Source organism: Cyrtonyx montezumae, unplaced genomic scaffold (assembly GCF_038088225.1).
Source record: "Cyrtonyx montezumae isolate F1298 unplaced genomic scaffold, pur_monq_1.0 scaffold_20, whole genome shotgun sequence".
NCBI classification, from domain to species: domain Eukaryota; kingdom Metazoa; phylum Chordata; class Aves; order Galliformes; family Odontophoridae; genus Cyrtonyx; species Cyrtonyx montezumae.
In genome coordinates, this window is record NW_027071937.1 from 1,172,064 (window position 1) to 1,438,793 (window position 266,730).

Consider the following 266,730-nt stretch of genomic DNA (forward strand, 5'->3'; position numbering starts at 1 on the left):
TTATCTCTAGCTACAGTTATTGAATAAGTGCCCATTAAAATTAACTTACTGAATCAGAGCTATAAATTAAAATGGAACTGAGCCAACTGATATTCTTACCTTTCCTTCCCTTAATAATTCAAACAGAGCATGTACCCTCCTACTTGAAAAAGTACTTTCAAAATGCCATCTTCTTTCATCCTTAAGTTCTATACTGTGACTAAAAAAAAATGTACCTTTGAGAAATTAAATACGTACCCTTGCATTTTGAAAGATATTTTCCCTGTCCAGACAAAATATATCCAAACGCCTGATTACTTTCTTGCAAAGATGACCGCTCACATTAATTTCTAAATTAAAAGCTATTTACATTAACTAAAATGATTTACTTTTTCTTGCAGCAGATCAGAAGTTAAACCATGCAGCAGAATTGACTAACTTCAGGAAAATAAGCAGGCCCCATACCTTCACAACTGCCATTAAAAATTAAAACACAAGTGATCTGCTTTCGGGAAGTTGAAATGAAATAACTTTTCTCATACTTTCTAGAATTAAACTGAAGTTCAGAATTCTAACTCTAGAATTAGACTGAAGGTGTGAATGACCATGAAAAGCTTGAGGATAAGCAAAATCCACAGCATTTCAAACATAAATTTGATATTTTATTTACTTTTCAAGACAAAAGACTGCTCTTCTTACCTGAAGAACTCTTTTGGTCAGGCCAGTTTTCTGAGCTAGCTGTTTCAAGTCCTTGGCATCAGGATTGTGGTTAATAGCAAAGTATGACTTCATTGTCCGCAACTGGTGGTGTTTGAATGATGTCCTCATTCGCTTTGTTTTTTGATTGCTGGGGTATTGCTGGTCTCTATCCAGGTGGTCACCATCGTTTTCATTGCAGCTTAAAGCTTAAGGCAACAAGAGGAAAAGGCGTGGAAATCTATTGCTCTGTGACCAACATTGTTTGCAGTTCATCTGAGTGCAGCAATTAAAATAACATACCATGGCATGTATTGTACTGGTACAAACCCTACTTGCCTTCCCCTCCATTTCTGCATCTTCTATGTTTCCCTTACAATAACCAGTCTGCAAGGACCCTCACCTGCCTCTTTATGGCTTTTAAAATGTCAAGTCTGCTTCCTTTTTTCTTTCCTCCATCTTCACACAGCCTTTCCTTCACTTTCTGTTTGTAGGACAGTAGCTGTCCTCAACTCTGTAAAGTGTTTTAATGTACTTTGTATCACTATAAATTGCATTGTAATGTACAAAGAAATCTGTACAATAGAGTCCACTTAAACCTCGATGGAACAGACCAGTTAAAATTATAATTATTTCCTCCATCAAACTAAACCCTGTAGAGTACAAGAGAGACCATTAAATGAAACACTGTAAAAGAAATAAAGTTTGTGGGTACCAGACAGCAAATTATAATTTGACTAGCTCAAGAAATAAAGCTGTTAATACAATGCATCAGCAGCTCGCCAAATTAAAAAAAAAAAAAAACAACCTTTTTTTATTAATATTTCACTCTAAGTATTTGAAAATAATAGTTGGAATGATCTATTCAGATAAAATCTTTTAAATCACCGAATGGGAATGACTGATACATTTGCATAAATCAAAGTCTGCAAGGGACCTCTGTGACCAAGGAACATTGGAATAATTATCCAATTGTATTACATGTTGAATGCCAAGCAAAACAGCCTCATAGCACAAAAGTCTTTCATGATTTATATGTGCATACAACGAATCATAGAAAAACTCTGGAAAAAAAACATTAAGGACCAAGCTTAGATTTACTAAAAAAGTCATGGATGTATCTGAAAATCAGCTCTGACAAGCTGTCGTTAATTTACTTTTTCTGCACCAGTGTCTGCAACTCTCTTTTAATTTCCTACAAGTTTTATGTTAAAAGTAATGTCAGTACTGTCTGTTCTGTGCCACGTGACAAAAAATCTCACAAACACATTTTAATACGTGAATTATTGGTGAAACTCATAAGCAGATAAACAGATCTTTTCAGTTATCCATTACAGTTAGTTTGCTTCAACTGAGTACATCTCATGGACATACGCACACTTATAGTTTAACTTAAATTCATACTATTTGTCAGTTTTTCAGCCCCGTTAATACATACAATTTCTGAAAGGCATGCATTAAAAACTCTTCTTAAAAGCCAATATTAAAAGTGTGTACTCATAGGAAAAAAAAGCAGAGAGACAACGGAAAGCAGTTTTGTAGCAGGTAGTGTAGCTGCTTTGCAAACTTCAGCTTTTGAGAAACTTTTTAAAAGCCTGGGCACAGGGCAGACAAGGCCTGCGAGAGCTCAGTGCTACACCAACAGGAGGTTTGCTCCATAGACTGATTAAAAGCCTCAGACATCTCCGTGCTTCTGTGCTGCTAAATTAAAAAAGAAAAGATCAGACAGAAAAATTGAGCTGTACACATAAATGTGTGTGTGCATGCATGTGCATACATCTGTATAAATCCTTCACTGTTACCTTTCTTATGCCAAATTTCTACTAATAAGAAGCATTTCTGCCTGTTTTCGTGTATGGGACTGGAAGTGCCTGAACTTTGGAGGTGTAAGACACACAAAGAAGACTGTAAAAAGATGTAGTATCATGGAACTGGACACAGTGCAGCAAGATCTGTTTTTCAGTTGAAGAACTGAGATCCTAGATGCCAAGCTGCAGCGATCCCACCAGCCCTGGCCTCCCTCACTGCTACAGTTCTTCCTCTAAAGAATTCCGTGAAGAATAACTGAAAACTGTATTGCTTGTAGCAAATGGTATTATGGAAATGTAGAGCAACATGGTATTTGGTTTTAAACATACAGCTTTTCAGATAGTAGGAACAGAAAAGATCTCTGTGTTCTCTCAAATGCTTTCAAATTCTCCCAGAAATAACAAGGCCAAGAGTTAGGAGGAAATGCACCAAAATATCTATCTGGAAGACTGAGATCTGTTCACGCTGATATGCAACAAAACAAGTCCTAGAGCTGCAAGTAGTTGGATTTTAACCTATTCTGTAAAGAATGAGGTACAGTCAGCACCCAAGAAAACAGACTTGGTTCTAAATCCTCCCAGAAGGGAACGAGGGTATCAGCTGCTCATCAAGCCCTGGCTTGACAATGAGCAATTTGCTGTATGAATCTCACATAAAAAAATAATACTAAAATGACAGCAAATGTGTACCACTCTCGTCCTTTCCTGGGAAGAAAGTTACAGAGCGGATTTTGAAGTGCGTGAGTGTCAGCTGCTCCTCACCTTGCCCAAGCAGTTCGGGTACCCCCAGGCACCACCCAGCTTGACATTAGCACGGATCTCATATGTGGATGTGGTACTTGGCACCATCTCCAAAATGTTGTTTTATTAGATCTGATCTTATGCACATCTCTTGCACAACATGCAATGTCTATGGGTGTTGCAGGCACGCAGGTAGAGAAGCACGTGCAAGCTAGCAGAGTTCCTGCAGAAGATGCCATGCTGTCAGACACTGCACAGGCTCCTCCTGCAGCCCACTGCTTTTCAGGCATGTGCTCCCTGTTCCTTTGTGGAGTCCCTGTGTACCTCCCAAAGGAGCAGCTCAACCACCCATACTTAAAATTGCCATTCAATTGCGGTACTTGGGACTCAACGCTGGGAACTTCAGAAATACAACTGGTAAAATTCAGGTCAAACAGAAGAGCTTTCAATCAACCAACGTTTCATTTCTGCTTACTGATAAAACAAATTCCGAAGCGGTGCCAAGTATCTTTTTGATCCCAGACCTTTTATTCCTAAGGCCCTCCTGCCACCCCCCAGTCCCACACCCCGGCCATCGCCCTCCTGTCCCCCAGCTGCTCTCACCAGAGGTGAGCTCACCCTCCCACAGCACCACGACACAGATGTTCTTTCGGCCACAGAAGGTGAAATCTTCTGAGAGCATCACAAGAAATACGGTCCTGCTCTCTAAGTTCGACACTGGCGACCAAAATATCTACAGAATAATGTGCAAAACTGTCTCTAAAACCAACAGAACAAAGCGGGATGTGCTGTTATCCTCACAGCAAACAGTATTTCAAGAAGAAAACTTGGGAGCATTGTTTCACACTCTGATCACCAGATCATGGATGCTGGGAGCAAGACACACGCTCAGTAGCTAGCAGATACATAAGTTATGTGAAGAAGATGGGAAAGAACAACTTCCTTAGGAGGAACTTCTGTTTAGTGTCTGGTTTGACACGTTAAATCACCCAAAAAGAAAGCAAACTAATCCTGATGCTGAAAGAGTGATGAGACAAGGGGCACTTGTCTCCCACACGTACTCTGGTACGTTCCCCCCGTCCCTCCTGGAGGGGACAGGGGTGCTTTGCCCTGCTGCTGCCTGGAGAGGGAACTCGGCTGAACGAGGTGGGGCAGCGCTGCGGCCCTGCTTGCTGCTGCCTAGGAGCACGCCCAGGACTTCGTGAGGGAGCGCTGGGGTTGGAAGCAGCCTGTGTCCGCGGAGGCGGGAAAGGACACTCAGGCATCGGAACCCTCATCACAACCGGGATTAAAAGGGAACTGGGCTCCCGTGAGGAGGCCGTGGTGTGCGGAGCGCGCGTGGTTTTCCCCCCTCCTTCTGGGGTAGCACCGGGAGGACGCACGGGCCCGGACTGCAGAGCGACGGGTGCACCCCGGGAGCGGCCCGGCCCCGCAACGCCTCTAGGGGGAGAGAGCGGCCCGGGCCGGGCGCGGACAAAGGGGAACCGTCGGCGGAGGGCTTTTCCCCTCAATTAAGCCAATTGAATGGCGCTGAATGGCCGCTGCGAGCGCGCCGTCGGTCCCTGCGCTCCGCGATTAACCCGGCCGGCCGCGGCTCCGCACTGCCCCACGGGGCCGGAGCGGGCGGGCGCTGCGCGGGGACACGCGGGGCGGATGTCGGACCCCACGGCGGCTCCGGGCACGCTGTCCTCGCACTGCCCGGGGTCGGCAGCGCCCACGGGAGAGCGGCTGCTCGTGCCCTGGGTGACCCGTCGGAGCGGGGGGGGGGGGGGGGAAGGAGGAGGGAAAGGAGGGAACTCTCATTTTTCCTCAGGAAACTGCTGTGAAACGTCCCTTGTTTTAGCTGCGATTTCTGTTTGCTCGCTCTGCAACCAACTGTACCCGCAGGAACGCTTATTTTGAGCTTTCAGTCCCGGGGGACGCGAGGAGAGAAAGAGAGAAATCAGCTCTGCAAAACTTCCCGGGCTTTCCCGAATTTTGTCGGGAGAAAAAGTTTCGGTAAAGACTCCTGCAAATCCGCCCCGCAATGCCCTCAATGCCCTCAATGCCCTCAATGCCCTCAATGCCCTCAATGCCCTCAATGCCCCTCAATGCCCCTCAATGCCCCCAGTGCCCCGCAGCACACGACGGAGGGCAATGTTTTGGACATCTTTGCTGTTCGCACAGATCACGGGTATTTTATCAGCTCGGGCCGCCCCAAGCCTCTACATCTATCACGTTAAGGGGTATTTTACTGGCTTCATATTAAAGACAGACCAGATAGATATGAATAAAATATAGCAAGCTGTGGGAGGTTTGGGGCCTAATTCACAAAGGGAGTGTTCAGAATTCTTTACAGGTGCTTCTGTGTTCAGCAAGCTTTCAGCCATTGATTTACTGACCTAAAAAAAAAACAAAACAAAACATCAAAATCCACCCCAACAAGTGAAAAAAGGACTGATGATCACAGAACACACTTTGGGGGGAGGGGGGGGAGGGGGAGAGAGAGAAAAAAATCTTTTTGAAGTTTCAGCATCCTTCTAAGCTATTTTCCACTTGTCAGGCTGCATCCACATCCAAAACCCATCGTCCCCATGCAAACAGCGTTCCGTTTAAGTACAAAAAGAGGCAGCGAGCCAGACCAATTCACGTCGCAGATGAATGTTTGCTGCTATTTACTAAATAATTCCCATCTCAACTCCGGCTGTATTTACGGGTCCCCCTTTTCCCACCACCTCTGGGTGTAGATTTATTTACACGAAGTATTCTACACAGATTACCGGCAACAAACACTCTCGGAGGACAATATCGTACGTTTCTAATGCAGTTCTCAGAAAGAAAGGAGAAGGTCCATGAAAGATAACTCCGGAGAAACGATCGTACACTTTTGAACGGTCCCCTTTTAAAAGACACAAAATAGAAAGCTTCTCAATCATTTCCTACTTTGTGAAATTTTAAACCAACGGAACACCCGCTCTGATTTCCAATCTCAATGTCACTTATTACCGTATAAATTAATTGATTATTGGTTTAGTAAGTTAAGTAGATAGCTTCAGCAGAGAAGCTGAAGGTTCCTCGAAGATCTGTTAAGCCTCTGTTACAGGGGTCTAACCAAAAATTAGAAAAGCAAAACGGGGGAGCAATTACTTTGGAAACGATTTGTTGGGGTATTAAGGACGGCTCCTTCGGGTCAGGAGCGGCAGGACTCTCTCCGGCTGTGCTCCCGCCCGGGGCAGATACAGCCGGTTCGGTTACGGGTCCATTGAAACTGAACATCTGCCCTGCACAGGGAGACAGCGGAACGGCAATTACAGCCTAATCCCTCCGAAAAGGAAACGTTTTTCACCGGGCAGGACGCACGTTTTCGGAACGTTTGAAAGCTCGCAGCCGCACGCACCTTTCACCGCTGGGACCGCTACGGATTTTTATACGGATTTCCAAATTATTCAGCTATCGGTCAAAGTCACGATAGGCGCCGATTTTGTTCCCGGGGCGAACTTGTCACTCGGAGATGCGCCTTTTCTCCTTGCCATTTTCAGCGCACACCGGCGGTTCCCGTTCCCCGTACGCTCGCGCTGTCCGCCCGGGTGCTCCCCTCCCCCCCCCCCCGCCCCCCCGGCTCCACCTCCGGGAGGCAAAACGTGACGAAGAAGTTCGCCCTACGGGACAACGTCTGAGCTCCGTAGGTTGAAAAGAAAACACGCTCGAAACAACGGGAAACATCGCAGACAAATTCGGAAGTGGCACAACGAAACGGGCGCACGAATTTCATCCCCGGGCCCTAACGGGACGGCTGAGAGCGCAGCTTGTGGGTGCTCAGGTCTGAAGGAAACCCCACCTCCGCCGTGGGTCCCAACAGCATTTTCTGTTGTCCAAGCACATCTCCCTTTTGCACACAAGAAGTAGCGCCGGCGATCACGGCCACTCCGGCGAGGGAAGGATGGAGGCGGGAGAGACTGCCCGAATTCTTTTGCCTACAGAATTACGGTGCTATGGTGGGGAGGTTAAACGAGGAAGGACATCAGAAAGTCGGCAGCTGAGCGCACAGAGCCCGAGACGCGGAGTTCCCGCGGAGCCCGCAGGCTTGCGTCTGTTGCTGAGTTTGCCCCCTTTCTTCTTGCTGCAGCTCTCAGTTAAGAGGAAGGGGCCGCGACTCGGGGCAGCGAATGGAGATGCTGTGAGTTTCCTGACTCCTCTAAACCATCTCTGATGCACACAAGTCCGGCCACCTGGCACCGCAGGAGCCGCTCGTGGCTGCGGCAGCACCTGCCTCCTGCAGCCCAGCCCGCCCCGAAACAGCCGCCCCTGTGCCTCCTCTCTCTCTCTCCTTTTCCTTCCAAAACTCTGAGGCACAAGAGCTCGGGAGAAGGACAGAATAATTCACTCATCAGCAGCCTTTGAGGGTGTAGCTACTAAAGAAAATTCACAGCTCTCTGAAGTGCTAACTTACAATCTCTGGTTTCCAGATTTTATTTCAGGCTACACCCTCCCCCCCCCCCCCCCTTCTCCCCCTCCTTAACCAGATGACCTTGCTTCAAAACATTTTATTTCCAGCTGAAGTGAAAAATGCTAACATATTAGCTTCTGTAATTGCAGTTTGACAGCACTTGATCTCAATAATTATGCTGCAGCTAAACTATTATTAACGGTTTAAGCTAAAATAAACGGAAATCCCCCTTTGGAAGTGAACAGAAACAAACCGTTAGAATTGTTCTCGGGGGAAGATGGGGTCTCTTACCTGCGTTGTAGGCTGCCAGATCTGCCCCAGGCCCTGGGCTCTTCCTTTTCCTGGGTCTCCCCTTCTGGACAGTCCCCACACCGTTATAATAAGGCAGTCCCAAAGTATTGGCAGAGCCCGCACCCAACGCTGGGCCCTTCCCAGCGGCTACATCCGAGTGATTGAAATGCACCTGGTACTCCCCCTGGATGAGAGTCTCGAAATGGAGGCGGCAGTACACCAGATTGTCCTTCATGCCGAAGTGGTCGCCGGTGGTCAGCATCTTGTTGCAAGTGGTGCAAGTGAAGCAGTTTAAGTGATATACCAAATCCCTGGCCCTCATGACCATTTCGGAGGCAGAAATCCCCAGGTGACATCTCGCACATCTCTGCACCGAAAATCTCCTGCAAAACAGAACGGCCAAAGGAGACGGTGAGAGGAGCATCCCGTCGGGTCCGCTCGGGAGAGGACAGAAGGAGAAGGGCTGCGGGCCGGGGCCGCTCAGAGCCGGCACAGCTGCCCACCAGCGGCCTCAGGGCTGCGTCCCACCGGCAGCCAGGTCCTGCCGGGAGAGCTTCCCCCCGCCCCGCGAACCGCCCCGACGGGGACCCCGCAGCCGGCCGGGCGGACACACGTAGGGACGGAGAGCCCTCCCGGCACCGCTCGGCGCCCTGCCCCGCGCGTTCACGGTACCCGCGTGCACCCGGGCAGAGCCGCGTCCCTTTCCCGGCCGCGCCACGAGGATCCCGCCCCGCCGGAGCATCGGGAGCTGCGTGACCCCGGGGCCCCGCGCAGCCCCCAGGAGCGGACGTCGGAAGCCCGAGCGGATCCCCCCGCGCCGGGACGGGCTGTACCTGTAGTAATCCTCCTTGCAATAAATGCTGCCGTCCTTGCTGAAGCAGGTGAGCTCGGACTCCAGGTTGAGTTTACATTCACAACACTTCAGGCAGCGCATGTGCCACTGTTTATCCACAGCCAGGAGGTAATATCGGTCGGAGATTTTCCCCCCGCAGCCGGCGCACAGGGCAGCCCGGTCACTGCTGATGGAAGGCATGGTCTGCTGGGGGAAAACAATTTCGGACCGTTAGCGAGAGGGAGAAGCTCGGGAGCTGCTGCGCTTCCCCGGCCCTGCGCGGCCGCGCTCATCCCCCGCTGCAGCGCACCGAGGGAGCTCCGGTCGGACCGACCCCGCTGCTCCCGGGGGCAGGAACCGCCCGGCCCGGCGGGAGGGGGAAACGCAGCAAGAAGGATCCTGGGAGGCGTCCGGATGAGACCCGGCACTTCTTTCTTTCTTTCTTCTCCCCCCCACCCCCCCTCCTTTTATGAATTTGCCAATCCCAGGACAAGAAAAGATGCTCCTCACCAGCCAGGTGCAACAGTCAGAATAAGGATAATCGCAGACGGTTAATTTCACATTAGATTATAATGAATACACGGAGAGTGTCTGCATAGTTAAAACTCCGTGAGAGCGCGTATGTGGAGCGTGTCCGCGTGTGTATTTTCCCAGCTATAAAACTCCAAGTGAATTACGATCAAACCCCCAGCAGCCACAGAGGCTCAGACGCAGCCCCCTGCACCCAAAGCTGCCGTGACCCAAAGCACCGGAGGGATCGGTAAATAAAACCGTGAAGAAGACGAGCATTACTAAATCTGAGGTGCAGAATGTTTTATCGGGAAAACGAAATAGTGAGAAACAAAGTGGGGAGAAACAACAGAGTGCTTTAGATTACACTGGGATAAACTTGGAAGCAATAAAACTAAATGTAACCCCTATATAATTTAATAGTTCAGTGTCAAATCGCAATCCAATCGAAACCCCCTGGAAAAGAAAAGGAAAAAAAAAAAAAAACAACAACAAATACGTACATTTCTGCCAACTCCTACAGAGAAAAAAGAAAAAAATATATCGGAAACCGTTTCAGCACTCTCACGCGTTTCACCCTGCACCCTAAAACAGAGTTGAAGACGAGAGGCTCAGGGCAGAGCAGTGTTCACGGCAGAGCCGGCAGCGCTCTGCTGTCCATTCCGACCTCACTGTTAGCACGGCACTCTGCTCAAAGCCACATGCAGACTTGTCCTCGTGCAGGACAACTCGAAACACTTTTTTTCCCCCCAAACACGCGGTTTGTTTTGGTTGGGGAAGGGGGGGGGGAAATCTGTTTACTTTTACCTCCTCCGGAGCCTTAAGTCCGTGCGCAAAGCGCGAGGAGAGGACAGCTAATGGGGAGCACCGAGAGGAACCGAGCTGCCCAGCACGCGGCCAGACCGCTCCCAGCAGCAGAGCAGAGATCGCAGACCCCCATCACTACGAGCACTGCTGTCGGGTGCAGCATCTCCGCTATCACGAGTGCGTGGCACTGCGCCGGTACCGTTCACCACACGGGTCCACTGATGCCTGATTTCTTCAAGGCACGAACTGAACTCTGATTGGGAATCGCTTTACACACAACGTAGTTTTTTATCAGTCAGCTCTAAACGAAACACAGCTTCTCTGCTTTGCTTATCCAGGAACGAAATTCTGCTGTCCTGAATTGGTATTTAAGAATCCAATATTCCGTCCCACTATTCATGATATACACATGTGAATGCGAATAAATTGTATCGATATCTCAAAATATCACACTGCAATATTTATTCCAGCAAAGATAACTTGATACTGTTTAATTTTACGCAGAAATACTAACTTTTTGCAAAAAAAAAAGAAAAAGAAAAAGAAAAGAAAACAACCAAAAAACCAAACCTTCAGATTAGAAACCCTGTTAGAGTATGGAGGCTGCCCTCAGCTCCGGGTTAAATAACCTCACTGTCACTTTTAAGTCAATTTCTATGTAACGTTTAGAAGGAACACATTGATGAAGTTTTAAAAACCATGAGCGGACATCTTCCTTGCACACGCCCACACCATCTCACAAGACACAGTCACCAAAATACGGTATAATTTCACTCCAGAATTTTCTTTTCTTAAAAAAAAAAAAAAAGGAAGAAAGAAAACAAAAAGAATATACAATAAATGTTGACTCCGTTAAATTAATACACTTCAGAAATCCCTTCCACTTTGCTGGCTTAATTCTGGCTCAAAGGACGCATCCTTTTATTCTCTACATGCATTAACATGCAGGCACATACAGGATAAAAAGTGGTAAAGTTACAAAGATTTACATCCATTTCCCTGAAACTCGTCTTCCAAATCCGTTTACCAAGTTCATAAATCCAGCGTTCACACATCTTCCTACTATGAGAAATTATAATTTAAGCACGGTTGAGTTTGGGGTTTTTGTTTTGCTTTTTTTTTTTTTTTTTTGCTTGTTTGCTTTTGTTCAGGCTTTGCTTTTCTATAAGGTCTAATGCTGTACCGTCTACCTCAGCGTAGATATCTCACCTGAAAAACAACACCGAATTGGATTCTCTGGTATTCATTTCCATTCTGCAGACAAAAAAATTTTGCTGTGCCCAAACGCTGTCTGTACAAAGCACACTTTGCCTCTCCCTAAAAACTTCTGCAGGCCGGACAGGCTGGGGGAGGGAAGGCGTGCTTGGACGCTACCAAAGGCTGCTCCAGCTCTCTGTTTCTTGCAAGAGCAGCACCGTTTGTTCCACCCAAGCGTTACTATTACTATGCATGTTATTAATAATTAACAGTTTCATGCCTTTCCCCACGGTTTTACTCAATCTTTTGGAGCGCCTTTACGCTTAAATTTCTTCCGATTTAGTATTTTGCATACGTTTCCCCCCGATCTGTTATTTTAAAGGAAAAGATGTATTTTTGAAGGGTTCCGTATGTTTTGGGAGTTGAGCGACTCTCCCATTCCTTCGCCTCCTACCGTTTCGGTCTCTCCCCTGTCTATAGCCGAGCTGATGGCCGGTGCTTCGCTTTTGGTTCTCCGATCCATCTCGTCGATGACCCCGTGCATCTCCGAGCCGGACAGACTGTGGAAAAGCATCGCTGAGGAGGAGGAGGCCCCGAGTTGCTGCTGCTGCTGCTGCTGACAGTTGTCGGGGTCCCTGCAGGAGCCCAGAACTTGCATTAAGCGGAGCCCTCCCCCATGCATCTAGCACGGCCGCCCCGTCTCTCCTCGGGCTGCGGGCTCTCTACCCGGCGGAGATCTTCGGAGCGGGGTGCAGGCTCTGATCCGAGGTTTCGAGGGGACGGGGTGCAGAGCAGGCGGGCGGAGGGGACGAGGGAGAGGGGCCCTCTCGCTCCGGGACGCGGAGCTAGGCTGCTGCGCGGCCCCGACGCATCCCTCCGGGAGGTTTCTTCAGCGCAGGGCTCATTGCCCCAGGTGCAGTCCCAGGCTTTACGCTCTGGCCCAGCTGGCAGGATGCTGGGCAGGCTTACGATCGGGAGGAATTAATAAATAAGAGAAATGTATATTAAAAAAAAATACACCATCTTCGGTGAGAAATAAAAAGAGTACCGACCAGTCCCTACATCGTACTGTGCGAAATTTAGAGGAGGAAAGCAGGGAGAGGGAGGCTGCAGCAGGCGGAGAGCAGGCTGATGCTGCAAGGAGGATGGGGCGGGTGCCCACCGCACGCACTCACAGTCCAGAGGGCTGGCAGCAGCAGCAGCTCAGGGGCAAAGTTTGCTCCTTCCCCCGCTCCTCCCCCAGCCTGCTGGAGCTCATTGGGAAAAGAAAAAGCCAAGGGGAAGGAGGAAGAGTTGGATGGGCACCAGATGGGACGGGCACTCGGCGGCCCCCCTCTCTCCTTAAAGCGGCGCGGCCCGCGGGCCCAGGAGGATGCTGGCGGGGCACTGCTGGCGGGGGGCGGCCGCGCGGCGCCGCGGGGGGAGCGCAGCAGAAGCAGCAGCAGAAGCAGAAGCGGCGGAGGCAGCGGAGTCGGAGCCGCCGCCCTCCGCGGCGCGAGCGGAGCGTCTGCAGCCCGGGAGCCGCGCGAGGCTCCGCGCCTTTTCTACAGCCCCTCTGACATCATGTCCTGCCCCGCCGCCATTGGCTGCCGCCGCGCCCGGGCCCGCCGGCATGTGCTCGGGGCTGGGAGGTGCGCGGGGGCCGCGGCCCGACCCGGCCCCGCCGCCCCGGTCCCGGCCGCTCCGCTGCCCGGCCCGGCGTGCGCAGCGGCTGCCGAGGGCCGCGGGTCGGGGCTGCGCCGCGCAGTGCGAGGGCTGCGGCGGTTGTTGCCCCTCCGAGGCCGCTGCGCCTAAAAGCAGCGACAGAAGCGCTGAACGCCTCCGGCGCGGCCCTCCGGAGCGAGATCCGCCCGGAGAACGCTGCCCGCTGTGCCGCCCGTGGCCGCGGAGCTCTCCGCTGGTGGAGGGCTCTCCTCTGGGGAGCAGCGGCCCGGGGAGGTCTGCCCTGAGCTTCAGGAGAAGCTTCGGGAAGCCTCCAGGAGAGACCAGGAGCTCGCAGTGGGAAGGCGTTCATCTTAGTGTGTGCCCAGAAGGTGGATATGGGTACTAAGGGTAGAGTAATTAGTGTTGAAGGTATCAAATATCACAGCTGTAATGATATTAGAAAGGTAGAGCGATGGAAAGTAGATCTGAACGTACATCCGAGATCTTGAGACCCGCTGCGTTACCCCTGCCTGCACACGGTGACATCACTCAGAGCACCTGAGTTCTGTGTCTGTCAGGGATGTGCCTCTTACAGGTGAGGCCAAGGTAGCACCGCCTTTGCTAAAATTGGGATTACTTCATTTAGATTCAAACCTTGCTGGGTTTATGTGTTCTGTTCTTAGAACAGTCAAGGCATCTTTCTGTTGAATTGCTCTGAGTAGTTAAATATGCGTGTCACAGGAGAACAAAGTCTCTTGTAGAGATGCATGTGAAGTAACCAGACTGCACTAGGAACCATTCAGAACACAAGCTAGTCCATCGTCCATGGGAACTAGTCCAAGACTGTCCTAAAATCACATCTTGAAGACAACAGATATTCATGTTTTAGTTCAGATTAGAATTCTACAAAGAATTACTAGGACTGTGTAACGCTTATGTCAATAAAGTAATTTATCCCTTCCCTAAATGACAAGACATTTCAAACACGTCTGAAGTGGGAGGTTTGCCTCCAGTAATGCTCATGTGGAATATTGCTCGCTTGACACCGTGGACGCCACATCTTGCTGTGGAACAGCCTTGTACTGCCTTAACTTAGCAATATGTCATATCCTATCCTATGTAAAAACGCAGTATTTATGTAACTGTACTGCCTAAGTGGCTGGAACCAATAAAACCAGTAGCATGTCACACAGGTATGGCCCGACCTCCAGCACACAGGCTCTCTCTGATTACCTTCTTCGTGGATGTACAAACACATGAAGACATCCAACCCTTGCTACCAAAACACAAGGAGAGTAGCAGAATGTAAACACAAAGCTGCTAATGTACACACTGACACATGAATGACATTTACATTGTTCAGAATAAAATCCAGGGTATTCTTGAATAATGAGCATCAGAAAAATTGCTACAGCAAAATAATCTTTACAATCAACTGCGGATTCATTTGAAGGGAGATGGGTTTTTTTTCATTAAAAAAATGGTGCAGCTAATAATAAAGTCTTTTAACCTGTATTTTGTTATAGGTGACAGGTGAACAAATCACAGGTCTTGAGTTTCTCTACCCTGCCTCTCTTGGTAACGTCATCTCCAGTACCATCTGCTACCTACCAGACAAACAGACCAACCACATAATGAGGTACCAGCTTCCACCCAGCTACCGTGACTAAATCAGAACAAAAGACTCAACGCCTCCTTCAACAAAGGAACACAAGTCTAAGCTGTCTTTGCTAATTGCTGGGTTTCAGGTTGTCTGTTACAGATTTTAAGTGAGCTACAAACTTCCATCAAATACTTAGAGCTGTTGGATAAAGGTTCTAAGAATAAAAGATAAATGGAAGCAAAAGGTAAGAGGTAAGAGAAGAAAGCTTAGGAAATAAGTAACTACTTATGGTAATGTAAAGGCTGTGGAATAATATAAACATGAAAAACCAGGGGGCAGAGTGATTGATATCTCATATGTTTTTGATGCCCCTACGGTTATTAGACTGCAATATATGGGGGCATACAATAAACTATGAATTAAAATGTAATTGTGGCTTCAGGCATCTTCTTCATTGTCTGCTGTGGTGTTATGTCTTCATGCACCGTGATTGACAAGGTGTAATTAATCATCTTACTCAGTTGTAAATATGGGCACCCTTCACAGTAGGCATCAGGAAGTGTGTACCAGCAAAGGAAGCAATAGCTGACGCTGATATACCATTAAATCAAAATCCGAGCGCTTATATGTTCAGAAATGTGTGTTTGGTGTGATGCTGTTATCATTTATTTCTAAAATACTGTACCAACAGATTTACTTGATTTGCAAGTTAACTACAACATTAACTGGTTTTATTTATTTTGTCTCTTCTTCATTTTTATAGGCAATGATGTTGTTCTCCTAAAATGTGAGACAGTTTGCTTCTTGTCAGCAAGTGGAGCTCAGCTCAGCTTCATCTCCCTGAGCTGCTGGAGCCAGACTAGCGTGCTGCAGATCCACTTGCTCCATAGGCTGACTTGAAACGATTCTGGGAAATTATTGCTCCATTCATATATCACTTTTTGCACTTCTTTTATACCAAACGAGGCACTTCGGGTGATTTTAAAGTGAAGGAAAATAATGAAATAAGAAACACCCCTGAGATTTTAAAAAAGACACTTCTTGCCACAGATGCTGTCCCCAAACTGCAAATGAGCATATTTACAAAGATGGTTTTAGTATTCCAGGGTAAGAAACATTTAATATCTGTTTCTTTGTCTAAATGATTGCTATCCCTACCCAGTTAGTGCAGAAATTGGGTATGAGTCACAGGAAATTTAAGTGGTTTGTCTCAGGAAAATTTGGTGGTGTGCATTTTTTTTTGATGCACGTAGAGCTGTTGAATGAATAATTGGCAACCTATTTAATGTCCTTTGCTTTAAAGCTGTCTGGTACATTTGCTGTATAAAAAATGTCTTTCAAAGCTGTTAAATATGTAACAAAAAGAGGTTGCTATCACCATCCTGACATGAACAAAGCCATCCAGCGAGCTGCCCGGGGTACTTCCAGCATGGTACTAATTACAAACGCAATAAAAAATGAAAATTTGCAAAGTTCTCAAATTCCATTTCATGCAGCATCAGCTGATTCATGTTATATAAAAGCACACAGTAAAAACATCAGTCTAGGAATTAGCCATTCAATATTACCTAAGCCAGGCGTTCTGGGGGGAGTGGGGAATCTGCTGGATCTGTAATTTCACTGTTCACCCCTGACTGAATAGGATCCTAGCTGTCTCTGAAGCAAACCGAGCTTAAAGCAGTAACACACTTCCAAGAAGATGATTGGCTAAGAATGGGTTTTATTTTGATTTGAAAAACTGTCAATCATAGATAAAAAGACCAAGTAATATTATTATATAATATGAGCTAATTGTATTTGTCCGATAAACCAAGAACACACAGGAAATATAAATCATAAAGTTTAAAAGGAAAATATTCAGAATGTTTTGCCCAGATGTTGTGTACAAATTGTTTGTTGCTGGTGCAAGCAGTACGTTTCAGATAAATATACAAGCATGTATGTGTACGTGCAAGAGAGAAATAAGATACCCATAATCTTGAATATTTCAGTTTATATAGCCACAGCTATTTAAACAATTCCAAAACTGCCTCTACGGGTGTTAGAGAGGGAGGGAAATCTTCAGCCACATGATCTTCTCTCCAGAGTCCTGTTAAATCCACTGAACTTAAAACAGAACAAGAAGTGTGAAATATGGGTTTGAACATGTTATGTCAGAAATGTAAAGGTTGGAAGCCTTTTTAGTAACTGATATTAATATTGTATTAAATGTTATGAAAAGGTAGGTGTTGGAGAGAAGGGCTGGGCTCATGTGCAATTTTGTCAAGGTTTTTATCTGTGATTATGATTCCAGATGTATATATTCCCCAAGGAGAAAAATGAAGTAAAGTTGGCATGTGACATGTGTTTTAAGGTGTTTGGCACAGTTTCCCAAAGTGATGACAAAATGTTCATTTTTATTACAGTGAATTGGTAAAGAAAATATGATTCTGAAGGTCAGTGCACGTATAGCCAAGGTAGCCGTGGAGTGTTCTTGGAGAATATAGATTTTTGGTACTGTGTTGAGATTGGATTGCCTGACTTGAGCTTCTACCACACCAAATAATTATTCAAACGGAATGTTTTTACACAATACGAATCCTTAATTTTTTGTCATTTGGTAAAATTCATGCACAGAAAATGGTAAAGATTGCACAATTGTCTCTTTTTGAATCTGGCAGTGCAGCTGCTGCTTAATAATTTATTTTTACTTTCTTTTATGCAGTCAGGATACAGTTTGAGCTCACGTAGCTGCAATTTGTAGCAAAACGCTTTTTTAGAAAAAGTGTATGGATTTTTTTTTAACTAAGCAGTGAAGTTTCTTTTGGTGCAAATTGTTTTGTCTAAATGCACATTAGGACTTCAGATGAGAAAGTTCCCTTCCATTACCCAGCTCCCCTTCTCTTCTCTCCAAACCCCTCTGAGTGTAATCGTATCAGTAATTCCATGCTGACAGCAGGGCACCCAGGGCTGCATTACCAGGCAAACACTCACTCATAAACATTTTACAAGTTCAGTACCAACCAATCCCGGAGGTTTGAGAGACTTCCCTGATTGGGCGTACTGTGGATTTGGTAAACACAACTACATAACAAAAATGAGGTTTGTAGATAAAGAGTCCGACAGCATTGCTCCCGCTGAATGATCAGAGACTACGAATATGATTATTTCCATCTTTCATAAGTAAACTTCCACAGCTCTGCATCCATCTGCAAATATTCAGAGTGATGTGCTCAGTGCATTCCTTTCTGTTCTACAAGCACATTTCTTCGTGAATTTAACCACATCAGAAAGCACTTCAGATTTCTTACACAAATATTAGACACATTTAATGTAAGGAAGCTTCCTTTATTGGAGGTGATTGGGAACATTTTGTATTTTATAGGTGTATTTAAGAGGTTAGCAGTAGGGGGGAATCGTCTGTGGAAAATCTGTCTACAGCTGAAATTTTTAGATGCAGAAGTGTTGCTGAAATGCCTAATACATACACACTCTTTTATTAAGTAACTCACAAGAGTATCCTCTTAGCTACCAGGCACACTTTTTTTTTTAAGTCGAATAGCATTACTTTCAGTGGTATATACTTCCTTTTATTCTTCTGTGTGCAATTAAAACAAGATTTTCATTCTCAAGGGCTTCATTTTTTATCTACAATCTTGTTTTCTTTTGTATAATCTTCTGCAACTTTATTTTATCTTCAGTGCATGAACGAGAAGCGTGAAGCCACTCATCTGCTAGTAAATTATTGATAAAGATTTACAAGTTTGCACAGATTAATTTTACATGGGGTAATTTTTCTCCACTACAAAATAGCAATAATTAAAGAATGCCAAAGGTTTAAGTATTTTATAGTACAATTTAGAAGTTCGTATTTGAAGTCATTTTTATATTTTAGATTTAGGATCCTATCTGTACTTCAGTATGAGAACAATAACAGGGAGTGTTTAAAAATTAGTACTCTGGTATTTTTCAGATATGGAAATGTGCCTGCCTAATGAAGGCAGAAGGCTAGCTCACTACATTTATTTTAAAGCAATACTTCTACATATTCATAAATTAAAATGGCAGTTTTCAATCAGATGCTTATTACTGTTTTATCTGTTATTTGCAAGATACCTGACCATTTAATATTTGTCCTTTATTTTTTTCTGAGCTGATCTAATTGCTCCTCTCGTTTTTGCACTTATTTCTCTTTGCAAACACTACATTATTCACTCTCTCCTGTGCTTATTAAACAGTGCCACCTGCACCAAATGAAACAAAGCTTCTCCATCAATCTATCCCAGCTAAAGCACCCTGACTATATATTATAATTAATTGAAGCTCAATTGAACACTTGAGTCTGAACTAGATACTGTAACCTGGAAAAAAAATTAAAAAAAATTAGGATGTACTTTAAAGAAATCCTTTAAATGAAAATGTTCACTCAAAACTGAGAACCTAACCTTGTACCAAGCACTCTTCATCATCTCCACACAGTACCTCAAGTAGCAATTAGCAGGTCCTTTAATTAATTAACTATTCCCTGTACATCACAGGGATTTTTGTGGCACTAACGTCATCCTTCATAAGTGAATACCAAATCCAGTCAATATTTTGTCACTATAAATCCTTATCTGGACTACCTGAATGCCCACTGCCCGTCCCCGAAAAAACCATCTGAAAACACAGAAGCAGGTATGGAAAACAATGCAAACTTTACAGCACTAGCTTAGGCAATTAGAACAGACACAGCTGAAAGAGGAGAGGTAAATGCAGACTCTCATGTGTAAATATTTGCAGCCAGGATAAATCGGATGAGATAGAAACTGAAGGAGGAATTATCAATCCCATCAATTCAATAAAATATAATGATTTTATAGAAAAGCTGAATATGTATTCGAAGTGCTGTAGGCTTTGCTCACTGTGCTGCTTATCTTTAACACTGTCTGCTCTCAGACAAGAACAGATTAATTAAATGGCAGGTCAGACACAATAAGGTGAAAGGGCACTTCCAACCAATCGGGGACATTTTGCCAATTTTACACTTTGCAAACTTTTTATTTAAGAATATATGATTATTTTCCAGGTAGTTCACATTTAAAGAAATATGAAGCAACTTTAAGGGAATTAACACCTAAAAATGAGATACAAAATATGTATTGTTGATTTTAAAATTTACAAAAGATTCAGTATGTAAATTTGTTTATATAAATATGTATAAGATACATGACTATGAGGCTATGTGTGTGTGAATGAACATATGTGTGTATATCCATCTATCTATTTGTAGATTCAGACACAGACATATGTCATCATTTCTTAGAGGCAAATATCAGCAGAAATAATTCTTTGTGTTGAGTAGTTTTCTTCAGCGTGCACTAAGTTTATCATAACTGCTCTCTGTGTTCGGGGAAGATCTTGTGAATTCATGTAATGTAAATCATAATGAAGTCAAATAAAGTATGCCTTATGATTTTGAAAGAATAATACATTAGCACTTCCTTTCAACACATGTAGTATTTTGAATTACAGAACAAAATTTATAGTCAATCTTAAAATAATAAACAGAATGTAAGGTGGGCTTCCAGAAATAGATACAGTAGAAATATCAAGAAACAAAAGAAGAATTATTATTCAAATATTTGGGGATTTTTGCTAAATGATGATACGATAGGAAAGCATTTAATTGGAAGTACTCATGAGAAGTAATATTTATTAAACTACCAACACTCAGAAACTGCACCTCAGTAACATCTGCTATTTTGTAAAAACAACAGAAATTTCCACTTCCCCATTGTGGATTCTCTTAAATCCCTCTTACTGCAACTTCACTTCAGAATTTTTTTGCACAAGTAAAATGTAAGATAAAATGTAAAGGTCAATGGATTAGCAATGCTTGTACCTCTGTTTTTGTTTTTTTTTTTCTGCATAAATCTGCTCTTATCAATAATTCACTATTCATGTTCTACAAAGACTGTCGTCCCATTTTTGAATTAGCATTTAAAATTAAACAAAGATAATTTTAAAAAGGAGATGCTAAACTCTGCACTTTGAGTCATTATGTCATCATTTACTACACAATTTTTCCCATAGATTTGGCAGATGAATACTCTGTTTCAATACATCAGTCTCAAACAAAGGTGGACTCTGATGCAATTTTTCACTGTTCATTTCCCTGGATCTTTTGGGATATCAAGAATCGTGGACAAATACTTAACAGTCTGATCAATAATCATTGACCGTTTTGAGCCCCTCGTACCCTAACAAGCACAGCTTGATCATGTATATTTGATCATTGTAAGATTTCAAAGCATCTCGATACAGCAGAGCAAGTCCTTCTATGGGATCTTTTTGTTGTTTCATAAAGTACAAATTTCACAAGATTTACCTTTACAATTAATGGAAATGTATTACACACATATCTGATGAAAGGCAAGGACATTAATTTCAGAGTTACACATTCATAATATTTCTATCAGTGCCAAATGTAAAATGCTGTTCTAACATTTAGGAGAGGAAACTCTAGATGTGCCCATGGATTCAATGGACCCCAGAGTACAAATCTAAAAAGCCCTATCACTATAAATCTTGCATTCCTGTGAAGTGTTGGCATGCACTCTACACTGAGGTGTGTTAAGTTTATTTTACTGGAAATATTGTAGTAAAAACCTGTCTTTTTATATCCTTTAAATATATGTCCATGTACGTGCAAAAAAAAAAAAAGTTCACATCTGTGCTAGCCCCCAGTCTTATTAATATAATGTAATGAGATAATGATCCAACTAAAAATATTAATAGTGACAATGTCTTTGCAGAACTTTATTATTGTTTGCAATTCCACATCCAGTGTTTTTCATACATGAATTTCAGATTATCATTAAAATATAGCATTGATGCTACATTTGTATAGCTGCCTTTTCAGCTTATAATCATAATGTTTATTCTAACTTTCAGGGCTTATTATTTTAGACAGATATCAGTTTAATTAGCTTAAGCTGTCATAGTCTAATAAATACAGACGGGTTGCCTGGTTCGGCAGGAGGAAGGTGGCTGCAGATTTCAGAAGCAGAGACAGTTGACGCTTTGTACATTATCATGTAAACAGCAAAAGGACAAAAATAATTACCTGATAAACTTTCCATTTCTGACTCTCCCCTATATGCTTTCTAAACGATTTTTCTATAGAAAATCCATTCAGATTAAGCAAGTCCTTTAAATATCTGCAGCATCTGCTGGTTCAGACACCTTCCTTTATGCAGAGTACCATTTTCATATGATAATACATGTAATATGATATAGAATGACAGAATGCATGACAGTTGCCCATAATACATAGAAAGTCACTCAAAGGACAGAAGCGACATTTGGATAATTAGCATCCATTGGGCAGTCAATCATGCGAATAGAAAAAACTGAACAAAACCCACAATGGAGTTAGAAAACAAAAGGGACCCTAGCCAGTCTCAGGATTAACTGCTCTAAAGCGATCTAAATGCTTTTGTATCTAAAGAACTGAGGCTCCCAGGGCTGCCCTGTTCCCCTCTAGATACCCAGGGAACTAATTGTGGCGATCAAAGTTAAAGCATTCTCTCTTCTTTATAGGCAGCTAAATACACAGAAAAATTATTTCTCCATTCGTGTTCATTAAACTATTTTAAAGTTAAAAAACTAATGCCATGTTCTTTTGCCAAGTGAAATGAGCTATAGCATTGAGATTGTCCTGCTTTTATGGGAACATGACAGCACATTTAATTTAAAGTCTGCCTTTGTTTGGTTAATATTTTTTGCTGATGTCCTGCCTGCTATCTCTTTCTTTTCGCATAACGAAGGCAATTTTCATTTTCTTGTGTGAGAAAAACCTGAAAACAGTCAGGAGTAACAATAACAGCAACAAAGCCAATTAACAAAACTAAGCAGGAAATGTCTCATAATTTCCTAGTTAGCTATCACTTTATAAAATAAAATACTTTTTCATTCAATATATGCAGCTCAGATTATTTCCTTCCCCCAGATTAGTTGGAAGATGAGTGCAGCCTCCTTTAAAGCTCCATCTAACAGAAGAGAGAGAGAAAGAGATACAGAGAAAGCCCCAGGATGTGGAAAGTCATGAAAATACCTACCCTGGAGACAGTATTCCCATAGGATCCTTTTCATACAGATTCCAACTTGCCTAATGCCCTTAATGAATGAAATAAAGAGAGAATTCAGAAAGGCCCAAGCTGATGGCTCCTGCTGGAAAGTGTGTGGTTTGAGGCATAGCTGCAGCAGATCTGGGAGGGAATCGGCTCCGGTCCCCATCAGCCAAGCAAACAGGAATCACTGGGGCGAAATCTTCCCCTCTCACATATTTGCAATTGACTTGAAGTAACATCACGACACCATTGATAATTTATGCCTTCTTACCTTTTGTTGTCCTTTGTAATTAATATTTGTAGATCTAGATGTTTCTCCCAGCCACAGATAACAAGAAGGTGGAAGGGGTGGGGAGAGAATGTGTGCGTGTGTGTGTGCGTGAGTATGTGTGAGAGAGAGGGGGAGAGAGAGGGAAAGGGAAGGACAGAGGCTTTGGTTATGTGTTTCTGCGTGGGGAATGGTGTGTTTGTGTATTTGTCTGTATGTGTATTTGGGGCTTTGTAAACCTCTGGAGATGTAAAGGCGAGATAGAAAATGAAAAGTATGATGAGCCGGATCTCTCTTGTCAGTCGTTATATGTTTTCGGCAGCAGTGACCTTCAACCCTTTTGCTCTTTGTCGGCCAGAACTTGAGTCCCCTTGCCCAGCTGCTGTGCCAGTGTCAAAATGTAGAGGAGAAAGGGATAGCAGAGGTAAGGAGACAGAGAGAGATTGAGATCAGAAGGGCTTTTTGCCCAGTCAAATGGGCCTCCGGTGACAAATCAATCACGGCCTGTTCAAACCAATGATGCTGCCAGTCTCCAGTTCGCCAAGCCCTCCACAGCCTCCCCCGGCTCTTCCTGCCTCCCTACATGACACTCAGCTGATGGCTGGGGCTCCAGTCAAAGCAGGCTGCTTTTTACAGGTTGATTTGGTCATTAGCATTGTTTCCTCTCTATATCTCTCTTGCTCGGTCTTTTCCAACCATCTATTTATTATCAAATATTGAAAAATAATATTAGAAGAGGGATTGTAACACACAGAAACACTTGCAAATAAGTTCCTATATTGCCTTGTCCTAAGTCACTAGATTTATTAGTTTGTTTGATTTTATACACCTAGGAGTAGATACCCGTTTTAATGGAATTAGCAAATGTGATCAATATAGTCAGGAAAAAAGGAAGTAGTCTTCATTAGCTCCTCAGTGCACCTCCTCTTCCCTTTATCTATTTCATAGTGGTATAATTTATTTTTTTTTCACTGCACCCATAGGACAGGAATTATTTTTCATTTAGGTGGTTTTTTGTTTGTTTGTTTTTCCACAGGCATTTGCTAAAAAGGTGATTTTTAAGTCTCTCTTAAATCTTCAAGGCATATCGTTAGCTGAAGCACATTTGTCTTGTCACTGAAATTCTCTCTTTTGTAGACTATATAATAATGAAGTCCAAAATACGGTAGAGCAACCAACAAAAAATTACAATTTAATCATAATAAATACTGCTTTCAGTAATGGCTTTCATCTGGACATTGTGTGGTCTTCTAAAATGATAAAAAAAAAAAGAACCAGTAATATAAGAAGAGCACTGTCAAAGTTTAGGAAGAATAAAGTATTCTCTTGCAGATTTTGTCATCTTAGGGACTTCATTCTCTCTTTCTTTTACTCTCCCCATCCTCCCAGCCCTTAATAGGAAGGGGAAAATGTCAAAATAGGGTCTTAATGGAGCATATATTGCTCTTAGTCCTTTCTAACTGTAATCCCTGGAATAGAATTCTCCTACGTGGGGGAAAAGAAAAAAAGAAAGGATATTTCACGTTAAGAAAAAAGAGAAGTCTCTCCTTGTCCTCTCTCTCTTGTCTTTAGTGGTAGCCTCTTAGTTTAGAGATATCTCAGATGTCAAGGGTTTCAGGATATTTTTGTTAATCAATCTACCAAGAGCAACAGGCCAGTCTGACTTAGTGCAGTGGGAAGGAATGATGATGGGGATGTGTGGAATGGAGCTGAGCTCTTCCAGACTCTGTAAAGAGAGCTTGGGGAAGATGCAGAAGCCACAGGATTATAGCACAATATACTAAAAAACGTCTCCACTATCTCCTTTCTAATATGACTGAACTCTGAGAAACTGAAGTGAAGTGCACATGGCACACAGCAGTGTGGGGTGTTGAACAGCCTGTAGCTGGAGAGTGCTTCGGTCTTTATCTTCAAAGCTGTCCTGTCAAATACAAGGTCTTTTAAACATCAGAGGGATAAAGTTTCTGATTCTGAAGCGTTCGTTTTCTTCTTGGTTCTCCTCAATCAGAAGTTAAGCCCATATGACCCCCACAGTAAGCCGGCTCCAGGATTGCTGCCCTGCTACTTGCCCCATGATTTGGGGATGCTTGTGTAGAGCAATCTTGATTTGCTCACTGTTTGTTGGGTTCAGTTTTCTTCATGTTAGTTCCTTCTTCCATCTTACATGTCTTGAGGCTTTTGCTGTGTGGCAGTGAATTGAATCTTATGAACTTAAAGGAAAATCGTGACTGGATTTGGAGATTATTAATCCGTTGCAGAAAATGCGGCAGCCTGAACATGTGAGAATTGAACTAATGAGTTTTTCCCTCATTTTAGACCCTCAGTCTCTTTTTAGCTATACCCTAATTGCAGTGTTTCCTGAAAACATAATCCGAGCACTCAAAAAAATTTAAATGTGCGTCTTCATTTCATTGCTTGTACCAATCTTCTACCAACATAATACCAGAAATTAAGATGATTTAAAGAATAATGTACCTTCCTCTCATCTCACTGTCAATAAAGAAGGCATGCACCAAAATCTAGTTGATTTCTAAAGTGAAAATTCATTACAATTCTGGAAACTCAAACTATAAGCTCCATGCATTTTAATTAGATTGTCTGTTTTTGCATTTATTACTAATACAGTCCTCTTAACTATGATTTATTTGCTAAACAAAGTGCCATAATCCGTCACTTATTCATCTTAATTTCAGCAAAATTAAAGTAGTCGCTGTTATATTACACCTAATTGCACTTGCAATGAAAAGAACGGAGATGTTAATCAAAATAAATTGAAGATAAACAATAAAATCATTAAATCTTTGCTGCAGTAAGTGTAACTAATCAGTTTTGACTTGAAGCGACCGAACACAAATAATGAATCTGTCAGTGAAGACGCGCTCATTAAATACAGCCTAGTCCGCTAGGGTCCTGCAGGCAGCCTGTAACACACATCCCCGTGTAACCCTCTGGTGCCTCTCTGCTATTAGGTGAAAGGAAAAGAGAAAGAGGAAATTGTATACAATTTTCTGGACCGAATGTGTCTATATATTGCAGTTTGATTAAGTGAAAATGCAAATACCACAGGTATCTAGTAAGCTCTGCAACCATCATGTCAGCAACAGCGAAGGGCTATTTTATTTAACAAGGAAGTCAGAGATCAGAAAAACAAACAAGTAAGCAAACAAAAACAATAGAAATTCAGAGATATGAAGGACTCAGTTTAGAAAGTTATTGGAAGTATTAGTTTCAAAGCAAGTCACTGAAGTTGGTATTATTGCATTAAATAGGTACGCATCGCGCAGGCACAACATACTGATTATGGTCCTCTGCTATACCCACAGAGTAGGGACAATGCTTGGATTAGTAACAGAAGCTGTTCTTATACTAATTGTCTTTCCACCATTTACCACTTTTGACCTTACTAGCTCATTACAGGGCGTTGAAACGGGAACTCCAGTTATTTCCAAATCTGTTGTTACGCTGGCAAGGAGTTCTGTATCTCAAGGCCCTGATGAGCCGAGCTAGAGCAATCAATGCTTTCCACATCCGCTTCTCAATTGTTTATTTATTTCAGCTTTCCCAGTGGAGTATTTGTCAGTAATCACTGGTGAGCAGGAATTTACATGGAAAGAAGCAATTCTTCTTGAAATAGATTTTGTGGTACCTCTTCACCTGGTCTGAGACCTAGCTAAGCATAAAATACATGCAGTGGACCTGAATCTGTGGTCCTTAGTTGGGTTTCCTTACACTGAAGTAGATGATCATTTTGTGGGACAGCATGATTAGTTTCTGAACTGCAGATAGTGGCTTTTATCCTGTGTGTGTTTTTGTTTTTTTAACCATTCCTCCCCGTGTTGCATCAGTCAAACAATATAATTCATCTTAAAATACTGACCAGCACAAAGGCTGTCTGCCTTGTCTCCGAATCGTAACATATCCAGTCAACACTGTTCAATGCTCATTCTTTCTACTGTATTTTAAACAGCAGTCGGTCCCAATTAGGTAGTGATAGTCTAACAGTCAATATGCTCTAGCTCATGCATATCAGAGAATTACACATTTTTTTAGTTTACTTTTTATTATCTGTGGATAAGAAACAGACAAGATAACCCAGTGCCCTCTGAGCAGGAGGATAACTTCAGCTCAGCTTCCTTCTTTCCTTCTCTTTCCATATGTATAGTAGTGTTGGGCTGTACCAAGGGAAAATGATTGTGATTTCACAACCTGAACTCAGGGTTATTGTGATTTGATTTCTTTGAATAATTAACATTGCTTTGTTGTTGTTTGGAAAATTTCTAGCTGATGAACTTTACAGTTAGTTTCTTTTCTACATCTTTCCAGCATTTATAAAGCTTAACTTGGGATTCAATGTTTCTCAAGGCCCTAATTTAGTATGATTTAATATGGGCTCTGCTAATTCAGTGAAGGTGGGTAATTCAAGAAAATAAATATTGCCTTTTTTTCACTTGATAAAACCACAACAGAAGTAATAAATATTATTATTTCCAATTTACAGAGAAGATAGTAAAGACTGCAAAGTGGATGGCAGAAATAGGAATCAGATAAGGATAAAAAATTAGCAAAAGAATGGACCCGATCCCACGTTGCTTACTCAAAAACTCCTACTAATTTCAGTAAATATCTACCTCGGATGAAAATGACTGGGAGCTCAGTAACCACATAGCAGCCAGTCTAAAGTTGCTCTGAGAATCTTATTCCAGTTGCTCTCAGCAGATCTCTAAAAACAATTCCCCAGTACAAGAGGCACTAATTGGACCCCATGATGGGAGACTTTGCAGAGGAGCTTACGACTGAATGGGCCTTGGAAACTGAACTCCCTCTCCTGTCTAGATATGGCTCTGTGAGGTCACAGTTAAAGCACACCAGGGGGTCAGTGTAGAAGGTAGCTTTTTCTTTACTAATGCTTTATTTTCTCTGAAGCTATAATACTTCAATATTTAAGTTTCTTGATACATAACTTTATGCTTCTTCTATATTTTATCTCCATGTTCCTACTCTTTATTTTTTTTTCTTTCTGTATGTAAAGGGTTTTGGTCTTTGTTAGTGGAAAATACATATTTGAAGCACTGTTCATACATGGTTATGAACCTGAATGTGCATAGTGATTACAAAAAGAGGACAACTTGCTGAAAAGATTCAAGTCCTCTTTAACCCCATGCTCGCAGGGTCGTTAGGTGTCCATGAAGAGCTTTCAAGAAGACAAGAGGAAATTTCAGTTTGGATAAGAGGAGGCAGGTTTGGAATAAACAAGTAGGACTGACAGTAGGAAATATCATGATGGCATTACACCAAAATAAGATTTAGTTGGATGTGAGAGAAGGCAGCAAAAATAAGTCTATACCGCATATAGTTAAGATTCTGAGGTACTACTTTGGTGATAGTTTGTAAGTAGGAAACTGTGTAAGTATGTAAAACAATCATTATATAATCAAAACAAAACAAAAACATAGGTGGACACGCATCCTTGTTTTCATGCATGTTTGCATGTACAACAATTTGATGGCTAAACAGTGATTTACTACAGCAACACAATAAACATTATTTAACCTCAGACTGAAGGTAATGAAGTTAAAGCAGGAGAGATTCTTTAGAATTAGAAATATCTTGAACTGTATCAGACTGTAACTGTGCAGCACAACAGTGTAAGAGATCATAAGGATGGCAAAGGGACTGAATTATTTTGAATGGCAGGATTCTGCACAGATATGAAAAATTAATTATGCAAACTTGAGCAATGTGCTTTTCCTTATGACCAAATGTTTTTCAGACTGTCATGATTTATTTCAGTAAACCACTGGATTTACTATTGACTTTTCTACTTTTCCACTTTTTAACACGATCTGCCAGCAGATGTAATTTGTCAATTTTATTGTCACCTTGCATGAAAACATAAAATTTATAATGTCAACAATTTTTAACACTGCAAAACAGTGATAAATGATAAAGCCCAAGGATCTGAAAGTGCTTTAGAAGTTTATAACTGATCACAAAATATATTATACAGAACACAATTGTTGGGGAAAGTCTGTGATTACTGGTCACCTCCTAGCATCCTTGGGGTTTCTTTCCAACAACTTTTGTTTATCTTGTAAATCACTGGGGTCCATGCAAAGACATCAGTCTCTTACATATTTTCTTCTAAAATCCCATGATTTTCCTGGTTACTTAGCTGATTCCCTCAAATGCTGCAGTGTAGACAGACTACATTTCACTGTCTCAATCTTCAACAAGAAGTCTGTCTAATATAATGGCTTGTCCTCATAAATGATTATGTGAATCCTCAAAATGTTTTCCAGGAGTAAAGCTTCTTAATTCCAGGTAGGCAGGACATGAATCATTTCTCCCTGCATGTCTTGTACTTAAGTGTCCTAAAACTAAGTCATCTCAGCACTCTACCCAACAGAGAGAAAGAGGCACTTCCATTCATTTTAGGGTAAGATCCCAGGCCATCTGTTTCCTTCTGCTAATAACAGAAAGTCTAGACAACTAGCCTAGACTGTTCTGGCTCTTTAATATCACACACCTGAAGTGAAACAAGAATCATACTATGTGCTGCTAGTGTATGCATCACTTACATTGTTCACACCAAGTAATATAATCAGATATATTCTGAGTATAAACTTCCAGTTACCTTAAAAATATTTATAAGTGTTTGGATTTTATGATATCTGAGGCACAGAATTCATGGGATATTTATAAGCTGTGCTAACAAATAACTAAAACAATTCTCCATTATCTGTTTCCCAATGGACTGGGCATCCCATTGCTTTTGTGTGGTATGAGAAGCAGCTTATCTGTAGTATCTGTTTCTGTAATAGGTTACATATTTACTTGCATATAGTTTCTCAGTTAATTAATCTAAACTTTTTACATTATCTTTCAACTGGAATTATGTGTTTAATAATAGAAACATAGCTTGATTAATATTGTGTCTCTAGAATATCTGTGAGAATATTTATATCCACTGCATCTTTTTAGACTGAGAAGGTGAGAACTAAGTCCAGTATTAGAGATAGAACTGTGCATTTAAAAACTCATCATAATTAATGTAATGTTTGGGGCTATTTTTAAACTTAACACATTTTGCATGGATAATGAAAATTCGAGGAAGATATTCTCTTGAATTCACATTGCATTTGTGTAACATCAGTGTTTATTCCCACCTTTTTTTAATTAACAGATACTTTAATGTCAATGAATGGGGTATTTTTGAAGTTATCAAGTTATCCCCTTCCCCCCCCCCCATATTTTTCATCTGTTGAAAAGGTACCTTTTATTCTCCTAACTGCTTACAGTTTTTTAGTTGGAAACAGTAAACTTTAAAACATCCCAATTCAAATTCTGACCATATCATCCTCATCTAAGTGATGCGCAACCTTGTTTCTCATTACTGACATACACAGATCTCCATGTTGACATTCCCAGAACCACTCTTCATATTATAGAGGGTAATTGCTCTCCAGTCCTTAAGTAGACATACTGATTTTAAGCAGGTTGCATATTCTTGTTAGCAATACAGTAATTGTTTTTAGATCCCCTCAGAACGTACTCTCTATTCTTAGGAGGTGTTTTTTTAATGTAATTTATGAATGTGTTCCAGCATACCTTCCTTTATTTTCTGTGGTTGACAAAACCTCCTCTCCATTGCCTAACAGGAGGAAGTCTGGTAGATCTATTTTGCCTAAATTTTATGTAAAATGCTAATGCAAACAATTCACTTCACTCTCTGTATTCTCATTAGCTTTCTCACTTTTCTACCATACAGTCCACTGGACTTACTAAATCTCTTGCAGGTTTTCTGCTTCTTAGTACTTGAAAAAATCTTGTTTTCATGTCTGGCTATCTGCTCCTCAAATCCTCTGTCATCCTGCTAATCTTCACTGTGTATCTTAGCCACTGTATTTTATCCCTACTGAATTCAAAAGTTAAATTTCTACCTTGAGAAAAAACGTAAGTTATATAAGTTTGACTATACTAACTTCTTGAACCTTCCTGTATTTGTATCATTCATTTTTGCTTGTCAGCTTCCTCTTTTGTTTAGGATTACGCATGCCTCCTGTTACCCTGTTATGGTTGCTCAAGTAGCTCCATGCTGAGTCTACGGATTTTAATTTCCTCACTTTTGACTTTAGGGTCTTTTTAACTAGCTTCCTCATTTTTTTTTTCTTTTTTGTACAATCTCTCCCCTGAGGATGTTGAAGTTAATTATACTGTGGTCACTATTACTTAGTGGTTCAACTTTAGTTACTTTATAAACCAGCTCCTGTGTATTACTTAAGGGAGGCTTTTCTCGACTTAGGTTTTTATAGCGCTACAGTTAAAACAACAAAGATATATATTTCAAAGCATCTCAGCAAAACCAACGGCAAAGTCAAGAAAAAGGGAAATACTTACAGGATGATTAGTGACAAGGTAACAAAGACCAGGGGCATTAGCGAAGCACTGGTGAAATGCCACCTAGTCTACAAAGGACTACAGGACATCAAATTTATTAACGATAGCTCCATTTTAGGGGCAGAAGTACTGGAGTACCGAGATATTCCTGCTATATGACTTTAAATGACTCTGCAAAGGATTCAGAACCTATTAGAAAAGAGCACTTCCAGCAGGATGTTATCCCCATTTCAGAGGAAGGGAAGATATCTGCAGTCTTGCAAAAACTGTCCGCTGCAGTTTACTATTCAAAGTTCCTTCATTAAATGAGGAAGGGGATGGTATTTCATCGCTCATGGTATTTCCTCATTACATCTTGATGTGGTACAGTTAATTACATAAATAAAATTGACTTTTTATGATGTACAAAATAAGTGGTGAAGTTTGGAGAAGTGAAGTTTGTTTTGTGTCTTGGGATTTTTTTCCCAGTGTGGAATGGAATCGTAAGTATCAGAGAACTAATCAAACTAATACCGAGGAATAAATTAGTAATCTCATTTTTCTTAAATAACACCTACAGTTAGGGAAGAAACCTCTCCTGTCTTGGGAACCTGCAGTCTGTCAAGAATAAAGCTGCATGTTATACATAATTTAATAAACAAAAGAGACTAATAACTGACAATAAATAGATCATCTACAGGTCAGCCAGGAATCTCTGTTTTTTTAAATCGAATTTCCACATAGAAATGTGAAGTTAATCTCAGTTTAACATTATGCCGTTCAATTTTGGTTTGACTTCATACTTTCACATTCCCAAAACAACCAGCTAACATCACTGAAGTGCAATTTGATTTTTTTTTTATTTTTTTGTAACAACAATTTTAAAATAATGGTTTATGACAATACGTTGTCCAATGAAATCTCAATAAGTAGTAAGCCATCAATAGTTATCATGTTACTGTACAGTGTGGCAGAAAGGATAAACAGATTTCTTGTTAGGAAGGCAGTGAAGCTGACACTGCTAGTGGTCTTTTGGTTAATGGTGATAGTTGCGCTTATATTGGAAGCCTGGCTCAAAATGTTTTATCATTATGTAAAAAGCTGTAATTAGTATTGAAAATATGACAAACACAAAATAGACAAACCTGAAAAAAGCAGAATTTCATCACCTGTGAGATGGGAAAAGCTATGGAAAATTGTACTGCTTACACCAATAATGCATACCAATATTCTTTTATTTTTATGCAACAAAACATAAAATCATCTTTTAAATAATACACATAACCAAGATCCTTCCTTCCATACATTTCTAAGCAACATTTTTATGCTCAGTTGCCTACTTCTCTCTTATTCTAATACTTTGACAGGCTCATCACCCGAGTTCAGTCTGTAGGCTGTTAGAACAAAAGAACTTCAGACTTATTAGGATATGAGCTCAGTCAAAGAAGAAACAAAATATGAGGGTTTTTTTTCATGTAGTTTTGAAAGTTAAAGGCCTACAATCATTTTCAGCATTCAGATAGTAAATATCATAGTTGTTAAAATCCAGCACCTATGAAAGACATCTTCTACCACTCCACATGAGAACTCTGACAAATTATAGAGCCCACAGTTCACATTTAATTCAGTCAGAGTCGGACATTGTGAGTAACAGAATGGCAACGTACCAACAAGAACCCTTACTGAGAAGCCTAAGTATGTTTAACTCATGGATTTCTGGAATAGTGACTGAGAGCCAGAGATCAGCAATGAGTACTGGTCTGCAGTCACCATCAGAAGATGCCTTCACAGATAATGTGTTCATTTCTGCAATGGAAAGAATCCAGAACAATTTCAGAGCTACAAACTGAAGCACCATGTGATCTCCCACAAAGCAGAAGTTCTTCAGGAAGCTCAGTGCTTCACTGTTTCTGTAGTTCCTCACTTAGGGTTCGGGTTGAATTGTGTTTTTTTAATCTATATTCTGCTTTCAAAGAAATATACTGGCCAACTAGATCAATAATTCTTTGACCTGAGCTTTATCACTAGCTATAGGTATCGAGTGATGTGAGAAGGAGCACAGACTTCTTCAACGCTCCAAAATGAAAGCTAAAGAAAAGAACAATTCCTAATAATCATCCTCTGACATCAGTTTGGTTGCTTGGATTAGTTTCCTCTCAAAAAAGAGAAAAAGGGGTAACTAGAAAGAAAAAACATATAGGATTTTTGTGTTTCTTTAAAAATAATAATTAGTTTTAGTCATTTCTATGGTGGCAGACTTGTGATTCTTTAATTCCTTAGGTCAACAAGATAAATGCAGGCTTAAAGACCCTGAAACAGAAAATATGATCAATGTTGTAAGTGATCCAAGCAATGGAAATAATAAGCAGAATAAATTAGATTTTCTGAACAGATAGCTGTGGTAGATATGTTGCTAGTTTTCCCATAAAACTAATTAACTTATTTTTAATTTTTTTTTTAATTTATTTCTCACTAGAGATTCTTATGGAGGAAAATGTAGTCTCTTAAGAGACAAGTAGCACAAGGAAATGTTTGCCATATTTAGATCTCCTTTCACTAAAACATGAAGAGGTCATTTCAGGTCAATCATCCTGAGCTCTTTTCTTTAAGGGAATGAGTCTCCAGCATGGCTCTTTATATTAAAGGACTTCATGGACCTGAGTTATAGCTATTGGTATAATCACAGGTTTCAGAAATAAGAATAGTTATTTCGTATTTCTTTGTGAATGAAGAATGAAAAGGTCATTCAGTAGACGGTACTTCAAACACTTAAAAGGAAAGGTATTTTACTGCTTACTTAGCTTTTTATGTACTGTATAGAAAGTACGCATAATGTCACACTGCTATGCAGACGCAGAAGGAAAGAACCTTTTTATGAGAAAACTTGAGATACCTCTGCATTTCTAATTCTGACAATGAAACCACAAGGTCTATGAAATCGGATGACATGAAGAAGATAAACAGTCCTTCCCTGCTATTTCTAATGTAAGATGTAGTGGCGATTCAATGCAAACAAATGAAAGTGGTTTTTTATTACCCGGCCTTCCATTAACCTATGGAAAACCCACACCAGGAAAGGTAATGGATTTTGAACTATAGATTTAAAAGCAACAAAGTTGTGGAAATACAAAATCCACCCTAAGGTATTATATAAAAACAGCACTGAAAAAATACATGAATTCATTGGAAGCTTGGAGAGGACTCTACATGCTTCCCTGTTCTTAGATGCTTCCCTCAGCAGCTGCCAGTATTCTATGTTGGAAACAGAGTGCTGAGCTAAACAGACTTCTGATTTAACTTGTCAGTTATGTTCTAGCAACTTTCTTTGTGTGTGTGTGTATGTTTGTGTTAGTTCTTGTATTTTCTTTTGTATTTCCCAAAGATAAGTTGCACTTTACAATTACAGATTGTTGTTTCTTAATCTGTTGCAGAAAAAAATTACACACAACCATTTCCATCGATATGAGTAGGTACATTTGTTGAATCATATACCCCTCTTATTTTGGAGCATAAATTAATGTCTCTGAAGGCAAACCAGCAATCCCAGCAATGCCTGATGAATCATGCTTTGGGAGCATTAGGAACAGGCTTTTTTTTTTCTAAAGCAACATATGCGAACACTTCTGGAGGCTGTTTGCACATACGTGGGCCAATGACCTGATCCATAACTCATGAGGCATATTTGTTAACAACAAGAATTACAAGCTTGAAGTTGATTAAATAACTCATGCTTCACAACGAAAAAATGTTATCTTTAACAAGATTTCTATCGGTTTATAAACATTTACAAAGATTTTCCTAGTCTTCACCCAGTGAGAATTGTGGAAAACCATACATGCGCATTACAGTTGATGTTATTCAGGAAGCAGTATATTCTGTTTCAAGACATAACCTTCGAGATGAAGCTACTGATTTATGAAGCCAGCACTTTATTTCTTGGCACTTCCATTGCGTGAGATGCAGCTCAGACAATTTCCCAAGTAATCAAGATTATGGCACAATTCAGAAGGGTTGTCACTAACTGAATAGAAGGAGCAGCTATGTTTTTATGCATTTTTATTGCTGTGGGTACCTGAGGTATTAAAACATGCATTTGGCCACATTTCACCCAAATTCATCCTAGAGGGTATAGTATAAAATCTATATTTCTGTGGTACTGAATTAAGCTTTTCTGGTCAATCTGGAAAGCGTCCTAAGGCTTTCACCAGTCTTTTAATTCCTGGATTATTTTCCTTTGCCTGAAGTTTCCCTTCTGCTTCCCTTTTGTATGCTATTAATGCTTCATCTCTTCTGGGAGGGCGATTCACAGTTAATCAGCTCATCCATTCTCAGACATTCAAAAACACTGCTCCATGGAAAGGCCAGCAGGCATTGCTATACCCCTTATGTGGATAAACCCTCTCTTTCCTTAGGGGCTTCACCACAGCTACTGCTTTGTAACTCTCATACAATTACCATCAAACCATTGGGCCAGCTGCAGACATTATTGCCATCAACAGAACTAGAGAAAATGTAATTTGAGCTACCTAGCAAGATGCTTGTTTAGATAAACATACCAGGTAGGGTGAAAAAAAAAAGTTCTACTGTTTGGATAACAAATTAGGTAATACAAGGCAGATAGAGAGAACTTCTTGCACCTCAACAGCAACACCTATGCTAGGTTTAAGGACCATATTACATCTGTATTTATTAATTTAATTCCTCTTTATTAATTGTGAGTTTGAGGCTTTTTGAAATGAACAAACTCACTGTCTTTCAGATCAATTCTCCGATTCTATAATCTGTGTAATAGTTCTAGTGTTCCTATCACATTATGCAGGCTGGGAAACAGCTGATGAGTACACACCCACTAAGGACTGATGGTTTAATTTCTTCCCTCGGGTTTATGAAAATAGTCTCTGTACGAATCAATTACCTACAAAATACGCCGCTGTCCTGCCCTCGCCGTCTGACATTAATTGTTTCACCTCTTACTACTCAGGTGAGGATTGGTAGTGCTCCTTTCTCTGCCCCAAACATTTCAACTTGTGACTTATAATCCATCTTCCAGGACTTTGTGTGGATTTGTTCACCTTATTTTGTGCTTAGTACCTGCGTGAGGGCAGTATTTCTCCCACTGAGCCTCAGTGCCTGAGTCCCAGGCACAGCCCCAGCTCAGAGCGTGGCCCTGCAGCAGCCCCAAAGCACACAGCCCTTTCTGAAGGGAATTTTATTCCTCACTGCAGATCACCTCCAACTCCAAAAGCTGGAGATCGTTAAACTACGCTAGAAATTGCCCAAAGATTCCTCAAAACCTCCTGGAAAGGCTTAGCAGTTTGGGGGTAGCTGTTTGCTCCTGCTGGCCAGCTCCAAACTGCCTCACTCCAACTTTCCGCAGGCCGCATCGCACCGCTGCTTCACTTCTCCCTGCGGAGCCTGCAGACTCCGTGTGACCTTACTCGGGCTCGCAGCTCGTCCTAGCCACCCTTCAGCAGCTCCTGCCTCTGTGACCAGATGCGTAACGTGTTCTGTCGTGGCTCTGGAGGAGCATCAGCTCACAGCCGCTCTTTGTGACAACGGCGCCTTTTCTCTGAGCCTTCTCGTACTTTAGGCTGCGGCCGTTTCTTTTCTCGTACGGACAGCATCGCGTCATCGCTGCGCAGCGCGGCCCGGAGGCGGTTCGCCCCCTCGCAGGGCTCTGCGCTCCTGACCCACACCTGCCCTGAGCGGCAGCCCGCACGGCTCTGGGTCGCGCCCTTAGCGCGCTTAGGCCCATTCAGGGAACGCCTGACCCTCCAGCTCCCAGCGACGGGGCGTGAGGAGCAGCGACAGGCGGGAAGCGGCGCCTGAGCTGAGCTGAGCTGAGCTGAAGTGAGGTGCGGCGCGACCCCCGCCCCACCCGCCCGAGGTGAGCTGTGGGGGTGGAGCCGTCGGTCCCGTTACCGCCCTCCCTCCGCTGGGCTCAGCAGCCCGGTTCTCGGCCGTTGGCTCCGCCCGTGGCCGCGCCGCACTACAGCTCCCGGCGGCCCCCGCGCCGTGACTCGGCTCGAGCGACGGCGGCGCTGCCCGGGATGGAGTGAGGGGGCGAGCGGCGGAGATAGCGCGGCCCGCCGAGCTCCGCTCCCCCTCCCCCTTGGCTCTCTCTGGCTCGGGCCTATGCGGCCCCCCAGAGACCATGGGATCCAGGATCAAGTGAGTGCCCTCGGCCCCGCTCGTGAGGCCCCGAGGAAAGCGGGAGGGCTCTGGAGTGAGAAGGGGACTTCCCCGCCCTCCTCCCAGCTCCGTGCGGAGGCCGCGCGGGCGGGGGCCCTGGGCCAGGCCTCAGGCCTCGGGCGTGGGGCGAAAAGGACGAGGAGGGCCGCGGCGGAGCGGGGCGGGAGCTGCGCGGCCCTGCGGGAGCGGTGCCGCCTCATGCCCGCAGCCAGCCGGCCCCGCCACTCCGCGCTGCACCCTGCACGGCCCGGAGCGGGGACCGTGGGTTAGTTATTGATTCGGTGAAGGCCTTTAGAAGGAGTGGGGTTGCTGGAATGGAAACGCGTTCACTGTCAGCCTTGGTGACATCTGTTTTGGGGTTGATCACGGCGTCACTGCCCGCGTTAGTGCACTAAAGGAAAGGGGCAGCCTGGCTGTGGCACCTCTGAGCTGCGCTGCCAAGGGGGCTGCGGGGGGAAGACAAGAAGTGCTGGAACTGCTTGGTGCTTTAGGCCCGCAGGTCTGTGCCTTCAGTGTCAGCGCTTGCTGCTGAGCAATTGCTTTGCAACCTTCGACGCCTCGTTCTCCAGGGCAACAGAGGGCTTTAACTTTTCATCTCTATTGTTTAACTTGAATGTAAGAATGGAGAAGACATCGTTGGCGTTGTTCTTGGTGGGATAACACACTTTCGTGTTCCCTTAGCTCCTAGGCTGGATAGGCTTCAGCGTGCTCGTGTTTTAAGAAAAAGCAGATGTGATACTGAGTGGATGCAGTGACAGTGCTGAGGTGGTGTTTGGTTCCAGAAAGGAACTTGTTTGGTTTTTTTTCTATGAGGAAGGGATACATTTTGCACTTCTTTGGAGTATATGCTCTCAGCTGTTGCTACAAAATAATCAAAGTCAGAAAATGAATTAAACTCTTCATGCTCCAAGTAAAGGTGGCATCTGAAGTTGCCATTTTGTCAGAAGAGTGAAGGTTTTGTCTGCAGTTGTGGATCTCACAGCTGTCATCTTTGCGTTGGTCACTTAAAAATACGGTCTGAAGTTACTTTTTAGGATGCTTTAAACGAACTGTGAAGGCTGCTGCTCACTTAAAATATGACTCTCTTCTGTACATATAAAATTCACAAGATATGTTTACCTTTTCTTGGATTTTGATTGATGCCAAAGTGTTTTGAAGCCCTAGCAAAAATCCAGTACTCATATTTCTTACTTCTTGCTATAAATTGGTAGGTATAAGGATATTTAAACTTCCTGGCACGTGATCACTGTGAGGTACTCTGCACGAAACCTAGGTATATGTGTCAGTTATATTTTTGATGGATTTGTAGTAATGAATCACTAGACTGAAAGATGGTTTAGAGTAAGTTACCAGTAGCTGCATCAAAACAAAGTGAAAGAAGTCAGGAAGTTGCTAGTAATCCTGTAAGCTTTTGGCTTTTGTATAGGCACAGGTGAAAGAAGGTAACACTGGGTTATGGTGTTGGGTTGAGCCTTGCGTTGGAGCGTCGCACTGTGTGTGCAAGGAGCTCTGTGCCAGAGGGGCTGACTAAATTAGGAATCTGCTTAGACTGGCTGCTATCACTTCTTGGTATCCTTCAATGTTAAACACTTTTAAAACGTGTCAGTGCCAATCTCTTGAACAGAACTGCACTGCATCATAAGGAACTTGCCACGCTCCATTCCAGCGGCAATTGTATTTCACTGCTGGGAGAACCCTAACATTAGTCTGAGATTTTTATCATAAAGCTTGCTATGTGCTGGGATGCAACATTGTCTACTTAGGGAATACAAGGCAGAAAAAGTTAAAGTATGGAAATAATAAGGGTTGGAGGTGTGAATTCTGAATTGGATTAGCAAATATGGACTCATTCTAATATATTTCCCTTGAAAGCTATTTATATGTCAGAGAGATTGGAAATAATCCCTACAAATAGGGTTTATCACTGAAGTATTCTTTTCTCATAGAACTCATTCTAAATTACCGTTAAAAGAAAACACTTCCTTTTCTGATTATTCAGTTATCAAATAAATAAGATATTTACATATGTGTTCTATGTAATTTTTTTTAATCGCATCTGTATTGTTCTTTTGATAACTGACAGTGGAGCTTTAAGTATTACCCTGGTGGTTACTGGGGGGAAAAAGCCATATATGAGTTACTAATGCTGTGGGCAGTGTCGGTGATGAGATTTCAGTACAGTACATGCATGGTGTTAAGTGTCTGCAGGGGTGTCTCATAATCATAAAAAGGGACTGCAACATATCCATATTATGATGCGTGTTTATGCTGCATTTGCAAAGTGCATGAAGTCTCACAGTGAGTTGTTTCTTTAATTCCACTGAAAAGTTGTAAAACATTCAGAATTTAACAATGGCTTCATTCTTACGCTGACTCCGTTCTCGTACTGAGGTGTTAGCGTGTTGAATGCAGTCTTTAATACCAAGTTTCTGACTTGGCAAAGTTACTTTAACTGTTGGTAGAAGTAAGTGGATGTTTGTCATGGGATATTAAAATAAAAAATGTAAAGTCTTTCGGTCTGAAAGTTTTGCTATATAGTATGTACTCTTGCCAGCTGTGTTAAGAAGTATTTTCACTAAAGAGTTAAAACATGGACCTTAATATAATAGTAAAAAGATGTTTGTTATTTTATCTATTAGTTGTAAAAGTATTTGAAAATCTATAAACTTTTAATTGAGAAAGTGTAGTGCTAAAAATAGGTGTGAATAAGTGTGGTAAGGTAAGACTGCACAGGAATGTATTTTAAAGGAAAATTCATTTCTGATGTTAAGTAGATCTCATACCATGTAGTCATCCTGTACTGTGATTGCAGGAATGCAGCTCAGAATCTTGCTATTTGAAACAGATGATGTGCTGCAGCACTTCTAAGGAGCAAAGAGAGAATTATGCAAGTTTACTCATAATGCAAAGTAACAATTTTGACTTTAGTTGACTTTAGTTTTCTCATAAATAACCAATGTAGTTTTCTGAAAAAAGATTACTACATGCTAATCAGATGGGAACTGGTGGAAAAATAAATTGAAATTAATTGAATTGTGAACAATGTTGTTGTTCCTGAGAGGTGCTCTATAAAACTGTAGAATGGGATCCTATGCTACTGAAACCAATGGCAGGTTTTCTGTTAATTCAGATAGGTGTAGGGCCTGGCTTAGTGCCACTTGAGTTGTGCTGATTGGGTCTGTGGCATGGGTAGGAATGTTTTTTTAAACAATTCTGTTGTTGAAGTAGGATAAAGATAATGATGTCTGAAGATTGGGCTCAACTCCTTGACGTGTTTATATTTTTGGTTTGAGATTTTGAGTAAGATGAGATGGTTTTCTTTCTTTCTTTCCTTTTGCAAGCTGGATATGTAATCAAATTTAATATTATGGCCAAGAACTGGAATAAATGTTACAAAAAGCTTTTTTTTTCCCTTTTCTTGGCAACATCTCTGAATGGCAGCTCTGTGACATTGTAGTATCTAGTCAGAATAATTGCAGTGACATAAAGGATCTGTGCTTGGTTTCTGTGGGGTTTTATTTAATAGTACTTTCCTAGTAGAATTGATTTAGATGCTGTTTCTACTAACTGATCAGAACTTCAGTACATACCTGCTGCGTACCTGCAAAGCAGAAAAATCTGAGGTCATCAGGTCATGAAACAAGATAATTTTTATCAAATTGTCATTGTATTGTATGCATTACTGTAACCCTTTTGGATTGAGTAATTAAAACATATTTGGGAAAAAAATAATTTGCAGTGCTAAATCCTTTTTTTTTTCTTTCAGACAAAATCCAGAAACTACCTTTGAAGTGTATGCAGAAGTAACTTATTCAGGTGTCAGTTGCACTGGGAAAGGTAATGTTTTACACTGCAATTCTATTTCTTGGCAAAAACTGTTCTTAAGAACTGTGCTGTGTAAAATTATAAAATGTATTCAATATTATGCTGTTCTGAATTTAAAGGTGTCTTTCTTACTGGTCCTGCAAACAGAATCTTCTACAGTTGGAACTAATAATGAGAATCTGTCCTTGTTTGTGGAGGTTCCAGACTTCTTTGTCTTTTAAAATAGAGATAGCTCTTACTTCATTGAGTTGAAGAAGTGAATGCGTTTTCAGGTTTGTATTTGCTGCTCGTATAAGGAATGGTTAAGTTTAAACCAAAACTCTCCAAATATGTTTCTGTGGAGTGTGACTGACTTGCTGTTTCTTACATGCTCACAAAAGTGTTCTGAAGTGTTCTGTACCCAAAATTTCTGAGAAATATTCCATGTTTGTGCTAGAGAAGTCCACCAGCATTTAAGTATATTTGTGAATGTTTGTTTATACCTTTTCTTTTTGTGTGCAACTGGTGAAGTTGATAAAATCAAATTGAAATTCCTATCCTCGAAACTTTTTTCAAGATAATATTTTGTGAGATCAGTTTCTAGATTGTTATGAAAAGGAGAGAGATCAAATATGACTAGACAGCATATACTGAAGTAATAATGAATTGTTGCATCTCTTCAGTGCCAAAACCTCTGTAGTATTTGTAACTGGAATACAGTTTTGTCTCATTCTACTGTTGTACACCATCACAACTATTAGATGTAACTGCAGGAGCCCTTTTAATAACTAATTTTTGTTTCTACACATCTGACCTGGATTCTAGTGCCAGAAAATCTGAACAAATTTGACCATAAACATTACATTGTACAGTACTAGTGTCTGGGTATAATCTTCTCTTTGAAGTGTGTTTGCATCCCCCTGGAGGGATTAATTCCCTGCTGTGGGAAGGTGGGTTAAAAAGCACTGAAACTACTTTACAGGTTTTTAATTGGAGAATTTAGTATATGTCTTGTTCTATAAACCAACTGATTCTGTAGGAGTTTCAGTTGTGTTTTTAAGTTTGTTCTATTCACTTCTAAGCACAAGATCTTCAGAAATAGTTGCTTTTACTGTGTAAAAATAGTTTATATATTCTGAAGTTATTAACTGTCTGAGTAATCTTTAAGCAATTTTTCTCGCTTTAAAAAATATTTAAGAAATGACCTTTATTTTCAGAAGTTTTAGATCAGAGTATCTTCAGATATTTTGTCCTTTTGTTCTCATCAGTGTTTGTTGTTTGACTGAATCTGTGCAGTCTTCCCTTCTTGTTTGTTAGCTGTTCTATGCTGGAAAACCGGGAATATATGTCTGTATTTTACTGGAGTTAAAGGAATGCATGTTAAGTGATGAGGAACAGTTACCACTAAGAAAGGCAAAACATAAAAAATGCCTAAGAAGGAAATTGTTGGGCATGTTTAAAAACCTTTCTTTTCATGTGATGAATTCCAAAATTAACTAAGACAACTGTATTTGAAGTTTATGTCTAGTATGATAGTACTATTGATCACTTAAAATGCATTTAATTCTTACATCAATTTTCTAAAGCAGTTTTGAGGAGAATGGACTGCTCCAAAGCTGTAAAAGTCCTGATGTGGGAGATTGTCTGGCTTCTGGGATGATAAAGCATGCCTTTTTTTGTTAATAGTAGCTAAAAAGTTTGTGTGGCAAAGGATCTTTTCCATGTGTCTGTTAAATATCACATGCAATAAAAAGCTTTAATATATTTCACGGTTCATTTGCTTCCTGCAGATATGGGAAATATTGACTCCTGTTATTAACTACTAGCAGACAATTGTAAATTCAAGTAGCTTCATTGCTTGTATGATACTTAACAATCTTACATTAATATTTACTTAGTTAAAACCTTTCCAAGTAGATAAGAGTGTTATCTGTAGTCTACCATATAGAAAATTCCATCTTAGATACCAAGGCAGGTGACTGTAAAAGAAGAAAGATCTGTCCTGGGCTCCACAAAAGCTACTGATAAACTGGAATATGTTCCTGAAGAGCCACAGAGGTGGCAGGTGAGCTGGAGCACTTGCAAGGAGGGTACTGGATTTGTTCAGCCTGGAGAAGAGAAGACTTCAGGGAACCTGCACAGCAGCCTTCCATACCTATGAGATGTTCATCAAGGTGACAGGCTCTCATGCCATTGGTGGGCAGGAGGACAAGAGGCAATGACACAGACTGAAACAAGAGACATTCTAACTGGATATCAGGAGAAATGTATTCACCACGTGTGCAGTGAAGTGTTGAACACTGAGACAGGTTATGCTGTCTCCATCCTTTGTGATTTTAAAGACTTGACCGTGCAACAGCCTGAACATGACCTTACACCTGACCCTGATTTGAGCAAGAGGTTGTATTAACCATCTCCTGAGGTCCTTTCCAGCCTGAATTATCTTGTGATTCGACTTCTAGAAATGTTAGCTCCAGAACAACTCTTAGTGTACTCTTAGTAAAGGCATGGAGAGAACTTAATCAAAATCATGAAAGCTTATAAATCATAAATCATTTTCTTTGAGTCTAGACAGAGCTCTGCCAAATCACAATGAAATGTGTGAACTGAGAAAAGAAATGATTGCTGGATCAGCTCAGCTGTAGGCTTTCTGGCCTTTTTCCCTCTGAATTGTTAGCAGTAATTAAAATATCCATGCTCAGCATTGGTAATTTGTATATTTCTGGCACATGAATTCTTCAGTATATTATAGATTTTCTAATCTAAAAGCATCTAAAAGTTATGCTGGTAATTTCATTTATGCATTCATAAGTTATCTTGTTCAGATACTTACAGTTTTTTCTTACTTATTTTGGTCTCTTAGTAAATTTTCATGATGGGACCTATATCTTTGGTCTTCTTTTATTGTTTGGAATTATTTTATTCAGTGCATAATTTAAGAGCAAAATAGATAACTTTGTATGAAATACTGTTATTTAACTGATTTTCTTTTCCCTCTTTAAAATCTTATGTAGAGGAAGAGAGAGTGCATTCCATGAGATTATGAAGTCCTTACTTCTGACTTATGTTTTTGCTTTGACATCTTATAATGTTAAAAATTCACAGTCAATGTGGTAGCAAACTACAAGGAACTTTGTTTTCTTATAAATTATAGCTACTGAACTTCTAGAAATTCAGTAGTGTTCTGTGCTTTTGATATAGTGTGTGCTTATGATTGTGTTGTGCAAGAACTGCATTTGCTATTTTTGAACCTCATCTAAAACATTTTTTTTCCACCAAAACTTTTGAGATGCACAAATAGAAAGAAATGAATAGTAATTCTGGTTTGAATACCTATCTAATGAATCCAAAGCTGTACTAACTACATACTGTTATTTTTCAAAGTACTTTATGATCTTAAAAACTGGTGCACATAATCCATCAGAAATGTGTGACAAGTTTGAGGATTTTGCTGGGCCTGTGCCAAAGGTTCTCTCATGTTAGAATGGGCTGCGAGGAGAATTGGAACGTAACTGTCAAACTATTGGTGCAGAAAAAGAATTTGTTAGTCTAAAGTAACAGATCAGAATAGTCTCTAAAGCATGAAAATTTGAAAGTAAATGCTCATAAGAGTAAGGCACTCCCCCTGCACCCCTATCTGGGAGGACATAGCATGCTTTTGTATGGGGTTTTTGTGTTCTCGCCAAAGCAGACTTTATAAAAGTGTGTCAAAGCTGTAGCTTTACCATGTAGTGTGCCAAAAGGCCTTTCTCTCCAAGGACCTCATCTTTCATCTTTTTGTGAGTGTAGCATAAATTCTTGCTGTGTGTTCAAGGAAAAAGCTAAAATGGTTTAGTACAGCTAAAGGATTTCTTTCTTTTTTTTTTTCCTTTTTAAATCATGGTAAGTTAGAAGCCTAAATGTGATAGCATGGACACAGTATAAGTGTGTTAGAGTTTAACAAATGTTCACTGGATTAGTAAAGGAAATGTAGTTTATACAACTTCTTTTATGACAGAATTTAAAAGGTCTTGCTGTAGACTCACCATGTGCTTCTTTCTTTTCTTGAAAACATACCACTAAGTTGAAAAGGGAGATGAGTCTTAGAAGGAAACTATTAACTCCGAGGGAGTTTATCATTGTTTGAGAGAAAGGATGGAATTTGCATTTGAATTGGCTCGGAGAGTAGCATGTACTACTAATCTTGTTCCTACTAGAAGCTTGTGAGTAGTTTAAGTACTTCCTTCTTTACTTTTCATGTTCTGGCCTAGTGTTGTAATAGCTCTTCCCTCTTCTCTCCTCCCCTGCCCCCAGTAGATCACAAATGTTATAACTGAGGCTTATCGAAGTTCTTAACTCCACTGGGAGATGTCGGGAGGTAGATGGGCTCTGAAAGTGTTCTACAGTTGTCACTGTGGTTTCCATGATAGACTTTTTCAGGTAGAGAGAACTAAGCAGGCTTTTGCCTCTGCAGAATCCACGTACTGCTACCCCTTATCACACTCTCCTTGTCATAGGTTGTAATTTTAGCTAATACATCGATACGTGCTAAAATTAGTGTATTTTCTTGAACATAAACAAAGTTACTTCAGTAAGGGTAGGAGTTAGTAATTTGGAAGCTTGTAAACCTTACCCGTGCACCTCAAGAGCAACCTTTATGTTGTGAAAACGTTTTGTTGCTTGAAGTCTTCCTGTTATGTATTGGGAAAAAGGTAACATTAAGTAGGTAACAAAGGAAGTGCAAAATACGTGTTCTTTCAGATAGAAGGGTGTTGAGTTGAACATGTGCCGTAATTCAGATACTGTGAGCTTTCCTATCCTACCTTTATGGTACGGTGTCAAACTTCATAAGACATGGTTGGAACAACAACCAAATCTAAGGATTTAGGAATGCTAATTATCCTAAGCTGCTGCTTTGTTTTTCTGTTTCCATTTGATCACTTTTAAGTACCAGCAAGGTGGAAGATATTCACAAAGAACTTAACTGGGACTGAAGTAACCAGATCAAGTAAGCAGCACTGTCTGAACTGTTCTGTTCAGAGGCAGTTCCCAATTTGAGCTTTGCAAAATAAATTGAACGTGTAACTGAATTCACTTTGTGAAACATCTTAGAATTCATCATATTGCAACTCATCACACATTTTACTTAAAACATTTCTTAGGTCTGTTCTTAGCTGAAAATACTAGCTTTAATAAAAAGCAAGAAGCTAGCTATAATTGTGAATGTTCTTCCATTTCTCTAATTTACCTTGTGGGAAGAGATCTGTTGTTCTTTTTGCATCATGCTTTAACTGCTTCTGTCTACAGTCCTTTCTATTTCAAGTATTTACTAGTCTGAGCTATATTGGTGCTGCTGGCACTGTTTAACTAGAGAGAAAAATTCTGCACAGAAAGTCTTACTCACAAGACTTTAAACTCTTTTGTTGATTTATACTTTTTTTAAAGGAGCTTGACATCTTCATCAAGTTCACAGTGGGCCTGCTTTGTTTGCTTTCTCTTGAATGCTTGATAAGATTTTTCTTCCATTGTTTTGTGCAGCAAGGACAGAGCTGGCCATGGCTGAGGTGGTTTTTTTGTAAATCCACAATATGGTCATTGTCTGCTGCTGAATAATTGTGACTGCTTTTTGTACAACCAGAACTAAGGCTTTGGCTGTGAACAGATTCCTTCTTAGCGTGAAAAGAGACTAATCCATGTAAATACAGCCCCAAAATAAAGCTTTACAGAAAAAGGGAAAGGCTGCTAAGCAGGAGGGCAGAGGTCAGCAATTTAACCTTTAACCTAACAAATAAGAAGCATGAAAGTTCCTGAATTGGTTTACAAAGGCGAGCTCCTGTGATCTGTCAGTTTTTCTTTTCACGATAGAGTTGGGTGAGAAAACTGACTGACAGCTAGTGCCTTTTTAACTGCAGGTTGAAATTAACTGCTAAACTGAAACGTTTTTTTGATGGTTTTAACAAATAATTTTCATTCACTATCTGTATTTGCAGTTTTCCTTGAATTTATAGAGGAGTTTGAGTGGTTCTTTTCAAAGGGTTCTTGTGAGATTCAACTTAGATACCAAATGCTACTGAAGCATTTGATATTTCAGCATTTGAAGCATTTGAGAATTTGACCGAGCGCCTGTTGCAATTAACTCCGTTAATGTGCTCCTTTAAGAGTAGGGCTGTTATCCCAATAACTGCAAACAGATTATACTTTGAATAGAGTCAAAAAGTTGTTGTTATGGAGGAGTTGACTTAAATTAAAGGAGTAATTTTAACTATAGTTCATACTCAGTAACAGAAATTTCCAAGGTGGTTCGTTTTTGTTTGTCCTTATTTAATCACAACAGGTAATCTCATTAAGGAGTGTTAACTTTTGCTTAAACCTTTGTGCATCTGAAATCAGCTGTTAATCTCAGTGTAGATGTTTCTGTAACTTGTACAGAAGGAAGAACTTTAATTAGAGTGTCATTCAGATGGAAAAGAAATAAATAATGACTTTAAAGAAGACTCCCTGTAGATTAAGAGTAGGGATTTTTTTTTTTGCCTCATGTTGTAAGTGGTGTCCACACTTAGTCTGCTGATGCATGGACCAGTAATTCTACCCAGAGAATAAGTCTAACACACAAGCAAAGTAAATTTGGTGAAGCAAAAGATAATCCAGGTCCATTATTGTTACTTATTCTTGTTTTAGGTAGTTTATTGAAAGATGAGGATGTAAATTCAAAGAGGCCTTTTGGAGCGCCCTAGGCACTGCTGACCTGCTACTCTTTGATGTGATGGTTTTTTTTGTCATGAATGAATTTTTTTTTTTTAATTGAGAAGTGTGAGCAAGATGAAGTTATTGTCAAATTATAGGTGTAAAATCAATCCAAGACTGCTTTTTTTTTTGGTTCAGCCATGATTGTATGTTAAAAAACACAAAGAAAAACCCCAGTCTTCTGTGTTATCAGAGAATAGCACAGTTTTCTGTATGAAGTGCTTTTGTGTGCTGATTTGTAGTTAAGGGTCGGTGTGTGGTTTACTTCCCTGTACTTGTGCTTGTGAATAACTGTGATAAGATAGCTTAATCACTGTCATATTCTGTTAATATGCTAACATACTCATAGTCTGTGATTAGGGTGCCTTACATGCTCTTTGCTCAATTCCCTCATTGGAGAGGGAGGAAGGAATGATATAGGAGGCTCCTGACTTATGGCTGATGAGAGCTTATTGGCCCTGCTGTGGCCCAGCAGTTTTGATAAATCTGCCTGTCAAAATTCCAAATGCTGACAGCTTTTCTCTTTGTGAACATTATTTTTATTGTTTTTTTGTTTGTTTGTTTTGGGGAAACACCTTTACATGTTGTTTCTGGTAAGGCTTATTTCACAGAAGATGGAACACAAACCAAGGAAGTTGAACAACTGATTGAGGATGATAATCTTGGATAGAGGAGATAGTCAAATGACATAAAATTGTGTAGGACCTTGTATGAATGTCATCACCTGTGTGAAGAGCACTCCTGCTCCTCATGTTTTACTGTCTTGAAGAACTATTGTCAAAATAACTGTACCAAAATACACGATCTGTCCAACACTTCATTGGGAAGGAACGGAAAGAAAGAAAGCAAAGCCTTGTTGGTATTTTTAAGCAGTATCTTTACACAGTGAATTTATTTAGAGATTTTATATGCTAATGAAATGAACTGAACTAGCAACCCCCATTGCATTCTACTGGGATTTTTCTTTAATTCTAACAGTCTATCAAACAAATAAAGATAGATTCATGTAGGGCATGTAATTATCTATAGAACTGTTACCTGTATCCACAAATACATTAAAACTCATACTTCTAATTATCACAGGCTTTTATACACTAGTCATGTTGTGTTATCTAGATATTGATATTTGCACATGGAAAAATGTTATTGATATCTGTTTATCTTGCTCTGTTGTGATTGATAGCCTTACACATTGAAGATAGTGTTTGTCCTGTGTGTTTGTTTTTGCTTTAAGTATCTTACCTTTGTTTTTGATAATCTTTTTTTTGTTTGTTTTTAGTGATAATAAAAATTGTTTTGATTATGGCTTCAGAAAATTTGCTTGTTAACTGTTCACTAAAAATACATGACGCTTCACTGTCTTGGATTCTGTCAGTGCTATTTAACTGAATAGCTTTTAAAAGTATTTCTGATGGAAGGAATTAGCATATTAAAACAAAAGTATATAGGTTTGTATACACATAGGCAGTATTCATAAATCCAAGTTGAGTTAGTGAGTAAACAGTTATTTAATGGTTCAGTGTTCGTTCTTTTTAACCATCTGTAGAGGTAAACAATAACAGAGTCTCACAATTTGCCACCTCTCTTCTATGGAGATGGCAAAATGTATGCTTTGTTACTCCTAAAATACCAAATGTGATATCTAGTAATACAGCAGTTATAGTGCTTTTCATTTTTGATCTATTTCTTGATTGTTTACATTACCTTGGTTTGGGGATTAGGTCCTTCAGTAAACCATTCTGAATCAATTCCATATCTGGTCTTAACCCTTGGAATGCAGTGGATTTCACATGAATGATTAAAATTGGGTATTGGCATCATTTTAAAAATAGTCATACATCCCAATTTTGTTTATCTCAAAGTTTTAAAACCTAACGACCTCATTGCAGCTTGACTATAATTACCATGTTTAAACTTCTATGCATTTTTTAGTTTAAACAGCCTTTGTGTTTTTTTTTTTTTAACCAAAAGAAAATTAATGAGAAGAGACAAAGAGACATCAAAGAGGTTTTCCCTCTGATTGCAGTGTTAGAAGTTTTGCCTGAAAATAGGTTACATTTCTTCTGTTTTCAGCTGAATCCTCATTAACTTTACATTTTAATGATGTCCAGAGCAAATTATGCCATTATGGTAGATGCCTTAAAGGAAAGCTTAAAGGACACCTTTTTAATGTTTGTTTCTTTATTGGTGGCAGTATTTCTACCAGTATTATAAACAATGTTAGAATACTAAAAGTAAACCTAAGACATAAAAATATCTTCCACTTTTTTCCATACATTCAGATTGATATATGTACCATATATACAGTAGAAATATCTTCTGTTAATATTTAACACATGTTCAGCATGTTAGGGGGATATCTTCATCATTGCAGAAGAAAAAATGTAAATCATGTCCTTTGAAAGAGTTTGCAAATTACTTCTCCATCTTATAATCAGTTTAATTTATAATGACAGAATGGAGAAAAGGGTGATGTAACAGAGCTTCTGAATTTTTGTTTGCCTTAGCCTTCAATGGAGTAGGTGATTGAAATGTTAATGAAGTGATGGTTTGTATTTTTACACTGAGATAAAGCATTATTGGAGGAACTCTGGAATTTCAAATAATTCAATTTAGCTCTGGTTCTGTGTTATAATAATAATAATTAATAAATAAATTAATAATGCACCTCCTTCCAAACAGAGTGTGACAGCTCTGCATGAACTTTCTTTTTCTGCTCCCCTTCTTTCTCCCTCACACTGTTGCCCCATGTTAAGCATAAATTTCTGACTGTAGCTCATTGAAATGTAAGACAGTCGGGAAGATCTCGTGGACATCTGAGGTTGTCTTTTTTACTGTCTTCACACCTGGTGTCTGCAAGTTGTGAATAGGTCCTTAAATTTTTGGGGGCTATGCTCTGATCAATAAGCTAAATTTTATTTATTTGTTTATTTATCCATTTACTTAAGTTGTAGTGAGCAGGAGGAGAAAGGTGAATTTTGGGACCTTACTTTTTCTAACAGAAGTTGAAATCCAGTTGACTTAGTGAAATATTGTCATTTAAGATTTGAAGGGCTTGTACTTCATGACTGTATTGCCAGAATGGAAATAAATTTCTATTTGATCTGATTATTCCTATCAATATCTTTCTGTTTGCCATGTGATTTTTCTAGGGTGGTGTCTTGCCTGTGTATGTTCAGTATTTCTGATCATGAAATGTAAATGAATTTTTCCTTTTTTATTTTAAACTCAATGCATTTTTTTGCTGAATTTTTTGCCATTCTTCATTCTCAATTTAGACAAGTATGGAGGTGTATGATACTTCCATCATTAATAACTAATTTAATAATTCAGGATTCACTAGACAAAAAGTAAAACTTCTTTTCTTTATTCTTCCTTCTCAAATGAATAAATCTGTAGAAACTATTCTTAAGTCTGAATTCTCATTATTAAGTATGGTGGACCAAAACGTGCACCAGTTTGATGTGTCTTAGGTGGTCTCTGATTAGAAGATGAGTTTATTCTTTCAAGTCTCCAGAAGCCAGATGCTTGAAAACAGCTTTCAAAAGTGGTGGCTTAAGTTCCTAGCTTGGTTTAAGTCTTTTAGCTTAGATACCTTCTGGTGTTAATTTGAAGATCATATTTTTATGGAAGCGACTGAATGTTATTTGCTGTCTCTTTTTTTTTCTTACCCTTGTTTTGTAATTATCAGAGAATTCACAGTAACTTACTCTTTAGTTGAGATACATAATAAAAAGCAATGATTAATAAGGTCTAGCTAACAGAGATGTGTTATTATTTCCTTGGCATGCAGGATTTTTGTATAGGATTACATTAGCAGTAAAAACCTGCTCTGTTCTTCCTGGTAACTTATTCCGCAGATATTTGCGGAGTGGCTTTTCCAACCAGTTATGTGTTAATGATGGGGCAAGGTTGAAACATTCCGATCGTTCATACTCCTGTCCTCCCTCTCTCCTATGTGTTTCTTTGCTCAGCATTTTTGCCATATTTCTTTGCTTTGTTGTGGTCAATTCAGTCAGTATAATAGCAAAGACATTGGCTTTTTTCTTTATGAAAGAATTATGTTAGAGATATACTATAACAGAGATAAGAGCTATTTATGTCCCAAGCTATTGATTTTTAATTAGTGTTGCCTGGGCTCGTATATGTTGGCAGAATTGCTAACAGCTTGTGGCATTTTTTAATTCACATCTTCTTTTTGAGTATTTTGACAGTGTCATTCATATCTCATGAAAAAGTACCTTGTCAGGTTAAATGTGTTAAAACACCGAGCAAAAAAAAAAAGGAGAGAATGGAACATAGGGCTGCCTAGAAACCTTGATCCATTGCCAAAGTATTTAAACAATTTAGTGTTTTGGTTTTCTAGCTCCAAGCTGCTTCTCAAATCCCTTGCTAATTAATCCAGTTAATTCTTTGTAGACTAACTGTATGCGGGGCTTTTTCTTGTGCTTGTATCGCTGAGAACCCTGTTTTGTTCGAAGCAAACTTAAGCTCAGTTATAAAGGTTGTAGTAATAAGGCGAATACTGGTAGATGTAAATACAATGTTCTGAGCCTTTTTAAGAGGAGTTGTGTTTGTGTGTGTAGCTTCTAATTTAATCTTTCATGTTTAAGAATTAAGCATATATGTTTGTATTAAAAATATCATTTAAAAAGTGGGAGTAGAGCTACTATGGAATAATGATATGAAGTATTAATGTTGTGATATTGCGCTTCCTGATACATATTTACTTTTCAACGAGGAAAATGTTGTGAATATTGTTCTCTACTTTGTAATGAATGGTGGATTATAGGGCAAAGAACAGTTTAATGGGATTGAGAGTTCTCAAAAGTGACCTGTTGATTCTCTTTGATCATCAGATTGAGGTCCCCTGATTACAATACAAAAATGTATAAAATCAGAAGTAGCAGTAAGGATGTGAAGAGCTTGTGAGCCCGATTAGGAGCGGTATGAGATAATGAGAAAAGCGTATGTACTCCTGTTGAAGGTGTGTTTGTCTGTTAAAAGCAGCTGTATCTATTGGGCATACTGTAGAGCTTTTGAACTTACTTCTTGATTTTAAGATTTGTTTAAAAACTTCTCCTCTTTGTTTCCTGCTGATCGATGCCAAGTGTTTGGCTGTGAGTGATAATGCAAGGCTCCCTCTTGGTGGTTTTTTTCCTACCAAGTGCTATGAGAAAAGTCTCTGAACATTCTTATGTTCTCCATCAGCTTTCTGAGTTACTCTGATAAATTGCAGCTGAGGACTTTTTGACTCCCTGTAATTCTGTTTGTTCTTGCAAATCAGTTTTGATGTGCAGATAGAGGAGAATTTGGTAGTTTGGCCTCCTGGCCCTGACAAGGTATGCTTCTCCTTTCCTTAGTCATCCTCAGTAGACTTGCATGTTGGCAATGGGAGTCGATGGCCATCTGTGTGCACGTTGCCACCTTGGAAATAGTCCTGTGGAGGAAAAAATGGTGAAGGGGTTTAAAGCTGCATTTTTAAGTTTCCTTTGACGTTCACAGTGAAGGGAAGAAATATTTTCAGCAAAGCTGCTGAGGATGGGCAGATTGTAAAGAATTGTCAGTTACTGAAGAAGTCTGAAAGTGTAGTTGTGATTTAATTGTGTAATAAAAGTGGGCAGGGACAAGATAAGGGAAATAAATGAAATTGGTGGTTTTATATATACCTAATTTTCAGGGTTGGTTTTTAAAGCAATATCATGTGATCTATGAAACGTTTGAACTCAGAAGTATACTACTATATGGGTAGCTGGATATGCTAGCGTGTGTCTTCGAAGTGTCCAGTATCATAAAAGATTCCCTGTGCACTTCTGTTTTGCAAATAAAAATTCTTTCGATGGCCTTTCATTTTCTACAGTAACAAAAATATTTTTAGATTTCGTAGGGGTACGCTTGCTTTCCTGTCTAGTTGTACTGAATGTCAGCAAGCTCCTCTTTACATGAAACAAATAACTCTTTGAGCTGTTGGTACTGCTTTAAATGTGCTAAGCTTCCTTTCTTAGAAGCAGTCTTTTATATTGTAGCATCACACATGGCATAAAGTGAGCACTGTTAACAGTTGCTGAAAGCATTGCTCTTATGAAATACGTCAGTACTGCAAGTGTGCGTGTACGCACAGTCCTGCAGTGCTTGATGCTGTCTTGTTCATGAACGTCAAGAGAGAAGTCATTTTTAGTTTTTCTTCCATCTTCTGGTCATTAGGCAGATGAGGTGCGTTTTTCCAAGTCAGGACCTCCTCCCCTCACCCTCTTCACTAAACTTTGAATGCTGCTCAAGAAGTTCAACGTCTGACATCAACACCTCTGACTCCACAGAAAGTTTTTGCAGTGTACTGAATGCTTTTTCTGTTTTTACAAGCTTTCTTCTCATGTAATGATTTGTAATGTAACGACTACTTTAGCTTGTAGGCTTTCACAACCCTGCAGTGCTGTAGCTGTTGTTGATGCTCATTGTGACCAGTCCAATTTTTTTTAACTCTTTTTCAGTTTACTGGCCAGATTTTCATTAACATTTTGGTAGAACGAAGAGCACTAATATGGTTGATAAGTTGAGATAGGACTGTTACACTGTTGAAGCTGAAACAAAAACATGAAAGTAAGTACTGAAGGGCACAAGCTTATGTTCTAAAGTGTATAAACAAGGTGATTATCACTACTTTTTGTATATGAATTTGCATGTCTTAAAAAAGTAAGAGTCATTTGATGACCATTGAAACTGTTAAGACTCTTTTGTACCCTAGATTTCAGTAGCTGTAATAAGATTAAGCATGACACTGTAAGGAAGTGTATGCTCTTGTATAAACCACAACCATAGTATTACTCTTCATAAAAAGGTATCCCCAAAAATGATATACTGCTGCTTTTCTGTGGCACCATTTCATTGTTGACAGAATCTGTTCAATGCCACTTGAATAACTCAAGCATTCTGAAATAAACAGGGATATAATTATAGAAATTTTGAAGCTCTCAAAACCCAGAATGGTTCTGAAGAGCTTTTAAATAAGATCTTATATTGCTTTTCAAGGAGGTTCCCGTAAGAGAAGGTATTTGTGCAGATCAATAAAGCATAACAGAGTCATTGGGAGCAGGTGGTCCTCTACTGATGTAACACGTGGTAACTTTGAAACTGAAACTGGTTTGATACTATCAATATTGAAAGTATGAAAGTAAGGTCAGAGTTTTAGACATTGTAAAGTTACATAGCTTGAGGCTTAGAAATCAGTATTCACTGTTGCATGTTGAACAAAGAAGGTATTCTCTGTGTAGTTTAGGCAATTATGCAACTGCTGAAGAGTAGTGCTTTACTGTGGGTTTTTGTGTTTTGTTTTGTTTTTTTAATTTATTTTTATTATTACAACATTTCAAGAGCTTATGGTTGGCCAAGAACACTTCTGTTCCAAGTGCCTTTTCAATCAGTTCAGATTAAACCTGAAATGTGGTGGTCTGTATGGTAGTGAATACATTTATACAGTGCTGGTAGGTATTTGGCTAATAATACATCTATCAGGATTTATGATGGTAGGATTTGAGGGAAAATTGATTATTTTTTTTTAGAGGTGTTAGTCTGTTAACTGCTCTGTTATATGTGGTGAAGATAATGCAGTTTGGAAAAGTTTATAAACCTCGAAACGATGTTATAGTAACGAAGGGTCTGGAGGTACACTGGAAAATTCTTTTTTTTTTCTTCTCATTAATAATGTCTTCAAGCTTTTTGTGATGTAGTTGATCGATTGCTGTGGCCGTGTTGTGGTTTTATGTTTCATGTAATACAGTATTCCCAAAAAGCAATACTGCATTAAAACGTAGTGGATGTTAAAACTGAATGGAATTCCATTTCATTTTAGAGGGACAACAAAAAAACTGCAGCTGTAAAGATCTTAAGAAAAATAAAAAGCATGACCTTGGCCATTTAGTTAGGGAGGAAAAATGAAGAAATTCTCACTGTGTAATAAATTTGAATTTGCTATATCTGAATGATTTGTAGCCATTATGGAATAATTTGTGTTATTTATATCTTTGTCCACAGGAGGAAGCAGGCAGTATGTGCTGTAGTTTGTGTGCTTAACTGGGGGAAGTATTTTCTGATAATTTTTTGAAGAACTTTCCTGGTTCTGTAGTTTTCATACTCCTAAAATGCAGACTAATTTAAGAAGTACGTAGCCATGCTTATTTTAAAAGTGAAACTCTTCATCTTAACTTTGATGAAAAGTTGAGTAAAAGTGCATCATAGTTACAGTAATGTGCCACATATTACATATGTGTAGCATATTCCCATCCTGTCATCTGGAAAATTAAATCAGGTTACAGCATGGATTAACATCTAGGCTTTTGAGGAGGGGAAGGCAGTGTCTTAAATGCCATGAAATTGAACAATGGGGTTATAATCAAATTAGCTGTGGACTGTGTCCTTCTGTATTTGGCTTTTTGATGAACACAGTTCTGTAGGGTAAGGCTGTGATCATTTTTAGAACTTGGAAACTTTGTGAACTTGGTGTGTTCATGCAGTGTGGAACCACAGATTTGGTCCGTCCATTTTCTGATGTTCCACGAATGCCTGGCACGTACAGAACCGGAGTGCTGCTGTGACAGAGCAGGAAAATTGTATTCTTCTGTCACAGGAAAACAGCACTGTCTTCTTTTCAAAATGAAAAGTATATTCAGTAACAGAAATTTCACATGCTGTTCGTGTGAGAAGTGACTCAGCTGTTCTGTTGGTAGTTTCTTGAAAAACACCTCTTAAAAACAGAGGAAACAGCTTCAAAAATAACTGCGTGGTCTATTTTGTTTGTATGTTGTTTTGTTTTTGTGTTTCTTTAACTGTTTCTCCCTAGAAGAGAGCATCTGTTGAGGGTAATGCAGAATAGTGAGTCTGTAGGTCTTCGGTCAAACTGCATTTTTGGGCAGCGGCTGCTGTGCGTGGAGCTGTATCTTCTGGGAAGAGAGTTTACAGTGATGTTCAGGAGTTTGATAACTGAACCCATGCTGACTTCCATGAAGTGACACAGGAAAGATAGGGAAGTTCATGACATGCCTGTGATTTAAAAGCTCCTAAAGATGAGTATATATAAGCATTAACCATAAAATAAAGTTGACTTTTCATAGTGTAGCTTCATACACAGAGTCACAGAATTGTAGGGGTTGAAAGGGACCTCTGGAGATCATGGAGTCCGACCCCCCCACCAAAGCTGGCTCCCTAGACCAGGTTGCACAGCTGAAATCTGTCTCTTGTGTTTCATTGCACTTTTACTTATACAGAAGGGGAGACTGCAAATAAAGTGGTGTATTTCAGTTTCCTTTTGGAATAGTATATAGGTTCTGCTTTACGTTTGTTGCAGCATAGGAATTGCCAGTGCAGTATTTCAGCATGCTGTTAATACTCATATTCTTGTCAATGGCTGCTTATGGCAGAAATATAAATCTTGTCATCTTTTGTGAGCTGGATCTTACGAGATCAGATGTGATAAAGATAAATGTGAGATAACGAGTGCAGAAGTTCTACCTGTGGCACTTGTTTCAGTTTTTGGGATAACTTTATCTTGTGAAACAGTTCCATAATACATGATGTTTTTTCTTTCCATTCACTTTCACTTTGTCTGTTCATTGGTTTGCAGTGTGTCATTTTGCTGTCCAAAGCTGAGCTTTTAATACTTTATAATTGTAGATGACTGGTACACTGGAAGTCTTCAAGCTCTGTACTTCACTGACTATGGAAAGGGTTGGTTAGAAAGATTTCCACTTATGTTTGCAGATGGATTAGACTTCTCTGAACTTGGAAAAAGTTTTTTACTTGTGTTTACTTTGCCTGTGGAGTGTAAAAATGGAAACGTAATTGAACATAATTGTGTTAGAAGGTCTTAGAATAAGAACTTGTAATAAGTGTTCACTGTGTTTTGAGATGTGAAGGGTGTTCTTACTGTCTGGAGATACCGTGGAGCTGTATCTAATTCTGTTTGCATGCAGTGTGCAAGGAAATCACTGTTAGTCCAAGTGTTTAAGGTTTTTAAGTTAGTTTAGGCTGATAGGCTGAGTTGGCAGTCAGTTAGGAAATACTTGGTTAAAACGTAAGCATGTGAGTGCTGAGTGGTATTTTGCTGATGCTGATGGTGGCTATTAAAGCTGAATTCCTTTTTGCTCTGCTCTTCTGTATTCTTCAGTTTGTGTGCCTGTTCTCCCTTGTTCTGAAGAACTTGGAGATAGTGTCTTCTGTGATTTAGAGCAAGTACAGATTATTAGGTAACTTGGGCTTTGTTTTCCAGTGGAGAGCCAACCATACTGAGTAATAGTCATGTTTGTTTTGTCAATATTTATATTTCATAGTCAGTGTCTGTCTCGTTTTATTGTGCATGTAAGCAGGGTTGAAAATGCCTCTTAAATTAAATTAAATTAGCAATGAATAGAGAAAGTGGTGAAAGCTGTAGAGGTGTGTGATGTGTTCTCTTTCCATTGTATACTATTTTCCAAATAAAGATACTCAAAGTTTAGTTAGCATTTAGTCAGCATAGTTCAGCATTTAAAAGCTGAAATGACTGAGTTCATGCAGTGTGAAATATACAGTACTTGTGAAAAAATGCAGACGTGCAAACATGTGGTTGCCAGGTGTGAATTAAAGGTGACTTTCTCAACTGGAGAGTTCCACATTATGTCGACGATTTGTTTGGATGCCATTATGAGATGCATCATCGAAAGCAGACTGTATCCAAACTGTATAGCCCAATGTCTTAATTAACCAAGACTGCTAGGAGAGATTCCATCGGGCACTCTGTACATCTAAGTATGTATTTCTGTTTTTTTCCACTGAAATTTGTGGATGAGAAATTAATTAAATTTCATTCATTGTGGATTTAATGCATGCAGCTGATTGACGTGGGAAGCCTTCATTTGTATTAAGTATAGTTTGTCATGTACTGCAGCACAGTGTTCTCAATACACACTCTGAAGGTTTTTGTTATGTAAGTAGATGTTGCAGCATTCCATCTTACCACTAAGGCGCTCGCTCTGCTGAAATATAAGATGTACTGTCCTGTAAATTGTTACTTGAAAGACTTGTACACAAGGACTGCTCATGTGAGCTCATCTGTGTTTGTTCGTTTGCATGTTTGCACACTCAGCACAATGCACTTAACCTGCATAGAGATGTAAGAATTTTCAGGCTAAGGCTTTATAAGGCAATTTCTTGCTTTGCCAGTTTGTTAACGTAGAAGGATTTGGACTGGATGACCTTGGAGGTCTTTTCTGACCTTGGCGATCGAATGATCCTATTCCTATGAAATTCAGTGTATTATGTATATAATTGTATGTGTTAAAACTAAGCATCTGAATATCTGGACAAATTAAGCCAGAAAGTTATTAGTGTACAGTCTTCCTGTAATGCTACTGTAAAACGATTACACCTTAGCAAAAAGTTTGTATCTGCTAGCAATTGAATTGCCCAGTTCAACTAAAAGAAGCTTTGCCATTGAGAAATCTAGGGTGGTACTATGCTAAAACAACAGTGTAAGGTGGATGTGTCATAAAAATGAGTCACTTCCCTCTGCAGTCTGAGCCACAGTGTGGTATAACGGTAACTGAACAGTAGAGATTGTGTATGTGATGTTCCTCTCTACATAACATTTCTGGAGACATTGTATAAGGAATGAAGAATCTGGTCCCAGCTCGTGCTGTGCTGGGCTGCAGGCACCCAAACCAGTGGGGTTTGTATAAGCAAAGCGTGCTGGTTGAATTTTTGGTGCTTTATATGCATTATAGTTTTTATTCTGAGCTCTTATGTGATCTTTGCATGGTTTGTTGTTGTTGTTGTTTTTAATAATTAAAAAATTCCTTTGTAGTAAGGACTCTGGCCTTCTCAGCCATATTCCTTTGAAAAATGAATGGCTTTGAAGAGTGCTGTTTTAAATAGGTTGTCATATAAATAATTTCCATCATGGTATTTTGTTGTTTTATGAACATCTCTAATTAAATTTAACATAACTTCTCAGGGATTATTACCACAATATTTATTCTGACAATCCAAAGGAATAAGGACATTGCATCAGTCGAGTGCTCGCTAATCTGAAGAGTTTAACGTTTGTTAACCTGATGGCTCAGGACCGTTAGCTCTTTCAAATTCCAGATTAATGTATGTATTTTTTCTCCTAAGGAGTGTAGCATTTCCTGTAATACTCATTTGAAGCCATTTTTTACTTCTGAAACATAGTGCGCAAGGTAACAGACTAAAATTCAGTGTAGCACCACAGTGTCTCATAAAATCGTTAATATATAAATTGATTTGTAACTGTGCATCTGTACATATGTGTGTGTTCACTGATTTTTATGACTTCATGCATTTTGTGTGTGTACATTTATATACACTTTTTTTCTTTCTGGAGGAGGGTAAGGGGAGAGCCTTGAAAAGTCCTTCCCTGCTCTTATCAACATAGCAGCCTCAGCTGCCCTCCTTGGATCCCCTGCCAGGGTTGCTATCATCTTCTGATCAAATATTAATGTGTGATTCTCTGCTTGCTCACTAATCCAAAGCCAATTAATATTATCTGTCAATTATTTACAGATCCTGAGGTGCGGAGGCAATTCCCAGAGGACTACAGTGACCAGGTTTGGAATGCGTAATTAATTTTTTACATGACAAAATTTATTTCAGGGTTGTACAACATATTATTGCTGCTCTTTTTACTGAAAGAGATAAATGCATTCTTAGAAAGAAAAAGAAGCTGCAATTAGGAAAAGAGGATAGAAACATTTTCACACTAAAAAGTAGAAAATGGAAGAATTTTGGATCTCGTAAGATTGTTTTACAGTCTTGCTTTTTCAAGCAAACACGAGAGTGGGAAGGAAAATTCATTAATACATTTCAGTTTTTGCCTTTAGGTGCCACAGTCTGCAGTTCATTTGACAGTCCTCACGTCGTTGTCTGAAAGGTTTATGGCTGTGTTTAACTGGGCACCTGGCACTGCTGTGCATTTTTAAAATTCTTGCCTGATCATGCAGTCTCTAGCCTGGTTCAAAAAGATGGTCTGAAACTGCCCGTGCAGATACCGTGTGCAGGTAGAATGCAGGGTATTTATCGCTTACACAGATCTCCCACTGACTTTGAAATTAACAACTTCAGATTACCTCGTGCGTTACTGTGTCTCATTAGTGGTGTATTGGGGCACGGCTTAGAGGTTGGGCAGAGGGAATTATTGCTGCGGTGCCTGTAGGTACTGCTGGAGTTAATGTGCTGTTGTTGTTTGTCATTGTTTAGGGTAACTACCGTCTTTAGGTTGCGACTGCTAACTGATTTCTTTTGCCTTTATTTCTTAGACGCACTCAAATTACTCTTAACTGTTCGGTATACCAATGAATGTTTCCTCAATGAGTCTTGGTTTTGAGTTAAGCTCAGAAGAGCTGTCTTATTTCAGATCATTTCACTTTAATTATGGCTTTCTGAAATGTGAAATCTTACGGTGTTTAGTTTAATGCATTTAGCAATTGTTAGATGTGATAGCTCATCAGCACCAGAGCAAATGTTTTCATAAGGAGCTGTAATTGCTCGATGCAATGGGACCTTGACCAGGGCCTCTGTGTGCTTCTGTTGTAGCAGTATTTGCAGAAGTAGGTTTTATTGTTTTATTTTTTATTTTTCAAAGCAGTTATCCAACAACCTGACAGTATTTCACTAGTCTTTATTTTTAAGGTTTTCCTTACGTGTGAGGTACAGCATGGAATTAAACTTCTTTTGGAGTCTGCATTCTTACCGCTGCTGTCTGTAACTTGTGAGTAGATAGATCCCTAGGTTGGCATTTACATGACAGACTAACCACTTTTCAGCAGCTGTGGACATTCAGGTTAGTCGTCTGTGGACTGATGGTACTTTAGAGCTGATACAATCAATTGTGTCTATGTTCAAAGCAGTACAGGAGTCTTGAACATTAGCAGTACAAGTACATTCCTGACAGTTTTCTTCTTCTGCAAATAATTCCTTTAACAGTACTGCTATGAATATGCGAGACTGCATCAAACTCAGAGAAGCCAAAGGCTCATGTATAATTCTTAAGATACTCACCAACTTATAGTCAGAATTCCCTATCTGTTTTCAGGCTGCACAGAAATCACAGTAGTGTGTTTGTGTGTGTAGGGGAGAAGGATGGATTTTAGAATCATCAAATATTTTGCATGCTAAAACTCCTAGAGAAAGTGAAAGAAAGGAAGCTGAACTTCCCAAACTTGAAGTAGATTAAAAAAATAAATAAATAAAAACCAACCTTTATCTCGTGGTGCATAGTAAGAACACGTGTCATGTTAACAGTCACTGTACCTTCTCTAAGAAGAGAGCGTGTCCATAGTTGACATAGATTTAAGAATTCACTTACTTATAAATATTGAAGGAGGACAGAGGAAAAAAGATATGCAAGGGAAGAGCTTTGTCAGTTTTTTTCTGCTTAACCTGGAGCTCTGAAAAACATAGTGGTTACAGTTCAGTCAAGGAGGTTTGCTTCTCAAAACTTCTGATTTACTATTTTTAGAACAAAAAAATTTAGACGTGCTGTGTCACTTATGATGAAGGTGCACGTTAAAGAAAGGAAAGCAACTTGCATTTTCTGTACATGCCCTTTATGCAAAAGGGAGGTACAGCACGTGTATGTTGGTGCTAGCAAAAATTGTTTCTAGCAATCAAACATTTATGATTTAATCCAGAAGGAATATTTGAGTTAAATCAACACAAAGTAAAGCACTTATTAGTAAGGGAAAAAAGCAAGGTTTTTTTTATTCATCTAAACTATCAGTGCTTGTTTTTACATACACTGTATTTCCCATGTACCAGTACATCTGATCAGAGACCCTCGCTGCTGCTAGATGTTTTATTCTGTGTGTTCTTTGTACCTTACAGTAAAAGAATCTGTCACAAATTATTGTGCCTCACTGCTTTAGAAACTGAGAAAAAAGGGAGGTTAGATTGACATCTGTGACTGAATAATGATGACCAGCCTTTTGGCTCCCCTTGAGCCACAAAGCTAGCATTGCCTTTAGAGAGGAAAAAGGAGTAAGAAGAAAGGGGAGGGATAAAAGAGAGTTACAAATCTGTGGTCCCGGAGATGTATTACTGTTGGGCCAGTTGTCTGCGTGGTATGATAATCCATTTTGATCTTCTATCTTAATTGTCTGCTAAAGACAAATGGGCAGTAAAAGTTCATCAGTTTCATCTTTTGCTTCTCATTTAGAGACAGAATAAATGATCCATTGCTACAGAAGAAACCTTTCTTTCTGACACGGAAGCAATGCAGACCCAACACTTTTTATTAAAATATTTCTCCCTCATTATTTCAGTCCTCTCAGCTCTGATAGATCTTACTGTTTCATGAAAAATGTAATCTGAAATGTAAATAAGGGTTTTGATACAAAGTAAGGAAGTAATGAGCAGACTAGCCACATTGTAGGAATTTTGATTGTAATTACTGACAAAGTGAATTTTGCTTGTCCTGATTTTTTTTGCCCCAAGTTGTCTTTGACACGTTCAGTCCACAATGACATCTATGGCTTAAATCTGCTAAATAACTGTTTAACAGAATATTTTATAGGAAGTGCCATGGACAGGGTACCTTTGGAGCCTTACTTACTAAGGAACAAAAATGCTAATGATGGCTTCAGGCCACTTGATGTGGATAAAGCTCAGTTGGTGTTTGTTTGTTTGTTTTTGAATGGCATATGGTGGAGGTGAGGGTTGAAATAATTTTGAGATATTTTTTTTAGGTATAAGATTATATAAACTTTTTGGGGTGGGTGCTTTCTAACAACCTTTAAGAATAAAATGTGTATTTATGTATATGCGGTTCTACGTAACATGAAAAGCAGTAATTGGCATTGTAAGCTACAGTTCTGAAGTGCTAACCTGTTAGCAGTTATCTTAAAATTTAAAACACTTGAAAAGCTAGGTGTATTTCTTGATGAGGACCCTTAGTTCTTTTTATAAAACAACATCACGATAGCTAGAATTATCCTTTTAAAATCAGCAGCAGACAACCCAAGGAAAAGCAAAACAAACTAACAAGACCGAGTTTGGATTTGAGTTCCTAATAAAGACACAGTAAGGAAGTTTCACACTCATTTTTCTGCAAGGTGAAATCCACTGTTACTGGAATACAAATTATGCTTTGTCACTTTATTTTTTACCACCATATGAACTTTTGCTGTCTACTATCTTGAAGATGAATCACAAGATTACTAGTTATCCTGGTCTAATTAATTGTAGTGCAAGGAATTTTGTTGCAAAAATATGAACTTCCATCAGGAAGAATGCTTCAGCGAAGTCGATATATGAGCATATAAGAAGAGCAAGTAGTCAGACAGTGGGGGAAGCGTAGCAGGAATTACACAATTTGTAAAATGCACTTTAAAAACGTACTGCCTTCTTTCAGTAACACATCCTTCAGTTCCTTGTTGTCTGAGCCTTTGTAGCTTGTCTGGAAGGGAAGGAAAAATGGGTTGTGATAGTTTCCAATCATGAACTGCTTCAGGTGGATACAACTTCTCTGTAATTTGGTGAAGTGTTGTATGCATCAGTACCTACAAGCAGTGCTGATATGGGCCTGCTTGCAGGCTGATACTTAATGCAGATTGGTACTTCTATTCTGCAGGTAATTTTTCTTTCCACTGCCACTGAAACCTGTGTTGCAATGAAGTCAACAATCCATCTACATTTATAGAAACTATTAAACTTTTATGGTAGTCTTTATATGGAAACTAATGGTCTTTCTGTGGGCATTGTAGAAACATTGCGCTCAGGATAAGACAAAAAGCACCTTTTCTTTTCATAATTTTAAAGTGTTGTGTGATTGGAGAAGACGTAGTGAATGCTAGCTCTCAGAATGGAGTGCTAGTCCTCATCTTGCAAAACTTGTGTTAACTAAGGGGACTTAGTATCTTGAACAGGGACAACTGTAATCCAATTCGATTTTTCTGAATTGTGCATGTTACCTTCAGAATATGTTTTTGCTTTTACAGGTTGCATACACTTCACAATAAAATCTGTCTCAAGAGTAATCTGAAATCTTAGCTGTCTTTTAGAAAGTGGATGAAGAAGTTGGTTTGGAAAAGCTGAGTAATTAGTCATTCAAAATATTTAAAAATAGTCATTGTTCTGAAAACCATTTTGTAGTGAGACTAAAATGGTATAAATAGTAAAAACAAAGCAACAAACAAAAAAATAGTATTTGACACTTCTGAAGCATTTGATAACTCTCAGCATGTATAAAGCATATGTATACTGCTTCATACAACAAGTTTTTTCTTCAGTTGAAAGACTATAATAGTTAATGTAGGATAGCTCTAAGTGTTCCCCTTGTACAGTGACCCCTACTGACTGCGCAGTGGTAAAATAGCAGCATGAATGAAACCTTTGTGTTGGGTTGGCAAGCCGTCTGCAGCCAGTAAGGTGAGCTCCTGCCTTACGTGCAGATAATCTAGCTACTGTTTCACTGAAGCATTCTTCACCTACTACAGCAAAGTTGGGCTCTTTGGTTCGGGTCTGGAGAGAGGGTGGGCAGGACTCAAAGTCGCGGCCTTTGCCAATAGAACGGAGTGGTTCCTGAGGTCAGGCTTTTTCCAAGAATAGAACTGTACTTTTTAATATATGAAAGTGGGGGAAAACAGGCAACACAGTATTCCTTGTTTACTTTGTCTCATTATATCATTGTCATATGTTACAAGTTTTTTCTTTACCTTTCCTTTAGCCCGTGAAGGCAGTCTGGCTTTCTTATCTGATTCTATTCATGCTTTCATGTGCCTTTTATTTCATTAGAATTAAAAAGTAATGCTAAGCTGCTTCTTATGCCTTTGTTTATGTAGTAGGGTATATTATCCTTGTTCTAACCTTGAAAAATACGTGGTAAAGGTACTTAATTGAACCTTTGACATGATCTCTTCATTGAAACTTCATTTAAGAATTGAATGTAGTAAATCTAAGCATTATGGAAGTTAATTTTTTCTCTGAGACAATCAGAGAATATATATAGCAGCCTAACAGAATAGCTGCTTTTAAGTAGTCCTTCGGATGCTGAACAGAATTTTGCATAACATTCTGGACTTGTTTATGACATTGTACATTTGTTTTACTACTACCAGGTGCTAATCTGCAAAAATGATTGCAATGGATTTGTACTGAGCAAAGTAGTTAAGTCAGTACCTGAAAAAAGTTAGTCCTGACGCCTGAGCATGTTCAGTGAGAAAGTACTCAGAACTGTTTCCTTTTTAGTCTTCAAGTTAAGTAATCTCAGCAGTTACTGCGTTTGTTCGTACCTCTGAAGGAGTTCAGCTGGAGATGCTGTTTTCCCTGTAACCACTAATGTTTTGTCATCAGTGGTATGTTTTCCCATTTCTGATACTTGCATTTCAGAAAATATGGAGCATGGCAGCCGTGGTAAAAGTGCAGAACGCAAATAACAAAGAACTGCCAGTTAATCTTTTCAAGGGGCCCAGCAGGTGACTTGATTTTTGTCCTGAGAGTTCCTGGGATAGTGTTGGACTCTGAAGTCTGTGTGGGAAAGCCGTGCCAAAAGCCAGTGTTCAGAAGTGAGACAAATTTGGAATGGAGAGAGAAGAGTAATTGGGTTCAAGAGTGAGTAAAAGTGGCTGAAGCCACTTTCTAAACAAGCTACATTTTCTTCCATGTAAAATTTGAGTTGGTATTCAAAGTTCAATAAACATGATTTGATTTTACAGCAGATTATTCAATTGAGAACAAATATTACTGAATACAGTCGTCTGGCCTTTGTTATACAAGAGGTCAGACTGGATGATCAGAATGGTCCCTTCTGGCCTTAAAAAAATCTCTGAATATATGAATAATTTAAAACCTGTCCTGCCAGCCTTTATTCGTTGAGGCAGCCATATTGAAATCCTTTGGGGCCTACTCATGTGAGTAGAGGTTGTGGGATCAGGCCTAAAGTGAGTAATCATTATCACCTATGTTTAAATTTATTGATAAAACTATAAAATATTCACATTGAGTAAAGATAAGATTCTTTAAAATGGAGGTTGCGTATGTAGTAATGTTCTGCTTCAGTTTAAATCGATTGTTATCAAAATGTTATAGAAAATTTTCTTGTTTCAGTCTCCTGAAAATATTCAATTACTTATATTGTTCTGCAGCATCAGTATGAGCAATTTCAAAAATGGGTAACACATAAATAGTATCTTTGCTTCCTCAAAATAATATTAAATTCAAGCAATGTGCTAGATATAAGTGTATTAAAGTTGTTGTCGTCTCAGTGCCCTTAATGATCATCCTTGTTATGGTTGGTTATGCTGATGTTTGTATGCACAACAGTAGTGGCAGATACGTTTTACTGTTTGATCAGGTCAGTATTTTGAAACAGGATTAAACTAAATGTCAGCAGGTAAGTGATGTGGTTCCATTCAGAGTTAAGAATTCAGCTGAGATTTGTCCTGTCTCCATTACCTGTAGTAGAGTCTTTAAGAATACCTCAGATTAGAGATCACTCTTCTGTCTGTGCCTGTGTGCTGCAGAGGAGTATGTAAGCTCTTGCACCCAGCTAGAAGAAACTAAAGTCTTAAAAAGTCAACTGTTCTTCCTACCCCACGCAAATAAATGCCCTCCTGGGGCTAAGCTACGATGCAGATCAGTAAAGGTGTAACGTGGTTACTCGGGTGGAATTTGCTTGTAGTTTGGGTTTGGAGAACAAGCCTTTTGTCTTTTAATGTGTTGTGTTTGTGTGAATGAGTTCTTAACAGTTTGCAGCGTGTGCTTACCATGAAGATCAAATGTAGCCAGTTCTTTTCATGGACATGAATAAAAATCTAATTGGAATAGTACCTTTGTAATGTTATTCTATGATCATGAAGTTGGCATTTGATAAACAAAACTCATTTTCCAGACAATCTGGTAGATACTTAAAAAAAAAAGAAAAAAGTATTTACTTGTACGTATTGTTTGAAAAGGTTTGGACAGTGAATGTTGAAGGAATGATTAAAAAAAAATCATGATGATGCCCTTTCATTTAACCAGGGTGTATATTTTGTGAGCACACCTTGTTGACTATCCATTGCACACCCTTATTGGTGCTTTTTGAGTAATTTGTTTAAAGTGCACAGTACAGATTCCTTATTTTTGCACTGATGCATACAAAGGCTTCTTTTAGCAGCCTTTAATTTTGTACTTATGTATGTGACATAGCCTGTGGCTGTGATCTCTACTGTGAATCTGCAGTTGTTTTGGGATGAAAGAAGAAGGCAGCTGGAAACTCAGTAGCTACATCTAGCTGTCTACCTAGAGAAGGCCTTGATTTCAAGTTTATCTAAACAAGCTCGACTAATCCCAACTATCTAGGGGGATCCACTGTCAAAACAAGCAGCATGGCCCTAAGGCAAACACAACCATACAGAAATGAAGGCTGGGACTTCCAATACTCCAATGACTGCATACTGGAGGCTTTTTTTTTCCTGAAAGAGTAAGAGAGGTGGAATTTGCATAATGCCTTTTCATTGGAAACTTTTGGAAAGCTGACAGAGGTCCAGCTTATAGCTCTGCAGCCACAATACGGAGTCTATAGGAGAATCCTTGAATGACCTAACCATATTGAAAGAAAAAATGAAAGCATCCAAGTATAGCCAAGTGAGTGTGGAAAAGAGGGCTGCTGCATTGTCTAACATCTGCTCTACTTCTCGTTAGTTTTGTTCTTTGGTATTCTATGTGGACTTTGGAGAAACCTAAGACAGCCTAACACGAATCCTATAATCTTCCTTCTGAATATTTATGTAGTGTGCCAGCCTCTAAGCTGTCCTTTGCATCTTCCTACTTCCCCCTCATTTTCATGCTCTCAAATGAGGCCAACATTTCAAAAGCTAAATAAATGTTTGTGAATGTTTATAAAAGATTTGCATAAATTTGTCCTTGTTTGACAAAGATCACTTTTTTCTTATGCCAGTTCTGAAATTTTTTAAAGGTTTCGGTGCTTGTCTTGACAACAAAGTCCTGCCTCAGAGGACAATGATTGCTGATTAAGTGGGTATGTGGTAGCAGCTGAATAGAGCATTTGAGGCGATGTCTAAAAGAGCCCGCCATCTTAAGCCAGATTTATCATATTTAACAAACACAAACTGATGGGTTTACCTAACGCCGTGTGTTAGGTGTGTACCTGTGCAACTGACCTACAGCATGAGAAGTATGATTACTTTTTCAAACCTAATTTTTCATAAATGTTGAAAATATTACTCACCTTAAATTGCTAGATGTTTACAGCTGTAGTCATCTGATAGTGATATTTCTTATCTGTACCAATAGATCAGTGTTTATGCACTTAATTGACCTTGATTTTAGTGCCTGTTTTATACAGTTTTTCAGTTCTTTGTGATTTGAGAGTAGAACAATTATTCTTAACAGCTGTAGATTGTATTTTATTTCTTCAATAGAGTGTCAGTTGAAATCCATTTGTCTGAGAACAAAACTAAATCTTAATTTACTTGGAGAGATTTTACAGGCCTTTACTCAAGACTTGTCTTTGCAAAACTGCTTAAATATTTAGTTCAGCTTTACTTTCAGCTTTTTTCTACCAAAAACCAAGTAATAGTCATTTTGGTTCTTTTGTTGTTAGTTGAGAGGTTCAAGTTGTCATTAAGGCAAAAACTAGAGCTACTTCTCTGACACAGTTTTTATCACATCTGCTAGGCCTGTGTCCCAGGAGGAGCTGTGCAGAGCGCTGAATTCAGCGTAGGCCCATTATCTGCTGTTTTTGCGTATGTTGTAAAAGGAGTGAGACCTCAGGGAGGCTTGGAGCCTCCTCCCGTGTAATGTCCAAATCAGATTTGAAGGACTGGTGGCAGGAAAGCTTTGGCCTTGGGGTGTGAATTCTAAGAAACAGAGTCACAATTAGGTTTAAAAAATTCAGGGATTTTGAGCTTTATCGTGAAATATGTTTTTAGTAATGCAACGAGAAAAGTTTCCCATCTGTGCACGTATTTTCTATGCTTAAAATACTGAAATGGTAGCAGGCCTCAGTTTAGTTTCAAAATGTTATTTATTTCTTGCTGTTAATCTTATGATGATAATGTCTGGTTGTTTTTTTTTTTTTAAAGAAAAACAACAATGTTTTCCTGAGGTCAGTGAAATGGTGCCATTTCACTCCTGACCTCCATAGGGGAAGAAGTGACTTTTGTAGCAAAAAAAAACCCACCTAATTCAATCTTTGTAATTACTCAGAGCTAGTGGAGTTTTGGAACACTTAAGCAAATGGATGGACTGGTCCTATACAGTTGTGCTGACATACAAATAGCACTGCAAAAGTAGAGATAAAACTAAGTTGAGACAATACAATTGTAAAAAGTAGAAGAGCTTTCTAAAGAAGAGATCAAAATTGATTCCCAGTGTATTTTGGTGATTATCAAAGCTACTGATGTTCAGCACTACTGTGAGATGTAAAATAATACTGTTAAAATGAATGCAAGACGAAATTCGATGTAAATATTTTGTGAGCCAAGATTTTCTTCGTTGGAAAAGAAGTTCTGGAAAAAAAACTAACAAAAAAACAAATTCTTGAACATCTAGAAAAATAATGCTTCTACATTTCTTGTTCTCTCTTTCTGTGCTCTGAGATCACGCAAAAATCAGAGCTCTTTGTTATGGTGCCACACTCTCCATGCAGGATACCTTACTTCAATTTGAGAATTCAGTTTATGCAGCTGTTTGAATTCTTCTGAATGTCAAGTACACGATTACATAATTGAATTATCTTTAATAATAACTTCAGGATGATTTGATATAAGCCGTCATTATTAATAAATGCAGAGTACTGTCTAAACCTTCACAAGATGAGATTTACAGATCCCTGATCGTTACCCATCGTTGTTTTGTTAGTGGATGAATTTTTCTGTTCCAGCATTACTTTCTTACATTTACGTTCTTTCAGTCACATGCCGATGCACGGCTGCCTTTTCCTGGTGTTGTGAGTAGCTGCTTTGTAAAGTGTTGTTTAAGGTAATGGCAGCACTTGTTACTGAGTTGCTCATTACTGACATGTGCAAGGATGCTTCCTTTCCTAGGAACACAGATATGAAATTCTGACCGACTCTGATAGCAAGCACAGGTTGCGTTGTTTCAGCTTTTTACATTTTCTTTCAGTGTTCTGAGCACAGAGTTGCCCGTTTTAAGTTGGTTATTTGGGTGTGCTGACATCTGTTTAAAGTTCTTAATCCTGTTGTTCCTTTGCAGTGGGTGATCTAAATAATTCTTAGCTTAAAATTATGCAAATAGGTGATTTAAATTTGAAAACAGTTTACAATTTTGTGGTAATAAGGTAGGTTAAAGAACAATTGAGATTTAAAAATAGTTGAATAATATTTTAGTTAATATCCTAGCAAGCTTATGTTATATTAACATTTTTAATGTTAACATTAATCAAACATTTAACATGTTCAAATTTGATTTTGTTTATGAGTAGAAATAATAAAGACACAAAACGTTTCGATGGTAAATTTCTCTATTAATACCTCATTTCACTTCGTGGTAGTTTGGAGTTTCTAAAACTAAGTTGCTTTGTTCTGTATCTCACAAAAGCGTCCTCAGCTCTGGCCCAGGCAGGGCTCCATCTCCACTGAGGCCGTGCAGTGGATCTGCAGCCCCTCTGCAGCCCTCCCTGCTGCCCTCCCTGCTCTCACAGCTCCTTCTTCCCTCCTCGGCCTGGTGAGGTCTTCCTGCAGCTTTTTGGGTGGCCCTCCATGCAATCAGGATGCATTTCACGCTGGTTTCATGGATTCTAGTGGTATTTCTGGCTGCATAAGACAAAGATTGCTTGCATTTTCCACCCTTTCTGTCCAGTGTTTTGCTTATGACAACCTCACTTGTACTTCGTGTGCTTGGAATTCAAGAATATAGACCAGTGTTCATCTCCTTCATCTCTGAGTCATGCTGTATCTCCACGCCAGTGCCCCTTTTTGGAGTGCTCCATTCTCACAATATTTGAATTGCTGTCCCATAAAAATGCATGTACTTCATGAAATTGCATTTTCCCTGACTTTCCACCAGCTAAAGCTCCTCTCTGTGCTCTGGATGGTCTGTTCAACTTCAGCATGTTTTTTCTCAGCTTTCCAAACAGATTTTTTTCTTTTCCAAACACGGATTCCCTTGTTATGGTTTTTTGTTTTGTTTAGTGGTGTGTTGCTTCCCATCTCTGATTTGCATTAATATTGTGGTGTCTTGATTTACTGCTTACTACATCACTTCTGTGCTTGTGTTTTCAGTTTGTTTTGCTCCAGCTTCCACTCAGACTTCCTGTTCCCCTTTGGTGTCCCTGTTGCAGCAGCCATCTTTCAGGGTGGGCGTTTGCCATCCTGCTCTGCTGTGTCCATCCATTGCCCGCACCGTGGTACTTGTCACCAGTGCTGATGTGAACAGGAGCAGTAAAGCAGGCCTGGGTGTATTAGCGGCTCTGAAGTTGTACTGTTGACATGAAAGTGTCAGGATACAGCTTACATATTAAATTTGTAATTAAATATGCAAAATTGTTTTTAGCAGTGTTGAGCTTTCTGCACTATTTCCTCTCATTAGAGATAATTCAGGATATAAGCCAAGTGGTATTTAGCAGCCTTCTTTTCCGTGTGCTTTAAAAGTGTATCTGGGGGGGGGGGAGTGAAGGGAAAAAGAAATCGTTTCAGAGGCTGCCTCACCTCCATAAATTGCTGTGTGACACAAAAGGGCTGAACACTCTCTTCCTGGCTCATTTATTTTGAAAACTTTGCTACTGAAACCAAACTTAATCAATGAGCTCTGTGTTGTCTCCGATAAGTTATGTACTGGCTTTATTGATTGGGAAGGATTTTAGAAAACCCATGTGGGGTTTATAATGTCAGCAGTGTTTTGATTATGAAAAGAGTTGGAACCTTGGGACACGGAACCAGGTGGTGTATGTCCTAAAGCCACTGGTGACACGGCTGGGCTGAATCCCTCAGGGGACACAGTTCATGCCCTGCACTTTAACTGTGTTGGCTGCCTGCTATAGATGCGCTTTTTGCTCATTAAAATGTTAAAAATCAAACTGCATGTAAGAAGATTTGTGAAAATATAAACTTGGGGATTGATCCAGAAAACTGGCATGTGGTACCCTAGGGACACGGGTTTCAGCTACTGGGTAATTTACGCTTATCAGCTGTGTGTCCTGGATTGTTTTGTTTCCTTTCCTTTTCAGATGCTTTGTTTTAGAGGTGTTTTGTAGGTTTTTCTTTGGAAAGAAATAGGCATAAGGGAATAAAATAAGAAAAAAAGTCTACAGATACTACCCTTATCTCTCATGTCAGGTAAAAACACACAAAGGATTATAAGATGCTGGCATGCAGGAGTTACAAGTTTTGTTTTATGGTGTTTTTTTGTTTGCTTGTTTGGAGTCTTAAAGAGAATAATTTTGGGGGGGCTGTAAGTAACTGATCGCTTAAAGTTGTGCTTTATGTAGGGATCTCTAGGCATGTTTGCATTGACCAGACTGCAACTTGAGCAAAAATGGAATAGGTCTCTGGGAATTGTATGTCCTCCACGCAAAAGATCAGCATTTTTGCTAATTAGAGCCTAATTCTGTGTGATTTCTAATAGTTAAAATTTAGAAATGAGTCTGTGATTAACCCATATTAGCCTCAATTTCTCAGCTGTAAGAGAGCACGGAGAGGTATTGGTATGTAGTGAGTGGCAGATTTTGTCCAGTAAAAACTACATTATAATATTGCAGAGACTTTCTTTGAAAGGCAAGGCAGTGTAGAGTGATACAAATTCACTGTATTTTCTCTCAAACACACTTGTTTTTAGGAAGCCATAAAAATTGAAAGATGAGTGGAAAGAAGGTTTTAAGTAATATATTGTCCTCCAGTAACACGATGCTGGTGAGATGCTAATGTGTTTTATACTTGCTGTTACAGTAATTATTCAAATCCTTATAAAATAATGGAGAGTATGCTCTACTTGGAGGTTATTGATGATGTGTTACCTTCTAACAATTTCATTTCTGAATTGTACATTCCAGCTATGTACAATGAAGTCAGTACGTACGTGTTATAATTCCAGTTCTACAGTTCTGATTCTGGTGGTTTTTTTGGTGGTTTGAGCTTTCAGCAATGGGGAATGGACAAGAGTGCAATCGCTTCAATTTGGCAAGGTGCAGTTTTTGTGCTTATGTAATTGGAGTTGTGCGGGAGATTGTCAGGCCTTGTGCAAGTCAGTGAGGCTGCACTAGCATGAATCCAGTCAAGTGAATGAGATATTTTTTGTATGAAAATGCAAGAAATGAATGTTTCTGCAGACTTTACTGTGAAACCTGTGTAGTTGCTTCACAGCGTTTCTCAGTTAAAATTGAAAGAAGGATTTTTTCATTGCTTTACATGCCTTCCTTCAATAGATCCTTCTTGTTCTTTAATAACAGAAGGTTGTTAAATAATCTATCAATAAACTGTCGTGAAGTCAAAGTTTCCATATCTGTTTCTGCCTGAAATCTCAAGAACTTGCTACATTTTAGTTGTCAAGAGACCTCCGAAGAAGAGTCTGGGAGCAGTTGAGCTTGAAACCATTGCTAAGAATGGGATGTGCTTGCTTGAATTACGTAGGAAGAACATGCTTTTGCAAGAGAGTCAATATGCTTTCTGCTTCATTGAATAGCTTATTAGATTGATGTCGTTTATTTGTTGAATGATGGCATTGGCTTTAGAAATAAATGAAGCGAGAAGCATCAATTTAGTTATTGGTGAGAATTTATTACTATAGGCCAGAAAAGTGTTGGGTTCATCAGGTTTGCCTCTAGTCAGGGTGATCTCGTAGCTGCAATCAGAAACATATTTTACGTTACAGGTCCTGAGGTATTTCATTGTGGAGGAAAGTGGAGAATGAACTGACTGGTAGTGGGTCTGCAAACGGAGTTGACCTTTATTTGAATATTATAGAAAGATCCAATGTTAACAGATTACTTCTGTCTGTGAACACAACTATCTTGGTACATGTTTTTGGGTTTTTTATCCTTTTTAATGGCTGCATTCATTTAAAGGTGTAAAAAAGGAAGATTAATATATTAAAACATTGTTTTCAGTTTTCACAGTAATGCTTTCTATTTGAGATCATACATGTTTTAAAGTTCTCTATGTGTGGTGCTGTTTTGCAACATTAAGAAAATGGTTTGTAGTTTAAACAGTTTGTATTTAATATAGGTTATTTTAATTGGTTTTGTAACACTTAATATTTTTTTTTTAGTAGCAGTAGGCAGTGTTAAACATTCCTGCTAGGATGCCTATTGGCTTTATCTTTTGTTATTTATCTTGCTGATGTTGGGAAGTATTCTCTAATCCCCCAGACCTCTGTTCCTAGGTAACAGTCAAAAGCTGTGCCAGCAGAAGTGGTCCTGCCAGGCCAAACCCATGTGGGCTGGTGTTATTCACTATGATCCATATGGTCAGGGTAGAGATTGTCCCTAGAGAAGTGTTAACACTCAACAACCCAACCTCCTCCTACCCTTTGGAGAATTGCTGGATGGCTCCTGCTGCCTGCCCATGTGTGAATCTTGATTAATTTTTCATTTTTAATGAAGTTTGATCATGTTTATTATTTCACATGATTGACTGCCTGGTACTCCTTCCATGTAATTGATAAAGCCCATATTTCTTCATCTGTCTCATCTTTCTTCAGGGCAAAGTTGTGAAATTGTGTGATGTGATTAATATTAGATTTATTGGTCCCATTAGATGTATAAATTATCTCTTTTTTATTATTCTCTCCGCAGGAAGTTCTGCAGACTTTGACCAAGTTTTGTTTCCCCTTCTACGTGGACAGGTAGTATTAGATTTTTGAACTTGACAAGAAAATAAGCTTCTCAATTAAACCACTGCAGAAAATATTAAACATACTGCTTTTAATGTTCTCTATGCTTGACTGTGATGTAAACACCAAAGTGCAAATTATAGTCTCAGAATCCTGTTGTCCTGGAGTTTTTATGGGCACCATAAACAAAAAATAACATTAAGTTTGAGCAGTTCAGCGGCAGCAATAAAAGTGTGTTTTGTTTTACTTCTGTGTAACGTTTGGATGTGAAAACACTTGGGTAGTAATTGTCAAATATGCGTATTAATATCAGAACTTCCTTACATCTGAATTTTATTTCTTAGCTGCCAAAATTTGGGAAGGATAATCAAGTGCTTTACATTTAAAGGCCTTGATCTTAGCTTGAATGCTGGTGCTTTCCTTGTGACTTCTTAATTTCAGTTTGGGAAACTTGCAGTCTAGTTTTTAACTGTTAAGAGAAGAACTGCATCTGACAGAATATTTAATTCTTGTAATTTAGGACTTTTCAGAAATTAATTTTTTTTAGAGTCTAGTTTTGTTTCGTTTTGTTTTCTATGAGTTAGTTCTGATGATTTCATGGCAAGAATAAGTGTTCAAATTTTGAAAGAGTGCGGTGTTGCTTGTGCCGTGTAGCAGCAGCGTTTAATTGGCTGGAGTCCCTCGGCTGAGGGCAGCTACGTGGTGGTCTGCAGTTGGAGGAAGCTGAAAGATCGTGCAGGTGATGATGTCCTCTCAGCCCTCTGGGCAGTTCCTGCAGGTCAGGGCTGAGAGGCGCTGGTGAGGCACTGCTGGCGACAGCTGACATTGCCAACACCTCTGCTGTACCTGATTTGTGCATAAAAAGAGAATTTGAATATCCTGGACTGTCAGCAAGAGCTCCTTAACTAATGCTTGTTGATTTGGATGACCTTCAAAAGCCACAAATTTTCCTGGCAATTTGGAATCACTTTTTACTGATCTTTTTCCCTTGCTTAAAGGAAGGGACTGGGGAAGAACGTATATATTTTTCTCATATGCATGTTTAAGGTTGCTCCCTTTCTAGTGTGGACACATTTATAGTTACAGCATGTAATTTTATTGTACCTGGGGTTTTGTTTTTGGTTTTTTTTCCTTCTGGTGATAGAACATTTTTTTGAAAGACAGAAACACTGAAAACTCATATAGGGTGCACATGAGAACATAGTAATCCCCATTTAAAATCAAGTTACTGAAAGTAGTGAGCAGGTAGCCCCATAATGAAATTATCTCAGTGCTTAAATACTCCCCTCAGTCTTCTTAGTAAACAGTTTTCCTGCTCTAAGATAGAAAGAAATTGCTTCTGGAAGAAATATTTTCTTAAGTTATATGTCAGAAATGTCCTTAGCAGCTGTGACTTACGGAGTTGACTAGCACTCTAGGGGTTTTATCCCTCTCTGTATGCCTGAAAAGTGCTCTGTTGGATCAGGTCTATGATTGCTTTAATTCTTAGTCCTATGAGTGATTTTTTTTTAAATGTATTTTTGTTCTTTGTAAATAAAAGGAGAGAGAAACACTGCAACGTTTTTCAGTATAGGCATTCCAAATATTTAAGTACTGTTTCCAGTTATGTAGGTGTCCTTCTTTCAAGCTGTGACAATTTTGAAACTGGAATTTCTCTGTTATGTTGAGATTTAAAAAAATTCTTAATGTAATAGTGGAGATACCAGGTCATTGTTCAGCTACCTTAGGAACGTGGGTTGGAATTATCTGTTGGAATAGTACTTTGTGTAGGACACATCTTCATCTCCTCCAGAAAAAACAATCGGTACAAATGAAGAGGTGCTGATGGAAATGATCATACCTGATTAGTCACTAAGGAACAGACTGCTTCTCCTTTCACCAACTCAGAGCCAGAAATAGTGTGAGATGATGCAAGACAGGGTCTTGCAAAAATACTTGGGTTGGGGTGAGCGTAAGGAAAGACATCGTTAACCAGGATAGCAAATAGGTTGTTTTACACTACGAAGAACTACCACCTGAAAGTTGAGCAAGGCCTTTTAGGCATGTTTAATTTCTGTGGATTACACAAATGCAAAAATTTTTAGATTTTCTGGGAAGGAACTTACCAACTTGTTGCAATGGCATGATAAGCAAGCTTCTCCCTGCCCTCCAGTTCCATAATTTTAATTGTCAGCTAGAACACTGTTCTTGTGCACGCTCTCCTCTTAGCCTTGTTAAAATTAAGCATATAATCCCCTTCTAAAGTGCCATAGTAAAATCACCATAGTAACATTACATCCAAGCTTTACAGATAAAACTTAACGCCAGTAAGGGATTTTTTGGTACACCCTACCAGCTCAGTATGGTTTCTGGAAATGGCTGTTCTGTTGACAGTTAGAATTCTGTCGGATATTAGTACTTACACTGTCTAATTCTCAGGGTACTGAAATGCCATTAAGTGTCTTTTTGTTCTTCTGTGGGCATGGAGCACTTAGTGCTGGGTGGGTCCAACTTTTCTGTATGGAAGTCTATTTTTCTTTATTTTCTCTAGATATTTGCTTGTATTTAGGGCTCGTTACTGTAACAGATTTTTTGTTGTTGTTGTTACTGAGTTGTAAAGATGCACATGTAAATCCTATCCATATGTATGGGAACTGCTGAATCACGGCCTGAACCATTGATTGGTCACCTGAGGTGAGCACCCAGTCAGCCACGGGGCACAGGTGGAGGTGATACACCTGTGTGATTGGAAGGGGTGGAGCCTGGCTGCACCTCTCTCAAACCCCATTTAAGGGCTGACCACCACCAGGGAAGGATCTCTTCTTGGAGATCCCTCCTGCGTGGAGTCCCCTGTGAGCCTTGTCATCTTAAAGGTGAGCCATCTTCCTTTTTGTATTATTTGTGTACCATCTATATATAGACCTATTCAAATATACCATCATCTATACTATTTTTGAGTATCATCTTTGAGATTACTCACGTTACACCATATTACTCAGTTCTCAAAAGACAACCTGGAGTAAGTGTTCATTTCATATCATTATGAGATACCAAATTGAAAATCTGAATGAAAAGTCTGCTATTCTATTAGTCACAGCTTCCCCACTGAAAGTCAGCATTTCTGTTAAGTAGTAAACTACATCTCTACAGTATAACTGAATCTCTGTTAACTGGGAGGAGAATTTTTGCATGAAGAACAGCAACAAGAAACCCCAAAACACAGCCTTCCAATAAAAGAGGAAATGTTGTGGGGCTTATTTACTTAGGTTAGGTACATTTGACATGAAGTGAGCTCCACGTTAAGCTTCTCCTTTTTATTCTCTTTACTTTCAGCCATGCAGTTAGCCAAGTTGGACAGAACTTTACATTTGTCCTTACAGACATTGACAGCAAACAGAGGTTTGGGTTCTGTCGTTTATCTTCTGGGGCCAAAAGCTGCTTCTGTATCTTAAGGTAAGTCTGTGGTTTAGCTTTTGGCAGACAGGGAAACCATGTTTGTCTTTTCATTGTTACTCTGCAATTATAATTTCCAGCTGTTCAAAATTATTTTCTTATCTCCTCAAAGTTGCTGCTCTTTTGCAGAAGTGCTGCAAGATATCTTTGTGTTCTTCTGTAGATAACTGTATTTGTAATCACTGTTCTTGAATTAACAATTTGGAGGGGAAAAAAATCAATGTTTCTTTGCAGTAATTTGTTATGACTTTGCAACATGGCAGATGTTATCTTTCACTGTCAGAACTGATTGTGTGAAGACAGTTTGTGGATGTTTGTATATGCACGTTTTATTAGCAATGCATCTGCTGATAGCTGAGGAAATGTCCAATGAGCTGATGCTGTCCACGTTGAGAAAGTTTGTGTGTATGAGCTGTATGTTGTCCTCTTGGTGGTTTTGTAGTGTTCGTCACATACAGATGAATAGTGGAAGTTGGGAATGACGTGTTTCACATAGAACAGGCTCAGAAGTTCTGTCAGAGTGCTTATGATTCACGTGGGGGAATCCAGTGAAAGAACGAGACCTTGGCAGATGAGTACTGCATGTCACACATGGCAGAATGGCCCCTTCTGCATGTGTGTTATGGAATGTACCTGTGGAGGATTTTGGGGATGGTGTTGCAAAATATAAGAGAAGCTGTCAAGTGTAGGGACGTTTCTGCCTTCACTGAGTTCAATACAGCAATGTCATGAAATGGGTTTTGATTGTTGCGTGTGATTTAACGTATGTTTGTGTAAGTTGTGTTGGCACTTGACTTTGTAAAAATATCAGCTGTTCGCTGTCCTGTACTTCAGCATTGCAGTGGCAGCAGGGTTCTGCTATCTAGACCTTCATTGATAAAGTTTAATATTTGGAAAAACCAGTGTGAAGTCTACCAAAATTGCTAATTCCTTGTGTGGGAGGAGGGGCAGGTGCTTCATCAGTAGTTTCTTTCATTCCATCTTTTCTGTAATATTTTGAACTATTAACAGTTATGGTGATGGCAGTCCAACAGTGTGAACCAGATACTGAAGGCAGAGAGGTATTTCCCTGACTCCCCTATGTAGACAAGGAGCTGTTCCACTCTCATGTGGGAAGTGTCTGGTTATATAAAGTAACTTTTCTTGATTAATGATAAATTAAAAGGGAGACACAGTTTAAGAAATGAGTCTAAATGAGTAGTACGAGTCCATTCTTGATCTCTCCTGGATAAGAGTTCTTTGCTGTCAGCTCCCTTATGTTGAGTGAATGCCAAGAAGAAATGGAGGAGTTATGTTGTAGTTAAATGCCTTCTGCTTCAACTCATAACTAAAATAAAAAAAATAAAAATAAACCCTTCAAAAGTAAAAGAAGCAACCGAATGAGTGCAGGAACAGCAGTAGGTGAACTGGGACTCAGCTTCATTCCTGTTGTCTCATTCTCCTGTGAACTAATGAGAAAATGAAAGATTGTGATTAATGCAAATGAATGTAAGTTTTGGAAGATAATGAAGAATATAAATAAGCATTATATGGATTTACTTTCTCTGTTCCCAGAATTGCAGCAGCCATTGATAATGTGAATCTTCTTGGTGTCCTTCCTGAATGAAATTAGAAATAACTAGGATTATACAATTCTAATAATTTAGTTTTAGTAACAGAGTTAATTTAATTCATAAAGGCTGCTGCTGTAAATGGTGCATCAGAATATGCTGAAGCAAATGAAAATTTTATGAAAAAACAAGTGAAGATGAAAAGAATGCTTCCTTGTGTGTTTATATTAAATTATAGGTTGTTTAAAATGTGGGAACGCATGTGGATCTGCAGCCTGTTTTTTCGGTCAACAAACTGACTCAGTTTGCACCTGCACCATCTAAATCTAGACAGACCTTCTTATTACGAGCAGTTGTGTAACCTGTGGAGTCTTCATGCCAAGCCCAGCAGATCAGTGTGGTCTTCACCACATATCTTGAAAACTTTGTTGGCTCCTCTACTCGATGCTTCCCTACCTGCTCTAATGCTTTTGGACTACATTGCTTTTTTTCTTCTGAACTGTTTGAGTTATAAGTATTAAACTGCTTCAGTGTACTTTATTGGAGATCGCTGGCAGCAGTATTGTACACAGCTGTACATGCTGTGTCTCCAGTAGATACTCCAGGAAAGCTGGGTGGCTGCACGCTCCGGGTGTTCCTTGCTGTGCTCAGTGACAATATGAGACTTAAGCGATGCTGTTTGTTATCAGAGATAATATTCATGTGTTTATCAGAGAAAGTTTTTGTGTGTCTGGACATGGTGAGAGGGTTTGGAGGTGGAAAATCGCTGATGTTTGGTTTATCATAGAAGAGGAACAGAAAAAGGAAATTGTTTTCATGCAGCCTGTGCTTTGAAAAAATGTCAGCAGACTTCTGGAAACAGTTGAAAGCTGTGACACTTCTCAGAATGCCATAAGTCAGGGCCTGGGACCTTCAGATTTGAAGTGATCCAGAGACGTTTTCATGTGCATGCACAGTACAGTAAGGCGCTTCTAGGAGCTCAATAGCAGCAGTGTTGTCAGCATGGATGTTGCTCCCGTGGCCAGCAGAATGCCAATTTAGTTTTATGGTAGAAGTTTTAAGGCTATTTTAACCAGTACTGTTGAGAAATCTGCTTGCAAGATAGCTTTCTTAATGGCTGTGAGAAATGGCAACATAATTTTTCCTAATATTTATATATTTCTGTAATCTCTTTTGTTCCTGCTGTGGATATCGTCACACAGATTTCCAGAAATCTCTGATTGGTGAGTTGAGAAACCACTTTTTTTGTCCAGCTGTTCTGGATTTTCCCTTTAATGTAGAACCAGCAACTCTCTTGCATTCCCTTGTCCTCTTTTCCCCCTTTTGCTAGCTAAAAACACAACTGCAGTGATCTAAGTCTGCATGAATCACTGAGTTGTACGGCCCTCTGTGTGAGCATTACTTTCTGCATTTCAGACAGCAGAGGGCGGACAGAAGCACAGAACAATTGTCACAGATGGTCTGGTGGGTTTTTTGAGGTTCTCAGAAGTGAAGTGAATTAAAACAGCCCAGAAGCTCATCCACCAATCCGCCACACATCAAAAGCTCCTGGTTAAATTGGTATTTTGTCATGCCTTTTTCAATGCAATACATTAGAAAACTTTAAGATGTGCTTTATAATATTTTTCCTTTCCAAATGATGAATGCACTGTATGTTGAGAGCTGGTGTTGAAGCAGTGAAATTCTGGGTTACAATTTGGTGATTTTAATATCATAAGAAGATTTCAGTACCTAAGCACTTTCTTCTTTGCAGTATGTCTTTTAAGGACTTCAGGATTTTGTCTCAAATAAAGCCCTGTGGATATGCGTAAAGATGATGAAACTTTTGTTTTTGTGGGTTTTGTTTTGTTTTTGTTTTGATTTGTTTGTATAGGTTTGCTTTAATCTAACTTTGGGTTTGTAATGGGCTTCTGTTCATACTGCTCGCGCTCAGTTCTGAACTCAATGAAGAGTTGTAGTGTTCTATTTAAAAAGAAAAGAGACAGAAGTCCCATACTCTGCTTGATCTCTTCAGATTTCTAGCAACCCTAGCTGGTGCTGGTTTGTTTGCTGTGTTGTGGGTGCTGGTGTTCAGCTGGCTTTGCCCCTTCAGGTAACTTCTGTACCTACAACTCTGAGCTGCACAGCCACTGATGGATTTGTACATTGTTTTGGTGGGAAAAACAAGTGTGCAAAACAATTGGTATTAATGCCAGTAAGTGTACCAGAAGTAGTGCTGTGTTTTATTTTGCAGTCTGGATTCTTGAAGATTAGATTGAGGAACTCCTTTGGTTATGATCTGCTGCTGGGGTGGGCAGAGTGAAAACCTCCTAGAGGAACTTACTACAGGCATGCTAGTTTTAATACTTACACCATTCCCAAGTATGTAGCTTACAGTATTTTTGAATGTTCTGAAAATGTGTGAAGATAGTGCATCAAAAAACCCTGAAGCTGCTGATAAGCATATGAACCTTCAATTCTCATGAGACACTGAAGAATGGAATTTCTTTATTTTTTTTCTGAGAAAGTATTAATTAAAAATATATATATACATTTTCATTGCAGCTCAAGTTTTTCTTAATACACTGTAGGCTCTCAGGCTCCTGACAGCTCTGTCTTTCCATGCAGTTTTGAAGGAAGAAAAAATTCTGCTTTAAGAATACATAAAATGTTCATAACTCAAACTATTTATTTTTTTTTACATGGTACTGCAGGATATTTATATTATGAAACTGACAACTTTGTAGTTTTCAAAAGATTTTTTTTACCTTTTGTCATCTGAAATATTTCCAGAATTCAATGGGAGGACACAGCTGCTGATGCATGAAAAGTTGTTCAAGATACAGAGATAAGTTTTATTCATTTTTTCAGGTGGCTCTTTAGAATCAGAACATAAAATATAATCTGTAAAACACTGCTATAAAAGCAGTAACATGGAAAACTGAATGAAAAATACTCTGAAATAAAAATGTGTTTAAAAAGCAACATCAGTAACCTCCCTGAACACTTCTACAGAACAGAATAACGATGATATTGAGACTGGTTTTTCCACATTTGAAGTACTTCACTAGGCTGTGTAAGAGCACTCACTACTGAATGGTTAATCCGGACTGGATTACTGCTATGGTGTAGTACCAAAATCTGTGAGCTCTTTTGTACTTTACTGATTGCATTTAAATACATTTTCCGGGATGTCACTAAGCTTTTAAAGCATTATAGTTTATTAATTCTTGAGTGGTAAAGCCAGGCAGAACATCCACTGTCGTTCTCTACTTCCACAGAAGTTGAACTCAGTGGAACGCAGATGATTACGTTGCTGTTTTAATTGCCATTTCTACACAAATATGATTTTGGTCAATGTAATCCTGTATTTAATTTGAAATGTTTCTTTGCTTCAGATAACATAGAAGAGCTTCGGAAGGCGTTAGGTAAATGCTTCTCCCTCGGAGGCTGCCTGCCGTCGTGCTGGCTTTTGTCTTCCTATCAGAAAGGGCTGCAGCAATAATAATAAAACATTCTGTGAGGAGAACACAGTCACATGGTACATGAATGAGATGATAATAATTACTGCTTTGACACCCCTGGGGAGGTGCGTGCTGCTGCAGAGCCTGTGCTGCCCCATGGGCCCGGAGGCTTCTGTGTACTTAAAGTCAACCGTTGCAGTTGGAGTGAACAAGAATCGTCTCATTCATGTAACTGTGATAGGAACCCTGTGTGGGTTGTTTGTTTTTTAACTAGTTGAATTTCTACTTTATCTGTTAAACTGTTAGATACAGCATTTCTTTCTAATTGCTTGAAGGAGCAGTAATAACTTAAGCTTATGGCTTTCATACTGCTTCAAGTTCTGTTAAAGTTAAAAAATAAGATGAAACTTTGCATAGTTTTCTGTTGGTTCACCCACGTACCGTCCAGTTGCTGGTGTGAGAAGATGCTATAACCATGTGGAACTCGGGTTTCAATTTGAAGTTTTTGGTGGGTATTCAGCTTTTGTACCAAAATGAAAATCATTCTTCTGAAGTGAAATGCAGAAACGTTGGTGTGGAAATCCCTTTCAGCCAAAATAGCTAACTAAGCTCTGCACCACTCTTTTTCCAAGATAAAAAGAAATGGATCTATAATAGTTTGTGGCAGATGGCAGAAAATGTAACTAACTGAATGTGATTCTGTATGGAGTTATTTGAGGTTTTTGGTGTGATTTGTTGTGAGTTCCTCTCCTCCCCCCTTTCCTTTCCTTTGATTGCGGTCTTTGTCCATTTATTCTTAGGATAGAATAAGATTTCTGAGCAGGGGCCTCTCTTGTGGTGCAAAGTGAGAATTGTTTTTAATTGAGCAGAAACATGTGGAAGGATCAGGAATATCTCAAGGGATTACAGAAAAATTCCAAATTTGTACTACTTACAGCTTGTGTTTAGAGCAGGGTCTGCTGGGAATAAATGTTAGTTAGTGTGACCTGTGACCTTAAAAACTGTTGACATGGATTTCAGCCAGAAACTAGCCACAGAACTCCTTTGTTAAGCTCATTCATAGCTCCTTGAAAACTCTAGTCAGTGAAAGTTGCCAGCTCAAATCTAAGGAAAGCAGGAAAGCAGAGCCCTTTTTTTCCTTCAAGCCCCCTTCCCCCCCAGCCCCCATTTTTTTTTCTTCCCATGCTTTGGAAACAGTGGACGCCCCTTAACCAGCAAGACTTCTTTAATAGGACTGCATCGCCTAAACTTGATTGGAATTGACAGCTTCCTGGCTCAGGCTTGCCAACTGGCAGGGCATTGATGCATAGGGGACAAACAGCTTTAAGGGCCTGTATACCACTGTTTGTGTGTGTGCCTCCAAAACGTAACACACTTCTGTTGTGATACCTTCTAATCTAAAGAAAAAATATCCCAAATCTATTATGCTACTTCTATTTCCACATCTCTTTCAATTATCCTGGGGAAAGAAATTGAATATTTATTCATTTATTTTACGAAAGAGCTGTCCTGTTGTCTTCTAGAATTTTCTCCTTCCACTGATCAGAGCAGAAGCTGCAGAAGTTTATGCTTGAGGGGGGAAAAAAAAAAAGACACTTGGATTTTTAGAATTTTGACTGTGCTTAATGTTGTCCTTTTCTTCTGGCTGTTTTGCACTTAAACACTTGATTACCCAGCTATAAAGCATTGAGTTTACAAGTCCTCTGCCCTATCCACTTGCTGCTTTATGCATTTTTCCACTTAGGTGGATTTTGTGCATCCTGAGATGGTTTCGTGATGTGATTCCTTATGTGATCTTCTGTGTGACTGCTCCTTTGGCTTCAATTATATTTTTGAAGTAGAATGCACCTTCACGAGTATGTTATGTTGCTGCTATCTATACCTAATGATGGGAATAGGTACAAAAGGGATGCAGGAATACAAATTTTGCTTAATTAGAAGTAAAATAGAAGTTTGCAAAAAGCGTTATCTTCATAAAGAATCACGGAGCAGATAGCTGGTAAACTAGGATTAGAAGTACTTAACTGGCTTACAATGAAACTTTATGGTATGGTTTTTCTTCGGCAGGGTAAGATGATGTTGACCCAATACCCTTTGAACAAACTGTAATGCTTAAACGCCCAAATGCTACAGCTTTGATGGAAGTATTTCTTAAAGGCTTAATTCTGTGAAAGGGCACGCTTCATAGGACTGACATGTCTGTTGGAATAGCTTTCATGGAGTTTCATTTTCATTTTTAAAGACAAAGAATGATACAAATATTAATCAACTTCATTTCTCTCAAGGACAGGGCTACCTAAACCAGTAATAGTTGTTTTCTAGGGATGGAGGAGTGGCATAACGGAAGAAACTGGAAACTGCTTCCCTCTTGCAGAGCTCTTTTTCTACTGGAGATATAAGTTTCTGGCTCTCTCCTTGGTCTGCACTGTCTTTGGGTTCTTGTTCTGCTGCCATGCATTTGTTGCGTAGCTTTGTTTTCATAGGCATTGGTTTCAAAGAGTAGATTGCTGTTACTTCTTTGCCTGTTTTTCCTCTTGTCTTCCCATTGGTAAATATGGACAACTCAGACTGTATTTTGAGTGTCTTGGAATGGATTGAAAGATCAGAGGGGGATTTGGATGGAGAGCAACGTGGCACCGGGACTGCCAGGATCAGTTGTGTATCCATCAGTGACTCAAGTCAGCAATTCTTGTGACTCATATAATATCGTTTAGTTTAGTCAACTATGTTTAACTTTTTTAGGGGAAAAGTCAGAGTCCTCAGCAATCACACTACTGTGTATCTACTGAAAAAATACTGTGCAACTGCAGACATCAGTTGTTAACTGTTTAAGACCAGAGGAAGTACTTGTTTTGCTAGTTTCAAAGCTCTAATTACGAAGCTCAGGCTGCAAGCAGTGACTGTAGATAACCCCAGAGCAGAGAGATGTTTGTTTCTATTTTTTAAATTTTACTTACCCTCACTTCTTTCCTCCTGTTTTGCTGTTAGATTTCTGTGTGAACATGGAAAGCAATGTCACTATCTCACTATATAATTGAATGACAGAGAAAACTCCAGTCTTATAAGATTTACTGTAGTTATATATTAAATAAAATGATCATACAGAAAATCAATGTTTTGCTTCCAGATCTAACTGTACAATACTTCTAAGCCTTCCAAAAACATGGTTTTGTATCATTCCCAGCCATTACCAAACACTTTTTGGACATTCTACTTGGTCTTTGTTCTGTATCGACCCTGGAATCCCTGTACTTCTTAAAATGCTTCAGAGATGAAAGCAAATAGCAAACTGATTCTATTACACATTGGCAGAGGCCACAAAAAGTACATGTATAAGTCATGAGAAATTGGATCCCTCTGATTCAACTGTACAAGAAAATTGTACCTAATAAAAATGTTGTTATTGAGCCTCTGTCTGCCTTCTTCATGGATTTTTTCTTTTAATTTATTTCCTTTTGGCTGTGAATTCAACGCATCCATTCAGTGTAACAGTTGAAGGTTCTTTCTCAGTTCCATTGCATGGATCTTGCAGAGAAAAAGGAGAGCAAGACTTGTTGCTCAAGTCCCACCTTCTTCCACAGAAATTACAGGCTGTAACTGTAGGAAAACAGTTAGACTTCCTCTTCTGTGTTTGAGAGGAAATTGATCTAAAGTGGCTTAGAAAATGTGAGAATTCCATGAATGTGGTGTGCGGGGTTGCAGAGGGTCTCCAGTTGTTGCAGACATTTAGCTTTAACTTGACGTGTTTATAAAACAGTTTACATCTTAAAAGTTCAGGGTTTTTACCCCCTCTGATTTTCTTAAGCAAACACTGGCTTTTATTTTCAGTTGTTTGTCAGAATATGTACGGAAATGTGATGAACCCAGTAGAAAGAGAGCTTGACATCAATTAAATTCAGCTATCTGCTTTGTGTTTCTTTTCTGATACGCTTTTCAGTATAGTTTTCTAAACTTCCTGTAGTTTTTCCTCATTTTCCTTACCAATCTTAAAAGATAGAGATGAGCTGTTTTAAAATGTTGCAAGAAAAGAGGAATAACGTTTTTTTATTTTATCTGCTTGTTAGCCATCTTTCATTTTCATCCCTGCTGTATCACAGTCTGCTTCTCAGGTCTGGATGGCAGCCTGTATGGTTGCCTTAATATCTTTTCTCGTTCTTGTATCTTTTAAATAATCTTTTGAAGTGTCTCTGGAGTTATATTAGCTTTCTAGAATGATAATACCTGCAATGCTGAATAAAATACACTTACTAAAATAGTCTTAAACCAAGAAAAGCATTTAATAATGCTTTTTTTTTGTCCCATTGCTAAAGATCTTCAATAGGAGTTTATAATAGGTTGTCTGTTTTCTTGGTCCTCTTACTGTTGTCATTATTAATACTCATTCAGAATTAATATGATGTGGTATTCCATTAGAATGTGGCAGCTTCTCAGTGAGTGTGCAAATATACATCAGCCACATAGAAACAGTTTTGTCTATGAGCATTTCTAAAGAGTGGTGTCACAGACCAAAGAAGTCTTAGGGAATTCTGGTGGTTCTTCATGTGGATTCTGTTTTTGTTTTTATTAATGTGTAAAGTGTGTGCAGTATTTCCTCATTTCTTTTCCTTGAAGTTGTGTGCACCATCACAGTAAGAGCTGTAGAAATGGATTTTGTTGTTGAGTTCTGAGTTTTAAGACCAACACTGAAAGGATTCAATTCCACTGAAGTCTTAAATAATAGTTTTTTTATTTTCAACTAGATGTGCTTGGTTAATAACAAGTCAACAGGGAATTTATAGAGTGACACTCAGTGAAAAGCTTTGGAGTTTTCATTATGGTGTTGGTAGATCTGTTAAAAGCTTTGCTAGCTGAGCTTGAAATTTTAAAGTATGGTTGAATTGGTTTAAATATTTTTGTTGAAACTTAAATACAGTAGAACCTTGCTAATCCACACACCTCATTATCACAGACAAAAGTGGCAGGCTCCATGTATGTCTTGCCAGAAATGGTTAGGCCTGGAGTTACAGTCTTGTGTTACTGGGTTTCACTGTTCTAAGTATATGGCAGTTTGCTGTGTTAAATTCAGGTTATGTAATTCTTCATAGTGGCAAAAGAAATCCACCTGAAAACATGATTTCTTCTTCCACGCATTTCCACTCTTTTTGTTTTAATTTCTGTGTACATTTCAGTATTACTGATTTTCATTGAATCCTCTAGTAGCAATGGCCAGTTGTGTGGTGCTGTTGAGTGTGATACAAATGATGCCAAGAAAAAGATTGGAGAAGACAGAATTCTGTAAGTGCTGAACTCTGGATTTCTGTAATGACAAATGTTCTGAAAGAGCTCGAGGCCTTTCTAGGTAAAGGAAGGACTCTGGTTGTACTACGTCTCAATGAATTGAGATGTCCATTTCCCTTTTTGGAGCCTCTTGCCTTGCCGTGCACACCCTCGTTCCTCTGCTGTTCAGTGATGACACATGCCTCGTGATTGAAACAGGGGTGTGAAGTCCTTCTGCGGATGCTTAAGGCGTGTGTGTGGATGATGATGGTGTCTGAAACAGAAGTTTCCCTCACTGGAAACAGCTATGATTTGTATCCATCAAGTTCGAGGTTTGATCTTTACTGCAAAAAAAATTCTTTTAAATTACTTACAATGAAATATGAACTCCAATCAGTCTGCTTCCTTGATACACACACACCCCTGTCCCTTGTGGAGAGTCATACCTGATCTGCTCCAGTTGGGGCAGATACTACTGAAAGAAGGAGCATCTGGAATAAAATGTTGAACACCTAAGACAGTTGGTTAGTATTAGGAAAATATCCTTTTTTTTTTTTTTTCACTAACATCCCAGATAAGCCAGACCTGCTGATTGATAACTGAATGCATAAACTAAACAAAAGAAGTGCCCTGGGAAATACGTGTCTTAAAAATAAGCATTAAGAGTAAATTTTCCAATCATTGAACTTCATTACCTTCTTGTAAATAAGAGGTTGCAAAGAATATTAATAAGAACACATTATTTGGCTTCTCTTCAAGCATGCTTTAATATTCTTAATGTTTGTTTGAGGAAAAAATGTTTTTCATTATATATGTGTATATATGCATAATTATTGTAGTAGAAAGCTTAGATGTTGTGCTTTAACACTGCTGTTTATTTCTGTCTTGATTTGGTAATAAGCCTAAGCTGTGTATTCGCATTTATTTTGTAGGGGGATAAATTTATACCACTTCTGAAGTTAGTAGCAGCCAGAAAGTACAGGGAGTTGTTTACAAAAGAGTCCCATCGATTCTCCTTTTCTGTGGAAGCATTCAAGCAGCAAGACCTGCACAGTCTGTTTGGCACAGTAGCTGCTCTCAGCTGGCCCTGTGCCCTCCTGCTGTTAGTCAGGGCAAAGGATGTGCCAGATCTCAGATTGTAACGGAGCAGAGCCTGCTTGCAAATCTGCTTGTAGTTAGCCTGGGGCCTTTTGGCAGCAGACTACAGCCGAATGATTTAGTTGCAATCCTTTTTCCTTAATATTTTCCATCTGGCCAACAATAGCCTATAAAGGCAGACGCAAAACAGAGTTTGAATTATGAGGAGCGTAATGGTAAAATGCTTCCAAGTCTCACTCTAGAACCTGCACCAGTGGATCGCTGCTGTACTTTGCCAAGGGAAGTTTGATCTGAAGTGCTATTGCAACAGAGTTGCTGAGAAAAAAAGCATAGTAGTTCTGAAGTTCGAACATGTGCATTTTACTTGAACACTTAATGTTCAATGCCTGCTCCTTCTGTTATCCTGAGCTGGAAGAGAAGTGCTCCCAGCGTGGGCCGCCCTGCACACAGCTCCTGGATTGCACTGTGGGAGCAGGGATCATGGAGATGGGGAGGGATGGAAAGGGCCTCAAGTGTGGAATTGCTGTAAGGCATGTGGCAGCAGCTTGGGGGAGCTGCCATCCTATGGTGTTATGAAGGGTTAATATTTCCTAAGCTCTCAAATCTACAGAAATGGATTAATGCCTTCCAGAATGAGCTATTTCCATGTCTCTGCTTTTTGACAACTCTTCCAGTTCTGCTCAGAAGAGAAATCTTTCTGTGACCGCAGTCATGCTAAACATACTTAGTCCTGTGTGGGGTCTTTTTTGGTTTTTTTTGTACATTTGTTCTTGAGTGTTTGTAATCCCTAAGAAAATCTATGAACTTGCTTGTACTTGTACAGCTTCATAAGTGCAGCAGTCCGAGCTCCAGCTTGCACTGTGTGCTTACTCCATGTAGCAGTGTAGAACAGCAGCTCTTTCCAAACCTGGAGTACACTGTTCTCTTTTTAATAGAAATGTCCATGTCCTGACTCCAAAACCTATAATGAGATGTGCAGGGACAAGGGAAAGGCATAGTTTTGTTGCCCTAGATTGAGTTTACCATGGCTTTGAATTATTCTGTACATTCCTGATGCTATATAAATTAAGGCAGTGCTCTTATCTGAGAGTTGCTCCTCTGCAACAAGTCCTTTGTTCCTGTTTCATCTCAGTCTGCTGCCTGCTGCTTTTAATCATAGCAGTAGTAAAATTAAGGATCTGAATTCATGGATGTTGCACTCATGGAAATGCAGTCGGGGGCCCAAGTACACTGACTTAGGAGCGCTGCTGTACTATAGCTAAGCATTCCTGTTTTGAATGGTGAAGGTTAAAAGCAAAATAAGTGGCAGGAGGGAGAGATGAATCCTCAAAATGGTTTTAGGAAAGCGCTACAAGTAGGGATGGACAGGTAAAAGATGCTTAATTGATGCATGGGTTGAAGAAGAAAGTTAGACAGCTTAAAATTTTATGTCATTTAAAATTATTCCACGTATATTGTCGTTCTTCATTCCATCCTCCACACCTTGCTTAAGGGAAATGTTGCCAAAATAAATAAATCCTTAAAAACAAACACGTACCAAAAAAACTGAGCAATGCTCCTTTCTCCTCTTCCCTCTACATCACCAATCCAAGGCATCTGTCTTTTAGGCAATTTGGAGAATGATTAAGGTGTGTCTAAGGAAGTTTATTTTGAAGATTTTACCAGAGCTTTAATCTTGATGGCAAGTCAAAACACTTCTGTAAAATATCAGTGATAAGGATCACAACAAAAATGTCAAGTGCTAATAATGCTAATGTATTGTTACCAGTGGAATTAGATAGAGATAAGAACACTGCATTCTACTCCAGATAGTTCACTGGTCTTACCTACTGACCAGAAACCAATTTTACTTAATTAGGGCTTCATGTCACACCTCCTTTACTTGCTGAACAACTGTAACAGAAGTAATTAAATCACGTCACTTTTTATTACCTTTGGCCCTGGCTGACTGGTTTGGAAACTTACATTTTAGTGCTTTCACAGAAAGAATTAGCACATCACCCTTGAGCAGACCTAGGTCCCTGGCACCAAAGAAGTAGGGGGGAAGTAGTTAAGTACTAGGTGGATAGGACTTCCACAGGCAGAGCATTTCTTTGTTGCTGTTGGATAGTTTAGAGAACGTGTCTTAGTGAAACCATCCTGTACTTGCTGACAGATGTATGTGACTTTCCCGAAAGACATCACGTGGCAGCTTGCTCCTTTGAAAATCAAGGTCTGGCAGGAGCCCTCAGGTTATGTGGTAGTAACTGGAGAAGCAGGGGCTGTTCTGACAGGTAAAACTGCTGGGAAAAGCTGCATGAGTTGTTTTTTGCATATTTTTTCAATAGAAATCATGATTCAGCCACACTGAAATAGTAGGAGGAAAGACTTTGCACGGCTTTGTAGAAGCAGTGGTATCTGGATTGTGTGTGTATCCAAAATAGAGTCCTTAAGTTACAACCACATTCATTTATCAACATCCTTGATAAGGGACAGATCTTCCTTCTCTCCTGCACAATACTTGTGTTATTTACCTAACCATAAATCACCTCAGCATTTAAAATTCATTTATGTTGGTGCTGCAGCTTGAGTGTTCAGAGAGGAAAACGATAGCGAGCAATCTCCTACTTAATCATTTGTTTAAACTGATTGCAGGATGTCCCGTAAATAAAAACGGGGCACTTCAGCCAGCTAAAGGACCGGAGCGTTTTCTGCTAAGTTGTGTCACAGTTATGGCAAGGCTGTTGCTCAGGGTCACCCGTGGTATTTCTGCAAGCAGAGGGTCAAGCACTATCACATTTAATGTGCTTATTTGTCCAATAGCCAAATGTGTCTAAATGCTCATTGGGAATCCTGAATCAGATTTGGCACTGTGGTCGTCGACAGCCTGCAATCACAAATCAGGCTCTGACTTGCTTTTTGCATCTCGTGGTACAAACTCATCAGTTTGCTCGCTGTGAGGAAGCAGTAGTGTGCTGTAACATGCTGGGCATTTTACTCAAGGGGGCACTTCTGTTTTCTAATAAAAAGTTCATAATTCTACTGAAATTTTAGATCAAATTCAGTCCTGAAGTACATAGGCCAATAGGTGTATATGACTGGCGTCTTTAATGAAAAGGAGCTGTTTTCTGGTCAAGGAAGAAGGGTTAATTTGTGCCGGGATAAAAAGGGTGTTCAGGATCTGCTGTTTCAACCTGTGATAGACTTAACACTACTCTTTGATCCCCAAATGAAATGTGATGGATTTCAACTGATGCCAGATGTCTCAAACCAAGTGGGATCTCTGATTGTCTGCCACATCTAGCATTCTCTCTTCCAGCACTTTCATGTGTACTTTTAAACGTGGTTTGAGAAGAGGTTCCTTGACAAGTTAAGCCTTTGGAATCCTTTCTCTGTATTGTCACTTCAGCAGTGATCTTCAGGCTCTCATACTTCCTAACACATCCTGTCTTTTTAAAATCAAGCCCTGTGTGCCAAACCTTTTTTTTTTTTTGTCTGAGAAGCATAATGCAAGTAGTATCCTTAACTTTTCTAAGTTTAAGGCTATTCTCTGCCCTCTCCTTATTAATGCTGGCCAAAGAAAACATTATTTAGTGCATTCCTGTTGGCACTGGGTGGAATGTAATTGTTAGTGACTTTTTAATTCCAAGACTGTCTAGTTGCACTTGATAAATCTCACATATTATCTGTCAAACACTTCGCTATATCCATCTTCTCACCAAGTGTGCTTTATGGCATGTTGTTTGGCTATGTCTTTTAATAAGAGTATAAAGATTTTATTGTCACTTTTTGCCTTGTAGATGCAAACAAAATTGTTTTCTTTATATACCTTTATTTTGTGTTGCATTACAACTTTGCTCTTGAACTTGCATTCTTGAGAAGCTACATTCTCAGAATTAAGCTAAAAAACCAACAAAGCATCACTACCAAACCCACAAAGATTTACTCCAACTTCTGGAAAGGGACAAGAGACCTTTTGTTGCGTTAGGGAGTTTGAGGCTTGCTATTTTGTTTTACATCCACTAAAAAACTTGTTCTACTCATTTTTAAGTGAGTGTGCTTGATGCTAAATCTGAGAGTGGAGCTCTGCCTGGTCAGACATGCTTAGATTAGCTGGGTACAGTAAAAACTGCAGCTTTCCCACTCCATAAAAGCTGTGAGAGGCTTGTCTAGTAGTGCTGCTTTGTTGTAAAGCTGATCAAATGGCACTTTTGGTTCTTCTCTGCTGTCTTGAGCTTGTGCCTGAGGCTTTAGGGATGTATGTACTCTCCAAAATCCACTTAGAGTTTTACATTTCGTTTCAGCAGACCCTAGGTTCTGTCTTTTAAAGGAAATCCTTTCTCTTTTCTCCATTTGGACTGACTAGAGAAATCTCACTTAGCAAGGTTTCCCAGTGCTGTGAATAACTTATATGTTAGAAGTTAAAATCCTTGTTGTTTTTTTTTAAGGGAGGTGACCCACCAGAGTGAAAGCAGAAAGTTCCTGATAACAGAACAGAGCTTGAAGATAATTCTGAAATAAGCTGAACACGAATTATCCTGTTATAAAATTCAAGAAATTTGCTTAAATCTTGCAGTGATTGGTAAATCACATGAGAAGGGAATCCAGGGGCACTGCAGGTACCTTTCTAAGAGCATTCACTTTGTGTTTCACTGCTGTCAGCACGCCAGTAAAATAGAATGTTAAAAATCAGATTGAGGAATTTGATATATTAATTAGCAAATACTTGTAAATCATTTTTAAAAGTTAAAACACACGTTGGCCACATGGACAGCCTCTCTGCACTCAACCTTGGATGTGCCACTATTGGTGAGATAGCTGTGGTGATTTAGATGGTGTATGCCATGGCCTCCAGTTCTCCTGCATTGTCCTGAACACTCAAAAAGTATCCAAAGAAGCGATCATGGTGAAATTTTCACATTTTGAAGAAAGCATATTTATTATCAGAACCTCTATTCATTAGTAATGCTTTGTAACTGAGTAAGAAACAGCTGTTTTTTTGTTTTGTTTTTTTCTTTTCCAGAGGAAATGAGCTTGATAAAGGAATAATTTCATACACGTGTAGAGAACTTACTTGGAGATTTTTCCTTTGCTATTCCTAGAGTTACACTGTTTTCTTATTTATTTGTTGGCCAATTCTGTTCAATTAAATTAGTTTTTACACATAGGCAGCCACTGTATTGCAGCTGTCTTCTTGCTTTTCTGTGCTTTCATGGCTTGAGTGTTCACTGGAAAGCAGTCACTGCATTCTGATGGAGATGTGACAGCAGTGCTGGAGCATCTGTGCAGTTTGAAGCCCCACAGCTTATGATCAGGGTACCCTGCGTGTTATGTAAGAGCCCAAGCACTGACGTTATGAAGCGTAGTTCTTCAGTCTCTTAAGTATTTTTAAAGGAGAAAATTTACTTTCATTTAAAACCCGAAACTGCAGAACCCATGGCAGATAGGGGACAGGAGCAGCACAGTGAAGTCTGCAGTGTTTTCTCACATAACTTTTTCTGTAAGTTGAGCAGTATTGTGGTTGTACATGCTGAAATTTTATTTCCAGGGTTGTCTGTGTTAAACAGAGCAGAAGAGAGGGTTGGGCAAATAGTAGATTAAAATCAGACAGCTCTTTTCAATACTCTCTTGAGGCCTTTCCTACTTGTGCAGATCAAATAGTACCTATGGATATGACGTTAGCTTCTATTGATGTTGAGCTGTGTGATTCAATGGGAAGAAGTGTTTCTTTTCAGTTCAGAAAAAAAAAGATTACAAACAATGTTAGTAATTCTTGTTTGTTTTTTAAGCATTTGTATCAAGTGTATAATAAAAGTAGGAAGAAGATCCTAGAAATGCAGTTTTCCACCCAGTTTCATTGCTGTTGGCAGTCATAAAACCACCGTGGAAGGAAGCTCTGCTCAGCCCCCTGACTTCCCGCTGTGCAAAGGCCGCGTGTGGCTGTGTGTGCGTGCACCAACCAGGGCAGCTCCTTCGTTTCAGGGAGGAGGGCTCAGTGTTCTGCTCTTCTGGCTGCTGCCCTTTCTGGAGGTCAGAAATGCGACCTCGCATGTGCTGCTGTTGTAGCTTTTTCCTTTCAAACGTTAAAACACACAAGTGGATGGATATGTTGAGAAATTCAAAGCTCAGTTGACTGCGGTACAGCATTTTCATCTGTGCAGCAGCTCACGCTGGGTGATGACATTTTCTGTTCCGTGTAACTCGTGGGGTGCAGGCTGGGCCCCTCTGTGTCCGAGGGGCACGAGGGGCTCTGCTGCTTCGTGCACCCCGAGAGCCTCTTCCCTGCAGCTCCAGCAGCCACACAGCTGCTGCGGTCTGTCACTGCGCTCATTTGTTTCATTCTGTACATAAGGAATAAAGATCTCTGCTGCTGTCTCAAGCAGTTGTTGGTTTTGCACCAGTTTTCTTTAAAGTCTACATTCTGAAAACATTTGTGTTTACAAGCTGCAGCGCAGCACTGTTGTCTTAACGTTTTGACTGTCCCTAATTGCTATGACACATGTAACTAATGATGTTTTGTGCTTTCAAGGAGCATACTAAAAAGGTGATGACATGCAAGTTTCTGAATAAGGTACTGTGCAACTTGTGCAGTGGAGTTTGTGCAGACCTTATGTAGCATAATAAGCAGCTTTCCTGTGCCCGTGTTTGTTTCCCGTCACACTGGCCTGTCTCCAGCAGCGAGCGGCATCGCAGGAGGGCAGAGCCGACCCCACAGCCTGCCTGGGTCAGCCTGGAACTCACTGCAGTGATGTGTGGCAGATGTGTTACACACACACACATACACACACACACTTGTGAGGAAATCAAACGTGTAAAACTTGTAAGTAAATTTCAGATTGCCCTTTTTTTGCTCACTCTGCAGCCACATTCCGCTTACACTTCTTGGAGTCTTTGAACTTCAACTTCAGTGAATAATGTCCGTCCTCTGCCTCCTTGGTGTTGCTCGGACAGCCGTGTGTGTGTGTGTGTGTGTGTGTGTGTGCACGCATGTGCGTGTGCTTGCATGCTGTGGTGCTCTGGGCAATTTCACTGCAGAGCTCTTCCCTTCCTTTGTTTAACCTCTGACCTGTGAAAACAAGAGTTAATCAAAACTTCTAAGGTAGCTAAGAGGAAGGGGAAGTGTTTGGTTACAAATTAAATATGAGCAAGTCATAAGCCATAAATCTTCAGCAGTGCTACCAGTTGTGCTACTTCAGCTGCATGTGGCACAGAAAGACTCTGAGTTCAGCTCTGTCTCTTTGGCAGGGGCTGCTCAGAGGCAGCATGGAGCTGCTCCATTAAGATGTAACCCACACCTTCCTTCTTCATGGAAAATATCTAGGAAGAGCTTCAGATAACTGTTTCTTGATCTGTGAAAGATATTCAGTTGTCTGAATACCTGCATGTCTCTAGATTTTAAACATTTAGAATATGTTGAGTTGAATTCTAAAGCTGCTTATGCATCTCTTTGGCTCTTTAAAAGTAGAAGGAACTCCCACAGATTCCTGTAGTGTAACCTCTTGCAGTGCTAATAAATTGCCACCCAGTTCATTTGTAATAGATAGGAGGGTAAATACGTGGATATTCTGGTAGGGTAAGATGGTAGAGCTTAAAGTGATTAATTATGTGACGTATTCATTATGTCAAACTTGGCTGAAGTCACTTTATGGAAGCATTACGGAATTCATAAGTGATTTCTTTTTGCATTTTTTATCCTATGTGTTATATGAACCCATGCTAAATATTTACATATTTCATAAGTACATCGATATTTTTCATAACTGCTTAGTGCTGCCTGTAATTCTGTTTGTTAGCTTTTTACCTGGAGCAGCAGCTTTTGGGAGTTCTCCTGAGGGAGTGTCTTGTTGCTGTTGTTGTCTCGCATCTCCCTGGAGCATACACGTCCCTGTGTGTCGTGCTGTGTTGAGGTCTGCTTCAGACACTGACTTATTTCCTGAGCAATTAAGCAGATCTTTAAATGTGCCTTCCTGAAATAAGTTTTGGTTTTCACTCTGGTGGGAGCTTTCTGTCTTCCTGGTGTTCTGTTTTTTTCATCTTCAGACTATCTCTGGTTGATAGCTTGCAAGGATTTGTTTCCTGGGTTCTTAATCTCTACTTAGCAGATAGGTTTTGAGAGGATTTCTTGTTACTCTTGTAATGGCTTTTAACTCTACTGAAGTTTATTTAACTAAACAGAAAAAAAGAAATGTATCTTCTGCCTAATCCTTCTTGAATGTTTACAATATATGCCAAACTTAAATGCTGTTTAAAGTGGTAATTGTCTGTCTTTCTGCTCTATTCTAATACACTGTTTGTAAAGATACTTAAAGCATATTAATTTAAATGATAATACTGTCATATAGCATGAAAAGTTAAGTTTCTTATCAGCGTGTTTTGATAAGCTACTTACATGTTACAGTAGCATTTTCAGGCTTCAAACAAATGTTAATGATGGAGTGCCCTTCACTTTATCTGTCTCATATATAGCTTCTCACTTCATTTATTACTGGAAGCTGTACAGTTAGGAACCACGGGGCACTCAATTCTTTATAGATGTCAGGATGTAGCCATATTTTATAGAAACTTTAAATCTTGTCTATCAAAATAGAATCCATTTGCTTCAGAAAGCATCTGTGGTTAAAAGAAGAGGCAGTGTGTGCGTCATGTCAACCTTCCTTCCTATTCGCTGCAGCTGAGGGGAAATTCCTTGCTGGGATTTAAAAGGGAGCTGAAATAAAGAACTGTGCCATGAAGATGTGGTCCAGAATCAGACCAGAGCAAACTGTGGTGAAAAATAACATCTTAGTTGTCTTATTTTATTGAGCGGGGATGTAAAGGAAATGGAAAAGATGGGATTTTCTGGGGGTTTGTTTAGTTTAATGCTTTTGTATTAGCAGAATGACTTCTGTTTGACCGTAGTTAGCTGTGCTGAATGCAGTGATGCAGGATGCGGAATGAGGGTTAGTAGTTATGATGTTTTATTTAAAAAATCAAGGTACTGGTTATGCAGTGTAAGTAAAATAAATAAAGAAGTCCGTAGGATTGGTATTGAAAACCAAAACAACTGTTTGTATGGAGTTTACTAGCTGTTCAGCAGCTGGACTGACAACTAGTTACTAGCTGTGCTTTTTGGGTAAAGATTGTGATTTAAAATGTTCTACCACACGTGAGCACAGATGAATTTGTGTACAGTGATTTGATGGGTCTGTGTGACAGTCTGAATGTTACGCACGGTGTGAGAAGAAATTCCTATGGACTTCCTGCACTGACTGGCCTGCCATCAAAGCTTATTTACAGCCTGTACTCTGTTTTAAGCTGGGTGCCTGTGAGTGGCTGGAAACTCTGGGAAGGAATAATTATTGAAGCTCAATTGCCAAAGGAAAGGGATGCTTCAGGCTTCTGGCAGTGCTCTCCTTCACATGAAGTCCTTCACTTGAAAGTCCAGTGTGACTTTCCTAACAGATATTTATAAAGTGTGCCCAGTGAAGACTGTTGTTGAGGATGCAAGTATATATAGCCAACAATCTTGGATTTATTAACTGAAGTTTAACAAGTTAAATGTATGCTTTTTCTTCCTTGTTTTTTTTTTTTGTGTGTGTTTTTTTTTAGTTACCTACCATGGTTTGAAGTCTTTTATAAGCTGCTCAATGTCTTGGCAGATTATTCAGCAAAAGGACAGGTATTATTCTAAAGTACTAACCCTTCTCTTCCCTGCCCCAATATCAAATGTGGGAGAGAGACTGAAAGCAAGCTGTTTTAAGAGATGCTCGTATCAGACATGGCCATGTGAATTTATGAATCTCTGTTGTGCAGTAATAGCAAAGTACATATTCAGCTAGGCTGAAAGTTTGTCAGCCACCTATGAAAAATAAATCAACTTTTAGATTATTTTTGAGACAATATTACATTGAAGAACGTGACTATGGATCCAGTGCAAGATAATGATTTCCCTGAAGTCACTCGCACTGCACAAACTCTGTGATGACCTGGGCTGGATTCACCTCATTCCCAGATTGTGGTGCTTCATGCACCTTGGGCAGAGCAGTTTCTTAGCAAGCTTTGTCGTGTAAAGTAAGGGTAGAACTGAGCTTATTGATTCACAATGCAGACCTGTGTAGCATAATCTGGCCTAGCTCCTTCAGATGCTGTTTTTGCTTTTAAAGCAAAACAGTGTAAAAATCGATTTTGAGATAATTTAAGGATATGAACTAAGCTGTTAAGATTTGTTTCTAGTTTTATAAGAGATAGTTCATGATGCAGAGAAATCACGATTGTAATACCTAGCCTAATTTCATGTATTTAAAACATTGCAAGTATAATCTCAGTTTGCTGCTTTGATTTATTTTGCGGTAATGATTATAGTTTGCATTTGTCAGAAACACTGATGTTTGAGGTACAATCATGTAGGATTGTATCTTCATCTATGGGGTCTAAATGTATTTTTTTTTTAGCCTAAGCTAATGAGTTGTTGTAAAGAACTTGCAGTGAAAACTGACTTGCTACAAGATGAGTAACTATGTAGATAGATTGGTGACTTAGCAGTTTGCAGAAATATGTGAAAATATGTGTATGGGGAAAAAATAATGTTAAAATATGTTATAAAGTCAGACATCAGAGGAAACTACATTTATTACTGTTCACAGTCTGATATATCAAGGCATTCTAACACCTACCAGTTCTCTAGCCCCCTACATCACTGATATTATCCTTCCATTTTGCAGTTAGTTTGTTGTAGTAATGTGTACTTCGTTTTCCTTTGTTTTCTTGTTTTGTTTTTTCCTTATTTCAGGATAATCAAAGGAGTGAGCTTCTGGAAACACTTCATAAACTTAACATCCCTGAGCCGAAAACTCCTGTTCAGCTTGGATTGGTAAGTGAAGAGTAAAATAGGATGTAAACGAAGGTCTTTAATTTTCACTGCTTACCATAATAGAGAAATGTCCAAAGCAGTTCTTCTTTCTGGAACTTGGCATGCAGATGTTGTTTTCCTATGAGGACTCAGAGCTGTGAATTTCCCCTTTTCACATCTGGGGCCCTCTGTTTCCCTTTCCTTAACCTCACATGTCTTTGAAATGCCGTTCTTTGATTGGAGGAGGATTGTGTGTGCTCCCCATGGAAATGTCTCACCATATCATTTGTGACCTGCTAGAGGTCACAGAGCAGCAGTGTGACATTTATTGTCCACACTTCTGCAGAGCTCTCAGACCATGCAAATGTGCAAGGGGCAAGACTGGAAAGCAGTTATGTACTGTTGTAACAGTGTTCAGAATGTCAGCTGTTAATCGTGTTTTCTAATTCCTTCTCCTCATCCCTCTGGGAAAAAGTCTCATACAAATAAGGTTTTATTTCATATTTATATTTTGTAAGAAACCTAATCAAAGACGAATGAAAGATGTGGGATTTTATTGAAGTTTTGAAGTTAAGTCTTTTGGGTTGTCTGTATTGGAATTAATTTTTGTAGAACCACCTTGTGTGCAAGGCTGTAGTGGAAAAATACTGAAGATGCACGTTGCTGCAGTTGCTGATTAGGCATTTGGAGCTCACATGGAAACTAGTGATGTGCAGCCAGCTTTCTTCTCCCACTCTCTTTGCCTTTACTCCTTCTAATGTATCTTTTGGCAATGACCAGCTTACTCTCATCGCTTCACTCTGTGATGTCCATCGACAGGTAACAGTTGTTGGCCTTACTGGGTCACCAGCTGGCAGTAGGAGTGCCCCAGTCCTTTTGAGGCTAGCTGTTTTACGAACAGCATTTCTCTTTGACCAAAGGAAGAGCTGTCTTGAAAGCCAGCGATCATTTGGGATATTTCAGTTTTTTTTCATACCAGTGGTTTCAAGGAATGCTGCTATTTTCCCCTTGCCTCAGACATTTCATGGGCAGTGAAGCAAGAAAATACATCAAGAATCAGCCAAAGGACTTCTTGCTAGGGTATCTTTATGCGTTTCATTTTGGCTATTGCAAGCCTGTTTTGGGATTGGAGTGAGGCTCCTGTATGTGGTACGTTGCTGTGTCCCTTTGTTGCATCTCTCTAATCAAAGTAAAACAGTGATGTCTCAAAAAGCAAAAGTTGTGTTTATAGAAATTCATTGTCAGTGTTCAGCATAGCTGTTACGCCCACATGCTATTTCAGACTGTTCATGAAGCTCTGAAACGTATGGGGTGTATACAAGAATACTGAGCCAACTGTGGAACTGTGCCAAGGATATAAAACCCCATAAAGCTTCAGCAAATAATAAAAAGTCCTAAGATCATAAAATTGTGAATATACTGTAAATTGTATTAACATTAATTTACAAAAACAACTTAGTTGTATGCTGTTTTCCTTTCCCAGTGCTGTAACAAAGAATCATGCAAGTTATGTGTTATCTGAATGGGAACTGGAATAAAGCTGTGCTCTTGGAATCCAGTCAATTAAAATAAAAGAAAATCAACAATATAATGGACTGTGAAACTTGGGGGATCAGTAGTTATCAAATTCTTTAAGGAAGACAGAAGTCACCGGGAACTTCAGTGATAATTTTACAAATAGTCATAAAAACTTAGGATATATTTCTCAGAAATTTCCGTAACTGCCCTGCTGTCTTCAATGAAACTCACTAAAATGTCAGAAAAGGACCTCCTTGCTGTTGTTTCCTGGTTCATCGTGCAGCTTTCAGTAGGCTGTGGAAAGCTAGATTGAGTTATAGACTGCCTTGGATATTTCTTAGTGTGTGTCATGCATTGTGGAAGTCTGTCCATGTCCATATGTCTGCAGAACAAAGCAATGCAATCTCTCTTTTCAGGAGTATTTGATACTTCCTATCAGTTTACATTTCATGTTGCATTTGGGATCTGAGATTTCAGTTTTTGAAATCTAGGACAAACAGGTCATCTTGGTAGTTGGTAACAAATGTTCTGTCCTTATTACTTAGTCAAGTAACTGCTAATATGAAGCAACAAGTTAAGAATGCTTTTGACAATATGAAAATAATCACTATTTGCTCTTCTTTTGTAGCACTCTTACTTTACCGTGCCTGACATCAGAGAGCTTCCTAGTATACCTGAAAATGTGAGTACGGTAGAGGACCATCTGCTTTATTTTGCTGTTGATATAAAAAAGAAATGGTAAAGAGCTAGCATTGCCTCTGTTTGGCCTACTAATGGACTGCATTCAGTATACTGCTGGTTGTTGAAGTAAGATGTAGGTGTTTAAAGTATACAAAGTGGTGTGAGAAAGAGAAAATGGTGTTTCTGAGTGCAAAAGTATGAGAGTAAAAGGCCTATTGAAGTACATCTACATCATACCAGAGTGATGTTTTTAGTATTTGCCATTCTAATTAAGCAAAGGTATCAAATGACCAAGCAAGCAGCAAATTTACAGAATTATTATCTTAAGCTGTAAGTAGACATCATTACTCAAAAAATACAAAGCCATGTATTATTATCACTACTGTTACAAGCTATTAACACTCAATAATTTCTTGGTTCTAATGAGTGCGGAAATTTAAAATCTGTAGTTTTAGCCTGCTCAAAATTAGCAAGGAACAGGGATTTGGGGACTGTCTGCATGTGAAGGCGTGGTGGCCTTTGGAAAAATTCCAGTGACCGACAATGCTGTTAATTTGCATGAACGATGGGACCCTACAGCAAGACTGTGAAGAATCCCTGAAAGTATCCCAAGGCAGTTTTGGTTACCACCTCAAAGAGTGCTACCAGTATTCTCCTTATGTAAAAATGCAGAATTTGAACAGAAAGGATTTTAATCTCTCTCTCAGAAAGATGACAGGAATCTGCTGAATGATTTCCCCACTGTAACTAGCTGATGCTTCTAAAGAAACTTCTCACAACTAAGGAAGCAATTTTTTCCTCTGCATCCAGATTCAAGGTTGTTCTCCCTATGATGTTTACGTTGTTGTGTTGTCTTTCTTGATATATTAAAAGCTGAATTTATAAAGTAATTATTTTTGATCTGTTAGAGAAAGAGCATGCTAGTTTCAAACAAATTTTTAGTTAAGGAAAAATGTTCTGGAACAAAATGTTTTTGGTTTTGTTTTTACATTTATTCAAGAGTATCAAGAGTATAATCTAGGTACTGGAAGAGAACAATGTACTTTTTCTGAGACTTTTTAAACCTGATAAAATTGTATGCTTTTCAACATTGCTCAGATTTGTAGCCAGATGATAGGACTGTGGGAAGACAGTGCTAGCATTTGCTTCTCTTAGATATTCCTTAATATGCACCTGCTTACGTCTCTTAGCCAATTTTCTGTGTCTGACATCTCAGTTTTCTTACTTGAGTATTTTGAAGTCTGACTTAGCGTCATAAATTTATGGCATGAAAGAAGGGTGAAAAAAAATGAGAAAAAGTAAAGGGAATTATTAAGACATTCTTTCTCATTTGTGGATGATTTGCGTAGCAAATTGCACTTGGGGCTTTTGAAGTCTGTTTAAAAATGTTGTTGCTAGCTTTTCTGTGTTGTAAGTTTTCCATACTGACATACATCCCCTCAGTAAATTCAGTAGATGCACTTTTTGCTCTGAAGTGCTTTGTTTTTACAGAACTATGATACCTTAGGAGCAATTCAAGAATCAGTTCCGGAATCTAAAATGGCTATCAATCTTGATGTATTTCCTGTCCTAATCCAGACATGATTATTTGTTTATAGGAGTAATATTTTATGTTAATCTCTTATATGCTCATCATCTCAAACTTTAATAATTTTTATTTGGTAAGCCTCAAATCTTCTGGAGAGCATGAAGTAAGTTCGTTTCCATTTTACAGGCTGGTAAATTAAAAGGCAACTAGTATTAAAAGAAACTAGTGACAAGATTAAATGTAGGTCTTTCTGTCTTGGACCTGATTTAACTGATGTAGAGCAGCTTAACAAATGCACTACAGCTATATTTTTGAAGCCTTTACTAAATGTTTATGCTCTGTTCATTATGTCTGCTGGTAGCATTCACTTTATATTCAAAGGTATGAATCAGCTTCCCAAAACATTTGAGCAGGAGATGTGATGAATGCTCATGAATCAAAGGCAGTTATAAAAGCAGAGGCCTTGGGCCAGAAGGAGTTGGAAACCCTTTGAAAGCTGAATGTTCAGCCTTCATGGAAAGGAGTGCTGTGTGATGCTAAAAAGCATCCTCTTTGAATCATTGAGTGCTGCTGATATGCCTCTGAGGGAATGTGGCTGTTTTGCTGTAGGGATCCTGTGCGCTGATGTCATTGTGAAGGATGGACTCTGCACAGTGTCTGGGGTGAACCAGGGCACCTCTGGGAGCAGAGGTGGAAGAACATTTTGTTCATTAACACGTGTTTTCGTGTGCATGCACACCTGAGTTTAAAAAAGATAAGGCTTGTTGTACAAAAGAAGAATGTCAAAATTCAGATCCGCTGGTCTAACTCTGATTGCAGTTTACCATTTTACATTTCTTTTGTGTGTTATTCTTTTTCCTATTCAGTATCACGTAATTCATTTTGAGGATTTTATCTGTCAGTGCAGCTCTCACGTAGAATTGCAGCATATTAGGCAATAGTACAAGGACATGAAATGAGCATGAATCTCCATTCATCAATTGGACTGATTTATTCAAAATTCTGTCTGATTGATAATTACATTTTAAAACTCATATTACCAAAAGTTTCAGTAGTACCAAACTTTGAAGTCATATGTAATGATTAATGGAGTACTACACAGAGCTGGTTGGAATGTTAACATACTTGTTGCAGTTATCTGACTGTGTCAGACCAATGTGTTTGCTGAAGCACAAAACATTAACACAGACACTTCAGTGTAAGTCAAGATTTTTTGTATGCAAAGTTTGTTAATGTGTATATGCATTCTTATCATTACATCTCCTATCTCAGGGTGCCTATCTTTTAACTCATTATACTGTACATCTTTGCTGTCCGTTTTTCCCCTTCACTTTTTATTTTACTGACACTGTTTTCTGGAGTGTATTGTCTTTGTTATTCCGGTCTTTGGAGTAGCTGCACGGCATTATAAAAGTATGTTAATTGCATAACAAACGACCTGACTCATGTTAGACTTTGAATTTGTGGTGTTACAAAGAAAATAAACTCATTTAGAAGATGAGTTTTTTCCAGTAGGAGGATGGAGAAGGAAACTTGGTTTCTTCTATCAGTCTGTCCAAATAGGACAAACGTACAGAAGTCGTGTAAATGCCTTTCAGCAGCAGCCTGAAGTGCTGAAGTATGATAGGTGCTTCTCATATGTTTGAGCTTCGCTCTTCCTTTGCAGAGGAGAGGGCCCTTTGGTTTTTACCTTCACTGAAAAGTTTGTCATTAGATGACGGAGAAAGAAAGGAATATTTTTGATCTCAAGAGTCAATGTGCACATGCGTTTTGTGGCACTAAACAGCAAGTGATCAAATAGATGATTGATCTTCAAATGAACTTTCAAAGGAACATAAGGGAATGTTGTGGCCCTTCCTACTGAATTTTGAGGAGTGGGAATACCGCATTCTATATTCTGTTATGAAAATCCCACTCTTTTCTCTTTTCAGAAGGATTTAAATCCAAGGAAACAAAGTACACAACAATCATACTGCAAATTGGAACCCTTTCATTTGTATTTATTTAACTCATTCATGGTTTTGTCACTTACTAGACGTGTCTTTCAAAATACATGTGTAAGTCCCAATTTCATCTTCAAAGATGACAGCTTTCTTATAAATACAACTTAGAGCTAACACGTGAATTTCCCTAGTATCAATACATTACCATGCAGCCCACATGCTTTGCAGGTGCTGTTGGCAAATTTCTGAGCGCAGAGAAGACGAAAGCCTTGTAAATCATTCCATCTGAAAGTACGTTTCTGTGTCAAAGTCACTATTACACTACAGTAAACTTGAAAGAATAATTACCTATCCATTCTCTGTGTCTGTTTTCCCTCTCACTAGCTGATCCTTTTGCCTTACAAACATATACATGCATGCTCGCATCTACCTGTCTTCAGGCAGAGTGTAGGGATGAAGTTTTCCTTTTGCCGTACCCTTCATTTGGGTGGCTTCTGAAGAAGTTCAGTACTACTTGAGAACTCTTTCAATTCACACTATTTGCAGTAATTGTGTCGTCATGCGTTGTGTTTTGGTGTCGTGGAAAGATGGGTGAGAGGCGGAAGAAGAAATGTAGAGAAGACAGCTTATGTTTAGACAAAAATATCATGCTAATCAGCACAGATGGGATGAGAAATACAGAAAAAGTACATGATAGTTTAATAGGTTTTTGGCAAAATGTGTTGGCTGCTTGTTTTTTTCAGTTGTTTTTTTCTTTTCTCCCTTTGACTATACCTGTCTGGTGCAATAGCTCTTCTATAAGAAGACCTGAATGACTGTTTTATGTTAACATGTTTGAAGCTAACTCTAATGAGCTTAGCTTTTACCAATGTAGCTGTGGGTACAAAAATCTTCCAAATACAAGGCTTAATTTTTCTTCAGTTCTTTGTGTTTGGATGGCAAGCTGTGGAACATATTTCTGCACAGTATGAAGCATCTTGGCAGACTTCTCAGGCCAAGTATTGGTGGGTTTAGAGTTATCTTTGGATCTGTCAAAAGTGCTAATGGGCTTTGTTGAGCTTCTTTAAGTTTCTAAATCATATTTGCTTTTTGCTTTTCTGCGCTTTTTTATTTAACGATGATTAAGATTGCACTTGAATTCATGACTAATCCAATTTTGCTCTCACATGTGCTTTTTGTACAAGACTGTCTTTGCTGTGTAGTAACCCCTTCGTACCCTGAAGAAGATTTGGAAACAAATTGCCTAGTTCAGCATTTTTGCATGTATTCACACTGCCACTACTGCAGCTGTTTTAATTTCTCCGATTTAAGAAATGAAAGTACCCTCTGTAAACAAAAGACTTTTTTAGTTGGCCTCACACTATGCAGCAAAAACTTTTATCCTGGGAGAACATAATACGTATTTTTTTCTCCAAGAATTATTTTGTCTTTTAGAAACTGCATATGAAGCATCCTTATTTTTACTAATCCATAGCCTAGCTCTCCAGAAGTCAGGGGAAAGGTACTGCTAATTAGAAGCTGATCTGACACCAGGTGACCTATTGTGTGGAGCTGTGTACTTTATGTAGCATAACAGAGGACGGAGTCTGTTGTGGGCTTTTTTTTGTTGTTGTTTTTAAATGAAAGACTTGGTTTTGTAATATCATGAATCAAAATTATTTTATCTCTCTTCCTAGAGAAATCTGACAGAGTATTTTGTAGCAGTTGATGTCAACAACATGCTGCATCTCTATGCCAGTATGCTGTATGAACGCCGCATCCTCATTTGTTGTAGTAAGCTCAGCACTGTAAGTAAACTGCAGAATAATTTCTTCTATTCACACTACTGTTTTTTTAAATGACAGTCATACATAGGCAATAAGCTGAAATATCTCGAATGGGAAGGGCGGTGTTTAAAAGTCCCTACTGAAAACATTTTGAATGTTGTTCTTCCCGTACGAGAGGATAACCAGAAACTTGTGAAAAGTTCTGATCTTGGTGAAAGACATAGTAAGCAGAGATGATGACCTGCTTTTATTCTAAGTATAACTACAGTCATTAATTTCTGTATAATTAAAGTGATTGGCATGGACTTTTTCTGGAGTTCTAGAAAAAAATTCTTTAGTGTACATTGATGTGCCACCAGCCATTCGGATTGCTTGAGTCTATTTACTGAAGATATATCTGTATTTATTTTATAATATACAAAGGCAATAAGTGCATGAATGTACATGGCCTGCAGAAAGGGGCCAGAGACACTATGGAGTCTCTGTCCTTGGAGATATTTAAAGTGCAACTGAACAGTGCCCTGAGCAAACAGCTGCAGTTGGTGATATTTTGAGCAGGGCAGTTGGGTTCAGATTTGATGATCTCCAGGGCCTCTTCCAACCTTAGCTAAGCAACCTAAACTCAGTTCTGTGGTTCTAAGTGATGACTTTACTCAACTTCTTTTGGACTTTAACATTGAAATGAAAAAGTTTCATGATACAGGATTTGTTGAGGTTTTTTGGTGCGTAAACATACTAATGTTTATGCCATAGTGAAGTCACCTTTTCATAATTTGCTTGACAGAAAAAAGATGGATAAATGATACTGTCGTACACATTTTCTGGTAACCTTCTCTGGATGGACCCAAGAGTTCGGCTAAAATAAGATAATTCACTTTTTTTTTCCTTCAGTTTTGTTTTAAAAGGTTTAGTCCTGATGCTGTTTAGGCTCCATCAAGGATCTGAGAGATAAAAGGAACTGAATACTCTAGAGTGCTCTCTTCTAAATATGGCTGCACATCAAAACCAAGCATGAGCTTGATTTAGTTCAAAGTTTTGTGTTAGGCATTTGAGGGTTTATCAGTCAATAATATTTTGATTTTTCTTTCTAAAAGAAAATGTTAAGTTTTCATTTTGTTTGCTCTGTAAATGGATATTGATTGTTTTCCTTTATGAATGGTAGGCACAAGATGGTTTTAATAAATGCTGCTTTCTAGTTCTATGGCCTAAGTACTCAAACGATCCTGTCTAAAATAGAATCCTCCATGTCCATTTGGTAGGGTCTTATCAAGCCAGTTACTGTTTGACCACGACCTACTTTGTGATTGAAGTTAAAACTGCTTCATGGAATTGTAAATGCCTTTGTGAAGGGGCAGAAGTTATAAGATATGAGATACATGGCAGAAAAAGGAAAGAGGATATCACAGTAGTTATTCTCATGTTATTTGGTGAATAAAACTAGGATAGTTAGAGTAATCTCTGGAACCTAGTAATAATGTTTACAGTCAATCCCACTAACGGACAGAATTTGAGTGTTATGTAGTCCAGTGTCATAGGGAACTTGTAAAATCTGAATTTTGTATCTGCCTAGCGTTCTAGGTCCTCTACCATAGTAAATTCAAAGAGGTGTTTTTTAGAAAACAAAGGAATGAAGAGAGGAGGGAATTAGCAGAGAAGTGGAAAGAATGGCTATCCAAATTTCAAAATGTGTGGCTGGTTGGTTTAATCTCTCTCTCTCTTCGTGACAGAGCCTGGGAAGAAGAATTACTTACCTGTCACTTTGCCTTCCTTAATGAGCCATTTCACAAGTAGGGTTGTGTTTTCTTTCCTATCTTCTGCTTTTCCTCTTCCTTTTGCCTCTGTCCAAGATAAAAGCATGTCTCGTTCTTCAGTAGGGAGGGGTATTCATCCTGCACGTTCTTGCAACTTTATATATAACTGCTCCAAGATTGGAGTGACAGTGTAAGACAGGTTTGAAGTGTTGGGCTGGAGCCAGCGATTCCTTGCCTGCACGCTCTGCTCTGCGTGTTCCAGCAGTAGGAACAAGCTGCATTATTTTATTTCAAACTGTGCTCAGCGGAAGCCAAGACCTTGTAACTGGAAACGTACCAAACTGAGAATCCTCAGAGTAGAGGGAGGGCGGTGTGCTGGAGGAGAGGGGATTGGTTTCCTGGTTGTTTTGTTTTGTTGGGTATTTGTGCGTTGTTCTGTTTGCTTTTTTTTTTTAACAAAATGGAAGGATCCTATGTGCACTTAATTTCTTCTCATCGTGAGATGCAGCGCACGTCATTCTTAATGCTTAAATATAATATCAAGTAAAAGTGAAAATTAAGCAATCTTGAGTAGAAAAGTCTTTTATGAATTCATGCTACAGTAAATCATGTAAAATTTGGAATATGTCTCTTTTAAGTCCTATTTAGAAGTAAATGGGTCTGTATTTATTAGCTATTTTATCAACTGTATGTACTGAACCCCTGGAAGATTTTTTTTTCTGGTCTCTTCATGTTTTTTCTTTTTTTTTCTACAAAAAGAAATTCAAGTCATTTCTCAAAATATTAATCACTTTTTCTTAAAAACAACAGCAACAAATACTCTGTGATGTAACTACTCAGAAAAAGCCAAATCAGAACGCAGAAAAAACTTTTTGACAAAAGAGCACCTTCTGGTGGGAGCGTGCAGTTACAGAGTGAAACGAGCTTTCCAGCAGCCCAGTATTCTGTCTTCCATCATACCTTCCCCTTGCAGCCGTCTCAAGAAGGAATGTTGACTGTGATGACAGCTGGTTGTCTCTCATCATAATAAGATGGCTTACGTGAAACCAGATGATTCTTAAAAAGCTTACATTTGTGAAAAATGAGCGTGTTTTTGTTCATCTCCATCTCTTGAGGTGAATTGTTACTTACAAAGGAATATTAAAATGATGTACTATTACAAAGCAAAAAAATGCCAGTCTGCCATTGATAATCTTTTGTTCTTGAGACCTGAGAGGTTTCCATTTCACTTCTCCCATGTCACAGAATGTTCTGATACACAACCTCTTCTTCCCTGATAGGTTTCTGACATGTCTCGGGGCTCTAATGTTAAGGAAAACACAACATGTAATCAATACCATTTACTAAAAGTCCTTGTGATGCAACATAGCTAGAAGCTTGCACTGTTCTTGTTCTACAGCAGCCTTAGGACTACTCTTCTACACGTATGAATTCTTCCTTCCCAAGAGCTCTGTTGCAGCCCTGACAGCCTGCTGCCAACATAGGCTTTCACCTCCATACACAGTTTTACAGCAGCCCTGCTTTCACTGCTTAGTTCTTGTGCAATTCAATCTTCATGTTTCTGCTGTGCTTTTAGCCCCGAGTGGTGCAGAAAAATTATCTTATTCTCAAATGCTGGTAGCAGTGTACTGCATGGGTAACACTAAGCAGTGTTTATCCATCAGTAGGAAGAGAGGCACATACACTGGAAAATGGCCTACTGTAATTCAACATCAGTTCATAATTTTTATATGTATGAAAAAGCTCTGTTGAGTAATTCGGTTTTAAAATCTTAAAGGTAAAATTGCAAAGTGTGATTCAGTAGCAGTGTCTCTGGTACACAGCTTTTTTTTCTTTTTTTTTTTTACATTCTCTGGCAACAGCTGCAGGAAGCTGAGGTAGTGGAACTAATCTTATTTTAAAATGCTGGATTCCTATAGTTTTGACAGTTGGGCATTTCTCAGGCTGCCTTATTATTAAGCTCCTGTTTTCTGTATGGCAATCACTAATCAGGTGAGGTCTCCAGCAAATATGCTATTTCTTTTTTATGAGTCCTTATCTTGGCAGAGTTGAAGGACAGTAGCAGTGCTTACTTGTGGTAGTGTGTTATTTGAATTCATGCCAGATAGCAAGGTGGGAGTACATCTCAAAAATAAGTGACAGGTTCTGCTCAGATGTCTGCAGTGTTGAGCATTATGTCTGTTTAATCTTTTCTTGCTGAGTTTTAAAACCAATGGAAGGCGGATTTGGAAGGGGCCTTCTTGGATTACTGAGTTCAGTCCTCCACAGCACCAACCAGGCTATGTTATAATGCCAGGAAATAATCCATTTAAACCTCATAGAATCAATTCTTATGTAAAAATTAAATTTTTAAGCAGTTTTGGTTTTAGACATCTTTTTGATTTGGAGAAGAGAAACTGAAAACATGTAGAATTGAGACACATGATTTCCTCCAAGGCACTGCAGGGGTTCTCCCCAGGGCTGGGCTAGCACTTGTGTTTGCTGTTTTTGAGCTTTTGTACCTGCCAATCAAATCAGTGATCAATCAGTACCTGCCAATGTCAAAACTATTCTGAATGAGTTCTTAAAAATCAGTGATCAAATGATTGGTGAAGGGTAATAAGATGAAGATACTTTCTAAGAAATAAAAATATAGTCATTGAGTTTGGTATAGTATATTCTTAAGAAAACTATGCTACTGATATTGTACATTCCTGAGCTTACATATTTTTCATTGTTTTATAATTTCAGTGCATTTTTATTGTGTTAATGGATGGCAATTGGCAGGATCAGGGTTTTATTTACCTCTACTATTTTTTTATTTCCTTTGAGTTTTTATTTCCACATTTCTTTTGCTTTATAAAACAATAGGTGTTCTTTTCAGGTTTTGTTTGTTGAATGAATTATGTTTTCAGCTATTTAACAAAGTCAATCAATGTCAGCCACCATAAACTAGTCATTCGTTATTCACTGATACCCTTTTTAGTTGGAAACATTGAATACTGAGTAATAAAGCATGTTATAAAGCCATATTTTATGTTTTACTTTTTTTCATACATCATTTACTTCTTTTGTGTGTCTTATTAACGTTCTTCCTTTAATCTGTGTTTTTCAGTTAACTGCTTGCATTCATGGATCTGCAGCTATGCTCTACCCCATGTTCTGGCAACATGTTTACATTCCTGTTCTGCCCCCACATCTCCTGGACTACTGTTGGTAAGGCTATATATATATATATATCTGTGTGTGTGTGTGTGTATATTTATAAAATGCAGATTCATAGTAGTTTTCACATTTCTGTATTACAAGTCTGAAATCCTCTTTTGATGCTACTGTCAGTCTAAAAGTATGTATGTATATTAAGGAAGCAGTGAACCTAGTAAGTAAAAAAATATTTCATGGCACCAGATAGTTGTGTGTTAGTGTGTGGAAATGCACTGATGTGACTGGTTACTGTGGAATGCAGCAACTCAAAGATTTTAAAGATGTTTTCAGCATATTTGTGTTAGATCTTAAAATTTGAATTAAGACTCTGGCAGTAAAAGATACAGTGGAGAACATGCTTTAATTTTGCTACTTTCTGAATTTCTTTTGGGGATGCGGAGAAAGCTATAAGCTATTCATTTCCCTGCAATGATCATTTCATATTCTCGCTGTGTACTTAGAACACATTTACCTTGTTTAGGGATTTTGGCGCATCCCAAGAGCAATCCCAGGTGTTGTCAAAGCTAGCCCCGATTTGTCCAGGAGCTTGGGGCAGTTGTCCTCCCAAGATCCCTTCCAGTGTGAATTGTTCTGTGATTCCATGCTGTCTGTGTGGCTCAAGAACCCTTTTTGCATCTTGTATGTAGAAATTGAGTTACTGAGCTTACTCAATGAGCAGGACATTTGCAAATTCATGGGAGAGGAAAAATCTGACCCGAGTGTGCTGCTGATCCTGGAAGTTCTAAGGCCATGCTTGACCGTGTGTGAAAGGCATTAGCAGCAAGGGGTGTCCTCAGGGAAGTGTTACACATCTGTAGAAAAAGCAAGAAGGAAGATCCAGGGAACTACAGGCCAGCCAGCTTTGCTTCTGTTCCTGAAATAAGACTGGAACAAGTCTTCATGAAAGCACCACCTCTGCCCTCTCGCACTGCAGGCCCTGGCATTTTAAAAAGTCCTCCGAAAAAGATGAGCTGAACCTGACTGTGTCGTGCTATTTCATATTTAGCTCTTAGTATGGTGATGTGGGGGAGGGTGTTCCTCTTTTTTTTTTTTTTTTAAGAGTGATACTGTTCTGTGTGATGTTTTCTCTATATTTAAGCAAGAGGAAGGAGCTAGCAGGGATAACTAGCATTTTTAAGTGCCAGGAGCTGAAACATATAGATTTAAAGGTAGCTTGTTCCTCTGCAGATTATTTAAATGTTAAGTATGTGCGTATTGCAAGGATACACAGAATGGAATCTAAAAACTATTATCTCCTGTAGAAATGAACCTTCAATTTACTCACTGCACAGGAAGGGCAGGTTCTAGTCATTTGCACTGCCAGCAGGTGCCCTTTCTCTGCATAATGGGCTTTGCATGTGTAATTAACACATGAAGGCTGCTGCTGCCAGTTCTTTCTTCAGGTACATGCTGCTAGGAGCTTTCAGGACAAGGATGTGGATCACAAGAGGCTTTTACACTGGGTTTGAAGATGTGATATTCGTTGACTTTGTGACAAAGACATGTTAAAAAAGGGCTAAGTCCAGATCCCACAGTTTGTGCAGAAGTGTGCAAAAAGTGAACACTTGGGCAGTGTACCCAGAGATAAAGATATGAAACACTGAGTTCAACTGAATGAATTCTTTCATGGTGTAACACTCTGTCCATATAGCAAGTAAGCTTGCCAGTGTGTGAAAAGTATGACTTTTAAACATACTCACAACTAATTGCCTTAGCCTTATAGGAACTTTATATGGGAGAGGTAGTCACACACACAAATTGTTTGAGTAATTAGGTTTAATAACAATTTCTGTGCCATAATGATATTTTTCAAAATAGAGTCCATTTATTTTGTAACTATCTGAAATTGGAAAGGTAATTTATGCCTATCTGTTCTGAGAAATCAGCTTCACTCTGTCTCGCTTAAAGCAATCAGATGCTTACCAGCATTTGTCTCTACAGGGAAATGACCTGAAACTATTTAAAAACACAACCGTTTATTTTAATTTAATTTTAATTACTGTCTCATCATTTATTTTGCAAATGCGATGTAAGAATTTTAAAGAGCTGAAATGGAAACTTAAGAAAATGTGAAGTGATGTGAATTTTCCCTTTCTTATAAATGATGTTCCTTCAGTTCCCTTTGATTGCTGTCTGTCAGTGCACACTGACGGTGCTGTTGGTGCTTTTGAATCTTCTTATGAACATTGTGAAAACTGCTGATGGGTATAAGATCACTGCATTCCTTACTACCTTTGAAAGTTCTTGAAAAAAAACTATTTCCCACATAGGATTATTTGCTTTTAATCATTTGAGTTTCTGTGGAGTCTTTTTATGTAAAGGAAACTTGCAGTGTCCTGACTGATATGCTCCAACTCAGTTCCATGTTTGTGAAGTTTGAAATCTGTTGCATTTCCGTGGGGCGATGCACGTGATGACCACTGCATCTTTCCAGAACTACAAAAAGGTGGAGCAGCTCTGTTTCCAGAGGCTGGAAAGGTTAGAATACTTTAACTCTCTCCTGATGGCATTTGAAGAATCTTTTGGCCAACTGCATGTAAGAGGAATTTCAGAGTGGGGAGAGAGTTCCCCTGTTTGTGAGGATGATGAAGGAAAAGGTGTTTAACTGGGTGTTGTTACATGTTAATGGTATCTCTGCTGCAAGCATGCTTACAGTGAATGTCTCACTGGCATGGTTAGAGCTCATTTCTTTTCTACAGTGCTGTGTCCTTTATCTTTGTTTTTACCTCACATACTTTCAAATCGCTGTGGTTTCTAATTTTTTCAGTTTGACTTTTGCTAATCTTTTTTTAGCTTTCGATGGGGAAAGAGATTCCTTTTCTTCCCACTTCCCTCTTGAAAGGATTTTTTTAAGTGAATATTTATATTCAGTTGCACTCTTTATTCGTGTACATACCAGAACTGAAAATGTGCTTCAGAATGTTTGTTCTCCCTGCATTTTCTCTATGCAAGTGCTCTTAAAGTGACTCGAGTCATCTGATTCCTAGTGCATTGAGGGGTGGCTTATATTTTTTTAAATTTATTTTTAATTAGGAACTGCTATTCAATGTATTTTTAGCCCAGGAAAGGTTTTGGGTGGAGGAGACAAAAAATTGGTGGGAATTCTGTCGTTAGACTTTACACCTTAATGCACAATTGCTTCCTCCTTTGAATAGAGAACAACAGAAGAAGGAGGTGGGACTGCACACCAGCAGGTGCCTGATGCACTGGTTAATGGGCTCCTGCCACCAAGCATCAGTAACCAAGCACGTGCAGCTACTTAAACCTGGCCAGATCACATCCTTCTAGTTTGTTGCTGAGAGTTTAAATATTTCTTGATGTGAAACAGTCTATTAATTTTCCTCACTACTTGTTTTAGTTTGTTTTTCACGTGGCATAAAATATTCCCACTGTGTCTTCTTTCTTTTTGCTCTCATTGTTTGTATTCAAAATTGTAGCCTGTCAGAAGAGCTGGTCTTTACTGGGGTGCTGTGACACAGCCTAGCATGCTCTCTCAGTCCGGAGTGTTATCGCTGCTTATTGTGTGTGGTTTGACCAGGAGCAGCAGAACATTTTCTATGGTCATTAAAAGCACCTTTTACATGAGATAAATCTCTTAGCAGCCAACATTAGTACACTGAGAAAGCCCTTCCCACAGCACCCTCACACAGGGACTGCACAGACATTTCTGCTGGTGCAGTTTTCCCTTTCCCCTCGAGTATTTTTTTGTTTTTTTGAACTCCTTTCTCCTGTTTTCTAAATCTGCTCACAGTTCAGTGTGCGCCTTTAGGAAGGTGGAGGGGGTAACCAGAGGTGCATCCTCCTGCTGCTTGGGAAACAAAAGAGGCTCTTTCCTCACGAGCCTCTGTGTAGCTTTTGGTGTAACCTGCTTCATCTTTGTACTCACTGAAAACTCTGGTGGTTACTCTTCTGGTTTCTTAGCCGCGCCTCTTCTACATCACTCTAATTTATGCAGTCAGGTTTCTGATTTGCATCAATTACCCTGATAAATGTGGGATTGAATTCTTTTACATCTCAGTAAGATATCTGAAGAGAAATCAGGAGACTGCTTAAAGTGTAAAATGCAGTTGGTGTATGAGCAACGCATTAAGTCAGTGTTTGTGTATCAGGACTTGTACTTAGTAGATGTGATCTAATCAGTTTTGCTGGAACTATGGAGCAAATTGGTGCAGATCCCCGTGTAGCCATAAACTATGAACCGTCTTTGAGATCTGCAGGTTTTGCATTGCATTTCTGGTGAACTGCAGGTGTGGTTGATTTTTATTTCTAGGATGCACTTTTTTTTCCCTTATTTTTGTTTTTCACTTAAGAGGAAGTGTCCCTCTATTTCACCTGATTCTCTTCCAATTAGTAGTTGCCCGCCTCTTGGGAGCATAATTAAGAGGTCTCTAGTTAGCCTAAGGAAACGAATTAAAGAAACTGTAAAATGCAACTGTAATAAATGGGCAATATCTCGCCATTAAGTCCACAATATCCATATTCATGCTTACGCATTGCTTCTTTAATGATTTGATATTTACCTGTATAACTCATTTGATTGTAAATAACCCTGCACTGGGAACGGCTGTGGCACGAGAGGAGTAATAGCCTCAGTCTTTGTTCCAAAAGGCTTAGGCAGGCTTTTTGTTCAAGCAGCAAATGTGCACAGCAGAAATTGATACTTCTTATTTTGCACTTAATGGCTATTGCCTGCCATCAAACAACTCTGAGTAATTACAAGTTGTGGCTGTAGGAAGCCCCAGGACTTGTTGAGCAGTGTGTAAAAACTGGTCTGCAGGTCAGTCTTTAATCTGTCGTGGGTCTCAGAAGGATTAGATTGCACAGAGTGTTTCTCCTGTTTCTACAAGCAGTGGATGTTACTGAAGCTGACTGGGAAGTCTTGGGTGTGCACATGGAACCTGGTAGAAACAGCTTGAGACCTGAGTGGCAGTGGGGAAGGACTACTGTAGTGTGGTATGGTGAGGAGAAGTGCACAGTCTTGTCTTGTGTAAGTAATGGCATATGATGAAGGCTGGCATGAATCTTCAGCATTCACTTCAGGTGTATATCTTAGAAAATGTTTAATTTATGTTGGCTTAGTTAGACTTTTGCAATTGTAAGGAGCTATCACAGTGAATTATCCTTAAAATGTTTTTGCTTTTGCTTTGTGGTTTATATATACCATGAAACAATATTTGTTTCTCAAAGATAAAGTTACTCATCTTCTGGGCTCTACCTCATTCCCTAGCTGAAATCGCTGCAACTATTCCTAAAGGTAACACAAATACTGCAATTAGCATATTGTTTAACAAATTTCTGCTTTGAAGTTTCCTTTTTCTTATTGATCAGCAGAATCTGAGGGTTTTTTTATGAATGAGTAAACTAAAACCAGTCTTTGTAGTGCCATAGTGTCAGTCTGTCCTGCTGTTTACCCTGGTCTGTCCAAGTGTAGCACATGAAGCACCTGACTGGAGTCCTTTAATGCATAGCAATACAGAGGCACAGAAAAGGACCAGCCTTCAAAAAAAAAAGCTGACAAAAGTTAGAGTATCGTGGCCTTCGTACCGTCCCTGTAGGAGGCCTTTACACAGGATGATTTTCACTAGAAAATTGAAAAGGCATTCATTGCATCCAAAAGGTGACTCTGTGTCTTACGGCATATCTTTCTATTAGTTCCCTAAAATTTTACTGGGAGTGCAAGGTTTTAAGGGGGTTAGGCATTTGCATTCTTCTGTTGATGAGCCGGGCGATTGGAGAATGGACATGATACAGTTAATCACCTTTTACAGGTTTGGATTTTCTGAGGCTTGGTGACAGGCTCTGCTTTTGGATGCATTAATAAATGGCTGGTTTTCTGGAATACTGCACTCTTCCTGCTTCCTTTCATTACATTAGCCAAGGTTCTACTAGATGAGACGTTTGCAGTCTTAAGACTTCCTGCCGAGGTTCAGACTATGTATTTTTGAGATTGAAGCTGTCGTGTTCCTGGAACTACTTAATTAGAAACACGTTCAGTTCAGTGCATGCTGGAGGAGCCTTGAACAGCATAGCGAGGCACACAGGGAAGTTGAGCATTTGTGCAGCTGGCAGCTGAACCAATGGTTTATACTTTGAATATGAAATTACTGGGTATTTTCTTGCTCCTGGAATGTGGCCATTGGAAATGAAGAGATGTGGGTGAAAGAGAGAGTGTTTGTCACAAATAAAACATGCAAAATGACAAATAAATACTCCTCAGATGAGCAGCAATCCATATGCACTATGTGTGTATTGTGTTGAATGGTAAAAAATTGTATCCAAGAACTTGGATGTATGTTTTGTTTCTCATCTGTGGAATCCCCAAGGAAGCAGAGTCTTTGGGACTTGTACCAAGTCAGTTTCTGAGTTAGCAATCCCTCGGGGCTATCGCAGGTTGCTGCGTTGGGGGAAGCTTGGGTAAGGGTGTTCTTGCCAGGCTGTGCAGTTTGGTAAGCTGCAAACTCTTTGGATTCTTTGAAGTGATGTGTGCTATGTATGTTTGTCTTCAAACAAAAGGGCACACCAGTGTTTTTGTGCAGTGTGTAACATAGATGCTGTTTACATCTCTCGGTGCAGCATCCAGCAGAGTAGCAGTTTTCAGGGTACAGCAGTAATCATGGTAATTATTAATATGCATACCAAACATATTTACTTTTCAAAGATTTTCTCACAAATATGAGAAGCAGTGATTTTTGCTGGTGTGCAGCAGTGGTTCTTTCAGCACTGTTCTTCCCTCACAGAACAGTAGGCACCCATCTATAAATGCAATATGGAGGATATTTTAAAACAAGGCAGAACAGTGACATTTCTCTTCTCATCTGAAATTGAAAATGAGCTCTTTGAGCTTCTGTATCCAAAATCAAATGAGGCTCTATTTTAAAAGTTGTGTCTGTCTGTGATTTCAGTTTAACAGGCAGTGTATGCCATATTTGCAGCTAGCAGTTTTGGCATCCTCTTTCCTATGTTCTAATAAGCAATGCAAATATGAGCTTTTCCTGATTAGTTGAGTGGGAGTCCTTTAGTAAAGCTTAATATTAGAAATACTGTATATACAAAGATACAGTTTTCATTCAGTGTTCTTCCCATGTTATGTAGTAGCCCATATTGCCATTCACTAACGTGGTTGAAAAGAAGACTGAAAAGATCAGACATTTCTTAATGTTCTGTTTGATAACAGAAGTGACAGACCTATGTTTAAAGCTATAAATTTGGCCTAAGAACCTCTTGATACAGCTTGTTACTGTGTTCTGAAGGGAACGATGATTCCAGCATACACCATTGTAATTCTGGAGTTGATCAGAATCTTTGAAAGTAATTTTTACATCCTTGGTTTATAAATTTAAATATTTTAAGTTTTGTACTCAGTTGAATTATTTAAAATGTGTCTGACCCCATAATCGAAGGGCTTAAAACTTATGCTGCTTGGTGATATGCATTAGCACTGAGCTAACCATTCAGCACAACTGAATCAGTCTGCTCAGCTATTACAGAATCATTTCAAAACTGTACTTTTTTAAAAAGATCACATTATTTGGTGTGTGTGTGTGTGTGTAATAGCTGTCCTTATGTACTTGTTTTAGCACAGACACTTAAGAAATTCTGATGTCAAAAGAAATTAAATCTTACTCCAGTGGGGAATATTGCACAGTCAAAGAAATCATTCAGATATGGAATACAATTTTGTTAACGTGTGGTTTGTTTTTATATATATCCTAAAGTCTAATCCAGCATCCCAGTCTTTTCCTGTAGCTAATTTTATAAGTTGTATGTGTTAATCCAGTGCTACAAGAAAGTAAAGCAAGTTTTTTCCTCCTTTTTGCAGTGCCCCAATGCCCTACCTCATTGGAATACATTTAAGTTTGATGGAGGTAAGTCTTTCTAACCATTTCTGAAAATACATGTAGTTTTATGATTTAGACCAAATTTTCTAAGTAATTTTACGTCCATTCATACAAACTTAAAAAGGTAATAATCCCATAAATTTATTTAGGAGCGCGCAGAGAATTGCAGTTAGGCATAGGTAATCATGCTGAATGTTGAGGAAGTCTTCCTCAGTGCCTCGTACCCTCTGGGTGTACTCTGTTTGCAGTTCAGCAGTCAGTGATGTGTTCCCCTCTCCATGCTGTTGTTTCATTTAGTCAGCTTTCTGCCTCTAGTTTTACTCTGTATTCGCAAGGGCAGAGTTACTATTGAACCAAAATGCTGACAGTTATAGTTCTCTTTTAGGCATTTACAGACAGATTGTAATTTTTTTAATGTTGAAAAGACCTGAAAGGAAGGAACTTGCTGTTAACATTAACACAAAACTGGCAGGAAGGCAGCCCTCACAGAAAGCTTCACATATAAACAATCCATAATCATTTGTGTAACTTTAAAACAAATGAACAGCAACAACAACAAAAAAAACCTCACTCCCTCTTAAAAGTGGAAATAACGCATTTCCTTTTGCTTCCCATACTGGAGAAACAGTTGATGACTTTCCTCAAGAGTATCTGGAGCACATAAGCTATTAATTTAGATGCCTATGAAAATGCTAGATCTTATTAATTGTGCCCCTTTACACAGGAAGCCTGAGTGCTGTGTATGTGTTTGATGAGGCATTCCTTCTCAGAAAGCCCTGCCTCCTTGCAGGAACTTAAATCTGAAGGCAATGCTGAACTGGTTGGCTTTGCAGCTGCCCCTGGAAGGTGGTTGGCTTGTGCCCATTTTAGATACCTGCACTTAGAAATTGAAGCGTATTTGTTTAGGGTATGTAACTACTTATGATTCTGATCTTGTGTAACTTTCCTTTTTTTCCCCACAATTAACATGAAGTAAATTCTTAGAAGTCACCTTGTCATAAGTTACGTGGAATGTTCCGGACCTCTCCCTGCTTCCACTCACACACAGATAATTTTTGGTGCCCATTATATTTCTAAATAAAGTGCAGAATTTTTGTACGATGTGTTGGTGAATAAGCTATTGCTCCAAAAGTCAACATGGACATTTGTTTGTACTTAGTATGTTTTTGTTAAAGGGATTTCTGATAATTGAATTTGAATACTGCATGAGCAGGACCAAAGTAATATCCAGGGAGTAGCCTAGCATATAGCATTCATATTGAGCAAGAATTTTTCTGCCCAGTATCTGTGCCAGGTGATCATCACCATGCTTATTAGGGTTGTTCTCGATTTAAAAAAGTAGTAAGAGGACTTTTAGAGGTGGGATAACATCTTAATACAGACCATTGTCAGCTTTCACAGATCTTCTTTCACAAAGAGCTACGTGGTCAGCCTGGCAATGGGTATAGAAACAAAAAACTAATAACTGCTCTTCAGAGTGGCTTTGTCTCACTCCTGCCTTTCTACTTAAGATATTACCTCTTCCTTGTCTCAGTGTTTCAGGCTGCAGAGCTTTGTAGGCCTTCCAAACTCCATCTGTAAAAACTCAAAAAAAACCCCAACACCTGTGCTGCTTGTGGAGCAGCCAATTTTCATCCATTTCTATAGCTTGTGAAAAAAATCCGTTTAGTACTAAATCCAGAATGGCTTTTGAGTATCTGGAGTATCTTTTTGAGTTCTGGAGCACACACACATTGGCAAAGTACGGGTTTTCAAAGTGCCCTATGAATTAAATAAATTGAATAAAACTGTCTTCTCTCCTGCTCTTACGGATAAATTGAATGCTTCCAGATACAGCTAACTGTGCTTTTAGCACTGAGAAATAAAACCAAATCACACAGCAAACTACTGTATGTATTGTTTGTTGACAAGAGCAGTAGAATTTGTCTGTGCCTTGGGAAAAGGAAAGGTGACATTTGTCAAACAAAGTAGACAGTAAGTAGCTTACCTCTTAGCCTGCTTTGGGTGTTGAGAGCTTATTCTCTTTGTCCTTTTCTTCATATGTAGATATAAGGTGTTTTATTTGTTAGAATAACAGTGTAGCAGCAGCCATTTTTTGCCCTGTTTCAGCAGTTGTGTATTTTTAAAAATACTTTGTATTAATTTTTCCATCTAAAAAATATTTTTATAAACTGCAAATCAAATATTGTCCTTGTGTAGAGTCCATTTTTCTTTCAATGCTGAAGTTTCAGCACTTAGTTGTTTTAAAAGTGTTCAGTCAATTCACGTGCTCTGGGTTCAGAATAAGGGATTAATTCCTCTTTTTCCATTCAAGTCGAGGCAGGTGGACTCTTCCTCTGCTGTAGAGACCCACAGGAGCAGTTGTGATGTACACAGACTCACAGTTCTGCTCCAGCAGCTCTGCAGAATTTGCCATTGTTGCAGAGATGTCAGTGGAGCCTAAACTTATGCATGGAAATCTGTGGTGTAAAAGGAAGAGAGAGCGGGAGTGTAGGAAGAATAGTTTTGTAGCTTTGGTGTCCCTTCTGTGGACGTCTGCTCTCCCTGTCTAGCAGTGGGACCTCTGGCAGCAATACCAGAGCAGCTATGATGCTTTAAACAGAGTACACCCCCTGTCTCACCTCAGAAGCTTTATTTCAAACCGTTGTGCATCTCACAGTTAGTTTGCAGTTTCCCCTGTTATATGGGGTCTCCAGAAGGAACAGCTCTTTCAATGGGAAATGACAAATTTTTCCTATGATTAAAATATCAAACACATCCATTGATTGTTAAATCTAATTTGCTGTGACTGAAATGTTCTCCAGTGAGATAAGATAATCTCCTGTTATAGGTCAGAGGGCTCTGGCTGATATATGACTGAAAATCTTGGTAGAAAATGTAGAGCTGTGTTTCGTGTTCTTATTTTTCGGCTTTTCTATCATCACCTAGTTAGTCATTCTTTATAAGATTTCCATTTAGCAATCCATAAAGTGACTTCAAAGAAGGCTAAAAGTTTATAAGCTGTTGGATAAGCAGGGCTGGAGTTAGCACATGAATAATGGAACATGCTTACAGAACTAATTGAATTCATATTAGAAGAAGATAAGTACTTAGTACCGATAAATAACGAGATAGGGAGCTGAAACTCCATCAAACAAACACATCCCTTTCATAATCTTTATTTTGTACCCGTATGCTGCATGCTATTCTATTGTTAATGTTACAGTGAATTGACCTTCGTGTTACACGTGGCATCAAGCCTTGCTGGCAGCCTTTTACCTCATGGCAGCAAATGGCTTTTCCAACAACTGTCTCTAGCAAAGGCCGTTAGCGTGATGGCGCTGATGGCAGAGGAGTGCCCTTGACCTACGGCACTGCCCGATGCAATCTGGGCACATGTGGATCTCATTAAGCACAGGGAAGGGCTCTTTTAGCTGCTTGGTGCTGAGCTGCTGGCAGCAGGATCTGCTGTGCCACGCTTCCAGCCATCGCCTTCCAGCAGCGCCCGGCCTGACCACGCTCTGTTCAGGGTGCAAACAGAACATTTGGAAGTGATGTTAATAATTAGAAAGTATTTATTAATTTACCTATCTGTGTAGTTTTAAGGTTGCGGTCTCTCAAGAGCTCTTCCTGAGACTTTGGGATCTTAATTCCTTCAGAATTCTCCAGAGTGAATGTGTAGCTGAAACTTGGTCACAGTGGGTTTCTAGCATCCTTTCTTGGCACCAGAGATGTGCATTTTGAAAGATACAAGCTTACATATTGAACTGTCCTTTATCCAACTGTGGGAGGAAGTTAAAACGATGCTGTGCTTTTATGAGAGGTTCTGGAGCGGGTGGGTCCCGGCAGATAAGCATTGGCGTGACGTGCAGTAGCAGGCAGGCACAGTGCAGAGGCTTCTGGTGCCGCTGTCCCGCGGTGCTGCAGCAGCGCCGGTGATGTCTGTCACTCAGTTGGCAGCAGCTGCCTGCGATAAGGATCTGGAGAATCACCTGTGCAGGATCAGGGTTCAGCACATCAAGGTCGGGGCAGTGGCGGAAGAGTGGAAGATGCACGGGGGGGTGTGGGCCACCTGCTGTGCCCAGATCAAAGGGCCGCGGGGTCAGGGGGCACAGCCAGCCCGGCCCGGCCTGTCTGCGGAATCGCTGCTTCAGGTTGTAAATCTGAGGGTGATTTCATTAAGTCCTTCTGGCTGCTGTTGGGGCATGAAATAATAAAATTTTATATCCGCTGCCTTTCCTGCTTCTGGCAGCCAGATTGACACATTGTTGTCTGCGGTGTTGTGGTGTTCTTAAGAAAATAAATGGAAACTATTAACTAATTAGAGGCAAGTCATTAAGCAAATGGATTTTAGACTAGTGAATCATGCCTTCATAATAGCTTCACGTATAATGTACAAAATAGCTATTAAAATATGTGGGGTTTTTTTAAGATTCAAAATAATTACTGGAAGGTAAATCTGTGCTGCTACGATGTTTTTAATGCATGGACCTGTTTGTGTCTGGCCATCAGACCTTGTGGTCAGCTTGGTTCGTGTTTGGCACCATGAGTTTTTCTTAAAGGACATATGCAATGCCATTGTTCATCTGAATGAAGTGTGACTCAGTTGTTTTTACGGTAGGAGAAGCAAAAGCTGCCAGCAGTAAATGGTGAAAATAAAGTAACGTTTAGAACAAATGGTTTTAGTATTATTGATGTGTATTTCTGCTAGCATTTGACCCAAGTGCACAGAGTTGCACCTCTTAACATTTCTATATAGTTTCTCAGTGTTTTTGCTAAGTTCCACATAAAACATTTAAATTACTTCAAGTGAGGCTGCTTGTGAGCAGGACAGATTGTACTAACTGCTGCTTATTTACTGACCTAGTGTTTAAGGCCCCCTGGAGTTTGTTTGAAAAGTTAAGAGATTTTCACAGTAAAGGTGCCATTTCTGAAATTTAAAGTGCTCTTTTCACCAGGAGATAAGTTCTCTCTGATTAAGTCAGTAATTCTTACTAAGCCATGTTTATAGAGGCCATAAACAATGGGTTCAGTGTGCTTGTTAAACCAGCTTTCCTTACCTCTCCGCTCTTTTAAACAGAGACATATAAAATAAAAGGCAGGTGTAGATGTTAGTCCGATTTGGTTGGGTTTGGGTGATTAATTATGGCTACAAGGAGTCCAGGAAGGATGGTTAAGAAAGGGCTGCAGTTGTAATCGGTGATGCTCAGTTTCACTGAATCGCTTCTTTTGACTTCAGTAAATCCCCAGATTGCAGAAAGTTCAGAAAAGCAAACTGTAATGTTCATAGTTCCTCGTGTTTTTACTTCTCCACGTTTTCTGCAAAATGTGAACTTACAGAATATAGTCCTCTCTATTTAGCAGGTACCATTTCATTTGCAAACTTTGTTTTCATATTCAGGAAGTGGTGACGTGCAGTATGACTGGGTACAGCCCAGTGGCTGCTGGGACAGCTGGCAGAGCTGCCTGTGACATTGCCTCCACGTTGCTGCAACATGTAGAGTGGGATTTTATATGAAAACAGCAATTGGATGCTTGGAGTTTTTACTGAAATTCCACAGAGTGAATGCTTTCATTTCCAGGTTCAGCTCGGCTGATACATACTGCGTTCAGCAAGAGACATTGGATTGTTTTTCAAAAGCCCTTATATCTATCTGATAATATCTTTATTAAAAATTGTAGTGAAATGAGCGATGGCTGCAGCAGGTGATGGCGAACCAATCAGCCTGCATTTCTCTGGAATAAGGCACAAGTGGACCATTGAAAAACTATAGAGTTTTTTTCAAATGCAGTGCCAGACAGATGCTGTAAATCAAGCTATTCTCCAGTGTTTTATTAAATTTGAGCGTTTGTCTCCAGGGAAATCCACTGTCTTAATACAATGATTGAGGTGTTTAAAGTAAGGTTGTGCTCTTTACTCTCTAAAGGTATGGCACAGCATTTAAATCTCAGTCTGCCTTTCTGATACAGTCAATTCTGAGCTTTGTGTGGAGGTGATTACAGTGATCAGCATTTATAGTCCACACATTGGGAACTGATATATGCCTTGGCAGATGTGTACTTGTGAGAAGCCCATACAGCTACAGAAAATCCCAATGTTTTACTGAATGAAGGTTCAGAATCATCACCAAAGTTACAAAAACACCCATTGACAAGTTTGAGCACATTTGTTGCTTCTTTGTCAGGAATCAAGAGAAGGTTTTAATTTCTTCTGTCTTGTCCTACTAGCACTTGATTTTGACAAGCTTCTGGCTTTAGTTAAGTACCTTGCAAGACCTTTTTGTATGGGCTTTTTAGACTCCTCTGAGTATAAGTGAGATTTTTAATTTTCTGAAGCAGGAAGGAGCAAATCAGTTTGTCTGGTGCTTCCGGACTCCTAGAAGGAGCGAGACTCCTGGATTGCTTTAGAGTTTATCAGATGCAGCCAAGGGAGTGACCTTTGGTTCCTGAAATGGAAAGGAAAGTACCTTGGTTTATCATGTGGTACTTGTGCTTTTTGTATGGAAGGCATTAAACGAAGGGTTTTTTTCCATTTAAGTTAAGGAAAATCCTTGCAGAAGTCCTAAACTTAAATGTCTACAAAATGTTTTTAATAGTTATTGGCTTTTTCGTTTGTTCCCCCCCACCACTCCTTTAACTACACAGCAGCTTTATTTATAGACGGAGAACTGAGCCTTGAAAACTGAAGGTAATTATTTAGATGCCTAAGGCTCAACTTTGCCATTGTTTTAGAGCTTTAGTTCCCTTCTTTTAAAGAAAACAATAACCCCCACCCCACAAAATCTTAATTAAAAAATGTGAATGTTTTTGTTCATTTTCTTCCTTTCTAACACACATTCAGTACTGCATTTAGTAAGTATTTGGGTTCTTGAATGTTTCTTTACAGTGCAGTGGGAAATTTCCTTAACTGCAATATTTTGCAGTTACACTTTTCCTGATTTTGAGTTTATTAAACTGAATTTGAAAAGGGCTTAACTGTGTGCAGTTAGTAAAGACAAAAGGCAGCAAAGAAACAGCAAAAAACCTCCATGATTCAATGGACTTGATAGTGGAAATAGTGTTAAAATAAATACCGAAATATTATTTGCTTTTGTATCAATGATTAATTTCTTGTTGTTTAAGCAGGGAGATGAACTTGCTTAGGTTGCCAATACTTTTGGATACCTGAAGTCAAGTGCTGTAACGATCACTTTTTTGTGACGTGCAGGTTACAGTCGACTTTTTATGCCCATGTTGTGCCATGGATGATGTAAACACTCAAAATTGGGTATATTTCTTTCCCTTGATTCGTGGGAGCAGGATCAGAAATTTATATCCACCGAACATTACAAGACCAGGATACAGTGGAGCTTTTATTTTATTTACTTGTTTAACTTAGGTAGGGTCAGTTTTGCTTTAATACAGTTGTAAACTTGTCTGCATTAGAGAATGCATGATTCAACATTGAATTTGGAAGCCAAGCCCCATCCTTTTCTTAATACATCTCTTGCCTACTGGGACAGCTACTGTTTATTGTTATTTAAATCATTTTACAAACACGAAAAAATAAGCTTCAGATCTTTACTTAGCTAGAAGCTGCTAAATATACAAACAGCGTATCAGACAACAACATTAGCAGAGGTGTTGGAAGCAAATCATTGCTTGAATAATCTCAACCATTAACCTTGTGGTTTCAGAATGAGCAGTCTCAGGGACTCCCTTCCACAAATGGCACGTTAACTCTTCAACATTGTAAGATGAATAAATAAAACAAGTGGTGACAGAAAGGCAGGGATGTTGGTGTGTTCTTTAAATGCTCAAGTACTGCAACACCATGATGCTATGCTGTCAGTTGTGTACTTTATGCATAGGATTAAACTCCTTGTATTTATACCTGCCTTTCGCTTCTCTTGAATTTGCTCATCTTTAGAAAGTTAGAAACATGGCCCTGGAAGATGTAGTGATTCTCAACGTAGACACCAACACACTGGAAACCCCTTTTGATGACCTTCAGAGCCTACCTAACGACGTGGTATGTATGAAATTATTTTATTCAACCATTCCATTACTCAGAAATGTAAATCCATTTGCCCTGTTTGATTGTACGCTCAGGGGTCTCACTGTGCTTAATATTTTAATGTTCTTAATATTTTAAGTAAACTGTTCTACCTCACTTGAGCTTTAATGAACTTTGTGCATTTCTTATCCAGAATTATGATATTAAGTGGACTGTTTCATATTCACTTCTATCACTGCTCAATGCAAATAATCAGTGAACTTGTTTGAATGAGAAAAAAAAATTCTGGTTATTTATTTTTTAATAACATGATATAAATGTTGTATTGGTGCTTGATCTATCCCTTCAGGGGGACAAAAATACATCCAGCTTCTTACTTGCTGCTATAATTATCTTCAACAAAGAGCGGAAGCGTGAGCATGAGTGTAAGGAGATATTTTTGAGTCAGTGGGTGACTGTTGAGGAGAAAAAGGGGAAAATCTGTTGGCTTTTTCTTTTTTTTAAACTAGTTCAAAATATTGTGCAGGCAGTTAGATCTGTACCTTTTTATGTGTAGTTGAGAAATAAAATTGATATGCAGGGAGCTCAATATAAGCTGGTCTGTTTGACGAAAAATTCAAGTAATGGTGAATACCCGGTGCCTCCTACTGTGACATCCCATCATTCCTCTATGATCTGTGATCCATTCTTCGAAAACAGTGAGCTGTAGATAAAAGGTCCGTCCTGATTGTGAACATGTTGGCTTTAGTCAAGCATTTAGTCTATAAAAGTTACTTCCATGAATCTTTCTGCCTTTTTATAGTTTTTCATTTTGATTTCACTCCCAGCATCCAAGTCTGCCAGCTGGTCATCACTCATGCCATTATCCACAACCCGGGAAATGACAGACTTGTAAATTTCGTGAAATTATGTAAGAAATGTCTGGATAACAGTGAGTGCTGGGCCTCAGACACGTATATGATTTGTCAACAATCAAGTATTATATTAGACTTTATGAGACTTCATTAAAGGAGCTGTTGTAGGCACACTGTAGAACATCAGAAGAGACTTCACCAATAAACACAGAACTTCAAGCTTTGGAATGTAGTAAATTTTAAGAGACTTCCTTCCTTTCATTATTTACTTTTACTTTACTTTTTTAACAGTAAAGAGTTGTGTTTTATTAGTTCAAATTTCTTGATTCAGTTTTCCACAGGTCTATTTAAAAGCTGCATTTTGTCTTGGAGGATGTTTGGAGCATAGCAGAGGAAGTGCTGCCAGCAAATTCAATTAACTGGCATGGCTCACAAATAGCATATATGGTGTATTTTTTTTTTCACGACTGCTATATAAATACAGCTGGGATTAATATTTGTTGTAACAAAGCTTAAACTTGAATCGTGTTGCTTTGTGTAATTAATGTTTGAGATCACTGTTTATGTCTTTCTTAGCTTTGTTTCATTATTTTTGTTACCTAGATAGTAAAGTATTCTCCTCTAGGACTTTTCCTTTCCCTCATACTGCTTAATGTTTGGCTTTGACCACTAGAGAGCAGCTGCTCTTCTTTGCAAGAATTGAATTTCTGTCAGCTCTTTCATGCATCATGTGTTTGGAACTGTAAGTGGATCAAGTTGTTCATCTCAGCAGGGAGACTCTAAAGCCAATCCATTATACTTTTTTTTTTCTTTCTTATTTTTTTTCTTCCTTCGGAGGATGGGGAGGTTCTGAGTGTGTGTCCCCCCGTGGATCTCAGTCTAAAAAGATGCATTTATGATCTGAGAAACTAAAAATGTCTTCAACAGTTTCAAGCTCATAAATGGCTGTTTTGTCAAACTATACTGCCAGCTATCTGCTCAATGTGAACAGCAAGAAATTCATGCACTGCTGAATATACGTGATATTTACTTTGGTAAATTAAATGTACCTATCTTCAGTAGTGAAGACAAACATCTGTGTGATGCATTTGCCATTGAGTAATTAATCCAGTGGAAAAATTGTATAGCTCTTTTTACTTTTATCCCCTCTGCTTAAACAGCCTTTTAAATCAAGTCAGACAGTGCCTTGAAGCCCTGTGGTTACTTTGGCGTTTGAAATAGTGGACCATGCTCAAGTTTCAGGATAGTGATGTTGCTACCTATCCATTCTCAGCAATCTAGAATAAACTTTCATTACTGTCACTCCTGCTGCCCAGATGAACACGGACTGTAGTGAAATGTCTTTTCAGTTCGTGTTTGCGTTGCAGGAGCAGGATAGTATTGAGACAGTTCTGAGAGAACCAAATTAAGTGACTTCTTTGCCTTGGTTACTTCAGCAGTGCCTGGTAGCAGGCAGAATTCAGGTTGGGTCCCTGGAAGTCAAGGTGTGCACTACTGTGTGATTAACTGAAATGTGAAAAACTGTCCTTCCATCACCTTCTGCTTCTGATAGCTTGCTGAAAATCTGGCAGCATGAGAGCACCCTGGGAAGTAACTTTCCTTTAAAATACTCAATATTAAAAAAAAGGGATTTATTAAGGTCTGTGATTACAATAAGTGCATCTGCTGCTGACAAGTCTCCTACACCACCGTCTGTGTTGCAAGGAATAGCAAAGAGAGGGGGTAGTAAATTTTTTTGTGCAACCCTTATGGATTTATCATGTATTTCCAAATAAGTGTCATCTTCTAGGCTTAGTTGTAGCCAGAGCTTCCTATTACCAGGAATAAAGCATAAGCTCACTCTGTCAACTTGTAGTTTTTATTAAATGAAGCTCTGATGCAATGCGTAAGGAGCAGTTTACAGTGGTAAAAGGAGGATCTTCCGTATCCGATGGCTGTGCACTGTACATTTGTACTGTTCTGTGAATATTTCAGGCTGTCAGTAATTTGGTTTTGTCCATTCATTAATAAGTTGCTACAAGTGGGAAGCCCGTGTTATGGTTTTTCCACTTTAGTGGGAAATTAACTGCTTTCAGGAGAGCAAGAAGTACTGAACTACAACTCTATATGAAAACCATTTCCTTAAAGGTGAATCCATTTTTATTTCTTAGTCTGTGTTTGCAATAGAATGTTTCTTGCTTTATTCATGTTGACAACTGAAAAGCCTTGGACCTAATTAAAAGAATTTCCACTAGCACCTTTACTGAACCATTTCATTATGCTGCATTGCACAGATTGCATTTTGAAACATGGTGATAGTTTAAATCTGACCTTTAAACCTGAACTGCCAGAAGTATAAAAATCTTCTTTAAAACACTCTCAGGGTAGACTGCATGTATATGTGTCTGTTTGGCTAGAAATAATCTTCATATTGAGTGGTCACAGTCTTATTTTTATAAAAGTACTACTCTGCCCTTTTAGGCAAGAGAAAATCATAGTTCTGCTTGTATACTAAGCAGAACTTTGTACTGCAAAATCTAATTTGTCCTGTTTATTAACTTTTACCAGAGTAAAAAGTGAACTTTTTTCTCTTACTTGTTAGTCTCTTAACATTGAATTTTTTTTTAATGATGACATTCCTGTTGCAGTCACTTGATAGAGATAATAAATGAGTGCATGCATAGAACAGACATCACATAGTGCTAGATTTAGTCTTAGGAGAGAACAAATGATCTGAAAGCTTAAGGAACAGGCAGAATATCTGTGTTCTACTTCCGTGGAGAAGCTGAAACAATTCCCCTCACTTTCAGTTCGTTGTGCAGCTGAGACTAGTCTTTTCCTTCTGTATAGATGGCAAGTTCTTTATGCACATGGATGGTTAAGGAAAAGCACATATAGAAGTGTTTGAAATGGATTTAGAAGTTTTTAATGGGGAGAGGCATTTTGTTTCATTTTTAAGGACTACCTGGAAATGATTTCCTTAATACAGGAAATGAAGTCCTATTTCATCTTTACAACTATCATCAGACTCCTTCAGACATGGGAGAGTTTGGTGTGTTGTTCAAGTCTGAAAATCTGATTAAGCTGTTATACTTTGAGAATAACAGAAGTCCTGGAGAGACATAATCTCACTGAGCAGCAGCAAGCTTGATTTTGGGACATGGTAGACTTTCCACTAAATCTCTTATCCTGTATTATGTCAATATGTTCTTATAGGCTCATTAGTGCATGGATCATTGACATAAGCCACAGCATTCAGATTTATAAACAGTACTGGATATGCTCTTGGTTATTTCTGGTTACCCTAAATAGCTGTTATGAAAATTCTTCTATAACTGAAGCTGCAGAAGAAAAGTAAAAGCAAATCTTTTTGAAACTGTTTGAATAAACATAGGTGGAAGCATCTAGTTTTATATATTTATGTATTTAAAACCTTTACAGCAAGATGAGGAATTGCTCCCTTCCCTTTAGAAAGACAAGTGAGTGATGTGCTTTCCACAGAGGTGCAACTGAAGCAGTTCTAAAGCCAATATACTGAAGGCAAGCCTGTAGCAAACCCCTGAGGCAGAAGAAACTCATTTGATAAAATTTTGGAGATATGGGTGAGGCTTTTTGCTCTGAGATGGAGGGTGAGGTTCCGGAAAGGTCTCGGAAGTTAATTTGGACAGCAGAAGCACTGGTGTGTGCTCTGTGAGCACTGCTCACGCTCGCAGAACTCGTGGTCAGCGTTCACTGCGGCAGAACCTCCGGGTTCTGTGAATCCTCCTGCATCTGCTCCGTAGTGTGACGGATGGGGATGAGTGGGGCTCCCTGCTCCTCCTCCTCCTCAGTGTGGAGCCCAGCACACTGCAGTGTGGCTCATGGCACACAGTGCGGCCTCAACCATGAATTAATAATGTCCTTTTCAGTTGGCAGTGCTGCTGTGGTGAGAGCTTTTCCCGCTGCTGTGCCCGTGGCATGAGGCTCTGTCTGTGCCATGAGCTGACCCGTCCTGCTGCTGCCATTTCAGGTTTCTGCGCTGAAGAACAGATTGAAGAAAGTTTCTACAACCACTGGAGATGGCGTTGCGAGGGCTTTCCTGAAGGCACAGGCATCCTTCTTCGGGAGCTACAGAAACGCGCTGAAAATCGAACCCGTAAGTAGGGAAGGAGTGGGAGCCAGCAGCAGCCCATGGTCACAGGGAGCTGCTCAGCAGTTGACCGTTTTCTCTCTCAGCAAAACCTGAGTATTCACTGTGTTGTTTTTAAAGGCAGTCGAGGACTTGTTTCTTTTTATGTGATATATGCATAAACTTGAAACAAATAAATGCAAATCGTGGAATTGTGGGGTTTAAGGAGATAATAAAATCAGTAAAGAAATGGTACTTTTGCATGAAAAGGAATGTGTGGAGTCCTAAGCACTCACACAGAACGTCCTGTTAGAGAAATTCAGTCTCACACTTCTGGTTCAAAGCTGATCTCTAGTTAGCAATGATTCCGTGCCATCTGAGTGGGGAAAAGATTTTTAAGTACTTGATCCTTTATTTTGTTACTTCTAGTGAGGCATCTGCTCCTGGCTGCCTGCAAGTGTTTCATGGTCTTAAATACAAGTAATTCCAGCCAAATTCACTTATTTCCATGTTCTGTGACATTTCTATGGGCTGCATAGGAGGTTTCTATTAAAGTGTGTGTTAGCTAGTAGACAGTCAAGGTAGACAGTGTGAGGTATAATTTGTGACCTACATCCCAGAAATATTGAGAAATGGGACAAATAAAAGTACTGAATGTAGAGTGTTCCCCAGAATGCCTCCAAAATGTGCCATGTATGTTCTGTTCCCTAATTCTGAATCTTAAGCACGTGCAGTGATAAATCTCAGTGTGGCGGTCACAGGCTCATTTGATCCGCTGCTGTTTAGGCCAGCGGCTGCTTCAGAGGATGTCTGCAGAGGGAAAACGTACTCTTGCCTTAATGTCATCATCTCTCATCCACAAACATTTGGAGGTAGAACAGAAAGTTGGTGGTACCTGTGGAGAGCTTGAATACCTCTGGGAGATGCTAAAATGCATTCTGAGTGTAAGTGGGGAGGGTAAATGAGTGGAATGAGAATGAAGGCTTGCTAGTTGAACAAAGGTGTATTTTGTGTTCTGCTTTTCTATGAAGATTATTTGTCTATATGCCAGACACTTTTATTAGTATTTGCCAGTCTAATTTTAGTCATTGTGTTAGAAGAAAGGAAAGCTGGATGGCTAGTGTAGTGTTTCTTGAGGTTGAAGATGTTTCTATGATTAAAATCTAGTCATTACTATTGTTTGTTTTACATGTTATTTTTAAAGCCAAGGGAAAAAATTAGTTGAGACTGAATTTTAGAGCCGAGTTAGCACCGTCAAATAAGCATCGCTCCAAGGAGCCACATTCAGGGTTGAAAAGGGAGTTTGAAATCAGTGTTCACTCCTTCCACATCTTCCTAGGGGAATGTGTGTATGGGGTATGATCAACTCGTGTGTGTGTAGCTGGGGTAAGTGTTGAGCTTTCAGGGGTGAAGTAATGACAGATATTTGAACAGTTGTCCATATAATAACAAAGATGTCAGGGAGGCTTCCCTTTATTTACGCAGCCCGTCTTGTTCTCTGATGCTCCTCCCAGTAGTTGCCAGGCAACTCTGGGAATATTGGTGTGTGCTTTGCCTGGGTGTGTGCGAGATTATCTAGTTAAGGAATTCGTGAAGAAAAAATAAAAATTTAAATTGCTTTTCTGGAAATACCATCTGGTATTTTGAAGGCTGAATGTTAAAGATGAACATTCCAAATTAGTTGACAATGGCACATCCCTAGAAATAGCAACTTCAAGGGACAGCTAACCTCAGGAAGTAGAAGAAATTTAGTTTGCATATGATTTCATCAAAGAAAACATGTAAAAATAATAGCACAGATATGCTATAAAATGTAATTTTAAGGATCAAGAAGTGATTTCCCAAGTCATTTATAAATTCTAATTTCTGATTATAAATTTTAGTATCATGTGTCTTATGTAAAGATAATTTGCAGAACAGAGCAACTATTTCTTTCACATCAGGATCAGATGACCGTGGCTCTGCCGCTGGTGGCTCATAGGGTGCTGGGTGGGTCTGCTCTAAACTTCATTTCAGAGTTTGCCATCAGTGAATGCAGTTACTAAGAAACCCTTGTTGCTGTTGGGAAAATCACATTTCAGAGTTAGCTCAAAACTCTTGTAAAACAACCTCAAGAAGATACAATAAAGCTGCAAACAATAGTTTGTAATGCAGCAAAAAGATTAGAAAATGTACTCGCTATGTGCATAAAAGAAAGTATGGATATAATTGTAAGTCATCATCACTGACAATTAGGAACTTAGCTGACATCTTGCAGCTTACAGCACTGTTTTCTGATGTAGTACACTTTGGATACTGCACTGAACCACCTCTCTTTGCTCTCATACAGTCCCATGTTCTGCATGGCAGTTACTTTCGCTGTTACTTTTTTGGCCGCTGAATAGTTTGGATTGCTGTGTTTGTGAGCTTCATGGGAACGGGGGTTGGAAGTGGTTCCAATGCACAGTTGTGATCTTTGAGAAGGAAATGTGGAATAGTGGGAGCTTCTTGTTGGATTGTGGATGCAGTGACTGTGGTTTCTGCCCACTGCTGTGTCAGTCTGCAGAGACCACAGTGTGGATGCCACCACTTACTTCAAACACTGCAGTGTCTGTCTGGAAAAGTTGTTATGAACTTGTTACTGATTTAACAGTTGCAAGTAAAATATTTTTGATATTTCTGAGACAAATAGGAAAACAAATGGCAGACATAGCTTCTAAGAAAAGGATATAGCATGTTTTCAAGTATCTTGATTTTTTTTTTCTCCCGTTGCCTTCATGTCAGTGTAAATGTGTGCCATAAACAGTGCTATACGTGATGGAATTTGTTGCATTTGCTGTCCCATAACTCAAGAAATCAGACTGTTCCTTAAAAATTATTGATAACTAATTCAAAGAACTGATAGCTTTGTCCCCTTCTGTATTTTTCGTTAGGAAATTTAATTGGGCAGACTGTCTCATCTGGTATGAGTTGACTTCCTGGGATAAATGGTGTGAAGTTATCTTTCATTAGTCTGTGTAGGCCCAGAATGTGTCACACAGCAGACTTTACATTCATCGTATATTTAATGGTTAGGAGCTCATACTCTGGAAGCTTCTAATCCCAAGGTTGTAGGTTATGTACTGGATGTCCAGACCAGCACACTGACAAACAAGGATTCCTGCTGCTGTAAACTTTGTGAGGAGTTCAGGAGCTAGGACTAATGCATGCAGACACATATCCGGATAATGCAGCTGTAGTCATAAATGTTATTTAACAGAATAACTGATTCATCTCTGTTTCCTACTGTGCACGTGTTCCTGCAAATTGCTGTAAGCCAGATTGATTGTGTGAAAGTGAATCTTTCACATGTGCTGTGCTACATCTCCACGAACCTCTGCTGCTAAGGACAGTCAATCACTTCAGAAGTGCTGTGTTTACTTTGGCTGCGTTGATGTAGATCGTTAATGTTGAGAATGTTACTTAAATCTTCAGCAGTGATGCTGTCGTGAGCACTTTGTTCAACTGAATGATTTTTATTTCTTTTTTAATTCCTAATTTTCCTCCGTTTTTGGAGGGGCTGTTTCCATCATACTGCGGTACCTTTAGGTTGTGGTCCTTAGAAGTTGCAGTGTGTTGGCTCCGGGGGAGGAACAATGAGAGCTGTTTCTGCACCGCGGGTGTTGTCTGTGCACTTTGTTATGCTGACACCTAGTGGATAGCAACAGCATTTCGCTTATTTTATTTCACAGACCATCTTTGTTAAAAAACAAACATCACATCTGTGATATTGGTAAATGCACCAAAAGCAGTAGCAGGTCGGGTGTGAAGCAGTGCAGTGAATTGGATTTAGGTTTGTCATGCCCATGCAGTTAACATAAGCCAAGAGAGATGCTTTTTCACCCAGAACACATGTGATAGCTCAGCAGCTCCAAGTCTGGCACAGCCTTCTCCAGCAGCAAGCTTTGTTGTCTGTTCCCTGGGTATGAGGACTTTGCAGCAGGCCTTGTGTATGCTGAGTACAACTTATTTTTTGCTGAAAGATTTGAAAAGCTTCTTTACTTGCACCGTATAATCTAAACAAGTATTTCTGTTTCCAGATCTTTGTTCCTATTGTCTATTTTGTTGCTATAAATACACTACAAGGTGAAAATGCATGTGCTTTTCTTGAGTGCTGCTGCTTTTTAATGGATAATTAAGGGAGTTAATTTTAATGTTTGTATCCCAAATAGATATAGATACCAGCATCTAGGTGCTGCTGCAGGTAGTTTTCTCTTCAACTTCATAGTTTTGATTTGCTAATTCCTCATTACATGCAGAAACTGCAGAATTTGGTATTTTCTTAACGACTCAGTATACATGGATTGCTGAACTGAGAGGTGTTTGTAATACAAGGTGAAATAAGGTAAATTGTTTTCCTTCTGATCTGCCTCTGAAGAAGCCTGTCTGTGTGTGGGATTCTGGTGTTTGTTTGGATTTCAGTCGTGCTGCCCTGGTTTGTTGTTAAAATTGATTATGGAATTATTAATGTGTTAGAATGATGAACTCTGCCTTCATTAAACTGTTTCTTTCTTGTGTTGTCAAAGTCTAACTGGTATAAATCTGATTTTGAGGGGTTGTGAATATGGAAATGATGAGCATCAACCGTGCTCTACGCTGTATTCATACAGTAGCAGTACATGTGGGTTCTTGCAGTGCCAGTTTGTGGCTCTAATTTGTAACAAAGGGGGTAACATTAATACAGTTCCCATACTTACAGTGAGAACTGCAGTTCCTATTATTTGTCTTACACTATTTTCTTGAGCCAAACAAAATCCTTTATTGCTCTGCTCTCCTTGAGAGGTCCTTCTCTCTAGCTGCAAATGAGTTGGAATGAGGCAATAACAGTGTTATCTGTCAGGTTTTTGCACTGTTTCTAAACAAACGAAGTCTGAAAAATGGAGAGGAAGAGAGCAAAGGAAACAGTGATTGTATTAGAAGTGTAATAATATTTTTTCTTATGTGGGCATGATAATATCAGTGTCAAACTGGTAAAAATACAGAAAAAAATGATTTTAGCATCATGTGAAGCATTACTTTATGTTTATGCCTTCGTGATTAGTTAATAACTTTTATTAGCTTGTCCAACCATTCCCTGTTTAACTGAATAATTTCTGACTAACTTTAATTGTTCTTGATTGAGTTGGTTTAAATTTAGTGGAAATCTTCTTTTGGTACATCCATCTCAGATTAATGAAAAGCTCAGAGGACAGAGTGAGTGTGCTTTTCCACTTCCCCACTTTATATGGACTCTCCTTGATGCAGTCAGTAATTTATGGAGTGGAGAACTCTGTGTTTAAGACTCCATAAACTTTTTAATCTTTTTAAACTTTTTTTAATCTTAGTATAAAACTGTACCTATTGAAACTCATATTTGTTATGTAACTCAATTTTCAAACTGCTTTATCTGAATTACACTGTGTGTATGTACACATTGCTGGCTTAGTTCTGTTGTCCTTTCAAATGCTGCTAATTTATATTTGAATTCTAAACAGAGAAGATGAGGAGATGGCATATTACCATTTTTCATAATTAGAACTTTGATGCAAATTTTCTGTGATCTACTGTAGGAAAAAGAAAAAAACCACTGTGAATAGGAAAAACAATTTTTTTCTTTTTTAACAATAACATTGAATTCATCATAAAGAAATTGAAGTATTTTCAGTTTGTGGTTTTGTCATAGTTCCTCAGCAGTATAAGGGCATCTGGAAGAAGTGTAGGACTTTAATAAGGAATGTGCATTAAAACAGTGGTGTCTCCTATCTTTTTTTTTTCCCTTGGTTGGGGAGGGATGAAAGGAAACCTTCCTGCCTTGGTGCAGGAGTGTAGAGACATCCCCAGAGAGCTGTCCTGTGCCCTTGTTCTCTGCTGGTGGTTTCTGTTATCCAATGTGGTAATGCCTTCCTGGCCTGCCCCTACAGCACACGGCCTGGAAGGAGAATGCAGTGAGATGTTCTCCAGTTCTAATGTTGTGTTGGTGTAAAGGTTTTGCAGTGCAAGATGCTTCAGATGTATTGTTGCCTTATCTGTTGTACATAGGTATTAACCTTCATTCCATCCTTGTTACAAATTCCCTCCTTAGAATCTGGGTCGGTATCATGGTAAGGATTTTTCCATACTCTGAGGATAGTTTGGTCATCTTCTTTCTGGTTTTTCACCTCTTAGGATTTTTGTGCTTCTGGGATTCAAAGGAAGCACAATGACAAATCAGTGCACATCAGAGCAGCAGAGTGATGCTGTGACATAAGGCTGCTACGTGATTTTATATCAGTCTCTTTCTCAGACAGGCACTGTCATTTCCTTTAACAATTCCAGAGCCATGAGATCCGAGCGGGACAGGCACCAGGAAAGGAGAAGGGATAATGTGTGGTGCAGAGGAAAGAAGCAAATGCCAGATTTGTCCGAATGGAAGTTCTGTTGGAGTACATGTGTGCAGGGACACAAAATGTGTGTTACGTACAGGTGCATAATTTGCTTTGCAAAGGCTTTGTAGCATTTGATGCTTTATCTGCTGTGAAGTGTGATTGTTGCCATGGTGAATTGTTTTTCAGGTTCCTCAGTGGAAGGGTAAATAGTTGTTTCCGGCTCCCAGGAACGGCCACATCTCAGTTACTTCCACATAACTGCCATTTGCACTACATTTTTTCTCCAGATGTAAGTTCTGAAGATATGCAGTAGATGGATCCTTTCCATGAGAGGTGTCATGGTATGTCAGGGTCTTGAAGGAGCATTTGTTCACAGCTCAAGAAAGCCATGAAGGAAGTCCACCAGTGATTATGTTACGTGTGTACAAGCTGCTCAGAAAAGACCACTGCAGAGCAAACAGTGAGCAGGGGCATATATAAAATAGTGCTTCACTTTCAGTTTCATTGTAATCCTTTTCAGACAGATCCTTCAGGATTATGTCCCATACAGTTTTGCTTTTTTGTGTTCACTTGCTGTCAGCTCCTGCTCTGTGCCTGTGTACACATCTGGTAGTGGTAATTCCCAAATCTCATCCTGGTGGCTTTGCTGGCAGGAGTGGAAAGTGATTTTCTTTACGTTATTAAAAATGGAGATGGATTGAATTCTTGTATATTCTGGAATTGAGAGCATTTTCCTAGTGTGAAGACCTCGTGGTGGTTTGTGAAAAAGCTTTTGTAGTTGTGGGGGAAATATTGTTTTGTTTTGTTTCTGAGTAATTTGCATTTGCGTTTCAGTCCTGTTGCTGTATTCTCTCTAGGAGCAGTGCTGTTGCTTTAGACAGATTTCAGCCTTTGCTTGTGCTGTTTTATACCTTAAAAAGGCTTTTTTTCCCCTAATAGCATGCTTATGGTTCTTCAGAATGCATTTAATATTCTACATCTTTAATGAAAATATATATAATGAAACTTAAAGGGTTTAATTGTAATATCTTGTAACAGTTTGAGGTAAGTGCAATTTCTTTACACCTTCCTAACTGTTATATGTTACTGTGCTCTGCTGCTCTGTGTACCGCAATAGGAGGAAGAATGACAAGTGAATTAAGATTACTAAGATTCTAAATGAAAGGTAATAAAAAATTATATTTGAGAAAAGTTATCGCAACTCTGCTGAGAATGGCACAGAACATCTGAAAACTTCAACTTCCACGTAGGGCATTTCTACCCTGGAATATGTAGTCAAACTTTCCTGTCCACCATGTGTTACAGTGCAAACCAGGAATGGTGGGACAGAGATGTGTGTGAGGTGGGGATGGTGCTGTGGGCATCTCAGGTGCACAGACAGCAGTATGAGATGAAATTGTAAGTTCCTTTGAGTGCAGTTTTCTGAGGCCTTACTGCACGAGGCAAGGGCAAGAGCAGCCCTTGGGATTATCAGTGTTACCTGTACGTGCTGACATTTAGTTTCTGTGTTGGCTTTGTTGGGACCTGTGAGCGTGCTGAAGAGAAGCGTTTGTGTTTTGTTGTACAAGAGACTTGGTGGGTGTGACACAGTGGGTGGGGTGGGGCTGGGGGTCCTCTGCCTTAGTGCTGGAGAAATAAAAGCATCTTTGTTCGAAAGCCCCTGGATGTTCCGATTACCAGGGAAAGTTGTAAAGTGAGGAGCAGAACCGTGCTATTTCAGCTTCACTGGGGGAGGATTTGTACATTCAGCTGGTAAATGATTCCTCTGTGCCTTTCACACCTGATTCTCTGCTTTTTGTACTATTTTATACATTTGTTTTCGTTTCTCCTCAATTTGTTTCAAGCCTTTGTTAGTTTTTGTCTTACTTTTAGCCTTTGCTTTTATCGTGTTTTCTCCTGATACTTTACTTATAATTGAGAGTGCACAGCCTCAGCAAGCAATGAAGCAGTGTGCAAATGCTGCCAGGCAGGAAAAGTTGAAGATATTTCCTGAACTAATAAAGCGCAGGGGACTTAGGGTAGAACAATGAAGCAAGTAAACAAATGCCAAGGATAAAATAACACGACCAATGAATTCAGCTTCTGTGTAAGGCACTCAGTGTCTGTGTGTTTTTTAAATGAGCTATGAATAAGTTGCATTTTGTATTGGCAAAAAAAAAAATCTAACCGAAACAAAAAACAAAATACACTGCAACGAACTAAAGCCTCCAACACCAACAGAAAGCAGCAAAACACCACTGCAGTCGGTAGAGGAAGGGGGAAAATCTGCATTCTCTCCCTAGTGTGAGCAGCTGGATGGCTCAGCAGAAAGTATAGCTGCCTGGGAAAGGAGTTGGCAGGAGAGGATTTGGGTTTGCAAAGTAGTCTTCATTAGCAGGCAAACATGATGAAATCATGAAAAAAATTAGAATGTTAAAACAGGTTAAGGGCAAAATAATAGCACTTAAAAACCAAAAAATCATGCTGCTTGCGGGCTTTCACTGTGCACATTACAGATTTTGAAGGATTTGAAACATAAACTTGTAGTACAAAAAGAGGCATTTAAGTAAAGTGAAGGGCAGTAAATCAAAATTATTTGCAGTGATTTGCATAGGTAAGTGGTAGAGCTCATTCAGTGAAAGCCTGAAAAGGTAAAGACAGAATGAGACATTTGTATGCATGACATAATTGACAGTTGAGTGTGATTGATTTCCATGACAGACAGCAGAGACTTGATCTCATTCAGACTTTAACTCAGCATCACATGAAGGTGTTCTGATGCTGCCCTGGGGCTCAGCAGAATCACATGTGAATGAAGCCTCAGTAGTGCACAGCTGTCATCGTGGCTCTGCATTCCTGGGGAGGGATGGGTGCACTGCAGTCCGGGCTGTTTGTCTGGGACTCATCACCTGTTTAAGGGTTAAGGGAAGATGCAGATGGGGATGGACTGAGAGCCTTTTTGGTTTGGCTTGTGCAGTATGTCAGAGAACTAGGCTAGGTTTCTTTTTCCCCAGAAACGTTGATTTTGGTATGGGCAGAGCATTAGTGGGAGAGAAACTCTGGATCATAGCCAGGAAGCTGTGCAGGCAGAAATCATGGCAGCAGTGCGGATCGCCACCTTTTTCTTCTTTCCATATCTGAACTGTAAACCCCGCGGAGGGCTGTGTTGTTCTTTAAAAACCAAACAGCTTCATTCTGATAACACATCAAATGAAAAGGTTTCTCCGTATTTTTTTCTAATTTGATTCATTGTGTTCTGTTCCTTTCATTCAGTGATGAGTAACTTTTGGTAATGGCAGATATTCTATTGTGACTGAAATATGTATTTTGTAAGTCGTAACTTTACTTGGTATTTAAATAAACTGTGTATGTACAGTGTGCAAGATTTATGCAGAACACAGCTGGAGGTATTCTGCTCAGAATTCCTATGGCTTAAAATGTCTCTTTCAAGTTTGAAAATGTGTTGTGAAGTAGCTACCATTATGATAATTGGAAGTTCAGCTTCTCTGTCTTGCCTCTATTATTTTTTTGAATACAATTAACACATCACACACACTTCACCTGGTCTCTCCTCATTTACCTCTGACACTTCCTTGATATTTATTTAGACGCATGCGGTGTTTTTCCTTTGAACTCAATAGTTGGTATATTCACTAGATTTTTTTTTGAATAAACATTTTTCTCGTTTAAAGGTATACAATTAGTTTCTATTGTTAGAGAAAAGTATACATATTGATGTCAATTTATGTCTTTTACCTATTTGTTAGATGATCAGGATGTAAATTGCATAAAGATGGTAGAAACAACTGTGATTGCTTTCAAATTGCAATTCCTGCTGAGGAGCTGCAGAAGCAGCTCATCTCATTGTAGTTCTCAGAAGGGAACGGTACCGAGGAGATGTGCAAGAAGTAATCTAGAGAAAAACGTGTGGCTGTCAACACTAAATATTGAAGACATATATGAATTATAGATTTAATTTCAGATCATTGTATTTTCTTTAGGGTAACATAAATATGGAGCACAGAACTCAGTGATTTCTTTAAATTAAGCTTTATTCTGTCACATTCAGCTGCAGTGCTTTTATCACTGAGAACGAAAGTAAGACAGTGCGTTTGTTTTAAAAATCAAGAAAATTCCTTACACTGGACTTAGTAAAACAGTATTGGCATAGTTTTTATTTCTTGAATAAATGGCAAATCTTGCTGCAGCCTATAGCATGTGTATGGCTGTTAGCAGTTTAACCCAGTGTCCTCCAGAACAGAAGCTAGGAATGGCATGACACAGTTCTTAAAATCTGGGAGGAGAGGAAGAGTCTGTGTGACAGATCAGATTGGAGTGATACGAAAATAGCATTGTACTGCATGGAATTTGTGGAAGTTGGGTTCGGAGGGGTTTGTTATTATTTTGGGAACATGTCCGAGGTCTTCACCCTAGTTCAAAACTGTAAACATATATCCACACAATGTAAGGCATTCTGAAATGCTTTCTGGGATAAAAGGTCTGTGGTGGTGACAGAAGACAGGAGTGGGGAGTGCTGGCTGCCTCTGCAGTGGTCATTGTGGGCAGATGTGCTGTTCTCAGCTGCGTCTTTGCGGGGTTGCTTTGGGAAGGGCACGCTGCAGGATCACTGAAATAGGGCATTGATGGAGGACACGTATCGCAGTGACACAAAAGGAAGACAGTGTTTTCTTTTGGCAAACCTTTGCCTTGGACTTCCAAGTTTCGAATTACATATTTAAAATGATGTCTATATAAAACCACTTAGAATAGTGTTGTGGTGGGGTTTTTTTTGTTGTTTTTTTTTTTAATGAAATGCTTCTGTGATAAAATATTTCAAGTACTGGCTAAGCTGTAAAGCTTAGGGCTGATAAACAAAGCATCTGAAGCCAAATGGCCCTTTAGCTAACCCCAATTAAAATAAAGATTTCATTGCGCTCTGTCCTGACAGAGAGGGAACATATTGTTGCCTTCAAGGGAGTTTGGTTTAGTTAATGAAAGAATTTATTTCATTTTTTTCAAATACAGAACCTAATTAAATAAGTTTCAACTTGACTTGTAGTTGAGGACATTTTAACTCCTTAAAGGTTACTTTTGTGTCCCTGGTGTTGCTTTTGTTGGAATAAATTGCAAGATAGCACTTAGTTATGTGATTTATGTAAGAAACTTTATCGTGTATCTTGTGTGAGAGCCATATGCCTGTTTTATTTATACATATATAGACATTGTTCATTCTAAAATTAAAAAGCTTGTTACTGATGTTGCGCTCTTGAAGCATTCTGTTTACTTAAAGTATTACTCAGAGATAGTAAGTTGTACAACGTGCAGTCCTAATAGGGATGCAGGGCTGAGGGTGGCATGTCTGCTCTGAGTACACTGCGGAGGCTCTGAAGGGCGGACATCCGTAGCTCAGCACTGTTCACTGCAAATCAGAGATGGATCAACTAATTATTTGTGGTGAAGCTCTCAGAGCTGAGGTTCAAATCTGTCTCTAGAACTCTTGTTCTTAGCGGGGATTATTGGTGAAAATGAAAGCAATTTGTAGGGATTGCAAATAGGATTAATTTGCCTTCCTTAAGGATCTATCTGTGTTTGTGCACTGAGGTTCATCCTGCACTCGTCAGCCAAACTCCACTAAGAATGTAAGAGATGAAGAACTCTCTCCTCAAACATGCTTTTCTTTTAACATATGCAAATATTTTATGCTCAACACGTGAAAACAGAAAAAAAAATGAGAACACTGTCATTTACCTTATTTCCTGGCCTGAAAGTCAGTAACTAAGCTACTAATGTGCCCCTTGTACTGTGTGGCAGTGATTAGTTTTTATTGAATGATAGTGGATAATGCTCTTTGGATGTGCTCTTGATACTTTTTCCAGTGTGTTGATTGTAATTAAAAGCACCCAACCAGCAATATTTGCAAAGTGCTGGGTTCTTCTAAATTACTTCTGACAGAAGTGAATCCAAGCAATGAAGTTCATGTTTAAGGTAAATAATTTTCAGCTGTAACATGTATGTAAATATTTTCCCCCAAAAGCATTACATCTAGCCAGACTTCTAGACATCATAAATGCACTAAAATTGTTTCCTATTAATTATTTTGCCATAGCTTAAATTGTGCTCAGTTTTGATTAAATTTGAATTGTTCTTTTGCAGTCAAAACTGACGTGAATGTGTTCCAGAGTCTATTATACCTGCAGGACATTTCCCCTACATCTTTTTCTTGCTGCTTGTTTTTCTTCTTGTCCAAATGCTGTTCTTTGGAAGTATTTGGTGATGCATGAAGGAGAAAGGGATACAGTGATTTGAATGGCAAGTATCAGTATTCAGACAGAAGAAATCAATTACATTTTGTACTTTTTGGGACCGCTGGATGTGATTAGCCATATAAGAAGCCTTGAAAACCCATATATTTGATAAGGATTAGGGGTTTATTTAGTTTTACTTGTGTTCAGTGTATTGAATACAGTGGGTATCCTGCATTTAGTTTTCGGCATGCAGATACTGAATCTCTAAATATAAAACTAATTCTGTGACACTGCAACCTGCAGTTCTTGCTTTTCTGCTTTAAGGGTGTGGTATTCACAAACATTACACACAACTTTTACTTCGATGTCTAAAAAATCACTTTTTATGCTTGAAAAAAATCAAAGTAATCAGTCCTTATCATTGCATAGGAAGCTCTGTAGTATTAATTGGTTGTCAGATCTGTAAAAAATAATGGATTAATGCACTCGATCGCAATGCCCTGTTCAGAAGTTGAAGTTTGCTGATGACCCCAGCCTCTCCATTTAACACAATTACAGATATGCATTCAGGACGTTTGAGCGGATTGCATTTCATTAATATGATTTGAGCAGACAACACTAAGTTGCTGTTGGGCCTTCTCTGACAGCTAATTACTGAAATGAAGTGCGTAAATGACTAAGAAACAATGGAGCACTTGTCAGAAACATTAAAACAATGCTGAAATAGTGCCAAATGCTAGAGTCAGCCTCTATGTTTTTTTCCAGCCCTGAAGAGCACGTTTGGGACATGCATAGCTGAGGTGGCGAGTTGGACCCTGGGGAAACAAAGTTTATCATCGCTGACAAAAACACAGCATTCTGAGATTGCTGTATGGTTTCCTCTCTTTAATGCATATGCTAGCACATACTTAACCAGGTTGATAACACACCTACTTTTTGCACATTTTCCCCATAAAATGTCTAATCTGATTATTTGAATATTGGAGATTCTGTGCCCTTCAACCACTTCTGTAATTCTGTTTACAGGAAAGGCCCTCCCAGACAAGTTGAATAAAGCAGACAGGGAGTGATTTTGTTTATTCCAGTCTGAAAAACAACAGGGCAACCTGGTGAGGGTTTGTAACAGGGAAGGTTTGAAGTAAGCAGTGAGAGGCTTTTCTTCATTTCTTCTGTTTAAGAAACGGTGTTGCACCTTTGGTCTTGAGTAGCTGTAGCTATAAGGAGCAACAGCTTGTCAAAGTTTTTTCTTGTCAGCATTTTTCAGTGTATGGACATTTTTCAGTGCATTGCAGGGAGAGCAGGTGGAGGTACTCCCAGAGAGACTCCAGATAAACGGGGCTGAAGTGAACACAATTTAACAGAATGCCCTCTAAGTTCTGGGAGTGGAAATCATGTGGGCACCAGGAAGTAAAAAAAAATGTCTCTGCGAACCCTGTGATCAGGTGGTAAAATAATTGCTATGAAAAATCCTCTTTGATGTTTTTGAATTTGAATCTAAGAATTTTGCATTTTTGCAGGCTGATTCAAAGTGGAGAAAAAAAGGACAGTGGTAGAGGTTGCCAGGAAGGACCCGCTCTGCCTGTTCAGCTCCAGCACTGACGCTGAGCTGCTGCGATACTTTGCCATCTTTGCAATTCATTTTGCAAAAACAAGTTCCAGACTGAGCTCTGCTTTCATGTATTCTCTCTCCATGGAAATTATGTCCTTTTTCTCATTTCAAATTAGATGAGTACAACGAAATCCTTATTTTACATATTTATTAACAAGGCTTTCATCCCTGTGGTATTGTAACTTCACTGCTTTGTGCAAAGAAATTACAGGGAGAACTTGCAAACATTGAGGAGGTCTGTGTGCTCACTCTTTCAAGACTTGTTGCTCTTATCTGTGTCTTATCTTGCTCCACCAGCCACTATTTACTGGTGCTCCTTCCATAGACTGTATTTCAGAGGTTAATCACAGTATAGAACTCATGTAAAGTTCAGATCTGTGTGGATATTTGTTGTTAGAAATCTACTGTGTGAAGAAATGATGCTTAGTTCACTTTCTGGCTTGGAGAGAGTTAAGAGAATTTTTAGCATCACCAAAAAGTATTTGGTCAGGTACTCAGGTGCTGGAAATTTTCTTAGCAGCATTGGTCACCTAGGAACATGATCATCTGCTGTTCTGGGGTGGAGATTACAAAGCTTAATGATTAGCTTCTATAAGCTGCAGCTGATGCCAGACTCTACCCCCTTTACACCTAATTAGCCTCATTAATGAGCTCTTCTGCTGTCCTCAGAGAGGACTTCCTCCTTGGAATAGGAGGCAGAAATACCTCACCCAGGTAGATGTGCTGAAACCTGTAATTATTGCTCACACCTGCAAAGCCTTGTGTCTCTGAAAGCAATGTTGTTTAGCTGAAATTGTGCTTGTTTACAGTGACCACGCTACAAAGTATTAACTCTTTAGCATCATAGGAGCTGTTTCTAAGCTTTAAAATATTGATGTAGAGTAGAAATCTGAGCAAGCAAAGATGTAATACTCATAGAATAGGAATGTGGGGGAGAGGGGCATGTGACAGAAAGTGTTTTTAAAGTTGCTGAATATTTACTGTGCTTAACCCTGAAAAATGAGCTTGAACTGCAGTTGAATGTGAAACCTTGCATTGCTGGGACTAAGAACGGTTAGACATTATCCTTTTGTTCCATGGATATCCAACTTTTGCAGGTGGAGAAATACAATTTTGTAGTGCCAAGAATAAAACAGGGAAAACAACATGAGTAGAAATTGGTCATTTTAGTGGACAGTGACTGACATCAGAGCCGTAGAGCTCTGAGGACACCGTAAGAATGACTTCATTATTAGTTCTTCTTAAGAACACGCAGAACAAAATTAGGTTTGCTCAATTAGAACAGCATTGGGCCTCTCCTGCAGAGCGTGTTGTCCTCTGATGTGTGAGCTGCGTTGTTTTGTGAATGCAATTTGAAGTGAATGCCAAAATAAAGCATCACCACGAAGGATCCTACAAATATTTGGGTGATGTTTTGTCAGTTGTTAGTCCTACTTAGAACCGGCATGCATAGCGGTGAAGTCTGTGGAGCCTTCTTGACACAAACCCCAGCAGGCCTAGTTGTGTTTCCTGGGTGAGAAGGCCTGAGGTTGCGGGGCAGGTGAGAAAGACTTGTACAAAATGTAAGTTATCAGTGAGGGTGTGTGGGCCTGGAGGGGGGCCCTGGCTCGGCAGGCAGCTGCCCAGCTGCTCTCTGTCAGAACAGGTTAGGAGTGTGGCCAGGCCCTGCCCGCTGCCGGGCACCGCGCAGCCGTCTCCAGGACAGCTCTGGGAGCTGTGTGGTGCTGCTGGCCCGGCCAGATGCGTCTCTGCACAGGCGGTCTAATTAGGTGGCAGCTTTCCCTTCACAAAAGACTTCAGAAATTTTGTGTTGTTTCCACGTCAAAAATAAGTAGCTGAAATAATGAGAGCTGGGAGGAGTAATGTGACCAAAGCTAAATAATTCCACTGGCCACAAAGCTGGGCTTCAGCGTGCGCAAGCTGCATGCTCACGGTGATGGAGGGCAGATTCCCTTCAGCTGCTTCACTGCAGATTGAGCAAACCCTGGGGGACAGAGGTGGTGATAAGATAAATCTGCTTTTGTTGTCCTCGCTCTCGCAGCCTTCTCTTTCTGAACAAACGTGTTGGAAGCCGTCCGAGGACTGGGGCAGTCTGCACGTCCTGCAGGCAGCGCCTGCGGTGTGCGGCGCTCTCAGCTCTGAGCCTGGATTTGTTATTTTTACTATTTTTCCAACTATTTGAATAAAAACTGCAAAAATTGAAATGCAGAGGAGACCCTGGAGGAACGAAATTAAACTTAACAAGTTGAAGAACCATCTTTTGTAAGTTGTTCTGGTGAAAGGGCTTCATTCAGTGCAAATGATAGAACGGCTCTGTTAGAAGTGAAGGGGAAGGAGCGTACTTCTGGTGATGGCACCAGCGTGGCTGTTTCTCTAAGCTTGGTGTGTTCTGTCATGGTTAAGTCACAGCCTTACTCTGACAAACCAAGAGTAAATAAGTGGTGAAAGGAAAATAAAAGAATTCTCCTCAAGCACTTTAAAAGGGAATGCTTTACTTTGCTCTTTTCTGTCTATGAGAGAAACACGTTGAGCGCATGTGGGCTTGATGCCTTAGTTCTTTGCAGACCTTTTTGCACAGACATGGAATGCAGCGGTAGTGTGCAGCAATCACTGCAGTGTGAGTGGCTGTGGTCTGGAGGCTTTGAGGTCTGGCTTGATCCCAAGAGCAGGTGATAGTGCATCTTTAAGAGCAGTGACTTAAGTTAAGGGTTTATAACCCATCATGTGGTAACTAATGCAGCACGCGTGCATGTGCATGCGTTCATATGTTAATGACTGATCACTTTAGTTTCCCCGGAGACTGTTACAGGATTGAGAACAGAAAGGAATGAAACCTTTCCAGCATTCCTAGTGCAGTCTGAAGCGATTGCATTTCTGGCTGGTTTTCATGGCAATCACTGACGTTTCCACACCAAATTAGCAAGTGGCGTAACATGATGACAAATCAAAGCTCAGTGAGTTCTGTTACAGTAATAGCACTAACTGCCAGATACTATTGAAAGGAGGTGACGTGTATCATGTTATCTAATCTCAGGTGCATTAGTGTGCTACCAGAGACTAGAGCTCGCTAACTCAGTGAAGATTTAAAGTTCAGTTCCACTATGTCCATTAATTTATAAGGTTGGGTGATTTTTTTTTTTTTTGTTGCTGTTACTGAGCTAAGTGGGATTTTCTTTACGTGCCTTTGTGACTAAAACTTCTTCACCCTGTATTACTGAAACTAAAAACCAGTTTATTTTCCTTCTGCATCTTTATTAGCTATGTATTAAGATATTTCCATCTTCAGTGTGATTTTGGGGATCATTGTACAAAGCCATCAAATGCGCTGTGCACAAAACATGTTTGCAGCATTTTTTAATGGGTGAAACTTGGAAGCTTTCCTTGTTTTGGATAATTGTTGGGTTTTTTTTATGTATCCAGGGAATCAGAAGAATTTGATATTGTCATTTGTCACCTCTGGACTCCTTATTTATGGCCAATCATTCATGATTTTTGCAGAGATTTCTTTATTCCTTTTAGCAATACATCAGATTTTAATAAGCAAAACAAAAAAAGGTCATCAGGCATCTCCTGGGAAATACTTCGTGTAGACTGACTTCTATATTTTGTCTTAGTATAAAATAACTCTTAGAAAGAATCACTCTGTAATTTTTCTCCTTTTTTGTGTTGTCGCTAATGCACTACAATAGCTAAAATAGAAAAAGGCTTTTTTCATTATAGGGAATTGATAGCCACTTTGCATGCAGAGCATACTAGCTTCAATGGGAGTGTTGCTCATGGAGTGATTGCAGAACTGGGCCCTGAAATTACCTTGCCAGCTAATGATAAAATCGCATGTGGGCCACAGGGGTTTTTGTGGAATAAATATAAGAGTTGAACAATATACAGTACACATTATACCAGTAATTTAAAGCATATCCAGGACAAAGAGAAAGTTCCTGGTGCAGGCAGCATCATAGAGATTTGCTGTATCTGATAAAGATTAGGTTTCTCAGCTCATAATACCATACTATTACTTTTCTTTTGTTAGTCTTTCAACACCTACACTCATGCATTGACACAGTATCAAGTAGGAAGAGGAAGAATAGCCTTATATTTAAGGTACTGAACAGGGATTAAAGAAATTTTGGTTCTTTTTCCTGCCTCTGCCAGAGACTTTTGTGACCATGTAAAAGTTGCTTATTATTTTCTTGCCTCTATTCTTGATCTGTGAAACGGTGATTTTTTTTTTATTATTTTTTAATTTTTTTTTATATTTTTGTCTCCCTCTTTCCTTCCTCCCCCTCCCTCCCAGCCCTAAATGCATTACTACTGGCTTCTTTGCACTTTGTCTTCCAGGGTTCTTGCTTGAGTTCTGGAGGCACGAGGCCGTGTTAGTGGTTGGGTGAGAGAACAGCTGGCTGATGGGGATGGTTTAGACATCAGAGACAAGCTCTTGTAAAAAAAAACAGCCTGCTCTTATAGGAAAGTAGTTTCCAAATTTGAGGATATGGTATAATTGATTGATTACTGGTATAATGTGGTGTATGATTGATTACTGGTACAATGTGTACTTGGTCTAAGAAGAAAATGCCAGCTATCCTAAGAAATTAAAGAGGGTTAAAAGGAGAAGCAGAGAAAGTGTGATTTAATTTTTTCTAATGACACATTTTTTGTTAATTTCATTCTTTTATTTAAAGTTTTTGTGCAAAGTTTGTCTGATCCTTAATGATGCAGGAAGTTTGGGGCTGAAATAAATTGTAAAGGGGGTAGTATTGAACTCCACGGACTTTGTCAGTAACTGAACTATTTCTTCTCTGTTATAAAGCAATTAAATCTTACCTTGTATTCTTTGTTACAAAGGTTTCATAGTGAGTTTAATACAGCTGACATTTTTGGAATGCATAATAATCATACTACTAATAATGTGATAGTGTTAGCAGAGAAGCACTTGAGGCCACTGAAGTCTCTTTATATTTTAGCATTTGAAGGTGAGTTGTGTGTTTAAATTTGCGTTGTCCTAGTTGGCAGCCTGCTGGTAAACAATACTGGCTCTTCAGTGTCTGTAGGACGTGGATGTGTGTCCTTTCTGAGGACACTGGTATTTCATTGGAGCTCTAGTCAAGAGTGGATTTGTTGCCATGAATCTGCTTTTGTTTGCAGTCAGGCTCATCTGGTGCTTAGTTTTGTAAAGGGAATTGCATGAGTACTGAGGATGCTTACAAAGTGAAGTTTTGGGGTTTGTCAAGTTTTGGTACGTATGTGCAATTCCGTGGTTCCTGCCTTATAACCGAGCGTGTGTTTGTTTCTGTCATGTACACATTAAACAAAAATAAAAAAACTCCTCTGTGTTCCTTCAGATTTTTCTGGTTTCCTTCTTTTAGTTCAGGGTGGATTCTACTTTGTAGTACAGTCAGGAAAAAGCTTCTGTGCCTGTTGATGCAGCCCAAGCTAGGAGAGCCACGTCGCATCTCACAGCCCCTCGCGAGCTGTCTGAGGTCTGTACTGGAAGGAGGGCTGTAGCGGTGCCTCTGTCGCTGGGTGCAGCTTGCTGCACGTGCCTGTCCCTCCAAACCACTGCACAGGTGTAAGGGAAGTTTTGAGGTATGACGTTTTGAAGGCAGTGTTGGTGTGATTAAGCCTTATGACTGATGTCAATGATTTGCCTGACTTGCAGTCATTCTCCCTTTTATTTGTCCTCCAGTGATATAATTACAGGCGTTATCAGATCACATGCTGAAAAATGACAGCTGTCAGAGAGGAATCCCAATTCACCAGCAACTGCCAGAGCATTTAGGGAAATGTACCATTGTGTTTGGTACTTTCAGTAGATGATTTAATAAGGCTTACAGTATGTGGGCTGTAAAGACTGTCTTTATTTTTTAAAGTGAGAAAAAGCTTTTTCATGGTATATCTCTATGCGTGGTGGTTATCTACTCTATGGAGGAACATGATAAAAAGTACAGAATTGTACTGATAGTTGAAACAGGCATTTACATGGGACAGTAAGTGTTTGAACAGTACAGCCTGCATTGGTAAATACACGATTTTGAAACACTCTTCAAGATTAACCTTAGAAATCCTAATTTATCAGACCCGGTAAGCTGGTTTCTTTTTGAGCAGAGACTTAATTTCTTTTTCTTTAGAAGAAGACTGGTCAAATCTCTGAGCATGTGGTTTCTTTGTTCCTGAGCAGCATCTTGAAATGCTAATAAAGCTCTGTACCATTTGCTTAATGCGGAGTGGTTGATCTATGCTTTCTTGATTCCATTATGACCGAGGCAGATGCAGAGAGCTTTCTTGTGCTGAATGTATGCACTGGTTATGGGGAGGTTATTTGTCGTTGCAAATGCAAGCTGAATGAGGCAGTGTCCTCTCAGGTGTCTGTCACCAATTTCAGATTTCTTTATGGAATCCTGCTGGCTGACTGATCATCCTTCTTCAGCTGTGACGAGCTAATCTTTCCCTGACGCTGTAATCACAGTTCTTGAAGGCCTGCAGAGCAGTGGCTTGCCTTTGGTCACTGCTGTATCTTAAGTTGACGTATATCCAGAGCAGTGAGATGGTTCTCCTATCTTTAGTTTCCTTATAATTCTGGATGGAATTAAGAATGATTATTCCTAGAATATCTCTGCAGGCTTTACTCTGTCACCTGCTGCATAACCAATTTTAGTAGAGGATGTGGTTTTTTGCAGCATCTAATTGGTAACGAAGCAGTGATATGTGGATCTCTTACACATCGTTGTTCTTGCTGTATGTTTGGGTTTTGGCTGCGTGGTGTACTGACAGCAGACTTGCAGCTTGTAGGCTGTCAGACTATCAACTTCTCTGCACCTTTAAATTCCACCCACATTTTTTCATTTCATGGGTAGTTTTCAGAGCGGCTTTAATGGCTTGTGTATTTATTAGAGAGGTTCTGAAAGAGCACCTACGTGGTTTAAAGGCATGCATACGGCAGCACAAAATTCATTACTCTGCACCACATGCTGACCATGATAATGCAGAGGAGATTGCATACCTCTTACATGGCATAACTTTAGGGTTTTCTAAACAAAGTCTTCAGTATTTTTATTTCCTTTTTTTTTAACCCTTAGAATTAAATTTTTTGTGCTTGTGCAGGACAAAGAGCTGCTTTTTGTGTTCACGTGCTCCCAGCAGGCACGTGGTGGCCTTAAAGCCCACTTGTCCTACACGTGTCAGGTGTCCGTGCTGTGGTGTGGACTGGAAATAGTTGGACTTTGTGACTTACCTGGGCACCCATGTGTCTTTCCAGAGTCATCAGTGTTTGCCCTTCTCCCCACTCCCCAAGTCTTTTTTTATCTTGTGCTATCTTCTCTGTCACACATATTATTAGTCCTTGCTATTCATTGTGCAGGTTAGTGCTGTAGCCAGGTCGCTGGCCTGTCTGCAGGAGGGTACTTTGGGTCTGGTACCTCTGACAGCACGAGCTCCTGCAACTTACTCTGAAAGAAAGTTCTGCTTTTTGAGAAGTGATTGCCCTGGAAGCTGGGAACGTCAGGACCAAGCCTTTACAGCATAGGTGATCAGAATCAGGCTTTACATTTCCATTTGTTTTGTGGTTTTGTAAATATGTAACAGGGAGTTTTATGAAACTATAGGACCGACTTAAATCAGTCCTAGCCTCCTTTCATTCTTCACTTCCTGCGTTAAGCAGGTTTTAAATGCTATTTTAGAATGTGACAGAATTCCAGTTTTGAAGTAGAGCTGGCAGTAGGCACCTGTTCATTCAGTGCATCCAGGAGTCTGAACTTCTCGTATTTGGAAATTTATTTTCTTGTTTTAAGATGGCAGATAATGTTTCTTTGAAATATGTGAACATCTGAATTCTTAAATGGTAATACTGATGTTACCTAAACTTGATAATACATACGTGTATCTCTGACTTTGCAGATCAAATCAGGTTCCTCACTTTGCACAGAGTATTTGCAGTGCTGTAGCTTGTCTTTGATTCTGTGCTTTTAGTGGGAGAGTAGAAAAATGGAAGTTTAAGGTGTTGATAAATCAAGGCCTACATTCTAATTGTTGGAAATAGCAAATTTAGTAGTTGGTGGCTTTAAATCAAAATTGTTTTACCTGTGAACAACACCATTGATTTCATCAAATATATACGATTCTTATCATAATCCCTCTTGTATAATGTCATCTGTCAGTAAAAGCAGAGCTGATAAGCTTCATAATTTACAGCTAACTAAATTTGTCAAGGAAATAGTCTTATTGTCCACCTTGCCTTTCTGTAATGAAGCTGTGGATGAAGGTTAGCAACAGTGTGTTCACCCTTGTGGAGGTCGTGGAGGATGGGAGGTACTAATGCGTTCTGAGCTGTAAAGCTCACGCTTGACCTCGATGATTAAGGCTTTTCCTATCATCCAGCAGCATTTGAACCTGAATTGGCTCTTAAGAAGTCAAAAGGTCTAATCAACCCAATGAACAAACTCAGTCATTAGTACTTTGGGGAAGGAAGTGTCGTAGCACTGTGCTGCTCTCCTCAGCTGCTGTGCCCGTGCTGTGCGGCTCAGCTGGGCCCGAGGAGCTTCTGCTGGGCAGAGCCTGCTTCTGTCCACAGCACTCACATCCCTCTGCTGTGGGACGAATGTTATGTTGTTGTAGGATATAGGAAAAGCAGCTTGTGTTCTTTAAAGTAGTTCAAAAGTGAGAATTAAATGGAAGCTAAACCTTGTAGTGAACTACAATCTGATCGTGGTCTAAATCTATGCTTTCCTTTGTGGTACTGCTTCTGCTGTTTTCACACTCCAGATGTTGTCAATGTTAGCCACAAATAGTTTTAGTGCAGCCTTTATTGTGCTCCAGTAGCTGAATTTGGGAAAGCCTTTTTCACACAGGTCAAGTAAATACCTGCTGCTATCAATCCAAGAACAGACAGTATTTTTAAATTAGGCTAACAGTGCTGAAAAATTGCCGTTGTCACATAAGAAACCTGCTTTCTTCTCCAAAATCTTGGAATTCCAATTCTTCGGCTCCAGAAAAAGGTGAAATGTCCTCAGAGTGACTCTTGTCTGGGAAAGGCTGCCCAGGGCTCATACGTGTGCTCAGGTGCTTTCCTCAGGTTAAGAACAACCTGTGACCTCTGGCATCTGTTGCCTGCAGGGTTAGGGCGAGGTACGTAATGTAGTCTCACAGCGATTCTGGTGCTCCAATTCCTTGAGGTCAGGAACACTTTTCTTACTACATTCTGATTATTTGAAGCCGGATAAATCCTTCACTTTCCTTATGAATTGCATTAAAAGCTGACAGTAGTGCTCGCAGTGTCGGGTCAGTTCGGTGGCCACGCGACGGCTTCCTGCACAAAGCAGGACGCAGTGCTTTCCAGCAGTGCTGTGTGTGGCTGTGTGTAGGCCCTTGGGTCACCGTGCTGTCCTGCTTTGCACAGCCAATGGTAACACAGAAAGCTTTCAGAAATGCAGTGATAACGCACTTTTAAAGGCGTGCTTTCAGGTCTTCTGCTCTCAAATATTGATTCTAAACTCTGAACAGATGAAAAAAAAACAACAAACCAAGTACATTTTAACATGGTTATGAAAAAGCCTCCGTATTAATTATACATCAGTATAATTTTATCTTGCTTTGCTACTTTCTTGGTTTTAATTCAGTAAATTTATTTGCTTGCTACGCTGAGTATTTGTCGATTTAAGTGTGGAGGTAATTTGTGCCCTCATGGCAGATGCACAGCAGACTTCAGCATTAACATAACTCATTAAAATAAGATAAAAGTAGAGCTGCAAAACAATCTCTGTCTTTTGCCAGCAAGGTTGCGAAGAAGGGAAATTTCACTCAGTATATGAAAGCCTAATCTCTCTGAACTGTGGAAATAACTGAGTAGACATTGCTGACTTGTTTGTGCAGATTAACTGAAAAAAAGATGAGCACAAGACACAACATTTAGATGACCGTGTGTATATCTTGGGAATGTTCAGAAGAGTCACCTGTTTTGGATGGGGAAAGGTCCTTCACCAGTTTTACTGGGATGTGTAGAAAGTGAACGGAATGTGTTTTGTTTTGGTGATGCATAATTTGCCACAGTTTCCAACCTGTTTCTCAGTTACCAGATTAAAACCTGGAAATGAGCTGCAGTTTACTGAACTTCATGTACGTTTTATTTATCTATTTTGGAAGGGAGTTAGATAAAATGAAGATTTAAATGGATTCAGTCCAAGCTTCTTCAGTATTTAATCCTCTGTACTCTGCAGGGTGAACCCATCACGTTTTGTGAAGAAACATTTGTGTCCCATCGTTCCGCTGTTATGAGGCAGTTCCTTCAGAATGCCATTCAACTCCAGCTCTTTAAGCAGGTACTGGCTTCTTTGCTTTAATTGCTGATATGTAGAAGCAGAGTATTTTGCAGTACAGCTGGGTTTTTTTTTGGTTTTTTTTTTTGCTTTCTTCACTGTATAGAAAGTGGATTATTGAATATGATGTTACTGCCTCAAAAAGGCTGAGAACATAGATGTACAGACAAATGTTATTTTTGTAATGAAGTAGTGTACCATTTTGTATCGTGTAAACATTTTTCTTCTTTTTCTTTTTTTTTTTTGGTATTTTCATTCCCTTTCTGAGTCCCTTCCTGATGGGAACGATGTACTTACTGCTGCTGCAAATGTAGAATAAAATCTTGGTGGAAAACACTCTCTTTTAATGTTGATGTTGTAGTTCATTGATGGCCGTCTGGATCTTCTTAACTCTGGAGAGGGCTTCAATGATGCTTTTGAAGAAGAGATAAATATGGGAGAGTATGCAGGTAAGCAAGATATTCCTTTAATTTCAGAGATTGTCCTTGACGTACTGTTTGTGTGCTGTCATGACTTAGTGACTCCATTGTTTGCACTTGCTGAAGTAACAGCGATCACTTGATAGGTTAAAGTTATCTTAAATTTTACATTTTTATTTCTGCTTGAGGAACTTTGAGTAACCTGTTGTAGTCTGAGCCATACAAAACCTCAGCTTTACCACTTGGCTCAAGTACAACTGAAAGAGTTCTTGCAGTGCAGGATACTGAAGAAACCTTATGTTTACCCAGAATACCTAAAGTTTCTTTCAGCAATCTTAAAAAAATCTCAGCATTCTCAAATGCCTGAAAGAAAGTGAGATAAAATAGATATTCCTCTTAGCAAGTAAAAGAAAAATGTAAAAATCTGATGGATTTTTTTGTTTATATTAATATAAAAGGGTGATTGTTCTCTCCCGTTATATTCATGCTGCTAGAACCTCTGAGTGCTAACAGTTTGCATTTCTAGCTTGTTTTCCATGTGGGAGAATTACAGTTTATTTTTCTGGTTCTGTCTAGGTAGTGACAAATTGTACCACCAGTGGCTCTCTACAGTAAGGGTAAGAACACAAAACTCTTCCATTCTAACTCTCACTGAACCATTGAACAGTTCTGCATGGGTGTTTAACTCTGTAGTCAAGAACAAGACTAACCTGTTTCTTGCAGGGTTTAGCTGTGGTGAATTTGAGCTTAGCTGTGAGAAACTTAACACAGCCTTCAGTTGAAGAAAAAAAAATCTACATTAAAAATAGTTAGGAATTCTCATGTTTTTGAACACCACTTCTTACCTGTCTTGGAGACAGGTAGAAATAAGTTACTGTCATTTGAGAAAGTATTTTTCTTCTCTCTCAAAATGCTCCTCATAGCTAGTAATTGACAACTGATTTTAGACATCTCTTTTTAATGCCTATAATACAATGTGGTGTATTAAAATGTAAAGTATTTCTGGTTTAAGAGTATGAGTCAGTTGGAAAGGTCAATTTCTTTCTGGGCAAACGTTTTTTTGCCTTTTTTTTTTTTTGTGGTTATGAATGGAATTATGTTCCTTATGCAGAAAGGCTGAGCCCAGTAATATCTTGATAATTTTGAATGAACTATACCTTATGATAGCAATGTGAAAAATCTCATCATGTAGTTGGATGGGAAAATTTACATACATTGCTATATATAAATACAAGATGACGTTTTTAAAATGGTAGGAATGGTGAATGGCTGACAGTTAATATGAAAATCTGTGTAATTGCACTTGACATTTGTTGTTTTTTCTTGAAGAGAAAAAGAAACACAGAAACATAAGAGGAATTCTCAAAATTATTTGCTTGTGCATCTGATGTCTGGAAATACGATTTTTCTCAAAAGTAGGAAAATACAAAGTTTGATAAGATTTTGTTCTTTCGATTTTGCCCATTTGTTTCTTTATGAAATGAGCTACTGTACAGCAGTAGTCAGTGGTGCAAAGAAGATGTGTAAAAGCCAGCATGTATTCTGACTGACATAGTGCTTCCTTATGACTTATTGTATTTACCACATGCAAATCATCTTCTCTATGATTGTTTAGAAGTTAGATTTATTTTGCCTTCAATTTTTCCCTTTATCCATTTGGATCTTAAAAAAGGGAAATAAAATATTATTTCTTCCAGTGGAACATTTGGGATTTCTTGAAACTGAATTTTCTGCCTCAGATTTTGAATATTTGGTGGGATACCTTTTTCTTAGACATGTTTAGGATTTTAATGCAGTGTATAGGACACCTTGAGAGTGAGTGGAACAGTCATATAATTCTGTTGTATGAGTTGACCTGTTGTTGCTAGGATAAAATGATGGTTTTTAATTTGAAAACTGCTGTATTAAACAGAGTTCCTCTGGTAAGATAGAAGGAAAGATTTCATCTGTTTTTACTTTTGTTCTTTTAATTTAAGATTGTAATACTGAGCTCTGTTAATAAATAATAGGTGATGCTTTGTTAAAGTTAAGAACGATGTTAAGAATGGAATGCTGTTTGCTTTAAAGAGCTCTGATAAAATTTATTCCATTGTTACTGTAATTGTAGAAAGGAAGTGGAGCCATTTTAAACACAGTAAAGACCAAGGCTAACCCTGCCATGAAAACTGTCTATAAGTTCGTAAGTACTAAGTATTGGCTTACTACTGAGATAAGAGTCTAATTATAATCCTGTTTTAACCTTTCAAATGAAACTCAGGGCTTGAATTCATTTTCTTGGACTCACAAAATTATTTAAAATATGTATTCGTTTCAATTTTAAATTTAAATAGAAAAGTAATTTTGAAATTTAAACATAATTGAAATGCAGAGGAGAATGAGAACCTGTGATTTCTTTTGTAAGTACCGATGATACATTCTATTTATTGAATACAGCTATTTCTGGGGAATAGTGCCTATATGCTCTACTAAGCAGCTCTACCATCTCATCATTACTCAGTTGGAAATCATTGTTACCTCAGGTTTCTCTGCTTGCAGTTTCATCGAAAAAAGGGAATCCTCTCATTTTCCAAATTGTTCCATCTTTTCTAAATGTCAATTAATTTTCCCCAGTGATTTCTTATACGTACTTATTTAGAGTCCAACTTACTGAGTTATTCTTTAAATAAAAATGTTTTTGGTTCTGTTAACAAACAGCTAGTATGTTACTGTATTGTCATGTGTGGCTGCCAGTTTCACTGTGCAAGGTAAAACAGCACAGAAACAAGCATGGATTTCTGTGAGCTCAGTTTTAGGAAGTAATGCTACAAAAAGCATTGAGATAACTATTTTTTTTCCTGCCTTTCTCCAACCTGAGAGAAATGGGTAGAATGAAATTGGTTCTACTAAATGGAAGAGACATCCAGGAACAAGTTTGCAGGTATTGATCATTAACCAGTAGCAAAGATAATTAGATAGGGGGAAGGACAGAGGGTGTAGAATGTGAAGAGATGAAAGATGTCTCTGACATTGGAACAGAAAGCAAAATTTCTGTAAAATTGAATGTATGCTTAATATTTCTTTATTGTTGTTTGAGCTTTCTGTTTGTTTTGATATGTTTTCAGTACCTTGTTTTTTCCTTGCCATTTTTAGTAACTGGAGAAGGTAAATCTTGATGCCTTGATATCAGGCATAGTTACTGCTGGAAATAGAAGGAGATTTTAACTTAAGTTAATTTTTCATGCAGGCAAAAGATCACGCAAAAATGGGAATAAAAGAAGTGAAAAACCGCTTGAAACAAAAGGTACTTGAAGTTCTTATTCAAAATGTATAAGCACCATGTATGAAACACTTAGTCACAAAAAGCATTATGTGATCAATGGGAAGCTGTTTGATATGGTGTTGTTAGCACACTTCAAAATGCATTACCAGCTGTCCTGGATTTTTCACACTGTTATAAATATTCACAGATAAAAAAACAAACCAAAACAAAAAAAAAAAAAGTCTTCAAATACATTAAGACTCTGACTTAAATCCACAAAAGCCAAAAAATGGAGTTTTCTATATGGAGTGGTCCATCTGCTGTCCGTTTTGCTGGGGCACTGTGGAAGGGGACCTTACATGAACTGGGAGATCTTTCCCACAGAAATGGCAGCGAACTTCTTCCAAATGGCAAATTGTCATTTCTGCAGTAGTCTCAGGAAAAATAGCACAGTGTCTCTCACTGGGCAGGGGATTTATACACTTCATGACTGCAAACTGTAAAGTTTAGACAGAAGGAATTGAATGAAGAGTTTATGTTCAATTTGAATCTGAATTTTTGCCGCAACAAATACTCAAACTGTTTGTTCTTCTCTGAATCTGTTTTTGTTTGTAAACAGTGCAATTCCCAGAACACTGAATTGTGTTTGAGGAAAGTGTTATCCAATTCTCATTGCTCCTTTCAAGCCAGAAGCGTGGTCGTTTTGATACGTGCCTTATGGATGAATGGTTGATTCTGCCTTGGTTTATTTCTCTATTTATTCTTTGAAGCAGAGCTACTAGAGTGTTTTGGAAAACAAGATAGCTAATTCATTAATATAACTGAAGCTCTTATTTAGAGTTTGTTGCATAACAGGGTTGTGTGTGTGTTAAGTCGGTGCTAGCAGTAATTTTTTCACTAAATTTCTAAACTGTCATCTTAAGATAGTACTGCAAATGTTTTCATATGGCACAAATAGGAATTTGCCTTAACGTGTCCACAGAATATTAATACAAAGGGATTCTTCTGTAGCAAGGTTAGAAACTCATGAAATTAACTTTGTGCGGTGCACAGTCTGTGAATGGCAGATTGTGAGAGGTTTGGGGAAAGATAAAACTGCTTCAGATGCTTTTAATTCCGTTTCATTTCATCACATTTACCACTCTGTGTTTGACCACTTATGGTGTAATATGAAAATGCTAAATAGAAACATGAAACAGTTTTCTTTTGCATGGAAATTTATATATCATTCCATGTGTTTCACTTCTGGACATAACCTTCATGAATAATAAAGTGCTTGCCCTTCTCATGTGCATTTCTAAAGCAGTTGGTGGTGTGTAAAATAACCAGATTGTTTTCCTGTATCTTAAATGCTAATATAATTGTATGTTATTCTGTGACATTTGTATAAAAGGCTGAGAAACGTTCCTTCATTACTTTGTTTTATTATTTTTGTCTTCCTAGTCCTTCAAGCAGCAGGCATTCCCTTTTAAAAAACACATACAACATTTACAAATAAATGGCCCAATTTTGTTTCACTTTCCTTACTATGTGGCATTTCTCTAAAGCAGTTAAATGTGATTGTTCAGTATACGTTTTCACAAGAGCTTAGAAGACTTGTATAGGTAGTTGACACGTACTGTTCTGCCTCCTCTTTCTTCAGTAGATCTGTTCTTTTCTTTCCCATCCTCTTCTCCATTTTAAGTGTAACATGAGAAAATAATTCTAAAAAGATACCGCGCTGTTTAAGGTGACAATAGCAGAATTGGTTTGTCTGCCTTCACGGATATTTTTAATCTAAATGTTTGTGCTGCTCTGTTTCTAAATCTATTAGGTGGAAGTGGGTGAGGGCGTGCATTGTTTGTTTCATGTATTTACTTGCAGGATGTGCAGATGTTTTGTGTTTGGAATTCTGGTGCTGTTAAATTTTTGCCAAATTTGGGGTGACAGTCTTTCACATTCTGTAATAACCCGAGGTTATTTTTAAACTGAACTTACTGTTCACTGCATTTTGAAATATTATTTCCCATTATTAATACAGAAAGTATGAAGGCCACTGGTAAGGAAAAGTCAAATATAAACATCCTTTTTGCAGTTTTCACTGCCAAATACGAGCAGCTTCTGTGCAAGACAGAATTTAAAAATGCAATAAAGCTAGAGGTCTGCTTCCTACAACTCTGCATAGCAATGATGACCTCTTAAATATAATCAAGAGCCCATTTTGCCCTTGGTCTGCTCCAGTCTTGGGTTTGAATTGCAAATGGGAAATGCAGGATTGACCTGTTGAGAGGTCACAGTGGTGTGTGTAAGGTCCTTCTTTAATATGATAGTAGAGATTGAATGGGGTTCTATTTCCATCCCTTGTTCATTTGTGGTACAGTATTTCAAAGCAACAGAAATAGTTTTCAGAGGATTCTTATGAGTGATAGCAAATAATTGTTAATAGATACAGCATGGTAGCTTTATTTTATATCTGCTACAGAACTTTTTTCTCCTTTTTCTTTCTTTTTTTTCTCCCCCTTTTGTAAAGGCTGCTTTTTCTGTTTTACAAATGGACCGTGGTGGTCAAGTCACTCTGTTATTGGCTCGTTTGAAGCTTAACTACATAGAATTAGGAAGAAGGAGGAATGCGAGTGGTACCATCCTCAACTTTCAGTAAGGAGAATGTAACTCACTGAAAGCTTATGGATAAGACAATTTATATAAATGGTAGGGCACTTGGCATTAATGTATTCAACATTATTTTACTTACTAGAGCCCCGTGTGGCTCTAGTTAATGTCTGTTATCAATGGGCTGTTGTCAGTGCTTTATTATCGGTGCAGCTGGAAACATCTCATTTACAGGTTCATAGAATAACCCGAGGAATCCTTGTAGATGTTCTGGCCTGTTTCTTGTGCATCTAATAGTCAGTATTTGTATTCCATTATATAAGATCCCTAGAAAAGTTAATGCGTTTTTAAGCAGATGAAAACATTCTTCAGCTTAAACTACGTATGCGTAGTTATATCCTGCTTCTGCTCTAAAGTTCTGCCTTTAAAATCAATGGGTAGAATAGGTGGCAAAGGCTGTCCCTGGACAATACTTGTTAGGAGAAACACCATTTATGTATTGAGATAACTGTGTGATGGTCATCATTGTCTTTATCCAGAAATTCATTAAATATTCTTTTCCTGAAGCGAAAGGTCCTTTTTGTTTTAACAGTATTCTGAAATTACTCTTCCTTTTTGTTAAAAAGACACAGAGGCACTGTTAGGTTTTTCTGTTTCTGGAGTTTCTTAAGGTAATGAACAGCTTTATCATCATCCTTGTTGGGTTTTTTTGTTTGTTTTGTTTTGTTTTTGTATTTGCCATCTCTTCTGGGGGAGAGAACTTGGGCTTTTTGTTTTCTGGAATGATATATGACTTCAGCTACTTCTGGAATGTCACGCTGGCTCGTACAAAATCCCATACTGGGGACATATCAGAACTGAACAGTCAGACTTAGGGCAGAGTGGTGCATGGCAGTACAAAGAGCTTGGCCCCAACCAAGCAGGAGTGTTCACACAGCACAGGTGAAGTCCCAGCACTGATCTCAAAAATGATATGGAAACACGAGTCAGCATTCTGGCTGGAAATCTGCTCCCTCAAGTGGGATGCAGATGTTACTCTGCTTTTCTTTTAGCAGTATCAGGAAAGATGATTGCATTTTCAAGGCCTTCCTGCACCGTGGGCCGCTGTAGTTCCTCAGTCACTTGTGCTCACAAGCTGAGGCACAGCTTTTCTCAGTGGATGTTTTGCAAGCACTGATATGTTAGAGAATTTTGGAGCTGGTGTCTCCTGATTTCCTGCTTGTGGTTTGTGTCTCTGCCTTGTGCTCTTGTACTCTCCACTGACAGCTCCGAGTAGCTGTGTTCAGTCTGGAAGTGGACTGAAGGCCTGTCACGGATGTCTTTGAAGGACTGTTGTCTACTTTCCAATTAGAGAATTGTCATCCATTTCGGCATCTGATTGTTGCAGAGCATGTGAAAGCCTGGCTTGGGACACATAAAGTCAGGTTTCTGGCTCAAACGTGCTGTCATTTAAGGCAGAAGGCAAACTTTTGAGAAGCAAATTTCACTTTGATGACTGAAGCTGTGTTGTTGATTTGTGTGCCTCTTCAGAGTCTTGAGAAAATGAACACGTATCAAACCAGTTAATTCTCATATTTTATTAAAAATTTTTTTAAAGAACTTTGACAGAAATCTGATGCAGCTTCTTTCAAAGTCTGCACACCAAACACTGGAAATACGCTTTAGGAAAATGTTATTTTTTGTGTGCAATTATATCATCAGAGAGAGAAGTACAGCAAGTAGGAGCAGCAAGGATTTGCAGTGGTTGTTATAACATCTTAGGGGATTTTGCTTAATGACTCAGTCTGTCTGTGCCTTCTCTTTCCTCTCCCTCTGTGCACGTGTCCAATCTTTTGCATCCACTTTAATTTCTTCTGGAGTGCCTGCTTTGGGAGGTGCTTTGCTCCCAGCCGTCTGTTGCCTTGGTTAGAGCCGCAGCTGCAGGGAGGCTGAGCAGAGCGGCCGCTCGCTGCTGCGTGTGCTCCAGGCGGCTCCGGGCGCGCTGGACGTGTGAGCAGTGTGCCCCGTTAATGCGGCTGGGCTGTGTTCAGACTTCAGTTTCATTGCGTTTCAGAACGGTCGTGTCGCAGGTTACACCTTCCAGAACTGACCAGAACCCTCAGCAGTTCGTTGCTGTTTCGGAGCAGGAGTGTGAATTTGACAGAAACGTACATTTCTCATCATCAATTGTCTTCTGTCTCTTTGTTACTAATTCAGTGTCCATGGATGTATTTTATCAAGACAAGGTAGCATTGTGGTGCCGGTGGGGGAGAGGGGAGGAAAAAGTTTTTCTCTCTAGTTTGACCTTAAGAAGTTGTTAATTTCCCCATGATCCTTATGCCCATCGTGGTGAACCATTGCTCTACCGGCTGGATCTAAAAGGGTCTCTCAGCTTCTCTGTGGAGCAGACAAAGCCCCTTAGAAAGTCCATCCAGCTTTTTGTTTCATTTGACCTAAACACATTAGGTCAGTCTGTGTCCAAAGGAACCATTTCTAATTGGCCATCAGCTTACACGTCTCATTATTGTACCTTAGCAAGACGGAAACTTGAGGGGGCATGTCAAAGGTCAGTGAATCAAAGCAATGTCTGTGTCAGCAGCCAACCTTAGGTCAGTCTTGCAGAGCTACAGTGTGTGCAGGTTTCTCTCTATATTTACCAAGCATTATTTCCTTGACATTGTTGCAAAGAGATTTAAGGTTTGGGGCCCACTGCGTTACAGACTGTTTCTCAACTGATTTTCAAACTCTTTTCTCCTTTTCTGGTTCCTTGTGTCTGCATGCCTTTGTCTTTTTCAAAACCTGTGTTAGACATACCATCCACACACTTGCCAAGTCTTGTAACCTAGACTGACGGGTCACTCTACTTCTGAAGATGAGGAGTAGCGTCAAAAGAAAAACAAAACAAAAAAGCATCCTGCTAGGCAGCAGTTTGTTTTATGTGATCTCCTGCAGGCATGCTCAGTATGCATGGACTCAGAGATGAGATAAAATGTTAACTATGCTGCAAGTTTGATCTCTCCTTGCTACTTCCACAAGTAATTGTTCTATTGCAGATCATTCTGTGAAATAGGTAAGTAGAATTACTGTTTTCATTTGCAAGAACCCCACAACAACCAGCCAACAAACAGAATTGCCCTGTTCCTAGGTTTCTGGTGACTTTGTTCATAGACTGAAAACTTTGAGCTATGTTTTGTTCTCAGTATATATTTCCTGGCCTTTTCATGTTTAAGTCAGACATTTTATTGAATGTGTCTGCATGCAACATTGGTATTTGAAGGACAGTGTGGTTGTTAACAGTACCTTTGATTGACAAAATGCAGTGAAATATTTTATTCTAATGAGGTTTTCTTTCCTATACTTGGTTTTCCTCTTGCAAGCATAAGAATGGTTAATCAGCATTATCTTGTAGTGTTCCCCTTCGTGTGTCTTACTGTTAATCAAGGATGTTCTTGGCCATGCTATTCACCTCTTCCATCATACAGGATATAGCTGAGAATGGGTGTTCTGCAGCACAGGAGCAGTCTCTACCAAGACCGGCACCTTCTCCATTGGTTGAAAAGAAGGACCCTAAATTAAGAGAGGACAGGAGACCAATCACAGTACATTTTGGTCAGGTATGTGCTGGTGTTGGGTTTCTTAAATTGTGTGACTCAGAAAAGAGCAAAAAGAATTCAGAGAAAGCTCAAAATAACAAATACACAAGTGGTTTTATTTTCTATTTTTTTTTTTTTGTGACTGGGTTATGCTGTCATACATCAATTTCTGTTCTATCTGTATAAATGGGATTTTAAAAACCTGATTGCCTGTGGCTTAGTGATTCCTTTTGTTCATATGATGATTTTTAGAAAAATAAATTCTATGCCAATTTGAGGGGAAAGAAAAAGTATAATTATGATAGCAATTTTACGAAATATTTTGCAGTTCATTTTACCATGTAAAGTACTATAGCCCTCAGGACTGAGGATGTATAATTTAAAATGATCTCTGTTATCCAGACAGATCATTAGTGTCAATATGGAACATCCAACTATTCAAGCATTTTAGCATTCTTTGAAAATTAAAGGTGATGAACTAAGATGAAAAAATCAATTAATAGCTTATTTATGTGCTCTATTTCAGCACTGACAACTGAGCTGTGCACATTAGTTTCTCTAAAAATGTTTATTTCAATATGTTTCCAGGAGAGTGAGTGTGTTTTTAAGAGCTAATTATTTGGAAATGTTGAATTTGCTGTGATTATCATGGAAAAACATACAATATTTACTATCAGTTTGCCAGTGTTCCCCTATTAAGTGTTCCTCTACTCAAAAATAACATTATTCTCTTTCAATTATTTTCTTTCTCCGTATGTATTTTTTCGCCGAATCGTGATCAAAAACCAGAAGTTAGCATTTGATTTTTCCTAAGGAAACATAATGCGACTTTATCGTCCATTTTACAGCTTTTTTAATTACAAAATGTGAAGCCAACCAGACTTTTAGAAAAGAATTTATTAGTAGAAGCTGCACGACTGGGTAGGTACTAGGTGGGAGTACAGAGGATGTAATCACTGCTCAGAGCAATGTTGTCTGTATCATTTCAGAATTCAGTTTATTTCTTTCAGAACTTTTTCTGCTGTGCTGAATGTAATTTCATAGGGGCTTTTTTTCAAAAACAGATTCTCTTCCAATTAAAAATTTGCAGTAGCAATTTATTTGTCACTTACTTTCTGTGCCAATACAGCTGAGAAGAGCTGGGACTACTGGAGAGACGTAGCGATCTCAATTCATTTAAAACAGACAAAAATCCAGATAGCAGTTTTATGAAAGGTGGTGGTTCAAGCATTGCAGTAGATTAATGGCATGAATAATCAAGTGGAAACTGTGAAATTAAATTCATGTGATTTTTGAATGGTCACTCTCTGTGTCTAAAGAAAAGCACATCAGCTTTAGTGAACCTCTGGCTGCGGCACAGCTCCGTTGCTGAACGCCTATTGCTGACGTTACGTTACCAGTGCTGCTTTCCAAAAATTCATCCAGCTTCACCCGTGCATGGCTGTCTTGCTTACAGCCTTTGTCCTTTTGCAGGTCCTTTTTCCCCAATATCCCAATGCCAAACTGAAAATTAAATCATACTTTCATTCAAAAGGCAAAGGTGCTCAGGTTTATGAAATACGAATTAAGGCTTTTGGGAGGAAAAAAGGCAGCATTTACTGTTTATATGGGAGATGGCTTCTAACTAGTGATTAAAGGGAGAGATTTTAGTGTCACTTTTAAGTCTGTCTAGAATACAGTAGGTGGGAACAATTAAAAAGCCACAAGAACTCTGAAATAAGGGCTGTTTGTGCATTCACAGTCCTTATAAACTGAAGAGGATGAAAGAGGCTTTTTTCTCATTGTCACTTGCTTTCTATGTCTGCTAGCATTATGCTGGTGTATATGGCAAAGACAGACTTTTTTAAAATGCATGCATGCGGATTAGGGTCAAGCCCTGTGTATCAGTAATGCAGTAAGCCTCGTCCATAGCACTGCAGTGAGAGAGCCTACCAACAGCAGCGAGATGCTTTAATTGAGACATGCTGTCAAAGTGACAAACACATTTGCATACAGTCTATTTATTTTCGTTGGAAAGGTCTGCAGTCTGCTGTTGGTTGAACATTCTTAATCAGCTCGCTGTAAGTGAGCCGGCAGCTAGCTGTCCTATGCTAGGTGCTTCTCTTCATTACATGACAGATTAGCTAAAGGGGGATGGGCTAGCAAGCCAGTAGCAACCTTTAATTTTAACTCATTATCTCTCACCATACAGTGAGTTGGTTTTCAGCTTTTCCAAATACAGTTGTGTATCTGCAGTTGTTAGAGTACAACAGATACCAGTATAATACCTTAAATTGCCTTTGAATGTATAGCAGCACTTCGGCTGACTGTTCTCAAACATTTATCAGCAATTACCCAACTGTATGAGATTTTGGAGTGTATTACCTCATTTTGGCAAGTGGTTATCAGACACCGTTTAAAAGGGTTGTTGCAGAATTGTTTTAATATTTTAATGTTTTAATGTTTCTGTTGTGCATTGATGCTAAGATGTTGTGCAAAAGCTCTCCTTGGTGTTGAAAAGGATTTTTAGCCAGGTAGCCTGGGACAAGTGATCTTGATAACACTACACCAGGAAACAAGAGTGGAAGGGTGTGACCACAGCTCTTTCTCTTTGACTTTGCATGCTGGACTTGTTTGGTTTTGTGAGTCCTTCCGTCTTAAAGTCACCTTAATAGCTACAGAGACTTTAGTTCTCTTTATTGGTCTTAACCTTTATCTTTTTATGTTCAAAATACCTTTACATGGTATTTTTTCAGATAGAGTTTATGGTAACGCTGCAGAGATCGTGTTTTTGCTGTAAATTTCAGCTTCCTTTGCTGATCTGTTGTTGGTGGGAAAACTGCTGTGAGGATGTGAGGATACTGTGCAGAGCATAACATTAATGCCCTTCAAGCTCTCCTACTCTGAGATTTTCATTTACTGATGATTGGTCTGTATTGCATTTGAATATTGTCTGATTTCAGAAGTTTGTTGTGAATGTTGTCTGGGGAGCTCTTAATATCTCGATGCCCTACGTGAGCATGACTTCTTATAAGTTCATAAGTTCATAAGTTCATAAGGTTGGAAAGGACCTATAAGATCATCTAGTCCAACCATCCTCCTATCACTATCTCTACCCAACTACTAAATTAAGTCCTTTAGCACCTCATCTAAACGCTTCTTGAACAGCGCTAGGGATGGTGCCTCAACCACCTCCCTAGGCAGGCCATTCCAGTGCCTGACCACTCTTTCAGAAAAGAAATGCTTCCTGAGGTCTAATCTAAATCTTCCCTGGCGCAACTTGTGGCCATTCCCTCTCGTCCTGTCATTACTTATCAGGGAGAAGAGGCCTACCCCCTCCTCACCACAACCCCCCTTCAGGAAGTGGTAGAGTGCAATAAGGTCTCCTCTGAGCCTCCTCTTCCCCAGACTAAACAATCCCAGCTCCCTCAGCCGCTCCTCATAAGACTTGTGCTCCAGGCCCCTCACCAGTTTTGTTGCCCTTCTCTGAACACGCTCCAGGGCCTCAATGTCCTTCTTGTAGTGAGGGGCCCAAAACTGAACACAGTACTCAAGGTGCGGCCGTACCAGAGCTGAGTACAGGGGGATGATCACCTCCCTGCTCCTGCTGGCTACACTATTTCTAATACAGGCCAGGATGCTGTTGGCCTTCTTAGCCACCTGGGCACACTGCCGGCTCATGTTGAGCCGAGCATCAACCAACACCCCCAGGTCCTTTTCCTCTCTACATTCTTCAAGCCATTCTGCCCCAAGCCTATAGCATTGCATGGGGTTATTGTGGCCAAAGTGCAGGACCCGGCACTTGGTCTTATTGAACCTCATCCCATTTTGCTCAGCCCAGCTGTTCAGCCTATCCAAATCCCTCTGAAGGGCCTCCCTACCCTCAGGCAGTTTGACACATCCTCCCAGCTTTGTGTCATCTGCAAACTTACTGAGGGTACACTCAATTCCCTCGTCTAGGTCATCAATAAAGATATTAAACAAGATGGGCCCCAAAACTGACCCTTGGGGGACACCACTCGTAACAGGACGCCAGCTGGACTTAACTCCATTAACCACTACCCTCTGGGCACGGCCCTCCAGCCAGTTCTCCACCCAGAGAAGAGTGAACCTGTCCACACCACGGGCTGCCAGTTTCCTTAGGAGAATACTGTGGGAGACCGTGTCAAAGGCCTTGCTGAAGTCCAGGTAGACTACATCAACAGCCTTTCCCTCATCTACCTGTCTGGTCACCCAGTCATAGAAGGAGATGAGGTTGGACAAGCACGACCTGCCCCTGGTGAACCCGTGCTGGCTGGGTCTGATCCCTTTATTGCCATGCACGTGTCGTGTGATCTCCCTCAATAACATCTGTTCCATAACTTTCCCTGATACCGAGGTCAGGCTGACAGGCCTGTAGTTCCCCGGGTCTTCCTTACGGCCTTTCTTGAAGATGGGAGTCACATCGGCAAGCCTCCAATCTTGTGGGACCTCTCCAGATAACCAGGAATGCTGATAGATGGCAGAAAGTGGCTCGGCAATCACCTCTGCTAGCTCCCTCAGCACCCTTGGGTGGATCCCATCTGGCCCCATGGACTTGTGGGAGTTCAGATGGAGGAGAAGATCTCTGACTGTCTCTGCTTGAATCACAGGGGGTGCATTATGCACCCCGTCCCAGACTTCCAGGTCAGGGCAAGTACCATTTGGATAACTGTCCTGTTTATTAAAGACAGATGTGAAGAAGGCATTGAGAACCTCAGCCTTTTCCTTATCATCTGTGGTTATATTGCCTGCCTCGTTGAGTAAAGGAGGGAAATTTTCCTTAGTTTTTCTCCTGCTGTTAATATATTTGTAAAAGGGTTTCCTGTTCTCCTTTACAGCAGTAGCCAGCCTAATTTCAAGCTGGGCTTTAGCATTTCTAATTTTCTGCCTGCAGATCTTGGCCAGTTCTCTGTAGTCACCCCAAGTAGCCTGACCCATCTTCCAGAGGACATAGACTCTCCTTTTCTCTCGGAGTCTCAACAAAAGATCCCGGTTCATCCACACTGGTCTTTTGCTCCTCCGGCTTGACTTACAGGACTCCGGGACAGCCTGCTCCTGTGCCTTTAAGATTTCCATCTTGAAGAGCATCCAGGCTTCCTGGACCCCTTTACCCTTCAGGAGCGAGTCCCAAGGGACCCTTGCAACAAGTGTCCTGAACAGGTCAAAGTCTGCCCTCTGGAAGTCCAAGGTAATAGTTTTGCTAGTCACCCTCTTGACGGCACCCAGAATAGCAAACTCCACCATTTCATGGTCACTCTGGCCAAGACAATCTCCAACCTTCACATCCCCTACTAGTCCTTCCCTGTTAGTGAAAAGTAGGTCAAGCAAGGCATCTCCCCTGGTAGGCTCTTGCACCAGCTGAGTCAGGAAGCAATCATCCACACATTCTAGAAATCTCAAGGACTGCTTCCTCTGCGCAGTATTGTATTTCCAGCATATATCAGGGAAGTTGAAGTCCCCCATGAGAACGAGTGCTGGCCATCGTGCAACATCTACGAGTTGTTTATAGAACATCTCATCTATTTCTTCATCCTGAAGAAATCCTTATTAGCTGCCTTTATGCCACCAGAATTAAAAAAAAAAAAGAGAGAGAAAGAAGGTCACACAAGAAACAGAGCAGGTCTTTTCCATTTCCCTTCTGCAAGGCTTAGCCACCCTGACAAGTCATTTATTGTTTTTTGGAGTTTTGGGGGTTCTTTAGAGGCAAAACTTTCAAATATCTGCTTCAAGTATTTGGGTAAGGAGTATTTATATGTTATATACGTTACATCCAAAAAGCAAAGAGTCTGGGAAGTGTGGGCATCTCCTTAGTGATGTGGATTGTATCCCTGCTTCAGGTAACACAGGCAGCTTCCCAAATTGCTTGCTGAGTGTTTAATGAGCAGAAGGCTTTCTCTCTTTTTTTATGCATTTATTTTTTTATCTAAAGGAGAAAGTAAATAAATAGAATGGATGATTTTGCTGAGGGAGAAAGGTAGTTTAATATCCACATCTGATGCTTTAAGAAGCCTTTTTCTTCAGAAGACTTTTTTCTGCTAGGCCTCTTGCACACCAGAAGAGCTGTGATAAACACCTGCAGTGCCTGTGTGCCACAGCCATGGGAGGAAATGTTCAGTGGTTTTCAGTGTGGCATCCTGAGCTCAGAGGGCACACTGGTCACTTGTGCTGCTGCAGCTGTGTGTCCTGGTGTGTGCAGTATGGCTCTGCTGGAACTTGTTGCACTATGCAGTCTGTGATTGTCACACGGTCTAACAGAGCACTCATGTTTGGCAGTTGGAGCTCTCTTCTTGGGGAATAAAAGGAGCGCTTTATTTGCCAAGAACATACTAGGGTTTTACACATCCTTCTTCTAAAGAAATTTTTGCTAACCGTACTGCATCCTTCCCCTCCCACCCCTAATCCAGTCTTGGTGGTGCTTGTGTGAAGTGCTGCATGTCTGCTCCTACAAGAACCTCCTTGTTCTTGTAAGGTCACTACCTGTGCCCGTATTCTCATCAGTCTTTGGGAAGTGGTGTAGGTAAACATAAGGGGGTGAACCTAGCTTCGTTATCAGTAAATCCTTAACTTTCTCTGCAGATTTTCGCGCAGTCCATAGTCCAGCTGGTCAGGTACAGCCAAAGCAGCAAAGGATGACAAGCTGCTAAAATCACTCTTTGTTGGCAAAGAATGTTGTTTCGTTGGAAGCAAGTTATACTGGCAGATGTGCTGAGCTCTCTTAATTGTTTCTAGTTTTATTTATTTTGTTTTATTTTGGGGTAAAAATGTAAAGCTTTCAAATTTAAAATTAAAATTCAAAAGAGTTGTCTTATATACCTCAAGAGATTCAGTCATACCATTATGTATGCAAACTAGGGAGAATTAGTATTTCAGGGAGTGATGTTAATAATGAAACAAATGGAAGTATACACATATACTCATGTGGTAAAGCAGCTTATCAGACTGTGGGAAGACTTGTCCAAAAATTTAAACTTTCATGGGCCATAGAATCAAAATTGTCCCCTTATTTGCTGTTTTGTTCATTTGCTGTAAAGGAACTACACAGAAACATTCATTTTTTCCATTCACAATCTGCACCTAGACATGCAAAATGAAGAATTGCTTTGTAGGGCAGGTTTCTTCTTCAAGAAGATTAAAGAGCATTAAGAGGTCAGGGGGAGGATGGGGAGAAAACCAGCCAGCTACATTCCAGAAATGCAAAACTGGATCAGCGAGGACAGAGGCAAGCAGAAGGAGGGATTATCTCCAGTGTAAAAGAGAGCAAGTAAGGAAGGGAGGAAGGGTGCTTTGCCAGACCCTGTGACTCCCTTCACACCCAAGTGCATTGGAACAATAGCAGATTTCCCCAGATCACAGCAAGCATTGTGTAGCACCGAGGTAGAAACCAAAGGGGAAAGGGGAAAACAAGTTCATTTTCTAATATTCATGCAACTGTATGCTGTGATTGCAAAGCCAGCCTCCTCTTCTCCTTGCCACTCTGAACTATTCTGACAATAGAGATACCTTCGTTAACAAAATGAGCTTCCATTCCTCTCTTCCCCTCTGGTGAGCATCATGGTTTTCCCGTTCCTTTCTGATGAACCACATAGAGTTTCTTCCATCTCTCCATTTCATTTGTTGCGTATTTATTAGAAGTATAAGCTTTTTTCTTTAAAATTCTGTCTTCAGAAAACATATTTTCTATCCCCATCTCTTCTCACTTCTTTCTTTGTTGCTTTTAGAAAGGTGTTCACTGTAGTTCAATAAAGTCACTTTGCTAGACATGAATACATATTGTCCATCTAATGTCTGCTTGAGACAACTCGAATGTCTGATCGGGTTCTTAGGTTATGGTATTCTTAGTAGGGGGAATAAAAACAATGTCAGTTGACAAGAAAGTAATTCCCTTGATTGAAATTCTGCTGTGTGGTGTGCAAGATTTTCAGAAATGACAATCCACAGGGTTTGAATTATCTAACTAAAAGGCTTGCACTCTCATCATGCATGTAAGTATTTGACAAGTGAGACCTGGCTCTCACTTTAGGAAGTTACATACACCACCTGCAGTGCATACCCAAAAGTTACCACCTCTCGGGCACATGCTTGCCAGTATTCCATAATGAGCAACCAGACAGGTATGTCTTTGGCTGCTACTCCAGCATAGTGTGCCTGTAGCTTATACTATGTAGGGATTCAGAATTCACAGTAAGTTTTTGTGACTCTACTCCTGCATCAAGCGGAAGCGTTCATCCACAAAGCATATTCTGGGCTATGGCTTTTGGTATTTGCCAACTGTCTTGGCATTTCAGGCAATTCTTAAACATGGGTGATCAGAATAAATTTACTGCCCTGAGTACATTCAAGTTATATGCCATAATGGTTGGATGTATGGAGAAAATACTGTGGTTGAGCTGACCTCCTTAGGGCTCTGTGACAAGCAGTAGCAGCTGTAACATGTCTGTGCAGAATTTCCTTGTTAGTCTTGTTGTGTCGAGGAGCCCATAAATATCTTGTAGAGAGTTTCTTGGTCCATCACTGCTGGCATGTGGAAACAGAATTGTGCTTTATAAATAATACATATATATAAAATAAACACATCAGTGCATACAAGGCTAACCAAATCATCTAGATTGACAACTTGAGAATAAGCTCAGAGACCTAATGGACGACTTGCGTAGTGCATCAGTGTTAAGCAGCATCCAGAAGTTTCTTTGGTACTACTTCTGAAGCGGATAGGCCCAAACTGTCTGACTTGACCTCTAAGCCACTTGATTAAACTAGAGCATTAAAAGGAGATATTACATGAAGCGTGTGGTTCTTCCAACTGCTAACCCCTCTGTGATTGGCAGACATCTTTGGGATTTGCCCTGCAGAGCCGAGCTGATTAACGCCTCCTAAAATGAGCAGTGCCATGCTACAGGTACAGGCACCGTGTAGTTTTGTGGAAGAATATCACCCTGATTATCCAGATGTCCTAAGTGAATGATGAAGCTGAACCAAGCAGATAGTCACTGCTGTTACAGGATTCCTTAAATAAGAGACACTTTCCCTCTCTCTCTCTTAGAGAGCAGTAGCTGTTAATAAGGGATGTACAAGTTTTCCAACATTTAAAATCAAGTGATTTGAGCAATTTACTTGGATTGAATCCCAGCATCAGGCCCCCAGAAAGCCCAGTGTAGAACTGACAGAATGTCCGGCTCAAAAAGAAAACAGATGAAAAGTGTGGCTTTTTTTTTCTTTATATTTAAAATACATTGCTGTATTTTCCAGTATTTTAAATGAAAAATATATGTAGTTAGTTCCATGTTGACAGTGTCCTTGAGGATTTGACAGTGAGATTTTCCAGCGGTTGCTCTTCGTTAGAATCCTGGTGGAGTTTAATAAGGCAGCCGAACTGCTGGCACCTCCAGTTCTTGTTTGTTCTCCGAGGGCTCGGGGCTGCTGCAGTAAGCACATCGACCAGGGCTGATCATTACAAGGGCGTACGCCACCATGAATAAAAATGTCACACGTTTTCCCATCTCACAGCAGTACAAAATGTCAGTCCTGTCAAACAGACATTGCAGGTAGCAGCGAGCAGTCAGTACAAATTGGGAAGCCGAATATTCCCCCAGCTTTCTGATATTCTTCATTTGAAGCGGAAGAAAAACAGTTGTTAACCTATTAGCTGTGATTTTAAACTCTGCTGAGATAGTAGATGGATAGACTTTAATGCATAGGGATAAATATGTTCCTAGGGCCTGGGGTTTTTCTTTTGCAGCGTGTGCCTCCATCTCTGTATGTTGAGGAACAGAACGAAGAGAAGCCACTGCAAATCACTCTTAATTTTGGTAGAAGTACTTTGGAAATTTGAAAGCCTGCTCAATGAGGTTCTCTCTCAAAACCCTTCCCTGTTTTATCCCTGTGCAGAGTTGTGAAAAACCTCCTTGCTGTTTTACTGGTAATCCAGAATGGGTGCAGTGCTTTTCAGTATCTTTTGTGGTCACACAATAATATAACCAGAGGTTGGGATTTCTTCACAAGTGGGAGTTATGCTGCTTTCAGAATATGAAAAAGAAATAGGGCAACCACTAGTGACTTTGTACCAAGGACAGGGAGAGCTGATAAAGAGAGCAGCAGTGGTCTGTGAAGGAGCTAGTATCTCAAAGAAATGTTAGTCTGGTTGGTAAGCAGAAATGGCTTTGGTTTTGTTGTGCTACTTTCTCAATAACAAAAGCATGACATATGCATTTAAGCATTTAAGACAACGAGCTGAAGCAAACTGCAGTGAGGAAGGCTCAGAGAAGAAGAGTCATTGCAGAGCACTACAGGAACAGAGTGGAATGATTAGGAGCTGTATTAACGTCTGCGTGCTCCTGGCTTATATTGCTGTGTGCAGTGATTCCTAACCACCTAAGCCACTGTAGATTTGGTTAAAATACTTTATGTTCTGTACACCTATTTCTACGGGAAGAGGTGCTCCCTGCATGTAGCTTAATTTGCAGTGGTTTTCAGGCTGTGTTCTGCAGATCCTTAGGATCTGTGCCAGTTAAATAAGAGGCTGCTGACAGTTACCTCCTTTGGAAAATTTCAGGGATTTTCAAACTGCAAAGTGTTGAAGAACAGAGTTTAACGCAGTTCGGGTTTTTACAGTGTTTTAGAAGAAATGAATACAAGGTTTATTTTCAACTGCACAGCAGATAAGTAAAATAAAAGAGCGAAGTGATCGCACTCTGAGACTCCATTGGTATCATCTTTTATGGGTTCTGTATTCCTTCTTTGTATTGTGCATGAACTCCTCTGTCACTGGAGCTAGGAAGCAATCAGGAGTCTTGACAAGTCTTTAAGACACAGATACCATTGCAAGTTAACTGCTACTGCTTTATATTCTTCCTGTCAACATCTGGCAGGTACCCTACAAATCCTAGATTTAAAGCAAACTGATTATGATGTACATTATAATATTTAATATTGATATACTGTGATTATTTGCACAGTGTGACATATATAATCAATGTTGCCAAATGAGAATGATTTATCAGTGCTCTGTGTCTAGACACACTCATTTTTTTTAGCCTTTGATTCGGGAGGACAGAATCAGTCTCATCCAAGAGAGAGGAAGCTGAAGTAAGCTTTCAGAAAACCCCTTCTTTCTCTTCTGTAAAACATCAGTGTCTTTTCAGTGGCCTTGGGATGAATCTTTGCCTGTATCCCAGGACACTGAAAACCAGGAGCTTACAGGCTCCTTTCACTTCCTTCTTTGAATGTTTGCTGCGTAATGGAGGATTCCTGGCCAGAAAGGTAAGGGGATCATCCCTGGTTTCCCATTTAGCTAATCAGAGGGTTTAATTGTGACAGATTCCCTTCCCTTTCATAAATTCTTGGCATAGCTTTGGCATTGCCCCTTTTTTGCCAGACTTATTGCTACCTTCCCAATCTACAAATACAGTTCAAAGAAGGAGACATCTCTTAAAACATGGAGGTTTTTCTTTATCACAGGACCCAGCAGATTTCTGTTGAAGTATTTTAGAGAGTAAATTAAAAATATATGCTGTAAAGCATACACTGTTCTTGTCTTACCAGTTTGTGAGCTGTGCGTATGGGAGTATGTAAGAAGTAGTGCATGTGCTGTGCAGGGATCTGAATGGGTAATAAAACAGCTGCCTCATGGATTCCATCTGCTTTCTGTACTGAATCTTTTTAGGTACCAGACATTTTTCAGTGTTGTTATTTTATCTCCCTGCCCCTCCCCCCTCCCTTTTTTTTTTCCTCCATTGAATATTGAGTTGAGGTTCAGCATATTCTTCAAAAGTCAGTGATCCAAATCCTTTGCAGCATGATGTATTTGAGCTTGGGTACATTCAGGACAGTGCATCCTTATGCCACATCTCATTGTCCTTAAAGCATACGAATGTTTTATAAAATCAGCCCCGAATTTCTGAAGGAATTAAGATGTCTGTGCAGAAATGCTTTGCTTTGGAAATCACTGGAAGCACGCCTCACTGCTGCCTTGAGAATGAGGAACGCTTCTTTCTGTACGAACTGACAAAGCAGTTTTCATCTAGTTGGGTTTCCTTTATGCATTTATTTCTAGTTGCACTTGTTGCTGCATGTGAAATAACGCCTCTGATTTACTGATACAGGCTGAATTCCACCTTACAAAAATCTTAACAGACATTCAGCTGGTTGCAGGTAATATTCTGCTCACAACTCTTACTTCACCGTACAAAAGTAATCTTTTTATGTTTTCTTCAGTATAAAAAACTAAATTGCTGTATTGTGAAGGTTTCTTCGATATATAATAGGTACTTCATGATCTGAGGGATGTATAATTTTTAAATAGTATTTTTACAGTGTAAAAGTGAATGTAAGACTTTTTTCTCCCTCCAGCATCTCACAGCTTAAAATTGCTTGCCTTGTAATTAGAAAACAGTGCCATGTCTGCAGTCGTAAAATTGGCTTCCTGCAAATTTTCTTTGTCTTGTTGCTTTGGAAGTATTTAGAGTAAAACAATTAAGAAAATATCTGGAGTAAAAAAGTATGCTGGTAAACAGCTACTGGTAAGAAAGTGCTAATTTAGACATTTCTCCTCTTTGAAGGAAAAAACACAACAGTATACATATTTAGGGACATACCTAGGATAGCAATTTAGCAGCTTTTAGCAGTGTAACTCTGGGGCTGTTTCATCCTTATAGCACAGGTAATTAAGTTGATATTCCAACACAGCTTCCCCTACTGACCTTTCAGAAACAGAGTGTTTTGCTGCATTAACAAATTAACTTCTAATCAGTGGCTTTTCCAGTAAATACTGTCTTAGTATAATTCAAATATACTTGCTTGTCCCATTTTGGTGACACGTATTTATATCAACATTAACAATGGAGCTCTGGCAAAGGACAGGTAACTGTTATCTCTTGGAGGACCTCCGTCTCAGCTGCTCCTCACTGCTCATAGCCTGTGCTCTTTTCAGTGCTTCAAATCCCTGGTTGTTTAAGCCATACTATCTCCCTGTCCCTCTACAATTGAGAAATCACACTGCTGTTAATGTGGGGGTCTGTCTTACTCTTCTTGTATGTCTTTAAGGTTTCAAGAATGAACATGTAATGCAGTACACACAGGACTTTGCACAGTGGCAGTGTCGTAGCCAGGAGCTTAATCCTGGCACGGGTATTGCTGATGGTAAACTTTTCCCAGTACCCCTCCACGATGACTGCAAATATACTAGCTCTGTTAACTCAGAGCATTGCTTTCTTTCTGCTCTTCCTAAACACTTGCTTTATTGTCTAACCACTGTGTAGCAGATAATTAAGAGACCTGTCACACACTCTCTCCGACGCATTTTTTCTCCAGCAAATGTGTGGAGTGAGTAAGCAGAGCTCAGCTGTACACGTCCTTGCTGTGCCTACATCCACTGCACTGATGTCTCACTGCAAGGTGGTGCACAGCTGCTGTGCTGTCTGCCCTGCTGTCCCAAGGGCCTGCCTCTGTTGCACTTCTTTTCACAGACTTCACCATTACTGCCACTACTTCATCCGTTGCTGCTGTTGATGCTGCAGTCTTGCAGTGCTTCCTGAATACTTAGCCTGTTTTTTGCTGTGGGAGAGAGAAACACAAATCAAACAAACATGTTCAGTGATAGGAGCTAATGCTAAAGAGTTAATACCAACTTCTTGGTACGATATTAAGTAATGTATTGTAATTCTTACATCAATCAAAACATTTTTGTCCGGAATTTTAAGTCATCAAAGTAAACGGTGCTCAAGGCACTGCTAGCTGTGCTACTTAAAAGTCCCAACACAGAGAATTTTGTGATGCAGAAGTGCTCACAATTTTTAGGTAACTGAAAGTGAAGAAATAGCAAACTGAAGCATACATAGAGGAGGCATTAGGGGAAAAAAAAGCGAGAATAATTGCACATTGTTTTCCTGCATCATCAGATGGTTTGTGTGAGCAGCAATGTCAGAAGTGAGTGTCTTTAAGATAGCTAAGGAAGTGCAAATTTACTTTTTTCCAACTGTTCTGTTACGATTCTGAAACATAATGGAAAATAAGTATGCTATGTCACATAACAAAAGTTAAATATATTTTAAGATTGTGCTCTCAGGCTGAGCATGTAAAGTGGGGAGATACTGAGCACTGTACCTCAACTTCTGTGGCTGAATTGCATAATGAGAGATGCAGAAGGGCTGACAGCAGCCAGCTCAGCACACCAGCAGGTCATTTCTCTCTATTTTCCTTTGATTTCATGCTTGCTTTCTTGAAATATATAGTTGGAAGCTATCACATGGGAAAATTTTGGCCTCTGTTCTCCATGACAAGAACTGTTTATTCCTCCCCCACCTCAAAAGTCTGAGCTGAGTAAATGTGTACAGTCTGGCACTCCTTGCACACATGTAAGGACGAATAAACCAATCGGTGCAAATTATGACTTAATGGGAAAGTGATAAGATGCAAGAAGAGCATGAAAATGGTCTGAAAAAGGGTAGGCTGGTATTGACTGTGACACAGCACGAGGGTGGTAGGAAGAGAACGTGTGTCAATCTGGAATAAAGACTATGCTGGAAAGAAGTTAAAAACTGCTGAAAATTAAATCTGGAATCTTCTTTCCAGAGAAATTCAGTAATTTGGGTAAGCTTTCTTTTTCTGTCTGAAGAACCCATCTCCTGCTGCCAGTTGTGTTCCCTTCGTTGGGCTGATGGAGCTTTTGCCCACAGGATGCTCTGCCACGTGCTGCACTCAGAGGACGTCACTGTGGGCTCTGCTGCTCACTTTAAGCGCTAAAATGCGCATGCAAGATTCTGCAGACAAAACGTTAACTTTGATCCTGTTCTCAATATCAAAGTTGCACTTTAGGATGATTTTATTTAGAATCTCATTAATTATCAGTGGGTTTCTTGTCTGACAGAGCATACCTTAAGATACCATCTGTGTGAGGAGAGTCGTGCTGCTGGCTCAGTCAAAAGCAGCTCAATTGGAATAGCTCCAGCACAGTTACAAAGCAGTAAGTTGGCCAACTGCTAATTTTAAAAGTGAGAGACCAAAATAAGCACCTCAGTGCGCTGCTCCTGTCTTCACTAGAGCTGGTGGTGGTGTGGGGATTTGCTTTCTTTACTATAGCAGTGCACACTTTTGCTCTGGGCAATTCATTGTAGCCTAGATCCACTACGGTTATCCGAGCATGTGCTCATCTGTTTATGGAAGGTTTAATTGACTTACAGTTTTCCCTCTAGCTTTTAAATGTCTTTGCTGATTTGAGGCCTTTGGAGTGTAAGTGTTCATTATCACTAAAGGCACTCCTGGGATTTTGGGGTTAGCTATTTTGAAGCTCCTGCTTTGCAGGATCCTTTCCATTTAGAACACGTGGACCTGAAGGTTAGAATCCTTCTTAAGCATCTGTGTTGTCTCAGGTGAATGTTGGATGATCTGGCATGTAGTGTTGATTGTACCTTTCGTTCAGTGCAACTGACGTCAAGGAGGTAGCTCTAGCTTTTCTGTTGTGGCACTTCGTTGGTCATGAGATTACCTGTGTTTTGAAAATACTTGCATTTTGTACGGTGAGTATGAAGTTAGCTAAATCCTGTTGTGCACTCCAACTGCTTTTACCACAAAACGAGAGGTATTTTCATGTAGGTGACAATTTAATTTACCTATGACTTAAGTTTCCACTTTGATACAGCAGCAAAGACTCCGCCCGCCCCGGCCACCGCCTCCAAAGATACAGCGTTCATCTAGGCCCGTGAGTAGCTGGGAGTTTTGTTTTGCTGCCACAGCTTAACACTGCCTGAATTGCTCTCCTAGTAGCATTACTAAACCTTGGTAGTTTGGATTGTCAAACGAGCAATGTGTGAATTATGCTCCTAAACTCCCTTCTTCTTTGCTGCGGCACAGCCCTGGGACCTGCACTATTCTGCTTTTCTCTGACGAGTTCTGCAGCTTTCAGTCAGTTCTGCAGGTAACTGATGCTGCTATTGCAATATTTGTTTTACTTTTGTGGTGATTCCTTGAACAAAAAGTCTTGCTAGGCTGGGATAAGTTTTTAGCCAGTGAGTTTTTGAAGACTTGCACTAAACTCAAATATAAAAGGAAGCAGAAGTCTGAAGAAATTCCACAAGTTGTGCTTTAAATTAATTTGAGACACTTGATTTTTCACAGTGGAATAGGTGAACGAATATACATGAAAAAGCAAAGTCTGCATTTGGACAGTGGAATATTAACGCCACATTGTGGGTGATGTACTTCATTTCAAATTACCTGGAGTAAAACACATAGGTGTTGGCCATGAGAAATGAGCCTTCCTCAGAAGAACTGCACAGATGTTCTCGGTGTAACACCGGTGTTAGGATGGGATACCTTATCTAAGCACTTTTTCATTCAAAACACTACTGTGGGCTGATTGTTAAATTTGAACTGCTCAGATGCCTCTAAGAATGGAGACTGTACTGGGTCTGTTTCGGGGACTTATTAGCACAGGAAAGTGACATCAGTTTAGGAGGGTGTTGTTTTTGCAGCAGCCTGAAAAGGTGTTTGTTTCTGTTCAGGACTTTTGCTCTATGAATATAATTTCACCAAAAAGCAGAAAGACCTTACTCCTTGCTTCCTTACACAGAAATGCAGGTGTGTAAGAAAAAGAGAGATGCAAGTTTTCAAATCTAATCTTGCTAAAACTTGTTAAAAATGTGTAGTTTTGGATGAGCAGGCAACTGGTTAACAAGTGCACTTGGGTGACTGTGAACTTTTGATCTTTGATGCATGTTCCTATGTTACATTTCAGTGGCATGTTTTTCTTTTCCTCCCTTTTTAACTCTGGGTGTTCAGCTTAACAGTCATTATGGATTCGTGCACTGAAGATTTCTGTTTTCTGTGTTTAAAAGGTTTTGACTGTGCTTGTGTGTGTTCTCTTAACTGTACTTCGTATGGGAGGCCCTCCCCGATTCATTGCACTGGGAACAAGCTTTCCATGGTACCGAGAGGTTCCCATACTCGGTCCTCCCGTGGTCCTGAGGGCTCACTGCAGTTTCTCTGTACTGAAGTTGCTGAGCAGTATTGTTCAGACTGAGTAATTTATTACATGGACGTCTTGCTAAGGCTGTGTAATCTCTCTGTAGTGCATTAGTAGTCCTTACTACGATGTGTTTGTGTCAACTATCTTTGCTCCCAATGTGATTGATAAAAGGTTGGAAATGTAATAAGAGCTCCTGTTGCATTCATCTCACTATATCAGTAAGTGGAACAGAAACCCTTCATTTGTCATAGGAAATTCAAGATAAATGTAAATTATAATCACTCCCAAAACTATGCTTGTACCAAATGTATGTAAATTTGTTGTTGCTGTGACCTGTTATTTGGCCTTTAATGGATGAAACACATTTTTGTGCGTGTACATATTATTTTGTGCTGGCTGATTTTTCCCCCTGGTAGTCTAGGCATACATTGCAGAGGTGGGTATGAGCAAGTAATTCATCCTAACCTTTCACAGGAAGGCCTGAATGAGAGGCCAGCTCTCTCTGCTCTTCCAAGCAAGTCAACGTAATGCCAGAATTGCTGAGAAATTGTTTCTGTTTTCAGGCTATATCAGTTACAAGAAGGAATCTGTGGGAATTAGTCCTTGCAGTATGAGTCATTGCTAATAGTGAGAACAAAAACACAAACCAAAGAAGGTTAAAGAAGCAGAACAGATATGTTCTTTACATTCTGTTGTTTTGGAAATGAATTGTAGTGATACTGTGAGAGGGTGGTTGTTTACAATTAATAGAGATCTGTTGGAATTAATAGTAGCTGTTTGGAAACTTTATTCAATTAGCAAAACTTGTATATGACAATTATTCACAAAGTTGATAGGGACAGTAATAAGCACATTTAACCCTGTACTGAATGTTTACCTTTATTCTCTAGGCTCTGTGCTCACGTAATTGGATTTTTTTCCTACTTTTGCATTTGATATGCATTTAACCCTGCCTACTTGGCTAAAAATCCAGCAGGGGATTGGCTTGATTCCTGATTTTTCCTGCAGTCCCTCACGAACAGTACTCTAAATCCTACTTAGCATGTCACCCTGTGCTATACTGGTCTGGTGGCCCCTGGAGCCATCCAAAACTCTCATCTTTTTGCTCATCACCATGGCTCCCCCAGGGTAGCACCCGAAAGGTGAAAGTGTTCACAGCATGATGACAAGCCAGCATTACCATCTTTCAGCCTAAATTTAATTAAACAACTTTCTTTTTTCCTCTCTTTTTCTCCTTCTTGTTCTCCCCCCCCCACCCAGTTCCCTTGCTTTGCTCCCCCCACCCTTGCACGCACTCTTTCTCTTGCTCACTCTGTTTTATCAGCCCTAATGAAGCAGTGTTCTTCATCGATCCTGCTGATTGCCAGCCCATTCCTTTTGTTTGTTGGCACCGAGCCATTCAGCCGCACTCTGACAGCTCAGCTCTAATTAGCTCTGTTGTTCTTTTCCCCGTGTTTCACCACGTTGCAAGTTCAGTTGAAGTTGCCACAAACTTAATCCTTCCATAAATTCACATTCTTAAGCTGTCTTTATTGTAGTGAGAGACAGCCTTGTGTGGGGGACATCTTCAAGACCTTCACCTCTGACCTTCATATAAACTCTTTTTCCTGAGAATCGGTGGCAGTACATCTCTGGATTTCTTCGTCGTGTCTGCTCTACACCTTTTTCTTTGAAATGAAAATTCAATACAATGATCTTGCTGTTAACTTCTGCATACCATTGTGCAGTGCACAAACGCTGCTCACAGTTCAGTGGCTTTTTCCTGGCTAGAGAATCTGAGCTCTATGTTCCTTAAAGCATTACAGAAAAACCCAACAGAACCCAACCAACCAAACGAAAGCAAACAAAAACCCAAAACCCAGCTGTCTTGCAGAGGTGGGGGCACAACCAGTACTTTCGTTGCAAACAAATTCATCACTCATCCAAAGAGTGCCTGCACTGTAGGCCTGCAACAGCTTCTTTAACAGTGTGGCTATTAAAGGGATCACGGGCCCAAGAGGGGAGAAGTTGGGTTGTATTTCTTACTTGGTTGAGGGCTTTGGAGATTCAGCAGAGTCAGCAAATCAGACTGCAATCCAGGTTGAGTAGTGCTTAAAAAAACACAACAAAAACAAGAAAGAACTGGAGAGTTGTTTGTGCATCCTGACCCTGCAAGTGTCCATTCCTGCGTTTGGCTCAGAGGAATAAATTCACCAACAGGATTATTCATTAATATAGGTGGGCACATGTGTCAGTGTTGCCCGTTAGTGATCACGTGTGCTTATTCCTTTCCTTGAGGTTTAGCTTGTTTGCTTGTGGAGTTCATGTGGGTAAATTAAACTTGACTTCTAAAATTCAACTGGCAGCAACATCACCTTCCATGGAAAACCTTTGGGTGTTATTACAGACAACAAAAGATATTGGGAAACCATTTCATCAGAAAATTAGCCTGTGCTGAACAGGACAGTTGAGCAAATTTTCATGGACTGGAATTGCTAATAGCCAGTGGCAAGCATATATGTTGCATTTGCCACTCATAACGTGTGGGTTTTTCCCCTTTCACAAACTGTGGGACACTGAGTTTACATCCAAACCAATGAATTTTAACACTGTCGAAGCATAAAAGTTTAAAGCTGATTGTGAATGTGAGATCCCCTTAAGGTAATGATAGTTATGCATATTTTGCCATTTTGCCAAAGTATCTGATGAAGTGTCTCTGTGTGTGTGTACGTAATAGGTTCGTCCTCCAAGACCTCATGTCGTTAAGAGACCCAAGAGCAACATTGCTGTGGAAGGACGAAGGACTTCCATTGCTAGTCCAGAACAGTAAGTACTTTGCAGCTCCTCTCCAGTTGTGTCGATGTTAGCAGACTGTAAATAACACATTAAAAAAGAAAAAGACAACTACAAATCCACAGTGATCTACAGTCCAACGTTTAAGATCTTTTGGGCGTTTTAGAGAGGGAATGAGAAGGCATGCAGTAGCACTTTGCAGATGCCCAGCATTGTGATGGTGCACTCCTGGTACGGGGCGTCTCTCGGGGTGATGACAGTTGCTCTGATGACAGAGATTCCTTATCAGTCATCAGATCTCATAACTGCTGCACATGTTGGATGTGCCACAGCCACTTGGAATTACTTGCCTCTGGTCCAGCCTGTGTTGGCTTTATTCTCAGTAAAGTTGAGTGCTTTAGCTGATGCCCAAGATGCTAGGATAATTGTTGTGTCTGAAGAGAAGAAAATCCCATGAAAGGAGAAACAATTGGTTTCTTTAAGCACTCCTTCTCCCACATGGATACCACTGCTGGCACCGTGTTCATAAGGAAAGGAGAGCTGGAGGGTTGGGTATTTTCTCCACCCACAGTCCCCTTCCAGGGTTCATGCTTGGAGCTTGTTTCCCAGTCATTTTAGAATGGAGTGGGATTCTGACTTTCAGCTACAAGTGAACGGTGACTTCAAATTCTGCAGCTTCATTTGTTCCTCTTACAGTGGGATTTGGTTGCCCTCTTGTGGAGCAGGTGGCACATCCTGCCACAGGGCTGTGCAGGGTGGAAGCTGTCTGCACAAACATTACTGAAATTTTTCCCCTCATGTTTAATGTGACTGACTGCATGGTTGATATACCAGGTGAAGATAACTGAGTCAGTTTAATCACTGTGTGTGTTTCTCATGAAATATTACACATGTTTCAGTTCAGAAGCTGCTCGATAATCCATTGTGACTTCCTGATAAGATTTATGTTCAGTTCCTGGCAGTGTCAGAACAGAAATAAAGAAGCATGAATGACAGACATAACGTTTATGCTAGTGCTAGTAGTATGCTAAATTACAAATACTATTTTTCTTGATTTTAATAGCTGTTAATTGTAGTGAGTCCATACAGTTCAGCTGTTTTCACACATTTTATATATATATATATATTTATTTTCTTTTTTGTGTGGAAATTATTGGTGTTAATCTACCAGAGATAATGACAGTTCTTTGTAGCTATAGAGCTGATGCATTTTTCTCTATGATCATTTTAGTACTGAGAGATTTTTCCATCTTATCAGTGTGAAAGAAAACCACGTAATGTTCCTAGAACCACTGGTGCTTGCTGTCTGCTGCCAGGACTTTGTTGCCTGCCCTGGTGTCGATATTTTCTGTAGCAGCTACTGATGTATTTTCGTCCCTTCCTTTTGTCAGCTTCAGGTGACAAAACAGATGTGTGCAGAACTCCTTCCAGACAGTTAATTGTAGAATACATGCAGGGTTAGTTTTAATAAAAACAAGTTAGAAGGACAGGAGGACAAGAACTACGATTCGGGATGCACGAGAAGGAAATGTGACCTTCAAGGCACTGACAGATGTAGGTCTTCGACACAGGAGATATAAGTATATGAGACTTTGAATTTCCACTGTTGGCAAAATTGTGATGCGGCCTGAATTAGCTGTGGTGGCAGAAATATCTGAAAGATCGTGGAAGTGTCTTGTCAGAGAAACAACTTCAGGCCAGTGCCTTTGAAACAGGAAGAATCACTGATTGCCTTCTTCCTTCCTGTTCACCTTAAAATGAGATTTTGAATAAACAGGATTAGGATCTGCTGTAGGATCTGCGTGTGAGGAGAAGCATCTGCACCAGGAGAAATTTATTTTTTATATTTAAAACTAGCACTACATTTTTGGCCTTGAGTGATTGATCATCTGAAAGCTTCAGAGATGTTTCCCAGGCAGTGTGATGAGCTCAGGCCGGGACGTGCTTCGTGCTCCTGGCACTGTGGCACAGATCTCAAGTGAGCTCATTTCAGTGCAGTTCCTTTCTGTGTGTGATGGTGCCTGCTACCTCTGAAAAGTAAACTATCATCATGAAGGGCTTTCAGCTGTTAGATTTATTAATGCATTTCTTACAATATTAGAAAATGTGTATCTTAAGTTAGAAGAGGAGACAGTTCTATTGATCTGTGCAAAGGAATATTACTGGGGCATATGTGCGCTCATTTTCTAACTCATTTTCTTTGATTAAAATGCAGGAGAGTGGGAATCTTGTTAAACCTCCACGTTTAGAAGAGCTGATGCAAGAATTGTTTTTCCCCCATTACGATTTTCAGTGATTTTCTTCCCATTTCAATAGAAACATGGTGGTTTGGTTTTGTTTTGCAATTAGATAAAAAAGTAAGGTTTATGATGTACAAAGATTCTTCCAAAATCCATTAAATCTCAAACATATATTTTTTAAATGATTGTGTTACAAGGTGGCAGGAAGAACCTGAAAGCTCAGAGCACGCAGGGTTACCATCAGAGGCAGTACTAAACATGTGGGACATACCTCCTTAAACACAAATTAGCTGTTCACAGAAATAAGGTGTTGCATTTTTAACAGATAAGCAGTTTTTTAAGAGCTCTCTTTTACACCACAGCAAGATTTCCTATAAATGTAGAATAGGTCTCTAGGATCTGTTCTCTAAGTAGTGGCTTACTGAGGAGCTGGCATCCAGGGCATGCAGGGTGGGAGGAAATTAAAATAGGAAATCAGAGGGTCAGGCTCACAATTAGCAGCATGTCAGAAGGGTCTTGGGCTGGCTAAACCCATGTCAGTGCTGCAGCAGTTCATTATGACTTCCCAGAACTCATGTAGGACTTCGAGAAGCTAATGGTTTTCTCTTATATCATATGAATGAAATGAGGCTGCAGTGCAATAGTAGGTTATTATACTGAATTTAGCATGAAGTCAGCATGATGGCTGTGTTAAATGATACAGGCTTATAAAGCCCATTAACTTCCAGTTATTGTAACCAGGCTCTCGAGGCTCTGCCACTCAGAATTTGTGTACTGTAAAGGTTTTTTTATTGCATCACTTCAAGCAAGGGTCTGTGCTTAGGAAAAAAGCTGAAGCCACAAGTACACATTTGAACAAGGTTGGCCAGAATCCAAAGGACAGTCCTGTAGACTGCAGCACACAGACTGGTTGAATGGCTTTGATTCTTCTACCACGAGAAAACAGAGTTATAAAAAGCTGCGTTCAGTAAAGGTGGTGCCAAGAACAGATGGCCCAGCAAAAGGACAGCAAGTGGGGCAGGCACAGGGAGCAGTCGTGCTCTTTGTACACGGCCAGGCAAGAACCTTTGGGAGCCTTCCCAGATTCCTTCCTGTCTCTCCCAGCTTTCCAGTGGGGTATTTTGCAAGTAACTTTGGTTCTGGTGCTTATTTCTGCCATCTACCTACCAAATGTGTGCAGCTTGCCTTTGTGAAGAGAGACTGCTGTGATATCTGTAGGGGAAATTGGTGAATGTGTACTTATTATTGAGGAATAGGACAAGATGTGAGATGGCTTTGTAGAATCTCGCATGTAGATCTGTCAGAGCAGCAGAGGTGTCACCCAGCTTGTTCCCACTTTAAATCCTTTGTTCCTTTTTCCAACTTTCCAGAAAATGTGTAGAAAGTGGAGTAAAACTCGGGAACAGTCACCTGCCCTTACTGCTCACAGTGATCTCGGGTTGTTACTTCTGCTGTCTAATTGGATTACTCACGATATCATTTTTTAATGCTTTAATTTAAAAATATGCTTCATGCAAATATTTGTTTTTTTTCCCAGACTATTCTGCATCTGTGAAAATGCACAGTATGCAAAGTGCCCCTTCCAAAATAAAAAGCTCGGGTGTTTTTATGAGCTCACACTCAGGTGTACTGAGTGCTCAGAATGTGCAGGAAGGAATCCCAGTGATCAATCTGTGCTTTGTTCATAGTGAGTGTTGCTGGTTGATCCCCTCAGCCCACGTCTCATTTCATACTGGCAAGAAAAAGGTAACGCATCCCAAACCCTCATTCTTTTCTTTATACTGTCTAAGAGGGACAGAGTCCTTAATTCCCAGGAGTATGGCACAGCTGTTCTTAAAAACATAAAACACAAATCCTTCCTCAAATCCGGGGAGCCCTTTTCAGGAGAACAGTGAACACAGGTCCAGCACTGCTCTGCTGTATCATCATCTCTGTAATCAGGAAAAAGCAAAGCAGCTGATAAAAGACACACATGTATTTTTTTCATAACAGAACTATCTTTTAAAATTATTACCCAATTCTCCTTATTAATGCCCAGATCCAAATCCTGTACTCACATTTCCAGAATGTATTTTTTCTATCTCAAGTACATTTAGGTGTCAATTAAATTTGAAATATCTACATTTGTCAGCATTTCATTTTTGGCCAGTGTGATGTGCTGCTGATTTGTCCATGCATCCTGACACATGAAAAAAGCTCCTGAGATGCAGATCTTCCTCATTAAAAAAGAAACCCATACCATCATAATGGTGCGCAGCGCCATGGAGCGCATCCCCAGCTTTATAGCACTGTGTTTCTGACATGATATTTAAAAAGGAACAGCCACGGCTGTCAGTACTGTCATATGCTAGTGCTAACCGAAGACATGTTAAACTAAACATTAGAAAGAGATCAGCAAGTCATCTGCATGGTAACTCAGCTAAGAGATTAGGTAGGCAGGAGCCGGTGCAGTCATGTGGAGATGATGAGGGTTGTAGCTGTGACGGACACATCCTTTCTTCCCTGTGAGGCTGCAGCAGCGCTGCCGTGTAGCCGGGCTTGCTGTGACCTGCCTTTCAGAGACAGCTCTTTGTGTGTGAAATCCTAGCAAGTGGTGGGTGGCAGACTGCAGGAGAGTTGGCGAATTGGGTTAATGAGGGAATAGGTGCTTTTTTTGGATTCCACCGCCTCAAGCTAATAAAAAATTTAAACTTGGCCAATTTTAAACTGTTCATCCCTTCTCTTTGGCCAAAACCTCTTCTGGAGCACACTGACAGCGAGGCTGAAGCGCTTTCTTTTTCCTAATTAGGAGATCCCACTTCCAGGAGTGTTGCAACAGCAACAAAAGCAGTGCATATTTTCTTACTACAAATGCAATCTTATTGCACTGATCTGCGCTGAGGGGCGACTGATGGATTAGCAGAAGGCATCCTGCCTTATTCCTGCAGAGCTCGTTTCACTGTGCTGTGCTCTGAAGGCACACAGAGCTCTGAGCGCGCCCTGCACGCGGCGCGGGCGCTCAGCAGTACTGCCCTCCATTTCTGGAGAGCAATTCTGAATTGGATTGAGTCGTATTAAATCTTAATTTACATTTTCCGAACAGAGAAAGGCAGAATGTGCATACGTAAGTTCAAATATGTATATATCTGTATCTTCTAATATGTAGATCAGTATGCTGGGGTTTGGACTCGATCTCTAGAGGTCCCTTCCAACCCCTCCAATTCTGTGGTGCTCTTTAAGCATCTTTGCTTTCTAAGTCTGTTTTAGATGGATTTTTTAATGCACGTGGAAACCTTTGGACAGCAGTTTCTCTTTTAGTAAAAAGGGGAAAAATAAAAAGTTTAAAAAAAAAAAAGGCAATTTTTTCCTAATTCAGTGGCAGCTCCCTCTTTCCCTGGATGCCTATTATAGCATGAGACGAAAAGAACAGCTATGCAACAGCTTTAATTGGAGCACCACAGACTATGATTTAACACTATCAGCTGCATCTGCTGCCACCGCTATTTTAGACTTTTTATTAATTAGCTCTGACCTGATTGTGAGTAACATTTATTGGTGGTGGCAGTTCGGGCCCTTCTGAGCTGTCGCTTGCAGTGTCCAACTTCCCGATTTCTGACCTGCTGTTCGGGTCTGTTTCTCAGAACAGTTACACTGTTCTTTAACAATTAGAGCACAGAACTAAGTAACGGCAGAGGTTGGTTGTGAATACAGGAGCAACTGTATCTGTACTGTAAGGGTGACAAATTCCTTTTCTTCCTGTGCTTTTGGTCCTCTTCTGCAGTGTATTCTCATCTGTGCCGTGCAGATGTGTTGCCATTGTTCTGCACTGCTTACAGAGTCGTGGCCTATCCTTTGTTCCATACCGTGAGCCTGATGCTGCTTACACAGAAATAACAAACTTTATGGTGGTCCTGAGTTAGAAGCGAAATTAAGCTCCCATCTCAGTTGTCAGTCACGATGTACATTTTGGTTCAGCACAGTAGCTGGGATATTCTCATTGATATCTGATTGACAAAATGTTGTGGGCAGAACTGCGGGTTTTTGTATTGGCTTCTGTTGCAGCAGAGATCTGATTGCAGCTCTTAGCACCCTACCTGACCAGAGAACCCTGGACATTTGTAGAAGAGCTTTATTTTCTGCCTGGAAAGTACAGCTCAACACGTGTCTGCAGAGCTCTTTGCAGTGGCAGTCAGTCACATTCAGAAATTACTTAGAGCCTACGAATCACTTGGTTTTCTCTCTCCTCTGCAGCTTGCAATGTGACAACTTGATAACTTCCTTTTCTCTCCCTGTTTCCCTCAGCCTTGTAAAGCCTATGCGACACTATACAGTCTTCCTCTCTGAGGACTCTTCTGATGATGAATTTCAGCAGGAAGAGGATCCTGTATCTGGCTTCTCTGAAAACTTTTTCTTCTCTGCTCCTTTTGAATGGTCTATCCTTTACTCTTTCAGTGTATTAATTCAGTCTTCAAACAGTGGTTTTTGCATTGGTCAGGATGCCTGCTCCTATACTTGCAATTTTGGAAATGGTCTTGCAGTCTTTGTACAGCACTTGATGAATGTTCTGCATTCTCCTGCTTGTTTTCATATTTAAAGGCATGCAAAAGTATGCTTCTGCATGAAACAGTGTGCAGTAATGCACAGCTCATTGCATTACGTTTGAGTCGAGCTCTGTAGGAGGCACCCTTCCACTTGCCCTTTGTTGCAGTGTGCTGCTTGTGTTCCTGTCCAACCCTTCTGCCATTCTTCCTTGTACAGTGCTAACTGTGCTTTTTGGATTGTCCTGTGAGCTTTATTTCAGTGCAGTCATCAGCTTTTTCCAGCTCTACTTGCTTGTTCTCCCAGGCACTGACTCCTCAGTGGCTCGGAGGAGTCACCATGCAGAGGTCCTCCAGGGGCTCTGGACTACGCAGGGGGTGGCAAGCTGTGTGCTGGGTTTGTGTGCAGGGTTCTTCAGCATTTCAGTATTTTTGCAGTGTGATTTCATGCTCAGCAGATGAGCACACAGAGTGTGAGAGATTAAAGATACAATCACGATTTGCAAGAGCACCCTCTTCTGAGGACGTGTACCATCAGCTATCTGTCTTGTACTTACATTATTGCATCCTAGTGTTGCCAGCTGAATGCCCACTACTTATGTGTTGATGAAGGAAGTAAGGACTGTTTATAAATTTGCGTGATAAGAATGTATTATGATAAAATATGGAAAGAAGAGGAGGGTTCTTCCATATCATCTTTGGCTTTGGAGGTCTCACACGTATTTCATTTTAATTGAAACCTTGTTTAAATGCCACAGTCAAATTGACTGCCAGTCAAATGCCAGTCACTGCAGATATGTATGTCACTTCTTGTTATTAATTGGATGTGCATTATGCTGCTGTTCTCTGTACACAGAACCTATATGCAAATCTGCTGCTGTTCATTTCTTTTTGCTGAGGTACGTACAAGAAAAGCAGCTTGCTAACTTGGCCTTGGCTGTAAATGTAAAATAGGTGTCTCCATAATGGATTGTGTTGTTTCTTGATAACATGACACCAGTACAAACATTGGAACTCTGCACAGTGTTCCCAATTATTGCAGAAAAACACTGAATTATGTTTTGTGCTGAGTTAGCTTGAAACTGAGAATGTAAGTGCCTGCAGAACACGAGCACTTTGTGGTGTGCTTGCTCTGCCTTCCTGTGTGCAAGGCCCGAGCTCGGGAGCAGCCATCTGCCTGGGTGGGAAGGGCCAGGCTGTCACAGCAGAGAGCTGGCATCCAGCTCTTCCTGCTTTGGGAGACTTGGCTTATCAGCCTGTAACTGCATCACCACAGCTTTCCTCTGAGTGCTTCCATCTTCCATCTTTTTTCCCTTCTGAAAACTCGAGTGCCAAAGTCATCTTCGTGTGTCCTGCCCTCGTTCACTTTGTTCACATGCCTGCTGCTCATGAGATGCTGTGTGCTGCATTTTGCTACCCCAAAGCACTTTGTAAAGCCATCCAGCTCCTTGGTAAATAATTGTTTTCAAAAATAGGGGTAAGACAGTCATACACAGCATGAGTTTTGTTTCCCTGTCTTGTAGGCCTCAGCCATACCGGGCTCTGAAAGAATCTGATAGTGCTGATGGGGAAGAGGTTGTCAGTCCAGAAAAGGCAAAAGAGCCTCTGCCTCCAAGCCCTCTCCTCTCGAGCAACGCCACAGAAATCAACCTCCTTGAAGACATTTTCCCTAACTTAGAAGTTGAAACACAGCCTCAGCCCCTCAGCCAGGCTAAGAGCCTGGAAGACCTGCGGACTCCTAAAGAAGAGGGAGATCAGCGATGCACGTTTGATTACCAGGTTTGGACAGGGTTTCATGTGCCCTGGGGAAATTTGCACAGAACTCGGGTTGTCTGTCTTCCATTATTCCTTGAGTGATATTTTCTCGAGTAGGTGCATCTATTTGTCCATGTGTTTCAGACTTCATTTCTGAATTAAGAAACTATTGAAATGAGACTCAGCTGTAAAACCATAGCTTTTTTCACTGAAATATCAGTTGGACAATCTAGACTGCTGAAGAGGAATCTTCTTTATGCACTTCACTGAATATATGCAGCTGAGAAAGTGACAAACTCTGACAGGATAGGAAAGTCATTCCTACCTGAAAATAATATTTAATTTAGCATTACATCCAGATATTTCATTTGACAGCTTTTTCTGTACAGCAGTTCAGGTTTTTCCACTTCTGTACCTTAGATATAGATGGATGCTCCTTAGCTAACAACAGGTGCCACAGTGTATCACAGCTGAACAACTTATTAGAGGCAGAGCTGGAACTAAAACTGTAGAGTTCTGCTTCTGCTTTCCTGCCTGTCCTTGCAGGCTGTGTGCAGTAGTCCCTCTCCCTTCAGGGTTTGCACTGTGGACAGACCTTCCTCCGCTCATAGCTGAGCAGCCTGTCTTCAGGCTGATCCATGCTGAGAGGACATCAGTGAAAGTTAACATTGTTTTCTTGCAGAGAATGGATCTTGCTGGGTCTGAGAGAAACAGGATTGTGCCCCCCATGAAGCTGTCTCACCCTTACAACAAGCTGTGGAATATGGGTCATGACGACATGGCTATTCCTACCAAGTACTCCCAAAGCTCACCAGAAAGGCCCCTGACTGCACTCAGTAATGTACTGCCAGTCACGAGGAGACCCCGGAGCAGAGACAGCGTTCCGACTCCTGCAGAAAAGGCTGACTCAAATCCTGCTGCTCAAGGGAACATCACCATTCCCAGGCCACAGGGAAGAAAGACTCCAGAACTGGGAATAGTGCCCCCACCGCCAGCACCCAGGGCTTCCAAGCATCAGACTCCAGCCGGGCCAACAGAAATTCTCAGTGCTCACACTGCAGGATGTAGCCAGTTGGTTTCAGATCTTATCCCAGAGCCCTTTGGAGCTGCTAGGTCGTCCTTAGAATCTGAAGCCCAGCAGTCTGTAAATTATTCCTCTTGTTCATCTCAACTTTTGTCCAGTGCTACCGGCACTGCAGAGATGCTCCAACCTGTCAAGGTGAAGACAGATAATACAGGTAATGAAAGTGACTATCTTCTGAATCTGCTGGATCCATTAAGAACAGCCAGCTGGCAAAGCAGTGGCCCCCAGCAAGGCTCCCACAGCCTGCAGAGCTCAGCCACTCCACCTTCTGGAGCTGGCTTTGCATCAGTGGCAGCAAGTGACTTTGTGCCTCCTCCAGCTGTGCCATTTGTCCAATCACTCAGTTATCCCTCCCCAGCACTGCCACCTTTTTTACAGGCATCTCCTAATCCATTTACACAGACAGCGCCAGGAACCCTTTCAGTGTCTCTTGTTAGGCCCCCAAGGGGCTCTTTCACCCCCACCTTAGGTCATGCTTATAGTTCTAGCTTCATAACACCTAATTCTAGTTTCTACCCACCACACAGACCTCAACCAAACATTTCAACATTGTCCATGCCTAACTTGTTCAGCCAGGCTGCAGCGATGTCACCAGCTAGCTCCTTACTGCTGCAGAGCCACAGCCCTTCTCCAGCGAGCTCTCTACAGCCAGCACGTTTAAGTGGTCCTTCTAGAACCGGCACGTCGCAGGCGGGCAAGTCCAGTTCCAAGGTAGATACCAAACAAGCACTAGCTCTTCTGTCTAACGAACCCCCTTTGATCCCTTCCAGGCCAGCTAAGGGCTTAGAGTCAGTGTTACTGTCCTCAAAATCTGAGGAGACAAAAGATCCATTTGAAGATCTGTTAAAAAAGACCAAGCAAGATGTGTCATCCACACCAGGTAAGGTTGAACAGCTCAGAAGGCAATGGGAAACCTTTGAGTAATGTTCCCAATGTCCTTTTGATGTCCCTTTGGAATGGACAGAGAGTGTTTTTGTTTTTTTTGAGCCAGCATACAACCAAGCATTTCTTTTATGGCTGCAGGACCATCACCATGCTGCAATTCACACCACTGCTTTTTGCCCAGGATTTGATTTGCTGGGGAGTTCCCGTGTTGTCCTGATCCCTGCAACTGCTGCCTCACTTTGTGCAACTAAACACACCCGTGATTCTTGCACTGACCGAAGCATGAAGGCGGTTGGGTTTTGCTTTGATTTGGCTTGGTTTTCCACGTATAGCTTTTCCACCAGTACTACTGGAAGTTACTCCTTGTCTTCAGCCCTCGGTGCAGCCAGCAGTGTGACATAGCACACCACACTCGTGTTTTCTTGCTGCCCCTCTGAATGGCTGAGGAAACGGCTGTTTTTCCTGTGTTGCATACATAGCTGTAATATTTTGCTTTGCTGTATAGAGTGCAGCAAACAAACGCAGATTTCTGGGCTGCTCTGAGTTAATAATCCATTGGGTTCCAGGTTGGTCCTGGCAGATTTCATTTAGGTCACACTGTTGGGTGAACTTTTGTTGCAGATTTTTCATTTCCCTCCCCCAGTGCGCTGACACTGAGAGGTAATAGGGACCTCTGGTGTAGGATTGTCATAGTTCTTCATTAAAACAAAAGCATAGCACAGAGCAGTTGCTCAGGGTTTGGTCCTGCATCCCTGTTGGGAAACTGGAAACACCAGCAATTGATTTTTTTTTTCTTTTTTGTTTGTATTTGTCTTTTTTACTTTTTTGTTGTTGTATGATTATTTTTTGTTTAAATTTATCAGAAAATAAGAGTCCATAAAAAGTATCCTAGTTCTCACATGTGTATGTTAATAGTATATATAAACATTATAGATGGCAGTATGTGAATGGGATGTACCAATGTCTTATTTAAAAAAAAAAAGAAAAAATGGAGTATAAAAGTCCGTGGCTCATGAGTTCGAGTTAAATGCCACTGTACTGACGAGATGGCCCAAGTGCAGCTGCATGAAAGCTGCAGTGCTTGTCTGTGCAGACAGAAATCAGACTCGAGTGGAGCTGAGTAAGTAATGCAATGCTGGAAGGCCGATCCCTGACAGCTGCCTGTCACTGCTGGACTTCAGAAGTGCTAACTGCTACCTTGAAGCAGTGGGATTTCATTCTGGTCTGCAAGGCTCTCCACTCCTCCAGCCTGTCTTAAAAACCACAATCCTCATCCTGCTTTTGATGAGAACCGTTTGCTGGGATAACGAGGCGCTAACTGGACCATGAAAAGGACTGCGAGGTCACCAAGTACAAAAATGTGATGAAAAGGTTAAAGGGTACGTTCATTCTGATTTTCTAAGACACTTATCTGTGGCAATAGTATTCTCTAGAAATTTCATCTTTGCAACTCCTTTAAAACCCGCTGTCTTTGCAGTGATCATTTCTGTTTTTCTTAAGTGGTGCTTTTTTTGGATTTGTTTTGTATTTGGGCAGAGTCCAATTTAAAACATTACTCCACAGAGGTAATCACATCACCATTGAGCCTTCGATAAAGGAAATCGTTTTGGACACACGGGGAATTTCTTGTAAGCTTTATCTGAATTATTTCCAGTGTATCTATTTTATTCCTATAATCACGGAGGTTTTCTTACTGTAGTGTATGAAAATGGCTGTCAATGCGTTTGAGTCTGTGCAATACAAAAGAAGATGACTCCTAATATCCAAAATGCCAACAGTTTGAGAAAGACCACAGTGTTGCATTACTATCACGTTTCTGTAAAGCACTGTTACTCTTACAAGCCATTCAGTTGAATTTGTATTTTCTTTTGTGTTGGAAGACAGATGGTTTTAGCATTGCATAGTAAAATATTGGAAGTCAAAGACAATAGCTCCATTTCATTTTGTACTGTGCAGAGTGCAAACATATCGCAATCCAGTCTGGAATTGTCAGATTTCCTTTAGTGTGAGGTAGATGGAAAAGAAACTTCCTCACTCGTGACGGACAGGTGCAGGCACCAGGCGGTTCTGCAGGTGATAGCACCGTCTGAATTCCGCATCTTTTTGTTCTTCTTTTTGATTCTTCCTTTTTGTGCCACACTCTGATCTTTTTCTCACCTGTAATGAATGGTCTGAATGGGCTGCATGTGTGAAGAACTGGAACAGGAGGTTGACACGTGCTCCATTTTCTTTCTGTTCAGGGGCTTAGAGTGTGTCAGTCACAAATGAGTTCAGGAGAAGTGATGTCCCCTTCCCCAGCCCTAGCAGCGTGTCCGTGGGTCAGCAGGAACGTGTGCCATGCTGCCTCCAGGGGAGCACTGAGTAAACGATGGATGAACGTTTCCTGGAGTGCACCCATTTGCATGACAGGATCAATGCTGGTTTATTATTTGTAATTTTTAATGCATTTTGTGCTTACCCTTTAGGCTTTATGACCAAAGTGCTTTTTCCAACAGTGGCAGATTTCATTGCTCAGCAGTGAACAAGAAGCCTTTAGCTGCTGCTCCTCCCGACGTCCAGGTTTGGAAAAGTCTTTGTTTTACTTGTGACTGTTGGAGGTTAACAGATGCATTTTTTAAGAATTCTTGCACTGTGAAGTGGTGGTGATGGGAGCTGCTCTGGTCCCACAGTGTCCTTCAGGAACTGCAGGAGTTTGTGGCAGTGTAGGAGAGGAATTCCCACCCTGGGATGTGCCTGGTTCCACTGTGCTCAGTCTGTGCTAATCCTGTGCCCACGTTTGCCAACGGTGCAGAGGATTGATTGGCATCACGAAACAAACGTGAGCATGCGATTCACTCTGTAGCACTGTAAAATTAATTGCTTGAAGAGAGTTAAACATTTTGGCAGACTATAGAGGCTTTGTGTAGTCTCACCACTCTTTTACTGGAAGCATAAAGCTGAAGCAAGGGCATGTGCCTACAGTGAGTTAATTTTCTGTGGAATGTTTGCTTAAGTTGCCAGAAACCGAGTGTGTTTTCTCAGAAAGAAAGACTGAGAATCATCTTCTCAGGAACACGCACCGAATTTTTTCACATCTCTTAAAACAACTTATCTTAAATCCATTTCAGTTTGGCCCGTTGCTCTGCAGCAAGCACTGTGATGATGTGTCTCTGGTCTCATCCTCTGGTTGTGTTTATTGCAGCAGTTACCTCATGCTTGGTTGTTACACCCCAGGATGCTGATGTGTTTCTGTTACGTGGCAGCAAACTGGTGGAGCACTCGGTGGTGTCAGGTACACAGAGGTGGCTCTGGCTTGTTGCTCTGCTCAGGGACACTTCACAAGCAGTCAGTGCAGTCGGTTTGGTTATAGTCATTTATTTCCAGATTCTAGCCTCCTTTCCAGGTGCTCCAGTTCAGGCTGCTCTCACTGGGCTGTCCATTCACAGCTCTCCTGCCAGGAAAGGGCTCGTGGCTGTGCTGCAGCTGAGCAGGGATGGATGCCACCAGCAGCTCCTGAGGCACTACTGCTGGACACGGCAGAGTGAAGTTCCCAAGACTGTATGGGGAAATGGTGTAGGGCGCTCCTTGCACCGCCCGTCTCCGTGTCCATCCCCGCGAGGCCGTGGCTGAGCGCAGGCACCAGCGCAGCCCTGCAGGGGGCGCCGCAGGAGAGGAGCGGCGGTGGGAGAGAGCCGTGAAGTACAGAGGGAAATGTTCTCCCAGACGCTGAATGTGAACTTCCTTTGAAGTTTAGTCCTGGCTGGGGGCAGAATCTCTCTGTGATAAAACTTCATTGATGCAGCTCCAAAGCGCGTGGTGATGCCAGCTCTGTTACAGACCAGAATCAGCAACCGAGGAGTTAACGCTCCACCAGAAAGTAATCACAGAGCATGGGAGCTAGCTCTATTTTTATGCATTTTTTTTAATTGTAAACATATTTTGACGGACATTCTAATTTATTTTTTATTTTTTTATTTTTATTTTTTATTTTTTACAAATTATGAAGTTTACAATTAGAAAAGAACTCAGGATCACAACAATTAACTACAGCAAATCCAGTTTTGTGAAAAAATATATTCAAAAATTAAATATCAAAAGAAAGTTAGGTTCATTATTGGAAAAAAAAAAAGCTTTCATAAATTATTTTGCAAAAACACTCAAGACACTGACAAAGTTTTTTTACACTTTTCCTAGTACTGGCTTTGGGTGCTGAAATACAAACATCTGCTCTAATCCTGTACAGCCGTGGAGCAGCAGGGGCAGTCCTGCTGAGGGCCCGGCCCAGCAGGGGATGCAGACATTCACTGTTGCAGTTTGCTGGGTTTTAGGTGCCTGCTGCTGGGGATGTGTATGTGTAGCTACTTACTGCCTTTCAGGATATTCCAGTAGCTTAATAATAGTTCTTACAACATAATTTGGTTTTTCTTCTCACATAATATGGGTTACAGCAAAATCTGGTCATTCAGATCCTTTTGCTGCTTTCATTTTTCCACAATTTTAATACAAAAGAATGGAGCAGACCTAAAAAGTAGCAGTAATTCTCACCTCCTGGCAGCGCCCTGGAGGTTAATCAGGCCTGTTTGAGGAAAACCAAAGCATATTTTAATCTTGCTGCAGCTTTATGGGATGAAGGAAAAAGCCACACCCGTATTTGCAATTTAAATACAGGTTATGCAGGAGGACTGTGGCAGGACATGGGGCACTCTGCCTCAGCCCACTGAAAGCTTCAGTTGTTTATCCCGTTGCCCAAATGCTGCCAGGGAAAATTGCACTCACTGTTTTCTTACGGTGTGCAGCTTAACTGTTTCCCCTGTAGCAAGGTGACTGGACAGTATAACTGTCCCAATTCTAGAAGTACATCAGACCTTCTTGAATAGCATCTGGAAAATACACAGAGCAAATCACATTTGAAGTAACAGCAGCGTTGCTAATGAATAGACAGCAAGCTCCCTGAACTATTAGGTAGTTCCTGTAGGTGTCAGTACCATCTCCAGCTCCTTCCCAAACCACAGCCAGGGTGGGATCAACTTTTCCTAAATATTAGAGAAATGACCTTACATTTAAAACACTGTCCCCATTGGAATGGTTTCTTTTGTTCTATGTTTTCAAAATGTTCATCCTTCACCTCTCATTGACAGCTGCACACATGTGGAAGTCCTGTTCTTAACTGGACAGACCTGATCAGCAGTTTTGTCTCTTCCCTTTGCTTACAATTACAGAAAAAAAAATCAACAGTTTGAAAAGAAAATAATCTGAGAGCAAAAAGAGTGTAAGAGGATAGCAGCCTCTTCTAGTGGCCATTAGGTATGTGTGCAGATTCACATGCTGCTTATCAATAGTGACTGCTTTTTTTTTGTCTCCAAATTACTATTTTCTAATTATTTCTCCCTGATACTTGTAGTAGCTATCCTGAAAGCCTCCTGATTTTAGGCCTTACTTGGCCTGCTCTGCTGGATTTCTTTCTGCAGGCTTCACCACATCATGCTTAAGGAAAAAAATCGTGCACTCATCAGCTAAAACAGTAACAAAGGAAGTAAAGCAACAGAATTAATATCCCTTTTTAGAGCAAAAGAAAATGAATGCTGTGCTACAACCCCAAAAACAGTTTTAAACTAAAGTTCAATATATTATTTATTTAAATTCCACTCTTCTGTGTCAATGAGCACAAACCAGGCTGTCCACAGGGGTACAGGTCTTGAAACAACTCCCCTGCCCCTCTTCACACAAGCATCAGCTAATGTTCAAACATTAAATCGTTAGGACTAAGGGCCGTTGTGTGCTCATGCTATGTAATAGCAGCTCTTGACTCACAACAGTCTGCTCTGTGTGGATGGCAGATACTACAGGTAGGAAGAGAGGGGGAAAGTGTCCAGCAGGATAACTTGAGTGCTGTTGTCAAGTCTGACCACAGAGGTTACACACAATGTTCTACTTTCACAGAAGGTGATTCTGTAACTGGTCACTCAGTCTTAAAAAGGCACTTAATATATTCCTATGTGTCAGTCTGATCTTAGGAAAAGATTTTAGTGTCTACTATAGCACACTGGTGTTTAACTCTGGTGCCATTACAGAAGGACAGCAGCAGCTCTGGCGATTATCTTCCATCAGTCAGTCACCAGCCCTGGATTTACAGAGGGAGCACAGGCACATATTTTGTTTGAAAGAGGGTTGAATTCTTAACACTGTGGGTTTGGGTTGTTCCCCACCCTTAGACATTCTGGTGCAGTTTATACTGACTGCAAGGCAGTGACAGTTACTATAGATACGAGCCCTTGGATGACTGAGGGACAGAGGCAGTCAGCACTGCTGGCAGCATTACGTGACCCTACCACCTCACTTACCAACCTGCAGTTCTGCATACCCTGCCTCTGCTGTGCCACAGCCATCACTTCTCCTCCAGCAGCCTCTCAAGGGTGTTTTTTTTTTCCTCCCTGGACTTCACTGTCCTTGCTCACAGACCAATTTTGTACAAAGCTTTTATGGGATGAGCTGTAGTAACTTAACCAAGCTCTTTCAAGCAGTTGAATATTATCAGGTTCACAGTAGGCAGTTACCTGTGTCCTGTGAAGTAGCTTAAAGCAGAACAGACCTGTCCTACAAAAAACAAACAAACAAATAACCAACACATTTCAAGACTTAAGACAGAAATGCTGCAGCAGTTCCATGATGGTTAGAGGAAGACTTGTGACCCTGGTTCTTATATCAGCCTCTCCGTTGGTGGCAGCTTGATTACGTTCCACAGTTCCACTCGGGCCCCATCTTTTTCTTGCCGACTTGGACTGTATCTTCCCTGAGTTGCTCGCCTCCTCTTCATGGCAATCACTGTGGCTGCACCCACTGCAAGGAGAAGGGCAGTCCCCGCAGCCCCAACTGCTCCCACAACAGAGGAGTTGCTAAGATGCGCCCACAAAGACTGTTGTGGTAGAAGAGGGTGTTATGAGAGCTTCCACGAAGACAGGTTGCATTTCATATCCCTCATCACAGTCCCCATAACTTCTCTCTAAGCTACCATAAGAGTGACAGCAGCAGTGCTTGACTGGAACTGCCCCCTTTCACTGGTTGGGAACCACAGTCCTCTACGAGTCCAAGCAATACAGAAGCAGTCTGGTGACTTTTCCTGCTCACTTCTCCCTATGCAAGGCCTAAGTTCAGTATTTGGCAACAGACACTGCAAGTAGCTCCAGCACTGGTTCACAAACCTGCAAAGCTTCAACTGTACCTCTGTTGTGTGGTACCCATGGGAATGTCTAACATTACTTCATAAACCAATGATTTCAGTAGTTGGTGACAGTTCCCTGTAACAGTGTCCATCACAGGGCAGGAGGTCACAGCTGCTGTTGCTGTTGAAAGTTGCTTTGAGAACAGATTTGAAAACCTCACATGCCTGAGCTGAAGAAGCTTTGAGTAAGTTCAGTAGTTGACAAAAATAGAGCAGCATACATAAAGCACTCATAAATACCCTCTATCCAGTTCTTCTTACAAGCAGATAATATCAGCTATAAGTTAGTGCCTAATTTAACCATACCTTTTAAAGCAGATTTAAATATGCCACTGCTACTTGAAAAGTGCAATGGAGCCAGAGGAACTTCAAAGCTGGTGCACTTCAACAGCTTTTACTGAGGTAAAAGTATGGGACAGCCCATGGGGCAGGACAGAATGGAGTAAAGAGGCCCACTGTGAGCCAGTGGTGTGCAACTGACTCAAAATGAAACCAGCTGAACAGCCACCACATATACAGTCTGCCTTGTACTTCTAAGTCCAGGTCTTCATGCCTTAAGGAAACTGAGATAAGAGTGAATCTGCTGCTGCAAGTGCTGGAAAAAGATCAAGGTCAATGCAGACCTTGCAGGTGTACCGCCTTGCCAGGGCAGTGCCTATATTAACCGCTCTTCAGGTGGCACCTTTAGGACACTGTCCATCTCCAGCCGAGCTCCTGCCACTTCTTGCTGACTTGGGCTGTAGGTTCCCTCTGATTGGCGCCTCTTCCTTGCAGTGAGAATCATGAATATGAGACCAATACTGAGCAGCAGTAAAGAGCCACAGGCTACAGGGACAGCTACTTCAATTAGTGGGGAGGGGAAGAAAGCACCTGAAGTCCCTTTCTGTAAAAGAAATTAATGGAGAAACAATGAAACTCCAGTGGTTACAATGACCTGTCCAGCAACTCAAAATGGTCAGAATAGAGGGGAAAAAAGGAAAAAAAAGTGCCAGTGCTTTCAGTATCTACAGTGGGAATCTTTTAAAGGAGCCTCTTAGCTGTTTTAAGACTAAAATATATCAGAAAAAATCACTTAAAAAAAGTTCTTAAAAATATTTTAAAGTTAAACCAAACTATGAATTACTCAGTAAAACTACAGTTTCCACGAGCAGGGGATGCTATCAAAAGAAGTTCAGTGATGCCTCTGATGGACACAAAGGATTTATTGTTAGAAAACCAGGGACAGGCACAGCCATCTTGCATGAGCTTTATGACATTCAAGAGCAAAAGATTTTAAATAATATAAATACTGAATGGTGAGCCCCAAACTTTTCAGTTAGAAAGACATACTAACAGACTTGAAGACAGCTTGCAGCAGGAAGGCAGGTGTTAAGTTCAGTACACAGATGGAAGATGGGGAAGATCAAAGGTCGAAGTACAGAGCAGAGAAATGTAGTCAAGTGAGCATTCTGATACTGGTGGAATTAAGGTGACAGGAAACAACAAAGAATTTTTTTTTAAATGCGGAATTTTTATCATTAAAGAAACCTTTAACAGTAAGCCTAAAAACAAGAAAGATTTCTCACTGTTAAAAGTGCTACGTGCCAAGAATCCCAGCTCGATTATTTGCTGCTTTTGGATGGCAGTCTCTGCCCATGTCATGCAGCAGTACATGACAGAAGGGCTATTCCCAGATTACCTGGAAGCCCTTCTTCCATTTTCAAATGACTGAAGTTTACTTAAATTGATTCAAGCCATGCACTAGCAGTTAGTTCTAGTTTTGCACCAGCATGCAGATTAGTTGCACTTTACCAGCACTACAGGAGTGTTTAGCAGCCTGCCCCACTGCTTGTTGTGTGCTCCTTACTCACTGCTGTTGGTGGGAAGGAGGAAGAGCAAGAGAATGCAGCTAAGGCCTTTGCTTCTACAACTGCCACTAACAGCATACATGCCTGTTAGCCACAGCCTGTCCTCCCTGACCCCACCACATGCACTGTCCTTTAAAGAAGAAAAAGGCTGTTCTGCAGAAAGCAGTGGATGTGATGAAAATGAACCCAAGGAATCTACAAGTGTCCTGGGACAGAAGAGACAGATCACTGAAGGAGTCTATGCATGCAAACGGGAAACATCAGGAGTGACCTCAGGGCACATGCATTATATAGATCTTAGCAACAGCAACAGCAGCAGACTCCACCTTGGTGCGCAGCCTGTTCCATGCAGTACGGGTTAGTACATTCCCAGGTTACCAGACAAGCTACCTGCCCATGCAGTGGCTTCACAGACAAAAAGCAAGTGTGTGATCTAACAACTTCAGCACAGGAAGGATCCCAGTCTCAAACAGCAATGCTTTGCTTATGCAGAAAAAGAAAAGCATCACAAAAACTGCCCATCCAGGCAGAAGTACACACAGCAGAAAAAAGCATGCTCCTTTTTCTTTTGTATCATATTCACCTTGATTTCATCTGACTGCCATCTCCAAAGAAATTTCTACCGAACACGATCTTTGGAGAGAGAAGCTGCTTTGTAACTAAGCTCATTGAGGACAAAATGCCAGCTTTAATTCCACTGTCCAAGAAACTGTGAGAGGGAGTGCAAAGGTGGTGAATAGAAAAGGGGGGAGTAAAATAAAAATTAACGTTAACTTCTTAACAGTTGAGACACTATCTTACTTATTGGTGCATTGCACATCTCTATCACACCTTGTGAACTCAGCTGCATCAATCGCTTCTGGTTTTCTTGCAAATTGTGCATTTTGTATTATCCAGTAGCTTCCTACTTATTGTAAAAGGGGGAAGTTTCTATTCGTTGTCAACTTGTCCTCCCTATTCTTGCCTCTTCTTACCTCGTTTACATTATGAAGGTAAAACAGCCTTAGCACTCCACAAGCATTACATTTGCTGCTGGTCATTTCCAACTTTGGATCAAATTTGTCTTCACTGCTCTCATTTGAAAAGGACATGACTAGAATATCTCATTTTCCTTTTGTATCACCACTATGGACATAAGGCAGATATAAGTAATATCTTCTTTTGTAGGTCCAGCTGCAGTAGCTTGATTATTGTCCAAAGTACCACCAATCTAAGGAAAGTCCACGAGCCAGCTCCATAAACCATCTGGCTGCCTACGTGGATACTGAGAAGTATTTGCTGCTGTTAAACATGGAAGATTAACACACAACAGCACTGCCAAATTGTTATTTCACATATCAAGTTTCTTTGGCTCCTAGCATGCTTACCAAGACACACAGCACTCAGGCAGTTTCACTAATACCCTGCTACCCAAGGACTCTGCTAAGCCTACTGCTGATGCCTCTAAAACTCAAAGTTTGGAAGAACGGACAGGAGCTTCCGAAAAGAAAGGGAACGAAGTGCTTACGTTAATGTCGCAGCGCTCTCCAGTGTAGCTGGCACTGCACAAACACTTGAATTTGTTCTCAGAGTCTTGACAGGTACCTCCATTCTGGCAAGGGTTTGGATCACATTCATTTATATTAATCTGACAACTGGAAAGGAAAAGCTATTAGAGTTAAACGAAATTTCTCACATACGTCATTGTGTCATAGAACAAAAGATCAAACAGTCTACAAAAACTCATTTATCTGAAAACTTCCTGTTACATCTTTGTTAGGTACTTTCTCCAGGGTTCAGCAACGTGGAAGTTTTACACATATTAATCCCTCCATTTGTCATTTCTGTAAGATTGAAGCCAGTATGATTCTCTAGTGCAGTTAATGAGTCCTCATGAGGCAAAAGAAATACTTGGAAGTGGTTCATGCTGTGAAAATTGATACTGTTAACAGTATAATACCAAACTCACCTAAAATAAACAGTAGTTTATAGTTTGGAGGAGTTGTTTGAATGGCAAAAGGATGTATGAGAAAATGAAGTGTTTGAACTTGTTAGCTATCCCATGGATGGAAAAATCTGAGCAGAAGCTCCTTTGCATTGCATCAGAAGAATAACACTTACTTCCTTCCAGTGAAACCTGGCTTGCAAGTGCAGTTGGCTCCCCAGGTCTCAGTGATGCACTTGCCACCATTCAGACATGTGAAGTTCTTACCACACTGCTCAGGTGGGAACGGCCATCTGGAAAAACAGATCACTTTTAAAGCCATCAGTTGTGAGGAAGGTAAAAATGTTCTCAGGTACAGCAGAGACTGGGCCAGCAGGGGTCACATGCACAGTCACTGGTTTTTCTTAGAAGGACTTGGATACAATTTGAGTATGGAAAAGCCTCAGAAATTATCCGTAGTAATGGAATATTACTTTAAGCATCCCCCCAAAAGGACTTTGTACTGCACATAGAATATGTGCAAGCACTAGATAATTACCTGCAGCAGAAATGGAGTAAAGAAGAGGAAATTCAACCCAGGTAGATCTGAGAACTGAAGCTCAACCATTTAAATATTGAGCTCAATGTTCGGTTTAAACAGCACAAGTGGATGGAAGTCTAAATAACATATATGTTGATTCCCACTTCCTTTTACTGATACGAACCGTATCTTTGTAACTAAAGTAAGCTGGAATTTTTCCAAATCATTTCAAATGCTACAAATATAAACCTTATTAAAAAAATTCCCCAAGTGCCCTAAAGTAAAAGTCCTATTTATATGGGGGCTTTTCTATCCCAATTCAAACCAAGCACGCTACCTACTCGCAGCGAGGTCCCGAATACTGCGCTGGGCACTTGCAGGAGTAGCCATAAACCCCATCAACACAGGTAGCTCCATTTTGGCACTGGTGCCGCACACAGTCATCCACATTGATGTCACACTTCTTCCCAATGTATCCCCGGAAGCATTCACACTGAAAATCTGCCAGTGCATCAGAGCAGTTCCCATGAACACATGGGCTTGACTGGCAGTCATCAATATTGGACTCGCACAGCAGTCCCTCTAAGCCAGCACTGCAGGCACAGCTGAAGGAGTTGAACAAGTCCTCGCAGGTGCCACCATTGAGGCAAGGGCTAGAGGCACAAACATCAGCCCCTGTGCAGCCTAGCTGGACTGTTCTTCTGCTGAACTGCTGAAACTGTTCTGGCTGAGGGTATGAGAGATAGGAGGTGAATGGCAGGTAGATCCCTCCTATCTTCACTTGTCCTAGGCAGCCTGTGAAGTTTTCAGCTAGAACAATCAGTGCATTGTTCTTTAAGAAGTCCAGGTTCCCAGCATTTCCCTGCAGAGTCATATTAGCAGACCCATCCAAATGAGCCACCCATCTGGAAGACAGTGCAGAAGGCTCCTCCATTGCCACAGAGACCGTGTGCCAGGAGCCATCCGTGACAGCATTCTGACTCAGGAAGCTGACACCTTCAATACTATTCCCACTCCTGATGTCAACAAGCAAGGAGGAGTTCTTAATAGCTATCTGGAGGGAGTCCACTTCTTCCATAGCCCGAAGCAAAACAGCATCTTCATCTCTGGTTCTGAAATCCACAAGGAGGCTGCTCAGAGTTCTAGTCACTGATGAATTGGTGGTAAATTCAATGGCAGCAGAACTATTAAATGTTGCATTAGCCAGACCTATAAATAAAGGAGTAGTGCATCAGGGGTTTAAAAGACAGTAAGTGTAATTTTTGAGGCAGGCCAATAGCAAACTCCTGGCAGGTTTCCTCCCTTAAGAATCATGTAAGCTTAGTGAGTAGGATTAGAGGCTCAGTGGCTCTTCCTGTTTACAGTTAGACTTCTAATAATAATATCTACCTCTTGTCTAACAATTTTTACTCATTAGTTTCACAGCACTGCACAAAAATAAAACTATCACCCTTTTCTTATTGGAAAACTGGGACATTTGCTGAGAAATGGCCAACATCTGAGTCAGGACACTTTGTAGCCACTAAGAACATTCCCTCCAAAGCAGGGAATCATGAACTAAATAGTTTTCTTCATTCTGTATGGTTCTGTTGTAGGAGAAAACAGATCTGCAATACTTTATTGTCATAGCGAAACAATGTAAGATTCTCAGAATGGATGAACACTAGAGAAAAAAAGATGGCCCTTGCCCTGCAGTGCTGATAATGCAGGTGATCACTCACTAGCAGTTCCTCCCTGATCAAGTCTCGGTAACAAAAAAAAGTCTCTGAGTACCACCTTCACTCTATCACATACTAGTGGTAAATCCATAAAGTGTGTGCTGCCCACAACAGTATGTACTTGGCCATCATTCTTAGCTTGCTATTTGCAGCATGTGTTTGTATTTCTCACAACAGTGTGAACTAGGAATACTGATTGTAAACCCTGAGGACATCAGCAGCACATAAGCAGGATAACAGCACTCACACACATATCCTGCTGGAACATCTATACACGTGGTAGTTTCAGGACACGGGTCACTTTCACACCAGACTCTCTCTTCACAAAACTTCCCAGTGAAATTTGCTGGACAGCTGCAATGGAAATCATTCCAAGTGACAATGCACCTGCCACCATTCTGACATGGTTCAGACTGTAAGACAAAATAGCACAATTTAGGAGCAGTATAATCTGTGTTTAGATCTAAAAGAACTTGTGGAAGGAAATGTGACAATCAGTGTTAGACTCAAGGAAGGGTAATGACAATACTAAATCAATGGCAGCAAAGGAACTACATGAGCCTCTATGCAAGCAACTCCTGAGACACCCCCCTCCTATCTACACTGCTGATGAACAAAAACTCTCCATCAGCTTAGAAAAGAACAGCTGGCAGCACATCTGCAAAAACACTGTACTTCAGAGAGCATCTTATCCACACAGCTACTGGTCTGCACCATGCTGACTTTCAAAGACGTTGCAAAATCTGTATTCAGATGCATTCATGTACAGTAGTCGTGGTTTGGACACTGGTCTGAAGCTTTCTGTGAAAAAGCAGTTACTCTGAGCGTATCACACCAAGCAGTACAACATTGCTGATGGATTGCATCTAGTTATTTGATGGGGAGAAGGAAATGTCCTTTGCTATTACTTTTGTTGTTATGGCTTCTGATTTTAATCACCTACCAGCCTGCTATTCTTCAGATGGGCTTTTTGGTTCTTTTTGTCTGCGTGTATTCAAATCAAAGCAAACTGTTGCCACAAAATTAACATAACAGGGGAGGAGTTTAAATCATCGTTTAAATCTAGTTAAAAGAATAGAAAGAAAAGTTTGTAGCTTTCAGATTTGAAAAATTATGTGTTAAAAAAAAAGGGCAAAGAGAGACAAGAGTTACATCACAGGAGTGCGGCCTCAGAGTGCACGTGTTCTGCTTCCCTGGTACCAGCAACTGTCAAATTGTTCCACGGTCACACAGCTGTAACTAACAACATGAGCACACATGCAGAGAGAAACAAGAGACATCCTACCTTGCAGGTGTTATCAGAGATGCATCCATTTATGAGATTAATATTTTGAGTCCTATTAAGTTCATCTGTCAGACTATAGTTCTCAACCTGAAAAAACTCTATCTTGTGACTGTTCAGTCGGACGTCTTGCAAGCAGCCTTTAAAATACCCTCCCCACAGGTCAGTGCTGTTTGGGTCAGGAAGTCCACCAATATACACTTCATAGCCAGCTAAAAGAGGCCCTCCTACCACGTGTCCCAGCTCCACATACACATCTGATTGGTGAGCACCAACAATTCCTCCTTGGAAAGACAGAGCTACCAAATGTCTTCTCCCATCAACTAAATTTTCTGGAAATAACACAGTATCTGTAGATAACATCTCAATCTTCAGCTTGCCATTCTTCAAGTATATAGTGAGGCAGGGGTCTGTTTCATTGCTGATTTGCAATAGTAAACCGTTAGGTTTCAAACTACGAATGAAAAAGGAGATGTTGAAGTCTGCACCAAGGCTATCAGAAAGGATGAACGAGGAAAAGCTAGTAGAGTTCTCCAGGCCAAATGTTACAGCTGGGTGTTCTGGAAGAGAAATGAAACCTACATCAGTCCTCTGACAAGTTAACAGCAGAGCAACTTTATTAAAAAACAAAACAAAACGGACAATATAAGTCTTATGGGAATAAAAAAAAGGCAAGTAAGTGTAATTTTAACTCAGAATTGTCAAGAACTTCCTTTAACACTTTCTATTTCATTTATAAAGCAATAAATTCCCACTCACTCAAAGCTCCAGCTCAGCTTTTCAGTGAAACAACTTCCCTACTCTCCTACAGTTATTTAGATCTGATACAAAAATGAGTCAGAGCCTCTGGCTCAACAGGGAATAACTTCTGCACCATAAATCTGATTATCATTCCTGTAGAGCTAGTGACAGGGAATCAATAAGAATTTTTCTTACAGAGGGTTTTGCTTTGTCCTTCTCTCTGGCCAAATAGAAAATATTCTTCTGGAGATAGTACAAATGCTTATCTAGAATCACTGAAACACCTACTGACAAAGGAGCTGGCAGATGTAAATCACATGACACTCACCATATGAGCAAGCAGGGCCTCCATATGGCCTCGAACAGTCACACCTGAACGTTGTCCAAAGGTCCACACACAGCCCACCATGAAAACACGGCTCGGAGAGGCACCACTCTGTCCGGTCACAGCCCCATGTCACAGAGGAAACCTCGCTCACAGGGAGAGCCACCGGGAGCACAGCTTCAGCATCCACCTGCAAGTCTTCCAGGCAGCCAACAAAGCCCTGCTGGCTCTGTGTATTGTTGGCCAGTGGATCCTCAGCACCTCCAATATACATGCTCAGGAAGGCATGTGGGATTGGAGCAGCATTGCGTGGGACAGGAAAGCTCTGCAGGCAGACACCTGCATCACAGGAGTTGTGCCAGAGTTTGAGCTGCACAGTGCTCTGCAGAACAACTTCAACTTTATGCCAAAGGCCATCATCAACTCTCATCCCCTCCAGGAGCAGCAGGTGCCTAACATCCTCCCTCTTCAGTTCTACATGCAGAATGCCATCCAAGAGCTCCAGGAACAAGTATTCAGCTTCATAGCCTCGGTAAAAAAGGATGGCGCTGGGCAAGGTGGTTCGGAACCGGAGGGACACACTGGCAAGCTGTTCTCCTGCTACTTCCCTCCTGCTCTGATTGTTCACGGGCAGCTCAACGAGGAGATACCCTCTGGAAGCAAAGGAAAATGTTGTTGGTGTTGAGCATGTGGCATCATAGAAACCAGGCTGGCACTGGCACAGGTGGCCGTGGCTCTCAGCTTGGTAAGTCGGGATACACAAGGCCTCATTTTGGCAGTCATGCGTCTGGCACCCAGTGAGCTTGACAGAGCAGTTCTTCCCTCCCCATACAATGCCATCCTGGCTAGGGGCACAGTGGCAGGTATAGTCAGCAATGCCATCCTCACAGACAGCTCCATTCTTGCAGGGACCCTCCTCACACTCATTGATGTTAACAGCACATTCCACACCTGCGAAAGAGATTTAGAAATGGGATCTCACGGCAGGGGACTGCGACTCCCTTCCCCAGAGCCAGCCTGCTAGGCACAGCAAACTCCCCAGCGCTGCTGCTCTCTAAGCCATTCTCTTCAGGAAAGTACTAGAAACCCAAGAGCTGTCAGCAAGAAGCCCTGCACTCACTGCAGAGTGGCCTACTACTAATATAAGAGCAACAAATTATAATTCTCTGCTGTCCATCTGGATCCGGCAAACAGAGTGCTGTCTGTAGCGTCAGCCAGTCAGTCTGTGTCAGCCAGCAGACTCCACTGCCCTCTCCCAGACAACCTCAGACAACACAGCTAATAAACATGCAGGGAGAGCAAGCTGAGGATATTAAGAGGACAAGACAGCAAAGACGAGGACGTTATGCATCTTTCATACATAGATATGGTGCATTTAAACTCAGGCGAAGTCTATGAATCCGGCCGATGCAGCATCTAACTAGACCACCAACCAGGAAGTTACTGGAAAGCCACAGCTAAGAAGATTCAAATTCTGTAGTTTGGAAAACAATACCAGACAACCCCCCACTGTTGTAAAACTCAGTTCATTACAAAATAAGAAACAACACATGCTCCACAGGCACTTGGTCATACTTGCACTAAGCTGATTGCAGTTCTTTCCAGTCCTGCAGAAGTGAAGTGGGTGAGGAGTACTGCGTGGCAGTTAGTGCATCTCCTCAAGGCACATGCATCCCAACAGGGCTCAATGAAATTACAGACCATTACACTCAAATCTAGTTAATGAAAATCAGCTGTCATTTTCCCGAGCATCTCCAGACTGACAGAAGAGCCCTCCTCAACCAGTTCACTGTTTATCTAGCCCATAACATTGATTTTCACTAATCTTCAGAGACAGTCACACAGATAAGCCAAGCATGGATTATCCTCATCTAATAGCATTACACACAGAATCTACCTAGCAAGCACAACGAGGACAGCAGAAAGAAAAAGAAGGAATTCAAACACAAAGAAGGGGAATCAAAACACAAAAGACATTTGTAAAGAAAGGCCACTAGACAGAATAGGCACGTCAAAGAGATTAGAGAGTTGCCTGAGGGAAAAAGGGATGAGGGGAGATGGTGCTTAGGAGTACAGGAACTGGACTTGATGGCATGATTAAAAAAAATTAGCAAAGATATGAAGCTTCTTGAATTTGTGTGCTGATGTTGTGAACTGCCTCACACTCCAGCAATGCCTCACAGCCAGTCTTACACAAACATCTGGTACTGCTGTCTAACCAAGTTGCTTTACTCTTCTGAGACCAAGCATTTAGCTGCTGTTGACAGTGCTATCTGCAGATACGTGAAGACTCAACACCAGCTTCCAGCTCCAATGTAAGACCACAACACATATGGTACTCTTTAGAAAGTGCTGAAACAGAAACAGGAGGTTCTGGTAATTCTCTCTTTTCAGCTATGCTAGAGCTGTTCTGCCAGCAGCATTATCTCAGATCCCTCTAGGAAATAGCTATGCTTTTCTTAAAGTAAAGGAGCCCTGCTCTGTGTTGTGCCTCTAGAAAAGCGCTGAACGTGGCCAGTAACATCTACCCTGAAGAAGAGCCCAGCTGATGGACAGATTCAGAATTGCTAATACTATCTCAGCCCTTTCTTTTCTGTCCAGCAATTAATGCTCAGCACACAGACCCTGGGTTGTGGTTGTAACTGTTGAGGAAATGGAAGAAGCAAGGGCAAAAATGAGATTCTGGCACAAAGCTCTGGCCACTTGAGAGAAAAGTGCCGGAATAAATAGAGCATACTGGATATCTCTAGGCCTGGAGAGCCCTAGTGCCCGAAAAGATGGGAAGAATTAAGAAACCAAACAGTGTGGGTTTTCTGACTTATCAGTAGACCAAAGGGCTTTCAGAATGATAAGAGGCAGGTTTGTGGTAGGACTTCTGGGGAAAGGCCACTGAATGGCACTGGAAAGATACGTCGTGTCAGCGTAAGTCCCAGGCGTTGAGGCACCACCCCTTTTGAGATCAGAGCAGTCATATTTATTTACTACAGCAACAAGGAGAAAATAGCTTTGTTCTGAATAACAAACAGAAAGAAGCCATTAATTTTTGTTCCTAAGATGGCTGGCCAAGCCAGCAGAAAACAGGAGCCCCATTTTCCTATCCATCTCTCCCTCCTAGCCTGCCCACATCCCCTCTGGCCAGCACTCTCCCCAGGAGCAGCAGCAGAACACCTGCCTGTGCTGCTGCTTCCTAGCTCCCAGCTGACACCTGTGGGTGAGTGCTTCACACCAGGTGGCAAATTAGTCCCTACGGTGAGTGCACAACCCCAGGCTGGTGGCTAATTAAACACCAAGCTTTCCCATGGGACACAGCTGGTGTGATTTCTATATCATTTATTTAAAATGGGTGAAAAGAATGAGCTGGCAACTTCAGGTCTTTACATACTGCTGTCTAACCTCACAAGGAAACACTCAGCAGCAGGAGCAGTGCAGCTCTTCCTAAAGGAATTAAAAACAAGCTTTGTCTCTATCACACGTTGTTTCTGCCAGCAAACAGCCAGCCTTTGCATGACTAAATCAGAAAGACAAGATCTCTAAAACAACAAAAGATACCCTTGCCCTCTAAGAAGACAGTGCAGGATCAGATTTGAGACTGAAGCAGTTCTTAGAGCAAACTGGAAACATGGGAGACTGTGACAGAGTTGTAAAGATGTAGCAACAGTTTTTTTTCCAGCCACTGTGACCCCTTGCTTAGCAGTTAGCCCTGTTCTACATCACTGCTCCTTACACAGCTTGCAGTAATCACACCCTTCATCAAGCAGCTGGCCTCCCTCTCTCCTCCTTCATTATCACCAATGATTTTTGTCAACTATGAACATCTTCCATTTGTTAAATTCGTAGTTACACCAAAATAAAATAGGAGGTTTCTATTGAACACTGCTTCCTAGATGCTAATTTCAGATCTGCAGAGTTGAATTTTGGGTTTGGGTGCAGATCACTGAGTGTAAATGAAGACAGATTTCAGCAAAGTAAAGGAACTTTGCCCTATTTTAGAAAAAAAAAAAAACAAGATTTTTGGTTTAGGCCATTGCAGTACCTAGAAGTCCAGTTCATTTCATGACAGCCACTATTCTATAACAGAAAAGAAGTTAAAAACTAATTTGCTTCTCTAAGAAAAGATTAGGCATCCTTTTTTAGGTATGCATTTAAAGCAAGTTACTCTTACCAAGTCTCCTTTGTACCCTCCTCTAATTTTCTTAGCTCAAACATTTACTTTTGTTCTTCCTATTGGCTACATTATTTGAATTATCAACGCAATTCATTACATTATTAGATTTTGAAGTGTGTACTGAGTTTCTCACAGTTAAAGACTAGGAAATGCAGATCAGTAGAATTAATTATTGAAAAAAATTCTAAAGTCTTATTTAAAAGGCTGCTATCTGGAGACAGTTACTTGCAAACATTCCCTTCCAACCCAAATCACTCTGCAATTCCCAGTAACTTAGCAGTGTTCAGCGCACTGTCCCAGTAACTACAGAGCCAGGAGCATACAGTTAGAAGTTGCTAAGCTCTGACAATCTGCATTATTTTCAAACAGAAATCGATTCACTATATTCTGAAGTGGTACTGATGTGGTAAGAATAGTCCTGTTCCATAGCACGTTATGCAAATCCATACATTGAGCTTCTCTGAATGAAAGTAATGATTTCTAGCTGCTATTAATAGGCAAAGATTCACTGTAGGTACTATAAAAATACATATATTAAAAGAAAAAACACATATAAAGACAAAAGATTCTAATTCAGCTGTCACATGCCAAAAAAAAAAACAACCAACAACCTGAAGGATGAGGTCTATTCATGGTCTCATTTCTTGAAACATGTGAGTTCAGTGGGGCTTCCCAGCCAACGCTGGACATCCTTTCCCCTTAAGACAGCTGAATTCCTAGCAACCTTTCCCTGGTGCATCCTAATTAGGATTTGTATTATTACCAAAAGAAAAATGGGGGGGAGGAAGGGAGGTGAAGGGAGAGATGGAGAGAGAGATTGAGAATTAGCAGCAACAAACAGACCCGGCCACAATTATATTTGCACAATTACTGCCATTTCCATGGCAACACTCTGCTTTGACCTCTCTCCCACCGTGCACTACTCCTCAAGGAGACGTGGGGGAGGAGACACAGAAGTGCTCAGGCCAGCTAAGGGTTTGTCCCCTGAGCTAAAGAAAAATTAGTTCTCAGTAAAAGAGTTTTAAATCATTAAAGCAAAAGGAAAAACTGCAAAAGGATTCCATCAAAAGAAATCTAATGCTTCAAAGAACTAACAGGAGACACTGACACATTGACAAAGTACACCTGAGTACAGAACAAAGACCTGTGCCTCAGAGCAGCACCCCAGCTTGGATTTCTGTGGACAGGCAGCTTTCAGAGCAGTGCAGAACTACAGCAAAGGTGCACACGGAGCACACTGACTGCTCCACACGTATCTTGAGGCAACAAGGAAATTCCTGGCCCTAAAGTTTCCAAAACAAAACTTCAGGTCTCTTCAAAATAAAAACATTCTTCCTTTCTAGTGAATTCTCATCCTTCTCATGCCTCCAGCTACCATTAATCGCACAGCCAGCTCCCTGCCCTGTGCAGGCACGCAAACATTCAGGACACATTGCAATTACTGTATAGATCTCATTACCTGCTAGCAGAAAAATTCCCTTCAGGATCACGCCAATCAGCGCAGATTTCATGGCCGACTCCTTGTGGACATTTGTGACAGTAAAGGAAAAAAAGTGGGGGTGAGTGGGGGTGGGGAAGGGCAGAAAGGCTGAAGTGAACTGGCAGAATGTGTGTAAGCACTCCCTGATGCCAGTCAGACAAATAGGGATTGGAGATGGAACTAACCAATATAGCAGAGACCTGCGCTGCTGTGAGATCTAATCCAGCCCTGCTCTAAACCTCCCCAGCTGGCCTCTGTCAGTGCTGACACGAAGAATGCGTACTTGCAGTGCTCTCCCTCAGTGCTTTACTGTAATACCCTGCAGTATCCACAGCATTAGCTCCAGCAGCACAAAGTCAAGAGACAATCTCTTGCCCTCGCCACCTCCCAGGTGAATGTGCCAAGTTCCGTGAAATAAGAACAAAAATAAGGATGTTTTCTTTTCACAGGCTAAGACAAAAAACTGTATTTCCACCACCAAAGCATGTGAATGTACAGCCCTGCTGTACATTCAGCACTGGGACCAGCACCTCAGTCTCCTTTCTCCATCTGCCCCACTCCCTGCCTTTGTGTGCACAAGCACTGTGCAGCATTCACAAAGAAAGCTCTCAAGTTTTTAACTGCCACAACCCATTTATCTAACTGAATGGAAGAAACACCCTGCTTTGTGCTGACTGCACCAGTTCAACCATGGGACTGCGGAATCAAAGCTCTCTCTCCATCAGCACAAAATTAGCTGTTGCAATTTCACTTTTCTCTGAGGATCTGGTTTAGAAAAAATGTGGCTACTTTCAAATTGTAATGTTCCTGGATGAAGAATTGTACTTCCACGCCACAAGGAAGCCTGAGAAGGTTGTCGTTTCTGTGAAGAAATGTTATCTGTAGCTCTTCTCCTAAACTCCACGTCTTCATTAGTATCAATTGAGGGTCCAAGCAAACAAAATCTCCCAGAAATAAGATGGGAGCTGCATTAGCACTATGACTTCAAGATAGTAAAAGAGCATTCCGAGAACTCTTGAAGTTTGTTTACTTTCTTCTGAATCAATTCAGTCCAAACATGCCAGTCAACATACACTCCATACCCCTGGTACATGGTATCTGTTTGAAGTCAAAGATTCCCAGATAGTCACATCTGGGTTGTGTAGGCATAGTCCTACCCTCACATAGATTTTCAGTGCTATCTGTAGTAGCTAGGGTGACCCTGTTGCTCCTGTTAGAATGAAAACAAGTAGTTTGTGCTCGTTCACCTGTCTACTGCAACTATATAACAACTGTGAAGATCCAAGAACATCAGATCCCTTTAGAAAATCTGTATTTTGATTTATATACACGTGGATATGTATTTACAAACACATGTGCAGTCTCTGCTGCTGATTGGAAATATAGATACTGAATTCAAATCACGTAGCATAAATCAGCACAGATTCTGATCCCCTACTTGCCACTACATTTTTCCAATTCATTATGTTGTTAGAAACTGCAGTTGCTTCTTTTCCCAGGATGAATTTAAGAATATATTTAGACTGTCTCATGTTCTCAGAGACAGATAATGATGATGGGAAAATACACTGTCATGAAAATTCTAGAGAATAAACGTATATGTTTGAGATAAAATACTTTTTTTTTTTTAAAATCTTTTACCTTTCTAAGGAAATGGAAAATGATCAGATGACTTGTTTTCTAGAGGTTTTAATTCTTACACACTGGCAACCATGCATGTTACAAGATGCAGTCATGGCATTGAAATTCAGAGAATTATTTTGTTCCCAATCACTTGGGAAACTTCTTGAGGGGGGTCAGGATAAAAAAAACAACAACACTGAATATGTCAGAAGCTTCATAACAGAAAAACATCAGAAAATTAAACGTGAACTTCGGACAGATTTCCAAATTTCACACATTTCTTAGCAAGAGATTAGCAACTTTCTCACTCTATTGGTAAATGTGTCCCAGAAACTTAAGAAATTATTTTCAGACTTCAGGGACAGCCATCCCAAACTTAAGAGCTCAGAAAAACAGAAACTTGACCTGCACAAAGCGTACATGGCAGTTCATATACTGCAAGTGGTGGCTCACTGGCAAATGAATTGATTATCACTGAAAGTAATCATCACTGCTGATAAGCATTTTGGGTGAGAACACACTGAATCTAATCCTCTCCCCGGCACCACCAAGTCAGCTCTGCTGGCAGACACCATTAGAAGACTGCCATCTCACCTGCTCACCATGCCTACATGGAGTGGAGATCTGTCTCTCTGGACATCACTCTGCCCAAGTATTTGCCTCTCCCAATTCTAAAGATTTAATTAAGCAGGGCTTCACCCATTTTCATTTGTAAGGAAATCAAATTTAATTGATCCAGGTTGTTCCACCTCTAACAACCCTCTCCAAAGCCTAACCATGGTGAGCTAGCGTATCTCAGGCTGTTCACAAGTCTGACAAACAATGTAAATGGACAACTTAAAACATGTTTTTTTTATGGTTGCAAGTACCAGTGTTTCAGAGGAAATTTTTGCTTAAAATGCATCTGGAAGACAACAGGCAGGATCCGGAAGTGTATGTGCTTCCAGCACTTTCACCAGATGACAAGGAAGTCAAAAGGTTTCATTAACCATGGAGCTATGACTCAGAAGGCAGATGCAGAGTGGAATAGAAAGGGAGCTAGGGGTGCGTGCATTGGTGCATGCATGAAGTACTCTTTTGCTCCCTTTAGTATTACTAAAATGTGATTCTGCTGAAGGGGTAGCAAGTCCTTTAATCATTATGGTAACTTTTCAGTTGCTCTTTCTGTGGAGGCCACATCTCTACAACAAATCTGACATCAGGAAATACCTCCAAAAAAACCCATTAAATCTGTCCAAGTGCCAACCTATATCACAAGGGCAGTTAGAAGGAAGAAGCATCTCCCATTTATTTCATGACTCCTGACCCAGAAATTCAAGTCTATTTGATCTGGGCCAGCATGCTTGCAGAGCAACAATTTACAGCTACACAGAAGGTGTCCTACTTCTTTAAGGACAGCTGACAGATATTATGGCTGAACAAAGTGAAATGGTTGGTAAGCACTCCAATTACTACTGAAAGACAATCCCCCCCCAAATTTACCACCACATTACCTTCTGATTTCACTTAGAAGCACAAGCATTCCTAAGCCACGTGCTAAAAAGCTCAGAATTTTACCACGATCACAAGGTTCTCCTGCCAAGCAAAGGCTGCAATTGAAATGATGGTGCTCTTCCCCTCTCATTGCCATGGCCTTTCTGAAGACAGCTTTAGCAGGAGCAGAAATGTGAGTAGGAGTGCTCAAGTCATTCAAAACCTCTAAAGAGCAAATTAGTCAAATTCCATTTCAGTGATTACATACTTGCAGGTTAAAAGTCAGTTCTTCCAAACAGAGGGAACAGTCTTTTGTTTATTTATCGATTTTATGTCCTGGTCTAAACCATGGCCCACTATACACAAGGCAGATTGAAATCATTCCTATGAACACGTAATTCAATTTGTCTTTTTTACTAAAGGTTGACTTTTCCTAATATGCTTTTTCTCCTGACCACAGTCAACATAATTCCAAGACTACACAAGACTCATTCTCCTTCTTACCTCATTTAGTATCCATGCAATCTTTTATTTCACACTTCTTATATCCTCTCAGGGCACATCCTCTGCTAAAGCACAAACTAATGCACTGGATTGACTTTCAGGACCTATTATGTAGGTCTCCTCAGAAAGAGGCACTGCTTTTCTGACAATAACATTTCAGAGGAAGAACGGTTCACCTCCCTGCAATCCTCCAGCGTGAGACAGCATAGAGGCAGTTAATTTGCAAAGAATGGATTTCTCCTTACTCACACTGTTATCCTAACACCCCCCCTAAATTCCTCAGACTGAAGAAAAAAAAATACTGAAAGAACCCCCTGCTGCCCCAAGAAAGCTTTCTTCAGAGTAGCAAGTTCACTTTAATCGGTGGAGGCAGCTTAAACCCAAGTTCATGGTAGATCTAAGCTGCCACAGAAATGTTTTTTGAGCAGAAACATTACGGGAAGCTTCACAAAGTTGTTCTGTGATCCTAATATGAAGTAATAAGCTGTTTACCCAGCATGACTGTTACTGGGATTAATTGACAAAGGAGAGGAGATTAATTACTATTATTTCCCTGTCAGCTCCACTCCTCCACATGCACTTACTGATCTCACAGAGACTGCTCACAGCCTTTCACTGTGTTAATGTGTCAGAACTACCTCAGATGAAACAAAGTCCTTTACCAAAAGCAATATCCAGAAGAGCAACCTGCTTCTAATCCCCTTCAAGTACTAATGAATCCAAATTTGATGCAACAGAACGAACTCTAGCACTCCTCTGCCCATCACCCTGTGTTCCTGTCAGCTTTTCTTCCATAAGCACACTAAGAACTGGAAAGGATTAAACAGATCTGCAGTGTTGCGAGGCAAAATGAAATTCTGAACTCTGTGAGGGGTACAGAGGCAGTGAAGGAGAAAAAGGGTATACATGTGAATGGGAATTATGAGGAGCAGGATAAACTTCCAACCATCGTTTTGGACAAGATCTTAGTTCATGAGTGCAGCACTGTATCTAATAGAAAACTAGCTATGAAAAAAAAAATTGATAAGAGCCAATTTTCAAAGCCCACACCTACAAAAACAGTTTTTTCTTGACCTAGCCTAAATTTGGAATCCAAATCAAACTAGATACACCAGAAAACTGTACAAAGAATTCAGTCCAATTAATGGAACGTGTTAACTAGGAGTTGACTTGAGATTCTGGGTGTGAAAGTACCTGTGTAATAGGGCTTCCCAGAAAAAAGTTGGGCACCCATGCTCCTTGCTCAATCATTATGACCACAGAGGGAAAAACAAAACATTCCCTTGCAATAGAAACCTAAGACTATGGAATGCTGCTACCTGCTGTTCCAAGAAGTTCCAAGGACAGTTTCATACTGGCTTCAAGTTTTTCTTTTTCCCACGAGATGGCAGCCTAGGAACACCATAGAAAGGCTACATCCACCTCAAAAATACGCAAATGCTAGAGTGTGCTGGGACCACCTTTCTTACAAACTGATTTTAGAGTAAATTGTTCAAAATAGAGAGTACATACAGAATTTAAAGATGCAGAAAACTGAGAATCAGTCAACAGTGCACCCTCAAATAGAGCTGATGTGTACTCACTATCCCCTAGATTCTCAGCCAGAAAACCGAGACCCATTTAGGGTCAGGCAAGGCATCTGTATAAGAATCCAAACTCCCCGCTCCCTTGTAAACAGAGAAGGCTACATTTGCTCACATCACAAAGACCTTTTGACCTCCTAACACAGCAAATTACTGCCTTCAGCCAAAAATCCCTGGCTCTTATCATCCAGGAGTGTTAGGGATGAGAGATGTTTTACAGATGTTTTATGTGTTGATGATCCAATCTGCTGCAGTCAGTAGCTTGTGACATTCGAATTGTTAAGAAACTTTTAAGATTTACTTTGTTTTATTTAATGTTTTTTTTTCATTTTGTTTTGTTCATTTTCATAGTTTGTGTATTAAAAAAAAAAACAGCTCTCCCAGAAAACGTTCACTCTAGGATACAGGTTCCCAGGTATCCTGTTCTTAGACTTTTCTATATAGCTGATCTGTTTCAAGGTCTAGATTTAAGTCTATCAACTTGCTTGATCAAAATCATGTAGTCTTTTTGAGCCCTGACAGAAATCCCTCTTCAAAGCTAATGAGCTCCCCACAGTCCCATTTAACATTCTGGGCTACTCAGTACTGGAATCCAGTCCTGCAGCCAGACAATAACACAGCAACTCTGCATTAGTTAGCCAGACTGACCTGATTCCAGCCACCCACCTTCACCACCCTTACCTGAATAACCTGGTAGGCAATGACAGAGAAAGCCATCAACAAGGTCCACACAGTGACCTCCATTCTGACAGGGCTGGGACTCACACTCATCGATGTTAGTAAAGCAGGTCTCCCCTTTGAAGCGAAAATACAAATTGCCAACTTTAGTGCACACATACATCAGTGAAGGATGAAACTGAAAGACAACTGCATTCATTTATGATGTTTTGCGGTTCTTTTCTGTCCATCTAAAAATGCAGAAGAATTCTGTAAACTATGCATGTCGCTCCTAATGCTCTGCCAAATAGATTCCATCATTAAAACAATTAGGCATGATGAAGTAAGGAAGACAGATCACTTAAGCTCCTGTCAGAAAAGGGAGCAGTGGCAGAATCAGAACTTCTGCACAATAGTGGACCAAACTCCCACTAAAAATGGAAGCACTATTGTTAGTCTCTCCTTCCAAAGTTCTTAAATCCATGCTTTTATAGATATTTACAAACCAGGGGAAAGTGTGAGTGGTATTTCACCCATCATTCCTATTTACTCAAACACAGTCTCTATCTGGAGCAGAAAGGAGTCAACATTTGCCACAAAGCCCACCTGCAAAGCCTGGCTGGCACCAACAGAGGAAACCAGCTGCTTGGCTGTAGCTGAAATTGCTGGGGAAGTCAGGTTGTGATCCATAATAAGACTGGTTGGATCGCTCCAGGCACACACCTCCGTTGTGGCAGGGATCTGTCGCACACTCATTCACATCCTCTTCACAGTGCAGTCCTGTGTAACCTGCCAGGAGACATCTGTGTAAGCACCATGCACAACTGCACTAGAACAAGTCAGCCAAATACTGTGGCTGCCTTGAGGATGAGAATAGGAGCCAAAAGACATTGCAACTCATTGAGAAAGGAGTCCTAGAGTCCTCCAGTTTCTCCAGCATGTCAAAGGAGAGATTCAGATAACCATTTTGCAAGAAACTACTGCTTTGTGATAGAAAACCACAAAGGGAAATGCAGAAAAGAAGAGAAAGGAAATGTTACAGTTGAAGATCAGGGTGCACTTCCCAACAAAGAAGTTGTTCAGATCTCAGGATGACATGTAAAGGGAGATACAGTGGTAGCCTCACTGTTTTGGATAACGAAACATCACAGTGGAGCATGCTGTATGATTGTTAAATCCTTACTCCTTCAATGAGGCAACTCAGCATGTGTTCTCTGTTACTGTATGCCTAGATGCATATAGATTTCTAACTTACCTGTCCAGCAGACACAGCTGTAGCTCTTGATTCCTTCAACACACGTGGCATTGTTCAGACAGGGCTCAGAGGCACACTCCAGGATATCCAACTCACAGTGGTCCCCTTCAAAGCCCGTGTCACTACAGTCACATTGGTAACTGCGGGGCAACAAAACAGTGATGCAGAACCCCTTAATTTCACTGTTAAGCTTGTATGAGGAATGAGCAAATTGAGCTGACTGGAGTTAGTCCTCATACTCAATTGTGGGCAGAGGAAAAAGGCAGTTCCTTCTGTGCAAACAGGCCACACTAACACACACGTACATTCTCACCAGCTGCTTTTGCTGGTCATGATCTGCAGATCACTTCCCTTGGCACCTGATACGTCAGATGGAAGCAAAAGCAGGAATCATTTTCTACCTGCTTTTAGGCCTCTGAGGAGTTCTGCTACCAGGAGGGTCCCCCTCACATGTTGCCATTAATCACTCATTCAGTTACTACCACTGGGGTGTACAAAACACTAAATTCAATCATCTCCATCAATTTATACTCCAATTTTGGTAGGTTACACTAAGCAGAATTTTACATTACTGTATCTAACTGCCCAAACACTGATTTCTCACCTGTTAATGAGGTCATGACATGTCCCATTGTGCTGACACGGCTGGCTTATACATTCATTGATGTCCACCTCACACTGGATTCCTTGGTAACCCGGTGTACAGGTGCAGGTGTAGAACCCAATGTGATCACTGCACAAGGCCCCATTCTGACAAGGGTATGAATCACATTCATCTATTTCGGCTTCACAGTTTATACCTCGGTTAGAAAAGAGAAATATTTGTGTTAAAAATCCATCAAAGAATATTCTGCACTGCTTGTATTTCTGAGCTGGAATTGCAAAGGCCATGTTATCAAACCCAAGTGGCCACCACAGTGATCGTTTCTAATTTTGCTGTAAAAACATTGAGAGCTTATGAACAGTGTGCAATTCTTAGAGAGATTAAGGACCTTTCACTTTTCTAGTAAAAGGGAATTGTTTTCTCTAGACTACTGGATGTTAGTCTTACAACAAAACTAGAAATAATTTGCAGAATTTACAAAGCTTTCATTTCTTTCATTTGGGTTTGCTGAAGCAGCCAACTAGACAGTGCTTCACAAAAGACATTCATTTTCTGAGTAAGCCATGTTGATCTGACTTGCACGCACTCCTTAAAAATCTAAGAAGAGCTGTTTTGATTGGGAATCCTCTCAGGGCAGAGAGAACAGGGATGAGAAGAGAAGAATCACACTGCTAGTTAGGGCTACTTAAATTATTATATATCATACAGCTCTTACAGTTTAAGTTGGACATGGTACTCTTCACTTGTGTTGCGCTGCTATTAACCAGATCCAGTGTTCTGCATCAAAGGCAGTTGCATTTTGGGAATGGGAAAAGTGATCACTACCTGCTTCTCCAATACATTGATCCATTTGTTTAAATAATATTTGTAACTTGCTTTGAGATGACTATAAGTAAAAGCATTAAAGCAATGCAAAATGCTAATTACAGTGATACTATATATTAGTAAGCCATTGTATAAAGAAATGTTACTAAAACTTAGGCATTAACTTTATATATTAATAGTGAAAAGTAAAAAGAAGTCAGGCATTTTTGGTTCAAAAATCTCACCTTTCACTGACAGAATAAGACCTCCCATGCAAACTCCTATGCAACTGCCTTGCCATACCATATTCCACCACTTGAAACTGTCCATGACCTGACATCATCTCCACGTGTCAGTCATTGCAGTGGCACCTACCAGTCCATCTAAGCTCTGCTTCTCGTTAAAGGCTCAGGACGTACTGGAGAGGCCATCCTAATCCTCAGGAATGTGGGCCCCCTAATCTGCTGATTCAAACCTGTCAATACTCAAGCAGAACTCCCTTCACCCAAATTCCATCTGAAAGCACCAGGAAACAACCTACCTTAGTAACCAGTAGTGCTCGAACCTCTGAGGTCAGGATGAAGCACTAGGCCATAAGGCTCATATCCAACACCAGAATAACTTGGAGTACAAACTCCTTCAGCTGCTTGGGTTATTTTATCACTTCCTTATCAGGGGAATCCCATAATCCTTAATAGATGATTCAAGAAAAGAGTCAAAAGAAACTGATCTGCAAAATTATGTTTGATTCTAAAAATCAGTAGCAACCTTAAGGCCTACAGAAAAATTCTGCTTTTTTCCTCCCAAGTCTCTGTTCTTTTTTTTATCAGTGACTCACCATCAGTCACATTCCTGATGTTGCATTCCACTGGTAATCAGCAGCATTCCTTCACAGCAACCTAACTCTTGAAACACTTCAATCTGTGACAGTAAGGAAGGCTGAGAAAGTTCATGTGCTAAGTGGTACCAGGCAGAAATGGGCACAGTACAGCCACATTCCACTCCGATAGCAGCGCTAGAAGGAGAACCTCCCACCACCTCCTTCACAGATAACTCACAGGTGTAGATTACTCTGAGTCATCAACAGCACAGATGCACATAAAAGGGATACTTATGTCATAGCCCAAGAAACATTCTCCAGACAAAGAATTGGAAAGGAAGTATCCAAATGAAAGCCACTCTATTCCAAAGACAACTCCCCTCAGAAAAATCCTGCAGGACTGGACAAAGAACTACAAAGCAGATAAACAGTTATACTTGAAAACACTAACTGTACTCCTCCTGGTACTCAATCTCTTTTCTAGTATATCTCCCTTTGTTACAAAGAGAGGCTAATCACACCTACTTGATATCTGGTGTTCCCAACCTCAGAGAGTGCACCCACTTTCACTCTTAGATCCATGTCTCTCAGAATCTGTACTACCCATGGAGATCAGCCTCAAATATTGCTTGGGAGCCACAAACACTACAACATTACTCAAAAACAAATCAGACACTCAGCAAATCTGAGTTGTGCAACAGGGATTTAGTCTCATAGCTGTAGAACAACGGCTTCTCATGACAGCTACAAACACTACTAAACTCGCCAGCAGCAGGCACACTGTGGAACTACATGAATAGCAAGATGCAGCCCAACCAGCAGGATAGTACACGAGCATGAAAGGGTACCTGTGTAGCCGGGGATGCACTTGCACAGATAGTGATCCATCTCATTCAGGCAGGTGCCATTGTTTTTACAGGGCCGGGATGCACACTCGTTGATGTCTATTTCACAGTTGTATCCTTGGAACCCAGGCACACAGAAACAGCTATACTCATTCACCCTGTCTCGGCAGATGGCTCCGTTCTGGCACGGGTTGGAGGCGCACTCATCAATGTTGTCTTTGCAGTGGGCCCCAGTGAAGCCAGGTTGGCAGATGCAGGCATAGTCCCCAGGACCCTCGACACATGTCCCATTATTTAGGCAGAGGTGGCTAGAGCACATAGAACTTTGGCAGCCTTCTCCATTCAGTCCTGTTTGGCATTTACAGGCGTATCCACTTACACTATCTACACATTCAAAATGAGGATCTTTACAGGGGTTGCTCTCGCACTCATTAATGTTAATGCTACAATCAATACCTGTAAAGCCAGGCATACAGATGCATTCATATTCTGGGAGTCCTGGAGTCTTGTTGCAAATCATATGGGCAGGGCAATGATGTTTAGTGCATGCATCATAGAGGAGTTCACAGTTTATGCCCATGTAGGCTATGGGGTGCATGGGGCAGGTGCACTGGTACCCCACTTCCAAATCCTTACAGCTCCCACCATTTTCACACGGGGATGATGAACAACTCCTCTCATTTTCAGAGTACGAAGTCCCTGTTGAGAAAACAGACATTTTGTTAGTTGGCATTAAGAAGCTTAAGAAAATAAAAGCTCTTCTGCCAATCACCACACAAATCACAGATGTATATTTTAAAATATATTCCACAAGATACTGGTTGAGGCTTAATGTCTCAGCTGCTGCTTCTAAGCATTCTATTTTTTCTGAGGTAGTCCACTAATGATGGTATCAAGAGAAATAGGTATGCTCCTAGTGAAAGTCCTGCCTTTGCTTCAAATTGAAAGTAGAAGCACTAGCACTTAACCTACTTTTTACACACCAGTGCACAAACAGCTCTTTGCCATTTTTGCAGTGCTCTGTATATAACTGTGGGCCTGGCAGTGAAAGGAGCATCTCTGGGAAAACCCACAACTCACATCGACAGGTGAGAGTGGCAGGTATCAAACAGCCAGCATAGGTCTGACTGCCCACAGCTCCCTGCCCTCACTGCAGCACTGCTTTTTCAGAAAAGCCTTAAGGTGCTGTTCTCCATTCTAAGGATTTGCCAAAATCTCACAGCATAGCATCACTTCTCAGCTGACCTTAACCATTCTCTCATTCATGCCATCGTTATCCCAGTCCATTTCTGGTTATGTTTGCCTTGCTCTGGTGCACCTTCTATGCACCCAGTTGTTAATCTGTGTCAGAGTTTTCTATCAACTCAGTACCCCATCAGCTTTTCAGTCTTTGTATGTGAAGGTGGAGGCATCCGGCTTTAGGGCCTGAAAGGGATTTATAGGAGACTCTGGTTTACAAAAGCCTGCCCCTGCCCTGACCCTCCCTCTAATTCCTCCCACCAGAAGACTGTGGCGTTTCTAAGTCTTCTTTTAAGATGCAGTATTGATGGGGGAAGGAGGGCGTTGAGGGATTTCGACAGCCCCTTCTATTCCCATCATCATCTCTATTGCACACCCCTCCCCTTCCTCTCTCATATGATGCTGGGGAGAGTTGCTGAGCATTGCACTGTCCAGCAATCTCATTATTCCGCCATGAACCCTTTTATTCTCAGATTCCCAGTCAGGCAGAAAACAAGGATGACGGAATCTGCCTGGAATCTCTGTAGCAATTAGGGTGGGAGCCCAGGAAACTATCCCCAAAAGATTTACTAGACAGGAGATACGAGCTTTTGTAAACTTAATGAGCAACCAGCCCCAGCCTGCACTTTCCAGAGGCCAGAAGTACAGTCTGTGACAAGAAAAGAGCCCAATACCACTGTGCTCAGAATGATTTCTCCAGTTTGCAACAGAGTTCATCTAGAGAGAAATTCACATTTAAACAGTCAGCAAGCACTACTAGTGTAGACAGGCTGCAGTCATCTCAAAGGTTACATGCACCGTTTTCTGCTTCCGTTATAAGCAGGCAGTCTAAACACTTCTTGCAAATAAAGACGCATAAAATTCACTTGGTGTTACCTTCTTTTCCAGTATGCTTTCCCAGCAGGTACAACTTTCTGCACTTACTCTAATTTGGTTCACCATGTGACTGCATTGCTCAGTAATCTGTATTCATCGTTAATTCTTGTCCATAACAAACAAAAAGATATAGTCAAATACAAAAGGGCTAAGCTACACAGATACCAAGTTAAGCAAATGTGAAGTTTCTTTAAGAAGTCAGAAGTCCCTCTCAGTTTACCAAAGAATGGTAGCAAATTAATAGGTAAAATCCCAGCCTTCTCAAAGGTCACTACAGTTATGAATGACATCCGAGATTCAGTTATGTACAGGATGGCAAAGAAGAAAAGTCATTTCCTGCATTGTTGCTGCATTGGATTTAGCTTCTTTCTATGACCAAATGTTACTTTAATTAGGTCTAAAGGCAATGACATTAGCAGTACCTGGAACCTTTCTGTGGAGAAAAATGGTCCTGTTTTGGGGATTAGTTACTAATAAACAATGTATGCTATCATAGGGATCCACAGCTTCTGATTCCGTATGCCACTGGTCTCAATGGTTAACAAAATTTCTTTTTCTGATTTCTATATTTTATCTTCTAATTGTAAATTTAAACATTCCTGGCCTCAGGCAGAAGAGGCAGTTGGATGCACCAAAGGCTGAGCCAACTTGAAAGCAAAACCCCTCTTCACTACTTCCCAACTCATCTCAGCTCTTGCTGAACAAAGCAGTGGTCATTACAGGAACTGCAGCACCTCTTGGAATTTAAAATCAAACAGGTTATTAGCAAAGGCTCCTTCGCACTCCTTGTGAAAGCTCTTCAGCTGGATATGCTTCAAGCATAACACTGGAACCTTTCCACATCAGAAGATGTACATTACCTGCGTGTGTCAATTAACCTTTTCCCTTAACAGACTGATGCTAGGCAAGGAAAAAGGTCATTACTAGAGACAGCAAATTTCTCAAAGCAAGAAAAAGGCTTTGAGGCCTCACCTCAAAGCCTTAAGTGCCCAAGAGAACAAAGCAGTTGGCCACTGGTAGGGATGCCCAAGCAACACAAGCTGAGATCCTGAAGTAGCATTGCTCACAGGACATGGATGGAGCATGCTAAGAAACCTGCAGCTTTAAGTCACGTGAAATAAAACAGTATCAAAATCACATTAAATTATTCTGCGAACTGTAGCCTGCAGATAGCTATCCACACATTTGTCCTACCCCATAGAGGTTGCAGGGGCATTAACAACACTAACTCCAAGATCGTATCACACACACTAATTAATACTTCAGCATTTCCCCTGGACAAAACATGCTCCCAGGTAACCACAGCATAGTTTTAATACTCACTCAATGGCAATAATGCTATAAGTTTGGGCTAAATGATTTGTCACAGATGAAACATTAATTCTCAACAGAATTTATTACAAAGTGATCTCAGAAAAGATAGTCTCAGCAGCGAGAAGAGAGTGAAACACTGATAACAACAGCAGAAAGCTAAACACATTGTGTGCAGGATCACCTACATGGGTACCAAAAAGGCAAGCTACTACCTGGGCTGAGAAAGAATATTTAAGACTTTTTTTTAGCTCTGTTTTTGATATTTTCAATCTGTTCTAGGACACACAGTAATCAATCTTAGAATAGATTACTATACAAATGAGAATTGTATGTGAATATACAACTGATGCTAATAAACACAACAAATAAACCAGCCTTCCCTGCTACACAACATGCTGACCATAAAAAATAGGCAATTTGGACCACACTGTTTTCTGGAAATGAGGTCAAAGAAGTCACCAAAAGGCAGGAGTTCGTAATTTTCCACAGAAGTTGTTGGTGCTGGATTAAAAAAGACATTCAAGATTTCTTCTTTACCTTTCACAAGAATAATACAAATCAGTGACACTTTCAAGTGAAAAAAACCACAAAAAAAAAAAGCAGTAATACTGCCCTGCAATCCTACTCTGAAATGAAACTGGAGAAGACTACAGCTTCTTTGAAGAACATGTTCCAGGCATTTAGGGTTGGATTAGAAGGGACTTCAAAGGCATCTAAGTCAGATATAAAGCATTCCTTGAGCTTTCTCAGTACAGGTCTGGTTTTGCACTTTAGAAGTAGCTGACAAAGGTTCTCCCTAAAAGATGGAGTTTGTGACCTTTTCTCCTTAAGAGAAACAAGTTATTTTGCCAGGTTTTGTTTTAGTAATTGACTTTAATCATTCTATAATTGATATCTTTATTAAATGTTATTGTCAAACAACAGCCAGGTATATATTGATAAAATAAGAAGCAAGAAACTAACAGGACAGCAGGCAGCCTTAAACCCCCTGCGGGAGCTCACCGTCACTCCTCTGAGAGCTGGGAGGAATCTCCCACTCCACTGTGCCAGGACAAAATGCCGTTGCACTGCAATGCCAGAGAGTGGTGAGAACTCAAAGACAGCACGGGAGCAAGAGGCCATCAAGGCTGCTGTCCTTTTACTTAAAAAACAACCACAATTCTACAGCTTGGTTTATTCTATTGTCTTAATACGATTTGAAATCTCAGTGGTGATTGTCCCACAGCATGAGTTGCACTGAAGTAAATTCTTTCACAGATTTCCCTCTCCATTTCAAATAAGCATTGCTAAGACAATACGCAGGACGTTATTTCACAGCTCACAATGCATTGCTTTAGCCTTACTCACTGCCTTGTTTCTTTGGTTTTGGTTTTCACAAGTTTGGCTTTTGAAGGCCTCAGGAAACTGACAGATGTTGGATGCTTTCAGGCTGGGGATACACATGGTTGCAGGGAAGATGCTCAGTACCACAGCTTCATGAAAAAATCTCTCTCACTTTAATTTTAGCAGTTTCAGCTTCACAAGGAACCCCTTAGTTGTCACCTACTGTGTACTCACTGATAACTGCTATCATGCCTCACTGATAACTACCTACCTTAAAGGTGCCTTAGAGGCCACTTAACATTCCAAAAGGAAGGGGCACACAATGCATTGTCAGCCCAGAGATTACCTTGCATCCTTCACATGGAAGGACAGCACGGATGTGTGACTAATGTTGTGGGTTTTTTCTTAAAAAATGTTTTATGCCTCATTCAAATAAGACAATATTATCTCAATACACACAAAAAAATGATGCCTAGTAACTACTGAAGATATTCCTCTCTGAACACCTGCTCAGCATGTACACAGTATGCTCTCATCTTGTCACTTACACCTGATTACAGTATCTCAAAAATATTCTTAATCATAGATGCAAAAGCCATAAATTAACTTCTGGCATGGTAAAATCAGTGTGAGCTTAGGCAAGACAATTCAATTTTCTGCATCAGACTGTCCAACTTATAAAATAAATACATTATAGGACACTAGTGAGAATATACGCTTGTAGAATTATTCATCCAATACTTCAGAGGTATTAGAGAATTAAGAAGTTGGATTTTTCCCCCCTCTATAACATTATATTTCTACACATTATGTAGTTATTACTGGATTCACATACATTTTCACCTCTTTCAGGATCTGAACATTTGCCCGCTTCTCTGATGTTCCGGGATCATTTCAGGAAGCAGAGAATGCCTAGCAGGAGGAGGCAGTTTCTAGAGCCCTACGTGATGGGCATTTCCCCCAAACTGCAGGAGCATCAATGATAGAAGGAACTGCCCTTCCTGTCTTTGGGTCAGACTGAAGGCAGGCTTTCTGAGATAAAATGATAAGAATCTAGACTGGTCCAATTTTTCTCATCCACCTCAGTTTTTCTCTCCCAGAAAGCCAGTACAACTCACATTACCCAGAAGAAAAATGCACAACTTCTTCTGTGGGATGTAAAACGTCAAACTGAAGCTGCAGTGCTGAACGGGTAACCAGGCTACATGTCTAACAAACAGCATTTCCTCATTTCCAAAACCAAGTACAGTAAAAGAATGTGCACTCTGTTCCTCCAGGACCTACATATGTGAAGGAGTCCCGGAGGAGGAGAAAAGAGATCAAACACTTGATCTCCTCAATTAGCACTTTTGTTTTCCATTAAGCAAGTTGTACCAGACAGGATTTAGACACGTTCTCCTCTATTATTTTAATGATATACTTTGAGAAAAGATTGCTTCATGTCTACAAGTTGTAATTTACGTTTCTGAAATTATTCATCCATTATGCATTAAGTATGCTTTGTACAAGGCTTTGCCCTGTAAAGTTCTTTGACTTTCAAGATATTTTACATCTTACCCTTGATGAGTATCATCTTGGATGAAAATTGATGGTAGACTCATGAAGAAAGGGGCTTCCTTCAGGTGTATTTCACCAACCCTGCTTGCTATAATGACTTGAAAAACAACAAGTTATAACTAAGTGGTGAGAAAAACAGGCTTCCCAACAGCAGCCCCCAACTGCACTGTAATAACCGAGACAGGAATCCTCAGAGTCTGAACTGTGCAGGCCCACAAGCCCAGCCCAATGCAGTGCTCACCCTGCAGGATGGGCTCCTCCTGATCGCCCCGGCGCATTTCCAGCTTGGGAAAAATACCAAGGGCAGAAAGGGGACCGATACCTCAAGTATCAGAGAATTTATTTAGTAGTTGTGAATTGAAAAAAGGAACGGAGAGAGTTATGTTTCCATGACAACAGGAATGCATGTGCTTATATTAGCAAATCCCTGCTGACCTCTGCTGATCTTTCCCTGTCCTGGTCAGTGTAAAGGATTAGTGACAGGGTACACACCGTGACCTGTTCCCAGATTCTCCTCAACAGAAAGAAGGCCTGGGCAGGCCTGAAAAGAGGCTTTTGCATTATGTTCCCTCTCTTCCCCAACTAACTAGAAGGATAATGCATCTGCTATAGAAAGTAATGACTGATCAAGACCAAACCCTTCCTTAGGAAGTACCTTCAGTTTACCTGTACAGGGAATGTATAAGGGCTATGAGCAGACACTTCATGCATCTTTAGAAGCCCTGTGTTATTTTCAACACAGGACAATATTGCCAGCCTCAATGCAAGCTATATTTTTGTGGCATTCCTCAGTTGCCAGCCTACTTCATGCATTGTTCTTCCGCATTACTGGAGACCAGCAGGTTCCATACAACATTTACATTCCAAGTTTTTGGCGTGGCAAAGCTTTTTCATGCCAGATACGCACACAGACTATTAGCATAAAATATTCACAAAGTATTTATAAAGGCCTCAATCACCAGATCTTCATGAAGACAAACATAAGAAGACGTGGCTCAGTTTCCCCGCTGTGAAATATGCATGATATTACCCCCATCAAAGAAGCACAATGCTGATTCCTGGCTCTCTCCCACCCAGCTTACCCAGTGAATTGCTGAAAGGTGCCAAAAGGTGAGCAGCAACAGTGTCCATATTATGGCCAGAGGCCTTAACACATTAATCATAAGTACCACTTCAGGGAATTAAACTTACTCTTAACACAGAACAAATAGCCAGCTAGATCTTTTTCATTATCTGTTCAATGTTATAACATACATCTGAAGATGTTCCTTCTATTATCTTGCTTCTAAAACCTGGAGAAAGACACTAGTTATAAATAAATGTTTTATGATACCACTGAATATATTGTCACAGTAACCCTTTGATCGTCTGTTCTTAACACACTCCTCTATTTCCCCTTGATAAACACTCCTCCAAGCTAACTAACCTTCACAGCTTACACATCCTCTGATCTCTCAGCCATTTCCACAGATCAAATACAGAGATGGGGTTTCCTGTGTACTCAGTTAACCAAAACGAGTAATATGCTTTAATTTCCAATTCTTATTTCAATATGCTGACAATCAACAAAGTTGAAAAATCATATTTCTTTGTTCCCAGGTTTAGAAGAGAGTATATAATTTAAACTGCATGTCCGAGCTGATTTCAAGAGCTTGCAGCAGAGCAGACTTTGAGCCATCCAAGAAAAGGTTTTATCTGCACATGCTCTCACAATAGGCATCCAAAGCACGGTCCAGGCCAAAGGTATGTGAGTTACTGTGCTCACTGGGGAAACAGGAACGAGTAGACACTTGGTTCTGTCCTCTAGAATTGACTATGTTCTTCAGAACACAGCAAATTAAGCTGAGAGCTGTTCTGTTCATTACACAGAAAACTGCAGTAAAACCGGAATGACATGCAGGGTCTGTTCCACTCCCTCTGGAATTTATTTTAAACAACTGGAGATAGTGCAGGTCTGGAAGCAGAGTGCTCTTATGGTTACAGCTTGCAACTGACCATCTGGACAATCAGAATTTGCTCAACACATTCTTAATAAATAACTTAGCCACTCGGTGCTTCAATGACATTTATGTTTAGCCAATTAAAAATAACAAAAGTAGTCACATGCCTCACAAGGGGAATAAAAGGCACTTCCTCACAGCCTTAAAAGTGCTACAGGTGCTACATAAATACCACCACTCAGTAGAGTTAAAAATCTGGCAGAATTTCCCTTGCAAAATAGGAGAAGGCATAAAGACTGGAAAAGTGGCTTCCCTTGTGCTTCCCTGTCTATACTGAGATGTGTCACCCACCTGCACTCCAAAAGGACACTGTCAGTAAATGACTGCTCCAGAAAAGAGTCTCACCCAAAAGCTATCAGTGCAATAACCAAACAGTGCAGATCCCCAGAAACAGGCCAGCTCCCGGCAGCCCCACACCAAGCAATACAGTAGTGCCTTGCAATGGGCCTTCCTTCTGCACAATACAAAACCACCATAATTGCTTCACACTTCAAACCAGTAGCTATGGTTACTAGATACAAAAGACAATCCTGCTGCTTCCCTGTGGCCAGAGGAATTCCAGGCACTTGGAGCCAACACAAAGAAGCTGGTACAAGGGAAACAAAAAAGAATCCAGACTAAAAGCAAAAACCCAAACCAGTCTGACTTTCATAGTCATAATCGGACGTGACCAGAGCAAAGTAGATTTTAGGGAGGCCTCAGGAGTAAATAAACACTGTGAGGAATAAAAAGAAAGCTGAAAATCTTATCCAGCACTCAGAAAGGATGTAAACATCATCCAATAGCATGAGAAAAATCTAAATTCAGTCTTCAGCAGGCATTAGCAGCAAGAAGGCACTTTGACCAGATTTTTACCTTTGTTTTCTCACATCACTGATCATTGCCGTTGTAGTTGAATGGCAAGCAAACGGGACTCGTATGTACAGGTATTGGCCACAGTGCTCAGAAGAGCAGAAGGCCAGTTCAATCCCAATCATATTTTCCAGTAAAACGTTAGACACGTTCCTGACATGACCTTGTAATCCCTAGATGACTAAAACACATGTCTGGGCCCAGCAGATCTCCAGGCACCTATTCCAGAAGAAACAAATCTCTTTCACAGAGAGCCTAACAAACTGCATACAGGCTGACTTCCGAAGCACAAAGACACATTCACGTGAACTTGCAGCACCTCAGCATGCTCAAGTCTATCCTATGGGCTATAAAATAATAAAAAACAGTCAGTGTAATATACCCTGGTACCTCATTCACTTCTTGCACTTTCTTCGAAATTTCTAAGGGAATACTCATGCACTGTTTTCTTCCTCCACATTTTGTACCACAGACACCTGACACTTGAGCACACTGGTATTCATTCCTATATATAATCCTCTTCTGCCTTGACATGTCTCTAAAACATATACAGTTGGAATAAAGCTCTGTATTTCTTCTGCATGGGCACAATGGTGAAATCCACCACTTCTGACTCAGAGGAGAAAATATCAGCCGAGTACTTAATTACATGAAAGTGCACACACTTTCAGCTCTAGAGAATAAACACATTCACATGTGCACAGGGAAAATGACAGAAGTAGACAAGAAATAAGTAGAGGGAAAAAACTTAGCTACAACAGAATGCCTTTTATCTTCCTGATAAGAAGTTTTCAGGCTCCAGCTAATCATGAGGGTGACATTTTGCAAAGTTACCTTTACAACACAAGGGCAGATCACAGACTTGATCCAAAGTTACTGCATATTAGCTGGGTACGAATTAGGCACAGAAGACAAAAACTTACCCCAAAACAAGAGGAAAAGTGGCAGCAGGAGAGCAGCATTGTACACCCTGGATGTAGTTTTCTTTAATTCCATGACAAGTCTAAGAGTGGCTGTTCTAAAGACCTCAAGGGAGAAACTGCAGTTGCAAGCTACTGATTACCAGCTCTCCCCACATCACGGACTACAGAAAGTTTTCCCTACCCCAGGCACACACTCCATACCCTTCCAAACTGGGGACTAGCACTAACACTGTGGACAGAGTCCCTGTTCACTTTGAAATGCGTTACTCATGTTCCTGGAACACAGAGAAAATGCTGCCTGGATCACATGGATTGAACTGCACAGGGCAAAGCAAGCCGGATTTACAGGCACAGCAGCTGAAGCTCATCCGTGCCCCCAGACAGAAAAGAGTCCCAAGCTGTCAAAAGAAACTGAATAACTGGGAGAGTCACAGTGAAAGGCAAAAAGAAAAAGGGCTCCTGGGTGTTTTTCCTGCTCTTTGAATTCCCTCCGCAAGAAAATGAACCCTGTATCTCCACTGCTGCCACTGTATCTCCATCACCACCACTAGAGCTCAGTACTGGCCTGGGTACTGAGGGAGGACTGAGCAACATTCTAGGATGCAGGTTTCTATACAGTCACTACTTAAATTCCAGGTGAGGATCTTCAATACTTTTTCCAATAGAAGATGACAAAGAGAAGATAAATCAAAAGACAAAAAAGTTCCCTATTCATTCCAAAGAGCACAGATACTAGCCTTCACTGCTGTCACATGAGATGTGTGAACCCACAGGATACACAGACTCACAAGAGGCAGATGAAACCTCTTTTCCTAATTAAGGAACAAATGCAGAAATCAACAGAAGTACCTGAGTAACACAAGCAACAAATCACACCTCCACACTTACATGCATGTGCTTAGTTTTAGAAGTGGAAAAAAATTGCCAGTGTCCATTGCTTTATGGGAGTCACTGGAAACAGAGCTCACACTCAATTGTGACCTGCTAAGTACCTCTAAACCCACACCACAATTGGATTAAATTAACCCTAATGAGAATTACGTATGCTGTCTCACCCCTCCACTGACAACTAAAAATAGAAGACAGGTAAGATGTCATTTAAATTGCTAGCTTTAAAAAACAGGGCGAGAATTGGTGCAGAAAGAGCTATACTGGCTGTCTATTCCAGTGCTTCATTGGTTTCCTTCTTTCCCAAACTTTTAGCTATACCTGTGCCAGCCTTCAAAAGCAAGTGCAAAAACAGATGAAAACATAGTTCCACATTATGGACAAGTTACATACTAAAACATGGGCTCTTTCTCAAAGGCATTCTGCTATTAAATAGATTACCAATACCAGAAATAGGCTCCAGCCATAAGGTATGAAGAGGTAAAGAACTCAAAAATGCCTAAAATAAGCTCAAATTCACATAGATCTCACAAAATTTAACTTGAAAACACAGTGCGATATGCAACAGAATAAAGACACTCCCAAGTTGGTGCCAGTGCTCCACTCCACACATTCCAATACTAAAACTAAAAGTAAAAGCAGCTAAAAATCACAAGTCTCTCTTAGTGTCTTATGTGACATCTAGAGTGCACAAAGGTGTATGTGAAACTACAACAGTGGTTCAAACAAGATATGAGGTTTCCCAGTGCTTCCACTGTTATTCATGTGTTTGCTGATTGTGGAATCTTTTATACCAAGAAAAAAAAAAAAAGGCAACCACTTCCCAAGTACCTGATGAAAGCAACAACCCTTCAGTGAGTAACTGACATCATCCCCACATCCTCACAGGACAGACAGAGGACTATGGGCCTAAGCAGCAAAATGGATTATTACTACATTGATTCTACCTTCAGTGCAGAAAGCAGAACAGGAACAGCAAGAGCATTCTCACCGCCAAAATGCAAACACGAATGATTTGGTTCACTGACCTGACTTGGAATGCTCCGAAGACGTCATGTTATCACCCTTATCTGGACCACTCTGTTCCCATCTCCATCTCTGGTGCCTTCAGTCTGTTTTCTCAAGATCAGCTTTTTTTTTTTTTTTTTTTTTTTTTACCAGCTATCTCAGCCATCTGGAACTCATTTCTTTCTCTTTAGATTCTCATTTTGCTGTCAAGGACTTAAATAAGCACAGCCATGCGCAGAGCCATTCTGCTCAGAACTTCTTTTGCCTCACCTGTGCAAATTCTGTTGCTTACCTTTTCCAGACCAAAGCACATACACATGAACTCACTGCACAGTTAACACTGTAAGAATCCACTACTCTTCCTCCAACCCCTCGCAGGGACCTGTCACATGCTAGCAAGGCTCAGAACAGAGCAAACAGTTGAGCTGAGGCTGAACAATTAAAAAGGCCAGAAGGAGCATCATTGGTCTATTTGAGACAAGACCTTGTGCAAACATGCAGTTTTTACTCTGGAGTCTTATCTAATAAAGTCTGCCAATGTAACGCTGACAAGTTCAAACTGAATTGCTTATATGGCCATTTAATAAATATTACACATGCAGGAACATTGGAATATTTTTCATGCTACCATTTCATGCACAGACAGAGGTGTGACAATCTCATGCCCATACTGCTGCCAGACATTGTTAATTCTATGCTGTGGAGTGTGTTAGGAGGGATTCTCCTGAAAAGGGTTAATTTATTCCCTACAGTCACTGGTGACACCTCCATGATACCTGCTGGGACTTCAGGTTCATTTAGTGTCACTCTTTGCTCAAGCTACTGAAGCCTGCATGGGTGAAGATACGTTCTTTCATTACAGTAAATAAAATACCTTAATCCAGTGCTTACCTCCAAATATATTATAATTTGATTTTTCAACATTCATGGTTGCAATTGCACAGGATTTTGCCAGCATGAATGGCAGACCTCTTCTGTGCTGGGCTCTTGGGCTTACAAAAACCAGTGCGGGTATTAACCAGCTTAGTCCAATTAAAGGACCTTAATGCAACTCTGCTAAGGCCCTGATTTGTTAGGCTTGACTACATTTGCAAAGAAAAAGCACAATTGGGTGGATTTGTTATCTAAAGAATAAGCTCCAAGTCCTTAGTCATCCTTGCTAAAGCCTGCCCCAAACTAGCCATGGATTGTGCTACCTCTGCGCTGTTGCCGTCCAACGTCAGTATAATCTGCTCTTTAACATAGTATTAAAATTAGAGCCAAAGGACACAGCTGCTTTAGTCTGTGTAACACTCATTACGAGAGACTTAAGGACAGCAAAACAGCAAGGCTTCTATTCTCAGCTGGTAGGCAGGAAACTTTGCAAGCCGGAAATGCATGCCATGAAAATGGGGCAGCAGCAGGCAAGCTGGATTAGCAGAAAAGGGAGGGAGCAGGTTCGGGGTACCCAGCAGAACGTGCTTTCTACACTCTCTATTCTTCTGTAAACTTTTTGGAAACAATCCTATTCATTTTTCCACAAACAGTTCAGAATGGACTGCACAGTGAAGTACCTAAATGAAAAAGTCAATGCTTTCCATTTTAAGAACTACACATGCTTGCATATGTAGGGGTTAAATAATACACTAGTACTGCAAATTGGGTATTAGAGATGTGTGTGATATGACAGCATCACAGAGATAAGCTGGTAAGAATGCAGTTGTTTGCACCTCCTGTCCTGTGCACATACTGCTCTTGCCTCAGAGGAGAGGGCTTCACCTCCCCCTCCTTACAGTTCTAGAACCTCACCACCAAGCACAAATATTCCACTTTTCTGAACCAACCTGGAACCAGGCACTTCGAGCTACCTAAGAAAGAAATTTCCAGTTCCACTCAAAACAACTGTAAGAAAAATAAAGATGTAAATAAATAAATCACTGCTTTGGTACACTCTTTTGCTCTCAGTCACAGCTGAAAAGCGCAACTTTGGGTTTTGGAATTTCAGCCTACAGACAGGCCAGTTCTGCAGACTCAGAGTCTGCTGATGTAATGTTGGAGGGTTCTCTGGGGTCCAAACTCTCAAAATTTCCTCCTGTAAAAGATAGTTACCCTTCAATTCATGCCACCAATTTTCCACTCGGCCACTAGATGTCCCTTCCACACAGCACAAACTCACGCAAAGACTACTGAGTGAGAACAGGAGTTGAACAAAAAAATATGCATCACCTGCACTGCCAAACAAACGTGACTAGAAACATACAGAAATGCAGCAGGACTGAGCCAAGCAGCACACTGGACACTATAAGGCCCGCTGCACCATCCATACATTACACAAGCCAAGAAAAAGTTTCATCTGCAAGACAAAACTTGGAAGCCACTGCTAAAACTTGGCAAGAATCACACATTTCCAGTCTCAAGACATCCTAATTACACTTTTTAGACATAATAAACTTCATCAATTACAGAATATCTAGTATATGACACTTGTCAGACAACGGCAAAGAAATTGCCGACATGGGACGACGTAGTAGGAAAGGATGCTACTTCTTGCTATGTAGCAACTGAACAGAGAAACACGAGGGATGGTCTTTCCTGGAACACAATCATTATTTGACATAAAATCACAGTGTAAAGGGAGAAAAGCAGTCCAGTAAGACACAGGTACAGCAAACATTTACTTAGGAATTTCCATAGGAAAAAATCTGTGCGAGCTAAGAATGAAGGTAGCAAACACGAGGAGGTTTGCGGCGGCTCCTCCCGCGCAGCGCAGTGCCCGCACACCCGGCGCCACCGCGCGGCGCTCACTGCGGTGATGCACCAGCGACCCGGAGCGGGCGGGCGAAGAACAGCGCGGCAGCGACGCACGAGGGACACACTCGGAAGCCCTGCTTTTACTGAGAAACTGGGACAACACCGAATCCTCTTAAGAGAAATGGTATCTTAAATTTCTTCTAATCAGTATTACCAGCAAATTCTGAGAAGACACCCTTTGGCCTGCAGACTATAGGTCTGGAGTTAGGATTTGGGAGGACAAAACTGAAGCAGACTTCCTGAAGTCTGAAATCTGCAATATCAGCTGGTTGTGCAGATTGCTATAACGCGTTTCCTTTCAGAAAAGAGCTAGAACTGTAACAAGAATATCCAGCACATGCAGAGAACGTTACAGCTTCTTCTCTAACGTCTGAGCCTGTGCACACCACGCAGACTAAGCCACAACTTGGCAGAAGCTCAGCTCCATCTTGACTATCTCTAAGAGAAGTCGCAGAATTCAGGCTCTAACCATGCATGCAGCCTTTGATCTCCGTGAGGCTCTGCTGGAGTGCTGCAGGTCAACTTGGAGCCCCTTTGATCCTCTTTCGCTGCTCACAGCTGCCTCGGTGGAAGCCAACCCCTCTCCGGGCAGTCCGGCTCACAGGAAGCAGCTCACTGACCGTCAGAGGTTGCAGGCAAAAGAATCAGCAAGTAAAATGCTGCAGCAGGAAGTGGAATGTGTCCAAGAGGCTGCCTGAATCCAAGAGGGTTTTGAAGCTATGTTGAGTATTTGTTAAGAGTTTTTTTCGTGCTGCTTTTGTCAAAATGCTCGGAAATGTCCCTTTTTACTGACGAGCGCTACTTAGAGAGAAACTTCTGGGCCACTCGGGGGCAGTGCCGGGCACTTCTCTGACCTACCAGCCAAAAAACAGCTCTGAGAGGCGACCTTCTGAATTAGTTTGTTGCAACTGTGTGCATTGCTGGCAGCCCCGGAGCCACGCTGGTCCCTAAAGGCAGTTAACAGGCTTCAGGGGAAAAGCTAAATGCTCAGCCAGAGCCAGCGCAGCACACCATCAGAGCAAAAGCAAGGAGTACACAAGCAATCCCTGCAGCAGAGCGCAGGTAAAGGAGCCTGCTGATTACACAAAACTTAGCAGTCGATGAAGGTCAGAGTGAGGGGTAGAAAAGGGAATTCTGGAAATGCCCCCAGCTGGACCTGAATAACAAACACGTGTAGCTGCACTACATGAGCATGCAGTGAGTGTGTTCTGAAACAGTGTAGACCCAGAGTCCTGTCACATGCTGTATATGATGTGGATACCGTGGGAAGTGCACCTCTGAAAACTGCACAAGCCATCAAGCACTGCCTCATTTTCCTTCCAGGCGTAAGCTCTGATCTCTCACAGCCATCATGCACACAGCAGGCTCTGTAACGGAGCCTCCACAAAAATCTGGGCATATTCACAACTGCAGCAGCAAGACATAAAAATGGATACAGAACACAGATCTGCCAAATACTGTAACCCTGGAGAAAATTCTTCAAAGACACAGGGCTTGCTTTTGCACATTCGCACCTTAAATCCATTATTCTTACACACTTAATTAGGCCTAACCCCTCACGTTCTTTTGAGAATAGTCTTGCTTCTAAATGCATACCTGGACGAGGTTAGGCTTAAGCTTTTAATACTTCAGCACTTCTTTCTCTGCCCTGAGGGAAGCTCTAGTTTATATTATTTCTCTCAGAGAATGTGGTTTGTGCACATTTTCTACATCATTTCTTCCAACAGAAGGCAAAGCAAGTTCCTGCTGAGCTTTTGCTAAGAGGTAATATTGATCTGCAACACGAGCTTCTGAATCTTCAGCTCTACTACCTGGTGAGCTGACTGCACACGACTCCATCAGTATGTCTGAAACAATGACAATGCGATGGATTCTGGAAAAAAAGAAGAGGAAAGCAGCAGCAGAACACATCTGAAACAGAAGAGTCCATATACACATGAGCACTCAGAAACTTACAACATTAAGTGATGTCAGCAGATGAAAGCAAACACAAAGGGAACTGCTTTAAACTTTTTCAACCTATTTCTGAACAAAGCCACAGGAACAGAACTGGTAAATCCTCGTAAGAGCACAACGGTGGCTTCACCAAGAGTATAATTGTTTCAGTAAGAGCAAGAACGAGCACCACAGCAACTCTCTTGGTGAGAAACATGGAAGGCTTCTGAGGGTGCATACGAAATATTCAAGAGGATGGATCCAGAAACTTCCCAGAACTAAGCAGGAAACCTGGAAAGAATTCTAACATTTTAAATCAGATGTGTGATGTCAGTCCAGCCTTGCCATTCACCAACAAGATATATCACTGGAGAGAAACATGATAATTGACAGCTTATTGGAACACTATCCATTTTATCCCTGAGAAACTCCATTGCAACTAAGTCACCCCTATATTTATCACAGCAAGAAGCAGCATCTTGTATATTTAAAGAAGATTCCGTGCCAAGGCCAATTTGCCAGAAAAATTTATTATGCTTGAATGCCTTATGAGATGGAAGTCACAAATCTGACAGCTTCAATTCTCTTTTGCTTTGGGAGTGGGTGAATATACCAGCCTGGCTATAATGTTTGAGTATTCGGGTGGGATGAATCTTTCTGCTTCCAATTCAGCTTTAGCTCCTCCTCTTTCTATTAGAGGACTTGACTTCAGAAAAATTTCCTTTCCGTATCCATAACCAGAAAGCAAGCCGAAGTATAGATGGACAAGCTTTGTGCAACAGTAGAACAGTGGCAGAAAATGAATTTCTCTCCGTGGTATTTGGATCATTCTCTGGAACTTTAGCTTTGCTAGCTTGTACATCCAGTGAGTCACAGATGTTTGGAAAGAGCCTATCAATGCTTTTCAGAAACAGCCTTTGGCTGAAAACGAAATCTCCATTTGATCCTAAATCTTTTTTTAATGCATAAATCTGAACCAAGGCACTTTGCATATTTCTGCTACTTTCACTTCTAGAAGGTCAGGAGGGCAAGGACTGGAGAAAATGGAATCTGAGAAGCAAGCAGAAAATCTCTTTAGATGTGTGTTCTCAGAAAAAGATAAAATTGCTGTCACTTGGGGTACATGAGAATAAATGGAAATATCTTCAATTCTAGTTCCATCTCTCTCTACAAAGCTTGTTAAACCACAGGTTCCTTTTGCTTCTGTATTTTCTTTTATTCATTTCCACACTACCTAACATGAAGATTAAATATTACATAGTGCCCAATATTTCTGAGATTTTACAGATTCGCTTGGTTTTAAAAGACAAAAAGACAGTGAGCAACACTACCAACTTAAAGGGCTGTACAGTATTTCCTCCTATAACCCAAGGCATACAGCAATTTCCCTGAAACCTTGAATGAAATAATGACTACCTTGAGGGATTTTTTTGTCAGACAGCCTTAACCCTAAGCAGCATTCAAGTATGCACACTTAAGTGAATGATCCAGCAGTCCTACTAAAGCAACCAACTTTCAATAATATATGAGAAAACAAAAAACAAAACTAAAACGCACGAGAGAAAGCTAGGAACGTCAGCACATTGTTTTTCTACCCCAGAACAGTTTCCTCTCTTTCATTAAGAGCAATAAGAGGTTACATCCTACAAACATGATTTTAAAATTGCAAATTCACTCTTGTCTATTAAGTACTTCAATGCCACTATACACTTAATCCCATTTTCCTTGTTTATTTCCCCAGTCACTTAGCCCTACAGACAATTTCTGTTAAAATCATAATGTTGACACTTCGTACTCCCGCCACAAAGTTTCCACTGTAGTCAAAGCTATGGTGAAAGTCACAGCTCCTCCTCTTCCCACAACTTTAAAGCACACAATCCTTTATGACACCAGCCAGTAAAAACTGTGACCTGCTGATTCTGCCCAGCAGAGGACTTGGTCTCCTGTCTTTTTCTATTGCTTCACAGAACCAGTACTTCAGTTATGAACACACATTGTGGGCTGATAGAATCTCACTGCTAGGTCATAACAACCACCTACAATTCAGGGACCAGAAGAACTTTTCTGGGTAATATGACACAGGAAGTGTCACAGCAGCAACAGACAGAGCTTCCCTGCTCACTCATCCATTCTCAGCTGAAAGTGAGACTTCATAAGTGAAAAATGTCAATAGAAACAGAAAAGTGAAATAGAATCTAGACTGTCAATGACAACCTGCTAGGTGCCAGGTGCCCAACCAAGGACAGAGTGGTCATTCTCTATTAACTGTGGTGAGATGTTGGGAATTTAGAGCAGACGTTAATAGGACAAATACATACTAGTTGTACAGCCTCAGAATTATAATGTCCCTGCACACCAAAAACATATTGATCTACTGAAGTGCACAGTTAGAACATCTAATAGCTCTAGTGGGAGCAGGGAAACAGGATATAAAGAAAAAAAAGACACAAAGATGCTATAAGACGCAGTCAAAACAGCTCTGGGGCATGCAAGGAATGTTAAAATGCTACTGCATATACAGACATGTACTGAAGTAACACAATGCTCGTGAATGGAAAAATGAATTCACAGAATTTGTATGATCCTAACAGCTCTAAAACATTTCTTCTTGGTATTATGTTAGAACCAGGAAGAACCTAAAGAGGGAAAAAAGTCCACACAGCATGGTCCTGGTGGAGCAAAACTGTGTGGGGGAGGAAAACCAAATAAACAAATCAAGAAAACATGCAGAGAATGATGCAGATGCTGTTCAAAAACAGAATCAAAGGGAAATTCTATTTTAATAACCTTGACTGTTATTAGTAATGCAAATCAGGACTTTGTTCTAAAAGGAAAACTAATTTCAAACCTAGTGTCTTTTTCAAATGCAACACATTTGAAAGCACCTCTTTAAACAAGGGCTATATAACCAGAAAACATAATTATTCTCTTTGCTTTGATATTTAGTTTGGCGTTACACTTGCTGTCAAAGGTGAAATGCTGTCCTCTGTTTTGCACTGGAAGACCAAATGGTCCAATAATATACACCCTCTGCTCCACAGTTTTGACATAGTTTATTTTCTCCCCCCCACAAAAGGACATAGCTTTTTGAAGGAGAGTGAAACTCCAGGATGACCAGACTGCACAGCACCTGCTTGTTCACAGGTAGTTTTCATTTCTATCAGACTAAACTGCACTAACAGAAAGACCATTGTGACTCTCAGCTGTGCCACCATAACTGCATAACATAACTCTAAGAGCTCTGGTCAATAGCATTATATATCCACTGAATTACTGAGGACATTAAGCAAATACTTCGAAGAGATGAGAAAAGATTCCAGTTGTCCTGAGCTTCCTATTCTCTGACCACAAAACCACACTCTCATACCAAATGGGGAATGAAACTCAAGAGACATTTTAATCTTGCACCCCTGCTCTAATTAATAATCCTCCTTATCAATATTTGATGCAGTTGTTACTGTGTCTCCTCTCACTATTACACTTTTCATAAAATGCTCTGAATTATGCTGATCTGTAGCATCTTAATAGCAATGTACTCCTTCCAAGGTAGCGCAGATAGAAATTATGGCATCTCCTTTCCTGGCCTGCTAGACTGCCATTACAAGGGAAAAAAATCATATCCCAAAAAGCATACCAATGCACAAATGCTGAGCACAACAGAGGACAGCCACTGTGTGTCCCGGCATGGAGAGCTACAATTAATAAGGTACAAAAAGACGACATGAACAACTTAATGGTTTTTATTTGCAAATTAAAGTGCTGAGGAGCAGGGTGTGGATTACACTGTGCTAAATGTAACAAATGCCCATTCACCTCCACATAACTTTCATTCGTGTCACACATACTTTGATATGTACATGGTCAGATATGCTATAGTACTTGCCCTTCCCCAGGTTAAGAGTGACCTGCTGCTACCCAGTCACTCACTGTTAAGCTCCACAACAGCACTCCCCCTCTGCTTTGCACACAACTGCAATTGCAGTAACTCCCTAAACAGATGTTGTTAACGTGATCAAGAATATTAATTCAGCAACTGGAAGTAATTAAACTGCTGATAATTACTTAGACAAAAAGCAGCTCAAGAATAATCATGCAACTACACGAGAAGTAAAGCATTCTCCAATCCAACTCTCACCATTCACAATGCAGAAGCCTCTTCAGAAAATAAAACCCATGGTCAAAATGCTCCATCAGTGTGGAATCATTAAGACCAGTTCCTGCTGCTGAAGAACTGAAATACAGGGAAAGGCAGCACAAACTCATGCAAATAGAATGGGCTTTTACTATACATTCTTCAGTCCTTCCACTTCCAAGTATTCTCTTTTTCATCTGCAAGGGATCTTATTTGAAACAATGAGAAGTAAAAGTAAAGCAAATGTGTAAGAGAATAATAACCTTCTGATAAAAGGGAAGCACTTAGTTTTCACATATTTTGGTGCTACCCCGTTTGCCATCTCCACAGGACTACTATTCTCAAAGTAGAGGTAGGAGCCAAGGCCATACTCACACCAAAAACATTTTGGAAGCTTCAGCTGGTGGATCATAAAGTTGAGAGACTAAAATGTGACAATTAAAAGTGACAAAGAAATGGTGAAGTGTTCACGGGACAAGGAGTACAAGACAACATACCAGAACAAGCATGCTAGGGACTCTTTACACTTACCATCTTACTCAAAGCCCAGTGAAATCATTAAAGATCCTCTGCATTTACAGTAGGCTTTGGTTCAGGCCCACCAAGATGACACTGTCAGGTAGCTCAATCCTTCCACATTTCCAAATACTGTGACAAACATTAGATTGTCGATGTCTGTAAAAATTAGAGTAATTCCTGAACAAGATTGCCCAGTGCATTAGAAATACAACATAATGTAAGCTTTGTGGGAACTTTCAATCTCATCCATTGAGTCTTTAAAGGAAGACATGATTACATTTTATTTTTTTTCACAGTAATGATACAAGTACAGTACAGCAAACAGATGGAGGTGTCATAAGCAAAGTGTGAAAAAGAAAAAAAGCGAGAGCCCCACTGCTGGAAATTATCATGCTGTGAAGTCCTGCTCGTACAGACCTGTCAGAAACATGGCTCAGCTCCCACAGGGAGGGATAAGCAACAGGATAAGCAGAAGTCCTTAACCTGAGAGACATAAGAACCCCAGGGATGGAGAGGTTCACCACACCACTAAGCAAGGCACGCTGCAGAACTGGATGTGCCAATAACAGCGTGCAGGAGAGCAGGAGCCTGGAGAATAACGGCCTGGTGTTACAATCAGCTCTGCTCGGACAGTGGGTGCTGCGTTCTGAGTAGCGGAGCTCTCCAGAACCATCAGGAGACAAAAGTAACGCTTCAGCAGCTTTGTTTTTTTATTCCTTCTTACCAAAAAAGTGTGGAAAGCGCAGAAGACAAAAGGTCCCACAAGCAAAAGGAGCAAAATAACGAGACATTATCAACACACGATGGAAAAGGCTTAATCATAACCATGTGAACTATCAAAGGCCATGGATCACCATCACAAAATACACAAGCAAGGTTTAACTGAGGACTACAGACTTTGAGGAAAGTACTGATTTATCTATTAAAAATTTTAGCGATGTGTTACAATTTATTCTTTTAGACAGGATGTCCTTTGCAAAACCACTCTACGTGGTCACCTGTTCAGCTAAAGCAGAAACTCCTTCTGCCACGTGATATAAAAAGGACATTAATTTTTCAACTCTGCTTTTGAAGGATGTTTCAGGTATTGATTTTACCTCATGCTCAACATAATTGATGCTCTCTTCATAGCTACTAATCTTCTGGTGCTCAGAGCAGAGAGGCAGCGTTTTCCACATTTTCATGAAGACTCTGAACAGTTGTGCTTGTTTTAAAGCACAATGTTCTCTGAGCAGATCTTCAAAATGTGAATCTTTTTCTGTTCATAGGTGTCTCTCGAGGCCCTGAGTGGGCTGTGATAGCACAGACACTCATTACTCAAAATAGTCTGGATCCAATCACTTTGCCTCATGGTGATTAAATACATAAAATGTTACTCAACCACTGTTTGAAACAAAAAGGCCTAGGGCACCTGAGAAATGCTATCCTTATAGAGCACTGCTCTCAGAGCAGACCAATGAGAAGTACTGTAATGGCACCCAGTCACAAGCCACTGCTCTCAGGAGAAGAAAACCAGAACAGAAAGGAATTGTAAGAAAGTTCAAGAGGTATGACTTTTTTTTTTTTTTTTAACTTTTTAGTTCATGTTTAAGACAACCTTAGTTGCAGGCCAGTATGAGAAAACAGATGTTACACAGACACTTATTAAAACGTTTTCAACACACTGAAGGAAAAGACAAAGGCACAGACAAGGCAAACACCATTGCAGGCTCCCCAGGTATTTTAAATACACAAAAGTAAGCGTGGCTTTATACTCCTTTAATTATGCATTGCATCTGAATTATGTACTGAACAGAGAGCATACAGAATTGTGGTGGAAAGGAACAGTACTGTGCAGTAATGCTTCCTCACCCAGGCTAAGACACAAAAGTGCCCTATAAAGGTTCACTCTAGTTGAAGTGAGCACTACCACTCCCAGACAGAATGTGCACACCCATTCTCATGTGTTTAAATACAGAACACACCACATGCCTTTCATATCAATCAGTAGTTTTATAATATATGCCAAGTGCCAGAATTGTTCAGTTTATTCTGGGGCTTTACCTAATCAGTAACTTTACTATTCTGTTGAAAAATATGACTGTTCTTGCTACACTGTCAATATCTACGTCCATTTTTATGAGGGACAGAAATGAATCAGTGCTCATAATGTCATATTATCTAGCTCTACTGTCACTGAAAATAAAAGTCAACTATTTTACTGTAGTCATGCTAGCATACACATATAGTGGTGATAACACCTACATTTATCTTGTATCGAGTTCTGCCAATAAGAAGTATATTCATACACAAATGGCCCATTTAGAGAAAGACTCCTATATCCATTCCATTCTTAATTCTATCCCCTTCTTTCTCTTTTCTTAAATGTTCTTCATTATAAACACATAGTTGTATAACATACATGAAGACATTTTAGAGAATAGGTGGTAGATGCATGATTAATTCTCTGAGATAGTTTCAAAGGTAGGTCTGTCTTACTCATTTCAACAGGCACACATCAACAAGAAATGTGCTCTCCCACCTTGCTGTCTCTTTAAATTAGGTCTGCACCTCGAACCAAGCAAAATACCAAACACTGTTCCCTAAAACCAAGTTCAAAGCAGAAAACAACAGCTGTCAGATAAGAAGTCATGCATACAGGTTGATGTTTTTGTATTGCTTGGAGAAAAATAATCTGGTACTCCAGATCTACTTTTGTATTAAGAATCTTTCTGCTTTTGTCTTTAGCACAATGTCCTCCTTCCCTTGAAATCAGAACCATGCAGGCAGTCAGACCTCCTCTGGCTGCAGCCAGTGGCAGGCAGTGCTATCTAACTGCCACTTGGTGGCAGAGGCTAAATACCAGAATCACTTCTAGTTCCCAAGAATGCATCATGCATGCTTATTCTCTGCTCAAGGTGACTCTGAAGATCACATCTTGCTATCTCATTAATACTACAGATATTTATTGTCAAATTAAAGATACAAACCTTTTTTTTTTCCACTCCAATTAATAACTTTGAGTTTTAGTAGAATAAACAGAATTAGCTTAGGGGCGTGTAAATTTAACACACTTATTTTCTGTTTCCTCTCTGTAGCATCACATCTCACACGAGTTAAAACATCAAACACTAGCAGCTACCTTTTAAAAAGAAAGAGCCTAAGAAGTTTTGGCCCACCAAGCTACTTGCTTGAACAGAAAATTTATTTACTGCAGTAATCAAATTAAGCTTGTTCTATACTCCTCTTCCAAAGACATCATGTCTAATCTTTAAGTCCTTAGCAGATAATTCAATTACTATTTTATTCAGAGCAACTCTAAACACAGTACGTGTTACTTAGTGTGATTTCTTTCACAATGTGAATAAACAACAGTCCACAGATACTTCTTACTGTCTAGTTCATGAAACCTAGCTTATCATTCCACTGCTGAGGAAGCAGCATGTTTTATTCCTCACATGCTGCAACAGCTCTGATTCTATGGCCACAAGCCTCCTTTCCATGAGAGGACAAACCTCATGACTTCAGCAGCTTTGCTCAACAAGCTGCAAGAGCTAGCCAAAAGAAAAAGCTCTTCATCAAGCCACAGAGACCTACCTGAACTTACCCAGTATTTCCCTTTTTGTTTTCAAAACCATCTTAACACTGAAAGCCTCAGAAATACATAGAGCAATAACTGTCATTTTTATCTATAAATGAAAGCAAATCAACCATTTCACAAGTACAGGGCTGAATACTACAAGCAGACAATCCCTAACCTTGGCCACAATACTCATTCAGCTTCCTAAAATGTGGTACCTCAACCCTCACCCCTCTCTGCCCACACCTCCAACTCCACAACAATTGTAATGTCAGTCAGAGAAAATTTCAGACACAGTTGCAGAACATTCCTGCTGCCACATTCCAAACCACAATGCTTCCTACGAGACAATATTTAGTAAAGCAGGATTAGGAAGAAGGCTCTTTAAGGGCAAGTAACTTTTATCAACTATTTTTTTCTGACAGGAAACTTTGTACAGACTGTACAAGTTGAAATTCAGGACAGAGTTTATAAACCACAGGCATTTAACCTCAGCAATAAATATCTCAACTCCCTGAATAATGATAATTTCACCTACCCATAGCCGTTATTGTTTGTTTAGCCCACACAAGAAAACTAGACTCGAGAAACACTGGATAATTAAAGATTATCTCAGAATAAACAATTTCATAAAACTCAGATTGAACTTCATCAAGCAGGCTTAGCAGGTTAGCCAGGCTGGCTCTACACACACCAGCTGCACTTCATCAAATAAGAGCACTTTATTTACAAAGCATATATTAATCCAAATATTCTGGGTCTCTTCTGCCACACTAAGTGATCACAGAGTAGAGCATGAATGCATCAAGATGTTTTGGTAGGGGTGACTTTCAGGATCTAGAGCAATTATTGCTGCAACCAAAGATTTATTAGCTTTCCAAATAAACGCGAGTTAAAGAAATCAGAGCAGACAGTAACTGTACACATAAGAGAGAAACCAACTGCTTTGCATAACTTACAAATTCTCAACAGAAGTAGTTACTGCAGAGATTGAACATACTACATATCAAACTTCCATTAATTCACAACTGTGTCACTTGGAATATTACTTCCTCATCCATTACAATAATATTTTCCAAATATAATCCACACCTGTCAGAGTGGTGAAATCCTCATTCACCTTTTCTTTCAGCACAGGTGGGCAGTTACATAACTGGTATTCCAGTATTACACCTAGCCCTACTTACATTCAAGTTTTCCAACCCATACATCTACGCCTGTTTACAGAAACACATCTAGTTCTAGAATCCCTCCTCCCCCATTCAGGAGTCTTCAAAGAAATCTTTCATACCAACACTGAGACATCCTGGAGTCTTCATTCATTTCAAAGAAATCCAGACAAATACTGATCATTACACTCACAAACTTAAGACTACATACTCATCCCCTCTGTACTTTTTTCATAGGTACTATTTGTTAAATTTAGCAGACCTACATATCCTAAAGAAGTCACTAAAAATAAACGTCAGTGTTAAACTGCTGTCTGCTGAAAGGTAGAGAACCATCAAATATGAGTCTGGATCATCTTTGTCTGCCTTATTTATTGTAAGGTTTCACAGGTGCACGCTTATTCCCTCCATACACTCAACACACCTCATACATCTCATACTCTCAGTGCTTTCTGTACTTCCTGTACACACACCATAACATTCTGTTACTGTGAACACAACTTTTCAATAGCAATAGCAGGATGCGTCTTGACAAGCTATGACTGTTAATAAATGACACAGCAAAATGAAGATACCAATGTGGTGACAACACTGCAGCCCTGCAGACTTCACTGTCTTGATATGACACGGTATGGTAGCAGTCAGTGCTTTGCCCAGTAGAATTTATGTTCTGTGCAGGCATTTGCTAGTCTGGCCATCTGTAAAAGATCCTTTCTGAGTTGCTGTAGCTCTTTCTGTAGACCTTTACCTTCACAGAAGCAACTGAACATCCCTGTATTTTTATACCACCAGTCTCACCAGGCCAGCCAAACAGATTTTCCAGTTACTGCTACACCACTGATAGAACTCCGTATGATACAATACTGCTTTGAGTGCTCCGGGCCTGTCTTCATTAGTTTGGACTATTTCCTACACTCAAATATCATGGATTCTTCTGCTTTTCACGTACTTAAACACTTAAGTTTTGCTAAAGCACCTTTTGATTTTCATTCCTCCCTGGTTTTTGCTACATTAGACTCACAGGGCATGCTCTGCAGCTTAAAAAAAGCATGTAAATACCATGAGAGTGGCTTAACAGCAAACCAGATGGTATGTGGCCCTGGAACACAGGCCCTGCTCATTGTAATGCTACCTGCTGAGCACAGCCACCAGCATTCAGAGCATTATAAAAAGGGCATTACTGTAACAATGACAAAGACTGAGCACTACTTGTACAGTGCCCAAATGAGCAACACAGACTATGGTATTTGGAGACTGACAGTTCAGGTATTTTGTGTTTGTTTGCTTTTTAACCAAATCTCACCACCCTTTGAATAGCAGAATATCTGAATTAATCAGAGAGTTGTTTCTGAGAAAGCAGAGTACATGACTCCAGGTCTTTTTGCAAAAAGTATGCATGGGTGCCTCTGAAGAACGGCATGACAACAAACCTTCTGAAAGAGAAACTGAGAAGATCAAACTACACCTGCTTAGAAATCATTTTACCTCTATAAGATTTGAACTATAATTAGATTGCTGATGACCTGTCAGAACTGAGATAGAAGTAGAATTACAGAGAGAACAGAACAGCTTTCAGGATAGGATAAGTTACATCGGGCAAACCATTGGGACCAGATCTTTCCAAGTTTTAGAATACTACAAAAAGAAAATCAGAAGATTCTACAGAAAAAAAAAATTAAAAAAAGTTAAATCATCCCATGCTATGTTCTTTCACTCTTTCCCTTTAAATTTTCCACAGGACATTGTTTTTTTAGCTGCTAATTCTGTGACCTTGCTGGAAGTCACCAAGCCAGAGATCAATTAGCGAGTACAGAACAGAGAAGCAGCACTGACTGCATTCTGCTTGTCCCCTGGGAAGAGCAGCTATGCTTCAGGGTAAAAGCAGCATAAACCTGGAAGATTGTTATCCAGTGGGAGTGCTGATACGCAGACTGCTTACTAAGATTTTTGCAAGATGCAAAAAGCAGCAGGACTACAAGGAAACAGGAAAATCTCCTTTTTCCTTTGTTGTCACCATTTAAAATTTTCCAGTATCTGAAAATAGTTTGGTTTTACATATAGTGAAAGTCACAGAATAGAATCATACAATGGAATGGCCTGGGTTGAAAAGGACCTCAAAGATCATCTCATTTCAACACCCCTGCTGTGGGCAGGGTTGCCAACCACTAGAGCAGGCTGCCCAGAGCCACGTCCAGCCTTGCCTTGAAGGCCTCCAGGGATGGGGCATCCACAACCTCCCTGGGCAACCTGTTCCAGTGCATCACCACCCTCTGAGTGAAAAACTTCCTCTTAATATCTAACCTAATTTTAAACTAAGACAGGGGAGATTTATTTCCTTTTGTCCTATCACTATCAACCCATGTAAACAGTCATTCCACCTCCTGTATATACACACCCTTCAAGTAGTTGAAAGCCACAGTGAGGTCTCCCCAAAGCCTTCTCTTTTCTAAGCTAAACAAGCTTAGAAATGTATAACACTAGATGTCTACAACAGAAGACCATACTGGCTTCAAAGTTCTAAGTGTCTCTTAGTGCCCATCAGAAGTTCTCCTTTACAAATGTGCTTTTCACGCATCCAATTTAGTCATTTATAAAACTTGGGAAAAGTTAGTCTGTGAAGATTAATTGAGATTGAGCAAACAGAAATTAGAAGAAAACATTACTGAATCTAAGAAGAGCTTTCCCAGGTTTTATTAGCAAAGGAAGAGAAACAGTATCAGCAACATTTAAGCATGCTCAGAACACCTATCATCTTCAACACATCTCAAAAAGCACGATGCTCTGCCCTGAAAGAGAAATGCCTTATAAGGGATGGAATTCTTTTAAACAAAAACACCAACATAATAGCAAACCACCACTAACAACCATCAATCAACCAACAACCAACCCACTTTGATCCAGTAGTATTGAAGTACTGAAGCTAAGATCATGATTCCTCTCTATTAGATGAATTTTCTGGGAATTTGTTACTTGAAGAGGTACAGAAAGCATTTTCAAGCGAGGTGCATAAACTCTCAGATCACCAGTGTCCTCTGTTTCCCAGGTAAGATTAACCAAAACCCAGAACGATCTGGGGTTCTGCTTGTGCCACCTAGCAGTTACATGTCCAAACCTCCACACGTGCTACTGAAGATGCACTCACACTGAGTGTGCTTTGCTGTCCCTGGTGACATACAGCTCTATGCAATCTGCTTCACAATTCTTGCACACACAGCAGCATCTACATTACAATTTCTCTTTCATACTGGAGTTTCTAATGCAGAGAATCTGGAAGAACCAGACTTAGATGTTGCCTCTGCAGCTACCTAAAGCTGCTGTTTTTTTGTTTGTTTTATACCACATAGAAAAGACCACACAGGAAAGAAAAGAGACTTTCACAAGTGTCAGGAGGTAGGAAAAACAGCAGCTGATGTGGTTTATCCCAGGGAATGAAGATTACCTCAACCACAGAGCAGTGATTTCCATAATGAAACTCCATAATTTGCCAGCAACACTAACGCTGTCTGTGTAATTCACTGTTCTGTAGAGAGTCTCAGAAGGAACATGAGACATCAATAGTTCTTAAATAAGTAATCAGAGGAGCTAAAACTGTTTAGATTATCAAACAGCAAGTGGGACAGATAAAAAGTCACAGTTCCATGAACATGTAAAAATCTATAGTAAATGTACATGTACATTTTATATTTTTGTTGAATTAAACAATAGATAGGCCACACACCAAAGCACATGACGCAGAACAGCACGCACCTGCCTTTCCCACCACACTGACAGCTTGTCTTACTTTAAAATCTTTTACTGTCTGTTCTCAGGGAGGCCTCAAACCTGCAGCTTCCTCAGCCACAGCAGAGAAGTTGGTCTTCCACATTGTCAAGTAATTTCATTCTCTTATTTCTAGACTCCTACTTACCCCTGTATCTTACACAATGGCTCCACAATCCACATCTGTATATAGGCACCTGCTTCCTCAAAACAACTTTCACAACACATTCCCTGTTGAAAGTCTCAATGCTATGGCTGATCACAGTCTTCTGAAACTAATGACTTAATGCAGTCAATTCAGGCTTGCACTTGGATAGGTAAACTCTCAGAGTTTCTTTGCTACTCTACGATTGCCATGGGGATATTTTTTCTACCAAACACTTTGGGCTGATCAGGGATCACCTTTACAGACTGGGCTCAACTTTCCCTTAAAGGGGAAATCTGATATACTTCAAAATTGATAGTCAGCACTTCAGTTTACATAACTCATGTAGCACAGCCATACAAATCTTGCTGCTGCTGCAGCAGCAGGCAGCTCGCTTACTAGTAAAGGCCTACTGAAACCTCCAGCTACTGCATAACCTGCGTTTAGACAACATCTTGGCATAACAAAGTTCTAAAAAAATCAAAGGTATACACCTAACGTCAGGAACAGGATTTGTTTCCCATTTACCACCTTCATCTGACAATACTAGCTAGTTAAGCAGCAGCACACAAAGTACTTGGGGTAAATATTCTCCGATACTGAAAGGTTACTCTGAATTCATCCAGTACAAGGCACAGAGCAGGTTAACGTGAAAGAGAGGAAACAGACTACAGTCTTCTCCCATGACTCTGGTTAGAGGATCTGCCAATACCCATTTGTTTGATACAGTTTTCAGGGCCCTGGACCACATCTGTTCAGCTATTCAAAAACAAACAGACATTAGAATTAACAACTGCTCTGTTCCCACACTGAGCTACTGGATTTGGGTTGCACCATGTTCAGGGAGCACTCACACCAGCTTCATCAAGGTCAGGACTTCATGCTAAGGGTATAGCTCATGAAAATTTCCCAAATGCCAGTGAGTCCTTGTTATAGTCTCACAAATTTTTAATGATGTTATAAAACTACTGCTTTATAACCACAGTTCTCATTATAGCAAAATTTTTAGACTAGATTTCTGACCATGGTTCAAAGCTTTTTATTTCTATCTGATAACTACTTTTTTTTCCTAAGAGTTCCCCATTTTCTGGTGATGAAAACAAATCCTGGCAAAAGATTTTTTGCTTCTGTTTTGTTGTGGTTCTTTTGGGTTTTTTTATGACTATATTTCCAGCAGCACTCTCATGAAGTCTAACTCACGTTCTAGGCTTCAGCATCACTGATGGACACTCAGCAATTGCTTTCATCAAAATACACAGACAACAGACAAAAACAGATGTAGGCAGTAGAAAACATGCAGTTACAAAACAAAAGAGCAAAATCAAAACTTCTTGTACCAGAAACAGACTGCAAGCAGAAAGAAATCCAGCATTTAAGAATGAAAAAGTCTATCTGCTGCTGATGTTCTGTACAACACCCGCAGAGATGGAAGCCAGGTTTATTTTTGGTAGGCGCGCAAACATTTAAGATAAGCCAAATGTATTTAGAAAAATATGGGTGAAGTACAAAGGCTCATGTAAGGAGAGATATTTTGCTTTTAATCTTGACCTGGAAAACCTTTTCTATGACAGGGCCTATTTTCAGAGAAGTAACACTCCTGTTGTGTTACTCTGATTATCAGTGATATAAAGGCCACCCAAGCTGTTGCTGCTTTGGAACGATGACAAGTTTTCAATCCTAAACTTCTAAGGAAAAGGAAAACAGAAACAAAATCAAAACCAACCTAATTCATCAAACCAAGGACCAGCGCTATGCTCCTGTCTTCCTTTCTCTGGTTCAATCACACCCTTCCCTAATGCAATAACAGTCACAAATGTATAATCATTCTTTTAGAAAGCCATAAATACTCTTTCACGAATATATGGAAGCACTTCTCTGTGTATGCAACAGTGAAAGCACTTCCTTTCACAAGAAAAGGCAAACACTAAACTTGGATCATGTATCAACACTCCATTTCCCAAAGGAGAGATGTTAAGGATCAGGAAATTTCAGATGATCATTTAGGGTCCCACTTTTATTAGTAATTTTAATTAAATGCTCTTTTAAGGTTAGCAAGACCCTTTGTTTCCAGCACTGCCTATCACATAAGGAATGCTCTGCTGAGTCAGATCAACCCTTGTGTGGAACATGACACTGTCTGAAAGCAGCAACAGGAGATATCACCTAGAGAAAGCATGGGAGCCTGGGCATCCCCCGTGGTGCATTCTCTCTGTTTACCCTCAGTCCACAAACCTTGCATTAGTGATGTCAGAGGTATGAGTTTGGTAACTACTGCTTCTCCTTCGTAGGCACTGACATCATACCATCAATAAGAATTTACTAAATTCCACCAATCTGTGTAAACACTTTCAGACAATTTATTTTTTTCTTTTTTCCTCCACACTGACATATTCTCCCATGTGTGGACACATGCCCTCTCTTGTGCCAGTGACAGGCCTCATGGCACAGCCCTCTGAAGGACTTGTCTTTCCCCTGCAGGAGGATGCAATTGATATTTTGAAGAAATAGCGAATTAACTACACAGTTTTAATTTCTCAGATAGCACTCCTGGAACACATGCCACAATTAACTATTAGCAGAAAACACATCTGCACACACACACACCTTCAAGTGGACCATTTACTGCTATGAGATTTATATGGCCACTACTGGAAAAGTTGCAGTTATACATCCAGCAGGTGCCAAATTACAGTGAGAAGACGAGCAGACTGCAGACAGCCTGCTCTAAGGAACAGTTCAGATGCCAGGATGGCCAAGATGGGCTATACTGAGCACGCTTATTTTACACAAGGTTCAGGAAGCTGCTCATATGTGGACTCACTACAGACAACTTCACTTGGCTGGTTCCAGCCAAACAAGGGAAGTAAAGGATGCAGTGATGGGGTCATACCTAAAGGGACTGTAATGCTGAGTGTTGGTATAATAATGCACAGAAATTCACTTGCTAGTGTGAGAAACATTACGCACCATCAGACCATCAGGTACATCAGACAAAAAGTGAAGACAGAAAACTAACAGGTGGAACATACTGGAATAGGCACTTTTTTTTTTTAATCCTAGACCTTTGTTTTTAATAATTGATAGAAAATAGCAAATGACTCACTAATTGCACTTCTAAGTTGTAATCCAACCTGGAATCAATCACACAGGGCATAACTTTTGTTCTTATTTGAAGCTAAATCCACCTCAGTGTGTGCAGTAGTCTCTAATAATTGCATTAGTCATAATATGAAAGTGTTTCCCACTTGGTTCAATTTTGCTCACTTTTCAGGTACTGAAAACACTGCTGTTGTTTTTTCCTGTAGAAGCCAGACAACATTGTGACTCTCTACTTTTTCTCCCTATATCCTTTGACATTCTACCTCCTTTCATTATTTACTCCTCACAAAGAAAATACACAGGATGTGAAAGTGGCTCTGGACGCTGCTTTATGGAATCGTTTCCAGTTTCATTCCTGTCATTGAAGATGAAATTTCCTTCAGAATTCTTCACATTTGCAAATCATCATCTCAACTTATCACCCTTCTAAATCCAGTCCTCCTTTGTGGAAAGTAATCAAACACTGCAAAACTTCAAAGCATGCAAACAGTCACAATAAATGTATCATCAGTCCCACTGAAATTGAAGAACATGACATTATTTGGTTTTACAGATTAAAAACAGGTAGACCCAAAAATGTTCCTTTTTCAAATTCTGTGAGTTTTTGGTGTGTTATTTTTTAGTTCTTGGAACCTTATGAGATCAATTTCACATATAAAGGTAGCTTTTTCATGAAGATTTGTAAAATATATGCCTGAAACAAAGTTATTTTTTTTCCAATTCACAGTCTGTCCTCAGATACTTTTGCACAAATCCCATTAACTTCAGTACATACGCCTAAAGGCAGAATTTGAAACCTGTAAAGAACTGGGTCACTGGACAATGGCAGGTCTCAGAGATTTCTTTTCTGAGCTATTATAAGAGAGTATCTCTTCCCTCAGGCACTATATGAACAATCCCATTTGTCCACAAACAATGCCAAACACTTGAAATCTGATAAGTTACATTTTATCCTTGCTCAGGTAGGATTTTTTCTCTTTACTGTAGCTTATAGTCATTTAGTCCTCAGTGTAGCATTTGTAGCAGATGCTAATCATCCAAGGACATCCTCCCACGGGGCTGACTCGCTGCAGGTTTCAGCGCCTCATTCATGCCAACCTTAAAATCAGTAACTTTCAACAACTTCTTGTGAAGAGTTCCTCCATTTTTCAGGGGATTTTGTTTTTTTTTGTCTCTATGAAAACCGCTTTCATACATTGGTCACACAGCTACTCCTGCTTTGCTTCTATTTTTTACTTAATACTGGTAATAAAATTTCTTCACCATATTTATAGAATGCAAGATAACTACACGTGAAATCTGCAAGCTGTAAAATCAGTCCAGGCACTGAGATTTCTACAAACTACATTTAATATCTCAGTAAACTATCTCAGTGAAAGAAATAGTCTTCGAAGACTTCAAACTCATTTTTGGCACAATTCAAGACCTCATCTCTTACCAGCGATACTTAGAACAATACATTCATATTTCTTCAATTTTATTTCATGAAATCTAAAGAAAATCAGTAAACTTTCTTCAACCGTCAGATGTTCTTTTCAGTGTTAAACTGATAATGTTGTTCTGCAGTGCCAAAGCTATTCCAATTTCCTGTATTCTAAATTAGTGCATCATTCCCCTTTTTTTTTTTCCCCTCACCTTTGGCAAATAACTACCCCAAAGGAAAACTCCATGGAAAAACTTAAATTTTAAGAAAACATACAACTCATACCTTACCTGAAAATATGTTCCTTCACGGCTTGAGAAACAGTCTCCATACATTTTTCCCTCCTTGCTACATTTCCAGCTTCACAGCACAGTTACCACTCTTCCTCAGCTGCCTCCTCCATCAGCCTTCCTTTAGGTTACATTGGTACACTGTCATTTGCTACAATCTACTAAAAACAAACAAACAAAAAAAACCCTCACACAAAGTCCCAAGTCCCTGGTCCATCAAGTCCAGCTGCTACTTTCTTGCCCCTTCTCAAAGGCCTACACTACAAGGCAATAGGAGATTTTGGTAAATGCATTTATTGCTTCAAAAGTTCTCAATTCAACTGGAAAGCAGTAATTGAGATTCATTAGCTATGCCTTCCCTTTTAGTCCTCCTTATGCACCATTACAAAAGTACAGCTACATCTCTTCAGGACTGGGGGTGACAGCATAGTCACAGCCTCACAAAGAAGCATACCAACTATCAGTAGCTCAATTTGAACCTCCCACTACAGGTCATGTTTCCGTGCAGATGTGTTTTCTGTTTCCACTGCAATGCTGCAAACTGCTCTTCTGAATGAACGTTGCTGCTTATCTTCAGCACTGCAGAATTCCTGAACCTACTGCCTTTGCCAAAGTTCCTCACAGGCTGCTTTAGCACAGCACGCTGTGCAATGATTACGCAGCAAGGAGCTCCCCAGTCAATTGTCTTTCATCTTACAGCCTATATAGGATTAGTTCTGAGAAGTGATACCGTACAGCACAATTGCCATGTTCAAAGTTGAAAAAGGCACTTAAACTAGAAAGTCTTGCAGGAATTCAGATGTGCTCACACAATCAGCTCTGGAAGCACTCATCCCTTACACTGACATCATCACTGCTAAGATGGAGGGGAAAAAAAAAGCATTTTTGCACAAATCATGAGTCAAATATCATTTAAGGCCATCAGATGTGAAGATATTGGCCACTCAGGTGCTGAAGCAGAAGTATAGAGCTACTTTGAAGCACTCATATAAAGGAAACAAAATCCTACCAGTAACCACACTGAGCCTTCCTCCTCCTCCTCCTCTAAAAGGCTCTGACAGCCCTTTCCCAAAGGGTCAGAACTGCTCCACAGCGGTGCCAGATGGAGCCCTACAGCTCTGATACCCACGGGAGAGCAACTGGCATCGAGCAGCTGAAACCTAACGATCCAAAACGCGGGTCTCTGCCCCCATCCCCAGGAGGCACCTGCTGCCTGTACCCCTCACACAGCCCAACCTGCCACATTCACCACAGGAAAGCCTCCATTGTAACGCTCTCTAACAACTGCTGAGGAACCCATAGGTGAGCTGCAACCCACCAGGAAATCTCAGCTCAACTCGGGCAGCCGCTCTCTTTCTGCACTGCTTCGGACTTTGGAGCATGGCGTAAAACCCGCGAAGCGCGCACACTGGTGAAGCGGCAGTGGGACCCCGCCTCACCTCCTCCTTGCATCCCTCCGCCAGGCCAGGCCCTGTCCGAGCACGTGGCCGACGGGGTCACGGTGCCCGCCGTGAGGATCGCCCTCGCGGCCCCGGGCCGCTTACAGCGGCGATACCCCGCGTCCAGA

General features: G+C 40.3%; 3 protein-coding genes across 10 annotated transcripts in view; 1 reads left to right on the forward strand and 2 right to left on the reverse strand.

Annotated features, from left to right (window-relative positions):
• LHX2 (LIM homeobox 2) overlaps positions 1–11,876 on the reverse strand; it is a 19,213-nt gene extending 7,337 nt beyond the window's left edge. The window contains exons 1-4 of one of the 2 annotated variants that reach the window (XM_065737382.1): positions 11,742–11,876; positions 8,775–8,977; positions 7,942–8,324; positions 679–884 (exon numbers count right to left, since the gene is read on the reverse strand). In XM_065737382.1, the coding sequence (XP_065593454.1) occupies positions 679–884; positions 7,942–8,324; positions 8,775–8,977; positions 11,742–11,861 (912 nt within the window). In that variant the 5' untranslated portion in view covers positions 11,862–11,876. Of the gene's footprint in view, positions 1–678; positions 885–7,941; positions 8,325–8,774; positions 8,981–11,741 lie in introns of both variants that reach the window. The other variant, XM_065737381.1, reaches the window with a different exon arrangement.
• Positions 11,877–37,316: 25,440 nt separating this feature from the next.
• On the forward strand, positions 37,317–201,017 carry DENND1A (DENN domain containing 1A). 7 transcript variants are annotated; one of them, XM_065737268.1, is made up of 24 exons: positions 37,317–37,442; positions 41,230–41,300; positions 60,537–60,580; positions 75,721–75,770; positions 79,071–79,190; positions 100,105–100,174; positions 101,285–101,365; positions 103,491–103,544; positions 108,691–108,801; positions 113,626–113,726; positions 121,534–121,579; positions 129,441–129,542; positions 134,370–134,495; positions 158,869–158,970; positions 159,329–159,416; positions 159,963–160,003; positions 161,494–161,565; positions 162,610–162,666; positions 168,675–168,806; positions 184,417–184,476; positions 188,459–188,547; positions 195,036–195,164; positions 196,795–197,050; positions 197,709–201,017. In XM_065737268.1, the coding sequence occupies exons 1-24, from the start codon at positions 37,426–37,428 to the stop codon at positions 199,032–199,034; spliced, it is 3,345 nt and encodes a 1,114-aa protein (XP_065593340.1). In that variant the 5' UTR covers positions 37,317–37,425; the 3' UTR covers positions 199,035–201,017. The 7 variants fall into 7 exon arrangements, with proteins under 7 accessions (XP_065593340.1, XP_065593335.1, XP_065593336.1 ...); XM_065737263.1 differs by lacking the exon at positions 195,036–195,164; XM_065737264.1 differs by lacking the exon at positions 195,036–195,164 and having other exon boundaries at positions 184,420–184,476.
• A 4,313-nt stretch (positions 201,018–205,330) lies between these two features.
• CRB2 (crumbs cell polarity complex component 2) lies at positions 205,331–240,618 on the reverse strand. Its single transcript, XM_065737255.1, has 13 exons — positions 240,448–240,618; positions 230,367–231,062; positions 227,895–228,090; positions 227,291–227,430; positions 226,642–226,824; positions 226,060–226,173; positions 214,554–215,501; positions 213,488–214,044; positions 212,450–212,615; positions 210,826–211,693; positions 210,141–210,257; positions 209,548–209,674; positions 205,331–207,076 (listed from the first exon to the last, which is right to left on the reverse strand). Exons 1-13 carry the CDS (start codon positions 240,518–240,520, stop codon positions 206,849–206,851), a joined length of 4,413 nt encoding a protein of 1,470 aa, XP_065593327.1. The 5' UTR covers positions 240,521–240,618; the 3' UTR covers positions 205,331–206,848.
• Between the last annotated feature and the right edge of the window lie 26,112 nt (positions 240,619–266,730).

Excerpts from the sequence above, each read along its gene's own strand:
- DENND1A (XM_065737268.1), top strand. Across the intron at positions 129,543-134,369 it reads AGAGCCTACCTAACGACGTG|GTTTCTGCGCTGAAGAACAG; the intron begins GTATGTATGAAA and ends CTGCCATTTCAG. Across the intron at positions 160,004-161,493 it reads AGTGGCTCTCTACAGTAAGG|AAAGGAAGTGGAGCCATTTT; the intron begins GTAAGAACACAA and ends CTGTAATTGTAG.
- CRB2 (XM_065737255.1), bottom strand. The coding sequence starts at position 240,520 with ATGGAATTAAAGAAAACTACATCCAGGGTGTACAATGCTGCTCTCCTG. Across the intron at positions 214,045-214,553 it reads AGGCCCTGCTTGCTCATATG|AACACCCAGCTGTAACATTT; the intron begins GTGAGTGTCATG and ends TTTCTCTTCCAG. Across the intron at positions 212,616-213,487 it reads TCTCTGATAACACCTGCAAG|TCTGAACCATGTCAGAATGG; the intron begins GTAGGATGTCTC and ends TTTGTCTTACAG.